The sequence below is a fragment of the Ochotona curzoniae genome, unplaced genomic scaffold (assembly GCF_017591425.1).
Source record: "Ochotona curzoniae isolate NIBS_2020 unplaced genomic scaffold, NIBS_Ocur_1.0 scaffold_2476, whole genome shotgun sequence".
Taxonomy (NCBI): Eukaryota; Metazoa; Chordata; class Mammalia; order Lagomorpha; family Ochotonidae; genus Ochotona; species Ochotona curzoniae.
In genome coordinates, this window is record NW_024467095.1 from 4,682,709 (window position 1) to 4,970,041 (window position 287,333).

The window sequence follows — 287,333 nt, forward strand, 5'->3', positions numbered from 1 at the left end:
AGTTAAACAGCCAAAAAACAAACAAACAAAAAACAAAAAACAAAAACAACCCAACAACCATAACAACTCAGAAGCTTCCCCATGGGGTCTACAGTCTAGTGGACACAGGGAAGCACAGCCTTGCCTGGGGGCAAGCAGGTTGTGCTTAGAGGGCACAAAGAAAGACCACTTTGATCATTATTCTTGAGGAATCCCAGGGAGATGCTGAAGAGGACATGACTTCTAAGCTGAGCAATGGCGGGCAAGGGGCAGAATGTGAGAGAATATTTGCTGAGTCCCAACCCTATCAAAAACACTGCACAGTAAAGGGATACATGTATCAATCCCAAATCTTCTTGAGCTCACTTTTAACTGGGTAGAATAAATAGGGCCCATACATAATTATTATACATGGTGATAGTACAACACTAGATGTAAACGCAGGGACTCCTGAAGTCACACAAAGGGGGAAGTCAACCTAGCTAAGGTGAGCGGAGGGCAAATAGAAGTTAAAGTTGGGGGAGAAGTTATGCTGTATCCTAAACTGCTGTGAAATTGTGACCTTGCCAAGTGTGGAATCATGACCTTGCCCATGGGTGCTCTCTGCTACAGCTTACAGGATGAAGCTACGTTGCTGCTTCTTGTTTCCCCATCGCAGGACTAGCCAAACAGAAAGTGCTGTGGGACTGCAGGCACAGGAAGGTTGAGAGAGAGCAGGCAGAGTACCTGGGAGGCATCCCTCCCAGGAGCGACTCCCGTGAGAGTGCTCCACCCACCCATGTCTGTTTGGAGGAACAGTGCTGCCCAGCTCAGTTTTTTTTTTTCTTTAGTGTATTAAAAAGTGGAACTTTCCTGACTTTATGGAACAACATTTTCTAGCACCTTTCGCATCTCATGATTTCTGGTGGTTAGGACACTTGTCACCTTTCCTGACAAGCATGGGGCTGTGCTGCTGCTTGGCAGAGGCCTGGGACCACATTCTGCACATGTGCAGACATGCACTGGAGAAACCAGCCAGAGACACAGAACCTGTTAGTCTAAAAGTTTCACATACTGCAGTAAATCAAAAAGAACAGCAATATTCTAAAGGGATGATTTCGACAGATGGAAGATTGTTTGGTGCCTCTCTATTGTATCTGTATCATTGTGTGTGTAGGCATGCAGGAGCACATATTTTATATAAATGCATCCATATGGGTGTTTATAAAGTATGGATACATGTGAAAAGATAATTTGAAACACAGAGTTATGGAGAGCTGGGCAGGATGGGGGTTGTTATTCCTGCCCATTAATTCACTCTGCACATAGCAGCAACCAAGAGCCTGGAGCTCCATCTGGATTTTTTCCTGTGGGTGACTGCAGCACAAGTACATGGCTCACCTTCCACTGTGTTCCCAGGTACATCACTGGGGAACTGGATTGCAGTCGGAGGAGTTGGAACTCAAGCTGGTGCCCACACGGGATGCCACATCACAGGGGCTCACCTTCCTGGGCCACAATTCTAGCTCCTGTTTTTATTCACAGTTACCTAGAATTCCTGTTCCAAGGTCCCTTACTTGACACACAGTGTTTCTTCACAACCCAGTGAGGGCTAAGCTTCGGCCAAGTTGTTTTGATTTTCTTGTCTACAGAAGTGACATAGCAAGTCCATGACCAGTGACTCAGAGAAAGTATTTATTTGCACTGTGTTTGATGAAGGTTTACCAAGAGTAACTTCCCAGGAATGCTTCCTTTGGAAAAGAAATTGACTTCTAGATACTCTGTACTTCAACGAGTTGTGCTGACCCAAGGAAAACAGAAAAACACCTTTTCAATCAATCACCCACTTGTGATTGCCCATTCTTTGGGAAATGAGAATCTGAGATGTGATGTCTGTGTCACCCTTATCTCAGAATCCATAAATAATTCATGCAAGATGTCAGCTTATTTATAGCATAGGTAGGTGGCCAGGAAAGAGTTCTGGGTGTTTACTGGGCCCTGGAAACTGCATCCTGTTGGAATGGTTCCTTTTCTTGGCAGGAATCATTTGTGCTAAGGGTTCTACCCACACCCTTTTTAAAAACATGCCAGGGATTTAGATAGAATTAATGTGACACCAACATGTGTGTCCTTCAGAGGCATGTGTGAGCAGGGACCGAGTTTTCCCCAGTGGGGATGTGCACGTGGTGGAAACTCAGGACATACATGTGTGCAACTGGGTGCCTAAACTTCTTTCAGGGTACAAAGATAGTATTTCAGCACCACCCCCCATGTTAAGTTGAATTCAGACCAAATTTTGTCTTACAGGTAGAAGTAACCTTAGCTGCAATTTCATGTACTGCCAGGAAAATGTACTGATTTTTAACAAAGAACTCATAAGCAAGCTTTATGATACTGTAAAGCTGGAGAACTTCTGTCCATTAACATGAGCTTTATGTTACGCATTATTAAGGTAAAGAGGAAAATGTTAATTGCAAGAATTAAAATGTATCTTACGCTAACATCCAATGCATACAGCATAATGATGTGTAAATTCTATCTCATACTTAAAAGTCAGTCGTTCTCACCATAGATGAAAAAGAAACCGAATGGTTTTTTTTTTTTAACTCTCTACTCTGTTCCATGGATTTACTTCCCATTTTGTAAAGAAACATTTATTTTTTTGGAAGGCAGAACTGTAGAAAAGGCAGGAGAGAGAGAGAAATAGAGAGAATCTGCTATGTGCTGATTTACTCACCCTAAATGGCCACAGCAGGCAGGGCTGGACCAAACTCCAGCCAGGTGGGAAGAGGCCAGATTCTTGCGCCATACTCCCTGCTATCCCTGAGCACAACCATGTTGATCCAGATTTGAACCACGCCTCGTATGAGATGCTGACGTCACAGGTAGCAGTAAATCAACGAGACACACACTATGTAGTATGTCACTATGTAGGCACACTTTTACAGTTGTTCTCTAAATGTGGTTGTTTTTATTTTGGTCTTACCATGATTTGGAGTTAAGTAAATATGTTTACTAACATTGCAAACACACCTGCAACTCATACTCGTGATAAGTTTTAAGAAGCATTGTTTTAATTGTGCATCGAGAATGTGTTTCAACATTGTTTACATAGTAGAGAAGGATATACGCCCATGGGGTCTCCAATTAGGGTACAGAGGGTGGAGGCATGGAGGAAGGTGGGTGGGACAAATGTTTCAATTATGTCTTTTCCTCCTGTGTCTGTAGGGAGGGAAGGGAAAGGGGCCACTCCTTGCTCTCAAACTGTGTCAGCAGCCGGGCATGCGGGGACAGTCGTTGATGGTGCCTTAGAGACTCCAACATGGGGAAGAGTGTTCTGAAGGTGTTACTTGTGTTGTTCTGATGATTCTGAGATGCAATCAGCTTTGTTGCAACAGGGTTGAGAAAATCTTTTCAAGACTCTATTGGCTGATCAAATCCACCTCAATGTCCATCCACTGGCCCAGGGACATGTTGCCTAGGAGAGTGCTCCAACCTATTCTGCTTTCCATTCTCCGATGAGGCACTTGACGTCCCCTACTGACCTAGATGAGCCAGTCATCAAGTCCCTTGTATGCATCTGGGCACGCTGACCACGGCACAGGTGTCAGCAATTCAGGAGGCCTAGTCCTGACACACACACTCCAAGATCAAACCACCTTTCAGCCTCTGGTTAGGGATTCCCCCAAGAAACCTTGTCTGGAGTGACCTCAGGCTCGACTCTTTTGTGTACCATCTAGTTTAGGGTCAGGTTTGGTCCATCACCTGCCAATGCACATACCAGTGAACGCAGCTGCCTGGGCAGTTCTGCCCCCAACCCTATCTCTCATGTGAACTGATGGGTGTTGTGGCCTAGCTCTGCCCAGCCTGCCACAGGCATGGTCTTCACACACAGTAGGTTTGGTGGCCTGGTTACAGTCCCTAAATAATCCCCCGCAAGTCTGCCCCCAGTCCTGGTTTTTGCATGTGCTGAATCGGCCGGACCCCAGTCTGGTACTCATTAGTGGGCACTGTAGCCTAGCCCAATTAGTCCACACTCATTCCGGCTCTGTGCTGGCACACTGCTATGGTTAACAGGAATGCTCACCAGCTAGCGGCTACTTTTCTCCCAGTGATGTAATACCTGCCTAGGTACAAGGCAAGCAAAGTAGTAGCATATTGAGTATGTTAGTGCAAAGAGAGCTGATATTTACTACAGCTATAAAATGCATTCTTTACAATTTATATTTCAGTGAACATAAAGAAAACAAATGGAACATTATTCTAGGAGGACTGCATGGTCGGTATAAGGGGGAAAAGTGAGTTTTGCAGTCCCCTCTCCAAGAGAATGAATCATAAAAGAAATATGGAAGTTGATAATAGCAGTTACCGCAACCATAAAAACATGATAAAAGTTTCTTTGGCAGCATGCAACCCTGCAAGTCCTGCCAAGTACAAAATCTAGTTTGTAGGCGCTGGCAGTGGCCTGTTGTCTTCAGTCTGTCTTCAAGGCTTTCTAACAACTTCTGGCTCATCCCTTGAAGTTGAAGGGGATATATCAAAATGCCTTTGTTTCAAGAATAATCAAAATCATTTGAACTTTAAATGCATTTAAAAGAAAAAGAAAACCCCATTGGTAACATTCGCAGGGCAGTGATTTCTCTATTCACTCAAAAAAGTGGAACTTAATGTGAAATATTTTAAAGTTATCAGCCTAGGCAAACTTACTTATGCTGCTGATTTTGATGAGATTTAGAAAATTTTGATGAAAGTTTTGGATCCTTACGATTACTTCAGCCCTTGCTCAAATTTAGGAGCTGTTAAAATAACACTTAAGGTCCTAATCCTGATTATTCAGCTAGCGTCTCAGCTCTATTACTGTATTAGATATCCTTACTCCCATGCCAAAGCATTGCAGCTTTGTGATAATTCTTCTTGGGTTAAATCCATGGAATCCTTCCATAAAGTGAAGCTGCAAAAATACATCTCAGATGCAGAATAGCATTTTTTCCTCTGTAAACATCGCTAGAACTATTTTTATTTAAAAAACCAGTAGTTCCTTCCAACATTTTTAATATGGGGATCACTGGTCTGTAGGGAAGCCTGCTAGACACGTAGGGAACTAACACAGGAAGGTGAATGGCCCACGTGTGATACCAACCCGAGGCTATGCAGAGAGCTCTGATACGCCTAGAAAGAATCTTGTCTGCTTGGGTTGCCAGCAAAAGGTACACTGCCCCTTTAATCACGCAAAAACACACATTCCACACACAGAGTCAACAGGGATGCTTGAAAAGGCTTAGGCAGTTATTCTTGACTTTCAATGTCATAAATATTTTCTTTAGTTTAGCTTAGTTTGGATTGGATACTGATCAATTCTGACCAAAAATACACACTTCCTGTAACTTTCACACTTAAAAATATGTGAAAATACCTACTCCTACTTTCCCCTGCTGAAATTAGGTACTTACTAAACACACAAACACACTCTTGGATGTGTCTATCCATCTTTCTAGATTACACATGCATCTATTCCCTCAAAATGGAATAAAATGTAATTTCTTCAATTAAAGAGTAATTAAAATGATTCCTAATGTCTCAGTGCATTTTCCTAAAAAATAAAAGTGTCACTACACTCTTGCGCTCTTGCAAAGCGTTGGCCCTTGGATATCAGGGAGTCAGCTTCATCACAAACTCAGAGGAGGTTGGGTACAGAGGAACTTCATGGTCTTTCCTGTGTAATCCTACTCTAAAACTTAAATGGATGCAATAATTTCCCTGCCGAGTGCTTATTGACTGTAGGACAAGAAAGTAAAAAGCAAAAGATACTCAGTATACACAGACCAACACCACTAAGACATTTATTCAATGCTATTACAATTGTTTCTAAACTCCATGGCTATTTCAATAGTAAAGAGGTAACTGCCGGAGGAAGCTCAGTCCGAGCTCATCGTCAAGAAACACACAGAGTGGGTAATACTGTTGTGGGGCACTCAACACCTTCAAACAGGCTGCAGGCTGCAGTGACTTGTTCTGTCAATTGAAATCACTGCTGATAACCTAAAAACGATGTTTGCAGGTAGCTGCGGATAGGAAAAGTCCTTCATTTGAAAGTTAATTCTGTACCATTCCAAAAAAAGTCTGTAAACTTGTCATCTGCATATAGATATATTGTTTAGAAGAGTGATATTTTCATTTAAATATAATTTAAGACACTTAAAATATAAATTCTCATTGATCTTCATATAAAATATGTATAAAAATAGAACATTTAAAAGCAGTGGATATTAACACGAGGGCACTGATCAGTCAACACAGGCTTTTTGGCATAGTAATGAACCAGAGGTATTTGTATGTTTAGTAATTCCAGCCATGGATTGAGTTAGAAATCTCAGTATCTTTTTCCAAAAGGAAAAATAATCCTTTACAAGCCACCATGACCCTGTATTGCTATCTCACCACAAGATGTTTGTATACAAAGAAATTTACTACTTGAAGCTGTGAAGATAGAAGAGAAAGAACCTAAGATTGCATCTTGTTTTATATGTATGCCACCATTTCCATAAAAAATAATTTTATGCCTATTGTAAATTTGGATTAGATACAATTGCTTAGGGCCATTAAAATATAGCAGCACAGCGCTATTGTGGAAATACACAAATGCTTTAGGAGCGCATTTATTAATGCACAATGTAGAAAATACATAAAATAGTGTAATCTTAAATTACTTGGGTGGCAATAGCAAATGAAATTTTTCTTAAGTTCTATTTTCAGTGAAAGCTAATAAAATAATAAATGAGGAACTCTATCTTGTTCCTGTTTCTCAAAATATATAATCAATTCAGACTGCAGTAATCCATCAAAGTCCACAGACAAGACAGAAGGGAATGTTACGAAAGACACAGCAGGGTGAACTGAAACCGTGGTTATCTGAACTATAAAATATTTCACTTCCCATCCCCTTCAGACACTCACTTCCAGTTTCCTTGCAGGGAACTGCTGTTCGATTCCTTTCAGTCATACTGTTTTCAAAGTGTAAGAGGAAGTGGTTCTCATCAGCGTGAGACTCACACAGCCTGTGTCGTCAACGAGAACGCAAGTGCAACTGTCCTGCTCAGGTGGAATGTTTAAGTGCGTGCTTCTCGATCCTGACCTTTCCAGAAGATAACACGGCACGGAGCGCATTGCCCTCTCCGCTACAGAATTCAGAAGTCCACATTTCTCTCTATGATCACAATGTAATACATGGGCTATCGTGATTATGGTACACTTTTACATTTCAAGCAATCTTCTAGGTCTGTCTTTCACCCTAAAGCCAACTGATATTCAGGTTCAGATCTTGACTAGAATATGATGGTGGAAAATAGGACTTCTTTTTAGCTGGGTGTGCATGTACGTGCTGGTGTGAGCAGGTGTATTGGCCAGTCCAACTTCCATGTGAAGCCTAGTGTGGGTTTGTAGGCCAACATCCAGGTGCCTGGCTTATTTCCAACTCCAGCTCAGCTCTGCAGGAGGACACCTACGTTCTCCTTGTACTTCCACACATTCTGCTGAGAAGAATTTCAGAACAAACCTGGTTTATGGGGCCTCGGACATGATATGGTGATTGAAAATTGGTTATGGAGTCTTGTTGCAGTTTTCTTTGATTGCTAAAATATTTTCCCACAATGTGATTTCTCGATCTCTTCGTTTGAAGAAAGTTATATTCTTTGGATAATTTTGATTTCACTACCTATAAATAAAGAGTGAAAAAAAAAAAACCAGTGAGACAAAAATCAAGGACATTTGCACCCCGCACAGAGCAATCTAACTTTCAAACTCAAACAATTTCTCTGCCACACAGATGTTGCCCATAGGGCATGACTATGATTTATATAACCAAGAGCTAGGATAACTGATGTTTCAAAAAACACCAAGTTTGGAATTCAAATTCCTCTCTCTTTTCTTACCCTCAGGCAGCTGTCCCCAAGGTAAGAAACGGTCTCAGATGATGTTTCTATTGCAGTGTTTCCGTGTATACTTGGGTCAGACCCACTAACATGTAACTTGACACAGAAGCACTATAGAGAACGTATTATGCATTGGCTAGGTCATCGATACAAAGCTGAGACTATGAATGTATCATGGTACCATTGTACAGAACAGCAGCTGAAAAGTACTTTCAGAGGAAAGAAAATGTTTCTCCACCGCATGCAAATAAGCAGATATTGTTACAGATAGTGACTGCTGTTCTTTGGGTGCTTAGGAAAAATTACAGAATCCTAAAAGGTTCATATGCCTTATTCAGCTAATTGTGTATTTGGAGAGAGATACATTGACCTAATTATAAATTAAAATTTTTGAATAAATGGTATTACAAAACATTCAAAAGCAAAAAAAAAAAAAAGGAGGGTATTTAATAACAAATTTCCTTCCTATATCTACATCCCACACCCAGGGGTACTTTAGTTTCCTAATTCTTCATGCATCCATTCATTATTATTTTATAAACACAAATGCAAACATGCAAGCCAAGAAAAAAAGGGTTATAGTTAGAGTCTATTTGTATATTTTTACAAAATGTCCCGGTGGTATGATGTAATCATTGAGCTAATGGAACTTTGGTTGTTAGAAGGAGAGTGAGAAAAGGACCAAGATACCTTGGTGAGGGTTAAGGGAAAGTGAGATGGCAAGTAGGTAAAGAGATGAAGGAAGAGGGGAAAGATACTGACCATCTTCTCATTCTGTATTTTTTAGTGGTGATCAATGAACGTGATACTAGCAAGTTTTAAACATTTCTGACTGCTATTTAATGACTTAGGTACATGTTTTTGATCCAGACGACAATGAAAACAGCTTAAAAATAGACTATTTGAAGACAATCACATGATACCTCTATTTTTAGTTATTTTATAAAAGAGCATGAACCACTTGCAAGTGCATTAGAATGCTAACAATGGTACCCTCTTGGTGGAAGTGTTACAGGGGCTTTAGACATACTCCTGTAATCCTTTTTTTTTAAATTTGTATTGGAAAGCCAGATATACAGAGAGGAGGAGAGACAGAGAGGAAGATCTTCCATCCAATGATTCACTCCCCAATTGGCTGCAATGGCCAGAACTGAGCCAATCTGAAGCCAGGAACCAGGAGCTTCTTCTGGGTCTCCCATGCAGGTGCAGGGTCCCAAGGCTTTGGGCCGTCCTCAACTGCTTTTTCAGGCCACAAGCAGGGAGCTGGATGGGAAGTGGGGCTGCCGGGATTAGAACTGGCGTCCATATGGGATCCTGGCATGTTCAAGGTGAGGACTTTAGCTGTTAGCCACACCGCCGGGCCCTACGCATACTTGTAATTATTCTAGGTCTTGACTTTTTCTTATAACACTATAGATGTGCATTCTTTTATAATCACACACATTTTGAAGCCTTTGGCATTCTTAAGCAAAAGATGAAATACCAACGCATTTTAAGACCAATAGCAACATGTTAGCCCCATAGAAATTAATTGTTTTCCTATAAAAAGGAGGCTTCACACCCCTGCTCAGGCCCTTGCATCAAGTGGCTTAAGAAGTCCAGTGAAGCCAGCACATTGTGGTAAGGACTCCTGTGGATTGTGATGTAGAGTTCAGTCTGCAGTTAACTGCTAATTAATATTCCAGGTTGCAGCAAGCGTCTATGATGGGCTGTGCTTTCCACGCCCATCTGGCTAGATTGTGGCTCTAATTGTGCTACACTGCAAAGGTGCACCCATGTTTTCATGAAAGTTCTGATTCTGGAGGTTTATATTCACAGCAAGATTAGCGTACATTCTTCAGGAAGTTTATTTGGGGAAACACTTAAGTGTAAATATAACATTTAACCTTGAAATAATATTATTCCAGTGCTCTGAAGCCAAAATAGGGCTAGTTCTGTTTATATAATTTTATCTTAAATTGTGGCTTTCACAATTGCCTGATGATCTGCATGCTAATTATATGTAAAATAGAAAAAGGGTCACCCAATGGAAAAGGTTATATTCCTTCAAATGTTATTTTAGCATTTTGTATGGTTTCAGGACTGAATTTGGTAGCGCATGGAGATGCTCACAGCAATCTTAAAGGTAATTCATAAATAAGGACACATCTTTCCCAGCATATTTGCTCGGGTACAAATGCCCTCGTGAGTAGTGTCTCAATGGGAAGACTGGTTTCAGTTTGGAGCGTTCTCTGTGATGCTCTGTGAGAATGGCAGCCAGCGTTCTCATCCAGCATCCGAGGGCCAGAGCAGGCTGCCTGCAGCGCACATGCCCGCTTCACACTGTTCAGAACACGCCTATGTGCACAACAGCTGTCGGCCCCATAACATTTGATCTACTTAGTTTCCTCTACAAGCTGCTTTTCCAGAAATAAACAATAATTTTTTTAAACATTTGGATACTGAATGCTAGAAACTGACAGTACTGTAGAGATCATTATTTCAATTTTGATTTGTTAAAGTACAGATAAAAAGTAAAACCTTCCAAAATGCTACTGTGAATTGAATCCAGGGGGAATTTTAAAACTCCGGAGCATAATGCCCCTGTACCACAGCACTCATGTAGAGAGCTATTCCTATTGGAATCCACACGAAAAGACTTCTGAGAAAGAAGACAAAGACATTTTGAAGCACATTTAAAAAATAAATATAGGAAAATAGTTAAGATCATATAGGAAAGAAAAGAAAAAGTCACATTGCGGGGGGGTGGGAGGAGGGAGGGTTAAAAAAACACATGCTTATTTATCAGTATGAATTAAATCTGCCATCAACCTGCTAGAGGCGTGTGAGCTGTCACATACTCTGGACTTCATCCCTTGCTCCTACCCTCCCTGGCTCTCACACCTCTCAACGGTCCCGTTGGGAATCTTTTTTTCCATGGTAAACAAAGTCGGTTAGTCACCATCACCACTGAATTTTTCTTCAGCCTCCTTGCCAAAATGGAAACTTTGCTTTGCCAGGAAGTCTCTGCCTCTTTCCCCCACCAGGGTGTGTATGGGTGTGTGCATACATACACACACACACAGGTGGCACAGAGGCTGAGGGAATAAATAGGCACTTGACTGTACGGATATTCTTTCTACTGATGTCCATGATTTCTATTTTGTAGCTGTGGTTAGTTCATCTGAACACCTGGTACCATTTCAGACACACCCTTCTCCCATGTTGAACCTTCTTTCTGGCTCTGAACTCAGGGCCTTCAGTGAGTTTCCATCAACACTTTCTCGGGGATACCATCCAACAAATCCATTTTTTTTTTACATAAAGTTGGAGGAATCACAATTTCAGATCTCAAGACATACTACATGGCAGTGGTCATCAAAACAGTCAGGTACTGGCACAGAAACAAACCCCCAGAAGTGAGTCTGTATGTGCATAGCAAGCTAATCTTTGACAAGAGAACTGAAAATAATTTAGGAAAAAAGGCTCATCTCTTCAACAAATGCTGTTGGGACAACTTGATGGCAGCCTGCAGAAGTAAGAAGCAACATCCCACTTGTCACGTTACACAAAAATCAGCTCTCACTGGATCAAAGACCTAAATCTGCACCCAGAAACCACCAAAGGATTACAGGAAAACATCCCTATACCTGCAAGACATAGGGATTAGTAAAGACTTCTTAGAAAAGTCACCAAAAGCACAGGCAGTCAAAGACACAAATGTGACTACCTCAAACTAAGATGCTTCTACAGCTCCTATATACCAAAGGAGATGACTAACAAGTGAAGAAGCAACCAATAGCATGTGAGAAAACCTTTGTACACTACACAACCAATAGGGACTAATAGCCAGGATTTACAAAGAGCTTCAGAAACTCAATGACAGTGAAACAAACAACCCTCTGAAAAAAAAAATGGGTAAAGCAACTGCACAGAAAGTTTTCAAAAGAACAAACTCATGTGGCTAAGAGACATGAAAAAATGCTTAGGTTCCTTAGGTATCAGGGAAATACAAATAAAAAGCACATGAGGTTCCACCTATCTCCAGTGAGTTTGGCCTACATTCAGAATCTACTAACAACACTTACTGATGTGGACTTGGTGGTGGGAGTGTAAGCTAGTACAGCCACTGTGGAAGTCAGTATGGAGAATGCTAAGAGAACCGAAAACAGATCTTCCATGTGTTCCAGCCATCCCACTTCTGGGGACATATCTACCCACCAATTTCTTCAGCACAGTTCCAACCTGTTACCATCTTATACAAATTGGACTTGATTTCCCCAAGTCAAATTTGATCAGCCTCTCATCTGAGAACTATGCACAGCCTCCTGGGGCAGGATAAAGAATGCAGATGGAATCACAGATTCTCCTAGTAGGAAATTAGCAAACACATTTTAACCTCATGTTACTGAGTTCTTGACTAGATTAAGACTTCAAATCTTTTCATTAAAAGCTACTTAAATACGATGCTTTCTAGTTCTCATGATAAATATGAGTTGAATGCTCAGTAATAAGCAGAATCAGTATGATGGTAAAAAAAATAGAAAAGTTCATACTGGAAATTAAAAAGTATTTCATACATCATTACTGTTCCCACTGCTATTTAAGGAGGAAAAAAAGTAGTTTTAAATAGAGCCTAGTGCTAGAGCCTGGGACTATAAATGTTGATCATCTAATACTTCAAATTTCATAGGATTAAATCAAGCATGTAGATTAAAAATGGAAGTATGCACAAAACTGCCGATAGGCTCCCCAGAGAAGGGAGAAGGCTTTGCTTTCATGATAAACATTTATTTTTTAAATGTTTCCAGCAATCAGGAGTTCAAGCAGAAGAGAAACAAAAGGATACAACATCCTACACCTAAAACTGAATGATTGTTTTTGTGCATAATATCCATCTTTCAGTCTTCAGATCTCTCTGCCTTGGGAACACACGGAGTAATTCTGATATGGCTCCTACTCTTAGGAGAACTATATAAAGACACATGTCTAAGATACTTGAAGTAAGAACAAGAATGAAGTGACTTCAAAGGCATTGTCTGAGACAAACTCCCCAAGGTCAGGCACCATGTTGTTTCCATGTAATGAATAGTTCCTTAGTGCATTCAGGAAACTTGGTGCTAATTTATGGTGAGCGTGGTCACAGTAATCTGTTCACACCATAATTATTTCTTGAAATTTATTTATAAACATCATTCTCTGGCATTGTTATCAAAGTGCTCTCTCTCAATCTCTAGATACTACCTTATTTTCCCTATTCATAGGCATGCATGTGGAAGAAAAGGAGTCAGCCACATTTTTAAGGCTTGGAAGCGTCATGCCAGTGAAAGATGTTTGGTACCTGTACAATAATAGGCAAGTCGCTTCTTTCCTTTGATCTCAGGTGTGGAAATGTGCCCGTTTGAGGTCCTTCCCAAATCAGGATCATTTGGAGCTATTATAATCCAACTAAAGTGTCAACTGGAATGTGACTGTGAGAGAGCTGTAACGATATAAATGTTTGGTTCCTTTTGGGATAAAATAATAATCATAAGAGCAAAAAACATGCATAATTTAGGCCTTGGAAAAGAGACAAACGATTTTCGATGTTTGTGTACAACGGAGACAAATTCCAGTGCCTGTGTGCATCCAAATGCACCTCTAAATTTGGGTACAGAGGACTCGGCCCCTGAAACAGAGATAGGTCTACCCAACAGGGCAAACACCTTTGGAAAATAATACGCATTGGAAGATACATCAAAAAAGGTTGTGCAAACTGGCATTTCAAGGTAAGTTTATTTTGGTACAATTTTTTTTTGAATGCATGCATAGTTTTTTTCAGGATATCTATTTTTCCAAGTGTTTTGAACAACCTTAGTATATATGATTTGACAGCTACATTATTTTTATTTAATTTTAAATATGAATGATAATCTATTTATCACTTTAACTCATCTAAAACAATTTCTTCCCTACTGCCTTTTTATTCCCTTTTTGTGGAGTTGTCATGCTGCATTACAGTTCAAATTAGTAAAATATAGTGAAGAACAACTTGCATCCAAGTAGTTAGATCAGCATTGTTCTACAAGCCTTATAATAATTATTATTTTTCTCATAGCAGTAGCAAAATTTAGAAGAAGTTACATGGTGGAATAGCCTGTCAAATATATATTATAATGTTATAAAGCAGTTATATATATTCTTAAAATTTTTAATGTATTAACTCTAGAAATTAGAAAAGCATAATTCTGAAGTGGTATAAGTGCAAGGTGTTGCAGGCTGTGCAGACGATCATAATCTTCTGTGACTCAGCATAACAGGAAGTAGAAATCTGCTTGGGAGGAGCAGCAACCTGGGCTTTTGTGTACATTTCCTATAGGTATAAGATCTGCCAGCTTATGGCTGTAGATCTCTCCATAACTCAACTCACAAACATTTTGGAAGGCATACAAATGGCCACAGTTTTCAACTGGATCCACTAATGTAAGGCTTCCTAAACAGATGAAAAATATTGTTACAGATAATAGAAAAAAATCTATGATTCAAGTTTTTACTATTAAGTATGTATAACTGTAACACTCCACTATTCAAAATTGACTTGACATACATTTTTGTTTTAAGATTTAACGTTTTTGCTTTAAGATTTATTTTTTATTTTTATTTATAATTTATTTTTATATTTTATTTTTCTTTACGGAGAGAAGTAGAGGTCTTCCATTGCTTAACATTCAGAGTTGAGTTAATCCAATCCTGGGGGCCCAGAGCTTCTTCCAGATCGTCCATGTGGGTACAGTGGCCCAAAGGCTTGTGTCATTTTCCCTGCTTCTCTGAGCCGTAAGCTGAGAGTTGGATCAGAAGTGGAACAGCCAGGAAACAATCACCATCCATATGGATGCTGACACTAGTAGGCAGAGGATTAGCCTAAATACCACTGTACTGGACTTGGAAAACATCTTAAGACCCATCTTGACCTGAGAAACCCTCAAGGAACTTTCAATATGGTCCCCAGATCCACAGAACAACTTTTAGTGGTACAAGTATTACCAAAATTGCTTTAAACTGGATTAGAGGAAAATTTTTATTTCAATGTGTTTCATGACTATGGCTAATGTTTGAAGAACAAAAGGTTGATAGATATGATATTGACCGGGCCTTATATGCTAGTCTGTCCTGAAATGCCTATTAATATAAATGTACACTATTGAAATATTTCTTGTTTGATGTAGTAATTTCACAGACAGGAAATTCAATCCTAAATCCAGTTGGCAGTGAAAATGTGGTGTGGGGGTCATGAAAAGACACCCTACTCCACTATTGGGGGAAGTGCAGACTGGGCCAGCCTCTGTGGAAGTCAGTGTGGAGAATTCCAAGGCAACAGAGCAGCCAGGACATGAGTCAGTCACATGGCAAGCTGGTGTTGCAGGTGGTAGGTCTACTTGGCATGCCACAGTGATGGCCCTGTAGACCCCAGTTCTGACACAGTACTTAGCCCATAACTGTGTTTAATACATTTCTTTAACTGATACATTTCAATGATGCTTTAAAACTGTAATACCATGATATACCAGTATATTAAAAAATACTATATATTTGAATGTAGGTTCTTCACAGCATAGGGTAAGAAACTTGGAGGTCTACGAATTTTGCACATGGTTCATTTTTTAAAGCCTTAATTAGTTAATTAATTAATTCTATAAATAGAGGAATGGAGAAGGAGAGGGAGATTCCATCTACTAGCTCCAGTGGAAAGTCATGCAGTGGGCAGGGATGAGACTGGTACGAGGTGAGACCCAGAGCCAGGAACTGAATGCAAATCTTACACGTGGGTGGCAGAGACCTGAGTGCTTCAGCCCTCTCTGCCGCTCCCCAGGATGTGCATCTGCAGGAAGCTAAGCCAGGAGCGGAGCCTGGATCCACCCCAGGCGCATCAGACCTAGGTGGTATTTTCACCACCAGGATCTATGGTTACCCTGCATAGTTTCTTAACTCATCATTTCCTGACCTGTACCTCAACCTGGATGCTTTCAGCACTTAGCTCCTTTAGGCTGTGAGCCAATCACAGGGTTTGTGGGGGGTAAATATACCTCACTTGCAATTGGTGTTTGTCTTCAGTGGGCAGTTGAAGTTGGAATTTCCTTTACCTGCTAAGCCATGCTTCACTCCAATGAATTTATATTCTTGCCTGTTATGCAGAATTCTTTGTTCTATCTTTTCTAAGAGTCATGAATGATAGCTTTGTATACACTTAAGGGTTCAAGTGGAAGGGAAGATAAATAGTTGTGATCCATCTGCCAAATTTAGACTATACAACACGTCGGACTATCCTACATATCCAAAGTGTGTTTAGTGAGCTGTTAATAGTAGTGATTTAAAAAAAAAAAGTTGCATTGTCAAAAACTTTAGATGAAAAGTGGGCCAAATCAAGCTATACAGTTTCTTTGGGGACAGTTTAACATACTGCTGCTGTTTGAGAATCCATAATGTAGAAGGTATTTCTTAAGTCCATCCCTCATATTTCTAACATACACATTGAGCTTCCCGTCACAGATCCCCACCTGGATGTCCTACAGGCATCTCAAACAGAACACGTTCAAAGCTGAACTTACCATCTTTTCCCTCTGCCAGTGTCTTTTCAGTTATCCTTCCCCTCCTTTGCCAGTGATGCTCTTCAGCCAGTCACCCAAATTAGGAATAACTCCTTATTCCACCTACTCCCCCAGGCCTCGGGTAAAATAAACAGGCTATTTTTGGTATTTGTCCATTTTAGGTTTTATGCTTGTTGTCTCTGTTCTGGTTTTGGTGGGCTTTCATTTGTTCTTACCTGGATTCTAAAACAAACAAAAAAAAATACCCCTTTTTGTCCTGACTCTGCCATCTTCAAATGTTCCCTCCTCATAGTCTTAATGACATGAAGTGAAAACAGAACTGCCTCACTCCACTCCTTCAAGGCTTTTAGTGGGTTTCCTTCACTTGAAAGATAAAGGGTAAGCTGCTACCACTATATGGCATAAGTGACGGCATGCAATTTCCTTTGCTAATAGGTTCTGTAAGGTAAACAATTCCTTGTGATTCCCTGATGACATCATGTGACTTCAGAACTAATTCAGTTCACACTCTTCCACGGATTTACAGAGAAAGCTACCTTTGCCATAATATTATTAACCTATCTGTTTTCAACAATCAGATTTAGTAAATTTTTAGGAAAAGATTCATTCAATGCTCTGATAGAGTTAGGTTCCCCCTTCTTGATGTGATGAAAAAATATCCTATTCAGATGCTTCTATTGAAGTGTAGCAGACAGAGCTGCCGCCTGCAATGCAGGCATACTATGTGGGCATCAGTTTGCATCCCAGCTACTCCTGATCTACTCCTGATCCAGTTCCCAAGAAAAGCAGTGGAGCATGACCCTAGTGTTTGGTGTTTGAGTCACCTACCACCCATGGGGGAGCCTTGGAAGAGGCTGCTGGCTCCTGGTCCAGCCCCAACAGTTGCAGCTGTTTGAGAGTGAACCACTAGGTGAAACAGTTTCTCTGTCTCTATCTATCTATCTATCTATCTATCTATCTATCTATCTATCTATCTATCTATCTATCTCTTTCCCATTGCTTCCTATCATGTAACTCTGACTTTCAAATAAATAAGCTTTTTTTTTTAAAAAAAAAAAAGATAGTTGATTTATATCTCTAATATTCTACTTAACATACTGTTTCATAACACAAGCATGCATGACCGACTGGTCCCAATGTTTCAGAGAGTAGAGAGCGTGTCTTACTTATTTTTGCAGCATCACTGTTTTGCTCAAGAAATGAACTCAAAAAACAAACCTGGGGTGATGCAGTTTAAAAAGGTTGAGGGAATCATAACAGATGAGAAGGGCCGGGGAGAATATTTAGTTTGTAGTTAAGACTTGTGAACTGGCTGGTTGTAGGATGGTAGGAAGTAGAGGGGAAATAACCAGGAGGGAAGGACAGCTCTGGTTTGTAATGACAATGCAATATGGTAAATTAGGGGATGCCAGAGGAGAAAAAAAAACTTTAAGATGATGTTGATTTTTCTTTGGAGACACGTGACTTTTGAAATGCTCAGGGGAATCCCATAGACATATTAGCTCATTCTGTGTGTAGCTCATTGGTTTCAGATAATAGCTTTTTAAGGTTTTGATAAAAAAGAGAAGACCTGTTTCTATATCAGATACTGTTTAGCTTATAGAACTAAGATTAAATCATATCAGGATAAGGAATGGAAAATTATCTGTGAAGAAAAAAAACCTGAAATGGCTTTCTTTTCTCCTTTCCACCACAGCAGAATCAAAAGAAACCGCTGAAATTAGGGCTGGGCAGTCTCACAAATGATTTTGGTTGACTGAGTCAAAAGCTGTAGCTGCATTTGCCAGAAAATGAAAATATTACATAAGGATTGTAAAACTGCTTACACTAATTAATAGTCACAAAGCCATTGCTTGTGGAACTAGGTTTGAGGAAGTAATGCTACTGCATCCTTCCCCAGCTTCAGTAGATGTTTGCTGTATCACCGTCCAAATATTCTCTTGGGCAAGAGCTCCCTGGATCATGTTTGTTGTCCTGGGTAAACATCAGGAAAACAAAATTGCATCTCCACCCATGAAGAGAAACACCTTCTTTCCTAATCAGCTGGGACATTTTGGTCAAAACTGGTGCACACCAGTTGGGAAATTGTTTGGGGTAACAGCACATTCTCTTTTGGTTGACAGATAGATAAAATAATGATCTAGAAACCCTAGTCTCCCTTTGTTGGTGACAGAACTCTGATTATAAACCTCAGCATCTTACTGGTCATCGTACCAGTTCCTCCCAGATATTCTTGAAAGTCTTGTGAGAATAGCTTAACTGAGCATCAGAAGATCCAAGGCCCCAAGTCAAAATTCTTACGGCACTCCTACAACTGTTTCCAATTCTTGCTACTATTTTATGGTAATTTTTCTTTGCCAGGATCATGAGATGAGCACAGAAGAAAAGAAGATTGTCAACAGAAAGTTGCCCTTTCATGTTTTTCATGAGATCCGTAACTGACTTTTTCTTGGCTGGCTCCAGTCATAATCTAACCTTCTTTTACAAGGGGTTTTAGATGTTCTTGATGACTTGCAATGCTCTACCATTGATTTTAAGAAGTTAGGAGGGAGCTGGTTTAGAAAGAGTCAAATATCAGTGTCAGCAGTAAAGACTTCCTGAAGTACAGGTGGTACAAACTGTTCAAGAGTTAAGCAACAATTATATCTAAGCAATGAATGACTTTAGAGACTTGATTAAGGAAATCCTTTGGGAAAAACGATCTTATCAGCTCTCTGTTGCGGGAAAAGCAAATGCTGCCCGAAGTATTGTTTGGACTGGATCAGGAAAGCCTGAAGATAAATAACACGATTCTGGAATCAACTGAAACAATTTAGGGCAGCTCAATGAGGCATGGCTTCAACACAACATCACAGCACACATTTGAAACAGAGAGGATAAAGCAATATTTACATGATCATTATAAGTAATTATAACATCAAATAAGTTAGGTAAGTTTACTTGATATGTTTATATCACTTTCTTTTAAAATGTGAAGTAGTTTTTATTAGAAATAATTATAAACCAATACTCTAGTGTTGATGGTTCAAAGAGTCTCCCTTTGTGGTTTTTCCACGACTATTGGTACAACCAGCTTGACAGTGTGGCAGGAGATATGTGTGATGCAATCCCGTGGGAAGGGCATCTTCTGTTTTTAATTGGAGCCCTGCTTTAAAATTCATTGGAGGACATTTCCTTTTTAGACTTTGAGAACACTGAAGCTGAAAGAGAAAAGCAGGCACTCTCTCTTCACCCCAGATACTAATTGAAGACACATTATACAAACATAAACAAGTAACTCTTTTCTAAAAGAGTCAAAAATATAACCCAATCTGCATGCTGTCTTTCAAAGTTCCCTCTTTTTGTGGGTTTGGCAACCATCGGCTTGTTTTTATTGCCAACTGGGAGCCTGGGTTGGCTCAGCTGCAACCTCACTGTTTCTTTCTCTTTTAGTCTTATCTGCTCTTGTGCTCCCAAGTTTTGGTATTTTGTGATTGTATTAGTACTCTGAGAGTAGTATATTTTCTTATGGAAGAAATTAGGAGATGCGTAATGTCTTGCAGCTTAAAATGTATTCTACAGCACCATAGGCAGCTTCCTGTCACTGTATCAAAGTGCCATGTGCTCTCCTACAAGAACCTGGTCTGAGCACACCTCAAAGTTTCTTTGGAGATCTCCCCAGTCAAAATGCTGGACTCAGAACCTTAACCAAGAAAAGAGAGAAGACAGAACAGGTCAACCAAACATCTCAGCTATATCTTAGCAGCGAAATATGGGGCAAACAGAGACTCTATGATGGACTATATCAACCAGTGGATTCTTCAAAGACCTCATAGTGCTTAGAGTGTCAAGATTGGCAGCGATTCATAACTGTTGAAATATCAAAACCACCTGAGCAAGAACCTCGGAGCATACCCTACATCCAGGACCAGGGGAGGGTGGGAAATTGGGTGGGTCTTCTTCCTTAATACCCCTCTTTAAACATGAAGGAAACAATATGGAAAAAATAATAGTCTTACCCACTTTCCTGTAACCCTTGAACCTTTTTACCCTAATTAACTATGTAAAGATTGTCAATAAAAAAAAAAGAAAAAAAACTTTTAAAAAAGTGTCAGCTCAAAATCTGACATTTCAAAGGAAAATAAATACCAGATATTAACACTGTAAAAAAAAAAGAAAACAACAAAGTGCCATGTGCTCTGCTGTGGCTGTTGGCTCCCATTCCTCTCACATGCAGTTCCCTTGGTCATCTAAAAGGATGATGTGAGTCCATTAGTCCATCATGGCAGTCTCGGTAACTTCTTGAGTATTGTAAGTCCTGTACTGAAATGGACTCTGACAGTCAGATAGGGGCTGTAAAACTCTATTAGAAGGAATTCGTAGTTGTCAGCTCACTAGCCAACCCATTAATGAGTGTGTTTTCATTTACCAAGGGAACCAAGAAAGAAAGAATGAATCAGTGTTTGATAGGAAGATAAAAGAGGCACGTTCCATCTCAATTTTAGCTGAATCCCCTGGGCCCTGGAACCAGACAATAATTCCAAGCATGGGCTGCACAGCCTATGCAAGACTTGCAGAAGTGTGGACAGAATCCAATTTTGCAAACCCTTGTTTCATCAGGAGAGCGAGATGAGGAAAAAGAGGAATTGCATGTAAATTTTCCCAAATGCTTTGTACAGTTTCATCCTCGCTTTAGAACAGGTGCAGGCCCTTGCAAGAGCGACAACCTTGAAGATGAAGTTCTAGGGAGCATTAACACTAGTAGGAGGCACTGCAACTACTGCAACTAGAGATCAGCTTCAAGGTGACACAGACTCAGAAAGGAAGAGGGAGGGCAAGAGAAAGCAGGTTGCATTGGGAACTAACTATATTTCCAGTAAAAAACAAACAAACAAAAAGCAACAGCAGGTTACGTGAGTGTTTCTGGTGAAATGCAAGCAACTAAGTATATGTTCCAAGCATAATGCCAATTTGAGGATCTTCCAAGAAGATGTCAGGAAGAACAAAGAAATGTACAACAATGGATGCCAAGAGGCCAACGATGGATTGCAACTGCAGGAGAGAGAGCCTTCCCCAAGGAAGCTGTAGCCGGAAGGTCCCACGGGGGACCTCTTCAAGAACTTCACAGAGCAGTCTCAGAACAGAAAATACCATGCTCTACACTGAAAGTATATGTCTGTACAGTTAAGTAAGACCTTTCTTGCTCCAATACCCCATCTCTATTCTGGTGCAAGATGGGGACATAACAAAAAAGCCTCTTGCATCCTGCTTCAAGCTTTGGGAACTAAAGCAGGTGCAGGGAAGTGAATACTATGTGGTTATCACCAATGACTGGACAGTCTTATTTATTTGATTTTTAAGGGAGACATAGGGAAAGAGAGACAGAGAGGATTCTTCATTATGTGACTCTTCAAGAACCTGCAACAGCCAGATAGAGTTCCTGACTCCTGCATGAAGCCAGAAGCCAGGAACTCTCTTTGGGTCTCCAACATGAGTCTCAGGTGTCTAAGCATTTGGGCCATCATTTACTGCCTCCCAGCCACAATAGTAGGAAGGTGGATGGGAAACAGAGGAAGAACTACATCTTAAGAACTTGAATATGGTATGTAAGTGATTCAAGCAGCCACTTTGTCACAATGCCCATCAGAGGACTGGACAATTTCAGTACTGATAGGATATTTCTATTATGCCTGAAAGGGACTGAAGAAACCTTACTGTCTGAAAGTGACTATAAACTTAGAGAACCTACCCAAGAGTTTATTCAAGTGGTAGGGAGAAAATAAAGCACAGAGAAGTTTGAAAAGACAGAAAAAAAAGGAAAAAAGAACAGTCTTCTCAGTTTATCAACTAAGTCTATATAATTACCAGCTACAAATGAAGTCACCATGCTTCTCAGGGAAAGGGGGACAAAAGCTACTCAAAGCACAGACTCTCTTGTCATGGTTTAGATGCACCAACAGAGAGAAGTCATCTGTTCTTTTGTATCTGATTTTCAAGATGCCTCCAGTGAAGGATTGCTGTCACCTTCTTTGGATGAAATTTCTGATAGCAAGATGGGAAGCCAGTTGGGGAAAGCACATGGTCTGCAGGTTCCTGGTTCCTTGGCTGCCTTTGCCAATGACCCTAGTTTTGAAGCAGTTCCTAGTTCTGAGCCATACACATTAACTCTACTTATTTTTATTGCTTCATTTCTTAGAGCCTAAGTTATAATTACTACTTGCTTTAGCTGAGGAATGATCCTTTAATTTCCTCCTGCCATAATTTTTTTTCTTGCAAAATGAGATTGACAATGCAATTAAAACTACAATGATTTCTTTTTCAGTTAAAAGCTGTAAAAATCAAAACCACCATAAATACCTCGTGGAAATGACACCCACAGTTTCCCTGCAGAAACTCTTTATATCGTCCCATTGTTATAGTGAACGTATCAACAACCTCATAGCCGTATTTTTTTGCAGCGTCCAGAATAATCAAATTTTCCTTCCAGAGGTTCTGTACTTCACCCTGAATTGCAAAGCAGAAGAATTTGGGGTCTTGTTGGCAGAGAATTATATTACAATTGAATAACCAAGCAGAAACCATGTAAAGGCCATTTTTGCAAAACACATCGATCATGTTGTAAAATCAGGAATATCACACATATTCCTTAAATAAAGTTGTGTTTTAATTCTTCCACTCAAAACAATAAATGCAACCACTTCTGAAACACAACATATGAATACACTGACATCTACAGTACAATTTTGATTTTTTTCTTCCTTAAAACTCCTTAAATTTGTTGCCCATAAAAAATATCTAAAACTTTGTTTCAAAAAAAAAATCACCTGAGAACCTAAGAACAAACCATCTCTATGAATTTGCGTTCTCATTTAGTCAGCACCTGTTCTCTGCTTAGCCCTGGCTGGGAGACAGGACCAATAAGCATTGCTTCCCTGCTCTTCAGCAAGTCTCTTATTGGAGAAAACATGCCAACCAACAAGACTAGCAGATGGCAGGAAGCAGTTCACCCAGGGCAGGGAGTGGTGAGAGAGGGAACCTTCCAGTGTCAGTTTCTCTCTGTCTTGGTGGAGGTTTGCTACTTGGAGGCAGATGGGGAAAGAGTAAAAGCACGGTGTGTCCTGGTGAGCGAAAGGTCTGAGTGAAGGCCCCAGCTGCTGCTACCCTGGATCACATTACTGCTGTCCTTCCCTCGCACCCCCCAACTTTCCAGGCAATGGTCCCGCATGAATATAGAGTTCGAGTTCAGGTCCACTTTGCCATGGGGACTGGGAGGGGCAGGAACAAATCCACCAGTGTTCTTTGTCCCGGGATTTCTCCAAGGCCTGGCCAAGAGTTCTCAGAAATTAGTTGCAATCTGAGACTTCCTAACTAACCTGTCTTTAACTCCTTTCAAAATAGATCGAGTATATCCACAGTTCCCAACACACAGTAGGCCTAACAAGTATGTGTGGTGTATTACTGAGCGACACCCAAAAGATGCCAGTTTGAAATTTGCTGCTCAGCCTTTCTGGGCACTTCTGCATGAAGCCCCCTTTAATAAGGGGTTGCCCCTGTTTTGTTGTAGGTTTTATGGAGAACCTAGACTCACATGAGGAGGGGGTGACTCCCTTTATTAGGGCAAAATGGCTTTTTAATTTTAATTTTACTTTTAACATTCATTTTTATTTAATTAAAAACTACACACAGAGAGGAGAGAGAGAGATCTTCCATTTGCAGTTATTCCTCAAATGGTCCCACTACCAGTGCTGATCCAAGTTGAAGCCAGGAGCCAGGATCCTTGTTTGTCACGTGGTTGCAAGCACCCTAGCACTGGGGCCATCTTTTGCTGATCTACCAGGCACATTGTAAGGGAGCTAAAATGAAAGTGGAGCAGCCAGGACCAGGACTAGTGTACCTATGGGTTGTCAGTGTTGAATATGGCAGCTTTAGCCACTATTTTACAACACAAGCTCCATGAGTTTTAATTTTTTTCAGTTGAAAAAGTAAATAGGTACTTGCATTTGTGAGTTCAATCACAACAATAAAAAATAAACAGTATGAGAACATCTAATTTTCTCTCTTCTGCATGTGTTTTCATGCCTATTTTTAGGTGACATTCAAAGACAATATTTCCCTCAAAATGAAGGCAGTGAAGAGAAGAGGCTCATAAAGGTGAAATCTGGAGGGATCTAGAGGCAGGTGCTGATTCATTCTGTGCCTCAAAAAGTGAATTAGAGGGACGTGCCCTTTTGCTTGTCTGCTTGGTTCAAGAACATTCTCAACTTGACTGTGTCTTAGTAACAGGACATTCATGGAACTTTTTTTTTTTTTTTAAGAAAAAGACTAGTTTTGTGAGAAGCAAACTCCTATGTGGTGATTTCAGGAGGTGAACAGAGCAATGCTCATGGGGTAACACCTTAAAGCAACTTGGGAAGGAACACAGACAGGGAGAGAAATTGAGTGATACTGCAGGAGAGGTAAAATACACCCCACTGGGAATTACAGAGCTTTTTAAACATATGCCTTCTGATGGCCTGTCTTAGGGAAAGTGGCTGAGTCTTACTATTTCTGCACAAGCAAGTGGGGTTGTGAAGCAAAAGACAGTTCCTGTTGGGACACCACTGTGGGTCATCATTCAGACAGGGAAATTACTGTTCCCTTCAGAAGGAATGATTAGAGAGCATCAAAATCATCTAAAAAAATCAGAAACTTACTAATGCACCAGGTAGTTTTTGAGAGTGTGCCCAGATTTATACTTGGCATTTGTCTCCACTCACCAGGCCCTTGTTTACACCAAGAGCACAGTCCAATGCAATAGGGGTGGAGACAGACAGCCAAGGGTTACAAGTGCTCTATGGCAAGAGCCAGGCCACAGGCACTGGTGCAGGAACTCAATGGAAAAGTAGCTTTCCTAGTTTAGTGTGTCAATAAAGTTTTCCCAGAGGCAGCAGCACTGGAAGAGTCATTGAAAGTTACTCAGGTTGGGGGCTGGGGAGAGTGATCCCCAAGAAGAGGCAGCAGTGGTTTTCAAGCTTCAAGCTGACATAGAGGATGTGCTGGAGAAGCTGAGCTCAACGTGCTGTGGTCATGGGCATGCATACGTGTGTTTACATGCGTCAGCAGCGAAGGCAGAGGCCGGTTTGAAATGACAACTGGAATTTGTGATAAGGAGCTTAGGTCTCTGTTCTGCCTTCCCCTGCATTTATCCATGACTCTTCTCTTTTTGTGTCCCAACTCTGCCTCCTTCCTTTTGTCTTCACCCAATTTGAAAATGCTGCTTGCTGAGCAGCAGTGGAGCTCTGGTGCTAGGTCTCTTGTTGAAAGGAGACTACCACACTGAAAGTGCTGAGAGGAACTGACTCTGGGCGAGTGCAGAAGCCCGAGGTGCCCAGGTGCCCAGGTGCTGTAAGAAGTTGCCATCTGAGCAGCACAGTTGAAGCTACCAGAATCTTGAAGAAGGTAACTTAACTGACATGGTGACTTAATCAAACCATGTTAAATGGGGCTCACTTCATAACCCCCTGGAAAAATTACCAAAGATCCTTTCTCCTGATCCGTATGGCTTTAAATCCCCTACTCTCTCCGATGATAAATGTCCAACTCACGGATATAGCCCTTTGGATCCCAAGATGCTAAAATGGGAGGTTTTACTTAACCACTTTCTAAGAGTTTTCCTGTTTGGGGCCATGGAAGATTTGGTACCAAATAGGTAAAATCTTAGGAAAAAAAAGGGGGAGGGTCATTTTTCTTCCTGGGAAAGCTAAGAGTATCTAATACATACACATATGGATTGTCTCCTATCTTCCCGACTCTTGGGGTTCCCCTGACTCTGCAACTGCATGCAAACTCAGCTTTGTCATGAACTCTCTTCATTTCAGCAAGAGCCGCTAATTCTCTTGCCTGTGGCTCTTGTCCTTCATTTTATTTCAGAGATTTCCACTCACTGCTGAGACAAATTTAATATCTTCTAGGAAAAGTCATCTGAGGCCCCCTAACCACTTTCATTTATGACTATCCAACCAGAGGAAAAAACAATTATATTCCTTCAAAGGATTTTTTTCTTTAAAAAAGCTCTTAGTCAGAAATCATCTTCAAAAAGCCCATTCTTTCCCAAAGGACTCATTGATAGTGACAGTTTTGTCTGAAGAAAGAAAGCTCGTGCTTACATAGCTTTAAAGCTGATGAAAATATTGGTGGTGCGAGAGGTACTTAGGGCAAATCCCCACCGTGTACCCCTCTGTTCATTATTTCTATGTAGTTTAGCACACTCGTTTTCTTTTATGAACCTAATGCATTATTTACAACCTGCGGTATAGTCTTGTCTCCAAGAATAATTATAATTTGTTTCAAAGAATAGCCCTTAAGAATATCATTTGCTTTTATTTTTTTAATGAAGGTTAATGAATTTTATATACTGTTCTTTGGATTCTTTTCCAGTAGGAATTCTTATAGCAACCATAAAGCTCACATAGCCCAGAGGAAATGGGCTTACCAGTGTTAAGAAATGCACTCCATCCACGGGCAGATGAAATCCAATTCCCAGAGTTTTGATGATCACTAGGATATTAAGTAAATTTTCCCTGGAAGAAATGACCAGAATGTAAAGGTCACACATTTCAGTGACATAAACCGATACTGGGGGATTCTTGTAAAATATGATGTCACATATATGGCTAAATCCTCACTTTACCAATTTGACATATATTAGATTTTCTCTGGATAGAACTTATATGTCAGGGAACTGTTTTGATCTATGGTGAATATAAATTTGGGTCCTGAAGAACTGTGTTGTGACTAGATATGAAGGTATTTTGGAGCATTTTATACTAGAGTTTAAGCAATTTTAAATTACAAGTTGTCCTTCAAAAAAATCTGGACAAAATTCAGCCATATCAGGAGAATTCATTTTTAAATTCAGAATGCTAATGAAAGCATCATTGCAGAAATTCACCTCTTCAAAACCTTGTGAATAATTTGCAGGTGATTGGAATTGAGCCACTGAACACCACCAACAACCAGTACAGTCTGGCCCGTATTCTCCAGGGGACGTGATCTGAAATCCAGAAAGAAAAACAACACATGTTGCCTTGAAACAGATGGTAAACATTTTAACTGCATTGCCTCACATTTCATTGAACCATATCTGGCTTCCTGATCACAGGGCCTCCTTGTCATTTCCAACTCATTTTCAGCCACATTACTTGGAGTCTAAACTTTTCAGCACATTTGATATACTGTGAGCAATTGTGACTACCAGGCATCCACCAATCAGTGCAGTGTGGCATTGTGCCTTCATAATGCTTCCATTGTACCTTTGTAAGAGATGTTCAAGCGCTTTTTCAAATGTCGGTCTCAAGGAAGGGCTTATCCAGAACTGAGGGTAGTAAGAATAACTGATGAAGGTCTCCCCACCATTGACGTTGTGATACAATTTAGTGCTGTGCACTTTCTGCCACTCCTGCAATGTTTCATTCACTCTTTCAATCAGATAGTACATGATGCCTCTATTGGTTGAATCGCCAATGAAAAGAATCTGTAAATTAAAGAAAAAACATGTTCTGAGATCTGATACTTACACGGTTCAGGAAGTAGTCTAAAATAAATAAATCGTGAATTCCCAAAGAGCTATGCGTCTAATTGTTTGACACTCTGTTAGAAATTGCATTCACTATGTTCTCCTTTCAAATGCTTTTTTTCTGGTTTTCACTTTCCTGGTGATGACACTATCAATACCTCTGGTTCCAAGCTGTTTTGTGTTTTATGTTGTCTTTAACGCCTTCATTTTCCTTATGCTGTTCAATTTCTCATCTAATCAGCCCAACAAATTGTATTGTTTCAAATAAGCACGGAGCACTCTCGTGCTTTTAGGATACTTAGGGATTTGTCCAATCTCTGTATTTTATGATTGTGAAAACTGAGCATCTACAGAAGTATCTCTACAGAACTCATGCCACCACGTGGGGAAAGAGCCATCAGATTAGAATCTACTTATTTTCTGAGCAGCAGTTTATGTCCAAAAATGCGTATTCCAGCGCTACCGGCTCTCCAGAGAAACCCCTTCCATGGTGAGCCCTTGCACACTGCCACCAGCACAGCTTGCTCCATGCCCTCATTTCCTCAAAGCTGCCCTGCAGTGATGTTTTCCCAGTGGGTGTCCTCTAATTTATCCCACCGATAGTACTGATGGAACACATTTTCTACTAGTTAGGACTTACTATCTTAATTAGATATTCAACAATTTTATTGGTGCTTCTTTTCCTATAGAATTAAGTCTAAACTACTTCATTTAAGATAATATTTACTGGATTTTTATTGCATATCAGGTTTGGCTGGGTGAAAGATTTAATTTTTAATCTTCACAGCTGTGAGGTTTTGATCATCATTATCTCCTTTTCACAGATGAATTTGGGCTCAGGAGAACTGAGGTGATAAATCCAGCAAATGGCAAACACAGGACTCAAACCTGTGTCCTTTGAGTACAGGGTCAACAGCTCCTTCTTCTTGCTTCTCATATGAGCGTATCAGTCTTCATAATTCATCAGAACATATAAATAAGCCACACTTTAAAATTTCAACACCCATTAGTTCATTATTTGATTTGAAAACATTACTTAAAAATTTAAGGTACATTTCCTGTTTTAATACTGAAGTATTTTCTGTCAACACTTTTTGTATTCCCTTTCATAAATGCATTCTGCTTTCAGATTTCCAACCACACATTTAAATTCTGAACTGTTTTCAACTGACAAAACAATGACTTGTTTAATTTGGTTGAAGACAGCAGTTAGTTTGTTGATGTACATTTGGTTATCATATTTTTGAACTGTTTATTATTATGATTTGTGAAGCACAGAATAGAGAGAGAGGAGAAGAAAAACAGACACATGGAGAGAGTTCCCATCCGCTGGTTCATTACTCAAATGCCTGTGATGAGCAGATCTGAGCCGGACTGAAGCTGGTAGTCAGAAACTCAATTCAGCTCTCCCACATGAGTGGCAGAGACCCAAATACTTGAGCCATCACTGTTGCCCCCTAGAGCACACCTCAGCAGGAGCCAGGAGTCAAAAGTAGGAACCAGGAGTCAAACTCATTTAGGCATTGTCTTAAATGATGTCTTTTTCTTCTTCTTCTTCTTCTTTTTGCTGCTGCTTCTTATTTTTATTATTACTTCATGATACTGTTCCAAAGACTCTGGGATTTTTCGTCCCCCTCCCTAAGTCATCCCCCTCCTCTACTGATTTCCCATCTAGTATTACAATGGGTACTCCTTCATGAACAGTCATAAATCCAGCATTCCACTGTTGAAGTGTTTCCTGACATTGTAGGTATGTCAGAGTGTCCAGTTTCCTGCTGTCAGGCTATATTCAACAGTTCCACTGGGAGATCATCTTTGATCTGGATGCAGAGATGCATACTACACTGTCTCCACATCTGGACATCTAACGTCTCAAAACCAGGCCAAATGTTCAGCCCTGAGCTATTTTTTATGTGTTTCAGACTGTGATTAGAAGTTACACTCTGATAAGATTTATAAATCTTACATTCAGAGTTCATCCTGGGATGGGCATCTAGACAAATGTGTAAAGGCATACTTGCAAACATTGTTTCTTTTCTGATCAACTTTGCCTTAATTCAACATAAGCATACAGTAGAAAATCTGAATAAACAAATGAAAACCTGTGAATGAAATAAATTATGATTGGATAAAGTTAGTGCTTGGAAGGAATCCCATGTTTATCTGTCTTCCATGCACCCCAACTCGCTATTGAAATGCACCACATAAATGTTCCAAGGAAAAAGCTTATTCTGTCTTGTTGTCTTAAAGCACGCTCCATTTTTCTTTTGTTAATGTTGCTGAAATGAGGGCAAATGAGGTATGGAAGGCATGGTTCTATTCATAAGCCATTGAGTATGGTGAGGATCCTGGTCAAAGCTACCAGAAACCTGAGCCCCTTTTCAATTCTCAGCTGATGTGTATCTTGGTCCTAACCTATAGGTGGGCTTGCATTTTCAGGGATAGTCTTGGCATTCATCAATGCAAAGCAGTAGGAACAAGATGGAAAGATCATAAAACAACATAAGGAAATTCAACCGAGAGAAATGTCTGCTTGGAGATCATAAAGCAAGCTATTACAACGCTAACTTTTTAATAATTCTCAGTAGTGCAGTCAGATTGTGTTGCCTTTTGATTCTTTGGAGAAAGATAACTCAGTTTGACATGTTCCCAAAAGCTTAAGCTTGCTGTAAATGGGATTTAAAATAAACTTCTGTTTTTGTTGCAGCATCATGTTTGAACTATTTGTTCAGAGCAACAGTGAACTTTCTGGATTTTCACTTAAAAAAACTTGGATTTTCCATAGTGATTGGAAGTCTTGTGGCCAGTACTCCATTAGAAATTGTATGTTTATATAGGACTCAGCTGTAAACCAGAGAACACCCAAAAAGCAAAACCTCAGGAACCTCTCCTGAACCTTCCTAACTGGCTTGGTTCTACCCTCTGCACCAGCACTCCAAGGTCTGTTTGCTCAATAACAGGGAAATCAAAGCAAGCAGTGGGCCCCAGCAATGTGACTGTCATAGTAGTTGCATAGGGAAATGGGAAGATTCCTAGATCTTTACTTCAATCATGTCATTTCGAAGCAGTATGATTTGTTGGATTCCACTCACAATAAACACTATGGTTTTCCTGGCCACTTGGATCTCTAATAAGTTTTCCAGATTCTCCCACTCAGAGTTTAGGACCTGAAGAGGTCCCTCCGTCTCACTGTCATCCTTACACTAGATGGCAACAACCACCTCATCTTCAAGAAGTGTGTTGTATACTCCTGGGAAAGATCATTTTCTAAAAATAATAATTGATAGATTGATCAATTTTGAGATGCAGAGACTGAGAACTCTCATTCACTGACTCACTTCCTAAAGCCAGCAACAACTTGAACTGAGTTGAGGTCAAAACCGGGCACTAGGATTGGATAGCAGGTGACATTTGGCACAGCAGTTAAGCCATTGTTGGGTACACCTCCATCCCATATCAAAGTGCTTAGTTTAAGTCCATCTTCCTGCAAATGCACACCCTGAAAGGCAGCAAGTGATGGTTTACTTCTTGGGTCCATGCTACCACATGAAAAATCTAGATGGAGTTCTCAGTTCCTGGCTTCTGCCTGGTCCTACCTGAATGTTGCAAGCATTTGGAACATGAACCAACAGATGGACAATTTCTCTTAGGACTGTCCCTCTGCTAACAAGAGCGAGGACCTCAATCCATTAATGGCAGAGACCCAACTACACTTGATTCATCTTCATTGCCTTCCAGAATCTGTGTTGGCAGGAAATTGAAGCTTAGAGCTGAAGCTGGATATCATACTCTGGGACTGAGACAAAGGATGCAAATGTCTTAACCATTTGGGTTAAATATCTGGTCTCTGGAACATAGTCTTAACAAATTTTAAATGAGTAAAAGTTAAAAAGAAAGTATTCAGGTTTTAACTTTGTTAGGTGATTAGCTGGATTCTGTGCTGCGGTAACCTACTGGGAATAACTGAACTATTTATTCACAGCAACAGTGATCAGACATCTGATCTGGAGCAGGATGGTGGGCATGATGGAAGAAATACACCACTTCATCCAGGGGATCAGCATCACAGCTCACCTTCCTCCCAAGGGCTCTCCATTTTCTAAGACTGTCTTCTGTCCTTACACCAACATGAAGTGAAGGCAACATAATGTTGCTCCAGTAACATTTATTCTCTTAAATATTGGTGTGATGGCAAGAGGAGAAGCAAAATCTGTGCATAATGCATTAGAAATCAGATGTCTTTTATTTGCTGGATTTTCTGTTTTTGCAGTTGTGATGCTCTAATACTTACTTTGGGACAAAGTGGCAGTTACAGGAAATTCTAAGTTGGGTTGGAACTTATGTGTCCGAGTAATAAAAGAGAAGTGACAGGATCACTCCATATGTTTTTGTTATTCTTATGGAAAGTAAGAACTCAAAGTGTGGGGAAATTTTTCCTTTGTAACCCTATTTGTAAGTAGGGTTACTTAACCTAAGTGTTGTGTCATGGCTGTCATTATGGATGTCTTCACAATTGTCTTTGTATCGGGTAACATATGGGTGATGCACCTGACTGTGTATCGCCAAGTCCTGTGATTCTGCGTAGAAGAAAATCAATCTTTTGGCCTCTCCCTCCTATTCATTTCTGACTTGTGCAAGCTTTAAAACACAGAGGAAGTAAAGGATGCTTGCATATTGTAAAAATGAGAGTTCAGAAGTATTTAAAAAGATCTCACACATCACTGAGCATGTTTCATCACTAGTTGGTTTCAGGGGTATCTAGACAGTAGGGCCCCCTGCTTTGAAGGGCCTTGCTTGGATTACAGCTCTTCTGTTTTCCTGAAGTTCTTACAACTGGTAAACACAGGGTGGGAGAGTTCAGCCTTGCACTTGACTCCTCTCCCTTCCCTCTCTGCTTATGTACTCGTGTGTGGCAGCCTTTGGATGTATACATTGATGGATTTCTATCAAAATCTATACCTACTCTTCTTTCCCAGGCACCTTAGTAGGGAGCTGGATTGAAAGTGGAACAGCGGGGACTCAAATGGGTACGTCAAAATGGGATGCTTTGTCCCCCTCAAACTTGCATGTTGGAATTTGTCCATGAGACAGTTATTGCTTCATTGGTCTCCATTTCCTGCCCCCGACAGTAGCCTCACTTCAGTGAGAGGATCTTGCTATTGTAGTTGTGGTATTCTTCTGCTAAAATTGGAAATAATCCTCTGTTACATACAAAATAAATTAGCATCCTGTTAAGTCAGACTCCACAGATCACTGCAACGAGCTTGGAAATTTGAGTTTCTCAACCGGCAGGTCTGAGGGAGGCCACCAAGCCAGAACAAGCACTGAGATGAAGCCAGGCCCACGAAGCAGCCAGGAAAGTGATCTCTGCCAGAGTCTTCAAATCTGAACATGGACCTTTTATTTTCAGACTTTGCAACATCCTAACTTTTCTGGTGCCTGCTAGGAGTTTGTTCTTTTCCAACCACTGCGTTTTAGAGCTCCAAAAATGCAGCCTTAACACTAGCAAAGATGGTGTTACAGACTGAAAGTTTACATCCCATCTAAATTCATACATTACAACTGTCATCCTCAATGTGATGGCATCAGGAGGCGCAGCCTTTGGGGAAGGTAATTCTATCCAGAGGTAGCCATGAAGGTGGAAAGCCGTAATGGGATTTGTCTCTCTCACTCCTCCCAACTGCACCGCCATGTGAAGGCACAGCAAGAAGGAAGCCAACAAAAGCCAGAAGAAACAGAACTCTCACTAAAACCTCCCAATATTGTCAGCCTCATCTCAAACCCCTGACCTCCAGGACCGTGCAAAATCCTTGTGTGTCATTTAAGCTGTTCCTTATTCTATTACCACAGCTCAAGCTAACATGCAGGAAAGAAAGCCCTGAGATTCCTACTAATTTTTTCCTACTAATTAATTTTAACAGAGGTTAGATCTTATTCGCCCCATGATTTAAACATGAACAAAATGAGCCTGAGAAACAATATGTGTCATGTCCAAAGTCATGAAATTTAATGTTGAACTGAAATTAACATATGCTTTTCAAGTTAATAGACTGTGACATTATCTTGGGATTGTCCTGAGAACCCTGAATTTCAAGGTCAGGATGACATTTTGGGTTTAAAGAAGCCTGGCTGTTGTGGCAGGGGCATCTGCCCTGGTGCTGTTTCTGGGATATGGAAGTTGGATCATCCATGTTGATGGCAAAATATGAAGATTCAGTGGCCGGCAAAGTGAAGTAGCAAGCTAATCTTCCACCTGCAATGCTGATACCCTAAATGGGCACTGGCTTGATTCCTGGCTTATCCACTTCCAACCCAGCTTCAAGCTTATGGTCTAAAAAAAGCAGTGGAGGATGATTCAAGTACTTGGTCCCTGGAAATGTGTGGAAGACCAGGAAGAAGCTTCAGGTTCCTGACCTCAGTCCAGTCTGGCTCCAACTATTACAGTCACTTGGGGAGTGAATCAACAGATGGAAGATCTCTCTCCTTCTCTCTACAATTCTGACTTTCAAGATGCAATTTCAAACTGACAGAGCTGTGATTGGGAATAAGAAGGATTTTTCACTTGTTTTCTTGACACATACAAGTTACGATTACGCATTAAAAGTTGTTACAGCAATGAAATTATTGCAGTGAATCAAACACACACCCTTCTCTCAAGAAGCTTACATCTGATGGTTTAAGGCATAAGAAAGTGCTCAGTTGATAACACTAACAACATGCTCCTAAATAATTTTCTTCCATTTTCTTTAAAAAGTAATCTCCCTATCTTTAGAGATTCATAATCATGAAAACGGAAACACTTAGGTTGACATCACTGGGAAGATGTCCTTCCTCACTTTCTGTGACTTTCCCTAAACTGTGTGCTTACGGAAAACTCCGCAAGTATCCAGTGCTTTTCCATTAACAGAGTTTTGTAAAAACCCATTTTTTGAAATCCGCCTTAACTGTATACGAAAATAAAGTTATTTGAAAATCTGGATAAAAGTTACTTACCTGATGTTACCCAAGCACCTTGATGTGCCCATTTCACACATCCGAGAGTTCTGTCGGACTCTACCTAGACAGAGCATGCTTAGCAAGGAGGCACTGCATGTCCAAGAAATCAGCTTAGAGTCCTCGCTAAGGGAAAGACCAGCCTAGTGAGGTCCATGGGAGACCTGCCCAGGGACGTGAAAGAAGATCAGCAAGGTTAGTGTGCAGAAATAACGCCATGCTCTTGGTGAGTTCTAGCAGTGAGTCTTGCATGCAGAACCATTTGACTCCTTGCACTGAGCTGCAGATGTCTGCTTTTAAGCAGTGCCTGCTGCAACTGTAGTCAACCAGGGCAGCTGCCCAGATCTGCCAATGGTCAGCTGATGTGGTAGATCCCTGCCAACCGGTGCTGAGAACACACAAGGAATTGGGTCAGTATGGGGCAAGACTTTAAAATCCTCCCTCTGTTAAACAGATTTATGTGAGGGGAAATGAGCATTTTGAGCAAGAATTAAGGGTCTTCAATGATAACATCTGCATAGGATTGAAACAGACATATTGTATTGTTAGTTATCCCTTGAGGAGTGAGAAGATTCAACTGTATGGTACTGAGTGCTGCAGGTGATACCAGTGAAAAGCTTCCCCTGGCTGCATCCAGAACCCACCTTCCTTCCTCGGAGGCACTGCTGCAGCTGGGACTTCAGGAGGATACCATGTCGGCAGTTGTGGGGCTGCCAAGTGATTTCTCTCCAATCACAGGTCCTGTTGTCAGAACAACTAAGGCACGGCACAATCCACTGGCCTGGAATAGATGGCAAAACTTCCTTGATTCAGTTTCCATTGATGAAATTTACAGTTTGCTACTTGAGAATGCAGCCTGTGGCACACCATTACAGACACAGTAAAAGGACCACTCCTACCATAAAAATTCAGTGGGGCCATAGACACACTGCCCTTTGCCATCCACACAGAATAGCAAAAGATAGCAATGTTCTGAAATAGCACAGTTCATACAGAAATCGAGTCTTAGCTCTGCTCCAAGAAATTAATATACTAATAAAAAAATTTTAAGTGATTAGGGTGGTATTGAAATGCTGGCAACCTGTGTGTGCACCCATTTGCATATCAGATGCGATACTTCCAGTCCAGCTGCCTGACAATGCACCTGGAAACGTTGTGGAAAATGGCCCCTGTACTCATGTAGGATATCTGAATGAAGTTCCAGGCTCCTGGCTTTGGACTGGCCCAGCCTTGGACACTGCAACCATTTTGGGAGTAAGCCTCTGTTTCTCCTTGTAAATAAATAACATTTTTTTAAAAGCCCTAAATGACCACATACTACTCATTCAGTTTCCAAGTAGTGAGTGCCACAGGCACTTCAATAAGACCAAGGGAGATCGGGAACTCTCCCAACCCCAATTGGCAGCTTGCCTCATCTGTTCATCAGCCTAACATTTGCTTAGGTTACCAAGCCAGTAATAGATGCAGTATATTCTCTGTTTTCTTCTTACAATATAAGAGGAGTATTTAAATATTTTGATCATGCATTACTTTCAAGGTTAATTATTGCTGATTGATGGCTTTTTGGGTCTGAATCTTCACATACTCCTGTTTGTGGCCTCAATTTAATCACTGATTAAATGAGGTATATGTCTTTGTAGGACTGGTGTGAGGCTACAATGGGATAATGCATCTAAAGAACCTAGCACAATTGCAATACCATATTTACCTTTGGTTACCAGGAGAGATCAGACACAAAGTTAATCACAAGCTTTTGTAGATGATTATAAGTGAACAGTCTCTATGCATTTACCATTTTCCCCTTGAAATCATAAAATAACATGTGTCTGAAGCACTTCTGCTTTTAGTAAGAGTAACAGCATCAATTATTTACTGGGAAAATAAGTAATTTTATTCTTCTTCTCTGTTCGCCTTTTCAGAAACGGAGAATGAACACAGCACATTATGTAAACATACATGCAGAATGTATTTCTTTCTTCGATGACACAGTGCTATGTCTGTCAGTTCTCTTCTCTTCCCTGAAGGTCTTACATCACTGATGTGATACGTATATAGTTGGTTGGTGGGATACAAACTTTAGTGGGAAGAAATTCCACTATCAGCTGTCAGTTTTACATACATTACCACAGGCAGGTAAGAATTGTGTATGTGTTTCTGTGGAAACAATTAGAAACAATGAAATAGGAAAGAGTATACGGCTCATGGATCTTGCTCATTGACCACAGAAAGAAAAGGCATGGATATATTAAAAATCAGATGGGATAAAAAAGAAATACAAGGAAAAAGAGAGGAGGGAAGTGTACATGCCAGAGAAGGGAAGGATAGTAGCAGAAGAAGTGACTGCAGGGATGCGCTGTCAACTGGAGCAGACACACGGAATAATTGAACACTGGTAAGAGTGCTTTTGTTCCTCTTAAAATGTTTTATCTTTGCTTTGCTTTTGAAATGTAATACTTCCAGGAAACTGTCAGTCCATGTCTACTCACTACTTCGCACAGTCTCAGGAGTGATGCGTGATGCTCCTTTCCTCCTGCTACATGCTCACGCTGGAGGATTTCCATCAAATACTTACACATCTGCCCTCTTGAGCTGTCAGGTGCTGTCGACATTCAAAGATCTTATTCCTGTTAAAGATAGCTAACACTTTCACAGCGTCTTTCAGATTCAGTCTCAGTTCCTTAAATCTGCTAACATCCCCGTTGTCACCTCACGTAAAACTGTTAACATCTCTGTTATCATCTCCTTAATATTAAGTAACTTGTCCGTGACCCTCTGGCTAGGGGATGGTAGAGCCAGAGGCTGAGTTAAACAGTCTGCTTTAGGGTCCACACTCCTATCATATGAATCTTCACAGATCTATAATCCAGTTAGAGGATACACTCTGTTCATATAAAGCAACAGCATAATGATGGGTCATTTATAATTGAATCAAACTAGATCTATGTTAGTGAAACCCTGGGCTTTGGAGAGGGGCCTACCTGTGTCCTGCCTCTAATTAGCCCTGTAGACCTCGTATTAGAGTCACCTAGGAAGCCCTTTTAAAGTCCCCATATCTAATTTGCACCACAGATGTATTTCATCAAAATCTCCAGGTGTAGGGCTCAGGCAGCCACAGTGCTTAATCCTTCACAGGTGATTCCAATATGCATCTAAGGCTGCAATCTACTGTTTAAATTGAACAAATTACTTAAATCTTTTCATGATTAAATCTCCTTCTCCGTAAGGAAAATATTGTAGCACCTGCCATGATGCCTGACACTTTGCATTAATGAATGTAGTTTATTTCCCCAGTAGTCAGAGTAGTCAGAAATTTAAAAAAAAAAAAACTGTCTCTAGGGATGTCAGAGTTTTCTGGAAGGTTCCATGATGTCCATAAAATGAGAATAGGTATTTCATAAATAGGTAAGCTCTGGAGACTTGGAAAGCTTGGTACTTTCAGGACAGTAAAGATGCTGGTCCTTGGAGGAAAGGCTGAGAACTGACTGACATCCAAGTAGCCTGCCTCTATAGAAGAAAAAGAAAAGTCTAGGGGCTGAGACTGCCACCACCCCTCAAAAACATACAAAGAACATCGTAGAAGACGTGCTGGTTTCTGAATGGCCAATGGAGAGGCTGATCAGAAGTGCCCATGTTTCCCTCATTTAGAGTATGGCTTGCTCTAAAATCACATATCCTCCTCAGTATCCACAGTTCTAAGTCAACAGTTGATTTCCATCACATCTTTGATGACTTCCAATATTTGATGTAGACATCAACTAAACTTGACTCTTTGCGGATGAAGAATCTCTCAAGAAAATCTCCGAGAAAAGGCTGACTCTTTGCTTGGAGACACTGATATCAGCGAGTGTATAGGAACACCAGGAAGGAGTTAGACGCGGGCTTGGAGTGGTCACTTCTCTTGCTTTGCAGATAAGGGCAACTGAGGCCTGAAAAGTTCAGTGGCAGACATGGGGTCCTGATAAAGGTAGAAATGAGGTCCCAGAGCCTCCAGTTTGCTGATCCATTATGTCAGCTGAAAATGAAATATGATCCTTCAGCTTCTTTGGTAGAGCTTAAAGGAGCATCTATAAGCTGACTGCCATATCTTCGCCTTTTTAAAAATTGAATGTATTCAATATAGCTTGTGCATTGACAGACTACATGAAAACTAAAACTGTTCATTTGCTTACTAAGTGGAGTGACGGATTTGGAGGCCTGCGTGTGTTTCTGTGCAGTTTTATGGAACAATCCTTTGAAGAACAAAGACTGCTGAGGAGCTATTGTTAGAGGTATCCCACCCCCAGCTCAAGCACTCTCTACCCTCTAAGCAGGCTAGCAGCTAATTGGGCATAAACTGAGGGCTTTTTCTGACACCTGCTGCAGAAGATAAAAAAATAAGTTGTCAGCTGTTAGCACAAAGATCCAAACAGGGGTAGCATTGATTGTGGCCTAGCATCCCACGTGTCTCTGAAAGCCTGGTCCCAGTGACTCCTACTCCTACACCTGCGTGAACTCACGCTTCTTTGATATCAGCTAATGACCTTCATTTATTGCCCACTAGTAATACTACTTGAAATAGGCATCAGATAACATCTCTAAAACTAGGATTCTTGACATTTTAAGTGATGTTACCTCTTAACTAAAATTGTCACAAAAAAGGCATAGATCACATGCTACATATTTGCTATATTTAAACATTGTATCAAACCTGAAATCAAGTATCCTGTAAGCTTTAGGGGATAACAGAAGACTGCACCTTTCTTGTGGGTTAACTTGGTTTATAATTACAACTGTATATTAATGGAAGATAGATTTCAGCTATATAAGTAAATCATTAGAGAATATAATGGCAAAACAATGTTTAATACTATGATTTAGCATTGAACGGAATTTCTTTTAAAAAGATTATTTTCTTGTGAAAGGTAGATTTGCAGAGAGAAGCATAGATATGGAGTGAGATCTTCCACAATTCTGGGTCACTCCCCAGATGGCTGCAATGGCCAGAGCTGATCCAGAGCCAGGAGCCAGGAGCTTCTTCCGAGTCTTCCACATGGGTGCAGGAACCCAAGGACTTGAGGCATTCTATGTTGCCTTCCCAGGCCATAAGCAGGGAGCTGGATGGGATGTGGAACAGCTAGGACACAAGCTGGTGCCCATATAGTGTGCTGGCACCGCAGGTGGAGAATTAGCCCAATACACTACCTCACTGACTCCATTTGGAATTTAAAACCATGTAAATATGTGTCCTAATCCATGGCTCTATGTTGCAAAATAAATGATTTTATTGAAGAAGAAATATGCATTTTTAATATTATTCATATCAGAGTTTGAAATGTCATTTCCTTATTCAAAAGAAAACATGATGGAATCTTATATTTACATGTCATAAAGTGTAAGCTGAGCTATTTTCCTTAAAAGTAACTCTTATTCTGTGATAACCATATGTTTGTTCTTTGTTTAAATTAAAAACATTAGGATTTCTTTTTTAAGCAACAAATCAAATCTTTAATTTGCCTTCTTATAGTTAAATTATTCTCTATAGATAAAGAATTAAAACACAACTAGAGTCATTTTGAAAATTATGTTAGCTGATATTGTTGAAAAGCACATTCTGATACCATTATATTAGCAAGATGAAAAAAAAGTAGATCCGCGTTATGAATTGTAATGTGCTATGGAAATTAAACTTGGGAGTTGATCTGTGTTTGACCACACAAGCTAATCTCAAACTCTCGAATAAAGTTCCTCCCAAGGTTGTCACCATGACGATTTCTCCTTTCAACAGGAAGGTGCCTTGCTACTCAGAAAGGAAATTATTTCTGGCAGCAAACAATATATTCTTGCAAAGTGCTGTCCTCGCCTCTCTCATTAGCATTGAGTCTTTGGGCCAGTAGGATCTCTCAATGGCAACAGCTGGTCCTGAGCACTGTTTTGGCTGCTCGCAGGCTTCTGAGGGAGGACAATTTCATTCTTGGTTTTAGTTCAGCAACTATTTTTTACTCATGTGTTAGACGTTGGAAAGGGAAGTGAGTTTCAGTTGTGATAAACACGGAATTGAGGGAAGTTATCAGTAAAAATGCACTGCTTATCCTCCTGGACATATTACCACACACACAGCAACACTGCAGATACTTCTCTGTGTATTGTACTCATCAGGAGACTAGATAAAAATAAATGGCCATAGATGTTCATCTGTGCTGAATTCACTCCTGGAAAGTGCCCTGTGCTACTCCTCCCCGTTTCCGTTGCTCACAATTCCACCTGTGAAACCCCTGGCCATGGAGAAAGGAATGTAAGCAGTTACACACACTGTGTTGACGGCTCTCGTAGGAGATGAGCCCAGGGTGCTCCCAGAACATGGTAAAGCTCAAGAGGCAAGTTGGTGGAAGAGAAAGGCTTCCTGGAGCGGAAGGCACAGTGTCAGCTGAGTTCAGGTGGAGACAGGAAGAGGGTCAAAGGTGTCGGGAACAGCAAAACACTGGAGTTCTGATCAGCCCCCATCAGTAAGCCAAAGGCACATGGGACTTCTAGGAGGAGGCCAGCTGATGCAGGCTTTGGAGCATCAGCCTCTAGATTTAGGACTTGCTTTGGGGGACTCCTCCACATTGGCCTAGTGCCCCAAGTACCAAAAAGCTTTCCTGTTCCATTGAAGCCTCACAGGCAAGGCTCTGGCATACAGACATTTTCAAAACAGTTGGATAAAATAATCACAAATTTCATACATGGAATTATGTGCCACTTGTTAAGGGATTCCAGTAATGTAGCCTGAACTTTGGGTTGAAGAACTTCTGATTGATGCAGTGGGAGCAATAGGATCAAGCTGTTTCACAAGTCTCATAAATTGTCATCTGATTTAAAAAATAATAAATGTAACTGGACATGAAGGTGTCTCCTCTGTAGGGAAGAGGAGTGTGTGCATGTGTCTGTAACAGAGGATCACCAATTACACCAGCTGACACCATTACGGTATCTGTCCCCCGTGTACAGACTGCAATTTATTATCTGGACCATATGCTCAAGCACAGAGATGTGTCCGTGTTTGTTAACTGTGCATGCAAAATTGCAATTTGTCCTGCCCATTTGGGAAACTCATTTCCCATTCAAGCTGGGGTGTGAAGTTCATGGCAAGGGTAGAAAAGCTCCTGAGTGTTTTCTCAAGCTTTTGAGATGAAGGGAGGTCTGGGGTCAGCAGGGACAGAACTCAACCAGGAAGCTTCATGCTCCCTGCCCCCACTGGTCCCTCTGGAGGCATGTTCAGCCCCTGTTTTGGTTTGACTCTATTATCTCCACTGAAACAAGACTGTGGGTAAAACAAAGCAGCAAAGAATGGCAGGCTTGGCACCAGTGTTTTTGTTTCAGGTCTGCTCAGGTTTCATAAGGATTCAGCACTGTAATTTGAATTTGATGTTACAATTTTTCTGACTCTATTGATGTTCAACCTGTGGAGGCTATCCGTGATCACTCTGCTTCGCTGACTTGCAATTCATTGGTAGACAGATATCTATTTTCAACCTGGAGGTGGAGACTTTGGTATCAAGAGGATTGATGTAATGTGATCAAGTCACTCTGTTCATTGTCCTTATGGTAAGTAACTCATAATATATTTAATCACTTAAAAACGTGTAGCAAAAGCTGTAGCAGAGGAGCGCAGAGTGCTGTGAGAGGTAGGGAAGGTGGCTGGTGGCTCAAGGACTCTATCAGGCACATGTGCCTTTTGAGCTGCGATTTGTAAATCAATATGGGTCCATCAGACAAAAGGGAAAAGGAAGATTTTGACTCGTCAAATTATTTCAAAAGTCAAAACCAGACATAGACGCTAATTTTATGTTGATGTTTATATTAATGAAAAGAATGTCACTCTCCTTTTACATAAGGGCATGAGCACGTTTGAGTATTTACACATATGAAATAATTCTTTGGAGAGATGATATCAAATGTGATACTCACCTTTTGTGTCCCCAGATGGACAACTCTTTAGTTCAGGCTGTGAAATGGCTTCAATGTAGTCAGAAGAAATGGGCTGTAACCCACAGGTTTCCTCTGGATGAATCAGCAAACCACAATCCTGAAATAAAATGATAGGAATTAGTCATTGAAGTAATTAACTTCACCCATAGTCCAAATGTGAAAAGCAAGATGGTTTGTACCAGATAATCTTTATGAATAATGGAGAGCAACATCTGGCTATTGAAAACAAGTGCCAGTGGACCTAAGGGGAGACATAAACTCCAATAATAATGGAGGACTTCAACACCCTACTTTTATCAATGGACAGAAGAACTAGACAGAAAAGCAACAAAGAAACAACAGAGCTAATCTGCACTAAGAACAAACAGACCTAAAGGATACCTACAAAGCACTTCATCCTTCAGTTGCAGAATACATATTCTTTTCATTCATGCATAGAATTTGTATGCTAGGCCGTAGAGCAAATCTCAGCACATTCAGAAACATTTAAACTATGCTTTATACCTTTTCTGATGAGAATGGAATGAAGCTGGAAATAAACAACTTAAGGAACTCTAGGTAGTATGCAAACATATGCAGACTGAACAACATACTACACTACTGAATGAAAAATGGGTTATAGAAGAACTCAAACAGGAAATTAAAAATTGCTGGAAATGAATGAAGATTACAGCACAATGTATGAAAGCTTCTGGCATACATCAAAGGCAGTGCTGAAGGAAGTTCATAGCAATTAGTGCTGTAAAAAATCAGAAGAGCATCACATAAATGCTCTACCAATGGATCTCAACAACTGGAAAAGCAGCAGTGAATCAAAATCAAAGTTAGTGTGAAGAAACATAAATGAAATTAGAGAGGAAATAAATAAACTTGATCACGCCCCTCCCCTAAAATCCCTGACACAAAATAATAGTGAATTGATGAGCTGGATTTTTTTTTTTTTTTTTTTTTGGCAAACGACATTGATATACCATTAGCCCAAATAACCGTTAAACAAAAAAGAGAGAAGTCTCAGATAGATAAAATCAGACATGAAAAAGGAGATAGAACGGACACCACAAATATATTAAGAATCACCAGAAATTACTTCAAACAGCTGTGCTGCAACAAACAGAAAAATACAAAAGAAATAGATAGATGTTGGGACACATATAAGGTACCAAAACTGAGTCATGATGACATATAGAAAACCTAAATATACCAATAATTAAGGTAGGGACTGAGTCAGTAATAAAGATACCTCCTTCCCCCAAAATATAAAGCCCAGGAATAGATCTCTACACTGCCGAATTCAAATATGTGTTTATATGTACACATACAGAGCTTTAAATTATTTATTGAGAGGTACAGAGCTTGCTTCCACAGGCCAATTCATTCTCTCTTTTTTTAAAGGTTTTTATTTATTTATATTGGAAAGGCAGAGTTACAGAAAGATCTTCTATATGCTGGTTCACTCCCTAAATGGCTGTGACAACTAGAACTGATCCAATCCAAATGCAGGCTCCAAGAGCTTCTTCTGGGTCTCTCATGTGGATGCAGGGTCCCAAGGCTTTGGGCCATGCTCCACTGCTTTTTCAAGCCATAAGCAGTGATTTGGATGGAAATTGGAGCAGCTGGGACATAAACTGGCACTTGCAGGTGAAGGATTAGCCAACCGAGCCATCACACCAGCCCCTACACTACTAAATGCTATCAAACTTTTAAAGACCAAGTTATAACTTTTCTCAAACTCTTTTGAAAACAATTAAAATGAAGGAACTCCTCGCAAACTCTTTCTATGAGGTCAGCCTAACCTTAAACAATACAACACAGAGAAATATAGATCAATATGTCTGGTGCAAAAATCCTCAACAAAATACTAGCTAACTGAATTCAAATACACACCAGAAAGCTCATATACCCAAGCCAAGTGGAATTTGTCCCACAAAATTGGCAATTGGCCTAATCTATGTATTAGCATAACATTGTATGGATGGGTGCTCAAAGAAACAACATTCATGTACGTTTCCTGCTCTCCAGAGCTCTAAGCCATAGGAGAAGCATTTCAGTATTTTGGTTATGTATTACCTTCAAGGCTAGGTAATATTCCTTAATTTGATTGATGAACCTCTCAATGTGATTTTTTTAAAGATTTATTTATTTTTATTGCAAAGTCAGATGTACAGAGAGGAGGAGAGACAGAGAGGAAGATTTTCTGTCCAATGATTCACTCCCCAAGTGACCACAATGACTGGTGCTGCACTGATCTGAAGCCAGAAGCCAGGAGTCTCCTCCAGGTCTCCCATGCAGGTGGAATTTGCATCCTGTGTTCGTTGGGGCTTTTTGTTGTTATTGCCATTTTTGCTGCTATTATTCAAGTCTTTAAATATGGAAGGTACCATTTCAATACCGCCTGAGAATCCCTTGGCAAGAATTTTGGGCCAATTGCCTAACTTGTTGCTAGAAGTCCATAGCCAAGAAATTTGGTAATACTGCATGGCTTCTATGTGCATTGCAGTCTAAAACATGAGAAGTCCCAGGGGTTTTCTCCATCTCTTGAAGCCAACTGTGATTCCCCACGGGAGCTCCTGGCACGACTGAGGAAAGAGAACAGGAGTCACAAGAACAATACAGCAAGCTGTAAGAAACCTCTTCATTTTCCTGTCTCATGGCACGTGTTCTAAATGTCTCATTTGTGTGTACATGTTGAGCGTTGCATGTACTTGGTAAAACAAATCCCTGAAAAACTCTGTTTTAATTAAGTTACAGATAAGTGAGCACTCACATAAAGTTTATTAAATTATCATTAATACCTTTTAGTTTACATAGCTTACATAAACTATCATAAACAAGCTGCTCTTCATTTGTTGATAACATAAAAATATCTTTAAATCTGTGAATGTGTTTGTGCCTGGGTGTCCTAGACAAGGTAGCTTTACATATGTGTACATTAGATGCTTAAGATTATAAATTTAAGAACAAATAAATGGATTCCATGTGTACAGTATAAGAATTCAGCTATTCAATGATGACTATGCTTGTCTGATATCGTAGATTTTACAAGTAATCTATGTAAATTGGATACATTTAAATGACACAAATGTTTTTAGAGCTTTTGATATCTTTGACAAGCCTTCTTAGAACAAGTTTAATTAATCTTTTGACCCTGAGATTTCCATGGCCCCAGGAAGGCCTCAAAGGATATATCTCTCCTCTTGAAGAGATAATAGCCAATTAGGACCACTTGGCTTGAGGTTATTTTTATATTGAAAATGTTATTTATATAAGGTCTAAAGGCTATAGAACATTAACAGCCTGATGTCCCTGATTTAATGACATCAGTCATGATTTATTTTGAAAATAAAAAGAACCGGGGGGCCTATGTAACATACCCTCCCATCACAAGCTCAGAGGCCTGAAAGGGTTAAAATAGTCTGTAATATTTTGCTGTGCTTAATGAAAATGACTAAATCTTCTTTTTAATTGCTGAATTGTCAGCCAAATTTTAAATGTGATGATTTAAGTCTTTAGTCATCCAAACGTCTGTTTCTCTTCTAGAAAAGCAATCCAAGAATGTTCTACATACATGTTTCTGACAAAAGATCAATGGACTAACTAAGATATTTGAGAACTCAAAAATTAATGTTCAGGAAGCTGTTAATATAGACCAAATAAGACAAAATTTAATTTCATGAGTTCCAATGGTTTAACTAATCAAGTATGTTGTGCTCTATTAACTTTCACTTTGTCATCTACATGCTCCTGAGATTTCTAGGGTTTGCAGTACTTGTAGAAATGTTTTGTAAGGAGTGATAAAAACATCTATCTGTTCGCTACATTGTTCCAAAATTAAACAACCAGTTATGAGTAATTTTGGTATTGATGCCACTGTGGTTATTTATAGAAATTCATTCAGGATCTGTTCTCCTCATAATAGGCATATGATTGAAAACATTGGCATGTCGAAAAACATACAGCAAATATCTGATGTCAAGGATTCCCAGCTTCTCAGGGAGTAAATAAGATTATTACTTATACAAAACAAAGCCCGTGCCTGTCATTTATGCTGATGATGCAGTTTGTCACGCTTCGTTTTGAACCTTTGATGGGGAGAATCGTTAGAAGGCACCTACTGCTCCAATTGTCATGATCTGTGATTGTCCTCCCATCTCATGTAAACTGCTCATGTTGACGTCTTTTCATTTAGTTGCTACTATGGCCATTGCGTATGCTCCTTCTTAGCTACATCGGTTGTTGCTTTTTAAAAAATTTGTTCATTTCTGCTGTTGTTGGAAACTTTATTTAATGGAGCGGCAAGCCTTTGACCATAATGTAACATAAAAATGTTATCTCAAAAATTTAAAATGATTGGAAACTATAGCAAAAAAAAAAAACCCAAAAAACAAAAAACAAAAAACAAAAAAAACACCTCTAATTCTGACTCTATTTGGCTTACTAACTTTGAGTCTTCCAAATTTGAGATTGTGATATGGTAAATATATTTTTGATGTACTTATGTGATCATCCAACTATCATATGTCTTCTATTAGATTGTAACTCTGTTCATTATTTTTAAGCTAAAATTTGATTTGTTGATCCTATTGGCTAAAGTCCTCGCCTTGCATGAGCTGCGATCTCATGTGAGTGCCAGTTTATGTCCCAAATGATCCACTTCCTGTCCAGCTCCCTGCTTGTGGCCTGGGAAAGCAGCTGAGGATGGCCCAAAGCCTTGGTACCTGGTACCTGTGTGGATGACCTGGAAGAGGCTGCTGGCTCCTGATCAGGTCAGCCACTTGGGGAGTGAACCAGTAGATGAAGGATCCTTCTCTCTGTCTTTTTCTCTGCAATGACTTTCCAATAAAAAAGAAATAAATCTTAAAAAAAAAAACCACCTTGATTTGTTGTACTCTTGTTGGTTTTAAGTTTTATGGTTTTGCTTGTCAGAATTCTGCAGAAGAACAATGACCAACATGACAATTCTGGACTGGCATTTTGAAATGATGGCTCTCACCTGCATAACAGATCAGGTCAATTTAAACATTAGATTTCAGATAAAGTTTGTCTAAAGACTCTGTCTTCTTAAACTGTTTTTGTTGCTTAAATATGTGCCTAAACGAAGTTTTTACTCAGACTCTTTGCTCTCTGTCATCTCCTCCAAACCCACTGTGAAAGAAAAGGAGACCAAGAATCAGTACAATATTGTCCTGGCAATGAGGAATGGAACCTAGCCAGCTACGTGACTGGTCAGCAATGATTTAGAAAAAGGCGAAGACAAGGGTGAGATATAAAAGGTAAAATGGAACCATTCGTTTCAACCCTAAACTAAAATACATAAAGCTGAGAGGTTATATATTTTTTAAAAAGGGTTCTGATACAAGATTGTCAGGCAGTAATAATCCCAAAACTTTGTCAAGGCTACAACATCACCACTGTGGAAAAAAATAGAATAGAGAAGATATTTTGCAAAAAAAAAAAATATATATATATATAACATCAACAATGAGGTGCTGACAAAGCCCTGCGCCCTCTTTACAGACTAGGTAAGAATTAAAATCAGATTTGTTACCTCAGAAGTTGGAACCTGAATGAATACACTCCTATCTCACTTATGACAGTCCCTGTTCTCCAGCCAAGGTGGTTTTAGATTGTAGGGTCTTCACGTGCTGTGCCAGCAGCACACGACCACGTCTGAATGGTAACCTTCTCTTTCTACTGTGCCTTTTCAGCATTTCATCCCAGATAAAAACAAGTATTGGTAAAATCAGGAGACCGACAACTGGGTTCCAATGGACTCTGAATCATCAAAACTACCTCTTACCAGGAGTTTCAGATTTTGTTTTTAGTTTATTCTCCAAGATACAACATAGAATCAGGTCAGAAATTTGAATTTATGATTAATCAGGACTGTATTTAGTACCCTCATCCATAAATCATTGCATGTAACTATAACACCAAACCCTAGCAGCATAGTACTATTAAAACTGTGTTCCTCCTCAGCATAGTAAAAAAAAATTGATACAAATTATAAATAACTGAATTAACTCTCCTTGATAAAATTTATTAACATATCAGTCTTACAATATCTCCTTTAAATCGCTGAGCTAGCATGATTCTGTCTCCTTTTTAATCCGGATAGTGTTCAAATTAGCCAGATCAGACTTTCTGAAGTTCATTCTCAGTTAGAAATACAGAAGAAACTTGGACTGGAACATGCAGGGAAATGAGGCAGTGAAATGACTAATGCTTTTTCACTTCCAGCAAGTTAGACACCCCTCCGTCTGCCCTCGGGGAAGGCAGCCTTTTTTGTGGTCTCTCAGCACTTTTGGTCTGGGTTCCAGATGGAATCCAGAAGGATAGACGTGAATGTGAATGAAAAGAAAGGATGCATTTACATGTTTAGCTATCTGAAAACGTTTCATTCTTTTTTGATTTGTGAATAAAGCTGTGTAGAGCTGGAACTCAATGTGCTGCTTTGGAGAATCTGGGTACCTCTGGGCAATGGCAAAAAATAACCTATCACAAGAAAAGGGAACAAGGCCATTATCTGTAGAAGCAGAATGAGTGGAAACAAGCAGTGGGCTACAGGGCTCCATCAAGAGATGACTTGTAAAAGACAGGTATTTACATACAATGATGACAAGAAACAAGCAGTAAATCTTGGCCACATATTAAGCAGAAGATAGGTTTTCCCTCTCTTCCACTGTGTTGCAATATGTACACCTTGAAAAATAAAAACCATTGATTTGTTCATGTATTTGACTGCCAGAATGACAAAGGCAGACAGACACACACACACACATACACACACACACAAAACATTCACCCACTGGTTCACTCCTCAAATGGCTGCGACATCCAGGGCTAGGCCAGGTCAGAGCAAGGGGGAAGGAATTTCATCCAGGTCACGCACCTGTGCTATCTGCTGTCAAAGCTGCAGCTTTCCACAAGGTGGAACAGTGCTGACCTCGGAAAAGCCTGATTTTTTTTTTTTCACTTTGACAGACAGAAAGGCAGAGAGAGAGAGAAAGAGAAAGAGAAAGAGAAAGAGAGAGGATGCACCCTCCTTTTTTTTTTTTTAATTTTTTTTAGTTCACTTCCCAAAATGCCCAACTGGTTGGGACTGAGTCTGGGCACATTAGGAGCCAGTCCCTCAATTGTGGCCTCCCATGTTGGGGCTGGAATCCGTGGATCCAACTCCCCAAGCCGACACTGCCGTCCTCTCTGTCCACGCCAGCAAGAAGCCGGAATCAGGACACAGAGCCAGGCTTGAAGCCAACTGCTAAGTCGGACGTGGAATACACGGCTCTCCTGCTAGGCCACACGCTGCTTTAGAGGTGAACATAAGGCTAGATTAATTTTGGACACAATGTTAACCTTTCTTATCTATATTCATCTTAGAAACTATTATAGGAATACAACTATACTCACACCCCAACACATACATACATACATATGTAAACACACATACATAACGATTCTTATAGTTGTGGAAATTTAAACTGGAAGAGAATTCTATATTTACGAACAAATTTTACTTTGCCTTCAGTCACACTAAGGCTTTTGTGTCTTCAAAAGATGCTTTCCAGCTCTAGGACCTACTGGGACATCCAGAGCAAAATGAGGGCAGCACACTCAGAACATTTGGGGATCATCAAGTTCATTGCCAAAACCACCAGCCATCAGTTGTAACCTGCTGATCTGTCACAGTGACTTCCAAAATCTTTTAGGAATATCTTAAAAACACCAAACCTCAAAACAGTCTAACTGAAGTATATGCCAGTATCAAAGCCAGCATCAAGTAATCCTTTCACATGTATAAAAGGCCATTAGACACCTTTAGGAAACATTAACCAAAAATATTGTAAACATTTTAAGAGATAATACCTTCCATTGGCATATCTTGGCTTAGGCAAAGGTATAGCTAATTAACAAAACTGGCATATTTACAGGAGTTTGACCAGAAGCAGGAAGAACAGGAGCCCCCTCACAATTTTAAGGAATTCTATTTCCACTGAATCTGGAAGCTTGGCTTGCAAAAGGCTTTGACGTTTTATTCTGAAGCAACACCTGGATTTGATAACTTTGCCCAGGTAGGGACTAGGATGTGACCTGGATGTAAAATCCAACCAGGACATATTCTAAACAAGAAAGAACCCTCAACATCAGGCCGAGCCACGAAAACAAAGCTGGGATGTCAGTCTGATTTGCAATTTGCTCTTTCTAGTTGGACTCACCTGTCATTATCATAAATTCATCTCTTAGTAAAACATTTTTCTCAAAAAATATTTATTTATTTATTGACAAGGGATGATGAGAGAGGAGAGGAGAGGAGAGGAGAGGAGAGGAGAGGAGAGGAGAGGAGAGGAGAGGAGAGGAGAGGAGAGGAGAGGAGAGGTCTTTCAGAAAGAAAAATCTTCCATCTTCTAGTTTACTTCCAAAATGGCCACAACAGCCAGATATGGGGAAGGGTAAGAAAAATCCAGGAGCCAGAAGGTCCCAGGACTTGGTCTGTATTCTGCTTTGTTCCAAAGCACATTAGTCAGGAGTTGTATCAAGAACAGCCGTGACTCTGGCACTCCGATGCGCAATGCTGCTGTCACAGAGGTGGTTTAAGCCATCCCCCAAGCTGCTCCATAACACCAGGCCCATTCTTTAAGCTTTTATAGCAGTTCTTTACCATGAAATAACTATTTAAAAATGACTCACTGGTCAGCATGCTGCATGCACGTTTACAGACAAGCTCAAACCATGAGAGTTACCACATTCTGTCCAGAAGGAAATTCTGATGCTTTCAAATGGGAACATCCAAACTGCCGTGACAGTATGAGGTCCAAAGTTCATGTTCACCTTTGATTTAAATATATTCTAGCATTTGTGTCTATGGGGGACAGTCTGTGTTATGTATAGATTTAATATTCTTACACACATTAATCAGACTTATAAAAGTACTCTAAGAAAAGTCCAAAGAAAATACCCAAAGTTATTTGCTAATAAACTTAACCATAAAGAAAGTCAGCAGACACTACAGTCGTAAGTACAGGAGAGAAACACAGGATTATTTGTGCAACAACTTCCCCACAAGTGCGTAATTTCATTTAATCAGCAGAAAACACCATACAATTGCAAACTGGGAGAGTGGCTACAAAATAGGAAATGTGGCAGAACAGTCATAGTTCAAAGACTAAGAGACAAGATAACCAAACACAATGGATTTTTAAAAAAAGCATTATTCTATGAATTTGCAAAACCCAAATAAGGTGTTTGATTAGGAAAAAACATACATTAATTTCCTAACATTGATGGAAGTACCACGTATAAACATCAGTAGTGAGGTGAAGAGTATTTGAGAACTTTCTCTGACTCTCAAATTAAGTTTAAGAGTCATATGTTTGGCAGTTTGGGAGTCATATTTTAGAGAATTCTTGGAGATAAAAAAATGCATTAACAATAAAAAAGTTCCCATGTTCAAATTCTTTTAAAGACAGTGTAGCTGATGTTTCCTACAGCAGAGTAATGATGCCGCGTAGTCAAATCATACTGACTTTCACAGATATCCCACGGCCTAAATTGTAAGTTGCAAGCACCTGTTCTTCAACGTGAGGGTGCTGGTGGGAGGATGGCCACCAGACCAGAGAAGAGCTAAGGTTAAAGGTTACCATCTTATGGGCTGGCTATTTGGAGGAGACCCATATCCTGGTGGGTGGACAAGGACAAAGGGACTGCATCTGGGTTATGCCACACACCAGGGGAGGCACCTGACATACACCACGAACTGAAGCCTGGTAAGTGATCTCAGCAGATATTGTTCTCATCCTTCTACAGAGAGGAGTTGTTGGCGCAAGCATTCCTGAAGCCACACAGCTTCAGAAGTAGAACAATCTGAGTCTGAACCTTGAGTTTATGTGACTTCAAACCCAGGCTTCACAGATGAAAAACAAAACAAAACACGCTGTACCAAGGAATAAAGGTTGTATTTGAAAAACATTTATAGATCCATTAACGCTTCATCAGGAAGACCCTTCTTCCATGGCTACAGATGGCATCCCTAAACACAAGCAGCTGCACTACAAAACGCTTACAGTTGGTGAAAAGTGAGCCTTGGCAAGAATATGAATAATTCAGGCCAAAAGCATCCGCTGAGTGGGGCAGAGAGAAGCCCTCACGCACCTTTCCAGCTCATGCTGGGCCACTCACAGTTTCTACTTTTGAGTGAGAGCAGATTAGGAAACTACTTATTAACTCAAGACCAGAAATGAATTCACGTGGTAGACAATGAACAAATATTTACACTTTATTGCCTATCATCAAGGTAAATATTTGTTTTAATGTGATTTTCAACATCATCAGTACTCATTTGTCATATGTTTTCAGTTCTCCAAAGAAGTTTACAGTTTATGAAATCCATTCATTTTGTTTTTCAGTCGACTCCTTGAACAGACATGTGCTTAGCAGCCATGTGGGACAGCATAAATCTTACCGTCATGGAGTTACAGCCTAGAAAACAGATATGTAAACACACAGCTGCAGCAGAAAGTGTTTAGTGCATAACAAAGATTGTTCCAGACACATTTTTGGCACAAAAGAAAACAATCAGCTTGGTTTTGTAGAACTGATTCTGGGGTGGGCATTTGGACCGGTGGTTGAGAAGCTAGTAAGAGTGGCCGTGTGCCACAGCAGAATCACAGCTCTGACTCCGGACACCCACTTGATGCTAAGGCAGATGCTCCCTGGGAGGCAGCAGGTGGTAGGGTAAGTGAGTGGGACTCTGTTATTCATGTTGGGGAGCTAGGCTGAGTCCCTGGCTCCAAGGTTTGGCGTAGGCCTAGCCCTGACCACTGTAGTCATTGTGGAGCAGGGTGTAAACCAAGCAACTAAGATTTCTCTCTCTCATCTTCTTTCTCTCAAATAAATCAATAAATGCATTTTTAAATGGCTTTTTTTTTTTAAGTAGATGTTTCAGTTTGGTTTTGAAGTGCTTTGGTGTTCACCAGCAGGTGGGAACTGCTGAGCTTTCCAAGCAGAGGGAGGGGCAGAGAGGACTCAAAGCAATTCTATGCTGTCTCAGTCTTTGCTGGAAAGAAGTGGGTCTCCTTTAGCTCTGAGACTAGCTTATCAACAATTTATAAATAGCTAATTTTTCTTCCCGATCTGTGACTGTTTGCCTGCGATTAAGCTCTCAGCCATGAAACCCTCAAGGCAGTCTGGAACGGATTGGAAGTGGATGTTGTATCGTTGGGTTTGTGGACTATGTGAAACATTTGATGTCATCTACAAAACCCTGAAGTAGTTTCTTCAAACCCCAAGTCTCTACCATATCGGGTCAGACTTTGATCTTGTCAATTATCATCAAGCATATCCAGTGAGGCACTGGCATTTTCCTGTGGAAAATTTGCCGTCGTCCTTGGCATACAATGCCAAATGAAGGACTGCCTGTTTTAATGGAAGAACTTAAGACTGCATGACCCCAGTTATAAAAGAAGGAGAACTTTCAAGATTGTCGTGTGAGTGTGTCCTGAATTCCCCAGGGGTTTTACATGAGCTCATTATTTCCTGAGCTTAAATACTCTTGCTGTGATTTGATCATTGCTGTTCATCGCTTGTCACAACTGACTGTGTGGGATGAACTGACTCTTTCATTCAAAGCCAAGCCTGGCAAGTGCGTCCTTATAGATCACGTATCTGTAAGTCCCTGCACAGCTTTGGCCCCCCAAGGCAGACAGCGTGAGTCAGCCCCACGTTGCCCCTTGCTGCCCAGCTGCAGTCACTGGGTCTCAGCCCCTCTGCCACATGCTCAACAGACCTTCCTTCCACCACCGCATTGCAATAACCCACAGTCATGTGGCACTTCAAGTCAACCTCCGGAATATGTCGCTCGTCTGAATTAGGCAACAGCTGTTCTGGGATCCTGCTGTCACCCATCAGATATGCTTGCTTGGGCTACAGAACTGAGCTAATACTGCTTTCAAGTCAGAGGCCTGGCTTTGTTCTAGATTTCTGCAGTTGCTACCCTACCCAGACTTAATACTTTGTTGCTCCTCAGTGCCTTATCTTGAAATGGCCAACTGTGTCTTAAGTCTCCACTATATTGGATAGCTTTAATAGGTCAGAATCAAAGTGGACATGCCATTATCAACTACTCATTCCAATGTAGTCTCTCTCTCTTACAGAGAGCATTCCTTTTAATCAGAGCTGTGTTCCTGTCTAAATACTTTGAGAACTAAAGCTGCTAATTAGGGGGAAATCGTATCCAGCAAGCTGAACTCTGCAACAGTGGCCATTTTCAAAATCATTCCCTTTGGCATTTTGTACAGTTATAAAAACCTTACTTTAATTTACTCTAGAAATTTTATTGAAATAAAAGTGACATAATAATTCATAAAGTCCTTGTGTTCTTCAAAGTGCGTTCCAAGAAGCACAAGCCTTCCTTCCTCTGATCGGTGACTCTGAGCTGAGGCACATCATGAAACTATCTTCTCACAAAACAAATTTTTTAAATCTTTCCTAGTTTTGGTGTCAATAACATGATGTTCTACAAGTGATTTTTCATATTTTCACAACGCTGATTCTAAAAACAGTTTAACCCATTGCCTTTGCTTATGTGGAGGCCAATTCAGCTATCTCAGTTTGCATGTATGGATGAGTTAGTAATTTGTCATGAAGTTCCCCCTACTTTTTACTAAAGAATCTATAAGCAGGATAATCTACATAAGTTACCTTTCCTTATGATGAGTTACGTATAAATACTAGCCTAAGAAATCATATGCAATCCTTTCTTCCCACATTCCTCACGGGTTAAAAACCTTCTCTGTGGCAGCCAGGACCAAAGAAAAAGAAATACCACAAAGCTGTATGGAAACAACTGTCTGACGTTTGTTATGTTTTTAAAACGAGAAAAATGAAAGATTTGGTGACGACAGATATCCACATGGCACAACTAAGACAACTTCTGGGGTTGAATTAATTCTTGAATTAGCTTCAACTTTCCCTTTTTCAGTAAGTCACACCTTGCACACCTAGTATAATCATACATTCTTCGATTATGCTCATTTTTTTTCACTGACAGTAATATTTCTCTGTATCAATAACCAAGATTCTAAATTATGCTGCTATAGTTAATTTTCAAAATACAATCTGTTTTCTGAAAAAATCCAAGTGAATTTTCACATGCGATTTTGGATAATATCTATTATTATGCCCCCAAAATAATTCATATATATTTTTAAAGCTTTATCTTATTTTTATTGGAAAGTCGGATATACAGAGAGGAGAAGAGACAGAGAGGAAGATCTTCTGCTGGTTGATTCACTCCTCAAGCAGCCGCAACACCTGGAGCTACACTTATCTGAAGCCAGGAGCCAGGAAGCTCTTCTGGGTTTCCCACACGGGGGACATGGGTATCCTCAACTGCTTTCCCAGGCCACAAGCAAGGAGCCCGATGGATTAGAACCAGCACCTCTATGGGATCCCAGTGTGTGCAAAGCGAGGATTTTAGCTGCTAGGCTACCACGCAGGGCCCGCAATAGTCCATATTTTATGTTACCGTCCTATGGTAGTGACTTGAGTGCAAAGAACCGGCAGACAGTGACTGCGTGGCACAGTGACCTGAGGACAGAGGATGTGGATCTAACCCCGTAGCACAGTGGCTAAGGGAAGGGGCCATTCAGTCAGACTAAGAACTCAAGTTCCAGCGCCTTTCTCAAGCTCTTCTGGAGCCTGTGCTAACTCTCTTGTTGCTTCAGCGCCTCCTTCTGTGATGGTCTGCCTGGTCCCACTGCAGAAAGGATTCACCGAATCAACACATGTGCATGACACATAACAGCCAGGAAGGGATCAACATCTGTCACAGACTAACAGTCACACTGCTTATATTACATGACACATCATGAGCAGAATAAATGACATTTATAGTTTAAGGAATTTACGTGGCACATGACCAGAATTCTAAAATGTGAATCATTGCATCATTTGAGCATGTAAGTAAAAATAAGTTTCATTTAAAATAAAATGTCTCTCCCCTCTGTTTGCTTTCCTATGGATACACGCATGTATTATAAAGTTGGGCAATTAAAATTAAATTTGTAGGGCCCAGTGGCGTGGCCTAGCGGCTAAGGTCCTCGTCTTGAACATGCCGGGATCCCCTATGGATGCCGGTTCTAATCCCGGCAGCTCCACTTCCCATCCAGCTCCCTGCTTGTGGCCTGGGAAAGCAGTCGAGGAGGGCCCAATGCTTTGGGACCCTGAACCTGCGTGGGAGACGTGGAAGAAACTCCTGGTTCCTGGCTTCGGATCGGCATGGCATCGGCCGTTGTGCTCACTTGAGGAGTGAATCATCGGACGGAAGATCTTCCTCTCTGTCTCTCCTCTCTGTATATCTGACTTTGTAATGAAAATTAAATAAATCTTTAAAAAAATTAAATTAAATTAAATTTGTAAAATAAAAAAGAACATCTAAAATCAGGATTTGCCCTTGTGTCGTTTGCACACAGATCCTGTGTGTGAGATGAGCGTGGTACGCATGCTATGGATTGTACATGCTGACATTTTACAAAAGATGAAGTTAAACCGCTTATTCCATTTTACAGCTCCTCAGTCTTTTTACACTGGTAATATTGCACAGATATGATGGTGTTGGGAATGGGGTGGAATTCCTCAATACACTCAGATTTGTATGTTTTAAAATTAAAGAAGCTAGGTTGAAGAGCACTGAGTCTAGAGGCTTTGAGGCAGATTAGAGAGCAATTGTAATGGTTCAGGGCTGAATTAGGTTGTTAGAGAATGTTCCAGAAGATGGAGGCAGCGGAAGAGAAAGTTAAGTGCAATAGAGAAGAGAGGAATTTATAAAACTTTTGGAAATCTTTGGACAACCAGGTGGATACAAAGGAGGGGAAAGTGACTTTTTCATGAACATGAAGGAGAGGTGTTCAGTGGAATTCCTGAGCTTGAAATGCTTGTGGAATATTCAGGCCAACTCTGCAAAGGACAAAGGACAAAATGACGAGGTGTAGAATTCTGCCAACAAGATGATACTTGTTAGCAAAATCGGACTAGTCTTTTCCAACTACTCACTGGGGCTACGAGCAGTCTGGAAGGCCTACCCAAGTGAAGAATTCACACAGTATTTCTGAAACAATGATGCTCTACTGCTGCTGATTCAACCTCGCATTTCCTCCTAACTTAGACAAAACAAAAACAAAAAAATCCACTAGTGGGCATGGACGCGGATCTGACTTCTTTGGCATAATGAACAAAACCTGTGACACCCGGAGCCCAGCTCCTCTCTGGACGCTGCTGTGTTTCTCCTGTGGCTGTCCCGTAAATGCCACACAGACACCCCTGCTCTTCCACAGTGTCTCTACTTGGAGCCCCGACGATTCTGTGGAACCAAACTGGATTCTTTTACCTTCTCAGAAACGTTTATGGTTCCAACAGCAGGCTCCAAGTCACTTCCTTTCTTTTTTTATCAAATGTGTTATGTTTTGTTGTAACTATTCGTGTGATGGTAAGTGTAGCTTCCTCTAGCTCTCTCGAAGCCTGACACGTTTGAAAATTCTTCAAAGAATATCATGGAAAAACTATGCATTGTGTTTTGAAATATTTTTGTACCAAAAGAAATTCGTAATCCCATTTCTATAAATTTTTTGAAGCACCATTATATCTATATATCTATATCTATATGTAGATTTGCATTTTCCCTAAACCTAGGCGATTTAAAGACATGTTAAAGCTTGGAATTCTCATTCTTTTTCATCTATTTTTTTCTACTGCTAGAAATCTTCACTACAGAAAAATAAAGGTAAAGGTATAGAGAGATTTATATATAAAGCAATGATAATTGTAGTAATATTTATGACAGCAATGCTTATAAAAGACTAAATACAGCATATTCACAGAATGAAATATTGTACAACTGTTAAAAATATGGAGAAAAGTTTACATTTCCTGACCTGAAAAGCTGAGTACAGGAAATTGAAGAAAAATGAAATTGCATGATAGAATATTATAGTAATTGTAACCCTTTTTATTTTAATTTACAAATTTTCATATGTATGCAAACACAGACACACACACACATATGTACAGGTGTACATATAAGTATGTCAGTATTAATTTTGATATCAGGAAAGATATACAGTCAATGGTATTTACCTTAGAGTATATTTTGATTAAGTATGGGAAAAGATAGATGCAGAACACATGTTCATCATTTACACCATTATTTAAATGATAATATTATGAAAAATTTTTCCTTTTTTTAGTAATTCTTAGTATTTTTCAACCATTAAAAGTTAATAAAAAGTTAATAAAAATCATAATATGAAACCATACGCTGGTCTAGAAAGACATTTCCAATATTGTTAAGTGAAAAATAATGAAGGTTACAAATAAAAGTATTGCTTGTATTGAACTGTGCCATTTGGGGGGCAAAATAGCAGTCAAAAGGCTGGATGGACAGATGCCAAACCAGGATGTCTGGAGCAAGATCAGGGAGAACCCCATGGTTCAATATTTATGTTATATTATTTGGAATAAAAACAATAAAAAAGCTAAAATAATCATTCATAAAAGATTACTGAGGTAAGTTTATACTGTAGACATGCTCTTTAAAAGTTTATAGATTTCAGTAAGAAAACTTTATCTGTAATTAAATCAGTAGACTTTTCCATTATTCATAATATCCTTCTGTAGAAGGAGATCCACATTCTTGTGATGTTAATTAATTAATATTTACAATGCCTGGCTACCAAATTGGGCCTATTTGGCAGAGGTCAGTGGCTCTTCATCATCTAGCTAGAATGGTCAGAGAGAACTTCTGTTTGGTGGCTGTCTCGGCTCGCCTCTGGGCTCGCCTCCAGGTGTGCCTTCAGCCTCCTGCCACTGTTTGAGCCAGCAAGGCCACCTTTGGGAGCTAACGCCTTCCACTGGTGACCCAGGTGAGATTTCAATACAAGAAGTGAAGGCTACAGTTGCTGTACCTGCACACAGGGAGTGCATTCCAGGACTTCTACCAGTGGAGCAATCCACAGGGCAGAGGTCCACGGGTCAGGTCTCCTCCACAGGGGTGCCTGTCCACGGGCCGGGCCTCCTCCACAGGGCAGAGGTCCACGGGTCGGGCCTCCTCCACAGGGCAGAGGTCCACGGGCCGGGCCTCCTCCACAGGGCAGAGGTCCACGGGTCGGGCCTCCTCCACAGGGGTGCCTGTCCACAGGTTGGGCCTCCTCCACAAGGGCCTGGAGGTCTCTGTGGATTCTGTGCAAAAGTCATTTCGTATTGTCCCCTTGAATTTAAGCAACGGAGTGACGAGGATGTACCCTCAGCATTTTACTTGCTCCCAACTCCTTCTTTACAGCGGCTTTTCATCTCTGTATTTTAAATACATTTGAACTGAACATACATACAGCACCTCATGCCCTCAAGCTATTCAAGGTTGAGTGGAGTGTGAGCATGACCTCAGAAACCCCTACAGCTGAGCGCTTCTGACAGCGCTCCAAGAAACATAAGCAAAACAATTATAGGAGTGTTGCTTCTTTTTATAAAACTGTACATAATTCTATTCTCCATTTCAGGGCTTCTTATATTGAAAATTATCTTAGCCTTGTTTGAAAAAGCAATACAGCATTATCAGACACCTTTGAAATAATGAGGAAGACATATTGCCCAACACATGAAAATACAATTTCTCCTGAAGAGTGACCACAAAACAGTTCTACAATGCAAAAAGTGGGCACAAACTTCAGGATGACTTAAACGACACCAAATAAAAGAGGAATGGTGTAATTAATACATTAAAAATGGAAGTACTGCTTTGTTGATGAGTGGAGCTTATAAAATCCCAAATTATAAAAAAAATGACACAATTCCTCTATTTCTAATAGAATGTATGGCCATGAGAAAAATGTGAAGACCTTTTATGCTTCAACACAAAGAAAGTTAAGGAAGCATTTCTTCATAAATAAGAAGAGTTAGTTATCGGTACGACTATTAGCGATTTCAATCACATATTTTTTGAAATATTTAAAATTCAATGACATGTTCCTGAGCCCAATAAGCCTTTCTTTGCAGAGTGGCGAGCCTTTTCTTGAATTAATCACAAAGAGCAACTGGTCCCAGAAAAGAAAAGTGATGTTTTATGTAGGTGGCCTGCAGCCCTCATTTGACTCATCAAATTAGGCAATGACCCCCTTTTGGTGTGCTTATCTGACCCTTTTCTGCAGGAAAGGAACATTAACAGCCATATAAAGCTGCACACGTGCTGCCCCATTATTCCTGTGAATGACTACACGTCTAGCGCTAGCCCAGCAGCACTGGCTGCCAGGAAACTTGACCCACATCACGGGCGTAATGAAGCTGTAACTTTCTGTTTAGACTCCTTTCCTCTTTTAACTAGCACTCGGATCCCAGGGAAATCAGACAACGTGACTCTCCTTTCTGGACCATTTGGACTGCTGACTACCTCTGTGTGGAGGTACAGCTGGGCCTTCAGGATGCTGGTCGGGTTCTGGTCGGTGACTCACTCTGCCTGTCATTCAGATCTGGCCAGGAGGCAGACCTGAGGATTGTGGCCCACTGAGAATTGGGAATTGTAGATGCTGGCTGATGGGCAGAACTGATAAATAAATAACTAATGGCCGTATACAGTTCCCTTCTGCCTTTCAAGCTAGGTCTGACTTCCAGTGCATTCAGCACGAAGTTCTCCTTCAGCACCCTGATCCACTACCAATCACTGTTCTCATTCAGGAGACTCCACTTTGAAAAGCTCAGTGTAGACTTCCAGGCTTCTGCTTTGCTGACTCTTTAGGCCAACATCACAAGAAAGGAAAGAATATTAGCATTGTTACCACCTAAACTGTAATCGCGCCCTAGCTTATGCCTTCATGCCCCTCCCCTCCAGTTTAGGATGAAGATTTGGGAACTGAGGTGTTGGTCGGTAAAGGAAGGAGGTTCTGACAGTACATCTCTTCTGCTGCAGTGTTCTTGCATGTCTGCAGGGTGAAGCAAGTCTCCTGATGTCTCCTGCCTTGCTGCCCTGTGAGTGGGAAATGGCTTCAGAATGGGCACAGCTGCCCACGCAGGAGCTTGAGCAGCTGATGGGGCACTTGATCTTTCTGACTGCTAAGCCAGCCCTGCCCCCTTATCTCCGACAGGAAAACAATTTCTCATCTTTGTGTTCCCTTCTCTTTTTCCTTTTGGACATGCAAATAAAACATGGGCTCCTCACAGCCACCATCCCTGGCATCGTGCCTCGCTCATGCTTCCCGTTAGGAGACTGTGAATGATTTCAGCTGCCCTGTTTCCCTCGGACAGAAAAGCCAGTTTCCTCAGCACGATGCAGTCAGAGCACTGCGGGCAGGAGATGGAAAGGAATGAACACGCCGCTCAAGCACATTGACAGAAGTTGCTGTTTCAATTAGTTTAGGGCAAAACACTACAGGGGCACTTGGGAGCTCTGATACATTCTAAAATGGAGGCAAGGTTGCCTGGGGCTAAGCAATTTCCAGAAGAGTGGAAAAGATGGCACCAGGAGTCACAACCATTGAAACAGAATTATTTTTCAGGCCCGACATGGTAGCCTAGTGGCTAAAGTCTTCACTTTGCATTTTCCATGATCCCATATGGACGCTGGTTCATATCTCGGCTGTTCCATCTCCCTTCCAGCTCCCTGTTTATGGCCTGGGAAAGCAATAGAGAACACCCAAAAACCTTGGGACCCTGAACATGCATGGGAGACGGCTCCTGGCTTCTGGCTTTGGATCAGCTCAGCTCTGGCTGTTGTAGCCACTGAGGACTGAACCAGCAGGTGGAAAATCTTTATCTCTCCTTCTCTCTGTAAATCTTTCCAATAAAAATAAATACATCTTTAAAAAAGAGAATTGTTTTGAAATATGAGGGTGATGTGCATATATGCTGACATGGAAGAACGAGGCAATGTAAAAGTTGCATGCTTACAGACTACTTGATGGAGCAGGGCTTCCAGAAGCAGAGAGAGGTGGCCGGATTAGCTTCTTACAGGAAAGACAGGCCCTTCTCAGAGGGAGAAGGGACCAGTGAGGGCATGGAAGAATCTGGAGACATTGTAGGTTCATTCCAACTGACTTTGATCTTGCTAATGATCCGTTGAGACTTAGGGTATAGGGATGAAAGCCTCAGGAGAGTGGAGAAGATTTGGAATGGATGGCGCATGGCCTCTGGTGGTGGGCCAGGTGTGTCATCTTTATTTATGATGGACTGAAAGTCAGCAGGTCTTAAAATAGCAGCAACTGGTTTCAGAAATTAAGAAAAGCTAGAGCTTGAAGGAGGGAATTGTTGTAGAAAAGGCAATCAGAGAGTGTACCAAGAAGTACGGTTTGAGAACTTGCTGAAGGGTATACAAACCTTCCTAGACATTCTTTGGAAAATGAAATAGAAAACCTGGATTTTAGCACTGCTTCAATCCCTTAAGAATTTATCTGTGTTTGCTGTAAGCAACAATTATTTCCAAGTCAATTTCTTCAGTTTTAAAATGGGTATCCATTAATTAATTCAACAACTACTTACCTAGCGCCCACTACTGCCAGGTTCTGGGCTATGAATTGTATGTAAAATAGAAAAGAGACATTCGCTGTCCAGCAAGTTTTCGTAAACCTAGTGGTTCCTTATCCTACTTCTTTACCAGGAGTGTCAATTGAGTCAAGGTATCAGAATGTCATTTTGCATCCTTTGGTCTATATTCCCCCTTTTCTCCTTCATCGCCCTGATGGGAACTACTGCTTTATTCCTATCAGTATAAAGGTACTTCAAACACTTCTGTAAAACGGAGCTAGCAGACAATGTCTACGCAACAAATCAAGTCCATGCCGTTTTTCATATGTTATCTCCACGAAAATTGTGAAGACGTTTTGTATATATGGATTACGAATTTTTTGCACCAAGATAAACTTATCTTTTGGTTCCATTCTCCATGAACATCTGAAGTACCTTTTATTTTGCAATTTTCTGGTTTTTTGTTCAGATTCCACCTTTGAGATGTGCACAGTTTCTCTTTCAAAACATGGATAACAATGTGAATGTTAATTTGCTCTAGTATAAAACAAACATTTACTGCATAGTTATAATGCCATACACACAAAGAAATTTATTTCAAAAATCATGATGTGCTTTGAAAATTCTGAGGCCCAATTATATACGAAAAAATCTATAAGAAAGTTATTTATTGTTCCTAAAACTATCATCTTGTTGTGATTATAACAACAATAATAATTTATGGCTGGAAGATTTCACTTCCATACAGTGTCTATGGCTTAGCCAGGCCTGGACCATCCTGTTGCGTAGCTTCCCAGGCAGGCACTGTAGCTGCTAACTCTACTGGGAAGCAGAGAGAGGGGTGTCACACCGTACCCATGCTATCCTTGCCACTTGTTCCTATCTTCAGGGGATGGTGTCCCTGTTCCTGAGGTTGCTCCTCTGACAAAGACAACAGCGCTAAATCCAGCAGAGACACAACTCAGAGCTGCTGTGGCCGCCAAGCTCAAGCCAGCGGAGTTCTTTGATCTGTAGCCTGTTGCTTTCTTCGGGTGGCCAAAACTTTGAAAGGACATGTTAAAAGAGTGTATCTGGTGATTGGAAGCCAGGTCAAAGGTAATGTTTTGGAGAGGATTTCTGGAAATAGAATCAATGGAATTGCCTTGACTTTTTGATGTCTAAATCTAGAATAGGAAAAACATTCCCTGTACGGCTGCAGTGTTCATTTCTCCATACCGCGCCCGACTTTCTTTGGGTTTCTGTTTTGTTGAACGATAAGCAATTATCGTTAGTGGTGAAAGATGGAGACAAGGCTTGGGGGAATGTTTCTCCTTTTTGTGTTTGGGCTAAGTAGAAAGTCCATTTCTGATACAAAGATTTTTTTTTTTCAGGCAAGACAAAGCCAAAGTAGCAGCAGAGGAGGTAAACAGCAGAGGTGGAAAGAAGATCAAACGCGTTGCTTTCCCTTCTGCTGAATTCCTCCTGCGTGAAGGGCTGGCTGATCACTGGAGTCAGAAATTAAGTTCCTGAAGAATAGACCAGTAGGGACACTGGCTAAGCACGCAAGGTCTAGATGAAGAAAAGCAGGAAGAACTGCGAGGAAGGTGGTTTCCTGAGCACTTCTTGTCTAAGTACCTCACTTTTATAAACTTGTTGTCTCATAGTATATCTGCAAATATCAGGCTTCCTAGGGTTTTTGCTGCAAGCTGTGCTGCTGCTTCCCAGCTGACACACGCATCTTCTTACCATGTACATGATATCCGAGAACTTTTTAAAAATTATTCACAAGCTTACCAGAGGCAGAGAATCACACGTTACAGTGCAGGGAGGATTTTGCTAGACTTCCTTAAATGTCTTGATTTGAGAGGCAGAGAGGGGGCATTCCCATCTATTGACTCAGTGCCCAAGTCCCAGGAAGCAGGCCACTCAGTATAGGCTTCCTGCTTGGGTGGCAAGGACCGAACTACCCAAGCAATGACTTACTGCCTTCAAATAGCAGGAAGCCTGAACTGGAAACAGAGCTGGGCACTCCATGCATATAGGACACAGGCGTCCCAAGTAGTGCTTCACCGACTGCGCCAAATGTCCAGCCCCGATTGCTACATTTTGACATGTGATTCCCTGTGTTGCTTGTCTAATGTCTCCTCATTGCTCTTCTTCGCCGTCTCCCAGTGCTTTGCCTTTAATGTGGTTATGCTGTGAATGAGCCTGATGTTGAAAGCCTGAGAGGAGGCTCTGAGCCCGGGCCAGCTCTGGTACTCACGGTCATCTCCCTCCTGACATTAACCAGCTAGTGTGTTTCATTTCTTTCCGTGGGCTTTCGGTATTCATTTTCATTACGTGGTTTACTTTGCATTGATCTGTCTCAAACTTTCTCCTGAATTCAATTCAACAAATGTTTATTAATAATTCAGCTCGACTCAGTGTGGGATAAAGAAGTGAATGAAAAACTATGTCTCTTTTTAAATATCTCTTTTATGTCTCTTACAAATGCTTGAGAGATTGAGCCAAGTGCACAACAGATTCTGGGACACTGAAGAATTAACTGAAGCTGCATCCTCATCCGTTTCCCCCCCCCCTAATTTTCTAATTCTTACATAACTTCTTTGGGGCTTAAATCAGCATTTTGCACAGTATGCTCCTTGTAATACTAGTGTCAAGAGACACCCTGTGAAAAAACAATTTCATGATCAATTAAGAATAGGAAATCACACATTCTCTCCTTGGAAATTCAGCTCGCCCCACACAACTGAAGCTTTTACCAACACACAAATAGAAGAGACTGTTTAACACAGACTTCAGTATTTCTCAGGCTATACTCTTGGAAACAATATTCATTCATTCATTAAATCATGATGTGGTAATATTACGAAAGCCCTAATTATTCACAAGGCTTTATTTGTATTATTGTGAAAGAAGATAGTCCACCGCAGCTGGGTTTTTAAATGCCTGGAGTTTTCCTATTCAATATGGTAGGCGCTGGTCACGTGTAGCCATGAGCACTTGAAGTGTAACTAGTCTCCTAGTTTTATAGGAAGTATAAGATGCCAGTTGTGGGAAGATGTAACATAGTTTGCCAGTGATTCTTATGGTCATTGAATACCGTAAAGTAGTATTTTGAGCAACATTAAAAATAATTTCAAATTCATCATTTTTTAAAAAAACCTATAGCTACTGAAAATTAAAAGTTATATATGTGGTTCACATATTTTTCTGCTGGACAACACTGCCTTATAATACAGAAAGTTTTGGCTATACTTATTCACTTACAGCACACAGAAAACCCTGTACCCAATGAAAACAGTTCATGTATATTTGTTAATTGAATTAATTAGGTTGGAAAGGTTGAGAGAGCCAATGCCATGAATTCGACTCTCTGAGAGTCACACTGTGCCACAGTTCTGTGTTCCTTGTTCTTGTCCCACTTCCCTGTTTTAGCCAGCAATACTGTATTGAAACTGATCTTAGTAGGAACTTCTGTCAGGGTCTCCTGAGCGCCACAGTCAGAATTTCTAGTCAGAATGTTCCTTTGTAATGTGCATCTCAAAACAGTCCTCCTGATGGCACTTGCTCAACTGTCAATCATTCTTAGGCATTTACAGACTTTAGAGATTTTCCTTGGCATTGAATCTATTGTTACTCAGTGCATGATTGTTACTTTTTGCAATCCAAAATACCACTCCATGGTATAATAGGAAAAAAACATAATAAAATCTCCACTACTACCACATTTTCTCCAGCAGAAACTATTTTCCCAGATATGTGCCAAAACCTTAAAAACTGGGTAATATAGCTCAGAAGTAACTGACACAAATTGCATTTCAGATATGAATATATAGAAATGGGACCTAAAATAAGGTCACAGACTTTGTTAAGCTTGGACACCTCTGTGAGATAATTGTATCAGTGTGATATAACCGCCTACACCAAGACCTGGATTTCAGATAGCTACAGTTGTATTTCACAAGAGAGTTGGGGAAGCGTCCAGGCCAGTGAATTTGAGCAGGTAGTGAGAAGGCAGTCCACGCAAGAAGGAAGCAAGCAGGGGAGGGCAGTTGGGTGGTGCATTCCAAAGCATGATGGGCGGGGCAGGGCGAAGGGTAGGTGGCAACAGCACCATGGAAAATCAAGTACAGATGCTTTCAATCAGATACAAGCGTGTTCGTTCCCCTCACCCTAGCCAACCATGGAGAATTACAATGAAATGGATCGGATATACTCATCTTTCACACAGATGCAGAGCCTGGACACAAGAGACTACTGAATGTAACGCTCAGAGATGAGCTTCCATTTAAGAAGCTACAGAAAAATGTTGAGAAAGATGTATGCACATGACATTCAGGAGCCTGCTTTTGAGTAATAACCCTTCCAGCTTCATCAGGTTGGGCCAATACAGTCTTTTGAGACTAGCTAGTTTGCATGGGTTTCAAAATTGCTTTTTTTTTAATTGAAAAAAAAAAAACCACTACTAAAGCTACCTTGTCTTTTGCACAATATAAGCTATCTCAATACTCTATTTTCTGAATTTTTAGTGTAACCTAATTCTGAGTCTTTCTCCATGACAGTCTAACCATATTCTTCTATTAGACTCAAACTCTGAAATATGCTTCTGAACACATTTCCTTAATGTAAAAACAAAACACACAAAAATTTTAATTTTCCCTTGTATTAAACAAAAGTCATATGCCTAACTTATATTTCTTTTCACTTAGAAGATTATTTATCTATTCACTTAGAAGTCAAAATGACAGAAAAAGGGACAGGCAGAAATGCAAGAGGTAATTTCACCTGCTAGTTCACTCCCCCAAATGCCACAACAGCCAATGTTGGGTCAAGCTGAAGCCAAAATCCCAGAAATTCACAAAGGTCTCCCACATTGATAGCAGGAGCCCAAGTAGGTGGACCATCTTCTGCATTTCCCAGCTACATTGGCAGGAAACTGGATGCGATGCAGGGCAGCTGGGACTTGAACAAGTTCTCTGATGCGTGATGCTGTTGTTGCAACGGGCAGCTTACCCCACTGTGCTACAAAGATGTAAACCCTAGCCTGATCCTTACAGTATTTATACTTCGCCCTAAACTACTAGTCTAGACTTAAGACACACCATCAACCTCGTAGGCATTTTGGGTTGTTTGCTTCTCACTTCCACAGCCTCTGGGTTTTGTCCCCATTCCTCACATCCAGATCCTACTCAGGGTTCTAGCTTACTTTGTGTCCTCCCAATGGCTGGGTCTTCTCATTCTCCAGGGACCCTCTTCATTTTTCTAAGCATTCTTCTACCTCTGTTTCTATAACTTTCTCTTCTCATCTTCCCTCATGCCCCCATCTTAGTTCCTCCTCCAGCCCTCCCCTTTCCTCCTATATTCCTTCTCCTTCTGCCTAACTTAAATTCTGTTTTTGCCAACAACAAGCTCTGTAACCATGCTATTTAACCTCTCTGTGCCTTTGTTTCTTCAACTGTAAAATGACCATAACAATATCATATGAACATAGCTGTTATGAAGAGTACTTCTATGAAGTTCTAGAACAGTGTTTCCTAAGTGGTATGCCTTTTAGGAGTTGTTTGTTATTATTCATAACAGTAGTCATGGCAGAGGTATTGATGGGAATGCTACCATTTTCGCATTCACAGCAATGACTCACAGGATCTTGCACATTGTGCATGACCAGCAAATATTCGTGGAATACAAAAGTAAAGCTATATACAGCAAGAAATTTTAAAGTGAGAATTAATGCCATAGTTGTTTTGATTACTTTAAACACATTGCTTTAGGAATTCTTTATTAATGATGTCATGCTGTAATGGGTATTGTTCAGTTAGAAAAATATCACAATTTTATGAAAGGTAGAACTAAAATAAAAGCAAAACTTTATCACCTGGAATGTTCTTAAGAATGAATTCATGTTAGTGTAAAACTCTGGAGAAACAAACATTTATACTAATAAGTTGGTAGTTGTAAAGTGCAACAAACTTACACAGCACGCAAACTGAGTTCCATCAAGGCTAACAAGCAACACCAACCAAATGAGCCTTTAACTTTAAGCCTTGCATTTAGATCCACTCTCTCATTAAGCCATATTTGCTCTAATGAGCCAGGCTTTCAAAAAAAATGGAATGGAAGAGAAAAAGAAAATGAACTGTGATTGAAATGTGGCCACATCTGTGCTTCTCCGTCAGCCTGCAGTAGCACAGCACGCTGAAGAATCGCTCTGGAGCCTTTGAAAATCAATGTGCATTTGGCGGAGCACAGAGGCCCTGCTCTCACTCACCGTATTTCTCCCTGCTGTCTTTTCAATGTGTCCTGCACTAAATTTAACGTGTCCCTAGACTCCTATTTAATTCTCACAGCTGGGCGACAGGAGTAGTCCAGCCAAATTTGTTTTCCTACAATTTGTAAAAATTTGTCCTTTAATAATTTATTTTCTCCACTAAAATGGTCTCTAACCAAGCTCTAATAGATGTTGCCACATGATTGGCGCTTTAATCCAAGAGGAGAATTTTATCAGTTTAATAATTGTGCTCTTTTTCAAAAGATACTGATTAGATATGTGCCTGAAGGCTGCGAGCAGCCAGAAGACACAATAGGGGCTACTGGCTTGGGGAGGACGATCTGCAGGTAGCTTTCACACAGGGCTCAAAAAATGGACTGCATACAGCTAGTGCCAACTGAGCAGATTGAAGCATTAATTCCCCTTAGCTCTCAGCAATGGACAACTCCACAAAAATCTTCTCCTCACCCTCTCATTCATCAGGACTCTTCCAGCAGCCAATAGCAAAATTCCTTTCTGCTCCCCACAGCCCAGAGCAGCTATATTACTTCTGAAAACTGAATGACATGCTTGGCAGGAAAATATATTGTACAGTGATGAGCTGCTTACAACAAGGTTTACTTTGGCCTGCCCAACTAGCAGACCCACTAAACACCATCAACCCTGCCTTCTAGGAAAGTGGCAACTGAAGCCACACAGACTCTTTCTGTTACATTCAAGGCACCCGAGTAATTGCCAAACAACACAACTGGGCTTCCTGTGCACAAGAAAACCCCTACTTCTCCTAGGCTAAGCTGCAGGTTTTGCTAAAATTCAAGATACCAGGAGTAGGAAGTAAGGAGTATTTTTGAAAGAAAAATCATTTTTTTAATGCCAAAGTTTACATACCTTCAAAATCGATGGCTATCTGTAAGTCATTCAGATTTCATAGATAACTTGTGCTTTAATAAATGAGTGCTTATTTGTTTCAATATGTGCAAGCAAAGGTGTTCTGTGTGTCTCCAAGGAAAGAAAGATCAAACCATGGAAACAAAAGAAAATATTTTTAAGTCCTGTCTTTCCAATCAAGTTGTTGACTTTGGTTAAGGATTTCCTGGGATAGTATTGCAGGTATCCATGACATTTTGTTGTGTCTACTAAATGAGTTGGGGTTTCATATACTTATTTTTGTATCTTCCATTTTGAAAGAGTGGACAGGGGCCAACACATTGGCTCAACTGACTAATCCTCCACTTCTAAGTGCTGGCGTCCTGTTTGGATGCCGGGTTGTATCCCGGTTGCTTCCCTTCCCTGCCAGCTCCATTTGTGGCCTGAGAAAGCAGCATAAGATGGCCCACGTCCTTTGGACCCTGCATGCATGTTAGAGACCTAGAGGAAGTTTCTGGCCCCTGGCTTCGATGGCTCAGCTGTTGTCACTGGGGAAGATCTGGGAAAGATGAGGAAGATCTTTCCCTGTCTCTCTCCTTCTTTCGGTAAATCTACCTTTCTAATAAAAATAAACAAACCTTAATTTAAAAAAGAGTTCACAGTCTAATTCAAACAAATCAGAGACATTAATATGGTGGCTTACACATTACAGTGCATTAAGGAATAAAAGTATAATATGTGTAGAAAAATGGATAAAAGGAATATAGCCCAGTATTTCAGTTCTTCTCTAATCAGTTTACGAAATTCAAACTTTTTCCTTCATGAGACATTACAAACTCTCAAAACACAAATTAAGATGCATATCTATTTTTAACATTGTATCACTTTTATAAATAAGCAGTGATATATCTGAGTTGAAAAGCTTGACAAATTTAATAGAAAAACAAAACCCAAAGCTATATTCAGCTGGTAATTAGAACGATCATTCGTTACAGTTTTGCTGTGTGGAGACAATGTATGCTCTGCCTCAGTGACCTGGAAAAGTGGTAAAACAAATTTATAGTTTGGTCTGCAGTGATTAAATTGTTTTAAGTCAGCATTCTTCAGGCAGTGTCATGTACATTTTTTACTGCTATTATCTAGAAAACATACTGGAATCAGTGTTTGCTGACCCATGTTAATAGAGGTCAAGGCTATACACATGAATGAAGGCCTAAGACGCTAATGTGCAACTCTTATTTTATTATACACATATAAGAAAATAAACATAATTTAATCTTGCACTTTAAATCAGACATGCCTTACTATCATACTCCAGTTTTACAAGGGATATGAAACAAAGATTCAGCATAAATGAAAGCGAAGAGTAAACCTTCACCACTAACTTTGGGCGAGTCATTGAACTTCTAACTCCTTAAGTTGCTCATGTATACAGTGGAGTAATTAACATTTAGTTGCACAGAAGGTGTAGAGTGAGATAATACATGTTAAGTACCTGACTGAGCCTAAAACACAGTAGATGCCCAGGAAATCGTATTTTCCCCTATCTTTCCTTTGCCTGAGTTTCCTCCCTTCTATTTGCTTGTGGACTACTCTTAACAACCACAGCGCACACAACCTCACAGCTGAAACTTTCAACTGGCCCATGAAAAGTTGAATAATAAATTGAATTAATCTGGTGTGATTATTAGTTGAAATGACCCAATAGGAATTTTGACACACAAGAAAGAAAAGCTTTTATATGAACCAAACAAGTCTTAAAGGTATTAGGATAGTATCAATGGTTTATTTTTTCAACTAAAGTAACCCAGATTGTTCATATTTTCCATCATTGAGTTTGGTATCCTTAATAAATGTTGGCCAGTCAAGCAGTTCTCACATTTCATTTTTGATTCTTTCTCTTTAAAACTTTTTTTATCAAACATTTGTTCATATGCATTGTAAAAACAAATAGAAATTAACCATAGTGCTGGCTAAAATATAAACCACAAATTTGAGTCAGCGGAGGTCTTTCTGGGTAACCCAAAATTCCATGTCTCTGTGTATTTCAGTCTCTTTGTCAACTTTTTAAATGATAAATGGAAGAGATCAGAAGGATAGAAGAAAAAATTAATCCCTCTTAAGAGTTCTATAGGCTCTTGGTCAGGTCCCAGACCAAAACCGAAACTTGATCTAGGGTTTGAAAGCACTTTGGTGTCTCAAAATGATTTTACTTGATCAATTTCCCAGAAAATGCATGGTTTTGGGCTGGCAATAAATTGCAAAAGTGAGGGAGGAAAAGCTCTCATTCTCTACTTCTGAAAATACCAAAAACCTCACCTACTTTGTTTATTCATTAATTTAGATATCTGCAAGTTCTTTGTCCCGAGGGATGCATATTTACTTTCGTAAAAACCTATTTTATCAAGTATACATTTTGTATTCAGTCACTGATATGAAAAAAAAGGTAGCTTCTTCCCAAACTTCTTTACTTCTATTCTTCTACTCCTTGATTCTTAAGTACTTAATACTTAATAGTTCCTAATACTATTCTGCTGTAACCTCTCTGACTATAGTCATTCAAATTTGAGCACAACATGTCAAGCCTTTTATGTGCAATTGTAAGCTATGTGATAAACACATAGAATCAAGGAACTTGAGAGTATTTACAGAAAGCAGCAGGGAAACCCTTTCTCAGACACACCACATATACACACCTTATAAGAACGGATGAGTAGAATGGTGAAAGACAGATCCCATCCAGGAAAAGCATAATGTTGATGTTTAGCAAAATTTCCCTCACTTGATTCTGTTCTCTTCTACTTCTGGCTCTATGATATGCTCACATAACACCAGAAATGGGAGAACTATACAAGATATTTTCAACATATTTGCAAAGATCTACTTATATATCTTCAAAAAGTTCACCACAAAAAGCTTATCTTTTTATTTCATTTTTCTATCATGCCTTCATGCTCATATTACATATGGTCTAGAAAACAGTTTTGTTAGGGCCAGCATTTCAGGTAAGTGAGCTGCCACCTGCAATGCTAGCATCCCAGAGGAGTACAAGGTCAAATCCCCTTCTGATCCAGATCCAGGTCCCTTCTAATGCACTGGGAAAGCAGCAGAAGATGGTCCAAGTGTTTGGCCCTTGCTACCCACACGGAGAACTGGATGGAGCCCTGGCTGCTGTATTAGGGAGTGAACCAAGCATTGGGTGACATCTCTCTCTCCTCCTTCTCTCTCTCTGTATGTGTGTTTGTCTCTCAATCTCCTTATAACTGCCTTTCAAGTAAATAAATCAACCTTTTTTAAAAGAAAACAGACAATGAAGTATTTGTGTTGCTGCTATGCGGACAAGGATGAAACATTTGCCTAAAACATTGAATCTCACTGTGATCTCATTGTGTTGTCCATTGATAAGATACTGAAGGAAACGGTATCAACTGAATTGCTAAAGTCAAAAGAATAGTGGTTTTTCTTTCTTTAGACCATCTTTCTAGATTTCTGTGACAGGCGTGCCAATTAGGAATACATTTTGATTGAGGTCTGAAACTGAAAAACCTCCCAGAGGTTTGGACCCGAAACTCAATGAAAAAGAACCACAGAGGCATGCAACTAATAACCACTCAAATTTGAGTGAATTAGAATTATTCTGTTCTGCCACACCAGTCAGGAAGCCACAGGCATCTCACCACCCCCAGAAGGGGCTGCAGTGTGATGGAAAGTATCTAACAGGATTGAGCAGAGTTGTGCTGCTGTGTTCTGGCTTCAATGATCATAGAAAGAGCTCCCAAGTTGCAATGCTAATGCCTCCCTTGCAAAACAACATAAAACAAAAAATCAGCTTTTCCAGTAACAATTTTGATTAAGTTTTTCACCCATCAAATGTTTTCAAATATGCCTTTTAAAATGTATCCCCCCCCCCCAAATATAAATCGTGTGTCTGACAGAAAGGGAGCAGAGTTACAAGAATGTGTTGTGAACGCTTCACGTTTTATCCTTGAAAAACAGAGAGGTGGATGGTTTTCAAAGACAGAACACTTTCATTCATTTTGTTTCACATTTGCTGAGGAATTTGATCACATCAAGACAGATCACTGGGTGCTGAAGATTCAGAAAAGACAGGATCTGAGCCATTAAGAAACCCTCAGCTGGAGATAGAATGTCCTATGATAAAATATATTGAGTTTTCTGCAACGGTGCTAGGCTTTGCATGCTTCTCTCCTTCCAAAATTCTGGTTGAAACTTGTCCTCATGGTATTGGTATTTAGAGACAGAGTCTTTGGGAAGTGATTGAGCTCTGAGGGTCATGTGCATGAGACCCTAGTCAGTATAAAAGAGGCTTCAGCAAGCTGCCCTGTTCTTCCATCTCTTCTGGATGTGACCACACAGTGTGTGTGCCTCCCACATTGACTGCCACCCTGACAGGCTAGGAGGAAGGACCAGCTAAGGAAAAAGACCTTCACCAGGGAGCGAATTCGGTGGCAACTGCGATCTCAGTCTTCCCAGAACTCTAATATTTTTCTGTTGTGCATCAATCATCAATACAATGTATCACAACAGAGAAAGAACGGACTAAAAAGGGCAGGTAAGAGAAACTAACGAGGAAACCTGAAGGGATTCTTAATAAAATGTTAGGAACACACACTAAGGGAAATAAACTCTTTGCCATGGGAAAGAGAGAAGTATTTCAAACAAAGGAGTTGTGCTTACGAAATAACGTCAGACAAGGGGAATGATAATACAATGGGGTGTCCAGAGATTAGGCACAAATTGGAAATGGAATCATGGGGTCGGGGGACATTTTGAGATTTGGTTTTATCCAGGAGGCATGGGCACAAGAATTTTATGGACAAAATAAATCAAATCTGTTCCTTTAGAAAAAAAAATCACTTCACTGCCTAGAGTGAGAAGAAGCCAGAGATGTATAAAAAAGTTTTTCAGAAGTCCGAGTGAGAATATGAAGAAAATTCCAAAGCCATAGAAAACCTAGGACTGTGCTGATCAATCGGGTGGAGGGAGGGAAGTACAGAGAGCACCACTGTAAGTCTTAAATAAGTATTTTCATGTAGACTTTTCAACAGCTTTTAAAAAAAACAATTTGGACTCTTATAACATGACTGGCTTTGTACCTTGATGTTAATGGATCTCACAGTGATTTTGAAGTGGATGAAAATGAAAATTTCCCAGCCTGTCTGATACCCTTCTTTAAAGAAACCACTCGTTTTCCACATTGTTTGGTGGTGGAAATTAACAGTATCTACCGTTGATAATGATTAATAATGTTTCTCTGTCAACATAGTGAAGAGTCTCATGGCATACATTCTATCACCTAGGCTGTGTGCACCTGTGGCATTGAACTCCTCGTGCTCATCATTTTCCTGGCTCACTGCATTGCTTCACATCTTTACGTATGTCATGTCTTAGGCCAGGAATGTTTCTCCCCAAATTTCTCACGTATCAGTCCTTCAAAATCGTCAGTCCTTCAAAATCGTTTCCGATGCTACCTCCTCAACACGTCTACCTCCACAAGACTGACTCAATGTATCACATTTAGATTGAAGAACACTGATTTATGATACACTCTGTGCTCTACTGTGTGGGTCTCCCTACAGAGGTGCGTACTGTTTGTTAGGCTTGCTTAAATAGCCTTTTTCCTGTGCTTCATATATTTAGAAGATTTGGAATTTGGGCTTATATTCCCAATGTGGCAAAAGCATGACTCAAACAGTTCTTTTACATTTTTCCCCAGGTACCTCTCCTCTGAGATGTGGGAATATTTTCCTCATTCCTTTCTTCCTCTCCTTCTCTGTAACCACATGGCTCTTACCTCCAACTGACCTTGATATTTATAGGCTACACGAACAATACCATAATAGTCAAGGCTGCTTAGACAGGCTTTAAAACTTAGCAATGACGGGCACGGGGAAAATCTGAGTCGTAAGAATGTGACGTTGTAAACTAGTTTGTAATTTAACACACATGACTTCACCAAAACTTAATAAAATCCTGTCATCACATTCAGATTGCAGACCTGTAGATGTCTATAAATGTAGAGCAATTCAGATTTGGTTTCTTTTTTGAGTTTGAGAGATTACATTACTAGAGAAAGGTTTCCATGGGCTAAAAAAGGCTGTATATTTCTCTTATACTAGAAAAAAAAAAGTGAGTATATTTATTTCCTTCATTCGGGAATTTGACAGTTTTCATGGGTCTAAGAGAATATCATATCTTCATTTTTTTTCCAAAATTAGAATTGAAGTTAGCGCCTGAAAGCAATATTTGGGATGGGAGACAGCAGTTTAGCATCTGGAAATCACACATGTTGGGATTATGATCCAACCAGCGTGTGAGCATTGCATGTAGTTGAGTGGCACTGTGAACTCGTTCATTACAACCTATAAAGAGATACATTAAGTCAGGTTCTTCAATCTGTCAGATACAATAATGTCTGTTTCCACACTTTAGGTTGACATTATAAATGTGTAAGAAGACATGGGCCTAATGTAGTAGCTTAATGGCTAAAGTCCTCGCCTTGCATGGTGCCGGGATCTCATATAGGCACCGGTACTAATCCCGGCTGTCACGCTTCCCATCCAGCTCATTGCTTGTGACTTGCGAAAGCAGTAGAGGATGGCCCAAAGCCTTGGGACCCTGCACCCATGCGGGAGACCCAGAAAGCTTCTGGCTGCTGGCTTTGGATCAGCTCAGCTCCAGACGTTGCTGTCACTTGGGAAGTGAATCAATGGACAGAAGATCTTTCTGTCTCTCCTCCTCTCTGTAAATCCGACTTTGCAATAAAAATAAATAAATCTTTTTTAAAAACTGAGAAGACATGAGAGCCTGAATAAACAGCTTGCCCAAGTCCCTGAGATTTTGCAGCTTTGCACCACCTCCTGTGCTGGTTTACTTGTGAGCTCTTCCCTCACCTGTGTAAGCAAGTCTTTCCATCCAACAAACTGACTGATGGAAAGACGTAAGAGTGTTTCTTGCTCTAGACTGACCTGACAGATACAGGCAAGATCACAGATTGAATGTTGGACATGATGAGGCTGAACGATCTTTGAGTGCAATGAACAGAAAGCATCTTCTCTTCACCATGGTCTGTGATGGGTGCATGATCTGGACCTGCCCTGCCTTTCATGCATCGCTCCCTCTGCTTGACCATGTGTCCCATGCTGCTTTTGTTTTGTTTTGTTTTAAGGAGTGCTAAGCTCTTTATTGCCACAGAGCTTTGAACAAGCAGTTTCCTATGACTGGGATTTTCTTGCTCCAGCCTTTCTCAAAACGGACTTTTCTCTTCTTTGAAATATGCCTCTTACCATGAGATGTTCTACAATGATCTACATACCTGCAGTGCTTCTCCTCACTGTCCATCTTAGCAGTCTGTTTGTGGCCTCTAAAACTCTTAATGTAATTTGTAATTAGTGCATTATTCATTTGGATGTTTGCTTAATGTCTAAATGGCCAGGTTATTACCAGCTCCACAAGAACAAGAGAAATCACCTGTTTTGTTGATCATCATTTCCTAAACTACAGAGATGAATGAATGTGATCCGGAGCTGGCTAGGTCTGAGCTGCATCATATTACAGCTGGGGCTGTCGCAAGGCAAGAAGCACCAGAGAGCATGCTCCTGGCTAGAACACTTTGAAGCAGAATGACCCAGAACACACTGGGATCATTGTCAGACAAACACTTTGTATTTTTAAATGTTTATGGAGGTTTGAAGGACTGGTCAAGAATCTTTGTTCCTCTAGAAAAATAAAGACAAATGTAACTGTCTTGATACACTGGATCGGAAAGCCAGAAACTGATGCCTTGATTGAACCAGTGTTACTAGACTTCTAAAGCTTAAAATGACTTCAAGATAAAAACACCTATAGCATACATAATTCTTCCATTTCTTAGGAACCTCACTCCCCAAAGATTTTATTTGTTCAATGAATTTCAAGGCATCTGTAACATGTAATATTTGATTTTATTGACTTTGATAGAAGTATCCAAATGTCCTATGTTTTGTAGATTTTTTAAGTTCTTTAATGTGTCTGTGTTCACTTTCCAGACACAGGAAAATCAAGATATGAAGTTGGACAAGGGACAGTACATCAATATTCCAGAAGATATGTACTAGTGCCTCAACCAAACATTCTAATACTACTTTATTGAGCTTTTAAATTTATTAAAAAGAAGATAGTTTAAGATACTGGGGCAAAAGTTTGTGGTGTACTTTACAAAAAGAAGGAACAAAGGGCTGTAACAAAAATGTGTTTCTCTAGCTCTTCAAAAGAATACGCAACAAGATTTGGGATATGGAATAATGTTTTAACCAGAGAACTACATTAAAACATATGAAAAAAAATGACTTTCTTCTCTTTGGCCTTTTAAGATTTATTTCTTTGTATTGGAAAGACAGATTTACAGATAGGAGAGACAAAGACCTTCCATCCACTGGTTCAGGTCCCAAATGGCCGCAATGGTCAGAGCTGAAATGATCCAGAACCAGGAGCTGGGAGCTACTTCCAGGTCTTTCTGCGGGTACAAAATACCAAACTTTGGGCCATCCTCAGCTGCATTCCTACACCACAAGCAATGAGGTGGTTGGGAACACAAACTTGCACCCATATAGGATGCCATCACTGGACAGCAGAGAATTAACCAATTGAGCCATTGTGCTGGGTCATCTCCTTGGCTTTTAAAAATGATTTTATGGAAGACTGACCAATGAGAAAATGCATTGCATAATTAGTGCTCTATGCACTTTGTTGGACGTGAGTCTGAATACTCTAATACACTAGCTAATGTAACCCAGGGGTTATTTGAGAAGTAACTGAGATGTGTCACACTAATGCTGCCACTGCAATATTACCAGTGTGCTTTTTTCTTCCTTCTCATAAGAATGGGACTTCTGGATTATCCAAGCACAGAATCTCAGCAATCAGCAGCACGCTGTGGATCTGAAAAAGCCACTCGAACACTATGATAATTGGACATAGTCTGCAGTGGCAATTCATTCAAAAGAACCCCTCACAGGTGCACAGTTTGCCCATGATCAACAAATTCAGTTGCTTGTTGTATTTCACACTCCCAAATTTTGATGTACAAATGGGGAAGAAAGGGAAGGAAGAAATCATGTTGCTACACAAACCTCCATTACTGCTTAAGAAATTTAGTCTACATCTTTAAACTATGTTCTTAGCTGCTGGTAAAAATAACAAAATTTGTTCGATTCTTGGCCATTACCCAAACCAAACTTTGCATATTGTGTGTTTATTTAGTGCCCTGTGCCTTAACAAAAATTTTAGAATTAAAATATAAGCATTTTGGAAGTAAAAAATGGACATTTGAAATAACCTTGTAATGAATATTTTCCTATGCAATTTCACAGCCATTTAAGAAACGTGTAGGTTTATTTACTAAGGAGTAAGAAGATGGAATGTTTCTGTATCTTACGCCATTCCTATAGAAACATACACCATTGGCTGTAGTTTGGACGTGGCAAACATTAAAAATTTTGGTCTAGCAAAGACTTAAACATATATAAGGTCATCTACTATTTGACATGTGGCTATTGGCCTAGCAAATTTTTATTCTGCTTTGCACCTCAAGATGAGTTCTGTGCTATACTTGCACAACTCCCATTGACCATCATTTCTGACAGACAAAATTGGTTTCTGAAGGGGTCTGCTTTAATCTGGGATGTACTTTAACCATGGAATATAGCAAGATTAATCCATTCATAAATAAATCTTTGTGGCTCTTTCCCTCCACACTGAACTATAGGTACCATGTAGTTTCAGGCAGAGCTATAATTATTTTTATGCTTTCCACTGTATATTTCATCGAACATTCAATCTTTCTCCCTCTTGGATTTAACAAGATTCATGTTGTTAACTGCTTCATTGGGAAAAAGTAATTTACTCGTTCCATGATCCCTTTAATTTACACTAGTGTGGACTGAGCACACTTATGCATTCATTTTGCAATATTGTGCTGTTCAACCCCCTCCAGGTCCTCCTCTCATTTCTTACTCAGGATTTGATTAAGGAAATCATTAGGCGTACTCACTATAAGTCAGAAAATAGTTGCAATTATCCTTAATATTGTTAAAGTTGGAAGAATTGGAAAACCCACCCACTGGTTTTCTATCTGAAATAAAATATAAAGCTTATTAAAAAGGAAATTCAACTCTGCTTAAGAGTGTAACAAGAAATGTTAACCATTATATGGCTTTTAATGGGTGTAGAAAACCCAGAAATAATGAACACCATTATTAAGATTAAATGAAAATAATAGTACCACTTATTAACATTTATCAAACACTAGCCCAGAATAGGATACTGGATAGAATACTCACTTAAGTCAAAACTCTAACATTAAAAAAAATAATAACAATGCAACTGTGTCTCGACTGCCTTCCTCTTGGAGAAAAAGAGTTACACAAAAGAAATATGCTTTAAAGAACATGGAAGGCAGTTGATCTTTCCCCCAAGTGAGTTGCATAAACATTTTACCAACAACTTAAGGCTTTCAGTTGCCTAAATGTCATCATTTTGTGCCTTTCTCTTAATGTATGGTGCAGGCCAACTTGAAAGCAAATTGAAATTCTGAAAATTGGACTATCTGAAAAACAAATTTCAATTATTCTGTTTACATTTAACTCCCAATGATACTCAGGGTACTTCAAATCATTGAAAAGCTCGAGGAGTTTACTTAGCTACCAACATAGTTCTGGTTGCTTTATCTATTAGCCCCCTGAGGGCAAAGGGTGAAAAAACATCCCTAGTTTCTTGACCTTAAAAGTCAAGTTCTTTTGAAATGTATGTATGTATGTAGGTATGTATGTATTTAGAAAGCAAACACTACTTCACTCTGCAGGTGTCCCTAACCGCTGAGGTTGGCCCAGACTGAAGCCAGAAGCCAAGAACTCTGTCCAGGTCTCACACGTCCAGGTCTCACACGAGGAAGGTAGGGCCAAGTATTTGAGCCATCCCCTGCTACCTCTCAGGGTGTGCATTAGGACACAGGAGCCTCCTACGTTCTTAAATCCATGTCCAGGTTAATATTCCATAAATACTCCTTAGCTGATAACTATCATTAGCTCTGGCTTTCAAACATTGTAAAGATTGAAGAAAATATTACTCAAATTTAAAATTTGTTATAACTATATTTCACTGTTCTTCCTGCTGACAGCTGACAAAAGAGAACTTTTTCTGATGAATGGATTCAGGAAATGTTAGGAATCTCAAGGGAAATAATCTGCTAAATCACCACTAAGCCAAACAATTTCTAGGGCCTAGAGAGCTTAGATAAGCACTTTGGCATGGGAGAGAAAGATGTGGGTTCCATGGCACATAATTATGTGGATTATAAAGCTATTTATAATTACAATTTCTAGGCAGATTATTGCATTTTTGTGAGGCTTTGTAGAAGAACTAAATGATTTTTTTTAAGACCAACAGTGGACTTCCTGATAATAAATAGGAATAATTCTTTAAAGGAAAATAATTCTAGTAAAGATAGAAGCAGGAAATAAGGAGGGTTGCAGTATGCGGATCCAGGCACAGAGGCCACAGGCAAAAATGTTGTTTTGGTGAATGACACAGTAAAGCAGTGACACAAGTGCTTTTATTCTTGCCTTGAGGATGATGTAAAGTCATCTTGCTCACAGTAATCCCAATAGCTTGGGGGGCTCTCAATTGCCCACCCAAGGTGGGTGGTCTCATTCTAGAACTTACAATTTTATCCTTTGGTTGTTCTCTTTCTTATCACATTGAACATCAATTGAAACAGAAGGGACATGTCAGGGAAGGGGATTGTGATGCAGCAGGCTAAGCCGCAAGGACAATGCCAACAGTTAACACGGATGTTGGTTTGAGACATGGCTGCCCCACTTCTGACCAAGCCTCTTGCTTATGTTCCTGGGAAGGCAGCAGAAGATGACCCAAAAACGTGGTCCTCTGCTACACAGATGGGAGACGCGAATGGAGTTCCAAGCTCCTGGAGACATTTGAGGAGTAAACCAGTGGACAGAAGATGCTCCGTCTCTCACTGCTTTACAAGCAAACAAATCTTTTAAAGGGTGGGGTGATGTGAAGTCTCAGCCTTAGCAACATCATGGCATTAGCCATGGAACAAATCAGCAAAGGAAAAGAGTAAAGGAGGTAGTAGAGAGAAGGAAAAAAAAGAAAGGCAGGCAGGTAAAGGGGGGAGGGAAAGAAGAAGGAAAATTTGTTTCTGAACTGACACTTCACTCCTATTCTTACTACTATTACTAGAAACTACCTCTATTCATTTGGATTCTGTCAAATTTGCTAAGAGATGGTATGTTTTTAACTAAATAGCAATATTTTAATATTATCAACCAAACCCTCTTGACATAATGGAGGTTTTCAAAACCTTTTATGGCAAATGTTCATTATCTTTCAATTGTATTTTCCATGAACTTTTTGAAAACTTGGCATATTCTTATTAATGTTTATTTCAGGAATGCCCTAACCTAAGTCCCTGCACTTTGATAGGGATGCAGCCATCCCAAGCCACTAAGTGCTGGTTTGCTTTCTTTTCTAATTTCCTTGCTGTGACTCTACCTTCTGTGACAGAAGCACAGAAGATACTAGATATTCCCTATCTGTAAATGTCAGGCAAAAGCAGGCAAGAAGCACGGGTTAGCATCACAAAGTATGTTGTCGTCGCATTGCAGCAGCTGGGGACTGGCCGAGGTGCACCTGCAGGGAGGACAACCTTCAGGCTGCGGTACAGTGCTGTCCAACTCTGCTGCTTGGGGCTTTTGTCTTTAAAGTTGGTTTGCATTCACTGTCTGCTTTTTCTTTCTCATTTGGGTAGCACAGTTGAAGACGCCCTCATCATGTCTCTACCATAACATATCCATAAAACTCCAATGATACGCAGGAAACATTAGATCCTCTCAGTGAAGAAACTGGGCTGTTAATTCCATTTTTTAAAAAAATTTTTTTTAATTTCAAAATCAGTATAAAGAGGGAAGGAGACTGAGAGGAAGATCTTCCATTCACTGATTCACTCCCCAAGTAACCACAACAGCCAGAGCTGAGCCAATCCAAAGCTAGGAGCCAGAAGCTTCTTCCTGGTCTCCCACTTGAGTGCAGGGTCCCAAGGCTTTGAGCTGTCCTCAACTGCTTTCCCAGGCCGCAAGCAATGAGCTGGATGGGAAGCACTGCTGCCGGGATTAGAACCAGCACCCATATGGGATCCCAGTACATGCAAGGCAAGGATTTTAGCCACTAGGCTGCTGTACCAGACCCTGTTCTTTCCATTTAAAAATGGCTAGTAAGTAACAGATGCAGGAGAGAAACTTGTACTTTACTCACTAGAAAGTCATACCACTAATAAGGCCATTGCTAGAAAATAATTGAATCTCATGTATTTAAGCCCCTGTGGTATGTTTCCTGCATAAGAACGGATGAAAGTCAACAAGGAAATGAAAATAGAAAAACATGAGCTGCTCCCATTTTTTCTTCTAAATAAGTGCCTTTTCCCCAGAATAATCTTACTTAGAGACAATCAAATTAAGTAGCTGTACGTCAAAACACAAAAGGCTTATCATAAACTATCAATCCTATTTTTCGGAAAAACTTTTAGTCCTCATTATCACAGATGCCTCCTTTCCAAGGATTAAGCAAATCTCTGTGATAGAAATGATAAAGTAAGCAGCATTTTGCTTCAGATTTCTCTGGGCCTTTTCAAGCTGAGATGAGAAAACGTCCAGCAAGTTTCATAACCTTGATTCTTCCCATGGCCTTCACCAACACATCAAGTAGCCATATTCTTTCTGAACCCATCAGTGAGACAAGGCACACTTGCTCTTACACAGATATTCTTACAGCAAAATTTACATCTTCGGGATGTTTGTGAGCTGTGCCATGTGCATCTGCTCTCCTTTTGGATCAATTCAGTTTATTTAGCCGAGGATAATGAACCAATCCTTTCATTCTGCTAATGTTTTTTTTTCTCCTTTCTTTTCTCTGAACTCTGTTCAATATTTCATTTTTTGTAATGAGTAAATACAAATTAACTGAAACATACTAACTGTAATTTTAAAAAAACTATTCCAAATATAATATTCTAAAAGCTATTGATTTCCTGTAAAACACTTTTAAAAATCAGGAAACAAACCCGAAGGAGATAGTGAGAGATAATGGTGGCTTTTATAGCCATGGTGGTAGTCCCATGCTATGTTTAGAGAAATTTGTCCCTTTTTCAATGCTATTTGGGAGACCTTGATTGTTTCTGCAAGGGATATTATTTATAGCTGTGAAATTCTCATTACTTCCATGGCTGGTGGGTTTCTCTCTCTTTCTCTTTTCTTTGTTTCACATGCAACTCTCCTGATGTCTAGTTCTGTCCTAGGACCAGGTCCTGCTAACATTGGGCTAATTCCTTAATCAATTTTCACCTGCCTCTTCTACTAAATCAGCAAATGTCATTCATCCCCAACTGACCGGTGTAGGAAGCAAATCACTTCCAGTTAGCTCACTACTTCTTGGACCCCGGCTGCCATTGTTTTCACTGAAAGGATATCTACCACATCGCTTAGTCTAGCTAGTGGTCTGGTCTATAAATCTACTTGGTACAGGAAACCACTTTGAGTTTCTCTTGCCTTTGTTGGCTCACTCTGTTGTCAATCTCAGCCTTCAAATGCGCTTAAAAAAATCTATGTATTTGGGATTGGCGTGGTGTCTCAACAGGCTAATCTCCACCTGCAAACACCGTCTTCATATGTTGGCACCAGTTCATGTTCCAGCTATTGCACTTTCAGTCCAAATATCCTTTTGTGGCTCGGAAAGCAGATTAGATTTGTTCAAATCCTTGGGACTTTGTACCCATGTGGGAGACCTGAAGAAGCTCCTGGATCCTGGCTTCAGATTGACTTAGCTCTGATCATTGCGGCTTTTTAGGGGAGTGAACTAGCAGATGGAGAATCTTTTTTACTCTCTCCTTCTCTGTAAATCTGTCTTTCAAACAAAATTAAATAAATCTTTTTTAAAAATTATATATTTGAGAGGCAGAGAGACACACAGGAAAGACAGAGCCCTCCCATCTACTGGTTCCGTTCCCAAATGCCCACAGCTAGGTTGTGCCCAAGCCAAAGGCCAGAGTCAGCAACTCAGCCCAAATCTCACAAGTGGTAAGGACCCAAACACTTGAGTCATCACTGATGCCTCAAATGTCTGTATCAGTCGGAAGCCCAGGTGCTATGACGCATGACTCTTAGCAAGCCAAACAGCCACCTCTGTCATGCTTTCTTGTGTTGGGTCATGAGTGTAGGCATGTGAGACTAAATGTGAAAAAGCTGTCAGAAGTCCCTTTGAAGAAATGCAACACTGAGCTGAATGACAAAGAAGGATACCAAATCTAACAACTCCCCAACACAAGAGGTCTCTGTCTTCAAGGATGTCGATTTCTAGTTGGAGATTCAGAGTATATGTACACCAAAGCAGAGCATCATAGAGTAGTATGCACGTGTTTTTCAGATGCATGATCATTCTGTTTAAACATTGAACCTGCTTATCACTAGAAACTTGTAAGCTATGCAAACTAAATTTAGGTAATTCTTCTTCATCTGACAATCAAAAATGGCTGCATCTGTCCTTATGTTTAGTAATTAGTTATCTGCAGTTAAAGGTTTTCAAAGGCCCTATCTAATTTGGGAGCTGATGCTTAGCAAAATGAGACATGCAATATTAAAATCCTAAAAATACCCAAGTGTATATTCATACATCTATCATTCATCTATCCCTCTATGTATCTGTCTATCCATCAGTTATATCTGCCTATGTGTTCATTTATTTCAGGTATCCCTTAGGTTTTAAAAGGAGATCAACATGAGTTATAATTATGAAAGAATATATATCTTATTCCCTAAAACCCTTTCTTTGCATTGCTGTATCTCTTTGCAAGAAAGCAGCTTTCTGTTAAATTTGTTTCACATGAGGTTCCTCAGGCATTGTAAAGTAAATGAATATCAAAGTCTCTAGTAGAGTTCTAATTTGAAGCAGAGAACAAAAATAAACAAAAATATTTCATTCAGTATGGGTTTATGAAACTATGAGACCAAGGAAAATATCCTTGCCTGGCTGGAAATCACAGGCGATCTGTAACACTGTAAATACATGTCTACAAACAGCCTGTGAGATGCTGATTTCTGCCTTCTCGGGCAATTTTTGCTAAAGCCAACCTCATGACGTCCTTTAGCAGGTGGAGGGCACAGGGCACCAAGCGCTGTGACCTGATTGTGAGGAGCTATTTGACCTTGACCAGTTGTCTTACCTTTCTTGACCTCATGCTCCATTTCTTCATCTATTTCATTCAGCTTTCCTCCATACCAGCTCAAAGCCTTCATTTATAGAGCAGGGAATAAACAAATAGGTTTTGAAAAAAGGAGGAAGTAACGCAACTCAGAACTTTCTGAATCTAAATTCCAAGGTCATGAAAACATATTATTGTCCATTTGAAACCAGTCTAATAGCTCATTGATTTTGTAAGGAATGTGTTTTTTTTTCTTTGTAAAGATTTATTTTATTTTAATTAGAAAGTCAGATACACACAAGGGAGGAGAGACAGAAAGGAAAATCTTCTGTCCACTGATTCATTCCCCAAGTGGCAGCAACAGCCGGAAGAAAACCTGGAGCCAAGCTTTTCTGGGTCTCCCACATGGGTGCATAGGATCCCAAGACTTTGAGCCATCCTCGACTGCTTTCCCAGACCACCAGCAGGAAGCTTGTTGGGAAGTAGGAATGTCAGGATTAAAACTGGAGCCCATATGGGATCCTGACACACGCAAGGCAAGGACTTTAGTCTGTAGGCTACCGTGCCGGGTCTTCCAGGTGCCTTCATAAGACATGTACAAAGTAAATCCATATGTTTTTTATTTCATGCTAATAACATCTCTAAGTTTTAGGAGTACTACTGTGAGGTCAGGTCAGGAGACATTTACGTTGTGTGGGAATATGTCAGCTCTATGTATTTTTAAATTCTTGCCCTTAATGAAGCCTGTGTTCATATGAGTAAAAGCAGAAGTTGGAAAATGGAGTGTTATCAATAAAGATATGACGATTTTTAATCAGGGAAAATATAACAGCTAGGTGAATACGTAAGTGGTCATAAACTAAGTTTATAGATTTCTCTAACTTTAGACATTGCATTTTTCATTTGATTAAAGTACTATTTCTGCTGTCAGTCAAGAAAAACTCAGTCCAAGTGGGAAAAAAAGTATATAGATATAGATATACTGAAGAATCACATCAGTTTGAGTTATTTTAATAATTTGGCATGGAGGTATTCCAAAACTTTCCCGGTAGATAAAGGTTGACACTTACTGAGGGCTCAGCGCGATAGCCTAGCAGCTAAAGTCCTCTCCTTGAATGCACCAGCACCACGTATGGGCATCGACTGCAATTCCGGTGGCCCTCTTTCCCATCCAGCTCCCTGCCTGTGGCCTGGGAAAGCTGTAGAGGACGGCCCAAAACCTTGAGACCCTTCACTCAAGTGGGAGACCTGGAAGAACCTCCTGGCTCCTGGCTTCGGATCGGCTCAGCTCTAGGCATTGTGGCTGCTTGGGTAATGAACCATTGGATGACAGATCATCCTCTCTGTCTCTTCTCCTCTCTGTATATCTGACTTTCCAATAAAAATAAATAAATCTCAAAAAAAAAAAACCTTAAGTAAATTGGAATTTAAGAAACACTACACAAATACAAAAGTTTCCTTGGTCAGCAGTAGTAATGGATTGAGATGCATAAAGATTACCTTTTTTAAATTTTAATTTAAAAACCCCTCATATATGCAGGAATTTCAATTGTTGTGTCAAAATAAGCTTATCTTTAACTCTGTTTTCCCATGAAAAAGTCACTTTATTTACATATTCATTCATATTTGCAGTCTGAAATCTATCAATTATATTTATATTTCAAAAAAGATATTAACATGTTTCTGTAGGATATCTTGCAAGTATATGCACATATTTTATCATATTTTAATTAGGAACCAATACAAATGGATAAAAAAAAGTCCAAGCTAAGGTTTTAAATCTAAGCTTCACTTTTCTGTTTTTCTGTAACATTTGTGGAGTTTACCTCCTCACAAGAGCTATCCTTATCATTCTTGTTTCAAAAATATTATGTAAAAGTAAATTTTAGCTAATAAAATCAGACATTAAGAAAATATAGAATTGGTCTTTTGAAATTTTGAAATATGTAGGGCTAACTTTATCAGAATGATAAATTCAGGAAAAAAATCCATTCAGGTTTTCCTAAAGTGGAAGAGAAAGCTTAAATAGTCAATGAGTAAAGTGGTCAGCTGATAAGTAGGGTTTATTTGAACAGCTTTCTCAGCATATCGAAACTCTGGCCAGGAAGAAATTGTCCTGCTACCGCGTGCCCAGAACACGCAGTCTGAGAGGGTGAGCCTGGTAAGGGTCGCAAGCCTTGCCTCTGCTTCCTGCAAATGTAAACCAATAAACTTTGCACGGGTAACTGAACTGATGGGTTCTCCCAAGTACTTTCATGCCTTACAACCAACACAAAGCCATTTCAAATTCACAGCAGATCCCACATACTTTGAAGGCATCCGCTTCACATTGCTCTAGCTAGAAGACAATATAGATCTCACCTCCTATTCTGCAAACAGGCCTTATTGTTCACAGCCCAGCTCTAGAATATGATATCGAAAATTAGACAAAACATGCTGAAAAAAGCAGCGGGGTTGTGATACCAAAGAAATCCCTTTTCCCAGAGGGAGTTGAATTCTGTGGCCAGCCCCATTGTGCCCTGGCTCTTCCTCTTGCAGGGACAGGGGAAAGTTGCCCTAGCTCTTTTGCCATCCTCTTGGCTGGGCTTTGCTTTCACGACCTCGGAGTTAATCCTCCTTTCTTTCCTATTAGCAAGTGTAAGCAGCCTAACTTCAAACAGACTGTGATAGGTCACAAGGTTTAATGGGTACGGAGATAATCATCTAAATTACATTTCTAGGCCTGATGGCTAGACAGACCTTCGCTGTTAACCGGCAAGGGTGGTGGGTCCCCAGGGTAGCTGCCTTCGCCTCCTTCCCCGCGGGGCGGGGTCACATTGACTGATTAGCAAAAGCAGCTGCGCCGACTTCTCCCACAAAGCACATCGTGTCCCAAAAGGACACGGAAGTCAAATGCGGCCAGAGCTCAATCACTGGACAGACCCTTTTCATCTCTGCGGAATCATCTGCCTCTGCTCGCAGATCAAGCTCCTCGGCCCAACAGTTGTTGCTAGTTTTCACGATCTGTTAACACTTAGGAATTCCTACATTAAAGAACTTTCCCTACAATTATTCCTTGCAGCATCTACAAAAACACCATCACTTATTGTATGTTTTCATTGCTAGAGGATTCTTAACTTTAAAAGGAATGAGAAACATAAAATGGCTCTAAAGATAAAGAAAGCAAAATCATTTTGCTTCTTAAAATTTAAAGATAAACATCCTTTGGGGAATTATGGGGCGGGGGGGATAATACCCTGAGTTGTTTTTACAATTCAGGCTCAAGCAACTGATTACATATTTCCATTTATTATCAAAGAAAACAGCAACTTTCCTTCCCCCACAGTGTGGGGTGACAGAAGGTATGTTTAATCAAAACTCTCAAAAGAATAAACCTGAAATCTGGGAATATACCCATCCAGTGTGATATCACACATTATACCTCTGCCCATGCTTAGCATATCACGACACAGTTAAGTAGCAGGAAGTTAATCTAGTAACTGTTCCTACTGGACTATGCTACTGTAATTTGCAGAATTATGGTGGAGAGGGGATTGGGAGGGAAAAAGGAGAAGGGGAGAATAAAACCCCTATCTATAGAACTGTATTGTGCCACATAATAAAAACATTTTTAAAATAATAAATTAATAAAGTAGATTAATATAGCTAGCATATCAATAAAAGTAATATAGTACTTCTCAGTATACATCATATCTAACGGTCTTTTATGTCCAATATAACCGTATTCCTTTTTATCTTTTAAATATTTATTATGTATTTGAAAGGCAGAGGTACAGACATAGAGAGCAAAAGACAGAGAAAAAGAGAGAAAGATCTTCTATCTGCTAGCTCCTTCTCCAAAGGGCTGCAATGGCCAGGGCCGACCCTGCAAGAAGCCGAGAGCCAAGAGCTCCTTCTGAGTCTTCTGCATGGGTGGCAGCAGCCAAGCACTTCGACCACCTTGCACTGCTTCTCTCAGGCCCTTAGCAGGAGCTGGATCAGAAATGGGGCAGCTAGGATATGAACCAGTGTCCATCTGCGATGCCAGTGTCACAGGCTAGGCTTGCCTCTATGCCACAACACTGGCCCCTCACTGTAGTCTGAAATTTCTTGGGAACAGTATTATTAACCACATTTTACACATCATAGCAATTTCCTCATAAGTGACTTGTTCAGATTCATCAACCCAGTTAGAGATAACACCAAAACACCATTTTAATGTCACACTCAATCCATGTGCATCATTGAATAGCATTTGGCAAAATGTCAACTTCCAGTGGAATGCACTGGTATTTTTTTATTTTCTTTAAACTGTTTGTTCAATGATGCCCGCCCTAATTGCAAAGCTGGTAGATAAATTGCATTTATTCGATTAATCTTTCAAAGTGAACAAGATCAGATATATTGAACTGATTCAGTAAGAAGGATGTTGATTTGTCAAAATAGCCACATACATAAGATTATTTCTAAAACCTTGTATGGCTCTCAATAACGTGGAGTTATAAAACCACAAAATCATATTTTGGCTTGATGCTGAAGAGACCATGCAGAAATCTATCAACTAGAATATGAATGACTTAAGTCAAAGCCAGAGTCAAAAGAAATACTTTATGTTTTAAAAGTTCCAACTTCAGGGCCCGGCGCAATGGCATAGTGGTTAAGGTCCTCGCCTTGCATGCCCGGAATCCCATATGGGTACTGGTTCTAATCCCAGCAGCCCCACTTCCCTTCCAGCTCCCTGCCTGTGGCCCGGGAAAGCAGTCGAGGACGGCCCAAAGCTTTGGGACCCTCACCCGCGTGGGAGACCCGGAAGAGGCTCCTGGCTTTGGATCGGCATAGCACCGGCTGTTGCGCTCACTTGGGGAGTGAATCATCGGACGGAAGATCTTCCTCTCTGTCTCTCCTCTCTGTATATCCGCCTTTCCAATAAAAATAAAATAAATATTTTTTTAAAAAAGTTCCAACTTCATAATACTTTAAGACCGTCTTTCAAAAGTGTGCAAATGCTGTCTCTTCCCCACACCAAAAAGAAAGAAGAGACTTCAGCCTTTGTGGTAGTTTGTCATCCAGAATACTGACGGAGGATGAGGAGGATCGTGAGCTCTGTGCTAAGAAGTCAGCCACAACAAGGGTCGTCCTGTTCAAAAGGATCCCATGAACACCTACAAGGCACAAAAGCATCCACAAAAACTTCAGATTCTCATAGATGAACTGCATAATGGAGACCAGTATACGGGCAAGTGAAGACATGTTGCAATATGTATCTCTCCGCCGGAATAAAAGGCAGGCTTTCAATGAAACTACTAAACATGTCTTGACAAGTTGATACTAGGCTTTCTAACATTGCCTAGACCTAAAGTGCCCTGACACACTTTAATTAGCAGAATGTTAAACTTGTAACCATTATTAAAAGACTATACTACTGTGATAATAGGAGATAAAATGGCGGGAGGGGAGATGGGGATAGAGAAAGGGGTGGGGAAGCGAGAATCTCTACACCTTCAAAGTTGTATCATGGGAAATTATAACACCTTAAAAAAGAATTTAAAAAAAAAGATCTTAAAAAAAAAAAGGCTTAAGAGAGCTGAGTCCTAGAGGGAACTTGAGAAATAAAGTGAAGAGAAGATCTTTCTCTCTGTCTCTCTTCTCTGTAAATCTGCCTTTTTAATAAAAAATAAATCTTTTTTAAAAAAAAAACTGTCTCCTTGAAATTACCTACAAATAGGTCATTTCACACACAAAGAAGTTTTTGAGATGTACAAAAATCAGTTTTCCTATCATTTAAGCAAGGAGGTGCAGAATAACAGTATTACAAAGAGAAGACAGGTGCCTGCACAATGCTAAAAGCAGAGAATTGCTCAACAAAAGAATGGGTGCAATCTTAGGGACACTAAAAGGCCTTGATGCTCACATAGCCGTTCCTGGACAAAGTCATGAAATCAGCATCATTTGCAAGCTTGCTAAGCACGCAAATGCTTGGGTCTGGCCCACGCCCGCCAAGCCAGAACAGAAAACTTGGAGTTCAATGCTCCTTCAACTTTTGGAATTATTAACATAAGGAAAGATGCGGCACTGTCTAAAGCACCGAGAGTTTCAGCAACCTTCTGCAGTGGCTCCTGATGTAGATATGCGGACACCTTTTAGACCTGTCCCTTGATACATCTGCATCCAGAACTACCTTTCTTCCATCGTCAACGTCTCAGCTGTAGGAACAGATAACACCTGCAGCACCGAGTTCTCGAGGAAACTGATCCTTGTTCCTGTTTAGCCTGGCGAGCCTCAACAGCTGCAGGGCCTCCAAGTTCTTTCTCCCTCTTTGATAGTACAAAGCCAGTGCTCAGACTCTGTCATTAACATGCAGGCAGAGGAACTACTTCTCCCCTTTGAAGGCATCTCCAAATTCACAGGTGATTGCTTTAGAAAGGAGAAACTGGGGGCACTCCCCCTCCCGGCAGGAGTGGACCAAAGGAAGTGGACTCTTTTCATGAGCAACACAATCCTCAAAGCCAGCCCTCCTCTCAGTTCTCCCGCATCACTCTAAGTCAGGGAGGGGTGAGGAAGGGAGGAAGCCTATTCACTGAGATGTAGCGAACTTGAAAACTATGTTATCTGCTAACTTTCTCAGTCAGGAGCTGCGATGTCTACCCGGTGCTGCTATGGAGGAACATTTTAAAACTTTAATAATAATTTAAAAAGCATCTATGTTCAACACATTTTTGTGTTATTTTTTGGAACCTTTAGATCGAGCATTTTGTGATTTAAACACAGGAGGCACAGCAGGTTAGGCTGCCACATGCAATGCTGGCATTCCATACTGGAGGGGAGGTGTTAATCCTAGCTGCCCTACTTCTAGTCCATCTCCCTATTAATGCAACTGGGAAGGTGCAGAAAAATGGCCTGAGTGCATGGGCCACTGCCCCCCACACAGGATGCCTGACAGAGTTCCTGCTCCTGGTCCCTGGCTCCTGGCTCCTGGCTCCTGGTTCCTGGAGGAAATGGATCAAAAGATGGAAGATTTCTCTCTTCTTTACTCTCTATTTTTCTTTAGTTGTCTGTCACCCTGCCTTTAAAATAAGTAAAATGAATCTTTTAGAAAGCGAATACATGTATAGGTTCTCAAATTCTTCCTCTGCTTAATGAACCTCCATGCTTCTATGTTTTGAGAAAGCACACAACAAAGCCAGCACAGACCTGATCAAGTCACAGGCCTTCTTTGATCTCCCCCAAATTGAGAGCTTGCTACGAATCAGTTGTCGAACCTCCTCTCGAAGATCCCCAGGAAGGTTTTTGGAAAACCTGAATTTCACAAATCAAACAGGTACATGAAATAAGTGTCTTTATCTTTTCAAATGGGAAATTTACAATTTATATTATTTTTCCTATATCCAGTAAAAAGCAAAATGTTTAGCCAGTAGGCCTGCTAAAGCAACTTTTGAAGTCAATTGTATTTATCAACATGCTCATTAGAGGTATTTTTCCAGTAATGTTTTGGAAAGAGTTTGAAAGCCAATATGAATATGGTTTAGATATTCATAATTGTTTACACATGTTTCAGTAACAAAATATATTTCGGGGGTGGGAAGGTTGAAGCTTTACTTTTAGGATTTGAGACAGCTGGAAATTATTACCATTATGGTTAAAAGTGTTCTAACTGGATAATGGTGTTAAAAAGAATATAACATTCTGGAATACATATTATTATATTGAGTTATTTAAATGTGGGTTGACTGTTGTCTGGCCAGTTACACATGAAAGGTGTGTAAGGAAATATTTCTTGGACGAAGCATCAAATAGAAAGTGATGGCACTTTGTTAGTACTAACATTATTACCATTACAGTCTGAAACCATGGCATTCCTTTTAAGGACTCCTGGAGAGTTAATATTTCACATACTATAGTGACGGAGTCTAATTAAATGTTTAAGAAATGAGACATCTTTTATATTCATGCTACAGTGTGTTGAATGCCTTGAAGAAGAGTAAACATTATTTGTTTATCCCCCCCCAAAAAAAAAGATGAATAAGGGATTCTGTGGTCCCAGAGCCTAAAGTGCTTCTTCCAAGGAGTTCGGCTGTGTCAAGAGCCAAGCGGAAACAAGGTTCAAAGGAAATTCATCTAATATTTGTGCTCTGGTTAAGAAGGGGGTGCCAGGCTGTTTGTGGGCGGCATGTGGCCAGTTGGCAGCAAGGGCTGCGTGCCAGACCAAGGGGTTGCTGTGATCACAGATGAGCTTAGCCTGAAAAAGAAGATGCCAGAGAGTCCCAGGCAGGGCAGAGTATTCCAGGGGCTTTACACAAATCATTAGTTTTTCATTCTGTGCCAATATCGACATAAACAAAACGCATTTGCTTGGGTTCTAACAAAAGTGGAAGCCCATCGACAGCGGTAGGGCTTGCAATAATAATTGCCCCTTGTCTATTGATATTTTGAGCTAATCTCTCTTATTTGCAGACTGAATATTTCAGATTTGAGGGTTATCTGGCAGGTCTCATTCTTGGAAACATCTCTCAAGGAAGAGTTTTAAAGCAATGATTTGTAAAAGTCTCTAAAAACAATGCTTTTTTTTTCCAGCAAAATCATTTCCCTGCATTTACATTTTTTGATATACTGAGACATTGTCATTGAGAACTGAACAAAGATTTAAAAAAATGACGTGCAATTCCAACCAAAAACAGAAACCTTTTTTCTACTCAAAGAAAGGCAACAGCAAATATGCAAACAATCATTAACTTTGCGCATTTAGCAATAGAGCTTCTGCATTAATGATTTGAACAATGTGCATCTGGTTCAGAGAGCTCAGGAAACACGTCTTCATCCGAATTCCAGCCTCCTCTCCACATGAGGTGCCACTACATCCTGCCAAAGCAGCATGCTTGGCCATCTCGTTCTCATCCTTGCTTTGCCAGTGACTGATAATGAAATATGGCAAATTACGGAGGTTGATTCACATCCAGGATGAAGTGTTGCACGACAAAGATTCCCCTAACTCAAAAATTAGTGTGATATTGGAACACAACACCCACAAATTGTCTGAGTGTGATCATGACTGATTGCCAATCCTATAGCTGGAGACACGTCCCACTTCTCACACCTTCCTCCACTGAGCTTTTTCTACCTAACTACTCTGGTCACACAGGCCATCTGCCACACACAGTTGTTGCAGCACTTCCTAGCATATCTGTTGCCTTTCCCATGGCCTTCTCACTAAACTGAGGATCTTATATGTCCAGAGAACTTTCGAATTCTCCCTATAAACTAATCTCATTTATAAATTTTCTTCAATAGAAAAAAACACCCCCTCCCCCAAAAAAGTTACTCCAGCCTCCAGATAATAACGCATAAATTACCTCTGAGGGCCAATGTCTTCTTGTACACTGTAACCCATTTTAGCAGTTTTGTTTTGCAGTGTCAGCTTGGCTAGGAGGACAGTTTGTAGGTCCAGAACACCCAGAACTCTGTCTGGGTGTGCAAATGGCCGCTGATTCTTACAAGCTGTCTGACTATGCCACATTTCTCTGTGTCCCCCTTTCTCCATCTGTGAATTGGAAACCATCAAAAATATCTGCCTTGTACTTCATTTTGTTTATAAACTTTGTGTCCTCAATATAACTGATTACTCTAAATTCACAGAGCAGCTTAATTTCAAAAGTATTATGTTTAAGGTGTTAAGAAGATAGAACTATAATCCAAAATGATATTTAAAGATGGAGTCTTTGGGCCAGGATCATGGCACAATGAAACTACATTGCCACCCATGGATGCTGGTGTTCTGTATCAGAGCTCTAATCAGAGTCCTGGCTGCTCTACATCTGGTCCAGCTCCCTGCCAATGCGCCTGGGAAGGCTGTGCAGGACGGTCCAAAAACTTGAGCCCTTCCTATCCATATGGGAGAGCTAGATGGAGCACCATGCTCCTGATTTCAGCTCAGACTGGCCCTGCTCATTGCAGCTATTTGGAGAGTAAAAAAAATAGAGAGCTGTCTCTCCCCCAATTCTGCAATTCCAACAAATGCCTTCAAGATAGTGCCTTTCAAAAATGATTAGATGAGAAGATAACATTAAGGTGGAGTCTGCATGATTGAATACTGGTCACGTTCTGAAGAAAAAGGAGAGGTTATACAGCTATAGACATGCATGCTTCCAGCTCCAGCCACAAGATGCTCTGTGTGGACGGGTTCTGCACCCAAGATGACCATGAATAGATGCTGCTTCTAGATCTTGAAACTTCAGAACTATGAACCCAAAGAAAAATTATTTTCTTAAAGTCAGACTGTCTCAGCTATCTCATTATAGCAAAGAAAAGTTAAAACAAAAATTGACTTGGTAGATGTGAAACAATTGGAAATGGACCTGACACATCATACATGTTAAGTAAATATTATATTCCATGCATTTAGGCATTTTAAAAAGTGATAAAATTTTTAATTTTTTATAATATATTGCCATTTGGGAAATATCTAAAGGTATTTGGAAAAAAATCCAAGTTGTAGAAACGTGGGGAGAGTTTGGCTGAAATTATCTATGTACATATATAGAATACACATGTTTTCTCATGTAGCTTTTATTGGATGGAATAATTTTATTGGCTTTTAAAAGGACAATTTTCAAAGTAATAATACGTTTAGAGATAACTAACATTATGATTATCTCTTGTACCTGCCAATATACAGGCGGCATCTTTATCCTTTGCTGCTTATTGTACAAAATGGTCAGAGAAAATTTACCTCTTCAGCTTGACTAGGACCCATGGGGTAACATCTGTGAAGGATACTCTCAGTTTGAACAAAGAAATACCCTTCCTTGCTCTCGGGTTATACACCTGTGCTAGGGTTACTTTGAACTTGTAAGATGTGGAAGGAAATGGAGAGTGGGGAAAAAAAAAAGACCAAGGTGTCCTGTGCAGCAATGAAGGCCCATATATCCAGGTATTGGGAACTGGAGCTATTACTTGACTCCCTTTGATTTTGACTTAGCAACAACCTCATTGAAACTTGCAAACATCACATTTGAAATTCATTTACTCTAACGGAATAGTTCATCTAAAAAGTTTGTCGGGTGCCTTTCCACTTTCCTATCCAGTTCAGAAATCATAAGACTAATTCTCAGAATGCAGAAACATAAACTTCAAGCAAAGATGAATGGATACTACAAACTCTCTGGATGCTCTTAGAAGCCAAAAAGATCCGGTTCCCTTCCCCGTCGCCCTCCTGTTGGCTCTGCTGTACTAACGGTAGTAACAGTTTATTTCTTCTCTGAAAGGAAGCAGATGTGTCTCAGGGAAACATGCAGAACAGCTGTACTGAGCGAAACTTTTCATTTAAATGTTAACTTATCTTACAATAAGTTATAATCACTCATGAGGTAAGTGTTTAACAGCATTCTTTCACCAAAACAGTAAGATGATTTATGTAAGTACTAAAATAGATCATGGGATGAAAGCACACACCCTTTGTCTTCAACTACTTTTAAACAAAACTGAATGCTAAAAAAGAAGTTCCCTAGCCTGGGATGAATGTAAATGTTGGCTGACAGCTGAGGGGGCTTATGGAGTCTGAATGGCCAGCTAGGTGGCCATGAAGGAGACTGATGAAGAACAGTCAGTCCATGAACAGGGAATGTAAAACATCTGCAAAGGCTAAGTGTTGGAGCTCAGGGCCTCAACAAGACTTGAAACAAAGCCTACACCCCATTTGTTTGATAATGAAATGAATAGCACTGTTAACCATCCTTCAGAATGTTTGCAAGAGGTAGGACCAATTTCTCTAGTAGATAATCACAGCAAATAATACTTGGAGGTGCCCACGCAAGTGTTTGTGAATTTCCTCTAAAATTTGGATAAATCAACCTCATTTTAAGTCAAATAAAATAGTCAACAGGTGGACTATTAATACATACATATGTTTATAAACACTCGTACCATGTCTACATGATATAGCCTTCCTAAAAATCCACACACCATGTGCTTCCTAACTGGTGCGCCCAGAGATGCAAGCAGGCTTTTTAATTCTTTTTGATTCTTTCACTGGCTTGTTCCTGAGTTGCATTCTTGATAATCAGCAGAGAAACATAAATAAATATTTCTCTCAGTTTTGTGAGCTATTCTAGCGAATCAGTAGACCCAAGAAGGGAACTGTGCAAACCACAGAATTATAGCCAGTTTGTCAGAAATACAGGCTACCACTTGGAATGTGTGCTTGGTGTCTGAAGTGGGATAGTCTTGTGGGACAGATCTCTGACACTGTGAGGTCGGCTCTAAGTCCAGGACATGAGTGTTGGAATTGTATTACAACACTCCCAACAGGGGTCAGCAGAGCTGGAAAATGGCTTCCTATGAAAGGAAAGCCTATGCATTTCACGTCAAAAGTGTCGTGAGTTTAGAATCATGACGTGTGTAGAAGAATGGGAGTTCTTTCAGGTGTGTATGGTGGCTAGTAGAGTATTACACATTATGTATCCCTGATAATTCCCAATAGATACACTGTTGAGGAAAGACTCTTACTACAATCCCCACCATGATAAAGTTTATTTGGAATTCAAACGTTTGGAGTGATTTCAAAACATCATAAAATTAATGATCAATATGTGAATTCATGGGAAAAAATATAAGTTTTAATGGCTTGTATTCTGGTTGCATCGGTGTTTCCCAAACAGGTCAATTGGAATTTAAGTACAGGCACTGGCATTGTGGCATAGTAAATAAAACCACAACTTGTAATGCCAGCATCCCACATGCATATCAGTTTAAGTTCTGGATGCTCTACTTTCAATCCCGCTCCCTGTTAACAGCCTGGGTAAACAAGAGGACAGGCTAAGTGCTTGGGCCTCTGCTACCCAGGTGAGGGACAGCACCTGGTTCTTGGAGTCAGCCTGGTCCAGCCCCAATCATTGTGCCCACCTGGGAAATTAAACAGCAGATGGAAGACCTTTCTCTTCCTCTCTCTCTCTTCCTCTCTCCCTCTGTCCTTCCTTCTCTAACTGTGATGTCCAAATAAATAAATAAATAAATAAATCTGAAAAAAAGAATTTAAATACAATGGGTGTTTAAAATTCCACCATACACAGTAATCATTAAGGAAACTTGAAGACAGCAAAATCTGTATCAAAATCCATTTTTGCAACTGATTACATAGAAAGCTTAGCCAAAGTTTTTAAGATTTCTAAAGCTTAATTTCTCCCCCCCCCTTTTTTATATAAGGGGATTAAAAAACCCACATATGTTCAGGGTTATGGTGGACATCAAATCATACATGAAGACGTGGACTATAGCAGGAAAGCATGGAATAGCATTCAACAAATGTTGCCCTCCTGCGACCACGCCTGTTGCTGCTGCTGCTGCCAGTATTGTATTTTTCTGTGGCAAAGAGCTTACTCCTCTGGACAAAGTGCATAACAAGTACATAAAAGCCAGGGGCTGGAGGAGAGCATTTCACAGCAGTACAGATGCCACTGTTGGAAAATGAAGTTAAATTCTGCTAAGTTGAAGCAGGCAAGGGAACCAAAAATCATTTATCCGATATTTTACTGTTGTTGTGACTTTGCAAATCAACATGTTTTCATCAACTATTAATAAATACATTCTGTTCCCATATTAAGCATATTTACTGAAAACACTGTACAGTTATGATTTGAGATATTTAACAATCTTCTTATAATAAACCCCTGTGGTATTACAAAGGAATGAAAAACAAACGAGAGAATTATATAAAGAATTGTGAATGCTTTAACTGGAGTCATTCATGTATCATTTAACAGCTCAGCCTCCAGATGCCTAATTAATGTCTTTAACAAAGCAGCAAATGTCAGTCTTAACTGTATAGCTAAGTCCTGGCAAATATTTTAACATATTATTTTCTCAATATTTTCTCTTTGTGAATTATAATCCATTTTAAAATAAAATCTGTTTGTAACATAGAGATCTGCAAAAGGTAGTCTCCTAGACTTGGTATATGGCCTTTCTGTAATGTTTACATACGGGTCTATTCTATCACAACACTTGGGGGTGAAATGTACATGAAACCATAAATCATCTACAAAATCAACTTCTGTAGATATTCTGTTATCTGTGTCAAAAAGTTTTGATTTGGAAATGGGTAGTTGGAGAGGTATTTCCCCACATGTGCTTTAATTTCTTTAGAACATAAATATATTTTATTAATTCCTAAACATGACATACTCCAGCCATAATCACAGTTTCTTACTTTCTAAAACTTTATTCCTAGCAGCAAAACATGCTATTTCTGGATAAATCAAAGGGACATAACAGTATAAGCATATTATGTGGTGCTTTCTTGTTTCAAAAAAATCATGTTTTTATAATTGAATGCATATTTCTGATTATAAGGCAGAAAAGATGGAAGGTTACTGAGAAAAGTTTTGTTAAAATTATACCACTGGCTACAAAATGGTAAGGAAAGCATGTATGGAAAAGATGACAATGATTCTTAACACACAACACTGACGTATTACCTCTAAATATTTCACATTTTCAATAAAAACACAGATCAGTAGAAAAGCAGCAGCTCTTCTTACTTTAAGTCAGAAGTTCTCACTTGGGGTTGACTTGGCTCTAGTCATTTGACATCTAGACACATTTTTGTCTGTCACAGCTTGAGAAAAGACTATGCTACTGGGATCTTGGAGGTAGCAGTGATGAACTACACAGCACAATGCACAGAACAGATCCCCCTGACACAGAACTATCCAGGTCCCAGGGGCAAAGAAACTAAGGTGAACACACCCGACTGCAATGTAATTGCTTTATAGCAGTCCCATGCATGAGTTCTCCCTCACTCGTAATAACTCAGAGTGACTCTGCAGCAACCATAAACACACTTCGCCTGGCATAATCATACAAATTGGAACGTAGACACTAAGTAAACTCAAATAAGTCTTATGGCTACATAGGTGCTTAACAATGTTTGATAATGGAAGTGAAACAAACGATTAATAAACTAATTATCTTATAATTTACCAAAATGTCATAGTAATAGTTCTTTTCATTGACAGATGGTCTTTCTATTTGCTTTTTCCAACCTTGTTCATCTTCTAGTAAAATGATGAAATGAACAGAAGATACCCAGAAGGCAAGGGAACAGAGGAAGCAAAAAGTGAGAGGTTTGGCTAACCATAAATTGCACTCTCCTTTCCCAGCTGTTTGAAGGCTCACTGTAGTTTATGTTTGCCGTGGTCTGCAGGTCCTTCTAGATTCACAATCCTCACTGTGGTGACCTTAAGAGGTGCTGTCTTTGGGAATATGATTAGCACTTTGTCGTCACTCGGGTGATGCCTTATAAACGGGCTGCAGGAAAGAAAGCCTCTCCTTGCACCCTGGCTTTGCTGATAAAGGCCAAGGGTGTCGGTCCATTGCCCGTTTTGTTCTTTCAACAAGAAGACCCTTGTCAGGTCCCAAACGCCAGCGCCTGAATCTTAGGCTTTCAGCTCCCAGAACTATGAGAAATTCATTTCTGTTCTTTATAAACTACAAAATCTCAGGTATTTTTGTTACAGTAGTACAAATACACAAAGACTCTGTTTACTTAAAACTTAATACGAAGCCCATCAGGTTAAAATCTAATTTTAAAATGTAAAGAAAAACATAGCTGTTTCCCACACCAATAAATAAGATATACTTAGAGTATAATACATTTCCTTTTCAGTTCACCTATACAAACTTTGGCATTCAACTAGAAGCTACCCCTTCATCTGTGGGTTTTCACTCTTTAAGCCTTAACTCTGGATACCGTTGATGGGATAGAAAAATGAACAGTTTGGAGAACCAAAAGTACAGATGTTTCATAGTGTTTTTCTGTTTAGCTATTCATTTTGAAATTCTCAAATATCTGAGACCTGATAAGAGATTAGGAATGTTAGCTCGCAGCCTTTTCTTGCGCTGGGCTCTTTCTTTGTATTAGGTTACAATGAAACCTACAGACCCTAACGAGACTGAAGGTGAGAGAGAACAAGAGAGTCGCTGGACTCAGAATTTGGCGAGCAAAACCTCAGTTCTGCTCTTGATTTCTCCCAGCTCCTGAGGACACTTGTGCCAAGGGAAGGGGCTAAAATAGTACATGTCATTTGCGCCACGTTTGTCTGTTCACTTGCCGGACAGTTTCTGAAAGACAGGCTACAACTGCTTTACGCTTATTAGACACTTTTCCATGTCATAAAACACAATGCTTACTGTGGGACCACACATAAATGTTTAAATTAAGACCTTCTGGAAAGGATATTTTTTAATAAATGACTGAAATAGTTTTCTACAATTATCTATAGAATTCATTCCACAAGAATTTTTTAATATTTCAGTAACAGATGTCTAATATATTCTATTCTCTAAGGTAATTGCATGGTGATTAACTTGTTTCTGATCAATACAATATTTGAAGAGGGACATATATCTCAGAAGGTAATAATAATACTTTCCCACCAATACATTTTTCCTGCTATAATGAAGCATAATTTATATGTGGTATGTATAATTCTACACATATAAACATCATGCATATTTTACATTATATAATTTATATATAGCAAATCACACAAATATTTAGTGCACCATTAATTAAGTTTTATATGTCTGTAAAGCATCTGATTATTTATGTAAGCAGCACCCAGCAACTAGTTGAATATATAGGACAATCATCTAAAAAGTTCCCTGGTAAATACCCATACCACCACTACTTAAGTTGCTACCATTATCAACTGATTTTGGCTATTTTTGAACTCTGTATCAACAAAAATACAGTGTGTGTGTTTATATGTCTGGCTTGCTTTACTAACATAATATTTGGATATTCTTTCATATTTGTATATATCAGTAATTCGTTTATTTGGCAATATCTCAGTTGAATTTTGTTAAATTTATCTCCTCTCTTACAGAGTAGAGCCGTTATGAACAGAACCGATAGGGAGATTTTATAAATCTTCTGTTGGACATATCGCCTCAATCATTCTGTGTAGACTAGGAGAGCTGCTGAGTCATGGGATATGCATACATAGAAACATATATATATATATGTGTGTGTGTGTGTGTGTGTGTTTAATAGGTACAACCAAAGTTTTTTAGTGATCAATGATTTCACATTTCTGTGAGCAATGTGTGAAATAAAGCTTGCTCCATTAGATAAAGAGAATATTTAGTTTGGATTGGATTATATCTACACAGACCTATGTACACACACATCGACAAAAACACACTTGTCTCTAGATTTTCACCTGTTTTTTTTTTCTTAGCATTCTTGGTCAGGGTCTACCTTTTGCTTCTGAGTTATGAAAAATATGAAGATACAGAAATTTAAAATAAAAATTGCAAAAGTGATAGCAATACATTTTGAAATCTTTTCCACAGTCTAGTCCTGTTTCCATGGAAGAAACACTAATAATTGCTCCACTAAAACATCATGTTAATTGTGCAAATTCAGTAAACGATAAACATTGCTTTTAAATGATAACCTTTAAATTAATACACTAAAGGAAGAAGTCCTACTGTAAAGAAATTTACTTACTTTCGTTCAATCTACTGCTTCATAAACCTCTTTGGTCACAGAAACTGACTCTATCTTTTTGTAAAAGACATTATTCAGGTTAGACTTTTTATCTTGCATTAGGCCAGTCTTCACACCAATGTGAAATTACTTTGATATAGTGACAATTCTTAAGTTAGCAACACAAGTTTCTTGAAAAATAAAAATCTCAGGAATGGGTACCCCTACGAAACAGTATTAAATGTTCGGGAGTAGATAAGAAAGTGGTGGTGACTGGAGGTGGTGAGGCATTTCAATAGCTCGATATTAAATTCTTTAAAAATGGTATTCATGCTACCCTCTAAGCCTCAGTCAGCCAAATCTCTCTTTAATTAACCTTCTGTCCTTCCAAGCTACCAGAGGAGGTGAAACGTTTAACATGGCATATTGTCTATCTCCCGTCTAGATTGGTGTATGTGTTAAGAGTATGAATTGTTATTTCCCTAGACTCATGATTACATACGACATCAGAAAAAGTCATAGAAAACATGTAGGATCATAAAAACAGGTGGCATGTGGCATAGCAAATGATGTTGCTGCTTGCAATACCAGTATCACAGACAGGTGTTGGCTGCTCCGCTTCCAATTCAACATCCTACTAATAACCTTGAGAAAGAAGCACAACAGTGTATGTCCCCAGTGCTTGAGTCTCTGCTGCTCATGTGGGATACCTGGAAGAAACTCCTGACTCCAGAAGGCTTTGGCTTAACTCAGCTCTGGCCATCGCAGCCATCTGGGGATTGAAGCAGCAGATCAAAGAGCTTCCTCCCTGTCTTTCTCTTTCTCTGTAACTCTCACTTTCAAATAAATAAGTATTTCTTTTAAATTCTACTATTTAACTTTTTGGTGTTGTTAATTTCTTTTTTCTCCCTGATGTTGATTTTGTTTTGTGGCTCTTCATTTAAGGGGATGTAAAGTAGCTGTGTAATGGAGGCTGTCATATCTAGTAACATGTCATTTAACTTAATGGCATTGTAAATCTCTATATTTCTTTTTTCTCCCTGATGTTGATTTTGTATCATGACTTTTCATTTAAGGGGATGTACAGTAGCTGTGAAAGGGAGACTAACATCTGGATGTGAGGATGCAGTGTAGTAGGCATTTCTGCTTCCAAAGATAGACTTACAATGAAACTGTTTACTATATCTTGACAATAGGATCCTGGACTCTCTGCCATTGTCCATGCCCGCAATGATGGACATATGACTGAGTATGAAGAACTATATGTTAGTAATGATATAGAGGAACTAGGTGGTGGGGAGGATATAGGAGAGGAGATAAGGGAATATGGAACTGTATATTAAAATGATGATAATAATAATAATAATAATAAAATGTAAAAAAAAAAAACCCTCAAAGGCAGATAAGATCATCACTGAAGAAGGCATAGTCTCAAAACAGTCACCTTCCTGCCAAATCAACCCGACTGGACACGGGATGCTCACAAAGAAATCACAGCCTTGGAGACGATGAGTGTAACTGAAGGAGAAATATATCTATCCAGAGAAAATTTCATCTCATTTGCCCAGTGTCCCTTCTGTTAAATAGTTTTACAATATTGTCTTGTTTAAAATAAATTCCACTGAAGCTAGCGCAGTTTCAAAAGTAGAACCAGGGACTAAGCCAAGAAAAACATCACAATTTAAACAGGGAAATGTGAAACCTATTTTTAGAATGAAGTGTGAGTATTCAGACATTTTTTTGAATATCAACCACAATAAATCCACTGAATACGACGAGTACAGGAAGTAGTCACCCCATGATAAAGAATCCGCTCCCAATGAGGTGCCTTACATAACTGCCCAGGACTCTTGTTTTCTCGGCATGATACCACAGTTCAGATTTCAAAGCATACAATTTTTTAAAGCCATTTTCATTTGGCATTATTTTACCTGGGTTAACAGATCATTCCCAAGTCAACCGAGGGAGAAGATGAAATACACTGACCTGCATGAAACCGCATGCCGTGAAGTCCTCAAACAAGGGCAGACTTGGGCGGTCTTCTCTATAGATGGTGAGTTTGTATGTGATCAGGGTCTCTCCCTGTGCTGCAGAGTCATCCACCACAAGCATGGAGATTTTATTCATTCCTAAGCCCAGAGGATACTTGGCAAAGCTGGGGGAAGAGAGAGTGGGAGACAGAGAGGTCCATTCCAGTCAAACTGGTTTATATTTATACATCTATATTAAATTATATTTATATTAAATGTCCACCATTGGCATAAAGCGATAGTTCCACATGATTGCATAAGAAACTTAAACTGTGAGACCATGTAACTTCTGTTCCATTCAACTGTGTTATGCCAAGATGAATCTTGCAGGACAAGTCCTATTCTTAAAAGAATTATAACTGCTAATTAGACATCTTTCATATCATACATTATCTCAATACTTAAAAAAACTCTATAAACCAAGTGTCCAAAGTGGTATGGTACAGTCACTTTGACACAGCTTAACTCCCTGCGATAACAAATGCGTTTCTTTCCCTACATTATGAGGAGTATTTTCTGAGCTGTCTACAGTGTGTATTAAGGATGTATCTTCTGTTCAGAATCACCAACAAGAGTTGATAATGTTCCAAAGAATCTTAAAAATGTGTCAGTGAAACTATGAAATTTAGTGACACAGAGTCCGTAAAATGTCACTGACATTCTTCAGCAAGAAATGTCTGGGTGTTCAAAGACATAGCGCGTCAGGTGAGGACGGAGGACAGCTGCTCTTCAGAGAGATTAACGCCAGCAATCCAAAAATGGCAGTAAACGAAAAATCTCTTCACAATGATACACAAACAATGCTCTACCATTACGGAGTAATTACACAGATTATTAATATAATAGTGTAACATTAACGTGTTCTTTCAACCGCGTAAGATCTAGAGGGAGACATTTCACACGCCTGCAATCTCTCCAAATCATCTTGTGGCTAAACCTTTCTCAATCAATTCCCAAGTTTGCAAAAAAAAGTCTGCTTCCATTGTGACAACTCAACTTCCCACTACTCAGCATCCACGTACCTCGGCCCTGTCCGCTCATGCAGGTGCACCTTGCACTGACAATTAGAAGTCTCTGCTCCAATCGTCACAGTTACCACATCAAATGGAACTTCTGAGTAATAATCTTTGATCTTGGGGTTAAATTCAGGATTTAGTTCCAAATGTGGGTGCGTGAAGATCTGTTGGATGTGACATAGTGTTTCTTTATCTGTTAAAATAACAAAGAAAAGACAGCTGTAAATTAGGTTACTGTTTTAACAGCATACATGATGGAGGCGATTTCTTTTCCAGTTCCTTGAACAGCTTCAGTGACGGCTGATGACTGCTTATCCAACATTCTGGTCAAGCTGATGTGAAACTTGAGCAGACTGCCAATTTGTGAAATGTTGCAAAATTCATCCCTCATAACTGAAGATGCCAGTTAGTTTTAGGAACACTGCAGTTTTTTTCTCAGACCAAAAAAGCTGATTAAAGGCATGCAAGATAGGAAAAACATCTTCCCTGGGGCTTGAGAGCATTTGCATCATATTTATGACAGATATCAGGTACCATTGGACAATGGATCTGTGGGGTGGTAACAAAAGGGAACCAGCAGTGAGTGAGGAAGTGTCCTTACTATGCTGGTATTCAGCATCATCAGCTGCCATTAAATTAATATACTAGCGGATAGACAGTGGGATAGAGCAAGATGTGAACACAGATATTACACCAAACATTCAAGCACAAAAACACCAGCAAGAGCTGAGATCTCAGCTCATCTCAATTTGGAAAAAACACCATGAAGTGGGTGACGTAGCAAGCTAACCTTCACCCACAGTGCCAGCATCCCATATGGGCAGTGGTTCAAGTCCCAGCTGCTTGACATATAATCCAGCTTCTTGCTTATAGCCTGGGAAGGGATAATCAAAGGCCTTGGGCCCCTGCACCCACAAGGAAGACCCAAGAGAAGTTCTTGGCTCGTAGCTTTGTACCAGACCAACTCTGGCCATTACTACCATCTGGGGAGTGAACCAGCAAATAGAAGATCAATCTCTCTCTCTCTCTCTCTCTCTCTCTCTCTCTCTCTCCCTGTTTACCTTTCCTTCTATGCTTCTTTTAACTCTGACATTTAAGCAAATTCAGCAGTTGGGATGCCATCTGGGACACCCACACCCCATAGTGGAGTGTCTAAGTCTCAGACGTCACTTCACTTTTAATCACAGCTTCTGGCTACTGTGCACTCTGAGAGGCAGCTGGTGATGATGTAAAGACCTATGTCCCTGCCATCAACACAGGGACCCCTTGTTCAGTTCCTGGCTCCCGGCTCCTGGCTCCTGGCTCCAGTCTGACCCAGGGATTGGGCAAGTGAATCAGCAGATGAATGATTTCTGTCTCTCTGTGTTTCAAATAAATGAAAATCAAATAAATCTAAAAGCTAAAACTCAATTCTACATGAGATGAAACATACATTTGCAATCATCTTGTTAAGCAAGACTTTAGCATGCACTTTCTTGTTTCGTGGGAAACTCTCCATCTCTGACAGGGCACCACCGCCCCTACCCCTTTGCCTGAAAGCTGAGTTCTGACAGCGCCTTCCGCTGAGTAATCACTGTTGCATCTACTGACACCTGGTAACTCTTTGGCATTTATCCCACCCTAGTTCCAACTTGTTCAGGCCAGCTCACTTAGGTCTATGGAGAACACAGCATCAGCTATGTTGTCTGCAGGAAGCTTCACCTATTTGGCAAGTGTGTTTGGGGAAGCTGTTTGAACTTCTGGTTTCTTTTAGTGGATTTATTTTAACTGCAGAATTTTATTGCCCTCTTGAGGGATGATCATAACTCACATTAAACACAAGAACAACCTAGGTTTAAAGATAATCCCAACTGCTCGGAGGCATCGTGGAGTTATTCTTTTAAATCTTTTATCACACAATAAAAGCAGGATGATTAATGGTGAAGATCCAGGTAGGAACAGTTTTAATCAATGTAAAGACTTGGGGAACTTGGAAGGGTTTATGTAACATATTCATGTCTGTGCCACGTTATCTAGGACCTTAAAAATGCAATTCTTTCATTTTGTGAATAACAAAATAGAAACCTGAAATGACTTCCCCTGTGCTGTGTCTAGCCCAAGACTTAAAACAGGGTAGACGCTCAACAAATGATCTTTCTTACACTGCCCCTAGCTTCCCACTAGTCTTTCTCCCTATACATTTCAGGTAGCTGTCTCCCAGGAGAGTGGAATATCCGTGCATTCTAGAGGTGAGCTTGACCATGACTGAGTGCACAGTGGGGAAGGCATGCATGACACCTATGTTATACTTGAAACACCACTTTCTTCACTTGGATGTGTTTGTTGATTCTTTTTAACTTTATTGCTGCATTACTTTTCAGTCTTCCACAGCTAATCAATGTGTCAAAACATTGTGAACTAAATGGCATTTTAGAAGCTATAAATTAGATAATATAAATTAGAGGACTTCTATTTGTGACAAATGAAAACTCCAATCCATGCATTTTTTTCCAGTTTTAAGGTCTTACTAGACTTGGTTTTCTATTTATCAAAGACTAAATTTTACATGCAAGTTTTAGCACCAAATACAAATACAGAGATAGAGATGTTAATAGGTACACACTGTCAAAAATAAGCCTACTATGTAGCATTTTAATTTTTTCATGACATATTACACAATATTAAGCAAGTTACAAAGCTTTATTCTGCTTCAGGAACTTAATAGAACTGTTCTCTCTCAAGTCAGACTCTCTGGAACAATGCATCATCAAGACCACTGTAATATTGCTCAAAGTGAATAAAATATTTTAAAATGTAAAGTTAATGTCAATTTAACCTGCATGTATTTTCTTGATTGTGCTTTGATATAACATTTCATGAATTTTAAGAGAATAAATTGAAAATTGGCTTTAAGATGCTCAGCTGTTACAAGGAAAATTGAACTCCATTATTATGTATTATAATAAATCAGTCAAAGAAGAAGCCATCACAAGATGATAAGACCCCATGAAGATCAATGCAGAGACAACCAGCCAAAATGCTGAGGCTCTAGTCTTTATAATAAAGCCTTAAAAACTGACTGGATGGGCCCGGCACAATAGCCTACTAACTAAATCCTCGCCTTCTACGTACTAGGATCCGATATGGGTGCTGGGTTGTGTCCTGGCTGCTCCACTTCCCTTCTAGCTCCCTGCTTGTGGCCTTGGAAAACAGTAGAAGATGGTCCAAAGCCTTGGGACCCTGCACCCACGTGGGAGATCTGGAAGAAGCTCCTGGCTCCTGGCTTCAGATCTGCTTAGCTTGGCCATAACTGTGGCCACTCGGGGAGTGAACCAGTGGCCAGCTCTTTATATTCTCTCCTTTTCGCTGTATACCTGACTTTCCGATAAAAATAAACACATCTTTAAAAAAACAAAAATCTGGGCCTCTCAAAATGAGTTTGGAAGTCTGCATACTTCAAAAAACACACTTCATATTCCAAAGCAGAAAATCAAAAACATTTTCCTCATGCAAGAATGACATATTACTCAGAAATTTAATAACTTCTTAAATGTTATTTAAAAGAAAGTAACATCCTGAAAACATTCAAGCATAAAATTTTTTTTCAAAGCCGTACTGTGCCCGAAATATTGATTACGCCACCGAACCTCTTTCTTCTTAACTCACCATGATTGCAACGTGTTTCTGTATCTGCATTCAGAATCTGTGGCACTGTAAGAAGGAAATGCTAATTAAATAAAAAGTATAATGAAAGATGTGAAAAAAAGTACAGGGCAGTTTAGCAAACCACATTTTCTTAATTATCTCTCAATAAAACTGAAAATACATTAAAACAAAGTAAGTCACTCAATTCGAACCTCAGCAGAATGGTCATTTCAAATGCAAAACTTAAGGAATAAATGAGCACCTTAGATCATCACACTTTCTAAGGTGATCTACTGATTTCTTTCACTTCTATGATCGATAACTGTTATTTCCACAATGTTTGAACTTACAGAAATCATATCCAGTTAGTTCTACTCATATTTATTTTAAATTCCTTAGTTAAACCAGACATCTCTCTAAGACTCTCCTGATAAATATGCATGAGCAAGTGAATGAATAGAAACATGCTGAGTGCTGATATTCATTTGAGGAGGAAGCACATGTCCTCTTTCGATTTTCATTCTTGATTGCTAATGAAGCCAAACATTTTTTAATGTTTTGGGGCCAGGCAATGCTTATTTTATGCAAAAGTTTTAAATGTATTTTTTGTGAGACTATATCCTTTTACCTTTTTTATTTTCAATTGCATCCAAAGGCACTTGCGGTTTTCCAACGCTCTCATTCTCTGTAAAATGATTCCTGCAAATACAACGCCAGACAACTCTAGATCAATGAAATGAACAACATCCGTAGAAATTACAGCTCACACACGTTCTTCTGTGTGGGTAAAGATACTTTGATGAAGACTAACGCTTTCTGGGTTTCATGCCTCAAAACTGGGAAACTAGTCCCAAATGAGGGGGGGAACTTATCATCTCTAATCAGTGGAAGCACACTTGAAGAAAACCAGGGCAAAAAGTCACTCTCCAGTCCAAGGCAGGGCAATCTCACACAGCCTGGGTCCGACAAAGGGGCTCTAGAATACACGTTCTCATTGGAAGCTGTCTGGCTACAGTTACACAGTTTTGAAACATTGGATACTCCGAGGCACACACCCAGAAGTACACAAAATGCACTTCAACATGGTCCCTAGTAAACAAACTTAAAAGATAAATATGTTAGCACCAAAAGACTGAAATCCATACATTTAGGAGATCTTTATAAGTTCATGGAAAATATACCATGGAAACAGTGTGGACTGCAATTTTTTCTGCACCAAAATAACTCTACCTTTTTAATTGTATTGATTTGTTTACCAAAGCAGGACATGCCTCACGCATTTCACGTACACAATTATCAGCACACACTGACCCTTGCCACCCTGTATCTCTCTCATCTCCTCCCCTTGGTTTTTCCCCTCCCTTTTAGCTCTGGTGATAACTTGGTGAAATAAGACAGACCCCCCCAAACAAATATCATATGTTTTCTCTAATTTGTGATAGTGAATATAGAAAGTACAATAATCCCATCTTTAAAGTCTATTTCTGACAAATATAAGCGAACAATGCAAAAAAAATGACTCTCATTGCTAAGATCTCTATCTTTAAACTAACTGTAGTGTATGGTAACAGTTAGTTCTATCTCAGTAGGTTCTTCTCATTTCCTTCATTACATAACACACTACATGCTCGCCCAGACTGCCATTCAAATCCTCAGATTCGGGACCAGAAAAATCTAAAGTACGGCAGAAAAATTGCGGATCCTGACAATGGCAGACATTGGGCAGGGAGGCCCCAGGCCTCGCACGATGCTGCCTTCCTGGGCTGTTCGGGGTCTCCATTTCCCATCCAGCAAATGGACACCACAAAACTTGCCTCACTTCTCAGTGATGCTACAAAAATTAAATAACAGGCTCTGTGTGAAATAACATTTTATAATACTTATTGTCCCTGATATTACATTAGGCATCAATAAGGAGAAAATATGAATAAAACATAGTCGATTCCTTCAACATATAATTTAATGCTGTTTTGCTAGTGATAGAAAAGTCAAATTCTCCCCATAGAAGAGACAACCAGGCAAAATATCAGGCACTGCCTATCTCCCTCACTGACAAGTAGAGGCAATCATAGGTTTCACCTGTCTTAGCCTCTCCATGCCCTCCTTACCACCACCTGTTAGAATCTAAGTGGGCTGAGATGGCAAACTATCATCCCAGCCCACTGAGACTCTGCTTTCTAAAAAATAAAACGTTGGGAATCAGTGCCATGGCTCATCAGGCTAATCCTCCAGCTTTAAGGCCAGCATCCCACACGGGCACTAGTTCACTTCCCAGCTGCTCCACTTGCCATCCAGCTGCCAGCTTTGACTTGGAGGATGGCTCCCCACTTATAGCAGAGGATGGCTCAAGTCCTTGGGACCCTCCATCCACGTGGGAAACCTGGAAGAAGCTCCTGGCTTTCAGATCGGCTCAGCTCTGGCCATTGAGGCCATTTGGAGAGAGAACCAGTGGATGAAAGATCTTAATAAAATGAAATAAATATCCTACCTTCTAAAACAAAAAAGAGACAAAGAACACATACATTGATAAATTTATATAGATTTTGCCAGAATAAAGTCACCCCGCCAAAAGAAAAAAAAAAACCCGCTAAGTAAATCTTACTATCTCGGAGCCCACAAAACAAATCTCAATTCTTTCTGTCTCATGCTTTCTCAATTCAAGAGTTTATATCACTGAATGAAAATCATTTGAAACTTTTAATTTTAAGCATTGCTTTATAGTGGAGTCAAGTCTTGTTGGTTTGAAAAACCGTGGGCTATATTTTTGTTGCAGTGTCAGAAGACCAGCAGAACCATTATGGTTTCGGTGTTTTAAAGACATTTATTTTCCAGAGCACGGATTTCTGGACCCATTTCTTTGTGTTGTTTTCTTTAATGCAGGCAAAACGTTTTGAAATCAATCTTCAGACTTGACATTTTTTGGAACTGCACAATTCAAATTTGTGGCTGTCTTACCGTTCCAGTGGGTGTAGCAGTGCCTTTTTATTCATGAGCTGAAGTGGTTCAAATACATTTAAGAGAGACAAGCATTGGTTCAAAAGCGAGCCAGGTCTCCCCAGAGGACTTGCCATAACATAAACTTCATGCACCACAGACTGAATCCCAGGAGCAGTAGATGGGAAGAGCTGACCAGGAACACAAAATATCAGTATCAGTTAAGCAAAAAGCCTATGTATCACTCCATAGGCTTCCTATCGGAGTGAGATAGCCTAAAATCAGATGTTAACTAAAACGTACTCGTCAGCGTCACGGCTTAATATTCTGTGCAGCTGTCAAAATCAGTGCCGCTTTTTATAAGGTACTTTATTGATATCCCATTTCCAAATGAGGTGAGTTTGCTTGTCAATGAAGAGAAATGAATTTCTCCTTCCCAGAATAGACGCCAAAAACAGCTAAGTAACAGAATGAGTCAGACAGGGAAAGAAGGCAGAAAAAAATCCCTTGGGTTACAAGGGAATTACATCCGGGTGAGAATTATTCATCCCATCAGAGGAAAACATACAACCACCTCTGTTTCTATGCTCTTTTCGATATTGGAATACTGGGGTTTGCGCTTTCTTCCAAAAGTAATTCTTTAGCTTTTTTCTCACATTGTTTGCATAGATATTCTTATACTGATAGTACATCACATTATGAATTCCAGCAGAGGAAGCTGACAAACCTTTGCTTGTGTTTCTAATACACATCATCAAACTGCTGTGCGTGCATTACCAATAAATTACCAATATATTTAAACTAATTAAAACAATAATGTACCAGTTGAACTATCTTTGACAAAATAAACTCACTCTTAAGCCTCCAAAATATGAGCTGAATTATAACAAATATCAAACATTCACTACCCGATTTAGTAAATAGATTGGAATACAAGTGATGAAATACATAGTTATATTATATACAGATTTTTCTTAAAGAAAAAAAAGGTTGCACCAACTGCCAGGTTAATAAGAATTACTGCAGACTTTCTGAAAATGTTATTTTTAAAAGATGTCTTAAATCGCAAGTGAAAAAAATTGCAAATTCATTGAAATCCAAATAAGCAGCAGAAGTGGAAATCAAGCCTGCACTGTGTATGCACACACCGATAAACTAAATTATGCCTTGATATTGACCACTAAATTAAGACAACTCAACAAAGTGCACAGAAAATAAGCATCCTTTTCAAGGCTGAAACTAGCACAGATTACTGTAATTATTTATGTTTTTCTTTGAACTTTCCAATCGACTTGCAAATATTTAAGATCTATGTAATTTTCTCAAATATCCTTACTGCACTGGAGCACATTTGCTTTTACACAAACAAAAGGATGTAACAAGCAAAAATTAATTTTGATTATATGTAAGTGTCCCAAAGCGAAAAGTAAAGCTTCTTCAGAAAAATACTGACTTTTCCTTTGGGAGTCGTCACATTCCAGCAGTTACACTAATCTCATATTCTTATACTCCTGTAAGTTTTGTATTGTTTGAAACTCTGAAAGCACGTAAGTCCTGCTCATCTTATTATTCTGATCCCTGAGAAGAAGGAAGTCTCTGTTTCTCAACGAAGTATCTTTCTTTGGTTTAAAGTGAAATGCTGGTAGCTCGGAGCAGATTTACTACATGCCCATAATCAAGAGGAATCAAACGTCACTTTTGTTTTACCAGCTGGAATTGTCCCAGACTCCCAAGTTCCTCTATGAAAGTCATAATTGAGTTAATTTCCTCTAAAGGCAAGCATTGATTTCGCTTATTTTGAGAGTTTTCACCCTGTATTCAGGAAGGAAAAAAAAAAAATTTAAGCAAGTGCCAAAACGTCAAACAATGTTAACCTAATTCCCCCCGATCTCATAAACCAAATTTTAAAGGGAATAAATCTACAGCTGGACTAATCGTGCTAAACAATGTCTAGCGACCTTGAGCTGCCACACTGCAGTTGGAGCCTAAGAACTTTTCCTGTTTCACCAGGGGGAGCTGGAAGAAACAGATCGAGCATACTCTGGTCGGGAAGCGGATGAGCTCAGCCCAGAAGAGCAGGCTGTCCGGCGAGAGCCCCAGGAGGGGATGCAGGCAGCCCGCAGCCCTTAGGACACTGGAAACGAGCGCACCAGATGGATGCTTTACAGGTTGCGCAGTTTCATGGAGGCTGGTACACAGCTGTCCCTCCTTATTTCCAGGACTGGGAAGCAAGGTATATGGCTGATCGTTATTTCTGGGTTGAGCACTTTTCAGAAAAGGAAACAAGGAAATAGAAATAGGAACCAATAAAATCAGAGGAAAATGAGCATTTAGTGGGGCATGTCACCCCTCTCAGACATCAGCCCAGAGCACCTGGGATGGTGAGATCTTCCATTCTGCTCTCCCAAATTGTCAGAACAGAGAAATAGGCAGGGGATAACACTTCATGACAATCTGCACATATTTTTGATATATCAAGAAAACACATTTTCCTCATGTACCCAGTTTACATAAAACATTAATAACAGACTTCAGGTGAAAAAATAATTTTAACTGAATTATCAAACTTAGTTGCACGAAACGACACCTTTCTACAGGATGACTCGGAAAAATACTTATCAACACACCAATTTGTACTTACCTTAAATACACCTGATCTGTAAAGCTTTTGAAATATCTCAGGAAACACAGAAAGTGAAGATTCGTTGGAGAAGAGAAAATCGAAAGTGTCTCTTAAAAGAGTTTCTTCCATATTTTGGTCCTCAAAGTCCACACTAGCATGGTCTTGAACATGTAAATAGTCGTGTACCTTTGGAAGAATGAAAGCACAGCAAACAGTTCTCCTGATACACTCAGAGTGCAGTGGCCTTGCTAAGACATGATTGACCTGCTGTGGGACTGTAGATCAGATCTGACATCTAGTGGTCTTGTAGAAGTAAACAGCTTTATGAATGTCAGTAAAGTGCTTCTCTTTCATGTATTACAATGGCCACAATGGTTGAAACTATAGTTGAAGAAGTTGGCAATTCAAGAATGTAACTATTTTTCTGGAGTATAAATTTTAAAAATATGTACTATGAACCATTGGATATGTATTCAAAATAATGAACAAATGCATATCAAAAGGTGCCAGTGCATAACATCTCAAAATTGTATGGACATATCCTATAACTGGTTTGTCCAATTCTGAACCTTGTATTACATAGTTTGACTCTATGTATAATAGTTGTGAAAAAAGTAAACATTACATAAAATTGAATTCCAATTATGTATAATTTCATTTTGGTCTCTTTTTTTTCTCCTTTCCATCTCCCAAGACAAAACTTTTTAAAGACCAGTCATTGTTCTTTTATCTTCTTGTCATGAATGGCTATTTCACAAGAAAAATTATTTGGAGAGATGGTATGAAAAGTCTGTTTCATTCAGCAGGAAGGAAAACAGCCAGTGCACAAAAAAAAAAAATTCCTTAAATGTTTATACTTGAATTTTTTTAATTTTCAGGAAGATACAGATCAATTTTATACTCAATGCTTACAAAGAGCTAAAAGGTTACCTTGTTCTAATACTATTTTAGTATACCAGTAGTTATCTAACTTTTATTATTGCGTATCTAATTTTCTCCATGAATACAATGTTGGTTTCATATTACATTTATTTAATAAGCAGTGTTGAATCACACACAAAGATTTATTTGTATTTTCTAGGAACATATAATGTAATTGGAACACAGAGTTCCACATATATTATTTAATTCTCTGAATCATAGTAAATATATCTAGTATAAAAAGTTCATGGAAAATTCCTATCATGAGAAAAGTATGAAGTATTTGCATTAAAATATTATTTTAAACTCCTTTTTCACAAACTTTTTGAAAGACTGTTATAGATGCTTGAATTAACTTTGATGCAAGCTATTTTTAGACTGGTCATTATGAATGAAAACAACACACACACACAGGCTTTTGCCATCTCACCTGGAGCACAACAGGGTGCCTGAATCTGCTATAGCCAATATCAAAAGTTACAAGTTGAAAGCATGATCTGCATCTGGAATGAAAGCGTAAGAGAATAGCCAAATACAATATACATGTATGTACATACACATATGCGATATATGAACACACACATATATGTAATATATTGTCCTTGCTACATCACTCTATTATTTGGCATCGGATTATAGCTTGTTACAGTTAAATTTCAACACCTGTACTAGCTAAACAAAAAACAAAAAGCAGTGGTTTGATCATCTAAAATTACGTACAATTAATTCTTGGATTTGGAAGAAGTGTTGTTCTTTAACACATTAAACAATGAAGTTATTCTATGAAAACTCTATATATGGGTGGCAGCATTGTGGTCCTGACCGCAATGCCTGCACCTGATACAGACATCAGGTCTCCTCCAGGCTGTTCTCGTCCAATCCAGCTCCCTGCTGGTGAGGTATGGCATATAATGGTACCTGTGATGTCGGTATATGATAGGGACACAAGTTCAACTCCCAGCTACTCTGCTTCTGCTCCAGCTGCCTGGGCAACCAGCAGAAGATGGCCCAAATCCTGCCACGCTTGCCACCCAAGAGGGAAACACGGGAGGAGTTTCTGGTTCCTGCTTCAGCCTGGCCCATCCGTGACAATTGTGGCCATCTGGGAAGTGAACTATGACTGGAAGATTTCTCTCTGTCTCTCCCACTCTTTCAAATACACAATATCTCTCTAAAAGGTTTACTTTAAAAGCATGTATTATTCTAATCGCCGTCATTGAGACTGAAGCAGATCTGTAACATGCTCTCAAGTTTTAGGCTTCTACAACTGAGACAACAGGTGTTAAGAAGATCATATTTGAATATTGACATAAAATTTTCCATGTTCCACCTATTTATAATAAGGAAAACATGCTTTCAGTAACCATTTCTAGCACATAGTTTTGTTGCTGTTTGTTCACTTTTTGCTTTTCTAACTGAAAATGTGCTTACCTGTTGGTCTTTGGTCCCACAGTGGAAGTGTCACTGAATACATCAGCCACCAGGAGCAGTTTGCTAATTGCTTCCTTCATGTTGTCCAAAGCCTGAAGAGGGGAGCTGGCCCTCAGGAATGTCTCAAAAAATGTTTGCAGCTGTGAAGAAATTAACAGACACAGATGTTGAAACAACTGGTTCTGTCTCCCTTTTTCTCACCTCTGAGATAACACGTTTGAAGGACTCCTCTGGTTTCTCTCACCTAAGCACAACAAGTAAATACATAAGAATAATTGCTAGTCTAAGGCTTAAATACCTTGTAACTTAAGTTATTTCAGAGGTGCTTTCTCTCTTATTTTCATGACAAGGCATCCAGTGCTGGACAGTGCAATGAAAGTTAGGTAGTAAGGCTGCACTCAAAGCTCGTGCTTCAATTTGTGACCGCATCAACTGAGTGAACTTGTCTCTCACCTCTGAATTACAATGACGTTAATACCAACCAGAGGGTCGTGAAGCCAGGTTAGAAGGTAATGTGTTTGAACAACCACTGGAAGGGATGAAATCCAAACCTTGTTTTATTTACTACTGCCACCTTGCTGCAAATATTAAGTGCCTTTTCACCCAATTTATTGGCCTTAGGATCTGAGCTACTGAAGACACATTTGGAAATGAGTGTTCTGCTGATGTTTGAGCACATGATGTAGAAGGAAAAGCTGGGGAACTGTAACAAAGGGAGGAGTAAACTCAGGCTCATTTAAGCTTCTTAGGGACATTATGGTGAGTGCCATAAATAATCTCTTCACTTGCTTATATATTTAAACAAGCACACACCCCAAGTTCAAGTCAACATTTCAGAAAAGTAGAACACAGACCTCACATTGACTCATGGACTTTCTTCTTTCAAAGATAAAGAACAAAAAATATTTGCTGAAGCAACAAGCGGCAGGTATTGTGTTCACGATCTGGGCGAACAGACTAAGTCCGCCTTCACTGTGTAAGATTTCAAAGTGCAAAAAGTTGTTGCTGTGATCAGCAAGGACCAGTGTTGGCACAGATGACCTCGGGAAAGTAATCCACGCGTCCGTAAATGCTCAAGTCCAAATCCCCCAAGATAAATAAATACTGAATTCATAAACTTTACCAGCTGGAAAACAGAAACCTAACGAGAGGCCATAGGAAGACCCCAGGAACACACTAAGAGCATTTGGCAGAGTGAATGTTTTTCCACTTAATTAAGAAAATGAATGGAATAATTATGTAATTAAAAAAAACAAATTAATGCCAACACTAAAAATATTAACATACCCCTGAGTCAAATAGAAAAACATACTCTTCCTAAATAAAATACATATCATAGTTCACTTAGTCCACCATATTATGTAGAAAAGGGGAGTAACGAAATGACAGGACTTCCCTGGTTTAATGTTATCTGGATTGAGGTTGAGGTTAACATATAGGAAGGCGGGAAATGCTTGTGCAACAGATACGGTAGGTGGATTGACAATAATGTCTTCTCTGTGGGGAACAAGTACTGATGGAATAAATTGGGGTTGCACTTATTCTTCTAATGTAGATATGAGCATTAACTATTCAATGCCTTTCCAATTAAAATATAAGTAAATTTTTAAAAAATTATTTTGAGCTGGCAGTCATATAAATAATACTAAATGTTAGTAAAATGCAAATTAAAACCAGTGAGACATGACTTCATTCACACTCATTAGGATGGCTGTCATAAAATTGAAAGACAAAAACCAGAAGACAACAAATATTGGCAGGAATGCTAGGAGATTAGAATGCTCTATTGGTTGGAAAGCAACATGGTGTAGCTCCTTAGAAAACGGTTTGATGGGTCCTCAAAAAATTAAAAATAGAACCACCACATGATCCAGCAATTTCACTTCTGGATAAGCATCCAAGAGAACTGAAAGCAGGGTCCTAAAGTGATATTTGCACACACATGTTCATAATAGCCAAAAGATGGAAGCAACCCAAGTGCACAGAGGACGAAGCGATAAACGAAAACATGTGATGAATGCTTCAAAAGGAAGAACATTCCGACACACGTTACAACATTGATGAGTGTAGAAGGTATTATGCTAAATAGGGTAATCTAATTACAAAGTATGCTGGGTGATTCCATTTTTATGTCATATCTGGAGTAATCAAACATACAGCAGAGAAGTGATTATCAGGGACTACAGGGAAAAAGGGATTACTGCTCAAGACTGTATCATGTCAGCTGCACCAAAAGTTTTGGAGATTCAATCTGTATCATGAATATATTTATCTCTGTCCACTTAAACTGGTTATGACAGTACATTTTATGTTATGTTTAGATTTGAATTTTTAAAAATAATTCTTAAGTATAAATTTTATTTATTAAAATAGAGAGAGAGAATATCTTCCATGCAACAATTCACTCCCCAAACAGTCAAGACTGGGCCAAGGTGAAACCAGGGCTTGGGAAGTCGTTCTGTGTCTCCCTTCCAAGCACTTGAGCTGTGTACCTGCTGCCTCCTAGATGAGCTGAGCAGGAAGCTGGAGTAGGGCACAGAGCCAAGACTGGACTCTAGATCTAAAACTTTGATGGAAAATGTGAGTGTCCCAAGCAGTTGTGTCAAACAACTGTCTAATTAAAATGTTTTAACAAGTCTTTTTCACAGCTACACTGCCTCTAACAATAGTGGTTAACCCTCAGTTACTTTTTACACCACCAAAGTCCAAAGGATCATTTCTTTAAATTTGCAAAACAAAGCAAAAGATGATCTTTCCCATGCTGTGCATCTCGTTTCCTGCACACAGCCGTGAACTTGTATATTCCCATGCCACCTCTTCTGAGGCTCTGTGTTGCCCACGGTTACACTCTGATAGCCTTGAACTTTTTACCTTTTGGTTTAGAACGTAAAACAACACAGAATCAGCTTGAATGCAGGTAAAACGGCAAGAGGGCAAGTCAAGGATGAGCATGCGAGCTGGCCATTTCGTGCTACCGTGAACACTTTAAAAGAAACATAGGAATACTTTCAAGTTCACAGAAAACAGAACTACGGGAAAAAAACAATTTTGTGCAAAAAATTAAAATTCATTCATAGGTTTTGAAAAATACTTTTTTTCCCCCCAAGTACTTTAACCCTTATATAACACAAGAGCTCAAATTCAATTTTATTTGGGGATAGAACCAACGGCATTTGATTAAATATATAAAATCCAAGCTTGTGTTCTCTTTGGCCAAATTACAAAGAGGATTAGGACTAGCCACATCCATCCATATTGAACACAGCTGAACTGAAAGCTGCTATTTTGGGCTGCATCATTACTCCGCCCTCTTCCAACCCTAACCTTCTGTCTGACTTGAACCTAACTCATATATCTCCTAGCGTCTTGAAGAACTCTTAAAATGTGTGTGAAGTCATCCAAGTGCCTCGGATTTTATTCCAATATAATACGTTTTTAAATGAAAGTCTTTTTGATTGCCCTATAATTTTCACTAAAAAAATACATTTATAAAATTTTTAAAGGTTTCGACAACTAAAGGTTTTACAACTAAACTTGCAAAACCAAGTTTTAGCAAGAAAATGTTCTTCTGAGGAGTGACAATACACCTTTCATCATCACAATCCATCAAAAATACTAGAAATGCGTATTTTATTAACTAATTCCTAAAGCGGAAAAGTAAAATTGCATTGAAATGCACCTTGCAATGGAATTGGACTTTTTACCCAGCTCGTTCATGTATCCACTGACAGAATATTACTTGTTGCTAAACTGAGAAAGACTCACAACAGCATTAATATTATCTTTCTATAAGCACAGATGAAATTTGTACACATTAACACATAGATGCTATGGGAGAGTTTATTTATAGCAACACTGAATCATTCTTTGAACTCCTTCCAAGATACATGAAAAAAAATCACAATAATTTATCATGAAATGTTCAAAATTTGTTGAAAACAAACTGAAAATGGTCTCAGTTGTGAAAGATGTGTTACCTTCAATTTCCCTACTGGATATCATGGCATATTTAGATGTATCTCTCGCCTTTTTAGGGGCAGGAGACAGAGCTCTTTTAACCCTAGAGCAATTCTCATCAAGGTAAATGAACGCTGGGACTTTTCTTCGGAGGGCAGAGGGCGTGTGTGCAAGGAGTGGCAAAGAACTTGCTCTGAGGGATCTTTAGCAGATAACACCAAAGGTCCCCATGGACACTGAGTCTTGAGACACCAGTCAAGTGCCTGTGGACCCTTGTAGGGACTTCCGGGGTGCTGCAGGTGCACATGACTCCCAGCAGGGGATCCCAGCCCTCTCTGTGGCCAGACCAGAGCAGCACATCAGTTACATGTCAAGGGGCTGTAGCGAGAGCTACAGTGCAGGTAGGCTCATGCTTTAAAGGAATCTGTTTCAGGGTGCAAAATCAGATATTTTAAAATAGAGGAAAAGGGATATGAGGGAGTAAAAATGACTAAATTACAAACCTAAGTAGCGATGGAATTTTTCACTTTGGTACATGATACGATAGTTGGGTATAATTCTGTGTTGCATTTAATAATAACCACCACCCTTAGCTAAGACAACACCACGTAACAGACACTACCATGCACCCTTTTGTTTGTGTTTATTGGCGTGCTATTAGGTAATTACTTATTCTCCCTACTCCAGGGAGTCGAGAGGGTAAGTTCATGCCTACGGTGATAGAACTGGGAGGTCGGCAGCGTGAGGTGGAAGGCATTCCTGCGGCCCCAGGCCTTTGAGGGTACAAGATTCAGGAACGTGGATGGATCCCGAAACAGAGACAAATGAATCATGTGCTTTTGCTTTCTGGAAAAATGAGCTTGAAACTGTCAGCCTTTATAACCACACCATCTAGAATATCAGTTCAACAGCGTGAGTACTAATGTATCCTAATTGCCTTTCGGAAAAGCCAGAAATTTTTTGGTAACAATTCAAATTGCCTGGATCAAGAAAAAATTGTCCTAAATCAAATGATCTAAGAATATAAATATTCTCATCATTAACTTTAGCTCATTGAAAACTGCCTTGCTTAAATAGTGGCCAAGGAAAAACAGAATTGGTTTAACCTAAATGTGTATACATCTCACCCATTTCCTGGAATTAGATGAAAAATTTTAATTTTCAAATACTTTATGTTTCCATAGCCATAAATTTTTATTCATGGGTAAGTTCTTAACAATCCCAAGCTTTAAAACATACACCAAACTTGGGAATTCAGAAGGCAGATTCAGTGAGATTGAAGCAGTTTCATAGTTGAGAATTTCAAATTCTCCCACAAGTGTGTGCCACAACTGATCAGGAGCAGAGCCCAGAACTACAAAAAGCAGTGGAGGGAATAAAAATTAATCATTTACTTTGAGTGGCAGAATCTTGATTGCATTATATTCAACAGTCTTGGAGAACTCAAAGGCTTTCTTTATTAGACCTGCTGGAATTTTAGAGTGAGACATAAAGGAGCAGAGAGATCTAACAGTAACGAGCAAAGTTGAAGTTGTAAAAACTTTACCGCTGAACTCTGCGTGTATATGTCTACTCATTTTCATTATATGAATGCCATCATTCACCACTATTTCCACTAAGCTTAAACACAAGTCTTCCTCACATTTCCAGTAAAATAAGATCTGACAGCCTATTTGAAAACTTTTCTATTTCTATTAATAGTCATTGACTAGAAAATTCCACTGTTAGCTGGTAATATTTGTGACAGGTAAAATGGATATTTGTAACAGGCAGTACAAAAAATGTGCAAATAGATGTATTTGACAGAAAGATACCTGATTCATATAACTACAAATGCTTTCAATTTCATCAGAAGAAGAGGGAAAATATTTTCAATTTATATGCTGTATATTTTATGCCAAGTATTTACTTTAGGTTTTATTAAGTGTCATGGTTAATCACAACAGAAAGGGAAACATATTTGTCATAAGAATAGTTGTTCAATAAAGAAAGCAGTAAGACAGAGGGTCTCAGCTTAGGAGTGGTTGTGCTGTTAAAACCAGCTGAACCTGCAGCAGATTTATAACCATTCCCAGCTCTTCCCTCACACCTCTCTCGAATCAATTATCTGAACGCTGGTCTCATATCAATCATAATCTCATTCTTTACACAGGATGTTTTAAATGGAAACTTAATTATCATGTGTGATTTAAAAGTTCTTGCTGTGGTAGCCAGGCAAACATGACGCCATCTAGCCCAAATCAGTCTTTCCATTGTGTCCCAAGGATGGAGTACTTAATTCTAACTCCCAGTCACTCATTTCCCCGTGCTGCCAAGCCATCGTCATGAAGCCACTTCCAAACGAGGCACTCCCTGTTCATAAAGGGAAAGTCCAAGATGCTACTGCAGAGAAGGGCAACGTGGTGAACAGTAAAAGACCTTCAAGCCTTTTCTTTTTTCAAACTGCATTTTTGTGAGAACTCAAAAAGTGATACAGGCAATTCTTAAATATTTTTAAACTTAAAAAAATAATATTCCTTTTCAATATTGTGTGCAGTCAAAGCCTTTGGTTTGTATATGGCTGAATAAGTGGAAATGCAAATAATCTAATTTACAGAGACTTTACCCACAAAGTGAAGGACATCTTGCTCATTTCATTCTTAGCTAGATTCAGAATATGTAATCATCTGTATTTGCTTACTTACACATAATGATTTATTTCCTTCAATCATTCTAGATAAGAATAAGCTTTAGCGGTGGGCATTGTAGTACAGGCCGTTAAGCCACTGCTCTGAATACCTGAGGCCTATATGGAATTGCTAATTCCAGTGCTGGTTCTCCCACTGTATATCTAACTTCCTGCCAGTGCATCCCTGAAGGCAAAGATTTTGTCTCGTTTGTTACCATGAAGTCATCTTCTTCTGTTTTCTATTGCTGAAACTGAATAGCAAAGCCAGGGTGAGGTACAAGGAATCACGGTGTATTTGTATTTGATTCAGGGTACTGGAGGCTGGGCATCCAAGAGCACGAGGCTAGCATCTCCCAGCCTCCAGGGAGGACCCTTTCTGAGGCCATCATATGGAGGGCAAGGCAGGTGCACCTCCTCAGGTCTGTCTTCCACCTATGAAGCTGCAATGCCTTCTGGCTTCATCTAACCCCAATTTCTCCCCTAAGGGCCCCATCTCCAACCACCATTCACAGGAACCTGGGGATTAAGGGTTCAACTGCGAGCTTTTGAAACCATAGCAGGGCCTTCACATGAAGTCTTGCATATCTGTGGTAGGCACCCAGTAAATATTTGCACAACGAACATACACAAAAAAATCAGTCAATCCGTAAGATGGCTTTTCACAGATGTGGAAGACGCATCCGGCAGGTGAAATGACAAACTCATGTCTCTTGGCTGGGTACAGCACATTCCATCTCCACGCCATTCCCAGGGCCCAGGAAGCCAGGCCTTGGGCGTCTTCGATCCTGTACTTCCAGCCAAACAGCTCCAGCACTGGTGTGTTCCTCTTGTAGCCTTTCCAGTAAAAAGCAAGCAGATCTCTGAGTATTACTCAGCCTGAAGGAATGCCATCATTCCGCCCATTTGTATTTGAACATTACATTTCTTTTCTAGTTTAACTCCTGAAAACAAGACAACGAAAAAAAAGTTCCTTAGCATACTGTTTTTCTTCTGTGACTTCTGAATAAAGAGCAATGACGCCGCTCCGTGAGCGAAGTAGAGATTCTTCACATAGATGATCTAGGCAACCGGCACATAGGAAAATTTTCACACTTCTCAACTAAATTTGGGGAAATTTTCTAGTAAAAACTGTCCTTCCAGAAATTTCTAAATTACCACTTCAGAATTGTGTTAAAGAAAAAAAAGTGGGAGGCGCTGTGATATCCGGCGGTACTGGGCTCTAGAAGATTGGGCCGTCTATGGTCATACCACGCTGAACGCGCCCGATCTCGTCTCATCTCGGAAAATTGGGCAGCAAGTATACGCAAGGTCACATGGGGTGGCGAGCCACGCTGCATGAGCACATGGCTGTGAGCACCTGGCCTTTCCTTTCCCGCCTCAAGTTCATTCCTCCAAATTTTCAAGCCCTGCTTCATGGAGATTCTAGAAACTGGATGCCCAGGCTTGGGGAGGCACACACTCTCTGAGGTCAAAGGGACAGAGTTATGCATGTTAGCGAGTGAGAAAATCCAGAATTACTAACAAAAGCAGGGCAATAGGTCTTCGTGTTGCGGCAGATGCAAACACAGACTCACGAGTGTGTGTGTGTGTGTGTGTGTGTGTGTGAGTGTGTGTGTGTGTGAGTGTGAGTGTGTGAGTGTGTGTGAGTGTGTGTGTGAGTGTGTGTGAGTGTGTGTGTGAGTGTGTGTATGTGTGTGAGTGAGTGTGAGAGTGTGTGTGTGTGTGAGTGTGTGTGTGTGTGTGTGTGGACTCCATACTCCGTGTTTCTGTCAACTCCACAGTGCTCAAGAACCACAGGGCACTATTCTCCCTTTGTCCTCACAGCACTAGGTCGTGTTCACAATGCAAAGACATTTGGGTTGGAACCAGGTTTAAAGTGCAGACTGGAATAAAACAGAAATTGCACAAAAGACACGTGTCCCAAGGAATGCAGTCAAGGCCCTGGGTCTCTTACAAGTGCCAGCACGAAATCCGTAGCCATTACAAATCCTGTACATTGCAGAATCTTCCTACGTGGAGAAACATCATTCACTATCCATGTCTGACAAATGTGCTGAAGTCACTCCAAATAATTTTGTGGCTCAGGCTAATTAAATTACATGGAGGAATTATCATACTTCAGAATCTCTACTTAGCAAAATAGGATTGCTACCAGAAGCTTAGGTTATCAAATAGCTTTTCAAGATGGATATGTACAGCCCAGTGAAAGAAGGTCGAAGCTTTGCTGCCTAAGCTTTTTGCTGTTTTTTCTCTCTGGTTGGACTGCTCAGGACATCAGTGTAATGCCAACAAGGACCACTTGGGGGCAATAGAGCAACTTTTTTGCTTCCCCAAATAGCTAGGTGGGTTTCCTTGGTGACTTAGAGAGCTATTTCTTCCATTTTTTGAAATCATATTTTAATATATGGGAGGGAAAGCCTGTATTTCATTTTAAACCTACAATCCATAAATCACATAGGACAAATGCAAGTCAGACTTTCTCCCGAAGGCAGCAAAAGTCTGTCTTTCAGCAGACAAATCAGTTTTACCTAGTTGGCACATTTGGGAATATTTTATATTTAGAGTTTGTCACAGCCTTTGAGACAGCTACCAAAGAGTAAAGGGGAATTTTAATAGAAACTTTGAAAATGACAAACATGTAATATGCTCCAATGCGTTCTGGTGCAGAAGTACTTTGCTTCCTATACTCAAAAATGCCAGCATATTTTCCCCGTCTTCTGTATAAACATTACTATAATTAATTTTGGGAGACGCCTGCAGCTGTATTTTCACTGTGATCACTTTGCATTCACCTTCCACTTTGCAAAGGGCTTATTCTCCCGAGGAAACCGGTCACCGGGAAGGGCACTTGCACGCGAATTTTGCCTTCCACTCCGTGTCTCAAGGCATTACTGGTTTGACTTCTCTCTAAATCATGAATAAATCTCACCTCTTTTTTCAAGGGCTACCAGCACGTTCAGTCTCCTTGTGCCTCAGTGGCCCCTGGAAGCACTGCTCAGGGAAGTCTCCTGCCCCTCCACCCCGGGCTGCTCTTCTTCCAAACACTTACTTACAGTGAGAGATTGTGGTCAGAAAAAAAAAAAAAAATCAGAAACCAGAAGCACACTCCTGCGCTGAGGAGGACAGAGGAGAGTCCACAGTCTGCGCATGCCCAGGTCCGGCTTGCTCAGCATCTCCCTCCTCCGTGAGCCCTGTACTCCCCATCCACGCAGACACAGACTGAACCGGAGAGCAGACGCTCCCTTCCGCCCAGGCACAGGGTCGGCCAGGAGGCTGAGCCCCCCGGGTTTACGTGCTCATCTTAGAACAAGCCAAAGTGTCCCGGAGGCGTCTCCTCCCAGCCTCGTCTCCGCTGCATGATTACTATTTGAGAGGCAGAGAGAGGAAGAAACAGACACTTCTTCCATCCACTGGTTCACTCCCCAGGTGCCCAGCGCAGCCAGAGCACTGGTTAAGTCCAGCACTGGTTAACCAGCACTGGGAAGTCCAGCCTGGTCTTCCAGATGGGCAGCAGGAAGCTCTACTCGGTCCTCCCGCACTGCACCCCAGGACCAGGAGGTGAGACACACAGGCACTGCCCGACCCCAGGCCCTCTGCTGACACAGCTGCAAGCCCTCCTCATCCACTCCACATTGAAACACTGGACTTGATATCGATTTTCCAGCGTTGAAGGGAATACCAGTCAGCCAATGTGTTCACTAGGGTTCCATTTCAGGTCTACGCGGTTACAATCATACATTATAGTTTTATATGTGTTACAGCTACACATACTACATAGAGAATATGTATCAATTCATTACGTTTGCATAAAGCTGTAAGTTCATTTCAGTAGTTCAAAAGAGACAATTTTGCAATAGCAAAAAATAGGGCCTGACACAATAGCCTAGTGGCTAAAGTTCTCGCCTTGCACGCGCTGGGATCACATATGGATGCTGGTTTGTATTCTGGCTGCTGCACTTCCCACTTGGGTCCCTGCCTGTGGCCTGGGAAAGCAGTTGAGGACGGCCCAAGGCTTTGAGATCCTACACCCATGTGGGAGACCAGGAAGAAGCCCCTGGCTCCTGGCTCTGGATCAGCTCAGCTGCGTGCTGTGGCCCGGGCCCTGGGGAGGCTCTGTGGACACAGACTCATGTTTCATCTTTGAAACTGAGAGCCACGGCCTTCTCCCATGATTCTCTGGGCCAAATAATGTTCTCTCTGTGATACAAACTCAATCTTTAATTTGAATGAACTTACCAAATTACCTGACACAACTTTTATGGGACAAAGTTGGGAAAAGGGCAAATGAAATAAATGAATAAGTGAATCTTTTGTAAAGAGAGAGAAACTTGTCAGCAACGTCCTCAAAGCAACATGGAGCTGTTTTAGATGGAGGCGCTAAAATCAAGCACCGTTACAATCACTGCTTTTCTGGAGCTCACCACATGGGAAGCAGTACTTGACAGCGACATGGACTGGCCGGTGGGACTGCGCAGTCCCACGTCCATTTAATTATAGCTGGCTACCCATAGTTTCTAGTCATAAAAAAATCAGACTTCTAAATGAACACCTTTATGTAATTTTTAAATTCCATCCAAGCAAGAGTAGCTTAAGCCATAGATCTTTTTTTTTTAACAGACTCTCAGGAGCAGCCTTTTAGTCACATTCTTTCTAGAGCTGACATAAATCTCCCAGGCCTTCCAAGAGCCAAACGCTCAGGGAAAAACATCTCGTACAAGGTCTGTTCCAGAACCTTCCGTTTTAGACAGAAAGCGAAGACACGGAGAACACTGCATGTGCCCAAGAGCCCGTGCAGTGGCCTTCTTCTGCAGTCATGACTCGTGTTTACCCTGGGGATGCGGCATCCTGCCTGACACGACCAAAGGCATTGCATAAATAGCGACAAGTGAGGCCAACCTCCTCCCTGTCACTGCGACGTGCATCTCCGAAGAGCAGCTCTTGGCAGTGACGATGCCCCAGTCTCAGCCATAGGCACTCTCCCCTCCATGCACATCTGTTGACTGCAGTGAAGCAGAGAGAGCTGTGGGCTCTGGGTTGGAGAAATGGCACCGGAGAAGGCCAGCATGCTCGCAGCGAGCCGCTGCTCAGACCCACAGCGGGAGCTGCACCTGCAGCTGACGCTGAAGATGGTTCTCACACACACTTGAGAAGCGGCTCTCGGGTTTCAGCTACAAGGGCCTCATCCAGAAACTCAGAGTGTCGCATCCACATTGCACTTACTAGAGAACAAACTGTCATTTTCTGGTTCGTTTGTCAATACCTTTTATCCGTCATTGCGAAACAAAACGCCCTAGAGAGGTTGGGATAAAGTGGACTCGGGCAGTCTCTTCATAGTGAATTTTTAAAATGACCTTTGATTCAGTTCAATCAACTCTGATTCAGTAATATGCAAAGAAGCATCTTCATATAATTTTGTATCTCATAACAACTCACGAGTGTCAGTAGGCATAGCATCTTCAAACATGCCATGGTTGATCGAACAATGAATCAATTCAAGTTATAGCTCAAAAGGGCAAACTAAGGCTTTGGGCAAAAATCTCCTGCCCCAAGTCACCAGTCACATGAGCAATACATTTTCATAAAGACAGGCAGCTATGGTTACAGGTATAAAGGATCTTCAGGTTCATAAAAAACTAACAGGCCAAAGCTTCCTCCCCATTGGCTAGCTTCTGACTCTGTAATTTATGATGGATGAAGGGATAACGTGTGACTTTTTACTGTAAGAACCAAATTTAAATTTACAACATTTCCTGTAGTTAATCCATATGATTTGAGGATAGAGAGAGCCAGGGCACATTTAACCAAAAGTTATAGTTACAATGGTTCTGGAAAAGTTCAACTCCTGAATTCCTACATACAACTGGTATAACTGGACTCCCTTTACAATTAAATTGATACCTTTCAATGGAAAGCCATTTTTAATAAAATATTGCTTAAAGCTGGATTTATGAACCCACTTAATCTGGCAGTTTTAAAATCAAAGGGTACGTAAATAAAGGTTATACTATATACTAATTTTCTTTCTTTTTTCGTATCTCCCCTCCTTCTAAATTTGAACATCCTCTGCAAACATTGAACACCTAAGCTCTGTAACTGTTATCAAGCCATGGACAGGGGTTTACAACAAAATTTTGATTTACAAAGCTTGTATGTTTCAGTATTTATCAAATTTACAAGTCATGGTATTTTTTAGCATTCCCCGAAGCTCCACAAACTGTCTCAGCAGCAGCAGACCGGGAAATCAATGAGCTCTTGGTTGTATCTGTTAGTACTTTCATACTTCCTTTAGTTTCCAGAATGTTCTATAAAAAGCCAGTTGAGTGGGATTGCCTCACTGCACTGTGCAAAAATCAGTATGCACTTAACTAAGTACTTTTGTTTTTGAATTCAGGACTGTACACACACGTGACCACAGGAATGCACACATCTGCATTGTTTCGTGGCATTTAGGCACAGCGTATGACATAATGCTGACATAGCACGGATGATCTTTACAGTAAATCATCTAAAAATCGCACAAGGAAACTGTATTCTAGAGGCTGGTTAAGTGATTTACCAGATCGCTATGATCCATTTATTTTAACTGAAGTCCAAAGAACTTAAGCTGAAGTTTACATAAACAGTCCCTTGTTTTCTGAATCGTCAAGCATAACTTTGACCTTGTAAGGAAACATTCCTTTCTTGCACATTAACCCAGGAAGTTGCACAAGTTCCCTCCAAAAGCAGATAACAGCATCACCAGAGGTATCAGGAGAGAGATCTTGACAAGATACGTCTCAAGGAGAGGACAGAATGACAAGGGTTGTGCAAGTCCCCAGGCTGCAACTGCAGTTCGCCTCTGCTCCACAGAAACGACCAAAGGAAAAATAAGAACCCTTACAAATAGTTAGTAAAGCCTGAAAAATCTAAAGATAACCAAACCACAGAGGGTTTTCTTCAATGATTTACTCTCAGGAAATGCATACATAAAACTGTCACCAACAGGCCATTATTCCCACTGGCATGGCAGGATAGTACTGAAACAAATGAAAAGAAAAAAAAAAGATACTTCTCAGTAATTATTTAACATACATCAGATCTTTATAGAGTTTTGTTAGGATGGTGAATTGGCACTGGTGGAATGAGAGACAGGCAGGAATCTGAGTGGAAGATGCTGAAAGCTCATTTGCACGGATGGAGCTGGGATGGGGAGGGGCAGAGAACAGGGACAGAGCTGGAGTCTGGCGAGGGGATCCTGGAGCCTGCAGATGTGAGGTGGGGGCAGTGTTTGCTTTCATCCTGGCTCTCCTCTGAGTTCTCAAGGCCACCTGTTTGACCCATAAACTTAGGAAGCCAAGAGAAGTCAAGTGTCGGCCATGTTTTAAGATACGGAGGCCCTACTACAAGTGGAGACTGATCCATTTGAATGAAATATGACAGAACCAGTCTACTGCTGGCTAGATATTCTTCAAAAACTTTCAAACAGGTTCACAAAGGGACATATACCAAGAGCTTTCGTTTCGAAGCACTGTTCAGTCAGGAGTTGGAGCACTCACTGCGTCTACTGGAAGAACAGGCAGGTCAACCGCAATGGAATTCACCGGATGACATTCTGCACATCATCAACAAGATGACACTAAAGATGGAAACCAGCACAACCAGGCTTCTTTCCCAAAAACACATAGTGCTGAATACAAAAACTCTAGAGGAAGCAAAAAAAAATCTCCCATAGATTTGTTTATACGAATTAAAAACACACAGAAAATGTGTTTGACAAGAACATGAAAAATGCACATAGACCACTGTGAGAGTAATCACTGAAGGGACAGAGGAAATGAGAGGGTTGAGTGAAGTAGATAAATAGACAAAAGAGAAAGAACTGCTCCATGGACTGTTGAACATTCTAGAAGAGCAGAAATCCTGGGCTGTGCTCAGGAGACGTGTGATGACTGTGTGAGTTATATGACTTGATTTGACATGTCTGCTTTTCTCTCTGAGCTCTGACCAGTAGGTTTGACCATGAAATCACAATTTCTGTAGGTCTAAAACAATCAAATCATTTCATATAATTTATTCGATTAGAGGGGAAAATGGCAATAATTTAATAGCCATTAAGGAAACATAAATAAATAACCTCTAAAGACCCGTGGGAGACAAGCTAAAGGAAGTCAAATTAGATTCCAGTTCCTCATGGTGAAGTGAAAACCACAACTGTTGATATGACTGATGTGGCCTGATTGTTTTTAAGATCAAAGAAGCCGCCTGAAGAACTGAAGTCACCATGCAATGGCTCAGTGGCTGAATGCACCAGGATCCCATACAGGTGCCAGTTTGTGTCCCTGCTACCCCACTTCCCATCCAGCTCCCTGTCTGTGGCCTGGGAAAATAGCGAAGGACGGCCCAAAGCCTTGGGACCCTGCATCCACGTGGGAGACAAGGAAGACGTTCCTGGTTCCTGGCTTTGGATCGGCACAGCTCCGGTCATTGCAGTCAGTAGGGGAGTAAACCAGCAGACAGAAGCTCTTTCTCTCTGTCTCTCCTTCTCTTGAAAATCTTCCTTCCAATAAAAATAAATAAATCTTGGTAAAATGTAAGCTCTCTGCTATACCGGGATATATAACACCTATGACCTCTTACCGTGCCAACATGCAAATTTTTATTGATACTATTTAGATTGGCCATTTAAAAAATTCTCACCCTGAGAGAATTTTTTAGCAATTCACAAGGCAATTTAGGTAAGATAAATTCTGAAAAACAAATCAAGTTCTTCCACTTTCCAATCCCTTAAAAACTGAAAGAGACACTTGTACAGTCTTTCAGCTTCCTCCTATCTGTAATCTGAACAATCACCTCTGCAAAATTGAAATTATTTGCAATTTATCAAAGATGGTGTCATTAGACTTTATCTGCAACTGACTTAACATGAGTCACCCTATATAACTAAGGTTGAGGTTATTATTATCCTTTGTAACACATCTTCATTACCCGTTATAACATGGCTTGCTGTAGAGCACTATTGATCACTCATAAAGCGTTCCTTACTAACCAGTGAAATAAAAGAGGTGTTCTGCTTTGCAAAAATGGAGCAGAATGATATTTTCATTGCTTGCATTGGCTTTGTTTTTCCTGAATCAGTGGAAAGTCAAGGTGAACAGTGCACTGCTGAAAACCTGCTCTACCGTAGGTCAAAGAATTGAACTAAAATGATAAGCTGAGGAATAAAAAGACGTAGCCTTATGATCCCCGGTGAATTAAGCTGTTTCTAGTGCGTCTTTGAACTTGTGCCTGTTCTATGAGACTCTTCTTGCAGTAATAAAGAGATGCAATCTTGGTTCAAAGGGATTTGATAACCACAAAGGTCGGAGAACGGCAGCCCAATTCCCGTTACTTATCTGCAACCCACGTGTCCGGGGAGCTTTTACCTTGACAGTGAAGCGCTTTTTCTTTGGCGGATTCCAAACTGTACCCGTTGAATGAATGAATGCGCGCAAAGGGGTTAAGGATGTCACTAACACGTATGCTTTCAGAATCACGGAGAGATCTTCAGCTCTGAAGATTGTTTCGTGTGAAGCAAGGGCTGTTGTTTGATTCCTAAAACCATAAAACATTGTAGTTAATGCTGCACAAAGCACTGGATTCTCAAATTACCCCAAGCTGTGGAGACCCCACACATCCTCCTGCAGACACCACCTTCAATAAGTGAAGCTGCTTATTAGAATCACCACCAGGGGGAGCTGAGCTATGGGAGAAGAGATCAAAGTAAAAGTTCTCCCTGGGAGATTTAATCAACTTTTTTGCTTGTTTTTTTAAGAAAGCAAAAGCTATGAAAATACTATTTAAACATCTTTTAGTAAATAAAGTTGGTTACATTATCCATGGCCTCATATTCATGACACTGTCCCACGAATAATGATGTAGATTTCATTCTAGGAGCAGCGAAAGAACTTTCTGACAATATCATTTTTTTGCCCTGAGCTGCCTTTGTCTTTTTTCTTTTGCATGGACAGATGCGTATTCGTTCGGTAGCAGACAGGTTACACAATATCCAAATGCTTTCTCTACTAGTTCAATGCTACCTAATGCCCCTTATGCCAGGTAACCAGGAATCAGCACAAGGAATAAAATAAAATAAAACAGCTCATGCCACAAGGAAAAAAAAGCTTTCTAATGAAGGAAATACATTTTCATCACAAACGATACAAAATGTATAACTGTTTGCTTTTCTATACCATGCTTCTAAATGTTACATATTTAAGTTTGATCAATGAGAAACTGGCAATATTTTAAAACTTTTGGAGTTGTGCAAGCATATAATCTTTATAATTCTTCAATAAATATGACTGATTTCTGAAATACTGCTTAATACAGCTAGATAAGGCAAACGCAGTTTTACCTTTGATAAAATAATTAAAGTATCTTAGTTTTTCACTCTGATTAATTTAGTATTAAAATTCTTTCCCTAAAGGAATGTGGAGTAACGCAATTGTACAAATGCCTTCTTAGATTCTTGGAGGCTTAAAAACAAACAAGACTTAACAGATGGGAACAAACGCATTTCTCCATACTTATAGACCAAGGCAATGCCACTTAGGTATAAAATGGAAGTTAAAACTTTGTAGTTTTCCACTGTCAAGTCTTTAAATTCAACTTCCATTAATATAATTTACCAGATAACAGTCCAGTACCCAAATGTCTGTTCTATGAGAAGGGAAGTCTGAATTAGATGAAAAGAAACTCCATGACGTTATTGTTAAGGAAGCAAAGCTGAAACTGTCATAGTGGAATTTAATCACGCAAACCACAAAGATGTGCTCTATGCCGTTCTCTCGTTGGGCTGTCTCCTCAAACACAGATTGGACATCAACAATCAATGAACTTACAGCAGCTCAGGTCTCCATTGCCACGCTTTCCATGTGTGCAGCTTCCCTGGTTTTAAAAGATGACTTGAAGTATTTGGCTGGGATTGTACTTCCGGATCCAGGCACACAGAAGGACTCACAGGCAGTCGCAATTCTGCAAAGATTCAGAAGGGTAGAAGAGAACCATCTGATTGTTGCTTTCTGAAGTTGCTTCCAAACTAGAGTACACCCTGTTCCACTCCAGGAGCCACAGGAAAGGCACAGCAGTGGATCTCCCTGCTGTGAATCCAGATGGGATCCATGCACACCCAGAGAGACCTTTGCGTTATGGCATATTCTGACCCTGACTAGGACCACAATGGTGGCCTCTGAGTCCCGACATCCTCGTTCAGCAGGGAGACGGTGTGATTTCTCTAACCATATCATCCCTTGCAGATCCCTCCCCCGCAGAGCGAGGGGCAGCCTCTCCAGGTAAGAAGGAGGATGGCTGGTGGGCGCGACCTCTGTGTGGGATGAGAATCTCTTGGAGAACATGTGCGTTGATTTCCTGACAACACAATGCAGTCTCTCACACCCCATTCCCTGGAATCCTCAGCAACACTTATCGTTTGTAATACATTCATTACTAGGTTTTTTAAAAACACATAAAAATGAAGTGCTTGCTTACTTACAATCACCCATGTAAATATACCAACACAAAAGTACTGCAAATTTTATCAGAAGTCTTTAAGTGAAAAGACAAAACATCCTCTAACTCAAGCCCAACTATCCCTTCTACTAAAGATCATGCCATATTAACTTTTCAAGATCTAGATAAGGGCATGGATAGAAGCATACACTTCTTAATATATAAAACTGGCAATATTCACATATTGATATGCATATAAATGTAGTTCTGCTATCATAATGGTCCATACCTGGTTTATTTAGCTATTAATAAACACTAGAACCATTCCATGTAGTTGAGTAGAAGTTTAATGGCTATTTTAACGATGAATTTAGATCTAACAGAATCATTCTTATATGGTATTTATTCAATTCTTTTTGCAATATTTTTTGTTATTTTAACAACATTGCAATGAATACATTTTATGTGCAGGGGCAGATTCTTATCAGAATGTGTAATTGCCAGCACAATGGGTAAAGGCTTAAACAATGTTTTGGATATCACCACATTGCTTTCGAAAGCATTGCCCCAATTTCCACTTTGTCCAACGGCAGGTGAGAGTGGTTGCCTACTCCTTGGTCACAGTGCTGGATTTTTACATTACAGAATTCATCTGGCTCTCGAATCAGGAAAAAGCATTTCAATTATTCTCCCCCTTGTGCACACTTCATCAATACTAACATAGTCTGATTTAAAACACTTCACACTCTTAAGTAAAAGTCAGCAGGAGTCAAGCTGTTCAATGTATTCCCAAATCTAATTATTTAACACAGTGAGACCTTGCTCAGAAAATGACATCATATTTGTAAGCCTTCCCATTAATGAAGTTCTAACACATTATAATAAAAGACATTGAAACTTCTTGGTTTCTGGAGATGACCGATGAAGAGCCATGGGTTGCTTTCTTTTCTTAGACGTTGATTTTTAAAAGTTGAAATTTTCATGCTAGCCTTTGAATTTTTAGAAAGAAAAAAGTATTTTTAATTAAAATTTTACTAAGCGGAATTTTCCTTTTAAATGTGTTGCTAGAAGATCCTCTCCAGAAGAATCATTTTGCAATCTCCCTTTGTACAGCAGGATAACAGCCACATTTCCTCTGATTCACCGCTTACTTTGCTGCCATGTGGAACTATGGTGAGTTGGAGCCCCAGCTTAGCTAACTTGGAAGAAGTCAGAGAGATGAATCCTTCACCAAGGAAGTATCTCAGTGGTTTCAAGGAAGTTGTCAAGAACATGCCAAAAGACTCAACATTTCAGTCACTTTCTCCTCGTAGCTCAAGGGGAGGAATTTACAAATGAAGTTGAGAAAGTCCATTGTCCTTTCTCCTGGCAGCCATTCCCTTAGCCTCCGGGTGTAACCCCTCTACAAATACCACCTCATCAGTTACATGCATAGCAAATATAAATGAATAAATGCACCAACTGCAGTGCTAGCCAGGAAATCCCTATTAGGTCCCAGCAAAAACAGATGGATGGCAGACTCCCAGGGATGAGTAAGGAGCCTGCTGACAAGAGCAAGGTGTGATGGGAAAGCCTCCCAGCGCTGACCAAACCGGAAGCTCCTACCACCCATGGCTCAGGAAGAAGTGCCCAGCAGGAGACAAAAACAAAAAGGCAAAAGCTGTGTGCGGAGCCACTATGTACGCATGATGGTTGCAGCTAGGGAAACAGCCCCCGCTCACGCCTCAGCCATGACAGATACATGCCAACGTTTTCCTCTCCTCAGCATGATATCTGAACAGAAGCCAAAGGACGAGGGAGTTCACCCGAACAGCATACTAGAAAAACAAGGGCTTAGGCCACAGCTCCAACCCACTAGACTCATGTCCTGGAGAGACAAACAGCTGTGTGTGTGTGCACGTAGAGAAAGAGTGAAGACAAAATTTACTTTGACCTCAAGTAAGAACATTTGTATATGCCAACAGGATGGCCTAGGAAGGTCCATACAGAACTTTTTTGTGGTAAAAGGTAACTGAATATTCGCCAACTATCAACAATTATCCAGTGTTCGATGTACTATTTCTTTTACTACACCGTGATGCCTGCAAATGGAGGAGGAAGGAAAGTGCATAAACACACATGTGAAAGAACATTCCGGTAGCTAGAACACATCCGTTTCTGTGGACGGAGGAAGCAGAGAACTCACTGGGTTATTGTGGCATTTAATTCTGTTCCTCTGTTTATTGTTTCGAGAGAGACTTTCTCTGCAAACAACCAAAAAAACTGGCTTTCAGCAGATGCATGATATGCAGACAAAACGCCCTGGACAATTTCATATCTTGATATGATACTATATAACTGGGTATCTAGACCCTGTAATACATCAATTTCTTAATACATTTTTACTTTTCATGTTATGCAAATAGTATAGAAAATGCATGCACCAAACACAATTATTACTAGTACATAACTCTAGCCTTAAGCCAGGCAACTCATGATTCACTTCTCAAGATCAAAGATTATTGTACCTGTGTGTGTTTGATACCAATATTTTACTTTCTATGATTTTAGAAATCTTTCATATGCTGTAATATATCTATATAAATCAAGCCACAAATGCAAAAAGGGGTAACTCACTTTGTTATAGGAAATGAAATGCATGTCTCAAAGTGGGGACATAAAAATGACCAGATCAATTATATACTGTATACTTCAAAGTCCATCATTGCATAACCACCTAACCAAACCAATCAATCAAATGCTTATTGAACACTAAGTAAATGTATGTCATAAATGTTCTCTTTTCCTCTCTTTTTCAGGGGACGTGTCAAAGCCATGCAACCCGACAGAAAATAATTTTCCCCATGGACTGTGCTAGGTTTTAACCGTGACAACATAAGAACCTTGAATTCTGCTCATTTTCCTTGGTAATAAAAGCCATGTCTAGACTACTGCTTCAATTTTCTTGCCCTATGATTTCACTGCAATGACCAAATAGCATGAAAGATTGTTTTATTACTTTATGGCAGCTTAATTTTCCTTTGATGTTTTTCTGCATGAAATTTTTCAGAGGAAAAGAAATAAAAAATGGAAAAATGCTTGACTACTCCAGCAAGACCAAAGATGAATACTTTGGCATAAATTAATGAGCATCATTAATAATCATTTGAAACACATCCTCTAACAAATATTACTACAAATACAAGTGTACAGAGTGCAACAAGTATAACAGAATAGCTACCCAAGCCTGCTCACTGTGAAAATAAGTTAATTACTTTATTAATATTAAACTTTTTTTTTCCTCAGAAAGAGTTTCTGGAGCAAACCATAAAATATTAGTAATAGAATTTGGATCAGGGTAATTAATAACTTGCTGGGATTTGGTAACCATGACTGCAAGTTCTTTTTAAGCATATTTAAATCAATCCTAATTTAAATGCAAAGCTCAAACTCTGGCGGTCATTGCCCCTATTTAAATGATTCCCATGCATGAACATCTCTCTCCTTTCCTGCCAGTTTCTTGGGTCAATCTAACCTTTCATTTTTGTCCTGTATTTTTGGTTGAATAAAGTATAAACAATACTGCTGTCAGTTTCATTCTCTGTTCTGTATTATTTTCAAATAAATGTGTTACATGTGAACCAAACACATGCTCAAAATATCAGGGTTTTCTTAAGATTTAATTCCCGGAATGAGGCAAAAAGGCAACCATCAGGTACTAAATGGATATCTGACAAGAGAAGAACCAGAGCCAAGCCAGAAAAAAGAGAAAAAAAAAGGAGGGGGGGATGTAATTGGGAGACTGACCAACATATTTCTTTCTGAACAATTTGTCCACAGGTTTTTCCCTCCAGCTGACCGGCGATGTGATGGCAGCCCCAGGGTCAGGTTTGGAATAGACGGGACTGGCAAGGGCATGAGTCAGAAGCCAGGCAGACCCTGACAAGAGTTTGTGAGTGTCTCAGTTTTCAACCTTAGCTAATTAAGCTGATCCCTAGCCAAGTCCGGCTGACCTATTTAACATACATCTTTGAAATGACCACAGAAATAACGATTGAATTGGTCCAAAGGGGGAAGGGTGTTCACATTTGAAGTGATTAATAATTCCTGGTTGTTACAAATGTTAATTAGGAGATTAAATTTTTGTCCTTTTCCCTCTTCTTGTCTGGATTTTAACCTGTGAAGTTAATGTGCTTCTTCAGAGAGAATCTAGGCCAGGCCATTCAATTCAAACACTGTATATTTTAAAAGGATATGCTCCAAATTTTGCTGGAGATATCTCTCCTGTTTTGCACTGTGGACATGTTTTTAGTTTCTAGATGAATATCTGTGGACATGTTAATTATTTTCCTAAAGCTGAACTGACTTTTGATATCAAAACTTCGTTTTGGTTAACAGTAACAATTGACACAGCTGTGTAGATGCGTGACACTTGAGCTTTGTGTTTTAGTCTGCGTAGACGCTTTAGATGAGGCAGATGAAGGATAAGATCTTGTTTATGTCTTGCTATTTCCTACCAAACGTGTTGGCTCCCTCAAGGAAAACAATTTTGTGACACCAGACGCTTTCCATAAATTGAGGTTGTGGAGTCAGTGATTTAAAAATATCTCGTGAGGGGTTGGCACTATGGCCTAGCCTGTTAAGCCTCTATTTGCAAAGCCAGCATCCCAGCAGGGCATCAGTTGAATCCTAGCTGCTCTGTGTTTCTGATCTAGATCACTGATAATGTACCTGGAAAAACAGCAGATGGCTCCTCAGCTGCCTGGGCTCCAGCATCCCAGTGGGAGACCCTGATAAAGTTCTTGCCTCCTCGCTCCAGCCTGGCCCAGCCCCAGCCAGAAAGGCCATTTGTACAGTGGATTGAAGCTCTCTCTCTCTTGCCCTCTTTCTGTACTCTGTCTTTCAAATAAATGAAATAAACTTTAAAAAATAATTTGTGAATTCTAGCGTGACTGAGACTCAAAGTCATGCCACCACCACTTGAATTTTTTCTTATAGCTTAGCTGTGTAGACCCAGTAAATGGAAACTGAATTTAAAGTCTTATAGTAGAAAGAATTCAAGCTGGTTTTAAATGAATAGAAGAAATTATTGCATAATAAAAATATCAAAGTACAGATTTTCTCCTCCTTAAAAAACAAAAGGAAAAGATTTATGTATTTGAAAAGTACTGTGACAGGAACTGGGAACACAGAAACAGAGAAACATACTGACCTATCTGCTGACTCACTCCCCAAACGTCCACTGCTAGTTGGCATGGGCCAGGGCAAAGCCAGGAGCCACAGCCCATCCCATCTCACATCTGGCTACAACGGCCCAGGCACTTGGACTATCTTCTACTGTTTTCCCAGAAAGAAGTGTTTTAGTTTTTATCTGCTTCCTTAACACAAGATAATGCTCAGCTCTTCCACAAAGCACCATTTTTGCTTGAGTCTTTGCCACACCTGGCTCAGTCCTCTAGAGTTGCCACCATGTTCTATTGCCTGACTGGCTGTTCTGTTCCTTCTCTCTGAGAGAATGGGATTCAACTGAGCAAAAACAGGTTGAAAGAAATGACAAATGAAGCTTCCTTTAGGAGAAAGCTTGAATATATGAGTGCTCGTGTAATTTTGTGGATTATGTAAAGCAGCAGAAGTTCACGGCCATTATTATCCATTACCTGATTTGCACTTGAGGATTTCAACACAGTGCCCGAAGCCAATCACTTCATCTGTCCCCAATTCACAATGGCCACTGATTCTCAAGTTGCTCTTGATTCTGTATTTTCTTCAACCCCTTAAATCTACAGTGGATGTTGGTCCCAAGAGCTTGAACTAATATTAGGGTACATACTTATTTTTCTTTTTATATTATTTATTTACTTTGAAAGGCAGAAATGGAAGAAAGAAAAAGAGACACAGAGAGAGAGAGAATGAAAGAGAGAGTGAAGGGGAGAGAGAGATCTCTTTGCTGATTCTCTCCCAAATGCCGGTAACACCACTACTGTAGCAGGCAGCAGCTGGACACTGAGCCCTCCAGTCTCCCATGTCGGTGGCAGGGACTCACCAAGCTCGGCCATCACCTGCTGTCTGCAGGGCGCACACTGGCAGGAAGCTGCAGTCAGGAGAGCCATGCCTTGAGCATGGACACTTCAACATAGGATGTGGGTGGCCCGAGTGACAGCTCAACCTCAGTGCCAAATAGCTACCCCAGACACACATTTCTGATGAGAAATGTTCAAAATTAATCCAAGACTCCACTTTTTTTTGTTTGTTTGTTTCCTTTGCAGTGCTGCTTTCTTCAGTAAGCTATAATCTATCTGATTCACGGCCTGATGCTCACTGCGGAACTGAAATCTTTCAATATGTTATTAACAAGAAAATACTCATTAAACCCTGTCCAGTCAGTAAAATCTCCTTAACTAAAAACTCAGAGAACACCTGGCACATTTCTCGTTTGGTTCTTGGCACAGCACATGTGAACTTATCAGGGAATCACTAGAAGATTATAAATACGTATTGCGTTGTGGGTGGCATCTTTGCTTTTTCCGTCTGCTATGAATATAGTTGAAAGCTCTTTCCCTTCCGCGACACAAAGTTGTTCCAAGATTGGCTGTTTAACTCACACAAGACTGAGGAAGGGATCTTGAAGCTGAAGCAATACCAAATACTGCACCGAAGAAGACAAGGCGTAGCCAGCTTACTTAACCACGTCATCACCTTTTTTCTTCCTAAATCTGTATTTAGAGTCCAAGTAAACTTCCTGCGTCTGCAGCATTTGGATCACTACAGTATAAATAGTCATGACTTTTCCTCGTGCAGGATAAATGCAGCTCTCGAACCAAACTCTGCACAAGAGAAATATTTTAGGTGCAGTTGCGACACCATCAGTGCATAGTGGCAACGAACACACCATCACCACCCCACAACAGGAAAAAGAGAAAGCATCCTAGTTTTGGTGGTGTCATTATTCTAAACCCTCGGGTCCATAAGACATTGCAAGACAACTCTGGTTACTGCTGCACAGTGTGGTGGAGTGTGTCGGAGTGTGAAGCTGCTCTATGGCCATCAAGAAGTCCAGGAAATTTAACCTTGACTGAAGAATGGTGAGTGCGGCCTGACAGTGAGGCACCTGTCACCAGTCAGAGCGAGGAGGAGCTTGAAGGCGGCTCAGGGACAGCAGGATGACCCGAAAGAGGAGGACAGCTTCCATAGCATCGCCCTTCAATTCCACACATTCTACCTCTCGTTTTGGTCAAGACTGAAACCATACTAGAAAAATATATTTCAAGTTCTCCAAGAGACATTGAGAGTACGACATTACAGATAACAGAAAGAAATAGAGAGATGGATTTTGCTTACAGACGTGGTGAAATGCAAGCTTTGGAGAACACAAAGGAGTGTCCAGTGCCTGTGCAGCTGAGGCCCCAGCAGCTGCAGCAGCTGCAGCAGCAACAGGAAAAGTGGGCATAGCACGAATCTCAGTTCTAGAAGCAGACAGCGCAGCCACAGCTGCCGCCACCAGGTCAGCCTCTGCTGTTGGCAGAGGCCTTCAGGTGGGCGGGCATGACCACAGGAGTGCAGTGACAGCAGATGGCCACAGGACATCAGAGTAAAATGGGCGAATGATGAATAGCCGTGCTGAAGAAGAGAGAAATGTGCTCCCTGGCTGGCAGTATCCACCCTGTGAGACCAAGAGGGACTTTGGGAACAGTGCCACCATTCCGAAGGACATGGACTGGATGAAGGTCATATTGGTAGGGTGATGCCTCGTGTTCTGCAAACCTGGCCCTTACAGGTTTGTAAGGTTTGGAAAGGCACAGCGCTCAGCATCTACTGAACAGTGAAGTGCCCACGGCCCTCCGTGCACACAGCCAGGCTGCAGCTAAGCAGTGGAGTGTCCCTGCGGGCAGCAGTGTGCTGGCCTCAGCCCATGCCGCATTCTCACGTCCCGGCGATGCTGAGGAAGACAAGGCTGCTGCAAACCTAGCACTGAACCCTATAACCTGTAAGACGCAGCACTGCATCCGGCTTTAACACCGTGAAGTTTTTAGGAATGTGATTTCAAGGTCAAGCAAAAGATCCCTAAGCTTTATTTATTTATTTATTTATTGAGACTTTTCCCCAAGAATTTTCATGAATTTAGAAAGGCATACTGCCAACAGAAACAGGAAGCATGGAATCCTGTAAGGCTCCTGCTCCAATCTCCATTAGCAGCGGTTCCATTGAAAGCGGTTCTAACTGTGCACCAACGATAGCACCTCGATAGCCACACAGACAGATCTTCACAGAGTTCATGGAAAATGCATATTATGAAAAAACATTCCACGCTTATCAAAAATTTTGGCATCAAAACAAATCTATTTTTAATTCCAATTTGAATTGTTGAAGCCTCCCTATGACAAATTATTTTTAATCTTCTTTAAGATAATAGTTAGGATATTATGTAGGTTTATTAAAATTAATGTATGTGGGCAGTTACTGATATTTTGCTCCAGATGAACCATGTGACAATAACACAAGATCAAGTGTTTTAGGTATCTGATCTCACGCAGTCCTTCTCAAACTCAAGGAAGCAGTCATGATTATCCCTTCGGCACAGAAAGCTGGGGAACGAGGAAGGAGGGGAAGACCCCAAGCATCGTGCGTCATTCAGTAGCCAGGACGGGGCTTGACCTCTGGCAGGCCAGCTCAGTCCACACCTGCGCACAGTCTATGGCCATACCACCCTGAACGCGCCCGATCTCAGAAGCTACACCTGCGCACTGCCCTGCAGCACCTGGTCATCAGGTCAATACATTACGAGCCCTGGGAAGTACTCTCCTGAGCCATCGATTCTACAGGGCGAAATGCAACAACAACAATTTGACTTATTACAAATTGATTTGCTAGATCTAAATATAGTATCCTCTCATCTCCCCAAAAGTCAAGACGACACATCCTTGGCCATCCTGAGTGGCCCAAGCTGGGGTCATGGTCAAGTCCAAGCGGAGGCTGGTGGCTGTGCTCACACCTCACTCACCTCCAACTCCACACCTGAGGCTGCTGTGTTGTCTGGAAAGGTTGCAGGTGGTGTAGGGAGCCGAACCTGCAGGAAGCACCTCAGGAAAAAGGCTAACAGAGACATGGAAGAAAGGACCAGGAGGCCCCTCCAGGGGGTGTGCAGGTGCACACTGAAGGACTTGCTTCAGACTGTCTCAGGCCTCAGTTCCCTTTGCTGAGGTCCCTATGAGAACACCGAAACAAAGCAAAACGAAACCAAGAGCAAACCCACAGTCGGCCTGGAGTAAGTCACCTCACATGTGCTGATGAGTAAGTGCTGCGATAAATAAGATAGGGGAGCAAGAATCAGGAGAGGGGTTGGGCATTGGACCTGATGGCTAGCAGGTGCAAGCCTCCTGATGGCTAGCAGGTGTAAGTCTCCTGGCTGCTGGAACTCCTGGAGGGAGCAGGGAACCGGATTCCCCCACTGTGCAAGAGATCTGCACGGAGCTCCTGGCTCTCACTGCGGGGGTCTGGGGAGCGAACCAGTGAATGGGAATTCGCGCTCTCTGTTTCTTGCATTAAAAAATAAACATAATAAAAGAACAATTTCAAATTTTTAATAGACCCAGGTGTACGTTCTCTTTCAACGGCGTCTTTCTTATTTTCTCACATTATGAGACAGGCTTATAGCACACCGTGCTGGTTCAATGCTGCTGTACTAGTTTTAGGAAAGTACGTCAGGGCTAGATCTTCTGCGCCCTAGCCAGGCGATCCAAAGGGCTTGGACATCTATTTATTCCTCTAGAAAGGACACGAACACACCTGTCCCCCTCCATGGCAACAAAGAGTTAAAAAGAGTAAAGTTTGACACAACGTCTGACAGAAGTAAAACAGTTAACGCTGCTTCTTATTATACGTGTATAATCACATAACATGAATCATAAAGCTCCACTGTAATTAAGTGTAAAAGAAGTGGGGGGGAAGCTGTACTAATTTTGCCTGTGACTAAACTCCTGACTGTGCTGTACGTACTTTACTCCTTCTAAATCAGCACATTTCTGAAAACAACAACTCATATTGCTGTGACAGTTTTATGTCCAGGTGGAAAACTGAAAACCTCCTTCAATTTCCCTCTTAAATAGCCTCGGTAAGAATCCCTTATGTATGCCTGTTATACATTTAATAACACGTAATCTTTCAGGAAGAATTTTTGCAACATCGTAAGGAGAGAATGGCCAGTGCAATTTGTTCCCATTTCACACATCCAGAATTCCTGTTTGTGAAAGGAATGTCGACATTGGGAGTTTACTGCTTCTGTGTCCCTATGATGTCATCAACGCAAGCAGCTCAGGAGCAAGGAGGAAGTTCTGTGCTTTGCCAGTAGGTGGTGCTAGGAGAAGCTTAAAGAACATAATCTGAAAAGTTACTGAAGCAGTGCAGCCCAGGACTTGAACAGAGTCAGAGCCTCTTCCCGAGACAGGAATACACCGAACCCATCGTCACAGAGCAGAGGCCGTTTAAAACGACACCATTCATCCTGTTAATTATACTTCTGCTGAGATACAAGACCTTTTTAATCACAGCTTCACCAACTGCAAATGAAGAAGGCATCTAAGCTTACATTTAGAAAAACGCATTTCGCATGGCTGTTACTTTGCTGTGGCTCGCACTTTGCATTTCTATCAATACGTCAGGGCACATCAAAAAGTGTGTGACAATAGAGTTAAAACACTATTTTATCACACAAATAATTTGAAATTTGTACAGTTTTTTCATAATGCACAGTTTCCATGAACTTTTTTTGTTTTTCTAACAGCTCATCGGGTTGGAAGAGACTAAGCGGCTGTTACGAGATGTGGGTTGTAATAAACTGCACTGTTAATTATCATGGTCACAATGCGACGTTCAGGATGCTGGCACCTAGCAGCATAACTGTGTGTGCTGTCTGGTCCATCCTGGTCAAGGGCAGTGACAACCTTCTCTCCTTACACACCCAGCGAGCATCGCCTTCCTGTCATCGTGTGCCATTTGACACAAACCTATAAAGCTGTGTATGTCAGCCATGAATGACTCATTGTATTTGGATTTTGCTTTCTAATATTTGTGACAAGTCGCAAATCAAAAATCAGCACATGTCCCCGAACGTCCGTGAAAATGAATGAGAAAGCCAAGCATTTGCCCCCGTTCTCTTTATCCATCACAGCTGTGACTTCGCTGCGGTTCAGGGTCTGCTCCTATCACCAGAAGCAGACTGTCAGACTGTGATGAAGTTCAACCTGCTACATCCCTCAGGATTCTGCTCTCTCAATGTGGGTCATTCTTCAAATGTCCACATTATCCACAAATGGACCAGGCTGAAGCCAGCTGCGTGGAACTCAGTGTAAATCTCCAACGTGGGTGTCAGGGGCCCAACTGCTGACGTCACTGTGGGTCAAGGGTCTGCATTAGCAGGAAGCGGGACTCAAGGCCAGGTGCCCTGATGTGGCACGTAGGGAGCCCAGAGCAGCCTCATCGCAACAAGTGACTGCCCGGGTCTGAACAACACACATGTGAAAATCGGTCTTGGTTCAGTGGCTGGCATTCAGGCTCCTGGTGGAGATGCTGGTAACACTCAGCGGGCAGTCCCAGCTGTGCACTCCCACACGCGGCAGCGGACGGCTCACATACCCAGGTCCCCACCACACAACGGAAACTCAGACTCAGCCCTGGGATCTCCAGCTTGGTCGGGCCCAGCCCAACTCGTGGGGGAACCTGGGGAGAGAAGCAGTGGATGGAAGATCTCTATCTCTCTTCAACTACATCTCTTCAATAAAAGCATGTTTTAAAAGATTTGTTTACTTTTATTGGAAAGGCAGATATACAGAGAGGAGGAGAGACAGAGAGGAAAAGCTTCCATCCAATGGTTCACTCCCCAGGTGACCGCAACAGCTGGAGCTGATCCAATCTGAAGCCAGGAGCCAGGAGCTTCTGGGTCTCCCATACAGGTGCAGGGTCCCAAGGCTAAGGGCCGTCCTTGACTGCTTTCCCAGGCCACAAGCAGGGACCTGGATGTGAAATAGGGCCACTGGGATTAGAACCAGTGTCCATATGGGATCCCGGCACATTGAAAGTGAGTGCTTTAGCTGCTAGGCTACCACATCAGGTCAAATAAAACCTTTTTTTTTTAATTGTAGTTCTTCCTCACTTCCTAGCTGTTCATTAAACAGGAATGTGAGTTTCAAAATTACATTTTTACCACTTTTGCAGCTAAATCTTGGAACCTGCTTATCTTCTGCATGACTTTTAACCCTGCTCTTGTCATTCCCCAGTGGAGTCCCTGATGACATTTTAAACATAAAGAGTACAACTCCCATGTAAATCTTTCATCTTTTTTTGAAGCAAGCAATGTATTCTAAGCATCTTATCAAGACTTCAGATTAATCCCTAATATTTCTTTCATAAGCACGATGGCTCTGGAAGAATTTGTATCAGCAAGACATCAGAATCACTGTTTGGGTGGCTTATTTGTTACAGAAGGTAAAAACAAACACATTGTACCTTATTTCAGCAGAATACACGCTGAGTCATTGAGTTCACGCATAGCTAAGAATAAACTATTGATTAACAGATTCAGGCTGAATGAACAAAACAGCCACATCCACACAGCGCAAATACAGTTCATTGAGGTTTTAGTATGTAACGCACAGAAACTCATTTCAATTGCTTGAAGTTCTTGGTGTCTGAACAAGTTGTTATGGCATTATTTGCACACACTGCTACTTACCAACATGTATTATCTAAGTAAGTAAACAGGGACCTGCTGGAGAGATTTGGACTACACAAAGTGAATATTACTCTTTTTCATCCTTGTATGGTTGGTTGAAGACAAAATTACTAGCATCACACAAATCCCAATAATTCTATAATGTAATGTTGCCTTGTGATCCAGCAGTGTTTGCCTCAAGATGACAAACTCTCTTGATATAAATAAATATATTTCTGCAGAGCAATGAAATAAACAAATATTCCTGCAGAGCAGCGTGAGGTAGAGACATCACATACCAGAAGGGTAAAACTGCCCAATCAGCTTACCGGCAGGACCTTTTTTCCCACAAAAGGGAAAGTGAGCATTCCACTTTCTCAGATCGCCAACCTGCAGTACCAGCTGAGAGATGGCAACAAGCTGCCACATGTTTCCTAAAAAAATACGCTGTTCCCTCCAAGCTGCCCTGAGACCCAATGTGCAAAAAGTATAAAACCACACAAGAGCCCGAGGTACTCCTGGCTCAGTGGACAGACTCGAGCTTCTCCAACCACAGCAGGCTTCCTAGGAATGCCCTCACCCACACCTGTGCTTCTCGCCACCCTCCTCCTGCCTCCCATCTCGTCAGCCGCCAGACACACAGCACCACATTATGTGTATCCTGCATCTATGATGTGTTCACTTCTTAGTGTTTCAGAAATATTAAAAGTCAAAGGAACGATGGTGTAGTTTGCAAGCTACAGACCCCAGTAAGAAGCAGGGGTTTCTTCTCGTTTTCTAGGAAATGGAGCAAGACTATGCTATCACTTTCCACAAAATCTTTCTTTAATTTTGGCTATGATTAATGAATTTAAGAATGTATGGTTCGCAGGCAGAGCTGTGAATTTTATGGCTAGGTCAGGCTGTATAGGTGGTCATGGCATTTGCATAATTTAATAGTTCCCATGAGATTCTGCAGAGTCTGCAAGTCTAAAATTCTCATCAATGTATTATTCATCTAGGTTGAAGTAATTCCTGTTGAGAGGAAAATGCATAACTGAGAAAGGACAGTATAGACTCACTAATAGACTCATTTACTAGCGTGTGGAAGCCAGGCCAGGTCTGGGAGCATGTGAGAATTCAGGTTTGGGACAGAAAATGAGAACCAAGCATGGCAGCCAGTCAAACCTCCAGACCAGCAGGAAGCTCCTCAGGCCGTCAAAGGGCAGCCAAGCTCTTGGAGCAGAAACAGAAGAAAAATTCATACTCTTATACTTCCAAGTGAGGGGTTCCAGTTCTGCCTGCAGTATCCTGCGTGCTATGACCAGTCGATTACAATGTTATCAACAACCCGTAAACACATCTGTTGTTTTTATCCCCAATATCCTTGGGGATCTGCTCTCTCTGTATGAGGTTGCTGGACTTGCCAGTCACCATTCTCTGACTCCTCTGCCCACCCCCCGCCAGCTGTTACTAGTTAATTGCATCTATCCAAAAGTCACGTGCTGAAATTCGAATTCCCAGAACATAGACATGGGACTATCTTTGGAGACAGAGTCTTTCCAAAGGGAATCAGAGTATAATCCCATACGGCTGGTATCTTATCAGAAAAGGAGATCAGGGCACAGACAGACACGTGTGAAGGAACGACCCTGTGAGGACGTGGTGCGAAGGCAGTCAAGTTGCTTAAATGCTACCTGATCTACAGGCTTTTGTTACCGCAGCTCCATCAGATTGAGGCAGCATGCTTGTTGAAGGGGCAGTCGGTGGTGCATGTTGTGTGGAGCTGAGAGTCAGCATGAGTTCCTAACAGAGAGGTGAGCAGCCTGCCTGCATGGGTGGGGACCTTGGTACCCACGTTGAGGGATCAGAGAGAATGAAGTCGTTAGCAATGTAGGCTCTGGAGCCACACTGCCCAGAGCAATTATCACCCTGGAGATGTGGAGGCTTAGAAAATGTGCCTACCTTCTCTGAGCTGCAGTAAAATGAAGGTATTAATCAAATCTTCCTTCAGGGGACACTCTAAGAACTAACTGAATTAATTAGAAGAGTGATTAATACATGGAACCCATGCAGCAAATTATATCCACTTCTGTTCTGTGTGAGCTACTCAAATCTCTTGGGAGGCGAGTGGCACATACCGACTTTTCTTGTAAGGAAGTTAAACTGGGAGCTATGCAGCCAAAAGGAAAAGGGGGATGAGTAGTGGGAGAAAGGCAGAGAGAAAGGAAGGACAGCAAGGACATTTGTAACTCCATTGTCAGGTGATCAACAACAAAAGACTCCATCTCTTATGATGTAAATTTCAAGATCTGAAGATTGTTTACAAACCAGTAATGATCAGTTAAGACATTAAAATAATGCATGAAGCACTACTAAAGGAAATAGTGGGAAAAGAGGGAAAAAAGTGAGCAGAGTGAGTTTGACCTCAGAGGTTATCCAAGGCATGAAGTTTAGCATTAAAAATCCACTTAGCAGCAGTAATTAACTTATATGAAAATTTCAAACTTTTGTGAAACTAGAAACACCATAAATAGACAACTAGCATACATTTAAGGAAGGTATATAAAGTTAAACAATTTCACTAAATGTTCATTTTTTAAATTTTTTGTTTATCTGTGTTTTTCTATTCTTTTTATAATTACTGTACCCTGATGGCATAAGAAAAACATCATAAAGTAGAAGGTAAAATGAATTTTTTAAATTGGAAATAATTTTTAATTTGATCTCTATTTTTTAATTTCTTTCCCATGATTGGCCAAAATTCTAAACAGGATCCTACAAAAAAGAAGTACAATTCAACTAACTTTCACTCTTGACAAACAGATGGAATGGCTAAAAAAATAAAGATGGAATGTATTTTGTGCTTTCCTTCACTGCTGTCAACACTTTAAAAGACTTACTGCGTTAGCTAGAGCCATGATGTCCAGGTTGAATTCTCCCAAGCTTCTTGGGGGCCTAGGAAGGGTCAGGAAGAAATGGAAAAGGAGAGGACAGATGGGGAAAAGCTCTATCCTTTATCAACAAAAACAACTCCGTTTCTTCTCGTATTCTATGGCACTTCTGAGTATCTTTTTAAGGTTCAGAGCTTTCAAAAGAAGGGGAAAAAAAAAAACGCCCAACTTCCACCACAAACCAGATCAATGCTCTTCCTTTCCGATGCAGGTTTTCTGGCCATATTTCACACACTTTCTTTCAAAAGATCCATGGAAGAAATAAGTTGAAGCACAATAGTCAGCAAGAAGTCATAGATTTACTTCCCTGTCCTGAATGCAGAGCCATTAAGATGAACAAATTGCCCAGAAAGCTAATCTATAAGAAGCGCTAAAACATCACCGGAAATGGAGAGAGAACGCTGCCCATGGTCTTTTTACTGCTTCCTCTGTCAGTCAGAGCTTCTCTTCAAAGGGAATGATAAACAAATCTTTAAAGACATTGGGGTAGAAGCACTGCAAAAATAAGAGATGGCCTTGAGAAAACGACTTGTATATCTCAAGGACACATACATGCAGATCACCCAACAAAGTGAGAAAGGATCAAATGTGTATTTTAGGAAACTTTGTATTTATTTGAAAGGCAGAGTGACAGAGTGACACGGAGAGACTAACAAACAAAACAGATACATCTTCCACCAGTCAGATCACTGCCCGAGCTGGGCCAGGCCCAAGGCAGGAACCTGGAAGTCAGCCCTTGTCTCCCACATGGATGACAGGCGGGCACATGGATCATCTGCCACTGCTCTCCAAGGCGTATTAGCAGGGAGCTGGATCAGAAACAGAGCAACTGGGACTTGAGTAGGGACTCAAACCAGCACTTCAATATGGGATGCCTGAGTTGCAAATGGCAGTTTAACCTATTACATCTCAATGTTGGCCCCTAAGCTTGTCTTTTTAGACAACAGTGAGGGAGTTGATTTTTTTGTTTTGTTTTGTTTTTTTAGCTACAGTGGAAACCATTCAGAACTCAGTACCTATCATGGATTTTCTGGAAATTTTTCTATCTCTTTCTATTTTCCTTATAGGTAAGTGTGTAAGAGTTCCCTAGCTACCTCTTAAATCCAAATATGTAATTATCCAAAATGGGTGACTTTGTCTTGGAGGACAGAGACCTTATTTTCTGGCTCTTGTGCCTCTGTTCGTTGTCCCTATAACTTTCCATTGAGTTTCTAATGAGTAAGTGGATAGATCTGTCCAAATTTGCCAAGGGCTTACCCTCTCTAGTCTTTCAATCAAAAATTGTAGTGATCATAATATTCTAGGGACAATTAAAATGCACCAAATTTGAGAAGTGAAAAAAATATATATCTAAGCTCCTGCCCTCAAAGGGTTTCAGGCTTTGTGGTAAGACAAACAAGCGCAGATACTCATGCAGCCTGTATACTGTGTAACATGGCAGTGGAGGGTTCTTCAAGGTTCAGTAGGAACACAAGGAAACAGTACGGATGTATCTGGACAGTTTCAGGTAGACATCCCTCTGATGATATTCTTGAGCCAAGGTCAAAGAAAACAATATGTCAGATTTTAAGGATGAAAAACATGCACCAAAAATGTCCAAGTAATTTATCTGTGGTTTGGTAAACACATCTTTTCATGTTTAAATTGTTATTCAAAAAAAGCAATATGTTCATGTTGAAAGAAAAGTGTCTTTGGCTTGATGTTTGTCCTCAGAGAACGTCTAGACTTGAATGGAATAGAAAGTGTAATAAAAACTGCCTGAAGGACTTGAAGAAATGGCCGAGTTAAGTTTATCAAGAGCATCATCTGAGTTTGCAGACTCAGTGGCATTTAGGGAATGAAGCAGTGACGTGAGCTGGTCAGTCAGTGCGGGCCTCAGCAAGAGCTCCGGCTGCTGGAAGTCAGTGAGCAAAGCTGCTGACATTGGACAACCCAGGCTTATGGAGCCTAATGGATTATCTGGATATTGGTAGGTGATCTTAAGGCTTAGCAAAACAATGCTGAAACTCCCGGCCAACTCCAACTAAGGTTTTGATAGAAAACTTGACTATCTTCAGCAGTTAGCACTGTTTCAGATTGTGTTTGCTTTTGCTTTTAGGCAGATTTAACAGAGAAGCAGAGACAGAATGAGAAACTGGAAGGTGGATTCACCAAGGGCTTAGGGGGAAATGGGAAGCTGTACAGAGAAGTATGGCAATCAGAAAGGAGAAGGACTAAGGTTTAACTGAAATGTCACAAGGATAAGAAACATGCACAATCTGTTGGCTTCTGCCATTGCCACAATGCTGAGGTAGACACCTGGGTGAGGCCAGCTGTTACAACTTTTCTGCCTTCAGTTTTTTCATTTCTTCTTCTAGTCAAATAATTTTTGTTACGTTCTCTACATTTAACAACAGATTCAGATAAGCTGTAGGTTGTCCGGCCTTTCTGGCCAGATTTCTGGATTTGTAACGAAACTTGTGTCACACATCAGGTCCCTGTAAGTATTCGGGTGTAGCCTCCTGTTCTGGATAAAATGTTTGTCTGTCCGAGTCAGTGATCCGGTGCCGTGGCTCACTCTCACAGTCCCTAAGCAGACTTCTGTGAACAGATAGAATCAACTTGCTGTTTATGAAAGAGAAACGGTAATACCGCCTTAAGTACTGTGTAAATCACCGGCTCAGTTATGCAGGACAAGAGAAGAAGTGAAAGGCCTTGGACAGGGGGTTGACTCGGATGAGGCAGGTAGTGTTGGAGCTAGAGAAAAGTAAATGGATTAGGTGAGCTTTGGGAAGAGGCAGCTTGCAGAGTTACTGAATGTGTTTGATGGCCCTTCCAGAAATTCTACCAATTAGAAATTCACTGGGTTTGTGAGCCTCTTTTATGAAAATGCAAATGCATCTAAGAGGTTTATGATTGGGATGAGGGCATAATTTAGGCCGAATTAGTTCCATCAGCTTACTTTCTGCGAGCACCTCTTTGAAGTGAGTTATAGTAAAGAAATGAGAGTTTTACTTGAGGAAATAATATTTTGCATTAGGAATATAATTGCATGGGGCACAGACAGGGAGTCTTTAAGATGGCGAAGCATCAAGGAGTCTTGAGAAATAACAAATAAAAGCTGCCAGGGTCTGAGAACACACAGAACAAAACATCTGGGTCTTCTCGGAAAGGTAGCTTGAATGTTAAAACTAGATTATTGAAGACAATCATTAGCATCCCCTCAGATAAGAAATTAGCATTAGCCGATGTTTAAAAATATTTTAAAGGATGCTTTATATTGCTCAGTGAATATCATCCATAATTTTTTAATACTCTACTATATTTAAATGCTACAGTACTTGGTAGACTTCATCTACGATTTTCCTGTTTTCTTTATGGGTTCATTTAAAAAAGATAAGGATATAGATATAAAATGTTTAAAATGCACTATATTTCAAGCTGCATATGAAAGCCAGTGCTCACAGCCAAGACAAAACCACCACAAAAAAAGAGTTGTGGCCAAGGTTTGGCACACTGCGAACCAGCTCTCCTCGGCTGGTGATGTTGCAACAGGAGCAAATGCAGCAACCCAAGGACCCAGGAAAACAGCTCTCACGCTTACTGAGGTTGTGTTTCTCAAGGGGGAAGGAAGATTTTTCATATCTAAGAAAACAAAGACTTAAAGAACATTAGCAAAAACATTAGCAACAAGTTCAGGCCAACTAAAAAAACTACGAAGCTTTTTTTTTTTTTAAAGGCAAAGCATTTTTAAATGGCATGATAAAAATAAACGTTTGGGTTAGTCAGTAAAAATTCCATGGATGTGTGCCCTTCAATGTGAGTCACAAGTCTAAAGTCAGGTACCCTCTGGTTATGGAACAGAACAGCCTGTGTTGGCCTTGCACGCCGTCTCCCATCACCCCTGGACAGCTTGCCAAAACTCTGTCCTGCCTCCCTTGTACCGATCCCAGCTGCATCCACCAGTTGGCCATCCTGCTTTCTCAACATCTCTGTCTCTGCCCTCCATGAAGAACAAAGCCAGGGACAGCCTGGGCGGGAAAAAGCACAGTGGAATCCTGCAGCCTCAGTATGCTTCCCCGTTGCCCGATCTGGCATTGTCACAGACGAGAACACGGTAACACAAGGACATCTTAGGGCTTGCTCAGACTTAGGCCCTGCCAGAGTTCCTGGGTTGGAACTTTCTCAGGATTCTTCTCAGAAATGGCTGCTGGCACACCTCTGTCCATCTCTCAGCTGTGTGCACATTTTGCTAACAAAAGCGTTGACACTACTTTGAATTGCCTTTTGAAAGATATTTACATAGAAGATAGACATAAAAACGAGAGCTGGTATCTTAGCTCTAAAATAGAGGGAAAGTTTATGTCTTGTCCATTCTGACAAAAATAATGTCTCTCTCTGGTGCAAAGACCTAAGCTCTCGAAGCTCAGGCTTCCCCCTCGTGAAACGCAGACCTGTGAGAGGAGTCGCCTGGTAAGCCAGGCGAATCAGGGTTCCACTAGTACAAATGTTGCTAGTTGGGCTACTGGTTGCTCTAAGAAGTCATTTATCTCGGACTCCTGCAACCCCTGCCGTCTGCTGACAGTGATGACACTGAGGCAAACCGACTCGTGGCCGCAGAGGCAGAGCCAGGATCTCTGACCTCTGGTGGTTTTTGACAGAATCATAACATTTTAGTGATGATCAATCAAAGACAGAGACCAGAGCCAATTAAATGCTAGGAGATCTATTCTTTGAGTGTGCAAACCTAGGATTATATAATTACCAGTTTTGGAGCAATGCATGTTTGCTCTAAAACATACGCTTCTTATCACTCCTTATAGATTAAACTACCACAATTCCCTAAGATCAAGCCACACAGCCAATGGGTAGCAGGGCTGAAACCTCCACTTGTGTGTTTTGTTGATCTCCAAATCAAACATACCTCAAAATGGTGTAGATCATTTTTACTCTAAATAAAATGTCTAGATTATACAGTGTTATTGCTTAGTTTTACTATCTTACCTTTTTAATAACATTATAAATTTATGTTGCTACCTAATCTGTATTCAGTATTAAATATTAAACATTCACATTAAGCAAAATATTTCTGGTTTTGTAAACACTGAGTTTATATCATATACTCACAGTAGTAATCTACAACAAAAGCTACTGCTTATAAAATTTAGATCAGACAATAATGTATAGATCTATTCCTTTAAAACCATACATCTAGGAAAATTATCCTCAAGTGGAGAGAGAAAATGCTAGGGGAAATAATTCCATTTAAAATGTTGCTGTGCAACTGTTTTACAGTCATGGGGATAAACAAGAAATTAACATAGCAGATAGAGTGGTAAGCAACAGTGTTCTGGACTTGATGTCCAGGACTTACAGATGTTTTTAAGAACAAAAAGTATTTAAAATGAAAGAAGGGAGAAAATATTTGTTTCTTCCATGGGAGCAAAATGTCAAATATAAGCTTATATAAGATTTGTTTGGAAAGTATTAAAACACATACCAACAACATAAAGAAAACCTTACTTTAGAAGCCTCTAGGTTCTATTTAAAATAGATTTTTTGGATTGCTTTAACTAAATAATTTCTAAATATTTATCAATATCCTACTAATGAAAATTATTTGACTTGTTTGTCGCAAATTTGTAAATTAAAAAAATTCCAGCTAGAATAAACACTAAAGAGCTGCAGATAATGGAACCAACTGCACTGTCACAGCAAACGATCCGCACGTGTACTGATATTGTCATAGAACACAGAACCCCGTTCACGGATATTTATTTTGGACATATATCTTAAATGAAAAGTTGAATTAGTGACTCATCTGTATTTTATATCTGTTAGGATAAAAAATCAGCTATCATTTAAAAGCAAACAGGAAAGAATAAAAGATATACTCATCTAGCAAATTAGAAGACAAAACAAAACGAAACACCAACGCTGCATTTGCATCTCTTGCTCTCAAAGTCTTACCTTCGGCAAAACTGTTCAATGTGGAAGATTCCCGATAGCAGAACTGATAGACTAAAGAAGGGAAGACACTGATCTAAGACTGAGTCAGCTGGTGTCTGCTAGGGAAGCCTGCATTGCACACATGTTTAGGCACAGGGAGCAAAATAAAGATTACCTGGAAATCTTCTCATTATTTGACATAATCCTTTCTTTCTGCAAAGATGGTACTGTATCTCTGGCATTACATTTACCTAAAAGAAATGAACAATGCTCCAGTGAGTCAATTATTTATAGATGCTAAAGCAAAGAAAATCCGAGAAGGCAGAAAGTTTCAGTGTGTGGCTTTGCCCACCCTCTCCAAGCACTCCCCTTAAATATCAGCCAATCCAGTGCTTTTAGAGGTTTATTTGACAGCAAAAAATAAAAATTCACCCCTAAACAAGGTCAACTATTTAAGCATACTTTCAAATTCTTTTTTTTTCAAAGCTATTTGCTTGCTATGAATAGAAATATGGTGAATATAGTAACACAAATAACTGGATAGCTGCACGTTTGCTTAGCAAAAATCACACCAAATATGTCTCAAAGTTAAATAAGCTACCAACTGCAAGGGCTCTCAGTGATATGAATCACATAAGTATCTAATGAGAACTCAGTGTTAAATCTGTTTTACAATTTCATGCACAATCTTCATCTCATTGTGAAGACAGAAATTTTGTTTTAACCAAAATCCATTCTTTGAATGATTTATAAATGCTATCTTAAATTAAAATGTAAGTTTTTTTTATAAGGCAACGGTACAAATACATTTAATCCTTCTCTCGTGAATTAACAGTTATCAACTAAATTCCAAAACGAATGCCAAACAGGAAGTCTAGTTAAAACCAACACAGAAAAATCAGTGCAAGTCAGTTTGAAATCAGATTTGGTTTTTAACCATAACTGATTCCTTTTAGTGCTTTTTAAAAGATTTATTCCTTTGAAAAGTAGAGAGAAAAAATCTACTGACTTACTCAACAGATCGCCACAAGAACTGTGGCTAAGCCTGGCCACAGTCAGCACCCAAAAGCTTCATCTGTGTCTCCCACGTGGGTGGCAGGGTCCCTACCACTTGGGCCATCTTCTGCTGGGTTTTTTTGCAGGCCATTATTAATTCAGAGCTGGATCAAAGTGGAGTAGCTCAAGCATGAACCAGTGCCCATACGGGATGGTGTCCCAGGTTTAACTTGCTGGTTACAAGGCTGACCTTCATTGATAACCTTGAAGTTAATTAAATCAGTAGCTGGCTTTCAGAGTCCTAATTAAGACACCGATTAGAATGCCAGCAGCCCACCTTGGAGCACCTGGGTTCAATTCCCACCTCTGCCACCTGGCTCCAGCTTTTTATTCCTGCTGACCCTACGGGGCAACTGTGATGAAGCAAGCTCCTGCTGCTCCGCTGGGAGCCTTGGCTTGTTCGTGACCCCAGACACTGCAGGGAGCAGATCAGGGGCTAGAAGCTCTTTCTGTCCTGTCTCTGCCTCCCAAATGGCTAAAATAAATTTTAAAATAATTACAAAACAGGTTGATGTTAGCTTGGTACTGTGGCTTGTCCACTGTGTTCTACTGACGTGGCTGGATAAAAAGAATTCAGCTGCAGTTGGAAAAGAAAGCGGTCACAGGAAACAGGCTTCAGTCCCACTTCCAGCATGTCACAACTACAACATTGAACAGACCACTTGGCTCCCTTCGTCAGTTTCCTCTTTTGTAAAATAAAGCATTTACATCCTTTGATCTTCACGTTTCATTTTTGCTTTATGATTTTAATGATTCTATACTAAACCATATATTTAAAAGAGTGATTCGGTCCAGCACCATGGCTCAATGGGGGTAATCCTCCACCTGCTAGGGCCAGCGTCCCATACGGACCCCAGTAACAGCTGCTCCATTTCCAATTCACCTCCCTGCTTATTGCCTTGGAAAGCAGCATAGGATGGCACAGAGCCCTGGGCCCCTGCACCCAAGTAAGAGGCCTGGAAGGAGCTCCTGGCCCCTGGCTTTGGATTGGCACAGCTCTGGCCATTTTAGCATCTGGGGAGTAAATCAGCAGCTGTCTCTTTCTCTCTATAAAAATCTTCCTTTCAAATAAAAGATAGTAAATCTTAGAAACAAAAAAGAAGAAGAAAGGAAAAGAAAAGCAATCAAAATGCCAAAAAATACCAGAAAAAAGTAGACATTTAGAAAGTGCTTAGATTATCAAAGCAGGCCCTTTGTACATGGGATTCATGCGTGTATAGCAGAAGCTTCAAGAATGAGGCTCTGTTCTAGCAGCGAAGAGGGCGACCTAGCCCAAGTTCCACAGCAGAGTCCCTGGGTTCAAAGCCTAACCCCGCCAGCTGAATCCAGTTTCCTGCTGTTGTGGACACTGGGAGAAAGCAGGGATAGGGCAAGTCAGGGGTTCGTTTTCCCCATGTGGGTAACCCAGGTTGAATTCTCACACTCAGCTTTGGCTCTGCTGCTACTATGGCTGTAGATGGCACTGGGGGATGGACCAAACAAATCTAAAAACATGTTTGCGAAAATAATCATTATCATGTACATAAACACAGTCACAACAGGAAGAAGCTTTGGAGAGCCACCTGACCGGTCAGGCTTTCCGCTCTCTACCGTGTCACTTCTGTGCAAGAAAGCTTCCTTGCAGAGGCAGAGGGCAGCCTCCGGGAGGCAGCAAACCTGTGGCTACCTTAGCCTCCTGCTTCCCACCCTCCTGAGCGAAGAAGAAGACGTGTGGCTTACAAATGACCCCCTCTCAAGTGTTTTGTTGTAGTTGCCCAAATGGACCAAGACAAAGGAATTTCTTAAATCACCCAACTCCAGTTCATAAAGTTTAGGAAGGGCTAGCAAAAAGCAGCCATACAGAATTCAAAATGAAAGTTTGCTTATTTTTGTTAAGATTTATCTTTTATTAGAAAGGAAGATCTACAAAGAGAAGGAGATACAGAGAGAATGATCTTCTGTCTGCTGGTTCACCCCCCAGGTGACTGCAGTGGCCAGAGCTGAGGCAATATGAAACCAGCAGCCAGGAGCTTCTTCTGGGTCTCCCATGGGGGTGCAGGGTCCCAAGACTTTAGGCCGTCCTCCACTACTTTCTCAGGCCACAAACAGGGAGCTAGATGGCAAGTGGAGCAGCCAGAACATGAACCAGCACCCATATGGGATCCCAGCACTAGAAGGAAGAAGATGAGCCAATTGAGCCATTGTGCCAGATCCTGTTTGTTTATGTTTTAAAGAATTATTCTATTTATTTGAAAGACATTGAGAGAGAGACAGAAATGGCTACAATAGACAGGGTTAGGCCAGAGAGAATCCAGTAGTTAAGAATTCCTTTAGGATATCCCACTTGGGTGCAGGAGTCCAAGTTCCTGGGGCATCTTCCATTGCTCCCCAGGCGCATTAGCAGGGAGCTGGACCAGAATTCGAGCAGCTGCAACTTGAATCAGTGCCCACATGAGATGCCTGTGTCACATGGGGGAGATGTTACCCACTATATTGTAACATCACATCTCTTGTTTATTTTTTTTAGAGTAGCATACAACGTACTTAAAAAAGACTGCAAATAGCATCCAAAGTCAATGCAATTGAACTTTTTTACTGCCAAAGGCAAATTACTCAGTTGTTAGTGACTTAATAGAATCTTTAATAGATTCTAGGAGAGAAAAGCAGCCCCTGGCAAGGAACATCCCAAGCTGAGAGCTGATTTGGGTCAGAGCGAATGTGCGGCCACTGTGGGGAGCTGGGGTGCCTTGACTATGGGGCTTGATCCTATACCAACTGAAAACAATGAATAATCCCAGAAAAATGGATGATAATAATGGAACTAGTGAGCCAGAAGAATTTACGTGGCTGTTGCAATGTGTAGTATGCACAGATTTCAGACAGAAGGGCAGGTTGCTGTACCATATCACAGATAACTTCTCATGGGGGGCCATGGGTCAGAAAGAACTAATGCAGAATCAACACAGTTCACAAAGCACTGGTTTCAAGAACTCAGAGCCAGGGTGGGCATTATGTGGGGTTGCCACAAATGCCAACCCCACAGTACCCATGGTGCACTGGTTCAAGGACTCTTGCAGACACGCAAATCCACTGATGCACATTTGCCTTACATAATATGGCATACATGTAACCCAAAGAATCCTCTCATGTACTTCAACTCATGGCTCGATGGCTCACAAGCAATAGCTAATGCAGTGCAATCGCTATATAAACAGCTGTTCCATTACATTGTTTAGAGAACACGAAAAAGGAAAAGATTGGGGGCTGGCATTTGGCCTAATAAAAAAGACATGGTTTGGGTTATCCATACCCTGTAAGGGAGTGTCTAGGGTGGAGTGCTGGCTTCACTTCTGATTTCAGCTGCCTACTAATGTGTACCCTGGAAGGCCACAGGTGACAACTGAAGCAGCGAGACCCCTGCTACTCATGGGGGACACCTGGCTTCAGCCCCAGACTCCTGGCTGTGACTAAGCCCTAGCCCCAGTCATTGAGGGCATTTGGGCAGTGAATCAGCAGGTGGGAGTGCTGTCTACCTTTCTGTCTTTCTAACTCAGCGCCTGCTACTCTATCATTTATTATCCATCTATCTTTGAAGTGAAATAAATGGTGGATAGAGTTTGAATCTTACCCAGTAAAACAACAAAACAGCAGCAACAGAAGCTGAGAGAGATTCTATCAAATGAAAAATGCTGACAGTTTCAAGCCAAACTGCACAAGGTATGGCCAGTTGGAACATTCTTCATGGATACAAGGTTCTAAGTTTTCCAGACTTTCTAAAAAGCAGGAGAGACCCAGAGATAGAATGCTATCATCCACAGACTTCATCCAATCCAGGCACACGGGGAAGAGCTTTACCTTCTGATGAGGGCCTAGCTGGCACATGTCTTCCTCGGATAAGCAGGGCTGCCCGTCGGCTTTCCTAGAGGACAGGCAAATGAGCAGATCCATAGAGCCCAAATCACCTAAAAGCAAAAGAATATCAGAAAACAAACAATTTTTCATCACATGTATAAAGCATCATACAATACATAAGATCAAAGAAGGCAATTATTTAAATTCTAAAACAGATCATTGAATATTTAAAGGAACATAAATTCAACTTTATTGTAGCAGACCTAAAACCACGACACATAGTATTTTATTAGAATGAATGTAATTATGTGAAGACAGATTACCAGATCTTTTTAAAAATCTAAAATTAGGATTCTTTAAGTAATTATAAAGTCTAACATGGATATTGGGAGAAAAGAATCATAAAATCTTTCCTGATAAAGGAAATCTGTGAAATCAAATAATGATCTGAAATCAAAACATTGACTATTTTGTTCTGGGCTTAGAAGGCACCATTAGTTTTCTGAGGTCTAAATATCAAATATACTTTTACAAGATTTATTACAAAGAAAAATTTATGCTGGGTAGAAAATTCAATGAAAATAAAGAGCACAGGTTGGCATATAAGGAATTTGTGATCTAGTTATAGACAGAAGAACAGAGTTCAAAATTCAGTGTACAACATAGACCAAAGCAGATATTTTAGCTCTTTCACCAGACAGAGAGTTCTGCCAATAAACCACACCAACTTGCCAAAAATAAGCTCAAAAGAGTACATTCTTGCACAACACCTGCATATTTTAAGGGATCATTTGTTCTTATTTATATGTCCACATGGATTACATATAATTGATGCCTCCAAAATACTTTTGAATGAATGAATGGCCCCTGACAGGATGGCAAATATGTCACCAGATGGATGCAGTAAGAAACAAACGGAAGAAATGCCCTTCCTTTTTTTTAATGCTACTCACAGAAAACATACAAGAACAAAAACCCCACTGTGGATAATACGCAACAGAACTGTCACTACCTGGGAAGCTTTCTCTATTTTGCATTGAAATCTTTTCAAAAAGGACAATTTCAGACACACATGTCTCTTTTAATCAATCCTGAGATAAATGTTCCTTCAAGTAACTATATACGCCAGACTTCATCAATCATTTCCTACATTAGATTCAAGTGACCTTTAGAAAGCTAGGAACTAACTATCTAAAAATCTTGTCTTTCTGAACTTCCAAGAATTTCTCATGTGAGGGGTCTAACACTTGCAAAGCAAAACTTTAGGAAAGAAAAAGATTCATAAGGAAGAGAGATATGGAAGACGTAGGAATGAAATTTTACGGTGTCCCTTCCGATTTTTTTTTCAAAAATATTCTTATTTTAAAGTCAGAAAGAGAGAGAGATTGAGCACTGGTTCTCTTCCCCAAATGACTGCAGTGGCTGGGGCTGGGCGAGGCCTAAGCCAAGGGGCTGTCATTCCTTGTGAGCTTCCCGTGTGGGGGCAGGCACCCGGGAGCATCATTAGTGCTCTGGACTGGAAGTGGAGCAAGAGAAACACAAACTGGCACTCGCCCGGGACTCTGGCATCACAGAATCTGAACCACTGCACCACTGCATCGGTCCCAGCCCTCATGCAGTCAAAGCTATTGATTCCTCAATATTTCTAAGTTATTTAATTTAAAAAAAATTATTGATTCACAGGTGACAGTCATTTTTACAGGGTACAGTGCAACATTTCAACACACATATATAGCATCAAGTGGTCACACCAGGCAATTTGTTTTTCTATTTTCTTATTGTTTGGAGTTTCTCTTTCAGTTCATCACACAGAACAAAATGCAACAACGTGAACTGTAATCACCTCCCTATGCTACGAGACACTATAATATTAGAAATAAACACTATATATGTTACAAGTAAATATAAACAATTTCTTACTTGTTTACACATATTCTAACCCTACTTACCTTTCTCACTCACACTCCCCAATTTCTAATAATTGGTATTCTAAATTCAGATCTGTGCTTCTTTAACTTCTACATCTTAGAATTTTTGGCATTTATCTTTTTGTGCTAAGCTGATTTCAGTTAACATGTTCATATCCAGTTCCATGTGCTTTGCTCCCAGTGGCAGGATTCCTTTTTTTTTTTTAACCACTGAATATATTGCTTTATATATACTCTCTTTATGATTCATCCATCAGAAGACATCCAAGGTTTTTATGTTTAATGTAATAGTTGATAAACTAGTTATGCCCAAACCCACAACAGAGTACGTAGGGGTGATAACTGGGCCAGAATACTGACTCCAATTTCATGCTAGTATAGAACTATGAGATAGTTACGATGGCTCAAATAATTGGTTCCTTGTCACCCACATGGAAACCTGGAATACATCTGCAGCATCTGATTTTGGTCCAGCCCAGACCAGCTGCAGCCACTGCAGGAATAAACCAGAGCTTTTTGATTCTCACTTTTGCTTTTACTCTCACAACCAATAAAACAGTAATAAATAAATATTTTAAAATATTAATTTCTTTCTCAGTAAATATATTATTTGTGAATAAACTGCTACTGATTTGGTGATGTTGATTTTGTAGGCTGCAACTTAATTGAATTTATTTATTAGCATTAATTAGTCTCTTGGAATCTTCAGCTTTCTGCCCCCACAGAATGACACATCCTGGTTATTTTGAATAACTGTGGTGACAGTGGGTATCCTTGTCTGGTTCCAGATGTTAATGGAAAAGCTTCTAATTTCCCACTATCCAATGTGATGCTGGCTTTGGGATAACCATATTTCCCCTTGACTGTGTTAAGGTCTTTGCATACCAGGATAAAGCCCAACTGGTCTAAGTGGATAATATTGCTGATGTGTTACTAAATTCAGTTGGCTAGTATTTCGTTAAGGATTTTTGCGTCTTTGTTCATCAGAAATATTGGTCCATTGGTCTCTTTGTTTGCTGTATCTGTCACTGGTTTGGGGAATTATGGTGATTCTGACCCTATTTGGGAGAATTCCTTCCTTTTAAATTGCCTTGACTAGTTTGAGAATGATACTTGGTACTTCTTGGAAAGCTTGGTCAAGTCCTGCAGTGAAACCTTCAGCTTCAATCTATATTCATTTGGGAGCCTGTTCTATAGTTTTCTTTTTGTTGCTGTTGCTGTTGTCTCTGTATCCCTGGAATTTTGTTTCTTTGTTTTCGGTCACGTCTTTACATTTTTGCTGTTGTATCATGACTGGTTTGGGAATCAAGGAATGATGGTCACAGAATGAATTGGAAGTGTTCCTTCCCTTTCACTGTTTTTGGAATAACTTGAGATGAATTAGTGTTAGTTCTTTCTTAAAGGTTTGATGATTTAAGCAGTGAAGTTATCTGATCTACTGGGCGGCTTTTGATTATTGATTCAGTCTCAACACTTATTATTGGTCTATTTAGTTTATGTCTTCATAGTTCAATTTTAGGATAATACCTGTATTGAGTAATTTATTCCTTTCTTCCTGGCATTTATTTGTTCATAATATTCCTTAATGAACCTCTCTGTATCATATCTGATATCAGTTGTGATGCCTACTTTTTCATTTTCAGTTTTATCTGTTGGAATGCTTCTCTTGGCTAAAGGTTTATTGATTCTATTTTTATTACAAGAAAAGTATTCATTTTACTGATCATATATATTACATATAATATTACATTTATAATATTTATACAGAAAATGTCATAACACTTATAACATTTATAATATTATGTTATAACTATATGCATTAGATGTATATATGTGTGTGTGTTTCCGTTTCATTTTTCCTGCTTTGTTTTCTATTATTTTATAACAGTGTCTGGTTTATTTTTGCTTTTTTGGTCCTTTACATGTACTGTCATATTGATTATGCGGTATCCTTTTAATCTTTTGATGCAGTCCCTCTGATATTAATTGCCCAGTTGTTAGAAGGGGAACCCTTTTGGAAGACAAAGTGAGAGAAACAATTAAACTCATGGACCTTTCCTAGAGTTTCTCTGTTTCATGTTTCTAAGAAAGCTGGAAGGCAACTAAATAGTTCACAGGGACACTAGAATAGTAGAGCAGGTGATTCAGGAGTGAACTAAGTCTAAGCCATGTGACGGCATTGGGCCTTGGTCTTAGAAACTCCATTCTACTGCGTACAGCCTCAACTTGAAGAAAACGTCAGCCCAGTTTCTAAAGCTCAAGCCAAATACAGTATGATGATCCAGATACCTTATTTCAAGTGTGCACTTGGTTTTTTTTTTTTTTCCTGAAGCCTTTTGCTTTCAAAAGGAAATATAAAGTCTGTTTTTATTCTGCTTTATTTCTAAGCCAGGAAATACTAAAACCCTAAGAAACCTCCTGTCATAGGATTTGTAACTAAACATGTTAAGGAGATAAGTATATACAAAGAGAGAGAGAGATTTCAAGTCACAGATTGCATTGTTTATGACTTAAAAACAGAGCATAGTTTATATTCTTGTGAGTCTAAGGCAAACACTCTTACGATACAAGGCAAACACAGTTTCCAGAGCTAACAGAAACACATATTTAAAACATACCTGCTTAAAATTGGGAGACACATTTCCATAATTTCAAATACTTCATTTATTTATTAAGAACCTTCAATGAATAGACCATTGTACTAAAAACATGAAAGGAAACAACAGAAGAATGAAATAAAAAGAAAAAAAGGCAATCACTGGCCTCAGAAATCTATCCAAGGGCTTAAACATTGAAAAGAACTTAGGATAAATTATAAAGCACCACATGATTTCTTGGTCTTCAAAGGGGGGGTACCACTCATCTCTCAGAAAGTATTTAAAATTTTGAATTAAAAATTGCTAATTCACAAATACTTCATAGTCCATAAATTTCATCTTAGAATAAAGTACAACTAACATTTTAAGTCGTCTGGTCATATCCTTCTTCTCTAATCTTGGCTACTGTTGATGAAAAAATTCATTATTTTCACTGAAATCCCCTGTGGATACTCACTGAAGTCTCCCTCAAGCTACCAAACCTGTATTTCCTGCTTAAATACTTAGTGACCCTGAAACTCTCTCTTCATTTCTGTTTTTAATATTAGACATCAACTACTACTTCTCTTCACTCCTCCCAGGAGCTTTTCTTTTAAGAAAGGCTCCATTTATTTCCCGAGATACTGTACGTATTCAGATGTGGTGTAAGTAACCCCAAAGCCACACTGAAATTTGGAAACTAGGCAGAGAACAAAGCACAGCCCTACTTAAACAAATCATGTTCGGAAGTTAGCCTTAGAGCACTGGGGATACCAATTTGTACTTCAGCAAAATGGCAAGCTGACACATGTTCTCGGGCTTTGGGGCCCTCTCCTTTAGACTGAAAGCATGAGTATTTCGCAGGCCAATTCCCTGGGTCTACAGTGGAGATTACAACCTGAAGACACACAGCCTGTTTCCTGTATAAACCTTTACATGGACTGTGTTTGGCCTCTACACCCTTTGTCATGTTTTTGTTTTAATTTTAACCTTTGGCTAAGATGAAAATGCCTACAAAACTCACATAAGATCCATCCACATTCCAGTCTTAAGTTAAAAACTTGAAGTCATGGTTAATACTTGAGTTCTTGCTCTATAAGAGAAGCACTGGCTGGGGCCAGCTTCCCACATGTACTCCCATGTAAGCAATCACACATACAATGCTTCATCCTAACTGCTTCCTCATCTTTGCTTGGAGCACCAGACCATCTTCCTGACAGCCCAAGTATGTACTGGTACATCAGTTTTTCACGCACGGGTATGGGTCATTTGGCAATTGAATCTTTAGCTTTTAATGAATTGGACTTGTTTATTAGTTGGATAAGCTTTATTGAAGTGACAGGCATTGGCATTTGGTCATTTAGTCAGAGAGGAATGTTTGAAGACAGCCTTGGATCCCTAGATTTGGCAGAATACTCCTCCACAAGGTTGGGGAAGGTCACTTTAACTCCAGGGGCATTTTTATTTAACTGTGTTAAAGTTGTCAAGGCCTGGAAGTTCTCCTCTTCAGTTTTTCTTTCTCTCAAAAGCCCAGACAACTCAAGAGTCATTTCTGGCCATCTTTTTCACTCTATTTCTTAACTCTTATTGAACTGCTGGAGTATTACAACCTGATTTTGGGTGGACTGACCTCACCTCTTCCAGGGTCATGTTCTGTGTTTCCAAGTACCCACACAGAATCTGTCTAAGCACAACTGCCATGATTGCAAATGGCTTAGGATAGACTCTGGCTTTGGGCCAAACATTTTTCTGCTTGTCTTTTTATGTTTCTTTTATCCCAAGAAAGTTTATATTATAGTGAGAAGAGGCAAATTAGAGTTTGGGAAGAAAGAGACAAAGTAGACCTTGGCCAATTACAATGGTGGCTTCTTAGGTTTTACTACAATGGTGAAAGAAAAATGCTATGTGATTTAACCTTGCTCTTAAGAATACTGCATTAAAAGTTGGAGATGGACCAACGTGGTGGTGTAGATGCTAAATCTATCGTCTGCAGCACCTGTATTCCATATCAGTGCTGGTTCATGTCCTGGATGCTCCACTTTTAATGCAGATCCATGCTTATTGCCTGAAAAAGCAGTAAAGGATTGTTCAAGTCCTCTAGCCTCTGCACCTACATGGGAATCCTGGAAGAAACTCCTGGCTTTGGACAGGCTCAGCTCTATACATTGCAGTCATTTGGGAAGGGAACCAGCAAATGGAAGATCTTTCTGTCTCTCCTTTTCTCTAAATCTGCCTTTCAAATACAAATAAATAAATCTTTTTTTTTTTTTAAAGAAGTGGACACCAAGCCACAGGTAATAAATAGGAAGTAGTAGCAATAGTAACACTACAAATGGTAACATCAATAAAAACTGGTCTTGAGCTCTAACAATGTGTTAAATATCTGCATTGAGTCATTCATTACACATGATAAATAACTAGATACATGATTGTTCTATTTTTAAGACACACAAAAAGGTTTAATTCATGGGAGAGGAGAATTTGAATGTTGGAAATCTTTCTCTAAAGGCTATGCTCCTTGATTCATTGACCTTATATATGCTTCTTTTGGTCTCTATTTGGTTTATTTCCTCCCATATTTTGGTTATTTCTTTTTTTTTCTGTTAATTTTGGGATTGCTTTACTGCTGTTTTTCCAGCTCCTTCAAATGTATGGTTAACTCACTTACTTGGTGCTTTTCTAATTTCTTGACATAAGCATTGATTGAGCTGAATTTTCCTCTTAACACTGCCTTGATCATGTCCCACAAGTTTTGATAATATTTTTTATTGTGTGGATGCCTTCATTTGCTTCAAGTGAATTTTTAATTTCCCTTTTGATTTTTCTCTTTAATTCACTGTTCAGTTAGCCGTGTAGTATTAATTCTCCAGGTATTTGCCCCTGATAACATTATCCCCTGACAGGGGAGGTGATGGAGAAATGTGGTGTGTGATGCCCTACTTGCATGTACTGGATGCAGTGCTTTCAATAACACTATCAGATACAAGTGAAGAAACTAAGATAAGACACAGATTGCATTGATCCAAGCTTCGTCCTTTCTAGTCGCTTCCAGAACACCCATCTTCCTGTGGGACTCTGGGGAAAGAAATGACTAAACCAGATTAAGTCAGCCAGCTCTACACCTTTGCTCACCAACACTTTCTTGTTACGTTATTAGCAACATATTTGTAATTGAAGAGAAATCTTCATGTGTCAACTGCTCATAGACTCAAGAATCACAACTATTCAACTGGCCTCCAGTTAATTTTGCAAAGAAGTCCCTAAAAGCTTCACAGATTTTTAAAGATGGTTAAAATTATGTATTTTCCTGTCACAAAGAAACTAGGACTCCTTCATGATGCTGGCCAAGTTCTTAAATACAGAGGTCAAAGTACAGAGTTCTAGGGAAAACAGGATGTGGACCTTCCATTACCAATCTCAAAATTACAAAAACATGAACACACTTCAGATGCCTCCCCCGAAAGCAGGGAACAAAGCTGTTAGGAACAGCAGTCACCACCAGGTCACCACAGTGTTTGCTCTGGAAAAGATAAAGGCTCCAGACTACTTGAGAAGGCAGCGCCAGGGCTGAAACGTGTTCCTTCACACAGGACACAGCAGTAAATGAAGTTCTTAGTTTAACCCTCTTTTAGTGTCCTCAGAAACCAGTCAACTTCTCAGTGTTTAAAATGAGAGTTATGTTTAAAGATTTCTGTTATGTTTCTAAAATCAACCATCTTCCTTCGGGTGAGGCTGCCCTTAGAATACTCGTTCTCTCACGGGCAGGCTGCACTTGCTGGCTCACAGATGACCTGCCTCATTGAACTGGTGTGAGCGAACATTCAGTCCGGAGCACGGTGGAGAACCCGGAGAGGGCACTGTGCAATAAGTATTGTTGGTCCAAGTCCTGTTTATTCTCAAAGGAGGAGAATTTCAATTTTCTGATACATTACATAAAAGCACATTAAGTCTCCTGCTTTATTCTCTTGTCTATTCTTCTTGTCTATTTGTTAATCATCTGTCTCTTCCAATCTGAATGTGCTTCCCTGAGGGCAAGGCAAGCTTCTCTTTCTTCAACTCCCCATCCGAAAGCTCTACCATAGTGGCTGGAATGGTGTAAGTATCTACAAATGTTGTTAAACGTATCTATGAATAAATAGCTGGATGTGACCTACAGATGAATCAAAGGCCAGTATACTGATATATAACATAAGAGTGAGCAAATATTAAACTAGTTTTTTAAAATAAAAAGATATAAAGATATATTTTGGTTTTTAGCTGGTAAGGATAAAAGAGAAGTAAATCTAAGAAAAAAATTAACTGTTAATTTCACTTAAGGAAATTAGTAACTTCCAAGTGCGTTAAAGTTGGAAAACACTTTTATGTTTGAAGAAAAACAAATTTATAAAATATTGTTTGGAAAATAAAGATGCCCAAGATTTTCTAAGATCTACAGCTAGCAATACTTCATTCACTTATTTACATTATTAGCCATCATTTCTGAAAAGGATAAAATGAGTGATCTTCCAAAAGTTATATTCCTTTATAGAAAAGTACTGAGGATACTTAATTTTTAAATAATTCATAATGTTCATTTGTAATATACTTTATGAGAATATTTCATTTGTTCACTGCTCCATCTGTATTTCTGCCCTTTCATCGTCTGATTATACTTATTGAGTAATAGTCTTATCTCTCTGTATCCATCCTTTATCTTGATGAGTAGATCTTATTATGGTTAGGAGTACATTTTAAACTTACTGATGATAAATTAGGCTCTATGTCCCATCCCAGCACAGGACAGCTGGATCTAAACAGAACATTGAGAATACCTATCTCGTTCCCCTCCAGATTTCTCAGGTTGTACTGGTCAGTACTCTTCACATAACCAATCCATAGAACAGAACCGTAGCATCCATAACCAATTCTATTATGGCTGTTTTTGAAAGACAAAAAACCTGTTCTTATTGTTTCTAACACTGACTTAGGAACCATCAAACTGTTATATAAAATATAAAATGATTGTTCCATTTTTTCAGAATTAACTCTAAGTGACATCACACAAAGAGAACGTTAAGCTCTTTGATAAATTACACGGCATAAATATAGATTCTAATGAAACCTGCTTTTTTTTTTTTTCACCCAAATATCTGATCCTGAGTATCTGCCTGTCAGGCCTCTGGCTTCATATCCTTTAAGAGCAGAGGATGAAAGTCTTGTGTTTTGTACTTAAGCAACCTTCAACCATTCTCTCCTGTGTTGCCCTAACCCTGCACCCAGGAATCTAGCTCTCCTGTGCCGACGTCAACCCTCTTTCTGCTCTGAAAGAGGCTGCAGAGTTCAAGGAGGCAGTTTCTCAAGTTCTATTTTACTGATAACTTCAGGCAATCAACATAATTCTCAAATTTTGGAAGATGAAATATTCTTTCCTGAAAAATTTTTGCATTACAAAAATCAAGAAATATCCTTGAGAAATAAATGCTCTAGAAGGGTTGGTAGATTCCTCCATATTTTTTAGAAGGATCGTATAAGCATTCCAATGCCACTTTTGTAACTTTAATTTCAGGGGAGAGTGTATATTTCATGTGATTATTTATGTATCTTAACTTCCACTCCTTTCAAGATTGTTGGCTGTCTAGAAGAAAACTTATGTTTTGCTTCATTTCACTAAATTTCTAAATGCCTGAAGTGTTCACCAGCTTAAAAGACCTTAAAAGAAATTCGCAATGAAATAATTTAAAAATCAGAATATATAGCTAGTATCTAGATCCTTATTTCTAACACCAATCTTCAATTAAAGGAATCAGATCTTTGCAGATATGATTGGGTCAAGGCCTGGGGAAGAAAATATCTAGGAGTTTACAGCATCTTAGTGTCAAAAAGTAGGAACATACTCAAAAAACAAGCTGATGGTTGCCCCGGTAACTGGAGGAAGGCGAAGCTTGCTTCAAGCCTGGTCACAGGCTGCAACCTGGACTGAATGGCAGAATTCTGGCGTGCCCCTGAGGCAGGGAAATCACCTTGGGACCAATGACGGACACAAACCAGTGTGCCCCACCAGATAAGGGTTGAGGCGACCCTGGCTTCAGTTCCCTTGTCAAGGGGAGTGTTTAAAACCCCCTTGCACGGCTGGTCAGCTTTTATTTCCTTTGCAGCTGGCTCTGCCTCTCACGTGACCCACGGTTCCCCAGAATAAAGGCCAACCAAACTCTTTCCTATATTCCTGTATTCTTCCCGTGGTGGTCTGCGGATCTTACACATGCAAGCCAAGAAACAAGCAGGAAGCACATCAGGGAGACCCTGGAGCCAATGGCCAAAGCTGGGACAATCTGAGCAGCAAAGTAAAGTAATACTGATTTCTAACTCAAAGTATAAAATACATATCCAGGGGTTCATAGTGACCCAAAAAAAGACCGAGTAAATAAGTCAATGGGTGTGAGGACACAATGACACTTGCAGAATTCCAAGTAACTTTTCTAGCTAGCTACCCCACCTTAGGAGGCAGAACATAACTCCCTGACTCGGGATAAACTGCGTGACACTTTTCCAAAAGCTTCAGTAGAGAAAGAGGGATCGAAGGAATCATTTCACAGCAGAAAATAGCTGATAAGCATCGCCTCGGTCAGAGGATCAAGACCACCAGGTCTAAGCCAGAGTTCAGAGTGACACCATTCATCTCCCGCGAGGAGCATGATGTTAAGCCCTGGGGTCCTACATGCCAGATCCCAATCCCAGTCTAATCAGGAGAAAAACAGCTGGCAGATTCCCACTGCAGGGACTTCAAACTACTTCTTTTTCTCAACACTGTCGAAATTATAAGAAACAAGGGAAATACTACCACTGCCAAAACGAACAAAGGAAGCTTCAGGGGGAAATGTAATTTAGGGACCTAGCTGGCATCGTGGAACAGAAAAAGAAGGAATTACATAAAAATTAAGAACTTTCAATACAATTTTAACTTTCATTTTTAAGGAGTATAGGACCAGGTTTAGGCATGTATCCCATTCCTTTCTTAGTGCCCCGGCTCCCTTTCTCTACCTCTGGGGGGGAGTGAGTGATCAGGGAAATGGCTGAAGTGCCTGGATTTGAGTCCTGGCTCCACTTCCAATTCCAACTTCCTGCTAATTTACACTGGGTGGGCAGCAGACAATGGTCCAAATACTTGGATCCCCGCCACCCATATTGTAGACCTGGCCTGAATTCCAACCTCGTGGCTGTGACTTGATCTTGCTCAACTATTGTGGGCATCTAGGCAGTGAACCAGTGCCTCAGGATCTCTCTCTCTCTCTCTCTCAAAGTAAATAAACAAATAAATAAATTTTAAAAGAAACATAACTAATAAAAAGTGTGAAGAGGGGCCAGTGTTTATAAGGTAGCTGGAAAGCTGCCTATGAAATCAGCATCCCCATGGGTGTTCCGTCTGTACCACTTCTGATCGGGCTCCCTGCACCTGGGAGAAGCAGGGGAAGATGGGCCCAGTGCTTGGGCTCCGGCCACCTGTGCAGGGGTTCTGGGGAAAGCTCCCAGTCCCTGGATTTGGCCTGGTCCAGTCCTGGCTGTTCTCTCCTCTCTCTACAATGATTAACAAAAATCTTTTTTTTTTTTTTAAAAAAAAAGGCACAAAGACCCAAACTCTCCACAGGAAATAAAAAATTATAATTATGTGTCTGTAGCAAGACATAAACCCTCACATACTAATTATGAATCTCCCCACGTAACTTACATTAAGAATGCAACATTACAAAACAAACCAGCACTACAATGCGGAAAATGAAAGTAATTACTTTTTATACAAGATGCATTTCTCCATAAATGAAATTTCCAATGGTATTTAAAATATAGATAACCAAAAACAGATCAAACTTGGAGTTGGGTTCTTAATGAGTACAGGCCCACAAATACATTTGTTATTATTTCCACTCCAGGGCTTTAACTATCGCTTCTCTTCCACTGATACCCAGATTCACATTTCTTCATCTCTCCATGTCAGGAGCATGTCCAGTGACATCCTAGCACAGATGTTTTGATGAACAAGGGAAAATTTGAGCCCATCTTCTCCTGAAAAAAATCCTGCCCCTCGTCCGTGTTTCCTATCCTCAGAAACACAGCCACTTCCCTCCCCTCAAAGCATAGTCAGCTGCAACTTGTATTCACCTCTGTCTCGGCTTTTAAACCCCAAGCAGGACCTGGCGTGGTAGCCCAGCATCTAAAGTCCTCACTCGGCACGCACTGGAATCCCATGTGAGCAATGGTTCCCATCCAGCTCCCTGTTTGTGGCCTGGGAAAGCAGCGTAGGCAGACCCAAAGCCTTGGGATCCTACATCTGTGTGGGAGACTTGGAGGAGGCTCCTAGCTCCTGTCTCCTGGTTCCTGGCTCCTGGCTTCAGATCAGCACAGCTCCAGCCTTTGAGGCTGCTTGGGGAGTGAATCAGTGAACGGAAGATCTTCCTCTCTGTATATCTGACTTTCCAATAAAAAAATAAAATAAATTTTTAAAAATACCATCTATTTTAAAAGAACATTTCTGAACAGTTTCCTCTGTTCTGAATTTTCTCCCATTGTCTGAATCTCAGCTCTCATCATTCCTGCCAACTCTCTTAGCTAGCTTCCAGGCTTCTCATTAGTTTTCCTTCTCTAATCTTTCTTCCTTCCCACAGCCATCATCCCCCTGCAAAAGAGATCTTATCATTGCCCAAAACAATACAGATCAAACTACTCAACAAAGCTACGCCCTATCACCTGCCCTTCCCTCCTTCCCTCCTGGCAGTCCCCTACTTTTCAGTCACACCTGCCCTGTGTTGGTCTCTGAAACTCTGTACTTTGAGAATAACACACAACGCCTGCTGCCCCATGTTCTTCCCTGCAACATTTGCTTAAGGAATTCCTCTTACACATCAAGCTTTCCATTTGTGACGCCTTGGAGTTCTTCTCCTTCAGAACTGGCCACATCTATTATATTCTCAGAGCACTTTATTTCTACTCCTCAAACTATTCATATCACATCTGATATTATAAACATATCCAGTCTTGCTGCTAAAAACTAATCTAGGGTCCCCACATTTCCCTCCCCTGAAAACGTCAGAGGAATGCAGCAATTTTAGGCTCCAACGTAGACCTTACAAGCTTCTAACTTCTTCGTAACAGGATCTTCCAATGGTTGGTTAAGTACATGCAAGTTCAAATGACAAAATGATACAGAAAACTACCTGACAGTTCTTTGCAACTCAACTTCAAAATGTTCTCTCCCCTAATCACACCAGGTTTAGCCTCCCACAGAGTTGCTATTTAATAATCATGGGAGTGTTTATCGCTAGTTAGAACATGTAGATGACTCGCAGTCAGTTGCTGTGAAGTTGGTGTTTTAAACTGGGTTGTTCTCTTATTGAGAACAACATCACATGACTTTTTGACAGACACACCTCACACCAAATTCCACCAATTAAGCCTTGTGACACTTCATTTACTCAAATATTACTCCCTCTTTCCTGTTCTACTAAATTTTATTTTGCATGACTACTTCAAAATGCAATGAACAAAATCTCATCATATCTGGACATTCAAAAAAGCACATGTGGGGCATAAAACCCAGACCACCCTGGAATAACTACAGTAGCAACATTTGTAGGATGTTATGGAAATTGAGTGAGTTCTTATTTGTAAAGTGTTTAGAACACTGCTAGGATTTGATAAGCTTTACATAAACATGTGTTCATAACTAGACAAATGAGCAGTTGATAGATACAGGCAGGAAAAAATCCATATTTAATTGGTGCACTTTCAAGATACAAATTATAGCATCTCCTATGTGTCTTGTGGGCCTGTTATTTAATGTTTTTGAGTAGACTGGGGTAACTGTCACGTGAGAGAGCAGTGGAAATCACCCTCCCTCGTAACAGCCTCACCTGCCCATGTTTCTTCAGTTAATGAAGTCAACCACCAGCGTGGTTCAGCCCAAGGCAAGGAGAGGACCTCATCTCCAGTAGATCTCAGACTGCATACACATGACCCAGAGCCCTGCCCAGCATTCTCTCCTCCTGGTACCACAATCATGCTTGCAGAAATAGGCGGCATCAGTAGCCCTGAAATGTGGAGGAGGCAGGTGCATTTTCCTGAGTAAATAGCAACTGCTCCCAAGTGGTAGGTGCAGCCTAGCCAGCTCAGCCAATCCTTGTAGGGCCCTAAACTTGGTGCTTTGGATAAGAAAGGAGCTTATCACCTAAGATAAGTTTCATCCAGTTCACAATTTTTCTAAAATTGGCCATGATCCCAGAAGCCAAGGGTATATCTCCTGAGGCTAATAATTCTTATCTTGGAGACAAAGAATATTTAAACTGATGTGAATCTCAGCCCCTACAAATCTAACAAGCATATCTTACCCCCACTTGTTTTAACAGGATTCTGCAAAGTCAAGTTTTCATTAACTCTTATAATATTAATTTTTCTAGCTTTCAAAGATGGTGAGAACATCATTAACTGCTTTCCTAATTATTTGCTATAACATTTATTAGGCAATCTCAATTCCCTTATTGCTTATTCTTTTAAAATGATAATATTTCTAAGTTTAAGGTTTTTGCATACATATGATCATGTTTTAATGCTTTAATTCCATCAGATTAGTTCCTAAGAATAAATTGTCAGATTTAAAATTGAAAGTTTTAAAGAGCGTCCAGGGTGATTTCCCCCAAAAAGGCTGTAACATTTCACACATCAAGAAGCAACGTGTGTGTGACACTCCCTTTCTCAGAATCCTACTAGCAGTAGGTGAAATCACCCGTTTTGAGTTTTGCCAGTCTCATGAATGTGAAATGATATGTGATGCTTTAACTGCTTTTCCTGAACTTTTTGCAAGTTTCACTATATTTTTTCTTTGTTTTAACATTTGGATTTGCTTTCAAACTATTTATTCATACAGTATTAAAGCATTTTACAAATGAAATTTAAGTTTCAAAAACAATATCACGTATGAGAAAACATTTGGGTTGATAAGTATGTATTTTTAAATAGGTATTATGTGTCATTTTATGATTATCATATTTTTAAAAATATGGTGGCATCTAATACTGAAGACAAGTGGAACGTCAGCATTTATTGGCAGAGGAAAACATAGGAGCTATCCATTTGTAACAAAATTTAGCAGAGAATATTATAATTTTAACATTTATACTCATTGACTCAATAATCCTCTCTTATCAGTCAAAGCTCCAACATGTAATATAAATAATCTGAAAGATTAAATATCTGCACAGAGGGACTTAATCAGGACAGTATACACATACAAGAAAACACAAAAAGAATTTTTTTCTACACACTTGCTGGGAATTAGTATGATTTTGCAGTAAAAGCTGATGCCAACAGCGCAGAGCGCATTGAAGCATCAGCCATCACAGCAGTATCCCGGGAGGTTTCAAATGCTTTGCTTCCAGTCCAGCTCTCTGCCAGTGAGTCTGGAAAGGCACTGGAAGAAAGTTCCAGAGCAGGAGTCCTGGCACTCCCGTGAGGCACCAGCATGGAGAGTCCCTGGCTCCTGGCTTTGGCCTGGCCCAGACCTGGCTGTTGGAGCTTTGGGGGAGTGAACCAAGAAATGGAAAATCTCTCCCATTCTTGTTCTCTCTGTGTCTTTCCACTCTCTTTCTCTTTCTTTCTCAGTCTCTCTCCCTCTCTCTTCCTCTCTTCCTTCACCTTGCATATAAACCATTCTTAAAATAAAATTTTTTTTAAAAATGAAGTGCTAAGGATTGGAGATAGATTGTCCTTGGGTCAAAACCCAACTTCAGCATTGATCAAATGCATTTCTTTGCAGATACGGCTCTCTAACCTGCAATTCCTTAACTGTAAAATAGGGTTATCCACTTAAGTGAAGATTACAGTTAATACAGATATGGACTATATTGAGTTGCTACTCCATGAAGACTGCCTTAAAACTGTTAATTTGGAAATGCATTAAAATTAAAAAATTTGTGTTTAGACAACAAGACTGTGCCATACTGTGTTTGTGAACAGGCTTGAAGCCAAAGGGCAGGATACGAACGTACGTGTGTGTGCTGTGAATATGCACACCATGTTAACCTTGTGGTTCTGCATGGTAGAATCTGGAGTAATTTTCTCTTTCATTTTTGTTTTGCTCAATATTTGATTGAGTTTTCTGTCCATAAACATGTAACATCCTTGGAAACAAGAGAACCACTTTCCGAAAATGAAGTTAAAATATTCATCCAGGTAAGAAAACATTCCCTATGGAAAAGGAGACATTGCCTTTTCACATAGTGTGTTTCTTCCAAATCACAGTAAACTGCCAATCAAATGTTAGGAAGAAATAAGAATGCTTACAAAATTAACCTGAATCTCAATCATTTTAAAATCCAAAACGTCTCTGCTACAAGACTGAGTGCTTTCAAAATACCCAGTTTGACAAGTTAATAGGATTTCTTTCATAAACAAGAAACAAAAATATCCCATGATTCTACGATCAAACTGTGCACAGCTATGAATTAAAATTCTAGGCACGCCACACCTTTATATGCTGTTTCTGAAGATGGACAGATAATGAACACAAAGCCTTGTGTAAACAAGCCAATCAAAATGAAACATTTTTCCTGATGTGTTGATTCTGAATGAGCCTCTAGATTCCTGCAGAATACTCTCACCACTCCAGCTTTCCCAGCATCCCTACTGTGATGCAAGCATAAATGTTCCAGAAGAATCTTTAGCGGTTTGATACTACAGATATAAATTTAGGTTTCACATTACATTTCCATAGGATAACAGATCCTATGGCAATTTTTCACCCTTACCTTAGTCATGTTCTCACAATGGACAATACAATATGAGAGCCTGACTCAGGATGCTCCTAAGCTAAAGGGGAATTGTTTGGCTACTAACTAGCAAATGGGAAGAACTTTGTGTTTCTAGAAGCAAGCTGAAGGGCCAGATTAACAAAGATAACTAAAAAGAACAGAAAATAACAAAATAATAATTGATTCACTGATTATCAACACAGAGACCCAGAGCCAGTACATTGGCATTTCCTGGAAACTTGTTAAAAATCAAATTCTTAGGGCTAACACCATGGCATAATGTACTAAGACACTGCCCATGATGCTGGCAGCCCACATGGATGACAGTCCAAACTGCTGCTGCTCCACTTCTAATCCAGCTCCCTAAAAATGCACCTGCACAAGCAGCGGCAGACCTCTGCACCCACATAGCAGACCTGGCTGAAACTCCTGGCTCCTGGCTTGGATCTGGCCCAGCCCTAGCCATTGTGGACACTTTGGGAATTAACTAATGGATGGAAGACCTCTCCCTCTCCCTCTTTCTCTTTCTGCCTCTTCTTGTCTCTCTGTAACTCTGTTTTTCAAATAAAGAACTAAATCCTAAAACAAGAGAAAGAAATGCAAAGTCTCAACATGCCTCCCCATTCTTACTGACCTGGATCAACTATGAGGCAGCCCAGCAATCTGTTACTTAACAAGCTTTGCATACATTCCAGTGTATGCTAAACTTCAGAAAAGCCATCTTAGCAATCCAGGAGGTTACTATGAGAGAGCCTGACCAACATATAGTCAGTTCACTAGTGAGTATTCATACCCAAGTCTCCTTTCACCTCACTGTAGTTACAGAATACAGACCTAGTCATGAGGGAGCAGACCTCTCTGCTCTCTCTATCCCTTAATCACTTGTTTGGTCACTCTGATAAGAAAGTGGGATGCTAAACAAGATTTTTTAAATTCCAAGAGTTCTCTACTCTGAACAGAACATATCCACTGAGAGTCAAATGCTCACAATAGCTGGGGTTGGGCTGAGGTTGAATTTAGGATTCAGGAACTCAATCCAGGCCTCCCACATTAACAGCAGAGAATCAGTGTGTGCACCTGCTGAGTCATCACTTGAGCTTGATTCATCACCTGCTGCCTCCGTGGGCTTCTGGATTCAAAGTCCCAGCAATGAACTGAGGAACTTGAATACAGGAGTTTGGCATCTTAACTGGCACCTCAGCTACTAGACCAAATGGCCACCACTCTGAAAACGCAGACATGACTCCCCAGCGCCAGACGGGAATGCTGACAGAGACCTCCAAGGGCAAGGGGTGCGCACTCCTTTGGCTGCTCGTGTCCCAGACCAGACCTTAACACGCTCCCTTTTGCTCTCCCACGCAACTGTTTCCCATCTTGACTGTTAATTTTTCCCAAAAGCCAAAGAAGAAAATTTTGCTTGCCAGCTGGAAGAAAATGCAACTATTTCATTAGTATAGTTGTAAGTTTACTTTTTGTAGTTGTTCATGTGTTTCATTGGCATGTGCAAAACACGATCTTCTTATACAGAAGAGCATAAAAGTAGATGAAGGAAATGCTTCATGATTTTCAGTTTGTAATTTAGAAGATACAAGATGAGCATCCCCAAAATTACAAGATACATGTGTGTGCACGTACACACACACACACACACACACACACACACACACACCAGACATCCAAGATCTATGAGTATTGTGTAATGAGATTTCATAGAATTTGTTCACCATTTCTGATTTGAGGAGGAATATGCAGGGTAATTAACATATTCACTTGGACTTTAAGAAATGACAAGAAGGTGGAAACTTTAGGGAACAAAATCCTCCATGACAATGCAAGGCGGAAATGCAAGTGGAGTGAGGAGTCCGGTGGCTGGAGTCCCAGAAGCACACATGACCATCACCCTAAAAATTATTTTTTAAAATGATGAGGCTCGTGTCGATTCTCAGCCTCACATAGATAAATACAGAACAGTTCCTTGGAATTCTAGTTGAAGCTTCTAGAGTGGGATCTAGGTATAGGAATTCCACATTTTTCAGTCCCCTAAATAATTTAATGTGGGAACAGGCCTAAGAACCGGGCTGCCAGCAGGGATGCGAAAGGTGGACACCAAGGTATGACTGGTGTCAGATGCCGGACCAAGAACTATGATGATCTTTCAGAGTGTTCACAGGGAAAATAGCATTATCTACCAGTGTGCATTTCCATGAAGTGTTTGACATTTCCTCACCTGTGGTGTGTTTATCAAAAATGATAGGGAGTTATTTCATAACTCATACTCAACAGAGTATGTCACAGCTATTATGATGGCGCAGGAAAGAGGCAGAGGAAGTGGAAGGAAGGTGAGGCCTGGCAGAGCAGAGGCACACTCTGCAGGCATGTTGACAGACCTGGGCCCTGATGGAAGGCTCTGCCAGGAGGCCTTGGAGCCCATGGAGTCCAGGGAATATGAGCAAGCCACAGAGTCACCTCAGGCCAGGAACCACAGCTGCTGCTGGGACGGGGAGATCAGCTCTGTGTTGTATACACGGAGGCAACAGGACACACACATTCAAATATCTCCCCTCCCTAGAAAAGCTTGATCTTCAGAAATTCTGCCTATCGGAGACAGATTAGGGCACAACACTATTTAAAGCTTACGTCCTCTGGGGGACTTACTGAATTCATAGTAGAGAGATATTCCTTGATGGAGGATCAAGAGAGGAGAGGGAGAAAAGATTACTGGGGAGTGCTTTGGAGAATATTTTGGAGGAAAAACACACAAAACAGAAAGGGATAAAGGGAAGAAGCAGGGTAAAACAGCATTAAGGAAGGAAGGAGAGGATTTTAAAGAAAACTGCCAGCTCCATAGCCCTCCTCAGTGCAGGGAGAATTATTCGTTCTTGCTAGGGACCAAGTAAGACCAGGGAGGCTGAGAAATTACCTAAGGAAGCTCACATCAGCGCTGAATTTATAACAGTGAAAACTAGGGAAGTTCCAAGATACATTAACATTCTACTCATGTTCAAATCCACTCTTACACCAATACTAGTTCCTTGATATATTTGGAAAGGACACTTTTAGGAAATGAGAGGAAAGTGAAAGTCCAATTTCAGAGAGTTCAAGGAAGAGATGGCTCGGGAAAAAATATCTACGTTTTCTTCAATCTTTGTTTCCCAAATTGTACGTACCAAACTTGAACATCTACAGGGGCACTGGTAGAAGAAAGAGGACTAAAGTAAAAAGAAGATAAAAGGTCAAAGAGGATATTCGAGGAAAACAATTCATTAGCCTGGGAAAAGTTACACTAAAAATTGGAGTGACTTGGAAGTTTCAATAATATAACATCGAGATCAGAAGTGGAAGTGATACAAAGACTAAACTGAAAGACTAAACTAAATGCTTCCCAACTCCTTGTGAACTGAGAAAAATGTCAAAACTATTTCAAGCAGCTGGGTCTGATAACACATCAGTGCAGTAACAACTACATCTGGTGTCCATACCCCCTTCTCACTTAATCCACAAACACTGGCCCTTAAAAGGTTTCATATGAAGGAGTTTACTTTTCTATCCTCCATCTAAATGTAATATGGATATTGTTTATTTTTACAATTAAAGCTGCTCTCCACGTACTGTTCAGCCTGTGGCAAAACCAAACAAAAATACCTAATTTCTTTGAAAAGAAACAGCTTTTTCCATTCAAAAGAGATGTGAAAAGGCAATGTCTTGAAATAAATTACTCACTAAAACTTCCAGGCTGCATATTTAAAAAAGATACAAGTAGAAGAAAATAATAATTCACAAAACAGAAAAAATATCTTCAAAGTTATATTAAGCATCTCCCATCTTTGTAAAATTCAAGTACACAATCTGGTTTCCATGAAACTTAAAAAGATCAAACAATTAGAAAGAAGCTGGGCTTCAAGGAGAAATGTGAGGGATTTCAGTAAACATCTGGTTGCCATTTTCAATTGTAAGAACGAACTCACTTAAGGAAGCAGTTTAGTTTCTTTGGAGTTAAACATGAGACACTGGGTTTTTGTTCTCTCGGCACAGTGGAGGGTAAAGGAAATAGCAAAATGAGGAGGTTGCTCCAGGCTCAACTTTTATAAATAAGAAAAGTGGTTTTTTTTTCCCCCCCAAAAAATTAAGCTACACTGGAATCCTCATAGTATAAACAACTCAACTGAGTTAAGGTTAAATAAACATTCTGTGAGCTGCAGTATGCCAGTTACAGAACAAACTCTGCTTGGTTGTAAATATATCAGTAATTCTATAAGCACTCAGGAAAATAACAATAAGCCTGCACACACAATTACTGTGTCATAATGCAAAAAAATAGAATGCTGCAGACTCATACATTTCTGTGGTTCAATTTCTTTTTCCCCCAGTTAGATTAAAGTAGAGAAGCCCTTCTGATATTGTCCAATAGCCTATTACTTGCATAATAAAAACTGTATGTCAGACGTGTTCTAGGCGAAACACCAATAAGCCAAAGCACACTGTGCCTTTTAAATGTGACCTTTACTCTTCTGTCTTCCTCCTAAATTGTCACAAGGCAAATTAAATTCAGGAGAGCAGCAGGAGGCTGGTGGGGGCCAGCAGCACAAAAGCATGAGGAGCTTATGAGGCTTTTGGGCTCCAAGACCCCAGTGGAAGCATCTGCAGCACACCTCCCTCACTAACCGAAGGGGATGGCCCCGCCTGTGCTCCCCACTGCTGCTTCTCCACCCCTTCCTTGCCCTCCAGACATCCTTTGGCCCTTAGGAATGGCGGGAGAAGGATAGAGAGACTAAGAAAGGAATCCCCATGATGCTGAAGATTGCATTTAGTGCTCTGCCTTCTCTTTTTTGGCATGTGCAAGGTACACCGCATCACAGAACTATGAAGTTGACGGTGGCATTGAAGATGGCTCTAGCGCTCATTGCACTCACGCTTCTGTATTGTGCAAAAAGCCCTTAGCAGCAGCCCAGACTCGCTGCTTTACAGCAAAACTTATCAGAGATGGGCTGTTCCATGTCTCAAAAGGCTGATGGATGAAATATCCATCCCTATATGGGGTCTTCTTCTACCTTCCAGAGTTACACCCAATCCACCTGGCATTCAATAACCTTGCTAAACAATCAGCATACAAAGATTTTGGCTCCATTTCTTGCAGGGCCTCCCAGAAACATTCCTTTTTATTAAAACCGTTGGGTTGTTCCTTCCTGCTGCAATTCTGGCTGTAACTATAGAACTACTGCTCCTTCGAGGACACACAAGAAATTCTGAGTAAAATACACCTGTGTCAGGCCTTTAAACTACAAATTACTTAGACTTGACCCTAGGTACAGGCTAAAAACATGTAAGCTACTATACCATTGTAGGAGTTAAAACAATAATTTACTAAATTGTAGCTGGACTCTATGAAAGGGAATAATCTCACAGTGAAATCTATCCTTTTCCTTAGCAAATGACAGGTGACAAAAATCCTGAGTCCTGGGGCAGGTGTTGTGGAGTCAGCCTACTGCCTGCAATACTGGGATTCCACATGGCCACTGGTTTGTGATCTGGCTTTTCCACTTGAAATCCAGCTCCCTGATAATAGCCTGAGAAAAGCATAGCTAGATGGCCTAAACAGGCCTAATGCTTAGGACATCCGCATGGAAGACCCAGTTGCAGCATTTGGCTCCCAGCTTTGGCTTGCCCCATCCCAGGCTGCTGCAGCCATCTGAGAAGTGAAACAGCACAAGCGAGACCTTTCTGTTTCTCCCTTTCTGTAATTCTGTCTTACAAATGAGTGAATAGTTGTTTTTTTTTTTAAAGAAAGTCCTGGGTCATAAACCATATTTTTTCCAGAAAAAGGATTAGAAGAGCATAGTTGTGACTGCTGGGACAAGAATTGGAGGGTAGCATGTGCAGGACCAAGCTGGGATCTCAGTGATGTGACGGGGCTTTTCAATATTGCCCTTTACTGCTTCCTATGGTCACAAGCGTCAAAAGAGATATATTTTACGTGTTCTTTCTTGGAGAGTTTCTTTGGCAAACACTGTGTGCTATATTTCTTTCTGAAACATTAAACCTCTTATCACCTCCAAATACAAATCCACAAACCTATACTTCCTGCATCAGTCTGTCTGTTCAGAGGGTCTCCTAACCCGACCACTACTCAAAGGTCACGGCACCATTCCCTAAAACTACAGCAGATAATCCTAGTGACTCTAATGGGGGCTTGGAAACAAGGGAAGTGTCAAAATCTTTTTAAAATGGTCATATAAACACTGAAAAAACCCCTCAGTCCAGAATCAGAGTCCTGTGATACCAGGGTTATATTATCTTTATTATAAAAGCAGATCTGAACATGAGTAGAATATTAGTGTTTTTCTCAAGTTACATGAAAATAAAATGTTTACAAACTCAGGTTTAAATGTGCATTTCCTGGGGTCACTACTAAATACAAGACCCGAATGTTGGGGCACTATTTTATCTTCATTTATTCGTGCATTCAATAAATATCAATTATCTGTGCTGTGGAAAAAGCATGGGTTTAAGTGATGAGAAGAAGCGACATGGTTCCTGACCCTAAAATACACACAGATGTTTCTTTGAGATGAGATTTTTCCAAGGGAATGATTCAGGACAACATGTGTCATATGTCAGGAGGGCTAATAATTCAAACCTTTTAATCAGAATATATAAATTACAGGAATCAACTTGAAACACATCTACCAAGTAACTTTCAACCCTCTCTAACACCCAGCAACAGCAACTTGATGCTGCTTCATATTTTAAATGTATCTCCCTATGGAGGAAAACCATATTGGCAGCACTAGCATATCTCCCATTTATGGGGTGCTTACTATATATGTTTTTTTGAAAGAAAAAAATCAATTTGCCAATCAGAAAATTGAGGCATCTGAGAGGTTAAGTAACTTTCCAAAGTTATGTAACCATCAGAAGATAACGCGAGGGACTTAGACCAATCTTCTGTCTAACTCCAAAGATTATGCTTTTTAATGACCACTGTCTAATCCTCCTCCAAGAAGTCAGTTTTTGTGGCTAAGCTCATCCTACTTATGTGTCATTTAATCTGGACTTCCCTAGAGTGGGCATTTCTCTTAGCATGTCAGATGCCTGTGTCCCACGCGGCGATATCTGGCTTCAGTTCCCAGCACCAGCTGGTGACTCCAGCCTGCTGCTGGTACACACGATGGGAGGCAGTGGAGAGGGGCTTCTGCCACCCACCTGGGAACCCTGAATTGAGTTTCTTCCTGCTGGCTTCAGCACCAACACAGCTCTAGCTGCTGCTGCCATTTGAGGGGCACATCTGTCTCTTCATTCATACATATGTTTGATAAGTACATTTAAGTCTCCTTATTGCTCCTTTATTTAATAAAAAAATATATTTGTTTCTCATTACAAGGGTTAAGACTGAACTGCACTAGATTTTCTCTCCATACAAAGTTCAGAAGCAGCTTTTGGCAGGTAGCCATCATAAATAAATCTTCCATGTTAAACCAAACTTCAACTGATGCATCTACACATTAAAGATTTTCTAGAATGTAGTACAGTGTTAATAAAAATATAGGGGAATGGAAATCTACTAAATGTCAAACGGAAAGAAATAAGGTTTCCTCTTTCTACAACATTAAGTAGTGACTGGTATCTCACTATATTAATTATTCTTTCATAGTGTTTCCCAAGAACACATTTTGGTAAATTAGAGTATCCTTTTTATGTGAGGAAAAAATGTGAAGCGGCATTATTTAAAATATCATTCTCCAAAATACAATATGTCATGTTTAATATCAATGAGAATACCACTAAATAGTATCCGTCATGGTAGTAGGTCTAACCTTTCCTGGAAATGTCTGCACTAGAGAGTGCTGTAATGATAGACCTGCAGTTCCTATGAGAAGGCTGCTATATGAACCAAGACAAGACTGTCATTGCATTTGCAATACAAAAATGCTGTTCCATGATCCATTACATCACTTAGCTCTTTTTGTTCACTGGGTTGTGTGGGAAGTTTGGAGTGAAGAACTCTGGTGTCCCGGCCTTCCCGAGAGGCACACTTCTCTTCCTGGTCCACACGCACGCACAGACCCACGGCTAGAACCAAGTTAACATTATGATAGTCACTCAGGGGATTCTCCACTTTGGAGATTCCGATCTTATTTTAGCATTCTTAAATGATTTCAGCATTTCAATTTTATTACAAATCATCAAGTTATTCTAAATGTGTCTTGCTACCAACTTAAAACCTAATTATCTCATTCTCAGACTTTAATCACCAGCTTGGTCTGGGATCGAGTTACATAGAAATAGCCTCTATACAAGTATCAGCAAGTGCTTTGTGTAAAGGGAACAACAACAAATATTGGGGAATTAACTGCCACACAGTCCATATTATCACAAACAGTTGTGCCTCTGGACACTAAAACCAGCTAAAGGCAAAACAAAAGGAATGAGTTGTGGCTTTGTCTCAACAAAACTTGATTTACAAAAAAAGCACAAAAAGAAGCAGATTTGGTCTTTAGAGCAACTTCCCAACTCCTGGTAAAAAAATCAATATGGCTTTTCAACTTCAACGTATGGTCTGTATGCAAAACCACCAAGTTACAAAAAAACAAGAGCCACTTGAAACTACAACTGCAATTTTGTAGTTTTGAGAGTAGGCTTGCATTTTTGCATTTCACATGCATTAAAATAAAATCAGAGAATGTAAGAGGTATTTAGAAATGGACAGAAAATTATAAATGTACACTGGTCTGTATATATAAAAATTCTAATTTAATTTCATGATAAAACTCCAAGTCGGAGTCCCTTAAACTACATATTACTTGAATTTCACCATCGGCATAGGTCACTATGCAGTAATACACTGATTTACTAAATAACACCTACATGACAGCAAAGAGAATAACTGAATGCTACATCTATCTTTCTTTAGTGAATTATATGCTCTCACAACCTCAGCGATATAAGAGATATATTTCCAGACCAAAGGACTGTAAGACATAAAATATTGTTTTCATTCCAGTATATTTTGTAAGCCTAAATCTATAAAGACAAATTCACCTTATATAGTTCTCAAAATTAGTTTAAAGATGGTAAGTTCATTATAAATATGTGTATGGTTATAGTGAATATATGTAAATATTTATCTAATTTACTTCAAAGATTGCTACTCCTAAACCCAGCAACCTATCCCTTACAGCAGGGTTTTCCAAACTGGGAGGACCTTGGTAATGTTTATATCTGTGCTTCCCCTGTCTGTAAAACTGTGGACCTCACACCAAGACTGCAAAATAAGACAAGCTAATTTCTTTCTGAATTCTGCTGGGATTGGCAGAGTTATTAACTCCTCACTAGACAGATAAGAAAACTTGGGGCCTGGCACGATAGTGTAGTGGTTAAAGTACTTGCCTTGCACGCACCAGGATCCCATATGGTCACCGGTTCCAATCCCAGCAGCCCTATTTCACATCCAGCTCCCTGCTTGTGGCCTGGGAAAGCAGTCAAGGCCAGCCCAAAGCCTTGGGACCCTGCACCCATGTGGGAGACCTGGAAGAGCTCCTGGCTCCTGCTTTCAGATTGACTCAGCTCCAGCTCACTTGGGGAGTGAACCATCAGACGGAAGATCTTCCTCTCTGTCTCTTCTCTGTATTTCTGACTTTCCAATAAAAATAAATAAATCTTTAAAAAAGAAAGAAAACTATGACCGAGAACTTATTTGTTTAATCTTACGTGCACACAGTCAGAGCCTTATAGTAGATCTCAGTACAGCCATCATTTGTTATTGTGTCACTAGAACGAAATTATCCAGAGGGAAAAAAAGGTCCATTTTCTATTTTAGGACCCAGCTTGTGTATTTTTCTTTAGGCAGACTAAATTGAACAAAGCCCAATTGATTTTTTTAAAAAAATATTTCTTTTTTTTTGTTTGTTTTTGAAAACAGAGTTACAGAGTGAGAGGGAGGGGGAGAGAGAGAGAGAGAGAGAGCCTTTGGTTCACTTCCCAAATGGCTAGAACGGCCAGGGCTGGGCCAGATCAAAGACGAAAGCCAGGAGCCTCTTTTGGGTCTCGCAGGGCTATGCAGGCACTGGCAGACTGGAGCCATCTTCCCCTGCTTCCCAGGCACACAGGGAGAGGATGAGGCCGAATGGGGCGTAAGTTAAACAGACTTCACGTCATTCTCCTGCAAGTCCCCTCCCTATGCCAATCAGCTAAAGAAATTTAAGTTCAAGTGTGTTAATACAGCTTCATTTTCTGATAATATACACACAGTATCATAACCAGAGAAAGAATATGTGACACAGAAGCAAAATAAATCCTATAAAATTCACATTTCAAGCAGATTTTTCTTCATTAATTACCTCAATGCAATGCAAGCATAATTTGTAGATTAAAGGTACAACCATGGAAAATAAGTGGCAATTTTTAAAAAATGTCTATTTTTCCGTGGCAGATAATCAAGAAAATGTCAGATTATAATCCCAGAATTTACTTATTCCAAGTAGTCAATATACATTGCTCCCACAGTGAAAACTATAAAATCAAATGAAAAATCCAAAAATGACTTTTCCATACTCCCGCAACTGTGGATTACTACCCTTTCTTGAAGCTCTCCCAGGAATAATATCTTAGGATACAGAGTTCACGAACGTCAAGAAGGAGGTAGATCAACGTATTGAAAGGTGTTGGAGAGTGTGGGAGAAGGGACCCAACGGACATCTATCCTGACAGGTCCTGGTGATGTAACATCGTCCTCACCTTCTGCCTCTGGGCCAGCCGTTCCCATTGCTGCTGGAGTCTCCTGGCTGCAGGCTGCCCTGCACTTCCTTGTCCTTTGGGAGCTACAAAACAATCCTCCTTTTCTTGCTAAACAGACCCAGGGACATCAAGAGAGACGAAGATAGAATCCATCTGTTTTGCAGCTGAGGAAAATTGAAATTGAAAACTGAAATTGAATTGAAGTTGAATGTGCAGATCATCTACACTGTGCCTGTGGAAAGCAACATGAAATGGGCAGGAGAATTTTAGACCACAGGAACACATCATCAGGGTCACTATGCATTGTTCCAGAAGTGGGGCTCAAATGGCACCGAGTGGTGGTTACACACAGGTGGTGTTACACAGGGTGAGCCCTGTGCAGCAGTGACACGAGAGACTCAGCATTTTGTCTTCATTTCATATCAACAGCTATTCTGGTACATGCTGACAATATTGCTTACACATGTTACAGAACTTTAGATTGGTATCTCTTGGTAGAGCCAGCCCCAGCAAAACCGTGAGGTTGGTAACTTTGTTGGCAGCTCTACATGATACTGCAGTCTTCACATTCCTTTGTGTTTTTCTCATTTGCTCCTAGAAGCTTGAATTTTTGATTTCCATACTACCATGCTGTGAACATTGACAGATATCCTTTCTCCTCAACAAAGCACATCTTCCTGATTCTAGTCCCTCCCAGCTATGCCTACTATATAACTTCACTGCCAGGATGGCACAGGGGGACCATGGCTCAGCAAGCCCCAATCTGCTCAGACACATCTCCCTGTCTTGGTTCTATTCCTCAGCAGAAATCAAGAGGGCATCCAACTGCCAAAGAAATGCTATCCTGATGCAAGATTGTATGGGATGATACTGTGTCCCCAGGATCCCAAAGGAAAGCAACTCAAAGCCACTCGTTCAAATGGCTCCTCTCTGCTCCCTTTGAATACGTGGGAAAATGCATGTGTTATCAGAGACATCTGATCTGCTCTGCTCTACGCGTGGCTCTCATGATGATCAGTAGTGCAGGACAATGGGACACTGAGGACAAGAGGACACGGAGGAAGAGAGGGGGGGAGGGAAGTGTGTCACATTGGTGAAGACACTATTTGGTTGGGTTTCAGTCCTGACCCTGATGCAGATTCTGGTCCCTGCTCATAGACATATGGGGAGGAAGCAGTGACGAATCAAGGCTTTGGTCCCTGAACCTCCTGGTGAAGATCTGGATTGAGTGTCCTCCTCTTAGCCCACAGCCTAAGTCAACCTCACCTAGCCCAGCCCGAATGTTATGGGAAGTCCTCTCTCTCTCTCCTTCAGTCCTCTCTCTCTTCGCCTTTCACATAGTCAAAATACATAAAAAGCTTTAAAGAGAAAGAAAATAGATTGTGAGAGCTGGGGCATGAGTCTTTCTGTCCAGTCCTCTCATCAGGTGTAAGATACATAGTGAATCACTTCATCTGCCAGGAATCTTAAGAGGAAATTAATATTTCATGCTCTTAGGGCACTCTGGGGGCAACAGAGAGAGTGAAATGAGGTCGCAGAAATGGAGCAGAGCAGAGAGTCTCTCCCAGGGTCAGCTGCTCAAGAAACGCTGCCTATTATCACCGTCGCCTTTTGGCCTCCATTATCGACTTAACTTTCTTTCCAAATAACTTGTTTTAAAACTTGTCTCCTACTTTCTTATTCAAATGATAGAAATAAAAGTACTCAAGGAGAAACAGTGTAAATGATAAATATCACACTTCCTTGGTATTCAGAGCCGATCTCAAATCACATTTAAACTGGCTTCTCAAAACAATTTCCAGCACTTTCTAGGTGCAGTCAGATGAAGTGGCAATTTTCTTAAAATATGGAGCAGTTTGGTTCTGGGCAGAGCATGTATTCAGGCTCATAAACATAAACATGTTTTATATAGCATTTAAGCATGAACTATGCAACTCCCAAAATGCTACAAAAATAAAAACAAAATAATCCCAAGAATAAAGAGATAGAGCTAAAGGAAAATAGGGAGAAAGTATTTTTAAAAAAGAGTTTTCTGTGATCTGAAAGAGAAAGTGATGGATAGGAACATAGTTTTGTGAAGATTTTTAGTGATGACAGCAGCACACTCTTGCACACATCATACAGCTTGCATGGTTCCTTCTTTCTCTAACCTTGGTGGAGCAGCCCGAGCCCCAGGCCGGCAGAGACCCTGGCTTCAGCAGAGACGGCTGTGTAGCCACGCTGGGTGAGGATGTGCTGGTAGACCTGTAGCTCCCGTTGGTTGTAGGATGGAGGCCTGTAGAGCATGGCCCTCCTGCCACGACTGCCAAAATGTGCTTCAATAGCCTCTTGGATCTAAGAAAAGAAAGAGGGCATAAACACTCAAGAGAAAAAAAAAATAGTAGGGTTTCCTTGAAGGACATGATTAATGCAAATCCAGCACCATTCACAAAACAATTCTTCACATTTTTTCGACAAAAATGAAAGATGCTCTCCAAGGCTGACAAGGACAAATGCTACCTCATAAGCAAGAGCTAAAGGTGAGCTGCATTGTTCTCACTGTTCCAAAGAGGGAGATGAACATTTTACACCACTCAAACAGACAGCTCCTTCCTGAGCGAACACTGCTGGCTGGAAATCTGTTAAGAGCAATGTCTTTCATCTGCGTTGGGCTTTGATTGTGTATTTGTTCCAGCTGCATTAACTGTTAATAGCTGTTCTAGGTAAACGACTCAGAAAGAATGACCTTTGTGCTGGCAGGATGTGGTCCCAAGGGTGGAGTTAGGAAACATGGACGCTCTCTGGAGACCCACCTTTAGGATGCAACAAAACTGATAGGCCTTCCAGTGTGAGAAGGTGGCAGCCACTGAAGTATTCTAGCTTATTCTTCACTAGCTTTCTGCTCCCCAAATAAATATTCCTCTTTGTAATAATGTAGCAAAAGAAACTTCTGAACTGACAAACAGAATTTACTACAAAGCTTAATGGATGATCTTGTATTTTTTTTTTTTCTAAAACCTGAGAGTGTTTTTTTCCAAGTTTATTTATCTGAAAATCAGTGACACAAAGAGAGAAACATCTGCCATCTCTTGGCTCACTCTCCATATTGCCTCAGTGGTCCAGCTGGACCAGCATGAAACCAGAATCATGGAACTCCGTTTGGATCTGCCATGTGAGTAGCAGGGACGCAAACACTTAGGCCATCCTCCGCTGCTTTCTCAGATGCTTAGCAGGGAACTGAATCGGAAGCAGAGCAGCTGCAATTCCCACCAAACCTGCTGCTCCACAAAGTAGGTTGGTTGTAGGATTAAGCCTTGAGAAAGTAAAGTATTCCTAGAAATCAAGCAAAGTGGGAGGATTCTGAAGATGTGGAGGTGAAGGAGAAGGTGTGGGAAGGCAAGGGGGAGCTGGTGAAACACGACACTGGGAACCCAAGTTACTCATACTAAGTTTCGGAACAAATTGTCCCTTTCATTGGGTGTATAACACAGCATGTACCATGCCTGGTCAATGCTTCAATGTCTTCATTATTTCCTGCTATAGATAAAAATTGATTTCCATATCTTCATCAAGGAACACAAGTGCTCAGACTGAACTGCCTTTCTCTGGCCGTGACACATCTTCATCATTTTCTGTTCTAGATGTCACAGGAGGCTCCTCTCTGTTCCAACTGGCTTGAGCATAGCAGGGATTTTGCATTAGAAGAGTGAGTTCTAAAACTTTCAGTTATTTTGAAAGATAACACCCTCCTTTATCCCCCTTCAACCAGGATCAAATTATGCAAAAGCAATGTCTAGTATCACTGAGGTAGCGCATGTTCTAAGTACACTGTAATTACTAAGTATGTTTTAAAATAACCTTTAAAGCATGGGTTGAAATTTTGACTCATATCTTAGGCTACATGGAATAAATAGGAAATGAGCTTATTACGAAAATTACTTTGTATTCTCCTGTAACACAAACTGCCCCTGTCCTTGTAATATTTATAACACACTGTTTCAGCAGAATGGCCCAACACCAAAGGGCAAGAACAGTTCTAGCCAGTCCTATAACAGGTGCACACCCTGCGTATGTGAAATGAAAACTGTGTGAACAATGATGTCGACTGCACCAGCAGACGCAGGATTACCAAAGGCCAAGAACACTGCTTCTGGAAATAAGATTCTCCGATTGCTCCTACAATTTTGAAGATTTATTGTTGGTGGAAGAATGTTTGACCTGAACACTAGTACACTTGACATTTTCAATGCTGTTGAGCAGAACTTGGAAGAAAACATTAAGTGTTGAGGGACAAAAACACTATGAACTTTCAAGTCACTTGTCTCTTTCCCTTCTTTAAAGAGACTTGCAAAAATATTTCTTGAGTAATTGCTCTGCTAAACTACATGAAATGTGTGTCCTTTTCAACTGGCACATAAAAAGTTGTGATTTTTATGGAGTACCATGCGATGTTTCTATACAGCATGCAGTGTTCAATCAGGAGAAACGCATCTATCCCTAAAAACATTTAGTGTTTAATGATGACACATTCAAATAATTTATTTTTAGTTTTTATATTTTTAAAGAAATACGAAGTACATTTTCATTATTGATTGTCCACCTGTTTTGCAAGAAAACACTAAAACCAACTCCTCTCTCTGAGTTAGTGCCCACCGGGCAACCCTTTCCCATTCCTTCTCCGCATGACTCTCTACAGCCTCAGGTAAGCAGCATCCTATTTGTAGCTTCTATGTGACTGAGCTTTTCAGGCTTCACGTGCGAGTGAGACAGTGTAGCACTTGTGTTTCTTCACTTTTTAAATCTAATCCATTAATTAGCCTGCTTATTTATTTGAAAGTCACGATCGCAGAGAGAAAGAGAATCTTTCCTCCCTTGGTTCATTCTCCAGATGACGGTAATGTTTACAGCTGGGCCAGAGTCTCCCACCTGGGTGTCAGGCTGCAGGTATTTAAGCCAATCTCCATTGCTTTCTCCAGGCTGTTGGCAGAAAGCTGGATCATAAGAGGAGAAGCTGGGACTCGAACCAGTGCCTATATGGGATGCCGACATCACAGGTGGCAGCTTTACTCACTAGGCCACAATGCCAACCCCAGTACTTATCTTGCCAAACCTGGCGTATTTCACTTAATGTAAAAACTTCCAGTTCTAACAAGTTGCTACGAACAAGATTTTAGCACGCACACACACACTCCACATTTCCTTTGTCATTCATATAGTGACAAACACTTAAGTTGTTTCCAGTCCTTTCCTATTCTGAATTGAGTTGGCAATAAACATGAGGAATCTCTTTGACAAACGCACTTCAACGTCCTTTGGGTATCTCTGCGCCCTGCTTCCATTTTCTTGGCTGCCTCAGTGATGGAACTGCTGGATTGTGTGGTAGTACTATTTGCTGTCTTTCAGAAATCTCTATTTTGCATTCTGCCATGACTGTGTTAATATCCATTCCGCCACAAGTGTATGAGGATTCTGTCTTCCTTGCATCCTCTCCAGCATTTGTTGTCTTGTGTCTTTCTGATAAGGACCAAGTACCTAGAGTGAGTTGGCATCCCGCTGTGGTTTTGCTTTACAGGATCTGATGACTGATGATGCTGAGCATCATTTCCTGAAACTCTTTTTTTTTTTTTTTAAGATTTATTTATTTTTATTACAAAGTCAGGTATATAGAGAGGAGGAGAGAGAGGAAGATCTTCCCTCTGATGATTCACTCCCCAAGTGAACACAACGGCTGGTGCTGTGCTGATCCCAAGCCAGGAACCAGGAACCTTCTTCTGGGTCTCCCACACGGGTGCATGGTCCCAAAGCTTTGGGCCGTCCTTGGCTGCACTCCCAGGCCACAAGCAGGGGGCTAGATGGGAAGTGGAACTGCTGGGACCAGAACCGGTGCCCATATGGGATCCTGGTGCATTCAAGGCGAGGACCTTAGCCTCTAGGCCATGCCACCGGGCCCTTCCTGAAACTCTTGAACATTTATTTGTATTCCTTTGAGAAATGTCTGTTTAAATTTCTTGTCTCCTTTTAATAGGATTATTTGGTTTGGGCTATTGAATTGCTTCAGTTCTCATATGAAAGTTGTTTTATAACTGAACAACATTATTTTTATTGAAAAGAATTCCAAAGAAGTTTTTATATCACCTAAAACAAAGAATAGATGGTTAAATAAACTACTAGACACGTCTGATACAGTGACACAGTTCAGAATGAGGGAAGGGTTAGAAATCATGCAGAAATTGAATTTGATGTGAATTTTGGCTGTGTCACTTGCTTACTTCATGCATTGGGCCAGTTATGAAGTATTCTTAGATTGCGTGTGTGTCTTTTCCTTCAATGTGTCAGTCTTTACCATACATACTACCACGGAAGACTGAGAATAAACTGTGCTTCATTTGCTAAGAAGTCCATCTCACGGCTGGGTATTTGCTCTAGCAGTTTTGACATCAGTTAAGACCCTGTAGTACATATCAGAGAACCAGGGTCTGAGTCCCAGCTCGGGCACTGATGACAGCTTCCTGCTAATACCGACCCTGAGAGGCATCAGCAGCAGCAGCTCAAGTGTTTGGATTCCACCACCATGTGGGAGATCTGTATTATGTTTCTAATCCGGCTTGGCTCGGTCAGTCCTGGTCATTGCAGATATTCCAAGAGAGAGCCAATGGAGAGCAGCATGCATGTTCTTTCTCTTTCCTTCCCAAATGAATATAAAATAATTACAATCAAGGTCATAAAACAATTAAAATAAATCCACACATTAATTATAATTCATTATCATAAAATTCATGTCAATAATAATGACAAAACAAAACTAAAATATCTGAGCAAAATTTTACAGCAAAAATTGAATAAAGAATTTCATTATAAAAGTACTGTATTTGTGATACACTGTTAAAAAGTCTTTGCCAAGATTTACCTTGAAACCAAGAAATATAGTATGGACGAAAAATAAAACTTGGTTTTCTCCAAATGACAAAAAGATTTTTCCAGGATTTATTCAAGTGACTGTGTTTATGACATCTTTTGATGCTCAAATACAAATCATACGGCAGACTTTTGGAGGTGTGTCATATATGACACAAAGTTAAATTGCCTCCCTGGTCCAGCTTTTTGACACCTTAGAAATATTACAGAGTCTATCAGAGTGAATTATGCTCTAATTTTCCCAGTGTAAGAATAAAATACAGGTCTCTTTCCCCACTGGTAAAATGTACACTTACTTTAGAAAATGTAAAAAAATAAAATGGAAGGGGAGTTTCTTAGGATACACACCATCTACATTTTCTGCTTAAAAATGTCTTACAATTGTAGCATAGTTTAGGGACCCCAGGTTCTCGGAGATGCAGGAAAGGCTTGTTGGAGCGTCACTGCCCAATGGAGCCTTAGCAAACCTCTGCCTGCATCCTACAGCTGACCATATGAATTGAATATCAAGTCCATCATACAATGGTCACATAGTTCTCAAAACTATCCCTTGTTGATGGGTATGGGCACTTGTCACAACTGCTCCCCCAATCTGTTCAGTTTGATGACCCCAATCCTCCAAAGCTCAATAGCAGGAAAACTGGCCCTATGGTTTTAAATAATCAATAGGGAAACAAAAACTATGAAGTTGTTCTATCAAAAATTTATCCCCTAAGAGTAGGCACTGAGGCACAGTGGTTTAAGCTGCTTAGAACACCTGTTTCCCACACTGGAGGGCCTGGTTGAAGTCCCTGTTACTCAGTGCTCCTGGGTCAGCTTCCTGCTAATGTGTTTGGGAATCAGTAGATGACAGTGGAAATACTTGGGTTTCTAATACCCATTTGGGAGATGTGAATAAAGCTCCTGGATCCTGGCATGAGTCTGTCTCATTTGGACTATTGCAGGCATCCTGAGCATGACCTAGCATGGAGAAGTTTTTTCTCATTTTTCTCTCTCTTTTTCTTTCTCTCCTATTCTCATTTTTTCATTGTCACTCTGTCTTTTGAATAAATACATATTTTTAAAATCCCAATAAAGCTTTGATAAAATAATACCTACTTAGGCATTACCAAAATTCATCATGAGCTGTCCTCTGACTGCTTATTCCATTGGTGTTCTTCACAATGTATAATTATACATTATTTGTTTGATGTCTGCCTATCCCACCACTCTGCTCCACTGGATCCTAAATCAATCTTGCATGTGTGGTTTGCTGCTGGGTTCAAAACAAGAAAAAGTGGATGAATGAATTAATTAATTAGTTAATTAATTAATGGATACATGAATATAAAATACACGTTCAATATTTATAAATCCAAGACTCTCCTTTACTTATTTTACTTTTGACAAGTTGAAAAGAACCTGCCAGAAAAATCTCAGTGGAGAGTTGGACATCTACAACTCATGTCATAAGATATCCATGACCTATACATTCCCAAAAACTCCTCTGCTTTGCTTCACCCATCCACTCCAGTGGTCCCTGAAACAGGCCCGTTTCTAAAATTATAAAAGCAGATATTCCAATCTCTGACAAAACTCACAAGTTTCCTGCTGTTTTTATTTCCAATGTATCAGTTCTCTAAGACTTTCCTCATAATCCTAACCATCTGCTAGCCTTCTGGTTCTTCACCTTCTCTCTCAGAAACTCAGATTCCAGGTCCAACAGCCTAAGGACTCTACAAACGTACTGAATTCTCTCGCTCTACAGTGCTTTCATGGCATCCACGTGGCAAACAACCCAACATGGAAGAGCTGTGAATCTACTGCAAGCAAGGCGGGCCAGCCTGTACTTTCACCCAGCCAACAGGCTTCAAGGAAACTCACAAAAATAAACAACAGGAGATGATGAACTATGATAAGCCAGGAAAACTGGGAGATAGAGGGTGATGTGTAAGCAATGTGCCTGGGACACTGGGAGCTGCTTCAGGAAAGTGTCCCACTAGCTGAGCCACTCCATTCAGAGAATCCTGCTGCTGGTCAGTTCTTTCTCACTCTTTGTTCAGCTACCTCCACATTTCTGCAGATAAGAAAAATTAACACAAATCGAAGGAAGTGCACTGAGCTGCACAGCCTCTTTCCTGGACTCCCTGGAGCCTGGCCATACCATGGCTTACATTTCCTCTTCTCATTTTCAGAGAAAGAACCTGTCCTATCAATAGCTAATCCCTAAATGCCTTATTTTTTTTTTTTTTCATGATACAATGCCACAGGCTCTGGGATTTCCCCGTCCACCTTCCCATCTCCATCTCCCCACTCATAGTATAGTCCTTCAGCAACAGTCACAAATTCATCATGTCACAACATTGTAGGTTTAGACAATGGTAGAGAGTCCAGGGTCCTATTGTCAAGATACATTTAGCAGTTTCATTGAGAGTAGAGCTGCATACCACAATATATCTTCACTTCTCGGTAAGCTAGTCTCCATTATACAGTTCCTCTAGATGAATATATGTATAGACATGCTCTTCCCATACTCCAAACTCTCCTTTCTCCCAGGCACCAAGCTTCTTCTCTTTCTCCATTTGAACCTCCCGAATCTCTGAGAACTTCTCTACCTTTGAGCACCAGCTCCTGGATCACGTTTCTCCTGTGTGCTTGCTCTCACTCCCGCTTTCGCTCTCACTTCCTCTCCTGGTTCTTTCTCATTATTCGTTTGTTCCGTCATTTACCTATTTAGTATCTCTGAGCATTTTCCATGTGACAGCATGGTCTTAGACTTCGGGGAGTGCAAGAGTGAAGAAAGCTGGCTTGTGTTCTAGGTTTAAGTGAGATTGCTATTTGGCAAACAAAGAGTGAAGAATTAATGAAATCTCGCAATGGGATTGCCTTTGGAGATACGAGTTCTGGTCTGTTTGCCACAGATTTCTTTCAGATGGCCTGGTGCTGTTGTTTATTGTGAATACTGTGTGTGAAAGACAACAAGAGAATAAAAGTAATTCTTTAAGCCAGAAAGAAGACAGAAAGAACACAAGGAACTTGATTTTCCTCCGGAGTCCAGGGCCTCTAGCCACTTGCCCACCCCAGGTTTGCACAGTTGTTGGAGTCCATCTCTGCTCCCACTGAAATGCTCCTCCACTTTAAGGAATCTGTCATGGCTCCCTTCCACACTTGACTGCCGATTTTTTTTTCTCCTAGTTGTTTCAAAGGTCATGTAAAACATCATTTTCAGCCTCCTCTGGAGACTCTTCCTCCAGCTAATTCAAGACTCCTTTTCCTGAGAGGCCACCCACCAGGCACAGCTGTGGGCCATCAGTATGTTCTTTACTGGAGCTTTCCAGACATGACAAAGACTCAGCTGAGATTGTAAAAACACAAATAGCTGGATATGCTGGTTTCGATGACTTCCTTCAAGATAACAAAAGAAAAAAAAATAAGCTAAACATGAAATGAGACAGTCCCGAGACACTATCCTTTGCTTTTATTCTTGGCATAACTAATGCTGCTCCCTATTTTGGAACAAATCAGAATCTCTCCCAGGGGCCTCTGTGACCTCGGCTCTGTCCATCTGCCTTCCTCTGTTTAAACTCTACTCTGTCCCTTCTTCCTCCGACCCTGACACAGACCTTAACAAGAGGAAAAGACTGTTTTGTTCCCATCCATAAGCCCTGATCAGTGTTTCAGAGTAAATGCCTCCAGCAGGCTCTTTGAAGCTCCTCACTGCCTTCAGAACCTTATCACAGTGGCAGCAGTAAAGGACATTCGTGAAGAAGAAAATACAGAATTGACAATCCACAAACATTACATAGCAAGCGGAGGACAAGGAGAGAACTTGTTCTTTTGAATCATGTTAAAATAATAGCAAGTCTCTGGCCCCCAATGCTTAAACAATGAGTTAATTCATCAATTCAGCCTTAAAATAGCAAGTCGTACAAAGACAATATAATAGAGAGGAAAGAGCACTGCAGCCATCACAACAATATCAATACCTACAGCTTACTAAACACTGTCTTCAACGTCCAACTCTGAGTTCAAGGCTTTTCCAGCCACACCCTCCATCATTCTGAATCCTGCCTCCCTCTCCTTCCCACCACACACCCCTTATTCACTGTACTGCTGTAGTTTCCCTTGAACTTTTCTTCTGTCATCTGCAAACAAGTACTGACACCGTACGAATCAAACAAAACTTGGCTCCCCCAAATCTTATTACATCAATAACTGGAGGACAAAGGGTACAGATTTGATCTAACTATGGTGTCTGTGAAGCAGACATGGCCAAAGGTCTTTGGGTCATCAGGTGCTTGCCCTCAGGAGGTGGTTCTCCCAGGATGGTCGGTTACTTGATTGAGTCTGCTCCCAGAGACTCCCTCTACCTCTTGACTCACCGTGTGAAGCGGCCCAATCTTGAACTATGAACCTCCAAGCTGGAAGCCAAAATAAGCTTTGCCTTCCCAAGAAACTCAAATATTTTAGTTAACATAATGAAAAGTTAGCACAGACAATGTCCCTCTTATTTTTCATGAACTGCAGTAATGGCAGGAGAAATCAGACAAAAGCATTAATTTATACACACATACATACATGGCCCCTCTCTAACATCTGCTGTTGTAAAGTGTCTCATGGTGTTGTAAAGAGACTGTTGGATAAAACAATTTCTTGCAAAATTAAAACATGTTCAACAACTATAAAATTTTTATCATATGATTTTGTAGGGGTTCCGTTAATTAAAAACAGTATGAAAAGATAGTGCTTTATATTAGGAATATTAAGTGCCATAAATTAATCAGTGAATCACCATCTCTACTTTGCTTCTCTAACAAAAGTGTACAACAAGGGATTATATTGAAAAGCTAGAAAGCCTGGTGGTTATTACACCCACATCCCAATCAAGCCCTGGCTTCTCTTCTAGACGCAGTTCCTCCCTTCAGCCTCCTTTCATTGCAGACCTCAAAGCACAAGTGCTGTCCTGATGGCTCAAGTGACTGCATCTCTGCCTCCTTCATGAAGGACCTGGATGGAATTCTTAGCTCTGGATGCTGTCTCTGGTCTTACAGGCATTTAGGGAGTGAGATGGCAGACAGCAGCTTTCTCTCTATCTCTCCCTCCCTCCCTCCCTCCCTCCCTCTGTCTCCCTTTCAAAAATCAAAGTGTTGTAACAAACATAATTATCAAAAAAGGGCACTGATGCTGCCATGTATACAATGAATAGCCTTCTTGGGTTTGAAAACCAGACAAGATAATACATAATTTGTTAACTGCACAAGTATGCGTGATTTAATATTGTTTTTTGTTATAAAATCTATAACTAAATTCTCACATGAGGATTTAAAAAGATTTTATCAGATATTGTATTCTTTGTTTATGGCTTAGAAAATATGGTTATCATTATTCATTTATTCAATCCCTGAATTCCTCACTTTGATTTACTAGTTTAAATCTCATCCCCTTCTCCCCTCTCCCCAAATTACAAACTTTGATGCTCATCCCCTAACACCCCTCCTGCCCAGCTATGACCCAAAGTGTCCTTTGAGCTCTGCTGTCCTCTTCATTTCCCTTCTGTACACACAGACCCTAAGGTTTGGCAGTAGCTCACCATTGGAGAACCCGTGGCAACCAGCCCACAATCTCTGGCACCAGAGCAAACATGTTCTCTTCTGGTCAGAGCTCAGTGTAATGAAACACCTGCCGGATGTAAGGATAGAATTCGGGCACTAAGTTGAGGATTAAGAGGCTCTCCATTCACTGTCCCCAAGAGAGCAGGATAAGTTCCTGAACTACTTCAAATGTTTACTGTTTTCAATCCCAAGAACATAGTGTCTCCAACTCTTGCTTTCCCCCCTTAGCATTCAAACCCAGGCAGCAACAGGTTAATCAGGATTCCTACCAGAAATCGGGGCTCCTGTGAACTGCACAGCTTCATGAAGACAGATATCCTGCACATCCCACACTGGCAGTTCTACACTGCCAAGAGGTAAGATCAGCTCTAGTGCTTGTTGAATGAAGGGCTTATAGGTTATAGGCAGACTTCAGACATAACCAGAGAAAGACTGCTTCTCCTATCTGTGCATTGGAACCAATAGCTAAGATACTGAATCAACCCAGATGTCCATCAACAAACGACTGGATAAGGAAAATGTAGTACATATATACTATGGAATACTACTCAGCCACAAAAGAGAGCAAACTCTTGTCTTTTGCAACTGGAATCACTGTGCTTAGTATATAAGCCAGTCTGCAAAGACAAATAACACATGTATGTGCTCCCTAGATCTGTGCTAACTAATACACAGAGTCCCCAAAGAAAGGTAATCTAGATGAGTGAGACCAACAATCGGCTTTGATTATTTTTTACAATCTTTGTATATACTCCTGAGGTACAGTAGGGATTTTCTAATTGTCTAAATGCCATGTGTTGATATTTCTAATTAATGGAGTGCTTAGCTTTTGATTGAGAAGTGAAATTATGCCATTGTAAAAATTGGCGAGGGCAGGGAGAAGAAACGAACAGGGTGGGTGGGAATGTGATCAGGAGGGAGGGAATGTGGGAAGATAAGTAAATCTGTAGTACAAAATATGTGAAATCTGCTCACTTTGTATAAGTAAATAATTTTTTTAAAGGAGAAAGAGAGGACAAGGTTAAATATTCAGGCACCACCCTCCATTGCAAGGAAGATCAAATTTCCTTAACACACATTTTCACTCTTTGCAGCTCCTCCTGTCATACTTGCAGTTTGGTGGACAATGTTAAAGAATAGTTCAAAAACTTTAAGGAATTTTTGTTGCAAACGCTTCTTTATAATATGCAATACCCATTAACCTGTTGACGGTCTCTGGTATAAAACATCAGCTGTCCTTGAACGCCATCCTGGGTAACACTTTCTGAACCTAGGACAACTTCCCTCGGGAAACCCCACCCAGTCTACCCTGTTCCTCTGCTCACAGAGCCAAACGCCACGTGAAATACATCGTAACACAATCTCATATATTCCTTTCAATATCAGCCACAGACCTTCCCAATTACATACTGATTCTAGAATGTTTAAATATCAGACAGCCAACTTCTTGCTTCTTGGCAGGCGATGGCAACATCTAAAAATACTATATCCTAAGCGCTGTTTCTCAGAGGAAGAATGACACATCATCCAACACAGATGTGAAGTTCCCAAGTCTGTAAACTCTCTTCCCTCCCAAGACAGACTTTGCTGTTGAGTGTTCTTTGCTTTCTTCTGTGGCTGGCAGGGCAGGCAAGGCTCCTCCAGAGAAACCCAGTTCATTCTCAGCAGAAACCGTCTCTTTCAGCACTGACCAGATGGCTGTGATCCTCCCAGGCACGGATAAGGTGAGGTTACCTTTGAAGTGGAGAAGTACCTGGGCTGGGAGAGTGTGTGGGGTTGCTGGAGTTTAAGAATCCAATTGAAAGCAAAAAGAATGCAAGGACTGTTTACCACTACGCCGAATACACGCAGCGACCTTGGACTGGAGCCCATTTATGCATTCTTTTCCGATGTTATGTGCCAGGGATTGCATAAACTTGGTATCTGCTCTGACTCAACCTTTTTTTTTTATTGTTTGTTTAAACTTTACAGAGCACGGTTACATGATTAAAAAACAAAACAAAACAAAAAACCCCACGTGGTTACACTGTTTAATTTTTGCTAAGGACTGTGCCACACAGAAAGATGATTCATATTTCCACCTAAATCACAGAAAAGGAAGGTCTTTGGAAGATGTCATTAGTTTGTATTAAAATAGAAAATAAACTTTTTATGTTCCACAGGTGAGTGACATTATGTCATTTTGTCTTTCTGATTCTGTCTTATTTCACTTCACATAGCTCCTCACCGCCCACATCAGGTTTATTTATGGTGTTGCTGATGGCAGGAGTTCATACTTTTTTTTTTTGGCTGTACTACATACCAGTGTGCATGTGAAAAGTTTAAAAACAGAATTAAAAGATAGAAAAACAGAATTAAAAGATAGAAATTAAAAATATAAACTATTTCTCGACATAAGATACAGTAAGTTCAAGACACTTTTGTAAGCAAAAAATTTAACTGTTTAGTCCATCCCCAAAGAGCCAAGGGACCAACACTGTAGTACAGTGGGTTAAGCCACCACTCCTGATGCTGTCATCCCACAGTGGACTGCTAATTCATGCCTTGACAGCTTCACTCCCAATTCAGCTACCTGCTGACCTGCCTGCGACCATAGCAGGTCACGTCCCAAGCACTTTGATCTTTACCACCCATGAAGAAGAATTAGATGATGTTGCAGGCTCCTGGCTGCAGCCTGGCGTATCCCTGAGTGCTGTAATAGAAAGAGTGAAACAGCAGATGGGTTGTAGGGGTGTGCGTGTGTATGTGTGTGAGTCTGTCTGTCAATGCCTTTTGAAAAGGAAATCAACCTTCTTTAAAAAGAACTGAAGATGCTGGGAATTTAGTGCAGTCTTTTGGCATTACTCATTTAAGAAAAATGACTGCAGACCCGGCGCAATGACCAAGTGGCTAAACTTGTACGTACCACGATCCCATGTGGGCACCAGTTCATGTCCTAGATTCTCCACTTCCCATCCAGCCCCCTGCTTGTGGCCTGGGAAAGCAATTGAGGATGCCCAAAGCCTTGGAAACTGCACCCACATGGGAGACCCAGAAGAAGCTCCTGGCTCCTGGCTTTGGATTATCTCTGCTATGGCTATTGCAGCCACTTAGGGAGTGAACCAGGGAGTGGAAGATCTTTCTATATCTCCTTCTCTTTGTGTATCTGCCTTTCCAATAAAAATAAATGTCTTTTGGGGCCCGGCGCGGTGGCGCAAGTGGTTAAGGTCCTCGCCTAGCACGCCCGGGATCCCATATGGGCGCCGGTTCTAATCCCGGCAGCCCCGCTTCCCTTCCAGCTCCCTGCCTGTGGCCCGGGAAAGCAGTCGAGGACGGCCCAAGGCTTTGGGACCCTGCACCTGCGTGGGAGACCCGGAAGAGGCTCCTGGCTTCGGATCGGCATAGTATCGGCCCGTTGCGCTCACTTGGGGAGTGAATCATCGGATGGAAGATCTTCCTCTCTGTCTCTCCTCTCTGTATATCCGCCTTTCCAATGAGAAAATAATAAAAATAAATCTTTAAAAAAAAAAATAAATAAATAAATGTCTTTTTTAAAAAGAAAACACATTACTGCCCCTGGAAGACTGTCTTTAATATTACAAAGCAAGAAGTCAGAAGAGTCAGATTGTCTGTCAACTAGATGTCTCTTAGTGTAATGTCTTGCTAATCTGCTTTCGTTTGTTGAAGAGACGCAGCAGTAGTCTTGTCGGGATGCGGGACTCTTACGTAAAGATTTCTAAGGTGATTTGTGTGCTAAAACTTTGGCAGTCTTTCTCAAAACATCATTTTACTAAACAGATCTTTAACCTTCCAGAAACTCAACAAGTCAAATACCTTGAGCATTCTCTCCTACACCCTTCTCTCCCCAAAAATCTGTTTTCACAGCCTTCACCCTGGACCTTCCCTTGCTTTAACTCTATCACCCCTGCCTCTTGGTAGCCACCATTTTCGTTGGTTTTTTTCTCCTAACACTATTCTTCCAAGAAATAACTGGAAGAGATCCCATTGGCTTAAAGTTCCGGTGGGAAGCTCTGCTTTTCCTGCAGCCAATCTAGACACAGCAGTTTTCACACTGACAAAGAACCTTTGCTCCACTTCAGTTTTTCAGTCAGGATTTCATAAACTGAATCAGACGAGATCTCTGTACCACAGACTATCTTTGCTACTGCTAATAATAATCGTTAGTCATCTTCAACGAGGGCATGGCCAAGATTAATTTTTCCATGCAAGTTATTATGACTGGTTGGTTGATGCATGCCAATCTTCAAAATCATCCTGTTTGGGCCTGGCACAGTAGCCTAGCAGGTAAAGTCCTCACCTTGCAAGCGCTAGAATCCCATATGGGTGCTGATTCAAGTCCCAGTGGCCCCGCTTTCCATCCAGCTCCCTGCTTGTGGTCTGAGAAAGCAGTCGGGAATAGCCCAAAGCCTTGGGAACCTGCACCCATATGGGAGATCCAGAAGAGGCTCCTGGCTCCTGGCTTCGGATTGGCTCAACTCCAGCTGTTGAGGATGCTAGGAGAGTGATCAGTGGACAGAAGATCTTCCTCACTGTCTCTCCTTCTCTCTGTCTATCTGACTTACAATAAAGATAAATAGATTTTTAAAAACAAAACAACAAAATCATAATCTCAGTAGTTTTCAAAGTACTGTCACCTACAGCATCTGATGTGTTCCCGTGCAGCTCTGCGACAGGCATTTTTAGTACTTGACCATAGACGAGCAAAACCAAACCCAAGGAGATTATTGGTCCATGACACACAATTGTTCATCCCCGACTCTCCACGTCAGTCCCTTCCTCCTGTAGATGATGATCAGGTGACAGTGATGTCCGGTTCAGATAGGTAAATTCCTGAACAATTTACACATATAGGAAGCAGAACTCAGGCAAAGATCTGTTATATTCTCATTATTTGTGCTCAGACTCACTTTCTCAGGCATGGAAGGAAATCATATCATAATCCTGCATAGCCAATGGATTATGTGTTCATTTGACTGTGTCTACTTGTCTCACAAGGGAAAATGACAGAGACCTGCTAGCACCCAGCTTTGGGGGAATGAAAAAATACAGCATCCATTGAATGCCCACTCTAGCCAACCATCATGCTTGATGTTTTCAATCACATAATCTTATTCAGTTCTCACAAGTGGGGTTTAGTCAGTTCTCCCTTTCCACTGAAAATAGAGTTTAGAATCTCAGGTAAAATGATTCTTAGTCCTATAGCTAGGACAATATACAACTGCAATTTGAACCAATGTATTCTGCAAGATATCTATGATCTGTTGGATTTCTCATTCAGTAAACTTGTCAAAGTTGATATAAAATACGTTGCTGGAGATAACTGGTTCCATTTTCAACAATCATATACAGAGTTGCAGAGTTTCCCTCTCATCAGGTCACTCTAACTGGGCTGCCACATGAGGGAATGTGTGGGGATTTGTATCGACAGATCTATTCGTTTTTCTTGGGGTCAGCACTGTGGTTTAGGGGATGAATCACCACCTAAGCCACCAGCATGCCCTATGGGTACCAGTTCAAGTTGTAGCCGGTCTATTTCCATACCTTCCTGATGATGCACCTGAGAAAACAGTGCAGATGGCCCAACTGTTTGTGTCTCTGAATCCACGCACGAAATCCAAAAGAAATCTCCCGTCCAGCCTCTGGAATGACTAATGTCCGGCCTCTCCTGCCACCTGGACGGTGAGCCAGTGGATGGGAAGATCTCTCTCTGTCTCCCTCTGTCCCTCTGTCTTTGAAATGAATAAATAAATCTTTACTTGAAAAAAGATTTACACATCTAGCAAATTAAAATTTTTTTGTCATCATTTCCACATTAGATTTAGATTTTTGAATAGATCTCCAAAGAGTACAAAAGCTGAAAAAGTGCTATTTGCTACGCCAGTTGCTGACTTTTTTCTAGCTGCTGTCAGAGACCATAATTCTTATTTTAGAACTTCAGCTCATTCTTCCAGTGAGGACGACTTCCGAGGAAAACTAGCCAAAGGAAGCCAAGGAGAAAAGTGAAACGAAAGCAATCCTTCACCTCTACCAGGTCGTGACTCGAAGCTGATAGCAGGAAGCACTTTTTATGTCAGCCTATCCAGTGGTATACACTTCAGATTTGTTTTTCTATGAGTTTCCAATTACATCAATAGGAACAGCAGACATTTAGCCTAGGGGATAAGACACATTCCGCACAGAAGTGCCCGAGTTCCTCTCTCAGCTCAGGCTTCTGACTCCAGTGTCCTGCAAATACACAGCCTGGGAGGCAACAGAGGTCATAACACAAGTGATCGAGTTCATGATAAATTATTTCCAGTTCTCCTATTCTACTCTTCCTTTGATTCCAAACAAAAATAATAGTTGGGATTCAGTTTCCAGAGCCAGCTCTGAACTCCACCTTCCCTGGGAAGCTATTAGTATAATGAAGGACTACTAACGGCATTTTTCTCAGAAAGAAGTCAGAAATTAGAGCTAACACTGATGACCATACCTAAATACAGCACAGCATACAACCATCAGGAGGAAATCTGGGTATCGGGCAGAAGTCAAGAGATGGAGAACAGGTCAGGAAGCAACAAGCAAATCGGCTTGGCACACAGCTCCAACTGAGGATCTGAACCAGGCCAGACTTGCAGCCTTGACACAGAATGCATTCACACCACCAAATGTACATTCAGAAATTAGTAAGAAGGTAAATGTCGTAACATGCACTTTTTTTCACCACTGTTTAAATTTGGAGGTTAATTCATTTTTTTTTTTTTTTTTTTTACAAAAGAAAGAAATTAAGATGGACTCCCAGTGAAACTGCTGGAAATGAATAGACAATGGGATGCAGGACTGTCTGACATTATCTGCACCAGCAATGTCTGGACACACTTAAACGACAGACTTACGGAATTATGACTTCCTTATGAAGGACTACACCATTGTAGCAACATGGGAAAAATCTGTCGGGGGATGGGAGTTCAGGGGGAATCCCAGTCTGTACAAAATCTTACCATGAAATTCAAAAATTCAAAATAAAAATTTAACAACAAAAAAAGGAATTTGCAGACTGTCTTAAGCTTTCTAAGTTGCAGCTGGCCATGAGGCTCATTGGCACCAGATGGCTTTGGTGAAGAGCAGTTCATGAGAACAACAAAGAAGCAAGAAACATAACCCTGAGGTTGAAGTCGATGCATCCATGGGCCGGCACAGCAGTGAAGTCACTGCTTCCAAGGCCAGCATAGCTTTCAATCCAGCTTCCTGCTAGTGCACAAGGGATAGCCGCAGAAAATAGTCCAAACGCTTGTGCCCTTGCCATCCAAGGCAGTGATCAGGACAGTTTCTGGCTCCACGCTTTCACCTGGCCTGGATTTGCTTGTTTTGAGCATTTCGGGAGTCAAACAGCAAATAAAAAAGCACTCTATCTCTATTCCTCCTTTCCTGTGTGTAAGTGTGTGTGTGCGAGAGAGAGAGAGAGTGTGTGTGTGTGTGTTCTTTGTGCTTTGTCACCTGTCTTTCAAACAAACTTGTTCAGGGCCTGGCGTGATAGCCTAGTGGCTAAAGTCCTCTCATTGAATGCGCCAGAATCCCACATTGCTGCTGATTCTAATCCCGGCAGTCCCTCTTCCCATCCAGCTCCCTGCTTCCGGCCTGGGAAAGCAGTCAAGGATGGTCCATAACCTTGGGACCCTGTGCCCACGTGGGAGACCCAGAAGAAGCTCGTGGCTTCTGTCTTCGGACTGGTTCAGCTCCAGCCTTTGCAGCCAAATGGGGAGTAAACTATCAGACAAAAGAACTTCTTCTCTGTCTCTCTGTATATCTGCCTTTCCAATCAGCATAAATAAATCTTTTAAAAAATGTTTAAAAAATATGTGCATCCTGGAAAATGGGGAAGGCGAAACTTGGATACTAATTCATCAAAATAGATCAACTTGAGTCAATGATTTGAGCATGAAATTTCAAAAAACAACTGTGTATGAGCTTTGTGCCATTCTAAAGAAGATAGCAAGAAATTGGATATGCAAATGATGAGTAGGAATCAACAACAGACATTACTGATGCATACATCAAAGAAAAGCATATTATAAGACAATTAAAGTCTAAAGAACTAAACCTGGGGATGGCTGCTGCTATTAGGACAGGCGGGAAAGGCCCCCTGAAAGAGCACGCTAAGTTATTCCAAGAAGCCAGAGCGTAAAACTATTGTGTCCCAGGACTCGACAAGGAACTTTCGAGGCAGAGTAAGCACGATAGTGCAAGATGCTTCAGAGAAAAGGGGCCAAAGATTCAAAACAGATCACCTGGTTTGACAGCAGAGACCCTCAAAGAGAAGTTTCAGCAGTGCAGACCAATTGCAAAGGATAGTAAATGAAAAGGGATGACCAAAAAGGACACAGGAGAGCCACTGGCTCTGCCAGCAGTGGACAGTACGGAATCTGTTAGGTTAGAGAGACTCCGACACACAAAGAGGACTTGCTCTTGAGCGTGCTTGCTCAAGGAAGGTTGTTGAACATTGAACAACGGGAAGACTTGAAATTGGAAATATCATGATAGAGAGCGATACTAAAGCCAGCCTGGAAAAGGTTGAAAGTTTAAAAACACACCAGGAAAAGAGGATGTTGTAAAGCAAAGACATTTTGAAACAGCCTCTCAACTGCTCTGCCTGCCTTCAATCCCACCCCAGTGTGTTCTGTTCTGTCAGGTATGCTTTGGACTCCATGAGACATAAATCTCCTCACGGTATTTTTTACTTAATGTGCTTCAAAGAGGTGTGCGGCCTTCAGAATCAAGAACTCCTAGCATGCGTGCTTTTCTTATAGCTAGACCCTGTTGAACCTTCTAGCCTGTGTGCTCACCTTCCTATGTGCATCAGTCACACACACACACACATACTCACACACACTGCATAACAGACCCCTATAAATCTTTAGTATCAGGTATTTATTTTCTTCTTGGCAGAGAATCTTGCTGCTTATCATCCTGTTTTTCTTTCTCAATCCTTTCTAGCTCCTTCTCATCTTCAAAAAGTAGTCTTACAACAATGCTTCCTATCATTGTATTCATTTGTTCATCTTTCTTATAAAGACGCCAGCATAAACAAATGGCTCCATAAATATTTTTAAATGGATAGAAAAATAGAAGAATGAATGAAAGGAATCAGTTGGGAAGGTAAAGATGAAACAAGGTTTGGTTCTGTTTCAGCTGAAGAGGAGAATTCACAGTGAGATAACTACAAAACTTCTGTGTTACCATGAGACCAGGTCCCAAGAGTGGGCATTTGCGTAGATTTTCCAAGAGGAAAATGATTGTAACTGCAGTCCCAGTAGATGCTAGATCACTAGTGGGCATCCTTCAGGCCGCTTTGGAATTCACAGAATTCGAGATGCTGCCTTCACACCCTGAGCTGCCAATGACCCGGGAAGCACCTACTCACAGCATTCACTGGGGCACTGAGAGGACCACGTCCACCAAGGGCATGGCTACCCAGTGGCTGTCCTGGAAATGCACCCAGCACTACATAGCACAGCAGTATGAGCTGAACCCCCACCAAGGCCTGAGAAGAGGAAATCAGGGTGCACACCGCATACACTTTCTGTCCGCTCCCCTGCAATCCTGTTAGGAGACGTAACCATTGCAGACAGACCTTATCGAGTTCACACTAGCACGTTCACTTGCTCTCCCTCCTTCCCTTCGAAAACCTGGGCTAAGCAAGTAATTCCAAAGAAATTTTCAAGCAGTGAATATATTATTCACTGCCAAAAATGCATTAAGAATCAGGATTTTTAAAAATGACAACATTCACTTATTCACCTAGGCCGGTGGTTAGATCGTAGGCAGAGGAACAGGCAAATAGACCACTCACACAAAGAGAAGGGAGGGTCAAGAAGACGTGGAAAATGAATAGTCAGGGAAATAGTGCTTCTCATTGTGGAGTACCACTAGGAGATAATCAGAAACACATGCTCTGTGAGTATAAATATATCCCCCATAGCGAAGTTTCCATGAAGTGAGCATATGTGAGTACTAAGGAGGTTTTCTTCCATTGCATCTGCTTGCAATTTAATGTGCTTCCTGTCTTATGCAATGTTAAGGTGTTAGATCCCAGGAAACAGATCAATCAACTCCGGGACCTACTTCAGTGAAAAGACAACTACGCCTATATAATAACTCAGGACTCAGAAGATCATGAGACAATACTCAGAAAACCAACGTTAAGGGAAAATCCAGAAGAAATGACGAGAGTGTATCTGCATCGCAAGGCCTTTTGGAGCATCCAAGTGGAAAAACAAATTAGAATTTGGCTAGAACAAGGGGGTGTACTTCCTGACTGTGGAAAGTTGGCATGTGCTATAACATGATGTCAATGCACAATGAAAACACCTTTGGCCATTGCACCAGACCCCAAGTATAAAAGCACATTGGACAAAGTCAACCACCTCCAAGTACTGCCTACCATCCAGTCCTCTGGTACTAGAATAACAAAACACAAAAGGTCTTTTCTTAAAAATAACCTCACCCCTAAAGACTCGGAAATACCTTGGGTTTATTCATCAATGAATGAAAATTCTGACTTGAGAGATCCTCTGCCAGCAGCCTTTGTCCCCTCAGACACTGCGACACTCGCTGACACACTTTTTCAAATAAACATCTTCAGTTGGAGTTTGTAATTCAGACTTTTTTTCATCTCAACATTTTAAATTCAGATCTAGTATAAACGTCCTGAAGGGGCAGTTACTTTGGCATTTAAACACCCAAGTTTTAAGTAATTTTAGTAGTTCTTAGGATGCTGCTAATTCTTAAAACAAAAACAAAAAAACTAGCAGAAATCAGGGACTTTTCTGAGATAAACATATATACCTGCATCAACTTTTTTTTTTTTAATCCAGATTTTCCTGGCATTTATACATTCAAATGAACTCTGAAGTCCATGAACCATGAACCAGAAATACTTGTTTGAAGTAACTTAAAAAAAGAAATCAAGCAACAAGGAATAAATTCAACTTAGAAAAAGCCCTAATAATAACCATACCTTGGTACGCCAATAAAGATAAAAATAAGAAACGAAATTTAAAGATGGTAACAATGTTAGCTTCATAAAATTCCTAAAAGCTAATTCTAGGCCCTCAGCAAAATCAACAAGCTTTTCTTCATTTAATTTTTAAATGAACTTTGCAAGTAGTTGGTTTTGATATTTGACTGCAAAGACATTTTTCTTCTTGCTAACAATCAAACTAAAAATCTGACCATTTAAAAATAGATTGTCATATCTTTCCTTTTGAGATAAAAAAAAATTAGCAATCCACGTAATTTGTGTTTTAACTAACACCTAGATGATATTCTCTTTCCACTTTATTTTTTTTTAATTTTTGTTTTTCATGATACAGTTCCATAAGCTGAGAAAATCCTATCTTAAGTAAAATTGCCTCTAAACTAATGGCTGTCATGAGTTTCAAATGGAAATACACAGCAAGTGTTTGGAATTTCAGCTTTTATATCCACTGGGCTTCTAAACTATAATTATGAATTTAGAATCTTGCTTATGCTTGAAATATTTAAGGCTTTGAATCATTTGAAAACCAAAATCATCATGTGTTTGACATTTTTGGTGAGAACATTCTAGAGGCCATATTTTACAACAATGCTTTCAGATCGCTTAATAGAAGTAGGAGGTCCAAAGTAGAAATGAAATATTTTAGTGACAGTCCATATTATCTATCTATATATATATATATATGTATATATATATACCATACATAACGATAGAATTACACGTACTATGGAAATGAGAAAGGCCATCAATTAACGAATAAGAACTTTTTGCCCAAAATGCTCAGCAGAAATTTTAGGCACTTAAAAACTAAGCTATATATCAACTCAAGAAATCACATTCATCAATATTAGAAACCTGATGAGAAGTGACTAAAAATCACAGTTAAATTCATCATAAGCTTGATCTGTTTAAGGGAAGTAAAATGAAAACAGAAGGTAACACCAATATAAATAAACAAGAAATACACACTCTTCAGTTATTCTATGGCCTCTAAAACTTGACCCACACATTCCACCAGAATGCAATCTAGACACTCCAGGGCCTCCGTCATCTGTCACCGACATGCTCCTTGATATTACTGATAATAAACGCAGTCTGTCCTTGGAAGTTTTTCTAGTTTTCTTCCTTTTAGTCCAGTATCATTTTGCATTGCACTAGGTCTTGCAGTTGTGGTTTTAGAAGTTGCTACAAGAGCTTGGAACTTACATACTTTGAGCATCATTGGTCCCATGGTGGGACCCTAGCAGCCTGAGTTCCTTCCTGAGGTACCAAGTCAAGATGCTATCCTTGCGGAGTACCAAGGTAGCTTTCAGTGCCCATCAGCTTTTTGGTAAATGATAGTGACTATCTTGTCACTATCTTATATAATGATGAGTCTGAAATGAACCGAATTCAAGAGTTTAAAAATGAGATGGCCGTAGCCACAGAAGTGTTTGGTACCCGAGAAGAAATCTTACTCACCCCCCGGAAAACAGGATCAAAAAGAGTTACCTAGAGCGACTGTACATAAACGAGACTCCTCATAGAATCCACTTTTCTTGTTGCGCTACTAATTCCACTTTCTGTGCAATGGGATTCATTGATGCTGGTACCACGATTTTTTCCGCATAGGTTTTCCCTCCCCCGCCCCCCCCCCCCCACTGGACTGTTTGAAAGAGAGACATGAACAGAATGACCTCTGACACAAATTCTGCCCGTGTTTTTTGAACTGTGTTTTTTTTCTACACTTGACAAGATTAGTAGAGTTCATTTGAATGATAAGTATAGACAGATCTCTGTTTCTCTAATTCTGTGAGCAGTAAAATACTATCGACTAATTCAAAGAAACCTATTACTATACTCCTTTATGTTTCTTTTTAAAATTACTTTTCATGATACGGTTTTGTAAGTACAGGGATTTCCCCCTCCACCTGCCACCCTCCCCATCCTTCCTCCTATAAATAAATATATTAAGACACTTGTCAATCAATTAAGAATCAATTTAGCCAGTTATAAAATGTGACGCAGGAGTATCTTCGAGTGTGGAATGGTCAGTCACTCATACTGCGGTTGAGGGACAAGACTTGCGATATTAAACAAGTTTTTGGAACTTTGAGTCATATTTCTGAACTGTAAACCCTCAAGTTTTATTGATTTAGGCTGAATCCCCACCCCCTAGGCACTCTTTTCCCTCCACTCCTCCCTTCTCCCTCGCCCCCAAGCGTGTTTCATTCCACGGAAATGAAGCTAAATTTTACGAGAGAAAATAAAGGCCAGAAACTTCTGGAAGTAAATAGCAGAAGTCGAAGCTTATGTAACCTGTTTCCCTGTCATCAGCTCACTGCCTGGGCTGTTGAAACTGGATTGCTTTCAGACCGCGTGGAAGTTAATTTTAGTCTTTGCAAAAAAAAAAAAAAAAAAAAAAAAGTCTCAGGAAAGCTCGGGAGAAGCTCACCTTCCTGTTTTCCTGGGCGCTGTCGGAGAGAAGGAAGCACTGCCGGTCCAGGGGGTGCCCTTGCTTGCATCTGCCGGCTTGGGTGGGCGAGGTGGGGACAGCCGCAGGGGCTGTGGCGGGGAGCCTCCCAGGACCTCTGAGCGGGAGCGTGTGGAAGAAGAGACAGATCGCCACCCCCAGGCCCACCAGGAAGGGCCGGGGGCAAAGTCGCCGACGACAAAGAAAAACTGGACGAAGGACCATGTCCAGTTCAGCTTCGCTTGGCCCCTGTCCACGTTGCCGGGAAAATCATAGCAGCTACTTTTTTGTCAACATGAAAAATCTCCATCTGTCTTCTCTTTTTCCACTACCAAGAGTGCTCCATCTCCGCTTCAGAACTTTCCAAACGGTCCATGCCAAGGAATCACAGGGTCGCGTGGTGCATGCGAGCCCTGCCACGGAGAACGGTAGAAAAGCGGCTGACCTGAGTTGTAAAAAGATGCCAACTTAAGAATAGTTAGCCCTCGTCATCTGAGTGCATCCCAGGCTGCCAAACTGGGGCTTCCGGAATGCCCCATGCTCACAACATCCTCGGACTCGCGCGGAAGGAGCCCGCCTCTGCCTCAGTTTAGCAGCAGACGGCAGAGCAGCAACTCCGGAGTCTGAGGGAAGCGTTGGGTCAGGGCGCAGAGCGCCGGTCGCACAGCTGGAGGCAGGCCAGGTCGCCCTAGCGGTTCCTCCTATTCCCTCGGCTTTTAAAGCGGCCCCGGCTTGCCAGCCTTTCACGTTTCTTCGCCGCTCCCCTCCCATCAGCTTTAAAAGGCCACCTGGCCATTAGCCGCCACGGCTTTTTACCATAAAAAGGGAAGCAGCCCTCGGAGTGGACGTGGAGCCTGCCTGGCGTTTGGCTTGCTTGTATGCGTTTCCAAGTTCAAAGTTCCACGTACTTACTCCGTGTGTGTACCAGGGGGGAGAAAAAAAAATGTTTCCACGAGCCCCCTTCCTGGGTTTTGCTGGTCAAAAGCACTCGAAGGGACGTCCCCGAGCGTGAGGCGCCAACTCAGCCCCCACGCGCCGACCTGCGCGCGCCTGCTCCGGAGGGACCCGCAGGGCGGCGCTGGGGCCCGCAGGGACCGGCCAGGGAGGCGCAGGGACCCGCAGGACGGGCCAGGGAGGCGCAGGGACCCGCAGGGACCGGCCAGGGAGGCGCAGGGACCGGCCAGGGACGCGCAGAGACCCGCAGGGCGGAGCTGGGACCCGCAGGGCGCGGGGAGCGGGGCGGAGCCAGGGCCGGGGCGCCTGCCGGGGTCGGGGGGCTGCGCGGGTCCCCGAGGGCCGCCTCCACACAGCCCACACGGCAGCGGTCACCTCCCCGCCGCTGCCCCGCCGTGGAGTACCGGCTGGGGACGCACACTGGACGCCAAATGTGCGCTGTGGCGGCCCTCTCAAAAAGAGAAAGAGAAGAGGACGTGACAGAAAAGACGACAGAGAAGTAGGCAAAGGTCAGGGACGAGGGATGGGGCCAACTGCAGGAATGAGTACCGAGGCGCTCCTCCCGAGGGAACTGTGCTTACTCGATGGAGTAGAGGAGGTTACAAGTTCTGTCTGGAGGGGAGAACTGGAAGCCGTGCTGTTCAGCCCCAGAACTCACACACGGCCCCTTGCTTTGGCACGGACTCGGATCACAGTATCTTTGCCCCTCTCCTGGGTGAAAGACGGGGACTCTCAAAGGCTAACTGATAGTTTTGCTCCTAAACTGAGCTGTTGATAGTCTCACACGGGGAGTGGAGGGGGAACTTTCTCCAGAATTCCTGCGTTGGAGCAGCTGAGAGCTCAGGCACCTCACGTCGAGGGGTGCAGGCAAGTCCGTCCAGTGCCTGTTGCTTCCTTTCTCGCTCTTCCTTGTGGACCCCGGCAACGAGTGCCGGCCAGGGCTCCCAGCCTGCTCTGGCCTCCTGCTGTTCGCAGACTGAGGGCCTCCGTGAGCCATACCCCTCGAGTGCGCCCATCCTGTCAGCGCTGAGGGCACTGTAGCTTCTGTTTTGTGAGGGAGTGCCCCCTAGGGATAGCCAGCTGCTATAGATCCCAGGGAAAGGCACAGCTTCAGCGCCTTGCCACTAAGATTATGTTGACACCTTACAAAACATATCCATGAGTGCATTACATAAACAGCATCCACACTGAAGAAAGACTCAAAGAAAGGTTTTGGTGGGTGCAGCTCGAGAGACAGTGGGGAATATGAGACTTCCGCGATGGAATGGCCACGCCATTGCAAAGCCACAGGAGAGACACTCATGCCTGAAGAGTAAGGAGGATGTATTTGAATGGAAGAATAAGTAGAAGCTAAATGGCAAACAATTTCTTAAAATGCCTTCTTCACTAAACAATGTTAGTGCTCAAGGACCTATATGTAAGCAGAATTAACCTGGGACAACAGAGTGACAAGCTTAGAAACCCTAGAATTGCAAGGTTGGACAAAGCCCCAGCACATGATCCACTCTTCCATCACCCCTGCCTTTCAGTTGGGGTTTTGGCATGAAGTAGGGTGGCAGGAGAGTGTGGTACTCAAATAATTCTTGTCTATAGGAAGTATTGAAACTTTTTTTTTAATTGCAAAAATGAAGGAAAAACAGAGACCATTCTAGTGTTGGATCAGGAACGTTGGAAAAGCAATGATGGTCTCAGGCCCAGATTTTCAGAAGCTTCAATGATGAAGAGAACAGTTCATCTCCAGATCACCAGAGGCTCCAAACGTTAAGTGTCTTGGGACACCTGCGGACTTGAATTAGCCTCTGCTGCCTGCGTCAGTCTAGGCCCTCTTAGTTCCCTGCAGGAGACAGTCCTTGTCGTAAACAAGCTCCCGGCTGCTACTGCTAGTGATGATACTGATCATTAGGATTTAGCAGTGCACACAGCAAAGTCTGGGCACTCGCCTTCCACAACTTCTCCAGAAACCTTTTCCTCTTCTCAATTGCTACCACTTGTCACCTAACATTGACTCTAGAACTTTCCCCTTTTGCTCCTAACACAGTGGTTGCAGAAACAGAGCTCACATATTGTCTTTACTACTCAGAAGCTCCAGGACGGTATAGAGTCAAGGAAAGAGGGCAGAGCAGGCTAACTGCTGTAGCAAATACCTTAACATCTCAATGTTTGCGTACAGTAAATGCTTCTTCACCCATGTAATTTTTTTGTCCGTTTCTGATAAGACTTTGATCCCCAGGATCTGTGTGTCTGGTGACTTTCTCTAGTCTAGAATCATGACTCTCCCTTCCCCTACACCCACCCCACCCGCACAACTCCCGCCCCAGGTTTCTCTGAATTCCACTGGTAGACGAGGAGGAATGAGGAGAGGCATGGCGGAGTATGGAAGAACTCCATCTGAAGTCAAGCTTCCAATTGGTGTAAATATTTTGTCTTCTACTGGCCAGATCCTCGTCTCAGGGACCTTTCTAAATGGAAATGAAGCCAAGCCCAACGTCCAGAAGGAAAAGCAGCACGCTGATGTGGAAAAAAGCAGTTCCAGCCACAGCTAAGATGCATCAGCCCAGTAACATGGGGAATAGGGAGCTGACATCCTTTGAGCACATCCAACAGGGACCTGAGGAGTCATGGCTGTTGCCACAGGGAAAATACTGGTTTTACCTCCTAGTGGGAGGTCATTAAGATTAAGCCGGAAGGAGAGTGGGTACAATCAATGATGTCTATATAATTCTCCAATTTTGAGTTTATTTAGCCTTGACCTGGAAACAGTAAGAATCCTAAAGTCTTACTAATGACTTAATGCCCATATTTATCCGACAGTGCTTTTCTAAGTTTAATTATAGATTTCCTTTGGTGTTTATACTTGCAATAAACAACACACATCAAGGCCATGTGGTTATTCTCAGGATTGCAAAAACATATATCAGAGTTAATAGGAAAATCTACATGAAATGTCAGATTTGCTGTCTTAGGGGGCAAATGCTGCCCTCTGAGAAGGTATATCCACCAGTGCACTTGATTACATAGTATCCCAGTTATGCAAATAGAGCATGCTGATTTGCATCAGATTGAGGGTCACACAGTCTTGCGTTAACAGCTTTCATCTGACGAGTTACAGTGCACACCACAAGTTGAGCTCATAATCAGGCTCATTTACTGTCTTTGATGTGCAGGTTAGTCAACAGAACTCCTTAAACGGTTATGTAAAAAAAATTTATTTTGCAGTATCTAATGGCAATCAGCATTTGAACCAGTTTAATCTTCCTTAATCTCAATTTACTACTCTCAGAACCAATTAAATGGAGTCTTTTTTTTTTTTTTTTTGGTAAACACTATTCATTTCCACCCAAAATCTGGGAAGATTTTTAGGGAGATTTTTATGGATTAAAAAACAATAATAGTTTTCCTATTGCTGTGCAGGAACTCTAAGCCTGGAATGGTGATAGACATGCCAAAGGTGTGGGGATCACAGCAAGGGATAAAGGAGCAGTGTGCAGGAGGCCTCTCGGCGCATTTGTGCAGTTCAAACAGGGAGAGCAAAATGGTGCAGTGAAAATGCTGTTTTCCTAACATTTTAGTGTTTAAACAGGCATCCCACAATCTCTTTAACTTTCTAGATGAACAACCAGTGTGTATAAACCAAATAAATAAATAAGTAAATCCAAACCAAATAAATGCATTTTAATGTTGTGCGGCCCACTGGTCCAGCACTTGTGAAAATACACGTCAACTGGGAAATCCCATTTACCAAAAAGCAGTGTTGCTTATTATAATGTAACTTAGGTGCTTCAGCTCTAGTTTTCATCTGGGCATTTCATTTTCCCCAAGTGTGTCTTTTTATAGGCATTCTAAATTTGCTTACACCAGCATCAAAATTAGTCTTACCCTAATTGTGTTATATTTTAGTTACTAGAGTATTTCCATCTCTCACAGCATAAATTCTTTACAGCAGAAATTATTTTATTCTTCTCTATGCCCTTGTTGTACAAGCGATGTCTTCTGGCGAGTGGTCATTTCCAAGAATCCCTATTTGTAGAAATCCACACCTCATGGATTCAACTCTTGCCCATTTTGCTATTATTGCCTTTTTAGTCCATGAGATTTCATAACCTGGTGAGCTCCAGTCCAGCGGAGGCTCTTTCATCTTCTAAGGACCTTTGGCAACTCCCAGGGACGACTGTGGCTGCTAGAGCTGGCTGGGGGCTGGGGACAAAGCAGCCACTACCTTGGAGGACACACAAGCCAGAGATGCTGCTTATCCTGATCCAGAAGACAGTGCCACATTCAGTGTGAAACGTCAAGTGCTAGGGCTGGGAAACGCAGAGTTCACCTCGTCAGCAGGACAGCTGTTGCACAGTTTTCCCAACTGGTTAGGATGTTTATTACTTGAGTGAGAATACCGAATACCTCAGCAGCCTGGAGCAACCACACAATTAGCTCCTGAGGATTGTAAGAACTTCCTGAATGCTCCCCAGAACAAATGCAATTCTGGCATGTAACTTCTTTGAGCTTCTCAAACTCACCTTGCAGGTTTACATCCTTTCAAAGACTACATAGAGACATGTTTATAAAATGATGTTTGAATGTGTATTTTGTAATAGCAGAAATAATCACTATACCCCTAGTGCAAATGTCTTTAAAGATATCGGCAGTTAGTCAATTTTTTTTTCTTTTGATGAAGCAGTGACAGGTTTGGCTCTGTATAAACAAGTACCTGGCATTTTTCTCTATATGTCAGATATTAACAGGCTCCATGCCTTACTAAACACGTGCACACAATTCTGGCTTGCTTCTTTATACCCACTTCACAAAATATTCAATGTTTGTGTCTGCAACTGGTCCACATTCACTGCATGATTTCGTAGGAATTCCGAAGCAGAGCCGCTGAGGCAGCCGCAACGAGCTTGTGCTCGGCTCAGACAAGCGTTGCCCTCTTCCAACAAAGTTGTATCCAGACAGCTTCTTCCTTTGAACAATGATCGGGCAATGGATGATTCTGACAAAGCCTTGATACACAGAGATTGTAAATAACACATCTGAGCATCTCCAGGCCCCAGACTGATAAACTAACTGGATAATCACAGTTTTACTTCAGTCTCCCTGAAAACACTAAGCCTCATGACACTGAATGACCACAAACCTGTGCGTAGACACGGCCGGGCCTCACTTATAGCCATACCTAAGGAAGTGCAATGCTGGAAGAAATCTCCGACGTCCCTATCTAACCCACCTTTTGGGCAGCATTGCATAGATTTTATACTATTTTCTGGATAAGTTCTAAGAGGCTTACAGAGATTTTAATTAAAGTGAAATTTGATGGACCCAGTAAGCTTTAACAGAAGAAATGTGATGTAATACTAATCTTAAAAGGATTTTCCTATCAACCAGACACAACATATTTGTAATAAAATGTCCTCTTTGTGAAATCTGTCATTTTAATAGCACCTATAGAATTTAACACTTGGGAGTACTTTAAAGACCTCTTCTTGCCAGAATCATCCTGATTTAATAATGCCCAAAGTGATTAAAATTTTTAATGAACTATGCTACCAGTGTATAGCAGAATCAAAAAAGAACTTTATTTTCAGCTCTAATCCAGATTTTTTTTTTTTTAACTCAAGCTGGCCACACTCCGTCCAGTCTAAACATCTGCAACTATTCCTTTCAATCCATCTGCTGTAATTATACTCTTCCTCCTCCCTAAGACTGAAGGAAGAGCCAAAACATGTTCCAGCAAAATACACTGGCATTTGAAATTTACACTAAAAATGTCTTTCCCTTATTTTCTTTTCCCAATTCCAAACATTATTAAAGAAATCAACTACATAGTATTCTGTGACCTAGGCCTCTGTCCTTGTCTGATGATGAACACTGGAAAGTAACTGGAGTTAAGAAATAGTTTTATTGTGTAAAGTATAAATACAAGTAATTTTTTAAAAACTTTATTTTAACACCTAATACAATTCCAATTTAAGGATTACTTGCACAAAAAAATAAACACATTTGGTATAAAAATGTATCACTTTAACACCCTTTCCCCTCCCCTGCCACCCTCCCCCCCATGAACTGCATTCTATCTGGATGCAGAAACATAGAACGACTAATGGCACAAATTCATTTGATTCTACAGGAGTTTCTGTTATGTACCCAGGTACTCTAGAGACGCCAGCCCATCCCATGAGCCATGTCCTTCAGCCTGCTGAATTAGTTTCACAACGAAATAAAGCTTCTTAGAAAGGCATTTTAAAAACCATTATCTTAAATTCTTTTTCGGACTTTTTTTTCTTTTGCAATCATTTATACACAGTGTTACATAACAGCTCTGGAGTACAGTACATGCAGCAGAATATACCTGTTAAATATAAAATACTTTTCTTAAAATCTTCATTGCTGGAATTCTCTGAAGTCTAAATTATAGAATGCCCATAACTTTGAGAAAATGGTTGAGGAGTACAAATGTCTGCATATATTGGCCACTGAAATAATCCAAGGCTAACTGGAATAATATTCATAGCACACCAGAAGTGCATAAATAATTTACTTACATTATTAAAATACAACCCATAAAATTCAAGTTCAAGATCATACAGGATTGTCTGTATAAATCCTTTAAGTAGTTGCCTGGAAATGTGTTGTTTCTTCTTTCTCTTTTCTTCCTATATAAAATGTTCAACTGCGGGTTTTTCCCCTCTTCTTGCTTAGAGTGCCCACCTTTATTTGTGCCTGCTGCCTCTTCTCTTCATGGCAGCCGTGCACTGTGGGCAGTACCACTTCCCTTTTGGTGCTTCTGTCAGCCCAACACACCCATAGTGGAACCACTCGATGGGACACTGGAAAGCAAAAGTGCAAACAAAATAGTTTTTAGGACTTTTAAAGAATGGAGATTCCATTAAAAAAAAATGCCCATTAGAGTAAGTGTTCCATTTAATAAGAATTAGATATAAAATGAGAATGTTTTTTATTTAGGGGGTTGTTAGATCATTTAGTTCAACTTTCATTAGCAAGCTTCTCAGACAGCAAAAGGGATACAGGAAAATGATGCATCACTTGCAACTAAAATTCATATGATTTATTTCCCAACTCCAAAAACGAATTAAGGCATCAGAGTAAGCTGTTACCAATGTTCAGGAATCAAAAGATGTGAGATCAATCTTTTATGTAAAACATATACATATTTTAAAGATCTTCTTTAATATTCAGTCTTATTTGACACTGCACAGAGTGGAGTGAGTTGTAACTAAAAACACAAAAGGGTTTCCTTTGTGGGTGTATCTCTCTGTTCCCAAAGGTGTGCAGGAAAAGCACTGCTCTCTGGAACATTCGACAGCCCCGTCTCCTTCCGGGGAGGGGGGCAGCACTCAGGAGAGCACTGCAGGAAATGAGTGCAATCAGAAGATGCTGCTGCTGGTGACAGAACTCTCATTTATCATCTCCACTAAGTGAAAAAGCAGGGAGCTGACAGTGATGCTTTTGAAATGGCTAGACACTGTTTTCCAAAACCACAAATAGCCAAAACCTGACTGCGGGCAGGTGGGTGGAAGGAGGGTGTGCCCTACTTATGTAGGCAGGTGGCTCAAACCATCAGGGGAAAGCATAAATGTGCTCACTTCAAGGCAACCCCCATCAATCTTCAGACTGCTTTCTCTACAAAAATGAAACTCTCTAGGATTCCAGCATTCCTGATAAATAATTCTATCGAATTCAGGGTCCCATTACCCATCTGGACTAAAACCTTAAAACGAAACTGAGCTGGAAGACCGTAAGAGGACAGTGAAAATTACTAGACAAACATTATTCTCACCACGAGTAAGAAACATCTCCCTGACCACAGCTAAACTTCCCAAACAAACAAGCAAGAATTCTTTCCCTTTCCACCTCCTCTATTTTTCGAATCAGAAGTGACCTCGGTGAGCTGACACACTGCACTGATGGGAAGGAAGCAACGCCCCAGCGCCCGTCCCTCCTCACTCCTGTCCCCGCATGGAGCTTCCCACAAGGATGCGCTGCCTGCAAGCTTCCTTTCTGTAATCTGATAACTGAACTGATTCTAGTTCTCTCTCCAGCAATGGAGAAGGAGGACATTCATAATTTCTACACAACCTAACGTTTCTCTTCTAGAAAACAGTGTTCTAGCATGAGCACAATTTACATTAAGTACAAGCCAATTTTCTCTGAGCAAGAGACACAGCAAATGAGAAAAACACTCATGTAACAGCAATTTTCAATCCCAAATAAAAAATGTAATACTTACATCTTGGTTATCACATCCCACCATCTCACCATAAGAGACCTAGTTAAGAGAACATTAAATATTTTATTTCAACCATGTAACAGAATGCTCATGTTTAAATGAATTATATTTTTAAAAATAGTCTATCATAATGTTGTTTACAATTCTGAAAAGAATGAAGATCACTAAAATGATCTATAGATAGTGGTTAAATAAATTATAGAACTTGCTACAAGAGAGAAGTATGAGGCAATTTTGAAAAATGAACTTGAAGAAACATTTTTTTACCCTTAACCTGATTTACTGAAAAATGTGAGGTACCAAAAAGCTTCACACTGTGGTTCCTATTGTTAAATCACGTGTGTGCACATGTACATATATATTATAATAGGAATATGCGTATCCCCTGAAAACAAATATGGAGGCCTAACTCCTAATACGTATTTACAGCCAGGGCCTGTGGAGATGCCAGAGGTTATGGAGGGGGTGTGTAATCTGATAGGGCAGGTGCGCAGGTGCCATTACAAGAAGACATCAAGGCTCACCAACTCTCTCTGGTATGTGAATACATACACAGTGGAAGGCCAATGACCGTAGACCAGGAAGAGAGTCTTCTCCAGGAACCCAATTAGCTGGGGATCCTTGACCTTGCACTTTCCCGGCTCCAGTCAACACAACACACAGGGGCATAGGCAGGGTTCAGCAAAATATTCCATTTCAGGTCCTACTGAATGGCTACAGTCTTAGTATTTTTAGCAAAGTTTTCATTTTAAGAAAGGAGAGAATATAAAAATTAAAGCAAGGGTATTTTAACTGGAGTAAAAAGAGTGCTTAAAAAAAATCAAACGTTTCTGGGACCAGCACCGTTGGTAAAGTTGCCAGCTGAAGTACCAGCTCCCCATATGGGTGCCAGTTTTTATCCTGGTCCCTGCACTTCTGACCCAGCTGCCCGCCAATAACCTGGGAGAGGCAGCATGAGACGACCCAAATGTATGAGTACCTGCAACCCTTAAGAAACCTGCAACATGTTTCTGGCTCCTGGTGTCACTCTAGGCCTTTGCAACTATCTAGGGAGAGAGTCAGAGGATGGAAGTAACTCTAACTTTCAAAAACATGAATAAATCTTAAACAGAAGAAAAGAAACACACCGTCCTAGTTTATTCATCTTAAGTTTCTATAGACACAGAAGTCTCACCTGATTACAAATGCAGTATCGAGGCTCATTTGGGTCATAAGTCCAATCAACCTGGCTATTTGAATCAGACTCTGGCACTACCGTTGTTTGCTGAGAGATTTCTTGGACAACAGTTGATGATGAAGAACATGATGACAGAGAGGAGGAGGAGGAGGAGGAAGAGGACTGTTGGCTTGAAGACTTGTTGTTGTTTCTGAAAAAGTAATACCACCACCATCACCATCATCATCATGAATCACTCATCATCATCTTAAGTTACCTGAGAATATCTGTTGAAAAGGCGGCAGCAAATGACATGGCAAAGTATGAATTAATACCTAACACTAAGCTAACGTCATCTGATTGAAAAGCACTTACTTTGAGTAACAAAAGGTAACACTTTTTATAATGCTTTAGTTTTATTTAGAATTTTCTGTTTTCTAGAGAAAAAAGGTATTCCAAAAAATTCTTTTAAAAATAACTTGAAGTTTTTAAACTAATCTTAAAATTACCACTTACTTTGACTTATATTATAGATAGTAGTTTGAAGAATTAATATTACTATGGATAGCTCACAGATATTCTATATTTTTAATCAGACTAAGTACTATTTATCAAAACATAAAGAATACAAGCAAACAAAATTAGCTAATGAAAATAATTATGATCATCTAGCAGAATGTGAATATTTACCACGAGGACAGGGAAGCACGATTGCTCAAGCTAAAAATGGGCATTAAAATACACACATCTTTAATTTCATGTTCCACATTTGGAAGCCCCACAGGGATGTCCGGCAGACTACACGCCCAGCCAAGGCGGGGCACTTACTTGCTCTTCCGGCCACTGCGCGAGTCAGCTGCCGACGAGCTTGCATTCTGCGTCAGTGTCGTCATAAGCGCTGACGACGATGCGTAGCCAGCTGTCTCCCTGGGCATCGAGAATTCCTTTCCCAGCTGAAAGTCATTATTCTTAAACGCTTCATAACTGGCTTTTAAACTTGATGTTCTCCGTCCCTCTTTCATCTTCAACAGACATACGTAGACAGCATTAATATATGTAAATGATCAGTCTCTACAGGACTCAGCATCATCTTAGTCCATTCAGCATTTACTTTGTGTGTTTACTTTTTTCTCATCATTTGAATTCAAATCACTTTACGAAGATTGCAGGTTAGCTTTTTATACAGGAATTAATTACCAGCAAGGTAACTTCTTAATCTGGAATTGAAACAATCTGTTCACAAGTACACAAGCCTAGGGCAACCCCTGCTAAGGCTATGGAGAAGGCCCTGGACTGACAGAATCAACGAAGAAGGGTCCCAGCACACGCTGTGTCTGCAGTCAAGGCAGGAGCACATGCGGCCTGTGGGATCAATCCGTTCTCACCTCCTATTGCCATCCAGGGAATTTTCATGGATTACTCAATTAACAGAATTCCAGGTGTCATGCAACTACTATTTTAAAATGAAATTCACAATACCACAAAATTACTGCTCATATCCAGTAGTTTCTACAAGGGTCAGTCTTCCAATGAGTGAAACACAATTTAACATTTTGTCCCTAAGACCTTTCACTTACCTGAGCCGTGGCTTGCACTGCCTGAGCAGCTGCCATGGTAATGGCTCCTGCACCAGTCCCTGAAGATAATGAGCCGATGTTATAGGATGCCAGAGGCTGTGAGGGATTCACGGTGAAAGCATTATTGGAGGAGGCTGTGGAATTGTTATTTCGACAACCTGTGTAGAAGTGAAGGCAAAGAAAAAAAAAATGGTTGTATACAACAATTATTGAGTCTAAAATATATTATGTCCCAGCAAAGATAGAGTCGTTACATTTAGATTTTGGATCGCTATTGCAGACTGAGTCAAATGAATAACGAATTATATTTCTCTTTCTTCCTTCTCCCACGTGGATGACACAACCAGCTGTGTGATTCTGGAAGCCTGATTGTCTTCATTTTCATCATCAGTCTAACACACACACACAGAACAACCAACAAACCAAGTCACCTCTTGGAGGGGAGTAAGCGTACCTAGTGTATTTTCCTTAGACGCATCTGACGTAAGAGTGGACAGAAGAGCTTCAGATTTAAACTTCTTTTCAGGAATATGATCTGCTGTCGTATGGTGAGATGTAGGATTATATTTTCTTTCTGAATATAAAAATGCACATTTTAAATTTTAGGAAACCTTGGCACAGCATTACATGTCCACCCACCAGCAAACCAGTAAAGTGTCTCACAAAATTTCAAACTTCAGGGTTTTTTTCAGAAGAGAGCTAAAGCAGAACTTGGTGTCACATGCAAGAGACATCTCAGACACTTTAAAAATTTGCAGCAAAGTACTAAAAACAATCCATCATGCACCGTGACTTCACAAAAACCACGAGGGAATGTTGTTTTCAAAGCGTTATCCAATATTTGGAATAGTTTTCAAAATGATTTTTTCTATCAAATTGATTTGTCATAAAAAAAGGTTCCAATACAATCACTCCCTGTTTCATGAGCCAGCCAACCAATGCTCTCGCCCATGACTGACTGCCCCCGGCACTTGAGATCCATCAAACAGCAGCTCTAGGGCAGAGTCCTGCAGAAGTCCCGGATGGAGGAGCTACAGCCTCCCACAGACGGTGGGCAGCCTGGCTCTCCCCTGCACTCCCTGGGCACTCACACGGCTGAGGCGGGGAGCATGCAGGGAGTACACGCTCTGTGACCACCACATTCTCCCTCTGTGAACTTCAGATCAAGCAGCAGACCTGTTGCCAAACGAAACATGCTTTTCCAAAATGAAAGACATGTCTGACTCTTAACTACAAAGAAATACAATTTTCTCACAAAATTAAAAGGGAGGAATATTAATTTCTCAGTAGTGTTAATAAAAAAAAAAAGAACACATAGGTGCTAAAATGATTTTTTTCAATGACACAATTCAGCCAGGCTAACCCACACTTACTTTCCACGGGAGTGTGTGAATGAGCGTGGTGGTTGTTCACGGGCTGTGAAGGAGTATCTAATTCCAAAGATCCTAGGGCAGAGGCACAGAGACACAGCACGATGACCTGTCAGCACAGAACGTCACCCAGCTCCCAGCAGGGCACTCGCCTATGCAGCAGAGGACTGACCAGCTCTGACGCCTAGCCCAGACATGTCAAAGGGTTAGCCCTGCCAGTGCCTCTCAGAACCTCCTCTCTCTAAACACCGAGAAATACATTTCTCCACATTCATCTTAACCATAATATGGCTCATGGCATGCCAACATCTAATTAGGGAATTTACCACAGTTAGTACCACAGAAATGGATGAACGGACATTGTAACCCCAGAATTGGGAAGATCTAAAAAAACTCAAACTATGTGAACTGTTGAAGAATCTTCACTGGGAGACCCTAAAGCTCTAGATGTCAGGCATTACCGTATGAGAGAAAATCTCTGGTCATTAAAATGGCATGATGCTAAAGACTTGCTAAACTAAGTTAGGGATTTTGCTTCCAAAAAGTGAGAAATAGAATGTCTAACACCATGTGTCAAATACTCCTAACAACATTTTCGGGGTTTGGTTTTGATCCCTTGCGATGAAATTATGGCAGGGCACAGGGTGGAATGCTTTTTGTAACTTGGTCCAATTTAATTTCCCATGTCTGTGTCCTCAGGATGCCTGATGAGCCTTCCTGCAGCACTGAATAGGTGTCACTGGTATTAAAAATAAAGCAGCTATAGAAAACTTCGTTTTGTTCCCCGATACTTCTTAGCCTCAAGACAGGATTCCTCCAGGTCAAAAGTACCACAAGCAAATCAGCTGATTATCTGACGTGCTGGATCTACTTTTGCATCAAAAACTGTAACTACGGAAAGTAAGGTTAATTTCTAACTAGTTTCTCTAGCTGACCAGGGGTTTATAACCTAACACTGTGAAGAAACAAGGCATACAATCTTGCTGCTAAAATGTATCAAGGTGAAAAAAAAAAAAGCTTATGAATGCTTTAATTTCTTATAATATTGATTTGATTCAATGGGTTTCTACTCTGGGCCTGGCACCATACTATCTGATTTTATATATGTCATTTATTCAGGTTGGAAGAAATGCTAAATCCATAAAAGAAGCAGAGTTCATTTCTCCAAATTTGGCAAGTCTCCCGAGTTCAACCCACAGAATGATGGGGGAGAGCTTTTACAGAAGATCAAACTGAGCTTGCAAAGAAATATTCAAATGACTTCTTGTGAATTAGGGAATATTTAGTTAAGACTTCCTTAAAAAAAAAAACAGGCAATTTTGTGCAACCAATTCCAATCTTTCTTGGTACACAAAGCCGAGGCAGTTGAGAAAAATGAATTACTTTCCTTCAAATGGAGGCAGGGGGTGGTCACCGCATTTCAATGAGAAATGGGTCATTTGTTTCTCCATGGTTACAGTCTTTACATCTTTGTTCTTACCACTTCTTAGTACATGTGGATCTTTAAAACGAAAGGACTGAGTAAGTTCCTGGCACAGTGAGCAGATGACATCCTGTGTAACCTCGGGTTCCGTGACCCACACGGTCGCCACTGTGACGGGACACGCCGTGGGACCCAGACCACACCGTCCACGGGAGGCCAGCCTTGGGATCGCTTCTGTGGGACCAGCGCCTTCGCAGGGATTTGCACATGGACTGTCCGATATGGAGGGAAAACTGTAAATTTTACTTACGCCTCTCTAATATTTCTGTAATTCCAGCATTATCAGCTTCCAGCTCCATTTTAAACTTAGCCAGTTCCTGATCCAGCTTTCTCAAGTGTCGATCTACCTGTTTCAAAGAAGATCAAAGATAACCACCAAAATTTGGGACACTGTTAAAGTGTCAGTTTAATGAGGAAACCTGAATCTTCGCTGTGTTTGTAGTGCATTGGCTTAGTATCCTGGAGTGTGAGTCAACACCTGTGCCACAGGGATTTCATCTGCCAAATGGAGGTGCTGGGCTAAGTAACTTTCCCTATCTCCATTCATAAATCGCAAATTTTAAGAAACGCCCATTTCAGTGTGTTAGAAAACGTCCTAGCTTTCTTTTCAGAAGCAGGGATATGGAAAGTACAGCAACGCTGAGGTTGGGGATTTGAGTGTGGAAGGAGGGGCTTGGGGGTTGGTAACTTTTCCAAACACTCAGCCTACTCTCCTCCCATCTCTTTCTTTTTTTAAAATGTATTTTTTATCTTGAATTATGTGGTACAATTTCGTGCAGGCTGGGATTCCCCCCAAACTCCCACCCCTAGACAGATTTTCCCCCTGTTACTACAAAGGTGTAGTCCTTCATAAGGAATCATAATTCTATCAGTCTCTTATGTACCCTGACATTGTTGGTACAGACACTGTCAGCCAGTCCAGCATCCCGTTGTCTGCACATGTCCAACAGTTCTAAGACCATCCACACTGCCACACAACAGCTGTGACTCAGGACGGGAGAACCCTGTCCTCAGAGTTCCCTTTGCATGCGTTTCTCTAGGGCGGGGGAGTGGACTGTGATGCTTATAAACATTTATGTAAAGGGCTAAGGCAAAAGGAGTCTGAAGCCAGAAAATCCATTTCCCAAACAGCTTGGTCAGATGGTCTTTACTTGCAATCCCACTAGCGAAGGAGGGAACATTTTATCCCCTCCTTTACCTATCAATCTTCAAATTTCAAAAATTATGGTATTTCCAACTAGCAACAATGCCTTAATGTACTTCTAACATTATCAAATAGTTTAATATTTCTCTGAACTACTTTGAAACAAGCATATTCTTTGAGAACTGTTCAGGTACAATGTTGACGTCTCTCTTCAAGGTCTATTAGGAAACCAGGTCACTGTTAGGTAGGAACACTTCCCTTACAAACATCCAACTAATACAGCAGCGAGGGCAGAAATTTAAATGACTGAATGAAATGAAGTGTGCATCTAACATGAGCAAGAAAGGGATAAAAGCAGTTAAAAAAAAAAAAACCAGCAAGGTCCACATGTTAGCTGCTCCAACAGAGGCCAGGGAGTGCTCTTGGTGTAAGCCACGTACGGCGTTCTCACCCTCACCTTCCTGGTAGGTTACAGGCTACTGTCTCCATTGTACAAGTGAAGAAACCAAGGCTCGGCGGGCTAAGCAACACGTTCAGAGTCTCACAGCTAATAACACAAACGAGAGAGAACTTTGATCTATTTCTAAAAAGCGAGGCTTCGCCATTTATGCCTAAGACTGCGTTCTAAACCTGCCTGGGGCAATCAACTGCTTTTTATCTCAAAATGGTACTAATTCACGTTGAAAAACTAGAAATATTGCCCTATTATTTACATATTTTATATCCTAATAGCAGCCATTGGGGCTCATGGTGTGTGATCTATTAAAAAATCTTCATCCTAGTCATCCCTCCATCTTCACAGACAAGTTGCATTCCAGAACTTGGCAGGAGTTGGCACTCACACTAAGAGCCCCACAGGCTCATGCACTATAGGGTACTTGCTCCTATTCAAAGAACCTGCAGGTCAAGCATCCTTTAAAAGAACCTTCCTTTTGATAATAAAATGTGAACACAGACCTTGGTGATTTAAGAATAGCTCCGTCACTGTCAAAATTTAATCTCAAGGGAAATCAGAAATAAAGGCCCCAAAGTTCCAAGGCGGTTGAGGCAGTGAAGTTACCCCCCTCACATCTCCTACCAACAATCGGACTGCGAGTTCACCTGGCACTACTGCAACCGGAGGAAAACAAAGCAAGGAGACAATCCCAGGAACTAGAACTTGCCTGATAAATCAAGATCTAGTTCAAATTTTTAACATTTATTACTTTCACTCTATGTGACATTTTAAATGTTTAAATAAAGATACAGGCTTGATGCAACAAATAGGCAGCAGTTCAAAACTCAATAGAAGAAGCACATAATGGAAAAACACACGATGGTAAACACAGGGAAGGTAGAATACGTCAGGCGGTAAAGCAAGGACTGTGTTCAAACAGAAAGGACAACAATAATACTAAAGGTACAGAGACAGAAAGACAATCTGTTCAGAGGGGACATGTCATATGAACTGTGACACACCAGTACGGCACAGAGAGAAGGGAATTAGAGATCATGGGTGAGATGAAGACCAGTTTTTCACACACCACATCTATCACCCTAATTCAGTCAACTCTGCATGTAAAATTTTTTTCATTTTATGAACCATATTACTCGTGAGAAAGCAGACCATCCTAGGGAGCTGAGCACTGCTGGAGATCGCTGAACCACGTGAGCATCAACTAATACCCCAGGTTCCACGAGAGTACCCAGATCACTGTATTAGGTACTGCCAGCCAATCCCCGAAACGCACACCTGGCTGAGGGACTGTCCCAAGACAAAGGATCCTCATTCGAGAATGAAGCCATTTTAACCTGATGGTTTTTCCTTGTTTTGAGTCAAACTTAAAAAAAAAACCAAATCTACTAAATAAATTTTGAGTTCACTGGCCCCTCAATCCACAAATATCCTGATTTACTCACGTTCAGCAGCGTGCTTTCTTCCTGGAAAAAATGAATCAGTCCAAGGCTGATTACGACGTATGTAGAGTCAGCACACACCGAGTTCACAACAGGGAAAAACAACTACTGTGACAGGGGAACCATTTGCAAAACAACTACCCCAAACAAACTACAACAGCAAAAAACCTCCGTGAATGGAGCCGGTGGACACTGGGAGTGCGACGTGATCCTCAGCTCGGCGGAATCGGCAGCATGTCAGAGCTATCCAGACCACGTGGGCAGAGCCCTGGGAATACGTACACAGTGAAACTCTGGACTGATGGAGGTGGCGCTTCCTCATCCCGGGTACTGGGACGAGTGGAAAGTCATGAGTGGTTTTCCCCTTGTTTCTCCCCTTGCCCCAGAAACAAGAAGAAGAAATGGCAAATTTGAAAGCAATGAATTCACCTGATTTTCCCTAAACATCGATCCTTCCCACCCTGATCCACCATGTAATCATTATAAAAAACAAAATTTGTACTAACAGAAAAAAGAACTCAGGAATAAAACAGTGAAGAATTCTTAGGCAAGGAGACAGCAAGCTTCCCTGTGTGTAAGGTGGAACTTATGAAAGCCACCATGGCTACTCAGATGAGAGACGAAGGGTACTGGTGGGCTGGGTCCCCAGGAAACGACACGACGAGATTTGTCTACAGTGAGTGCCACGCTCCTCATGACTGGGTGTGGGTGCTAGGGCCTCTACATCTGTAAGCACATGAACCACACACTTTTGATAGGTACACCTTACTGTTTCTTACCACATTTTATTTTATTTTAGAAAGTACTTAGAATACAGTAAGTGGAAGCAGCTGAGAGGAAGGGGCAGTCAGAGGGCCCTCTCACGGCAGGGTGACGCCTCCAATGAGGCAGTCAAGGAAAGGGCAGTCCCACACAGTGCTCAGTATCCACATCCAAACTCTGCAGATACAGAGTTCTAACTTGGAACACAGCGAGCCTGGGAGCCTGGCAGTCCTTGGGACAGGACGAGGCGATGGAGGAGCACCTGCCATCTTGGGGGGTATGTGCAGTGAGGATGAAATCAGCATTTGCCAGACAATTCACCGCATGGCAAGCCATCGTCCTGTGCCTCTGGATCTGGGGAGATGAGGTGACAGAACGACCTTGACTTGAGAACTACTTGAAGAATGAAAGACATTGTAAAGCACGGGCAGAACCCTGAGGAAGACCACCACCAGACGCCATGTTCGAGGAGAATGAGAAAGGCTACAATGGTGGAAGGAATGCAGGTGGTCAGACAGAAATATAAAAGAAAGAATGTCAAGGAAAAACAAACAGTAAACACCCCGACATTTCCCACCAGAATTAGTGAAATGGGCTGGAGAGTGCCTGGTGGACTTAGCAATGAACTTACAGACTAAATAGATTGCAGACGGCTGTGGACATCGGAACAAGTGCCACATCAAGGAGCACACGCAAATTGCAGACAGACAACGCTAACCACTGCAGAGCCGTGAGAGCACGGCAGGACCTGCACTCGCTTCCTTGTCTGGATTCTTCAGGGATGAGCGAGGCCTGCGCGTGTTTAAGTGCTGAGATAGGAAAGCAGTGGAAACAAGAGGCTGAAGATCAACAGGAAGGCACAAGCCACGAGGCGGAATCACAGAGGGAGTAGGAGAATAGCAACAAGAGTGAGGATAGAATAAGAAGAAGGAGGAATATCACATTCTCTTAGATAGGAGGTGAGAGGGCAGGCCTATACACACACAAGAGCTTTGCAAACCTGGTAAGCAGGAGATAGCTCACGAAGCCTTTCCCCAGCCCCGACACTGGCGAACTAAACTACAATCTCAATGATTGGGGCGAGGATGTTTAAGTGGTGACTACATATAGCTTTGGAACGGATAAAAGGAGCAATAAAGATAGTGACCAAGCTCAGATACCAGGGCTAACAAACAGCAAATGTCTTCATGAAAGCCACACACTTCTAATGGTACCAACTGCAACGGGACCGACTAGATCACGCTGTGCCAACTACCTGTGATGACTGGAGTTCTTAGAATAAGTAAAAACATTCAAAAAGAGATAGCCGCGTGGAAGGCACTGCTGAGAAAAGAAACCCAAGAGCTCAACCGGGGTCCTGCCTGGACAGGAAAGGGTTAATAATGAAGTAGTGAGAAATGAAGTGGATATGCAGCAGGTGCGTCAGTGCTGCAGCGACTCCACGTGATGTTCAGGCCCAGTCGGCAACAACTGAAGCAGGTTTATCTGTGCCCAAGTCAGAAAAGTGCATGACTGGGCCTGGCGCGGCAGCCTAGCGGCTAAAGTCCTTGCAGTATCAAAGAAGAGGGATCAGTGTACTAAAGTTACAACAGGCACCTGGAACAGAAGTATGCACAAAGAGGGGTGGGGGCAAAGTAAGAGAAAGCGGGACGGCAGAAGGAAGGAGAGAAAGGAGAAAAACCCTTCAGCTTGGCCCATGTGAAAGAGAAGCAGTGGCTTATCGATCCACGAGCGGCACTAAGTCCCCACACAGAGGGCCTGCCACGACAAGGTCATCAAAGATGAATCAATCACACACACACACTAGCACACGCAAGTCCACATCAATGCCACTGTACCAAGATAAGGAAACTGTGGCGTGGAGCAAGCAAGTTCTTCTCAGTGCTTACTGTCAGCAAACATGTCCATGTGCACCCGCCGTGGCCACGATGCTTGGCCGACTCGGCCATCGGCCTGGGTTATCTCACTCCCTAGCCTCCTCAAAGCACTAAGTCATCGTGTTTCCCCTTTTTACACCATTACCCGAGGAAAATGCATTCTCCTCAATACAGCCACGTGGCCAGGCTCCTGAATCTCTGAATAAAATTCCGTGCAAAACTTATCTCACACTTATTTTTAAAGATATTGACAAATAACCACGTGACAGTCTCCTGTTTCCCGGAAGCCATCCTACTGCACAGCGTTCCTCTCCCCGGTGACCCTGGGCTGCTCGGGCACCTCTCGACCCTGCAGCGTGTCTTCAGAACTAGTCAGATTCCAGCACACCAGAAACTTTTCCTCTTTGCTCCCCCATTCCTCCATTAGACCAAGGCAAAACTCCACTACATCAGGCACCCAGCAGACGGACAGCAAGCTTCATAAGTACCACAGCAACACACACACGTTTCAAAGCTTCTATCCATGTTACATGTATGTATTTGTAAATACTGGAAGTATCATTGGTAAAGGTGTGAAGTACAGTGAAAGAAAGTATTAAGACATAGAATCAAAGAGCTGTATGAATGTCTCTAAAGATCAAAACAGTCATTAAATCTGAGGAAGAATGTTCCAACAACAGTCCTTGAAATCTCATGCAAATGACTTTTTCTATGTTCATGGACATGAATCAAGATAAACAATTAAGATTTATTGTGGGTTTTTAATTCCACAATAAATCAAGTTAGAGCCTATTCTTTCTTTCTCTAGCCAGTGTCTTTGATGACATTTTTCAGAATAATCATATAGGCAAAAGAGCCTACATTATTAGTTACTGACAAATCTTCACTATACAAAAACAATCTTCCTGACTCTGCATGACGATCTTTCACAGTTTAGTGAAGCGTTTATAACGCAAACCACCCTAGGCATTTACCTCTCCCGCGCCTCTTATCCTTCAGTGCCGTATTATTTACACCTATTTATTCAATTATAAAACTATACTAGAAAAAAAATCACAAAAATGAGATGAAATTTAAACAAAGTAAACCAAAAGCATTTTTTTTTGCTTTAATCAAATATGAATATTTTCTTAAATAAGTACTTTAGGAGATGCGTCCCAAAGAAAACCATAGTTCTAGCAATTTGAAAAATACTGCAGATTCTGCCTTCTAAGTATTGTCAAGTGTTCAGAAGTCTGGCTGGTAGCACCAACTTAAACACCTAGCGTTGTGCAGGCATTTCGGCCAGCGGACCTCGTTGGGCGCCGTCAGCTCATACTGCCTAGGTAGCACTCACTCCAATGATTTTCCTTTCTTATTTTAATCCACCAAGAATTCCTGTCAGCACAGTGTCCAAATGCGTATTTCATCACCAAAATATACAAAGTGAAGAAATACACAAAGTCAAATTAAAAACAATACCTGAAAAAGACAAGATTAATAAAATCAAGGCCATTTCTTTAAAAAGAAAATCTCACTTTAACTATCCTCTTCGGGCACTGCAGACTTAGCTAAAGAAAAAAACATGGTAAACCTGTCTGCTTCCTCCTTAACACTACAGAATCTCTACCAAAAACCCACAAGGACATTTAAAAAACATCAGCTTTCAAATGAAACGAGATCTAAGCAGCAATCCTTTTAGTCTGTCCTTTGCATTGCATTTAAGCCAACACAATTTCAAACATAACCCACAGTGCACGCACTTACAGCGCCGCGTATACGACAGCTTGATAATTAATGGCATACGAAGTGGTAACTTTACTTACCAAGTCATATATCTGGTTTGCCAACTGCACCTTCTCGTCTGCATCTTCCAAAGCCTTATAGTAGTCCTAAACAAAAACATTCCCAAGAACGGGTGAGCTAGAGGGACACACATCCAGGCCATCAAACTGCGTTTCCCCGGTCATACCTGTCACTGCTATTAGTCATTCTACCTCAGCAACGGAACCCACTGCAGGGGCAAGGTAGGGAAGCACCAGAAACTCGGGAAAATATACAAGAATTAAAGGAAGAAGCTCAGAATTCCTAGGAAAAACGCAAATAAAACTAAACACTACTCCAAACCTACCCTCCGTACTAGCAAAAGCTATGTGAGCTAATAGATTTAAAATAATATTTAAAAGAAAAAATATTGTGAATCTTATCTATAAAGAACACTGACGCTCCATTTGAAAAACGTGGTGGTAAAATCATAGCTACCGAGTGGATTTCCATCTGCGCGCTGTACTTTCCTGTTACTCCCACATTCAACTGAGGACAGTTTTACAAGTCAACCTCAGCATAAAGCAAAATTTTTTTATTTAAAAAAAAAAAAAAGCAGCTCTCTCCATGGAGTAATAGACTTTCCAGGATAAATACAAATTGCACTCCACCAAAAGCACAGAAGGTTAAAGGGACGAGCAATGACACTGGAACGCCTGGATGTGACATCTCTACTCACGCACCAAGGCCCCTGGGTAACTTGCAAGATGAGACCGTTATAGATTCTGAGCTTTTTTTTTTTAATTCTTTTTTCCCTAACAGTAATAGTCTTTTTCCCTCCATGTAGTAGAATAAATACCACAACTATTCAATTTCTATTTTCTGAACTTCTCTCTTAGCTGATCTCTGACTTCTCCAAGGGTTAAGCGCAGGGAGCTATTGCTCGGCGATGACAAGGTCTGACCAGGGTTGAACAGCTAAGTGGCAGAGTCATAACCAAGCCCAACTCTTCCAAACTGTTCTGCTTCCTGCAGGAACTGGATTATGCTTCGAAAGTTGCTCCTTTGAGGGTAAGCATGCGCATCCTTTCAGAGCACTGAACACATTACAGAACTAAGAAGAACTCGGTGAATTCTGTAGAGATCCATTCTTAAATTCAGCGCTTTCAACTGAAAGCCTTGTTTAGGATCTTTCCAGCTACTCAGATTCTGTGAGTCTACCAACCAGGCAGCTAGCAATATACGCCATACGATTCAGGGTCTACTGACTTCAACCCGAGAGTATAGCCAAAACAGGGATACAGCACAGCACATCGAAAGGTGAGGCAGATATAATCACACGTAACTAGAATACCACAAAGGAAAAAAAGAACTTGTTAACTGATTCTCCAACAGGACAGAGAAACCCAAGAGAGAACTGTTTTCTAACTGCTGGCCACTGACAAACGACCAACGTCTCAGAGGGTCAGGTCTCACGGGCGTCTGCCATGCAGAAGCCAGAGCGTTGCACATACTTTCTTGATGCACGCCATCTGCTCCTCTCTCCATTCTGGCTTGTTTTTCTTTGCATTCATGAAGAATTCACTCACTCTCTGTTCTAGTTGGTCCATTGCATCTACAACGTAATAAAAACATTTCGTGTTTAGAAAATTAAATTCATACCACAAATCAACGTGCTTTTGTCCAGGGGTGGGTCAAATCTAATAATAAAGTGTTATACCTGACCAATAACCTGAGTATGCTGCACTTCAGTTATATAAATACACTATGTTTTGATGAACAACATCTGAAAAAGTTACACTTTTCCCTACTTGTAACTGCTGTTGCTTTTACAAAAAAATTAAGAAGTTTCCAATAATGAACAAAGCAGATTGGAGCTTAACTGCAGTTCCTGAGCAGGGGAGTCAACAGCTCAGGGTATTTAAGCACAGTCCCTCACTGCGCCACAATCCGAACCCACAGTGGCGAGATGTCCCCGTGGGCTTTGCAGCCTCAGTCGTCCCAGCGAGTCAATCACAACTGGGCACAGTGAGCACAGTCGCTGAGCATTGCAAACACCAGATTCTTTATTCGAGGCAAGTTCTTCCAGAAGTCTGTGCCAAGAGTAACAGAGGTAAGAAGGAAAACCGAAGCGGTTCCAGTGTGAATTAACTTTTCCTGTTTACGCATCCCTGACTTGTCCGACACGTGGGTCACTTTGTTAGTTCACAACACCTACGGCCTTTAGGGAATTCTAGGTATTGTTTAGCAAATGCTACTTTTTTTTTTTTAATTTGCAGTTTGTATAAATTCGAATTAAGGAAATTAAAAAATTTGTAATAATGAAACCTTTAAGATGACAGCTTCCCTTTATTTAGTCTCTACCATGTATCAGATACCATACGTTACAATTTACCTGTATTATTTTTTCATTTCTTCATATAGGACGTGGCCCGCCAGTCTAGTGGCTAAATCTTTGCCTTGCATGGACTGGGATCCCAGATGGGCACCAGTTCATGCTTCCTTCCAATCCAGCTCCCTGCCTGTGGCCTGGGAAAGCACCCGAGGATGGCTCAAAGCCTTGGGACCCTGCGTCTGCATCACTGCGGTCAAGGCCAATGAGTCAATTACTAATGCTATAAACCCAGGTATTCTGATAGCTGGCTGTGCTTCAGTCCTATGCAGAACACTTCAACACACCCTTCACATCTCCACTACACGAAGTTAAAATGGATGTATCGAGCCAGCTGGACAATCCTGCTTAGGATTCAGATCTCAACACTACAATTTACTGAACCACTGCCGTGCTGCCTAAAACAGGTGAGGTGCTGAGAAAAGCACATTCGCCGACAGAAGGGACAGAGGAGCCGGTGTGTGGTCGGGAGGCAGGTGCACGTGGAGGAAAGAAAAAAATTCTCAGCTACCTCAAGCGGTCCATGAGCCGCCTATTACTTTCCAGGCTCCACAAAAGGGCAAAACTTTGAGAAAAAGTCACCAGACTACCCAGAAATCACTACAGGAACGAGCAGGCCCACTGGCAAAATAGTCTGGTGACAGCGGACAAGCCTGACAGTAACACCTCATCCGCCTTCCCTGCTCAGTGCGCCTGGAAAAGAGCACGCCAACTTCATCCTTCATGGCGTGAGCACACGGAGGTTTACCAGGGCCTCTCAAAGACGCATTCAGCAATCCCCGCACATTCCTGAATCAACTTTAGAAATGCATACTGCAATCTGAGTCCAACGCATAAAGCCTCTGGTCAAAGCAGTGTCGACGCCCAGGCGATTTGCACGAAAGCACGTGAAGTACCCACCCCCCTAGCGGGGCCAGTTCTGCGAGCTGCAACAGGCTCTTTTTGCAAAAAAAAAAAAAAGTTTAAAAAAGCACAGAAAAATAAAAGAGAGCGAGCGAGCTAGTGTGGGGAGGCTGGGGGGGCTCCGGCTGACCTCCCTCCGTGCCCGCCCAGGAACCGCGCCCACTTACTCTGCACCTGCAGGTCCATCTCGCGCATCTCCGTGAAGCGGTCCCGCAGGTCCATCGGCAGCTGCTCGATCACTGTCAAACACGCGTGCGTCAGCGGGGCGGGGCCTGCCGCGCTGACGTCAGCGCGCGTGCGTGCGTGCGTCGGGGGGGTCGGGGCGGCGGGCGCCCCACAACGAGGCTGCCAGTTACCGTGAGGGAGAAACGGCCCCCGCCTCCCCCTCCCGGCCGCCATCCCGCCCGCCCGGCCACTCGCGCTGCGCCCGGCCGCCGCCGCCACGGCCGAGCCCCGCCGGCGCCGCGCACTCACTTTCCAGGTAGTCCTCTAGGTACAACATCGCGGCCCTGAGAGCTGGGGGAGCGAAGGGATCCAGCGGTTTGTTTGTGTCACTCGCTGTCGCCGGAGTTTTGTCCCTTCCAATATGGCGCCTCCGCTAGCAGCACCCGCTCGACTCCGGCGGACGGGGAAAAAAAAAAAACAATAAAAAAAAAAAAAACCACTTTGGGCGCCTGACGGCGCTTGCCTCATTGCCGCCCGGAGCTGTCATTGGTCGACGGCAGCAGTGACGTAGGCCGGTCGGCGCCCGCCCCAGAGCGCTTATGGGAAGTGTGGTTCGTCCGGCGTCCCCAAGAGGGGGTGGCCGCGTGGCGGGTTCTCGGCTGCAAAACTACCAAGACCAAGTGCTCTTGCGCACTGTGCGCGAAGGAATCCGAAATGCGGTGCCTCTGTTTATTTGTTGGTGCTGCCACAAAGGATGACGGGAATTGTATGCGCCCGCAGTCCCACGGCTGGGAACAACTTTTCACCTGTTCTCGGCGGAGGTTCCACGCTCGGCGTCTGTGAGTCATGGATGTCGAGTAGTGCCGGGGCACGTTAGAGATTCCAGACGCTGGAATGATTGCCCAAGTTCGGGCAGTTCCAGTGGCTGCAAACGGATGTCGGTGCTGAAAGTTACCTTCAACGTTCACACCTAGGTTATAAACGTGGGTTGGGGTCGGGGAGGAGCCACGGCTTGGCTTCGTGCAGCCTTGAAATAGTTGATAGAAACTAAGACGGGTACGTGCGCTGCCCAGATGAAAAGATGCGCCAGCAGTCCTCCTTACCAGTATGTTCGTATAGTCGCGCCGTGGAATTACTGTATGTTTACGGCTTGTACCGGCTACAGTGAGTGAGGTGTAAGTAACGGACGGAGCCGTACTGTCCGGTGAGCTGAAGTAGCAAGAACAGAGTGTGTTGAGTAAGTAGCACGTGTTAGATGCCCTGGGCTTTGTCTCTTTCCCTGCTGCTTGATTTCCCTTGGCACATGTTGACCAGTGAGATGTTTAAGTTTGTATTGCTCAGTTTGTCTCATATGCCGTATGTATGTATACATGTATATATGCTATATGTATATGCTGTATGCATACTATATATGTGTATATATAGAGTACATAAATATTAGAAGTTGTTTTCCACCCTTCTTAACTGTCAGGGAAGATTGCCTTCAGTTCCTCATTCAGAGCTTCACTCTGGCTTTGAAATTGCGTTTGTATTCTCCATAGCGTGCGCCTCCCCTCAGGATTTTCTTGGAAACCTTGTCTGAGAATGGAAGGGGATTCCTGAATCAATCAGTCAATCAATCAGCTGTGGCGTCGTGGAACGGCTCCGGGGAATTCTCAATGATTATCGCTTCGGTGTTGTTGTTTCCCATTTTCTGCAAGTTTCCCTTCGAACATCTCTGAAACTCATTTATCCTTCACTTTCCTTTTATATAGTCCAAACTTTTCAAACATGTTTCAGTTTTAGAAGTTGCATCTGACTCCCTCTTCATGTCATTTTCCAGTTGTTAATATAAATTAAGCCTATATATCTGCTGGATTGTCTGTTTCTATTCAGTTCAGCGTTGAACATTTTAGAGCTCTTTGGGGGCACTTTGCTCCTTCAAGGCACCTGTTTGTCCTGCATATTTCCTTGTTGGTTTTGGTTATTTAACTAACTGGGAATTTATGTTTCTGGGGTTGTAGGTTTGAGGAGTCTTTGAAATTGGAATTAAAATTGAGTTTCCCAGAGAGTTTGAGAATTGATTCCTGCAAGGTAATGTAGGCGTCACCCAGCTCTTGGGTCAAGGTGGCTTCTCTGGGGGCCTGTGGGGCACAGCTGGGGTGAGGTTAGGTTTGCTGCAGCTTCTCGGGGCAGGGGGTCCTGTCTCCTTCCTGGTCTCTTCTATGCATGAGGTTTGTTTCTCATTGACCTTTCTGGGAGGAATAAGGTTGTTTAAGCCTTGAGATTTGAACTCACACTAGATTACTCATGTTGAACAGATCCTTATCTTTGTTATCAGATCCTGAGGTGCTGTGCAACTGGAAAAAGTAGCTCCAAGTGTTCAGCATCTGACATAACATCCGAGCAAAAGCCAGCCTTGGTCCTCACTCCTCGGCATGTGCCTGTTTTCCTTTTTTCTCTTCTTTCCCCTAATTATCCTGCCAGTTCATCCATGGACTGTGTAACTGTTTCTAGCAACTGGTTCCTTCAGAGGTGCTAAAAATGGCTGAAATAGGAGTCCCTTCTGACAGTGTAAACTGAGCTTCTTGATGAGTTTTTGTAGTAAAGAGTTTTTTGGATCATGAGTGGTTGCCCCATCAGTCAGTGTTGCTACACACTCGAGAGAAACGAAGCTCAAATCTGATGTGAATTGTGGCTGATGACATCATTCATTGTTGGGACATGGGATTCACAGTCAAGTACGTGCACGTATTGAAATCAAACATAGATACTGCTTGGAGGGACCGTCTACTCAAAGCCAATACTGGTTTCTAGGCTTGTAAGCAATATCCCTCCAATGTAGGGGTGAGCATGCATGCTTTTCACTTCTTGATCCTGGTCGTAACTTGTGCATTTATCTGGGATACACCGAAACTGCGTCTATCAGATGTGCCGTCTTGAGATTTGCAGTCGGGAACGAAGAGAAACAGACCCTTGACATTGTGGGAGAATTGCACTGAATTCCACACAACACTGCTGAGATTGCACGGAAATGCACTATCATTTTTCTTGCCTTTCCCCCACTTCTGTCACTTTTCTCTAAGTGACTGAAAGTTAAGGTTGCATAACTTTAAGAAAGTTATTTTAACATTGTGTATAACTGGGCACCGTTAGAACCGTAGCGTTATCTAACTTCTACCTGGAATACTGCTAATGCCATTACCAAATCCAAGACAAAAATGATTCAAGGCTCTCTAAGTATTTGCTCTGTAGAAGGAATTAGAGTTTAAGAGGAGGGACTAACATCGTGGCTCAGCCACAACATTGGAGTTCTGTTCAAGTTCTGTTTAAACTGCTTCACATTGCATTTCTGCTAATGAGCCTGGAGAAGAAGCTGAAGATGACCCAAAATCTGGGACCCTCCACCCATGTGGGATACATGGAGGGAGCTCCTGGTTCCTGGCTTTGGATCGGCTTAGTTCCGGCTGTTGTGGCCACTTGGGGAGTGAATCATCAGATGGAAGATCTTCCTTTCTGTCTCTCCTCCTCTTCATTTATCTGCTTGTCCAATAAAAATAAAATATCTGTAAAAAATATATACTGTAATGGTTACTTTTACTATTTATGTTAAACCCTCTATGGACCAGGCATCCCTTCAGTTGCCTTCTTTGGGATTCTATGGCAACGCCCTTGGGATGGCTCTTACTAGACCGTTTACCCCTGCCTACAGTTACTACTACAAATAATTTCTCATGATTACATTTTGTGTTGGGTACTGTTTTTGGTACTCTGAAACATTATCTCAGCACCATTCTACAGAATCATTGTCATTCCTGTCATTACACCGAAGGGCGGGGTGTGAGGGGCAGAGCTCTAGGGCCTTGGGTAACTTGGCTCAGGTCATACGAGTAAATGACAGGATTGGAACCCAGGCAGGACAGATTCAAAAACCCATAACAACCTAATAGTGTTTCCGGTTATTCACAAAAGAAACATGAACTTCATGGCCAGTCACAAGCAGTGCCTATAAATAATACTTGAGAGCATGGGTTCCAAGATCAGCAAATCACTCTATTTTCCCTTTTTGTTGTTGTTAAAGATTAATTTATTTTATTTCTTGAAACAAGCAGATCACATTTACAGAGAGACAGAAAGAGATCTTCCCGTCTGCTGATTCACTCCCCAGGTGGCCACAATGACCAGAGCTGAGCCTATCCGAAGCCAGGAGCCAAGAGCTTCCTCTAGGTCTCCCACATGGGTACAGGGTCTTGAGGCTTTGGTTCATCCTTCACTGCTTTAACCGTGTCATTGCATATTGTGGATATGTGTCTGACTTATCACACTATATCCCAAAAATGTGGACATGTCAGCTAAGAATTACCAAACAATTGCTTATATATATATTTAAAAAGATTAGTTCTACTATTTCTCCCCTTTTCTTAGATGTTAATTATCTATCACAAGCATGGTGATATTATGATTTAAGAGAAAAATTTATACTGTGAACTTTTTTTTTAAAGATTTATTTTTATTATTTTTTTATTGGAAAGGCAGATATACAGAGAGGAGAGACAGAGAGGAAGATCTTCCATCCGATGATTCACTCCCCAAGTGAGCGCAACGCGCCGATACTATGCCGATCCGAAGCCAGGAGCCTCTTCCAGGTCTCCCATGCGGGTGCAGGTTCCCAAAGCTTTGGGCCGTCCTCGACTGCTTTCCCAGGCCACAGGCAGGGAGCTGGAAGGGAAGCAGGGCTGCCGGGATTAGAACCGGCGCCCATATGGGATCCCAGGCGTGCAAGGCGAGGACCTTTAACCACTTGCGCCACCGCCCCGGGCCCATATACTGTGAACTTTTATTTTCTGTTTATAATAGTTATACGTTTAATTTTATTATTATTTTTGTAAATTATTTATTCTAGGTGAAGAGACGCATTTAAGTTATCTGCTCCTGATGTCACACATGCCAAGTACAGCTATGTGCGTGCTTCTGATAGGAGGCAGGTGAGATTTCTCTATATACAATAGCATAACTACAGTGTTTTCTATGGGTTTGATTTTGGAAGTCTTGGCTTTTTAACATTCATTTTTTTTGAGAGTCTGGTACAATGTACAGACACTTTGCTAAGCGTTCCACTATCTGAGCTGCAGTATGAAAATACTTCAGTGACAGGATGTTCACCACTGCTGTAAATGCTCCAATGCTTCTGTGTTCCTTCACTCTGCTTTATCGCTTGGACTTTTTTTTCTGCTAGTAAGGGCAAAAGTATTTTTGTAAAGTTGATTAGTGTAGTCTTCAAACTGAGAAAATAGAATGTGGAAGGATTACAATATTGTGCTTTTTTTACACTCTGTGCATAAATTTCTTACGAGGCTTACTACAGCGCTGTACAGTCAGTTGCCCCCACTAATTCAGAATTCCTCAAGGGCAGAGAGCATGTTTTATTCATCTGTTGATCCACAGATCTGGCAGGTAATATGAGTTCAATAATGATGTGATGAATTATTGAATGACCAAGTACGTGAGCCTTAAGCACAAGTTCATAACTTTCCAAGTGCAGACTGGAGGTAACATGAAGTTGTCTTGGTTGTTAATTACCGGTTGTGAAGAAGATAGGATTCCAGGGGCCATCCAAGTAACTGCCCTGAGATAGTGAATCATTTTTTAAGTAGAAAACATTGAAAAATTCTTTAATATAGAAGTAATTCCATCTTCAGTATGGCTTCTATTTAAAAGCTTTACAGAGGGACAAAGTAATATGGTAATACATGATGGCCTATATTTTTAAAAAATCATTTGAAGTTTTACATATTAATGCAGAGTGGTAAGTTTAGAGAACACATGAAATAATATTACTACAGTGTATTGCAGCAAAGAGTTAATGGCTGGCAGATACCACTGTGGGCAACACTTTTATAATATAGCTCCTGGACTAGGAAGGGTAGCCTAGTGGCTAAAGTCCTTGCTTTGCACACGACAGGGTCCCATATGGGCTTTGGTTCGTGTCCCAGCAGCCCTGCTTGCCTTCCAGCTCCCTGCTTGTGGCCTGTGAAAGCAGTCAAGGATGGCTCATTGTTTCAATTTTGTTTTGTTTCTTCCTATATCTGGAGGAAGTGGGAAGAGAAGGGAAGAAGCTGCACCCAGCATCCTGACCTCATCAGCATCCTGGGATGTGGGACAGCCACCCAGTGCCATCCCAGGATCCCCGATGTGGAACATGCTCCGAGGATATCGCTCAAGTGGTTTTGGTAGTTCTGAAATACTGATGGGTGCCACCGGCTTGTCTAGCCAGCCCTGACCCAAGCCCTAGTTCTCAGGCTCACTGGTGAGAGTTGCAGGCTACCTGAGACGTGTCCACAGATTTCCGACTGGGCCCACTCCCAGATCTTGCACTTTTCAGGTGGTTCTGTAGTGTAGTTTGACAGGACTTGCCTCCATTCCCAGCAGTGGCCAGCTGATGCTGCAAAAAGCCCGACCAGCCTGCACTTACTCTGGGTCATGCATGTACCACCAGTGATGCAGTCACTTAGCCCAACCTGGCTCTTCCCCTAACCCAGTTCACATGCAGGTCAACAAGTGTTGTAGCACTGCCAAGCATGGTCTGCCCCATCCCAGTTCTCATGTTCACCAGTGGGAGCAGTGACCCAGCCCAGCAGGAGAGTTCTCACTGCCCCCATACCGCTCTCACCCCTGTTCTTTTGGTCTTATGTATACTGGTGGGTAATGCGACCCAGTCTGGCATGACTTGCCTCACCTCAGCATTCACCTGCAACTGCTGCTGTCTGGTCTGCTCTGGCCTACCCCCAGTTCCAGCTCATGCTGGTGGGCACTATAGCCCAACCCGGCCTGTCCTGTGCCCGGTCCTGTTTCTCAGATCTGCCAGTGGGTGCTATGAACTGGCCCAGGTCCGACCAAATCTATGCTGGCAGGTACTGTAACCTGGCCTGGTCTGGGCTGCTCCCAGTCTTACTTCTTGTGCTCACCTGCAGGGACTGTGTCCTGACAGGAGTTTTCCAATCTCCTCTATCAGGTCACCTCTCGGTCACAGGTCTCACACACACCCGTGGGTCCTTAGCCTACCCTGATTTCGCCTAATTCCTGTCCTAGCAGACATGGCAGCCTTGCCCGACTAGCCCTAACCCAATCTGCCTCTCTCCGTTGGGTGCTACAGCACTCCCAAGACCCAGCTTTCGCATGGTTCATCAGTTGCCAAGACCTACTCAGCCTATCCTTTGTCCACCCTGTGTCTTGTGAGCAGTTGTGGGTGCTGGAGCCTAGCCCAGTCTGGCACATCCCAGACCCAGCCACACCCATGCCAGGATATACTGCAGTCATGTCCAGCCCAGTTTGCAGCCCGCATTCTGACTCTCACACTCACCAGTGAGAACGCACAACCCAGCCAGGGTGTCCCTTCGCAGCCACAGTTCCTTGCACATGTCATAGTTGTTCTGACCTGTCCTGGCATAACCCATCCCCCAGCTTGGCCTTCGCCATCAGACGCTGCAGCCTGACTTGGCCTGGCCTGTCCGCAGTCCCAACTCTTGCTCGTGGGTGCTGCAACCTAGTGCTGCCCAGCATTACCCTTCCTTGGCTTTCTTGCAAACCAGTAAGTATGATAGGCTAGCCCAGCATGCCCCACACTCCTTCCTGCCTCCTGCACATGCCAGTGTGCTAAGGTTTGTCCTGGCCCTGCCTGGTCACCCCAAAACCATCCCACATACCTGCCAGTCATTGGAGCTGCCTTGCCCAGTATGACCAACACCCAGGCCTGAATCATATAGCCTACCAGTGGAGTTCTCCAAGTTCCCGCATCAGGTTCACCCCCAAATCCAGATATCACCTGTGCCAGTGGGTGCAAGGTCCTTACCCTGTCATAGTCTAAACCCTCTGTCTCAGTCTGTGTGTGCTGGTAGGTATTGTAGCCTGGCGCATCCCACATAGGGGTGCTCCTATGGGTGCTCCAGCCTCAGCCAGCCTGGCCTATTTCCAGCTCAGGTACCCATGAGTGTCAGGGGATTCTGTGGTCATGCCTAGCTCAGCCTGTCACCCTTCCTCCCAGCTCTTGAGCAAACTAGTAGATACTGCAGTTCCATAGGGGTGAGCCCACATATCCCCTACAGAATCTGCCCCCAGACCTTGTTCTCTCACGTGCAGGTTAGTGTCATGGCCTAACATTACCTGCCTAACATTACCTGTCTCTGTTCTGACTCTCACTGACAGGTACTGTGATCTAGCCCTGCCAGGTAGGCCCCCAGCCCTAACTTCAGTGTGTGCCGGTGTGTGTTGGTCAGTGAAGGTCAGTGCTAACTACCCCATTTCAAATCTCCCACATGGGCAGGTCTGGCCAAGAAAGCTCTAGCTTCCCTCTTCCAAACTGCTTGGCTTCAGTCCCCTTGCTGATCAGTCCACAGTGTCTGGAGCCCAGGAGCACATGGATTTCCCAGCCTGGTCTTCTGGTGGGGAATCCCACTGGCCTGGAGCTCTGCCCCATTGCCTGGGACCCCAGAGTCAGTTTTTCAGCACTTGCACAGACCTGGGATCCAACCCTCCAACCAGCTGGGACTGAGGCATGTAAATGAGTCCCTAAGCCCAGTCCACCAGCACACCATGCCAGCATGCCAGCCCTGAGTACTAACACCCTTCTGTCTCTTCCTCCTACTCCCACCCCTGCGTGCCCTGGACTCAAACCCGTGTGGGAGTTTCCAGGCCTGCTCCACTCCACCAGACCCCAGTGCAAGTCCCCAGGTGCCCCTGAGGCCGCCGAGGCACCCAGCAGAAGGAATGCGCCTAGGCACCTGGCAGAAGGAATGCCTGATGATTCTTTAAGAGAAACTTAAAACAAATCCTATTGAGATATATTTCAACTACAGTATAAAACTAAAGACTAATATAAAAATATGGTTAATAAAATAGCAACAGAATCAAATACTTTCTATTACCATCACCTTTTTTGGCCACGCTTCACACTTTTATGTCACTTAAAGACTCAGTACCTTTAGGAATTGTGTCATTAGGCATTTTCATTGTTGTGTGAACATTATGCAATTAGGAAAAAATACGTGGAGGAAAACGTATTTGTGATGTCAAATCCTGGGTGACATCAAAATTCAAAGTTGAGATCATTTAAAGTAGCAAGAAAAAAAGAGTTCAGAGTCAGGAACTAATGAATAATAGATCATTCTGGATGTCAAGTTGAGTCTCACTTCTGCTCATATTCTGTGATAACTGTGCAGGAATGACTAAGAAGAATAGAACTTTCCCATAATACCACCACTGAATTGCTTCATCACATAAGCCAATCACCTTGAATGTGCTGGGATCCCATATGGGTGCCGATTCTAATCCCGGCAGCCCCACTTCCCATCCAGCTCCCTGCTTGTGGCCTGGGAAAACAGTCAAAGATGGCACAAGGCTTTGGGACCCTGCCCCTGTGTGGAAGACCCAGAAGAAGTTCCAGGCTCCTGGTATTGGATCAGCTCAGCTCTGGCTGTTGCTGTCACTTGGGGAGTGAATCAATGCATGGAAGATCTTCCTCTCTGTCTCTCCTCCTCTCTGAATATCTGACTTTGCAATAAAAGTAGATGAATCTTAAAAAAAAAAAAAAAAAAGTAATCCAGATAGAGATTCTGTAAAGCCACAGGAACAAGTAACACTGCTAAAATTTAGGACATTTGAGTAACGATCCAACTACATTTTAGCTACGTTTGCTTACTTATGAACCCGTGGTTACTCACCTGGGTGATATCTCCCCAGGTGGATGTACAGCAGTTGTCTGGAGACCTTTTATGCTCATGCTTGCTGATGACTGTCAGGTAGGGGCCAGGGATGCTGCCACATGCCCTGAGATGCACAGCACAGGCCCCCACAGTGAAGTTACCAGGTCCAGATGCTCATCTTGTGCAGACTGAGTCGGCCACAGACAGATAGCTGTGGTTGAAGAGTACCCAGCACACTCAGATCTGCTGCTTCCTTGGCTTTTAGAACCGTCCTCGTTTCCTCAACCAAACAGGGATCTGGGAACATCGTACAGCAGAGGGCAGTGATAAGCAAAGTTTTTTATTCTGTTATCATTTGTCCTCCATACTTTATTTTTACACTTTTTTATTTTTGTAGCAAAAAAAAAAAAATGACAAAACTAAAACAATAAAACTAAGAAATATAAATTTGTAGGTTTTTTTTTTGTTTTTGTTTTAAGAAAGATCACAGTTTTTATGCCGGGAACAGTAGACTTTGAGCAGTGTTCTGATAAAGGAATGCTGAATCACCTTTATAATGTTCACCTCGGGCACTGACATGCAGAATTATGCTTACTTAAGGACTTTATTGGTGTCTAAATATGAAGAAAAGGAAGCATATCACAATGTTAATATAAAATTGATCATACTTACATTGGTAGTCTGTTCTAGTTCTTAGTATTCTTATTTGGGAAAGCTGTGGAATTGAACGCTCTTCACTATAAGCAGATGTTACTGTTCAGTTGACTTAAGAAAACTCAAATATATTCATGCTCCTCACATTAGTTGAGTTTACGCTCAAGGAAATTTAAATGTATATTCTCAATAATGAAAAATAGTGCAAAAATTGAAAGATAGCTTGAGATATATCTTTTTAAAAATATTCATCACTATTACTTTTCCCTTTAGTAAAAATCATTATTAGATTTATAGTAACCAAAGTCATAGTAAGATAAAAGATTAGTAAAATAACTTTTCTGATTGGTCATTCAGCTGTCACCAAATTTTATGTATAAAGATAAATGGATTGGGCCTAGCACAATAGTCTAGTGGCTAAAGTCCTCACCTTGAACATGCCGGAATCCCATATGGACAACAGTTCTAATCCTGGCTGCCGTACTTCCCATCCAGCTCCCTGCTTTTGGCCTGGAAAAGCAGTCGAGGATAACCCAAAGCCTTGGGACCCTGCACCCATGTGGGAGACCCAAAAGAACTCCTGGCTTCAGATTGGTGCTTCTCCAGCTATTGTGGTCACTTGGAGAGTGAATCATTGGATGGAAGATTTTTCTCTGTCTCTCCTCTTCTCCATATATCTGACTTTGCAATAAAATTAAATAAATCTTTTTTTAAAAAAAAAGATAAGTGGATGACAGCGATAGATAAGTAAATAGAGGACCTTTTAATTTTGTTTTTTGCGTTACGTGGTTACCATGTAATGATATGAAAGAGCTTAAAGTAAAATGCAACATCCTCCTGTCTTCTCCATCCTCATTTCCCTTTTGTTGTCTGGAAATAGTTCCTTGAGAAGTTAAAACAGTAGCTTACATATTTCTTAAATTGTTTTGGATGAGATTTGTTGTTTATGCATTACAAAAGATGAGACTGTAGAATATTTATACCACCTTGTTATTTTCACAGTTTAATACATGATTATTTCACTTGTTAAATTTTTAACATTAATAATATGTTTAAACATATAACTGCAACTTGAATAACTCTAATGCCATCATCTTAACACAGCATCCCTCAACTCTTTGCTTGGAAAAAGAAATTCTAGAATACCTGACTTTGTGTCTCTCACTCCTGCTGCAAACCCTTCTTGCATCATTGCTTTCAGACTCATTTTGCTATATGTGTCCTGCCTTGTAATAACAGTATTACCTTTCCTATTGTCCATCAGAAAACTCCTCAGGCATGTTTTTCTTCTTCTGGTAGGCCTGTATTATAATTGTGAGGGCAATTAAAGCAAAGCATTTTAAACATCATTTTATAATACTACATCAAATAAGCCATGTTATGCCCCTTATTACTTTGCTCTATTTGGGGATTTTTCTCTCTCTGTTATTTTCTTTTTCTGCTCACCCCTCAGAGTTTCTGCTTTACGTTATGTTCTTCACTTGCTGTACCCTAATCAGCTTGTAATTCTCAATCATGCCATCTCCTCTATCAGTTGTATCTCTTTCTCCCGTTCCATAGCTGTGTATATTCTGAATTCATACCTTGCTTTAGTCAGTACTGAGGGCTGCCTTTGCTTTTAAGTTGTTATTCTAGAACATTGATTTTTGCTAGTTTATTAAGTACAATGAATTTTAAAATGCTGACTTTATCTCCAGTTTCTTCACTAAATCCACTAAGCTTTGATAGGGTTGCTGTGGATTTTGAGGGGAACATTAATGTGTTTGTTTTATACATTCCTGGGGATTTTCCAGGTGTATCATTACATCATCTGAGAACATTATTCTATACACTGAATTGTATCTTACTAAAAATTCGTATGTTCAAGTTCTATTCTGCCATACCTCAGGATGTGACTGCATTTGGAGATAAGGTCCCTACCAAGCTGTGTTAAAATGTGGTCATCTGCATGATGCATCATCCAGCGTGACAGTGTCCTCCTGAGAAGGGGACACTGACATAAACATTTGGCCTGAAAATGAAGACACTGCTTGAAATGAGCACCTGGGGTTTCCGTCCTGCCTCTGCTCCAAATAGCAGCTACCTGGTACACAGGAGGTGATGGATGGCTCAAGCAGTTGATCGTCTCCCACCCACAGCAGAGACCTAGATGGGGAGTTCCTGGTTTAGGCCCTCAGCCTGACCCAGCCCTGACAGTCAGAAATTCAGAGAGTGAATCAGCAAATGCGAGCCCCTGCTGCTCTCTTCTACTCTCCATCTTTCTTGTGCACTCACTCCCTCCACCTTTTACCTCTCTATTTCACCAGGGAGTAGAATAATTTTTAAATGTTTATAATAAAAGGAAGAGATAAATATGTCACAGATATGAACAGAGGATGGCAATGTAAAGACAAAGGAAGAAGATAACTTCAGAAGGAACTAAAATTACCACAGTTCCATATCGTTGAAATAGATAGGTATTTACTGAACACCTTTAAGAATTTCTACAACGATAGGAGAGGACAAGTGCAAATGACTTTTCCATAACTTAATCTACCAGGACCTTGATTATTTCAACAACAGCTGGATATTATGCAGGCCCACCAATTGATGACATACGGGTGTCAGGATTGAATATCGAGAGATTATGCCTACTTTAGAGGCTTTGTATAACTGGTACTATTAGCTAAATCAAAACCTCTGATTCACCTGTTTCTTATTTGAGATTGCCTGGAGTTTGACTTACTTCATACACCTACACACCACTAGATGGGAGCCTGGCATCTTTTTCCCATAATATCTTTCCTCCTTGGAGCCTGCATTATGTAATTCTTGCCTCCAGTCTGTGCTACAACCTCTTTCCTCTTGCTTTTACTCCACACCATATATGTGCAAGTACATCCTGCTTTTGCTGAGACGCCAACATACTGTAGGGGACATGTTTGGTCCCTGAAAGATGCAACCAGTCAATCTTTTCACTTCTCAACCACCAAGAGACAGTCCAGAAATGCACTCAATACACTTCCTGGGACAAGCAGGGGCCTTGCCCAAGACTTAGCCTCCCTTTAGCTTTTCTTCTTTCCTTCATACCCTTCTTTTCTTTTTTTTTTTTTCTTTGAATTTTATTCCCTAAATTCCAGATAATCCATTGGACACTTCCTGGGATAGTCAAAGCACTCTAAAGAGAATTTCCCCAAAGCCTACTTTTGGGGCTCTTAATGGACATCGGGTGCTGGGGTGCTTCATGGTAATTCCTCATGGAGTATCACGATGATCCTGTGATCAAGTCAGATGAACCGTCATCCGTAAGATAGATTGTGGCTGTGGAGGCTCAACAGGTACAAGCAGTGCTAATGAATAGAATTGTTGAGTGGTGTGATTTGTAGTAAGGAATTTGTTCCAAATTTATGGATGTGGTTAATGATACGGCCAACTGACCTAGGACTTGGGGAGTGCAATATTGAAAGATGGGTAACAAGAGTTTTGGAAGAAATAATATATAATAGACACAATATGTGAGAATATTTGTGTTTCATAAAATGACTGATGGCAGCAAAATGGACTTTCCATGACCAGGTGAGCAATCCACACAGCTCTGTGGATGTCATTGTCTCTTTTCTGAGTCAAACCTGAGGCTTAGTCAGTGGACATGGGACAGATGCTGGGGTTTGGCTACAACGAGAAGACTTTTTCTTATCCAGACAGACTGGTAGCGTTGCTCTCACATGTCATATTTGACAGCAGTAACCAGCTCTTACTTAAGCTAGGGGCCCAGTTACCTTGTAATACGTTGGAAACCATTCCAGTTAAAATGAGCAATGATATTTATTTTCTTTAGTGAAAAAAACTCAGTGTCGATTCACTCTCCTTGCCACCGTTCTCTGCCAACACTTCCATTTATGGACTGACTAACTATCTAATTACAGTCATTACATAGGCCTCAGTGATTTCATTTAACTGTAAATTAAGTCAAGCAATGAGGTAATGTTCATAGGACCTGTAAGTCTTACCATATAGCAACCCCAAAGAATCTGGCCCATGGATTTGTAGAATGGAAAACTGAAGAACTAATTCACCTGGGTGGTATTTCACAAGTCTGGTCCTGTCTTTTAAGATGCATTGTATTTTCTAACATAAGGACAAACATACAGTACTTTCTGAAGTACCCAAAATAAACAAATCCTGTGCTGCATGGATCAAATGGGACTAATTTACTTTCCTAATATTTGGTTTTTCCAAGACAGAAATGTATTACAGTTTTGGAGGTGGAAGAATTCACAGTCAGGGTGTGTGTATGTTTCATTCTGGCACGGGATAGATGTCTCTATGTAAATGCCGTATTCTCCCATGGCAGAAGGTTCAATCAAGCTAGTTTGGTCCTGCTTTACAAAGCTACTAACCCCATTTAGGAAGACTCAGCCTTCACGATCCATTCACCTCCTGTGAGCTCTACATTCTAACACTGTTGCATTGAGGATTGTTTCAACATATGAATTTTGGCAGGACATAAGCTTACAGATGATTGCAAAGGATGTGACCTCAGCTCTGCCAATCAACTGGACACACAGTAGATAGAATTAAGTATTCACAATGAGGCTGACACGAAAAGGAGATCACTCAGTGGTGGTGATCAAAGTCAAATACAGAGTTGATAGTATAAGCTGCAGTTCCAGTTTAGCAATGCTGAGTGCATGTTCAATTCAGTGCCATGATGTTTTATGTTGTTCTTGGCTGTGGGTTTGTGAACCCATGGAACGTTGGCGAGTTTCCTACTGTCCTCTAATAAATTCATTAAATCCCTGGGTTGATCACACTTGGAATCTACTTGTTTCAAATAAAAAGCTTAATTCTTCCATTCTAATGTTGCTTGCTCTATTTCAAATTTGTGAGTTTAATATGTGTTTCATTTCCTTCACTCATTTCTGTGTAGCTAACTATGTTACAAGGCTAAATAGTTCTTTAAGCATTGTTAATGCCTTAATCATCATTGTTATGTGTTCCAAGTATTCTCAGATTTTTATATCCTTTCACTCAAAGATTGCCAAAGTGGAGGTTTAAAGTTCTAGGTAGTTTAAAACTTTTTAAAAAATGTAAAACTTTCTGGGGCCAGCACAGTAGGCTAATGGCTAAAGTCCTCATTTGCATGCACTGGGATCCCATATAGGTGCTGGTTCGTATCCTGGCTGCTCCCCTTTCCTTCCTGCTCCCTGCTTGTGGCCTGGGAAAGCAGTAGAGGATGGCTTAAGCTGTTGGGATTCTGTACCCACAAGGGAGATGCAGAAGAAGCTCCTGGCTTTGGATCAGCTCAGCTCTGGCCATTGAGACCACTTGGGCAGTGAACCAGTGGATGAAAGATCTTTCTCTCTGTAGCTCCCTCTCTCTGTACATCTGACTTTCCAATCGAATTAAGTAAATCTTTAAAAAATTGCTGACTTCCAATTTTGTTGCCTTATGATTTTATGCATTCCTTGTGGCTTCAGTATTTTTACAGTTTATTAAATTTTTGTGTCTTACCATGTGGCTAAGTTTATAAATGCTTAAAATGTTTGAAAGGTTGCTTTATTTTGAAGATACTGAACTCATTGCCTATGCAGATGTTCTGCCATTCTATTATTAGAATGTTGTATCATTACTTATTTTTCTGTCTAATCCATCACATTCTAGGTTTTCATTTCTAACTATTTTCCGTGCAGAACTGTTGTTCTGGATTTCGAAGCTGTTATCTGATGCAAAAATGACATTGACTATGAATTTTCCTGAGATTGCATCCTTTACTGTGGATTATATCTTTTTTATCATGTAAACATATCCATTTGTTTCCTTTTACTTTTTCTTAGATTTAATGATGAATTGATAGAATTTACAAATAACAGCACAACATCTGCTTTTTCATTTGATCATTATTTATCCTTTTCTTTTCAGCCCTCCCTAGTCATTCTATTTTTAAATATGTCTTTTATATTTGATTGTTATTTTTATACCATTTTAATAGATGAGTGAATTTCATTTCTGTTATCTAACAGCAGTTATGTAAAGATTTGTTTCTGACCTCCTATTGTTTTCTGTTTTAGTGCTTCCTTTGTTTTATATGATTTTCCTGGAAAAAATATTTAGAAGACAATTTAAGGAAGCATAAAATATTTGAAACTTTTTTGTTCACAAGTTGCAACAATTGTGCAAATATTGCTAAGTCTAACTTTGGCTGCCTCTTCTAACTCAGAGATCATCACCATGAGGATGTTTAGGGTTCAGTCCCCACAACCAAGTGTATTCTTCTACATTCATACTTCTACCTTTTATTTTGCATTTTGGAAAATTACCTGTTAAGTATGATATTTCAATACAGAATGAAACATTCTCCCTGAGGACTCACAGTTCATTCTTCTGCATGACAAAAGCCATTTTATTTCACTCTCCAATTTCCAACTCTTAAAGCTAGGCAGTGAAACCTGCTGGAAAAAGAATTCACAGTGGCCTGTGCGTGTCTACAACTTTTAGAGCTGTCCTTTCCTCATTTTTTTGAAGTTCTTTATTCAAAGGATCCTCCCTCTCATTCCTTTAAAACTCAGAGCTTTAAAGTTTAGGTTCATTGGCTGTTGTTAGATCTTTCACAGCCCCCCCCCACCACCACCTGTATAAACCTAACTTTGATAGAACTATGCTTCTTTTTACTTCTCCCAGTCTATATTAAAAATACACACTTACATATAACTTGGCTCTTAGGTTTATGCCATCCCCCATTCCATTCCGAAAAGTAAACTCCAGTGTTATTCTTCCTTTCAAACACGTAGAGGTACCCAGGCCAACACATTTTATGGTATAAATTATGGAATACATGACTATGACCCATACACATTTTAGTCTTATAAAAAGTTGACTCTATATATCTGTTTTTTAACTGAAAGCATTAATTATGAGTAGCGATATATATTCAAGATGGAGTGCCCAATTTACCCTAACTCATAAACAGGAAAACGGAATTTCCGTGTATCTTCATAGTTGACTTTTAGCCCAGTTTTAAAATAAGTACACACCTTCTCTTTTAGTTAATTTCATTTGCAGCTGAATTAGTCATAATTTCCTTTTAGCTTCCATACAGACTGCAAACACATCACCAGCTATTAACCATTTACTTTCTAGTTTCCCTCAAAATCAGTTGATTACTAATTTTATTATATACTCAAGGGCACAAATATTGAACATCTTTAAAAGTGATAAATTCTTAAGCAAGTTAAAAAGATCACTTTTAAAAGTTTATTACTGCATGAAGTAAAAAAAGTGTCAAATGTCAAGGCTCATCTTTGCAATTTTCTTGTCAATTAAATTATTACAAAATTTTGAAAGGCTACCTTTGGTCCATTAGGATGTTGTGATGTCACTCGTTTGTAATGATTTTAAAAATTAAATATTCCTGGAACTGGCGTAGTGGCACAGCAAACCGATCATCCACCTGTGGCGCCGGCGTCCGTGTGGACACGGTGCTGCATCCCGACTGCTCTGTTACAATCCTCCTCCCTTCTTATTGATTGGGAAAGTAGTGCAGGATGTCCCAAGGCCTTGGGCCCCTGACTAACATGGGTGACCTGGAAAAAGCTCCTGGCTCTTGGCTTTAGACCAGCTCAATTTTGGTCTTAATGGCCATCTGGGGAGTGAAACAGTGGGTGGAAGATCATCTCCCCCCACCCTCCCTTCTCATTCCCTCTCTCTGTGACTCTGAGTTTCAAGTAAAATAAACAAATTTTTAATGAAAAAATAAATATGGCCTATTGCTTTTAGTGCTGTGGAAATGTTAAAGACAAAGTTGAACTTTCTCTGGAATCTTCGGACCATGCAGTGCTGGCGTTTGTTCACATTCATTTTCGTGCAGTGGTTAGAAGCACATGTATGAGAGTTGAGTAACATATTACAGACTTTACGACTTACTATTAACCGAGCTTATGTTCCTTTGTTTCCTTGGAGATGCTAATGGTATCTAACTCAAAGGGCTGTAAAAAACATGAACATAGCGGATCAAGATTAAGTTCTTAGAAGACAGCCTGATTTTGAAGAGCATTGTAATAATGTGAAATTGCAGGCAGTGGGGCCGGCCAGATCCCGAGGGTCAGTTAGATGCTGATAAGTACTTTATTGAGCCTTTCTGCCAAACTTTTCTCTTCCATATTGGGTGAATGAGGGTGATAATGCATACCCATTGCATTGTGGGTAGCAAAGAACATAACGTGAGGGGTTTAGTATATTATCTCCCATGTGATAAGCACTTAAGAAGTGGTGACTCGGAAATCCCAAATATATTTTAGAAATCCTTTTAACATTTTGGACACAAAGAATTACGTTTAATGTTAAGGGGAATGGAGGCAAGAAAATAACAAAAAAAAAACAAAGTGGTTTATAGCTAATAATGCTTTTAGACATATTAAAGAAGATTTCTTCCTGGATCAATGTTGTGGTGCAGTGGGTTAAGCCACTGCCTGTTATTGGCATTCTGGATGATCCCTGGTTAAATAGGAAGAAGACCCAAGTACTTGTGCTCTTGTTACCCAGAGTGAAGCAGCAAGGACTTGAATGGGATGCTGGTGTTGCAGGTGGAGGATTAATGTGCCACACCACTATGCCAGCACAGCAATAAGTATATTTTGCAAACAGCACACACAAGAATAACTGAATAAAAAAAATTTTTAACTAAAAAAGATATATGTTGGCAATTGTAAATCTTAATAAAATCTTATAGATCCAAAAATCATTATTTTATTTTGTAAACATTTATTCAATTTTTTTTATTGGAAAGGCAGATTTACAGAAAGATCTTCTAACTGCTGGCTCACTCCCCAAATGGCTACAACAGCAAGAGCTGAGCTGATCCAAAGCCAGGAGTCAGGAGCTTCTTCTGGGTCTCCCAAGTTGGTTCAGGGTCCCACAGCTTTGGGCAATTCTCTGTTATTTTCACAGGCCACAAGCAGGGAGCTGGATGGGAAGTGGAGCATCCAGGACCTGAACCTGTACTCCTATGGGAACCGGTGCTTGCAGTGGAGGATTAGCCCATTGAGCGATTGTGCTGGGTTTCCCCCATGACCCAATCATAATTTAAAATCCAGTCATATTTCACAATGTCTAAAAATAAGTTCTTGGGGAAAAAAAAGCCAAATGTAGGAGTCGAGGTCAGCACAAATGAGAACATGACTCAGAAATCATGTTCATTTAGAGTCTCTTCAAAAAAGCCAAAGGAATAACTTTATTCAAATTTAGACTGTGTAGAGATTAGGAGATTTCTTACTGATCTCAGAGCTGTAGATTGGCTTGCTCTGTTTAAACTTGACCACCAGTCATTCAGCTCTCTTCTTACTCCTCTCTGGCCTGCTGGCAGAGAACAACATTCTCTATAGACTATATTTGGGCATTTTCTTTGCCAACTTCTTGCTGCTAATGTACCTCTGACCCCGTGCCACCCAGCTGAGTTCCTGTGGAAGTAATACTTGGGCTTCAGCCGGTGGGTGTTTCTGATTTATTCATGCTGCTTGCCTCCACTTCTTCACAACCTGAATAATGACAGCATCGTGTGCTATTTATATCTATTGTTCTCGATAACTCACAACCTAACAGTTAATTCCAAGCATAATAACACAATACTCGTCAGTGTGATATTTTTTTCATCGTCAGTTGGAGTTTCACTTAATTTCCTTCTCTTGCATAAAATTTGAGTGGAAATGACAGAAACAATGTTAACCTCATGGAAATGTGTGTTGTCTGGGTAAATGTAATGATGTTTGTTTTGCCAGTTATACTTCTGTACTGGTTTTGTGAACCTCCAACTCAGATTTGTAGTGTGTAGCAAGTCTTAGGTAGACAATCATGCTTGCTTTTATCAAGTCTTTTGGTACATATTGATTCCAGAATAAGTTTTTATCAATAAGAAGCAATTTTATCTAACAGCGTAATGATTAATGGCACAAAGCAAAAAAAAATACCTAAGCACAAATACAACAAAATACTAATTTTTAAAAATATTTATTTTTATTGGAAAGTCAGATTTACAGAGAGAAGAAGAGATAGAAAGACCTTTTGTCTGTTGGTTCACTCCCCAAGTAACCACAGTGGCCGGAGCTGAACTGATTCAAAGCCAGCATCCTGGAGCTTCTTCCAGATCTCCCATGCAGGTGCAGGGTCCCAAGGCTTTGGACCATCTTCTACTGCTTTCCAAGGGCACAAGCGGAGTGCTGGAAGGGAAGTAGAGCATGAGGAATTAAAACCAGCATCCATATAGAATCCCAGCGCATGTCAGGCAAGGACTTTAGCCACCAGGTTACCATGCCAGGCCCAGAATACGAGCTTTATAATAGATTTGTTCAAATAGTATTGTGATTAAGGAGATGAAATTCTGTGAGCAGAAATATTTATGCAAAAAGACACATACACACTAACTTTGGAACAAAGTAATTTGTTTTACTTTAATCCTCTAACACAAACAAACAAAAAACAGACAACAAATAATAAAAGATAGATTGTGTGGAACAGCTCTGATGGCTTTGGACTTGTAACAGCGAGAAGGCATCACACTTTAAAATCTGGTTAATAGTAATAATGACACAGTGGTTTTAAATGTGTACATCACAGTAAATGTCTGACTTGTAGATTAACTTGTTTCCTTTGTTACATTTTTAGTTAAGATGTCTGAATGCATAGCAAAAAAAATTCCCCAAGTAATAAATCCCAGATTTTATGTTGGAATTCTCACAAGATATTATTCAACTATATATCAGTGATTCAGTTAAAGTCATAAACTGTAGCATTTCCTATTAAAAATTCTTTAGACAGCTTTTGGGGAAGTTACATAAGCTTATCTTTGGCACCATCTAATAGAGTACTCTGGCAGTTCATGGGATTAAAAAACGAAGTTGTAGGGGAAAAAACATTTTCCCCCTCTCTTCCTTGAATCCTAACCTTTTCACTGTAATTCCTCCTAGTCTTTTACCCTTCTGCCTTTTAAAATCAGGAAATGACAAAGCAAGGAGCATCTTAAAAAGCTGAAAATACGAGGAATGAAGAAGATGAGGCAGTAGCTCACTTGCAGCAATTGGCGTCTGCTTGGATTTTAGGAAGTTGGCTGCAATGTGGTGCAAAGTTGAGCTTTTGTTTGCAAAGTCACATCCCATAGAGGAGAGCCATTTTGTGTCCTGATTCCTGCTTCTGGTCCAGCTCTCTGCTAATGCTCCAGGGAAAGCAAAAGAATCTGCCCAAGTAGTTGGGTTCCTATAGCCCTGGAAGGAGTTCCTGGCCCTGGTTCTCTTGCATGGCCCAGGCATGACTGTAGTAGCCATTTACTGAGTGAAACATCAGGAAACTACATTCAGAAAAGATACATCATTTCTCAGATATCATGAATTTGGAATCATTGCAGCTGTTTGCTATTCATTCATTCATTCAGCTGGAATTTTGTGACTTCACATTCTTGGTAGGAATTGCCTTAGGTACTGGTTATGAACAAAGAAGAATGAATTACTTGTCCTATAAGGTAACGGGGCAGAAAAAAAACTACAAATAACTTAAAAATATAATACATCCAATGATGTGAACAGGGGTAGGAATGATGGGATGGACAGAGGTTTAATCTGGGTGATCTGAGAAGGCCATGCTGAGAACGTGACAGTTACATAAAGATCAGAAGGAACTGAACACGTAGGTCAAGCAGATGCTGAGAACAGGTGGAAAGCAGCTCCGAGGGCAGAGCAAGCCTGGTGCACTGACAGAACACATGGCCTGGTATGGACGTGAGCATAGTGGGAGGGAGAAAGAAGCAAGCCCCAGGCAGGAACAACTAGACAGGATCAATCTGAATATGTTATAAAGCTGTAACCAAGCAAGGGTGTGGCCACGAGTCTGGGGGAATAGTGTTGAGTTACCAAGGAACTCTCCACACCGTTCTAGGCCTCATTCCTGAGAAGTCGCAGTGTCCTGACACAGTAACTGTACCCTCAAAAGGAGCCTTGTTTATCACAGTCTTGATGTTTTCAAGCTTCCATCTTTCCTCTTTTATATTAAAAAAATTAATCTCCATACCAACCTAAGATATAGAGTAATGTATATGGATTCAGGCTCAACAAAATAATCCTATCTTTGTGTTTTACTTCTCCATGGGCAAATGTGCTGCGGCCACCAAACTTATCAGTGAACTTACAAACTTTCCAAGTTTACTAACCTATCATGAGTCGGCACTTCATGCCACCATCAGTTTGCTTTATGATTTAATGTTCTTGAGAAAAACCCCTGACTCAATGCATCATAAATCACACAACTTCAAGTTCAACTAAGAAACTGAGGTCACCCTGAGGTTGTGTAACTCTCATTCTTGTATCCTTATAATTGAAGTAGTCGTCCTTAACATTTGAATCTGTTCCTTCCTGGTGACAACTTAGGGAAGACTTGCCATCTTGAGATGACCAAGGACCAGCTGTGAAAAATAGAAAGCTTAATGCCTTTGCTTCCTCTCTCCCTTCTAACTTTCCCCTCTCTGGACTGAGGTTGTTGAAGCTGTCTTCATACCAGATCTGTTTGTTATTCAAAGTCGTTTTTTATTTTAAGATTACGATCTGATTCCATGCGCCTAGGCTCTGAGAGCCCAGATCACCTGCTTAGAGCTATCTACACCAAATAATTCTTCAGGCCTCTGTGAACACCATGGACTCCAATCCTTTTCTCATACTGTGCATAGTGAACATTAGACTCTTAACAAACTTAAGGATTCTGGCCTTCCAGACCACCTCGCTTCAGATGCCATTCACAATTCCTGGGTCCCCGGGGCAACTTGAACTTCCGTCCAACTAAATGACAAGTGAGGAAATGTTCCCACACTTTTTCCCTCAAGTTTGATAACTTGCTAAAACTACTGGGAGAAATCGGGGAAAACACTATGTTTAAAAATTATTGTATCATGTAGAACTCAGGAGCAGCCAAATGGAATATGTGCCATGAGCAAGAATGAGGGTGAAAGGGCTTTCCTGGCTTTCCTGGCTTTCCTGGCTTCTCCAGATCTTCCCAGAAGCTTGATGGGTTCCAAATGGAAACTCTCCAAACCTCATTGTTTAGGGTGTTTGAAATTGAGCTTTTCTCCTGGGCGTGCTTGATTAAAGCATTGGCCACTAATGATGGAATTCAACCTGCAGTTCTCTTTCCCTTCCAGGAAGTTCGAGTTCTGGTGATCTGCTCCTGTCATGAAGCCACAGGACTCCCAAACCATTTCATTCAAATAAACTCAGGTAAGGCTGACAAGGGTTTACTGCGAATAACAGAAGATCCATCCCTTAGGAAATTACACGGGTTCCAAAAGCTCTGAGCTCAGAACCAGAGACAAAGACCAAATACATTTTATATTGTCCTGCACCTGTTCATCTCAGGTCGTTTCTTTCAGATCCCACATAAAGGCCTTAGGACTCAATTTAAAGCTGCCCCCACAGGCCAAATCTGGAAGGAGAAATAATGGAGAAAAACTTTGGAGTAAACTCTTACCTGTTAGAGTCATGATGTTTGAAAATTACAAGGAATTGAACACCAATCATGCCATTTGTCAGTTCGGAATCATTAACTGATGCCAGAACAAGTGGGTAAAAAATGCGCCAAGACATAGATTATTCACATGGCATCAGCATGTCTCCTCCAAATACTTATTAGCTAAAAGGGAGACACAGACCTGTTATGGAGAAGAAGCATGGCAAATACCACCTAAACAAATAGATAATGTCCAGTATCACCAAGAAGCATGCCAATATCATGTGCCTTCTGACATACGGAAATGTATTCTGTGCAAAAAAAAAATGTATAACCTGAATTAAATCAGAGAGAAACATGGGACAATGCCAAATTCATGCAGAAGGGGACAGTCTTCAGAACTTGTGATAATCATGTTAAGACTCCTAAAAATATTAAAATAATATTTTCAGTATACAGGAGTCCAAAACATGATATTTGGCACTTGATTTCATGTGGACTGTCAATGTCATATCAATGAAACAGTTTTACTTATTAACAATGTACTTGATAATCCAACATATAAAAGTATAACTGCACAAAGTTAATATGGAGATTCAACAGAATATATTTATCAAGATTATACTTGAAGTACACAAAATTTCTATAGAACCGTAGGAAATTGGTGCAACCCTGTGTGGAGTTACGTGTTTTATGCTTTCAAAAATATTAGACCGCATCTTAGCCTATGTCATGTATCATGAACTGTGGAATCCGTCTGTTCCAACCTAAAAATGTGAATCACTCCTGGCGCGGTGAAATGGCAGAAGAAACACTCGTTCTTGCTCCTGGTGACGGCGCTCCTTCCAGCTGGCGAGCGGTCAGTGTGATGATATTAACATGGTTTTATGGTGCGATTCCATACCACAGGGTAATGCAGTGAAAGCTTGAGAGTGGTATTGTCTACATTTCAGATTAGTTTTATTCCTTTTTTTTTTTTTCAAAACTATTACCCCTACAAAAATTTGAATGTGATCATCAGAAAGTATCTAGTTGGAGGAAAAATAAGAAAGGAGAACTGAAACAAATAATGAAAACAGCTTTAAAATGTCAGAACTCAGAGTGAAACCACGACAATCCTAGAAAATAAACAAAATGTCATAGCTCTTGACTGCTTTACCATAAAGTTGTGATTCCATGGATCATGAAAATAAGACAAAGAATCAAGAGACCCCCCCAAAAATATGGAAAACAAAAATACAACAATATTAAAAAGGAAAATAATGGGAATCAGAACAATTTAAAAATGAAATAAAATTCGAAAGTAGTCAAGAAAAGCACAATTTATATAGGTAAAAAAATGATCAGTGATTATTCTCAATATAATGATCATTTATCATTGGAATTTTACAAGAAAATGTAACCTGTCTTGTTACTGTACTGCTTAGGTAAAATCATGAATTTAATTGAGGTTTTCTCAGATTTTTGCAAAATTCTGAATGTTAATATGACGCGAACACTGAAGAATTGATGGGACAGAAGTATAATTATGCTCTTAAACTGTATAGATGAAATATAGGAGTTTATTCCCCTTTGTAACTAAAAAGGATTTTTTTAAATCATTAGAGATTAAAAACAACAAAAAAGTGAAGAATCATAAAGTTGCAAAATATTTCTCTATTCTATTAGTAAAATAGACAACAAAACACATCTTCTGACCACTTATTTGAAGTTAAGACTGAATTTTCATTTTATCCTTTTTATAAAAAAGAATATCATAAAATCATGATAATATGAATCAAAAATGATTGTAGCCAAAAATATGGTACTTCAGAGATGAGTCAAATTAATAAAAAGCCCATGAAATGTGTGTGAAATTTGCCTTTTTCAAAAATACATTTATGGGACCCGGCGGCGTGGCCTAGCGGCTAAAGTCCTCCCCTTGAACGCTCAGGATCCCATATGGGTGCCGGTTCTAATCCCGGCAGCTCCACTTCCCATCCAGCTCCCTGCTTGAGGCCTGGGAAAGCAGTCGAGGACGGCCGAAAGCCTTGGGACCCTGCACCCGTATGGGATACCCAGAAGAAGTTCCTGGCTTCGGATGGGCACAGCATCGGCCGTTGTGCTCACTTGGGGAGTGAATCATCGGAGGGAAGATCTTCCTCTCTGTCTCTCCTCCTCTCTGTATATCTGACTTTGTAATAAATAAATAAATCTTTTAAAAAATACATTTGTGTTATTCATTCAGAGTAAATACTGACTTTCTTTTTGTATATTTCTACTGTTTTTATTTTAAAACATTTTAGAAATTAAAAAGGATTTGAGGGTCTGGCCTGGTAGCCTAGCAGCTAAAGTCCTCGTCTTGCATATGCCCAGATCCCATATGGCCACCAGTTCTAATACCGGCAGCCCTGCTTCCCATCCAGCTCCCGGTTTGTGCCCTGGGAAAGCAGTCGAGGATGGCCCAAAGCCTTGGGACTCTGCACCTGCGTGGGACACCTAGAGGCTTTTGGCTCCTGGCTTCGGATTGACTTCAACTCCAGCCATTGTGGTCACTTGGGGCGTAAATCAGTGCACGGAAGATTGTCCTCTCTGTGTCTCCTCCTCTCTGTGTATCTGCCTTTCCAATTAAAAGAAAAAAAAAGGATTTGAAAGACACAGAGAGAAATAAAGAAACAGATGCGTCCAGTGTCCAAGAGCAGGGCCAGACCAGGCCGGCAGCAGGAGCCCCGTGAGGGACCCCCACCTGTGCAGCGGGACTCAGCTGCTTGGGAAGTCACTGCTGGCCCTGAGGGCGCACGTTGGCAGTGAGCTGGAATCAGTAACGGCCCAGGAGCCGGAGGACCCGAGCCTAGCTACCACCGCGCAGGCTACCTGGGCATGCGGGCTGGGTGACTGCCCCATCTGCTCCGGCATGCTTTCCTCAGGGGACTCGCTCCCCCTGGCCTGAGAGGGCTTGAATAGACACGGACATTTCATATGGGTGAGTGCTGCCCATTTCTAACACAAGAAATCATCTTTATTTCACAGACAGGGCTTTTTCTGTCCAATGAATTTCTTAGCACTGTGACTAATAGAAATATAGCTTTTAAAGTCAAGATGGGTTCATATTTGGAAACGCGCCTTCTAATCAAATAATTTAAAAGAATTTGATTTTTTTTTAATGTAAATACCTACAAATAAAAATACAAACTGCTTCAGTTTAGTTTCTTCCTAATGTGTGTGAGGGCTAACAATGGAAGGAAGAAAGAACGGGCCAGGATTTGCACACACTCAATGCATATGTCTAACTGTTTGAACAAGAACTGTATTTTCCAGAATAATCAGAGACTCCAAAAGGAAAAAAGGAATAACTTTTAGTTTGAGAAGAATAGGCCACAGGCCAAGTCATAAATACAGGTCTTAATTACCACAAGTGTTTTCTTTAAGGTGGCAGTTTTAAATCTTGCCTAATAGCAAAAATCCTAGCTGTGAAACAACAAAAATTATGGGGAAGAGGTTATTGAAGCCAACCTTGCTGTTCTCAGGCCTGCTGTTCTTCAGTTTGCACAAAGTTGGATGTGCTCAATGCCTTGGAATCGTGCGCTTGAAAATGGCTAACGTGGTCAGTTTTAGCTTATGTCTATTTTTACCACTAAACATCTATGAATATCATCTACTTCATTATAGGAAGCTTGCTTTAACTTGATTATTATTTAGGGGCAAACACTTCACAAATCTGCCTCATAGATATCACCATTGTGTTTTGTGACTTATAATCCATCATTGTTTTGCTGGATATAAATGGCATCCCAGCGAAGCAGCCCAAAGAATCTGTGATGACTCCTCCTTATCCTTCCTGCATGGGGCAAGACTTTATTTAAACTTTGGCTTGGATATTATTTCTCCCAACATTTCATCCTCATTACTTATGCTCTGTTAATTCTTTCTTGTATTGGGTTTTGTTTTTAGGATTTTTGTTTGATTTGAAAAACAGAAAACAGATGCACAGATGGAGAAGGGTCTAGCATCTATGGTTTGTCCCCTCAGGGTCCACACCAGCCAGCGCAGGACCACTGACACCAGGCACCTGCAGCTCAAGCTGCGTCTCCCACATAGATCTCAGGGACCCAAGGACTTCACCCACCGTTTGTGGGCTCCCAAGTTGTGCACTCACAGGAAACTTGAGCATAAGCCAAGTAGCAGGGTCTCGAAGCAGCTGTTCTGTTATGGGATGCCATAGTGTCCTAGCCAGATTCCAAACACCCACCTAACCCCACTTTTGCTTTTTTAACTGCACTCTCTTTGTGCCTTTACAGACTCATAAACAAAGTCATATACTCACTCAAAGTATGATTTCTTTGATCTAGAGAATTATTAGAAGTTGATTGCCAGGTTTTCTTAGGATTGGATAGTGATCTATGGATGATCTAATATATTTGACAAGGTTTTCAGGCACATATGACCTAAAGTGTTGGAACAGTTAAGCAAAAACTGGTTGCAGCTCTTTCATTTAGCATTGAGTGAGCACTTTGAAAGGTTAGCATGTCTTTGTTAGCATTATACTGTGGATGTATTACACACATTCAACATTTATATCAGCCAGTAGTATTAAAGGTAACACTACATTTACACCTAGACATAGTGAAATAATTCATTAATGAATCAATAAATCAAACCAAGTTAGGCTGGAGGGCAGAGTAGTCTATGATATTGGTTTCAGATTCCTCACCAAACCAAAGGTTTAAAAAAAAAAAACCAATGACAGATTATGGCATGTAGCATATTTATGAGATCTCATTCATAGTAATTACTGTATCATATTCAGAATATATTTCATCACCATCAGTTGAAGGCATTCTTTATCCTAAATGACCAGATAATATCGCTACCACCAAAATCCTGGATTCAGCCAGTCTTCTGGTATTTCAGTGATCTCTGATGCAACCCAACACCACTGTAAACAGGATGTGGAAGCAGCTGTTGCAGGCAGCAGAGAGGGGCCTTTGCAACCGTTGGGCAAATTGCACACACCATTAGCGAGACAGGCAGCCGTGAAATAAAACACAAGCTTCCTGATCAACAGTCCTCTTGTTTACATGGAGGCACACTTGGAAATATGCTAGGCATATCCGAATAAAAAGTTCTTTTGGGGTAAAATTAGAACTTGTGTAAGTACTTATGAGTTTATTTGTATCAGTTGTCCCATTCAGCATTCTAGTTGATGTGATTTTATAAAGCACGTTGGAAGTAGGATGCGGTAGTAAAAGAACTAGGAAAGAGAAGTAAGTAGATACAGAGAATACTCTCTTGGCCAATCAAATCTTGGGAAAAAGGCGTGGACACTGGTGTTGTTAAACCACTTCTCCAGACACCAGCACCCCACATCCGAGCTTTGCTTGGAGTCCCAGCCCCTCTGCTGATGCCCTAGGAGGTAGCAAGAGATGGCGCAATCCTGTCCCTGCCTAGCCACGTGGGACACCCCGAGGGTGTCTCTCTTGATTCTGGGTTTGGCTGGGCCAGTCCTGATTGCTGTGAGTATCTGAGAAGTGAATCTGCAGATGGAAGACTTCTTCCTCTCTTTCCCCTTTTCTTTTGGTAATCCAGACTTATTGAGAGAATACAAATGTTTTTATCACAAAACCTGAGAGAGATAAGGCATTCTACAAAGAAAAAACTTAATCCTTAGCAGAGGCGTATATGAACTAGCTCTTAGCAGACCTGTTCTTGGAGACAGACTGCACTACAAACATGAAGGCGTGGAAACAGGGATGAAAAACTTAGCGCGTACTTGTCATTGTTTCTGTAACACCAAATCCAAAGCCGCCAACCTTGACAGAAAAACAGTTTAAAAAATGGCTTCCTCGTGTGAAATGGAAATTGTATCACAAAATATGTACTGTTTGTCTTTTTTTTTTTTTCTCCTCCATGGTTTGCTAAATTTTGGCTTATCTAGTCACTTATCCCTCCTCTGTTGATTCTCCCCAAAAGGTCTTGGCTCATCTGAGTAATCGTTAGATTTTGCCATGCACTATTCAAGAAGGAATGTGAGCAGAGAGTGAACAATTTGAGTGCTAGATAAGTTTAAGGACTAAAGTTGGCATGGGAGTTTTTGAGAGGAGTTCTCTGGAGAGAGGAACAGTAGTTACTGCAGACGGGAGAAGCGAAATGACGGAGAGAGGGTTTTATGCACTAGAGTACATCGCGTGTCGCCTTCATGTACCAGAAGAAATACATATGTTAAGCTTAAAATATTTCAAGATGATTTCTTGGTTGCTGCATCCTGGCTGCACTGCCATTCTTGCCCTGGACCTCAAGGGCTCACTCTGTAAACGCTGCTTTAACTTGTCAGTAATCCGCAACTTGGTCCAACAGCTGTGCAAGTTTCTTGTTGAGCTCACAAGGAGCCTGTTTGTGTTTTAGGTGTTACACACAAAATAATAATAGAGAACAAGTTATTACTTATTTTCACTTATAATCATAGAGCTTGTTCTTGGGATAAAAATTTACTTTCTGCTTTGTGTTGAAGGCATGAAACTCTAACAGCTTAAGTTGTCAATTTCTGATTTTAATTACTCCATTGTATTTTTCCCAACTATAAGTTGTCTAACACAAATTTGTAAGTATATAAACGTTATACAGGTAGGCAGCTACTATTATAGCTTCACAATTTTATTTTTATTAACATATTTTTCACCTCAATTATACTCTTTGCCCACCACACATAAATTTCTGAAGTATAGACACCCCGAACATACAAGCACAGATATGCGTAAGAGCCCCGCCCATCTCCGGTTAGCTTTTATTTCTCTCTTCTCTCTCACACACACGTACTTTATCTGCACACCTAAAAAACAAAAATAAATCATTTCACTTGAAGAAAAGCCAAAGCATCGATGACAGCTGTGCTTTAAGTCTCAGTTCTAGTGATTCTGAGGGTCCTGGGATTCAGACACAGTGAAAGTCAGGGGCCCAGGCTGGTTAGGCCAAAGCCAGGAGCCAGGAACTCCGTCTACGTGTCTCCTACGGGTGACACAGACCCAGGCACTAAGTCACCGCTGCTGCTTCCCAGGGTCCACGTTAGCAGGACGCTGGACTCAGCAGGCAGGGCCGGAGTCCAGCTTAGGCACCGCAGCGTGACGTGAGGGCGGCTGCGTCGGCATATTGTTGTTGTTGTTGCTACTGTTCACAAGAGAATTCCTTGTACTAAACTGCTTACTTGCAACCCTTTTCAGAAAGTGCAGCTGAGGGGCCAGTGTTTTGACGCAATGTGTTAAGCTACAGAGTACAACCCAAGCATCACGTATTTCTTTTTTTTAAAAAAAAGATTTATTTTATTTTTATTGGAAAGGCGGATATACAGAGAGGAGAGACAGAGAGGAAGATCTTCCGTCCGATGATTCACTCCCCAAGTGAGCACAACGGCAGATGCTATGCCGATCCAAAGCCAGGAGCCTCTTCCGGGTCTCCCACGCGGGTGCAGGGTCCAAAGCTTTGGGCCGTCCTCGACTGCTTTCCCGGGCCACAGGCAGGGAGCTGGAAGGGAAGCGGGGCTGCCGGGATAGAACCGGCACCCATATGAGATCCCAGGGTGCAAGGCGAGGACTTAACCACTGCGCCACCGCGCCGGGCCCAAGCATCACGTATTTCATGAGCAGTAGTAATTCTACCTATTTTGCTACTGATCCAACTTCCTGTTGATAAGCCTGGGAAGACAGTAGAAGATCCAAGTGCTTGCATTCCTACAGACACATGGGAGGTGAGGAAGATGTTTCGGCCTGGTCCTGCCCTTGGTGTTGCACTCATTTGAGGGTTGAACTTGAAAGCAGAAGATTCCCTTTCCTGCCTTTCAAAGTAATAAATAAACCTTAAAAGTATCTGAGACATGATCCACAAATTCAGTTCAATTTCACTTATCAGCATACCATCAAAAATAAAACCTTTAGTTTAAGCCCCAATTGTAATTCAAAATATTTTAGAAAAATAATTTTTGGACCCAGGGCAATAGCCTAGTGGCTAAGTCCTCACTTTGCAACTGCCATGATCTCATATGGGTGTCCCTGGCTTCTCCACTTCCATTCGGCTCCCTGCCTGTGGCCTGGTATAGCAGTCGAGGACGGCCCAAGGCCTTGGGACCCTGCACCCATGTGGGAGACCTGGAGGAAGCTCCTGGCTCCTCAGTTCAGATCAGCTTAGCTCTGGCCATTGAGACCACATGGGGAGTGACCAGTGGACAGAAGATCTTTCTGTCTGTTGCTCCTTCTGTAAACCTGACTGTCCAGTAGAAGGAAAGAAATATTTAAAAAGAAACATAAGTTAGACAGATTTCTGTTTCTTTCCTCACCTTTGGTCAGGGGCAGGAACGTCCTCCTGAGTTGTGTGTAAGCTACCAGCAGGGAGTCGGGACACTTGGAAGCTTAGAGTGTTTTGTTGTATTTTGCTTTCCCAGCCTCCAAAGGGACTTTCCACCACTTGAGGGATTTGGGACCACACATTCTGCATCAGTGGAGTGGGGATGCATCAGATGGGGGATGCAATACGAGTGTCATTTCTTCGCTTCTTCGTTGAGAAGGTTTCAGACCTCCACAACTTTATTAGGACTTGTAAAGCTCTCAAAGACAGATATTCAAGTGAGTCAGGGATTAGTCACCTGGTCTCCCGACACCAGCCTTAGCTGTAACAGTGCCGTCGGGTGGCCGGTCAGTGCACTGGCACTGAGGCTGTGTTGCTGCATTGCTGAATGTAAGAGTTGTGAGGTGTGACTCGGCCAGGCAGCATTCCCAGCCGTCCCCTCCGGATCTTCTCTCGTGTTTATGATGTGGCATGTTCTTTTCTTCTCAAAAGATTGGTGCTGAACACAGATAACAAAATGTGGAATTAAAAAGTCATAAAATAAATACGAACAAACAGAAAAAAAAGACCCAGGTCTTCAATCACAAAGTAAGGTCAAGGAAAAGAAAAGGAAAATTAAATTATTTCAGTGAGTATAAATTGCATACGTGTATGTTACTCTGCACTCCACAGATATGTACAATCACGGTTAATAAAACATTATCGGGCCCGGCACGGTGGCACAGTGGTTAAGGTCCTCGCCTTGCATGCCCCGGGTTCCCATATGGGCGCCGGTTCTATCCCGGCAGCTCTGCTTCCTTTCCAGCTCCCTGCCTGTGGCCCGGGAAAGCAGTCGAGGACGGCCCAAAGCTTTGGACCCTGCACCCGCGTGGGAGACCCGGAAGAGGCTCCTGGCTTTGGATTCGGCATAGCATCGGCCCTAGGCTTTGGGCCGTCCTCCACACCTTGCCAGGCCACAATCAGGGAGTTGGATGGGAAGCAGGGCCCCCAGGGTTAGAACTGATGCCCATATGGGATCCTGGCGTGTGCAAGGCAAGGACTTTAACCACTAGGCTACTGCGCTGGGCCCCTATACATTATAAATTTAAGAGTGATGGAAAACCTGGTACATTAGCTCAGTTTATGTATATGGGAAATTGTATTTTATTACATATCTTACATTTTCATGTAGTTCCCATGGAATCAATTTGCTAATGGAAAGAAGATACTTCATGATAATTTAACATGACTATGACTATGCATAATAAATTATGAAATTATAGAAGTATACCATTGGAAATAAATTATAATGAAATATCTATACTAGTATTTTATTTAACTCAATTATTGAATACATTTCTCAAGAATATGCTCAGGAAAGCAATAGTTCAGTGAATGCCTATGTATTATTTTTATGAGATGTCTTTACGTATTTTAAAAGCTACTTTAGAAGAAAGAAATATAATGCAGGAGAGAATAAATGATCTTATCCTTTCTGTGTCTTTATGGATCGAGGTTCTAGCTGTTCAGGGATCACAGAGTCACGGATGGAAGAAAGGCTGAAAATATTCGGCTCTTAATTGCATCTTCCCGTGTTAGCATACATGCCTAAAACTTTTTATATATGCCTTACGGATCCTTCGGAAATTATCTGTACTTAACCTTCGTTTCTCCTGGAACATTACATTTTTATGCCATGTAAGGACATTTTAAAAACATTAATTGTTTTATTAAAACACATGGCACAATTGCTTGGAGTTTTGACTTTGAAAGAATATTACTTAGAGTAATCATTTATTAAAACTGGAAGCTTTTTGCTACTTGTGGCAAAATAGAAGATTTATTTCCACGTACATCAAATAATGAAAAGTGAGCAAATGCCAACAGCTGCCAAGCCATCCGTTCAACTTTCGGCTTGTGCTGCATAAAGCACATGTTTTGAGGAGTCAGACGTATGGGTCTTACATCATGTCTGTGTGCAGTTGTGAGTTAAATGCCGAAACGTGTGCTTCCCAGGCTTGCCAAATCTCATTTGGAAGGGAAATCCTTAAACGTCGCTGCATGAAGCTGTGACAGAGTTCATGTATTCTCCTTGTCATGTTTCACAGCTGCTGGGGAATATTTTCCTTTCTGTTCTACTCCTTGTTCCTTATTGAGGTGTAACTTACTTATAGTACAGTCATTGTCTTTGTGGTCTGAAAAATGTGCAAGTACCAAGATTAAAAGCAGCCCGTCGCTCTCCCACATTCACGTAGACTGCTTTGCCCTCTGGGTGCCTTCCGCATCCCTGCCACTGGCACCTCAGTCTGTGGCTTTGTTCCTGCCACTGCAGTCACTCTGTCGTTATCAGAATCACATCAGTGGGATCAGACACTGTAACTTTGCGAGTCTCCTTCATTTTGCTTAGTCATGATGCATTTATTCATCATTTAGTCATTGCTGGCGATCGAGAGCACATTTCTTGTAGTAGCTGAGAAGTGTGGCAACATGGGCGCAGTGCAGTTTATTAATCCATTCTTCAGTTGAAGGTTTTGTAGCTTCTTTGCAATTTTGAGCAATTTCATGTAAAATTTCTATGAAGATTTTCTACTTGTTTTTCTGTGAGATTTCCCTTTTTTCTAATGGGAGAAAATTCCCAGGAATGGAAGGGTAGGGTTGTAAAATTGTGTGTTTAGCTTTAGAAAAATGTGTCATTGTGTGTTCTGAAGTGGTTGGTTGAGTTTGTAGTCCTTCTGTTAGTGCATGGGCGCTCCAGCTGCTCCATATTTGGAATACATCTAGTGGTATTACCTATGCTTTTAATCCATTCTTAAAAGTGTCCTGGCATCTCTGTGTGGAATTGATTTATCATGATTATCATCGTCACGTCAAGAGCTTATTTGTCATTCCCATATCTTCTTTGAAGAAGCTGATGCCCAATATTCTGCCACTTCATAAATAGATGATTTTCTTGTTATTGAGTCTTGCTAAGTTCTCAATGTATTTTTGGTAGAAGTTCTTCGTGAGATAATTGCAAATATTTGTTCCTGCCCTGAGTTTTTTCATCGTCTTAAGAGTGTGTCTCACAGAACAATGTTTTTAAATTTCACAAACTTAAATGAACTTTATTTACTTTTGTGATGGTGCATTCGTGCCATCTCCAAGAAATCCTTGTGTTTTCAAAGATCACAAAGATTCTACATGTTTTATTTGAAATTTTGTTTGTTTTGTGATGCTATTGTAAGGAGAATTTAAAAAATAAATAAAACTTCTCAGTTGTTCACTGTTGCATATAGACTTTTAGTTGATTTTTTAGTATTAGCATGTCCTACAACATAACTAAAGTCACTCAATAATCATTAATTAATTAATTATCTTTTTCTCTATTTTTCAAGATTTATTTATTTATATTTATTGGGTAGCAAGATCAGATTTATGAATAAAAGGAGATACAAAGAGAAACATCTTTTGTTAGCTGGTTCTGAAAATCCACAAGAACCAGAGATGAGCAGTCTCTGGAAACCTGGAGCTTCCTGCAGGTCTCCACATGGAAATAGGATCCTAAGGCCCTGGGCCATCCTCCATTGCTTTCCCAGGCCACAAGCAGGGAGTTGATGGGAAGTGAAACAGCCAGGATACTAACTGGTACTCATCTGGGATCCTGGTGTTTGCAAGGTGAGGATTGAGCCATACTAATGTTACCAGGTATTATGCGGCTTTGAGTCCTATTACTTTTACTTATAATGCATTTGATATTCATTGACATTGTTGTAATTAAGACTGTGTTTCATTTTATTTGAGAGAGGGAGGAAGAGAGAGACAGAGAGTAAGAAACACTTCTGCTCGCTGTTTGACTCCCTAGTTGTTTGCAGCAGTGGGGACTGGGTTAGGTCAAAGTTTGGGGTCGGGATCCAAGCAAGGCCTCCTGGATGCGTGGCAGGACCGCCTCTGCTGCCTCCCAGGATCTGTGCTAGTAAAGCTGGAGTTAGAGCTGAGCCAGGGATTCAATCCAGACACGCTGATGTGGAACGTGAGTACCCTAACTGGCACCTTGGCTAGCAGGCCCACCCCCAGTGTGGGGGAGGTTTACTGCACAAAGGAAAGGTTAGCCTGAAACATTTCCAATAATTTAATAGGTAGAGATAAGCAATCTAAAAAGTAAGTATCAATCAGTTTGTAAATATTTACATGAAAGAGTATTTATTGAAACTCATGAAAAGCTGTCTATCTGGATCATCATTTGTAGGGAAAGAGCTAAATAAATTTTCCCATACCTACACAATACAGCTATTCACGCACAGATTCTATTTATGTTTGCTGATCCAGAGGAATGAATTTAATGTATTACTAAGACAAATAACAGATTATGAATAAATATTACTCCACATTTATTAATCAATAAGCCAATAAAGTGTGTGTGAGAGAGAGAGAGAGAGAGAGAGAGAGAGAGAGAGAGGGAAATAAGGCACGCATGTGTATGTATGCTTGCACGAACATTTTTACCTGCGCTGCTTGGGAAAGGACTTTTAAAACATGAGATACCACATTTTCCCTTTTTGTATCATCTTTGCTTTACTCAGTTGTTATAAGCAGCATATGATATTGTTAACATTTTCAAAAATATAACAAAATTAAGTTATTTTTTAAAATAGTTGTATGATGAGACATGAGCTTGTCTTCCTGGAGACATTCCATGCACTGGGTACCCCATGCAGGTCTGTGACTACATTCCAGTGAATATTTATTAAATCATACAAAACTGGGCCCGGCGCGGTGGCTCAGTGGTTAGGGTCCTCGCCTTGCATGCCTGGGATCCCATATGGGCGCTGGTTCTAATCCCGGCAGCCCCGCTTCCCATCCAGCTCTCTGCCTGTGGCCTGGGAAAGCAGTCGAGGATGGCCCAAAGTTTTGGGACCCTGCACCCGTGTGGTAGACCTGGAAGAGGCTCCTGGCTTCGGAAGAGGCTCCTGGCTTTGGATGGGCATAGCATCGGCCGTTGTGCTCACTTGGGGAGTGAATCATGGGACGGAAGATCTTCCTCTCTGTCTCTCCTCTCTGTATATCCAGCTTTCAATAAAATTGAAAATCTTTAAAAATAAAAAAATCGTACAAAACTATGCTGTTGTTCTTAAATGCAGTGCCATCTTCATAGGGTTATGAAGGTTACATAAAGAGTTGTTTGCAATAGTTGGCACATAGCTATGGCTCTATATCTGTCTGCCACTAAAGATATGTTCACAGTTATTTCTGGGTCTCACTGTTCTGGATAGTGTTATTTCCATATACTTCCATTTTCTAAGTAGTGTAAGTAAGAAAAGTCATTGAAGAAAACGATAAGATTAACAGATGTTTCTGATTCTCAGCCCAGCTACACAAAAAGAAACTGACATTGAAATAAACGTAATACAAAATACAGTTTGGGATTGCTACAGTTTGGGTGGCATGGTCAATGGCCACAAAAATCAGAACAGGTGATTCGTGGAGCTTCTGGGGACAAGAACAGCAGCTAAAGATGCTGGAGCCAATTTTCAGATTCTTGATACAGCTGCTATGAGGAATGAGAAAAATGGTCCAAAATGCATTTTTACTTTGGGCTATAATAGAGCTGGTTGATATGAGCCAAGGGGGTTGTGGTAGGAAAGATACAAGATATTAGGAAAAGATTGAAAGGATAATGACAAATTATTAACTTTTATATTATTTCAAGTTCATAATCACAGATATACTTTTTTTTTCTTTTAAAGCACAAAATGTTAGAGAAAAACAGAAGCAAACGAAGTGGCATTTACTAATCAATTAGTGAATGCTAACAGCCTAGCTAGGTTCTTTATACAATTTCACATTTACCTTGAATTAATTCTACAAAATGTTTCATCATGTTATCCCTGTGATAACACATCTCCATGGTTCAAAGCAACACATTTTGCAGATCCAGATTTTTTTCCCCCACAGGTTTCCCTCTTCCCCTTGTGGCATAGTCTGGCCACTCCACATCAAACCAAGCTGATTGGCCCAGAAAAGAGAGATATTTCTTTAAAGCTTCACAATGCAGTAAATGTTCCTTCTTGGAAATGGACATTGTTTCCACTTATAGCTGATTGGCCAAAGCAAGTTACTGCATCATGAACAAACCTGGTGGAGAAGAGGCTCATTTCCTATGTGTGTCTCAGAGCCGAGATCCAGAAATGCTAAAATCAGCACAGCTGTCCATCACCAGAGGTGACGTCCTGTTTGCATGTTAGGATTCCGGGATTCTAAGAGCCATTAACCACTGACCTGAAATCCCACTGCCCCTTTATGGCATCCTGGAATGAGAGCTTTCAAATCAATACTCCTTCCGCTGCATTTTGTTGCTTTGTAGATTCACTTTCATGTCTACTTTAACGGAACACGGAAGACTAGAACGGATATGCTTTCCACTTAAATCATGGCGGAAGTGAGCAATGGGATTGGTTCACAGCCACATAAACACAGATCAGTGTGCCAATTATCGTCAGAAACACAGATATTATTATTGTGCACTTCAGAATGAGTTATTCCAGTCTATTATTGGTAGTGGAACAAAGTGTTTTCAATTTTGTGGTATTGATTGTGGTTTTTGTTTATTTTCTAAAGGATGGCAGCATGTCTACCTTCCGAAGCCTCTGTTGTGCATTTACAGCCTGGAACGCACAGCCGGCAGCTCAAAGAAAGTGCACCAATTAAGACTAAGCGCATTTTCTAGACTCAAGGAAGCTTCCACATGTTCTACGGATCAGTGAAGAGACTAGTTCCAAGGGACGAGGCAGGTTAGTAAAATAAGTACCTCGATTATCCACTACATTTGACTTTATAAATAAAGTACTGTGAGTTTCTCTTTGATCTAAGGAAGATTGCTGAGCAAGCTACACATAGCCCAGACATGAAAGCAGATGAAGCTAGCGCCAATGAAATGTGCCAGCGATAAGAGAGCTTTCCAACACTTCTGAGAAGTAGAAGAAATCTTGTAAGAAATGCTCTTGTTTAGTAGCATTTTTATAGGATATATGGTACTAATTTCAGTTGACTGTTATTAGTATGAATAAATGGTGGGCATTGAATGGGAAGTGTTAATACAGTGTGAAGCGTAAATGTGACCGGTGCTTTACGAGAGGCCACATGTGTCGGCTGACATTTCTTATAACTGCATCTAGCTTTCCTCTGAGTCCGTCCAGACTCTCTGCCAGTCTCTTCGCTGGTGAGGACATCAGGTGTCTGAGTGCGGGAGCCCAGCATGGTGCTGCTGGCTTCTGCTTCAGTCTCATGCCCACCTGTCCAGCGCAGTTATTTTGTTAGGAAGTCAGCAGATGGGAGACCTCTGTCACTCTTTCTCAATGTCTCTCTTTCTGTATCTATTTTTTAAATAAACAAAAAATGTTTACATTTATGGAAAATTCTATTTTTAAAAAACAAAATTATTTGTAAAGTTTAGGCATTAAGTTTTGTATAATTACATTTTTCCTTGACAATTTAAAATTGCATGTTTTTCGACTACTGGGTCATTATCCTGAAAAGTTTATTCTTTTTGTTTTTTTTTTTTTTTTGGAACTTATATTTAGTGAATTGTTTCTAGTTCAGAATGTGTTTCCTGAAGTTTAAAATAAATGTTATAATTTTTAAAACATTAGAGCAGGATTGTATAGAGACAAATGCAGAATTATATTTTTGTATCTATAAGCCAGGCCTTGCTAGAATCCACAAAAATGTTAAATTACATACACAAAGAAATTTGGAAGTTGTGATTATATTTTAATAGATTTTTAAAAAAAGATTCATTTACTTTTTTTGGAAAGTCAAATTTGCAGAGAGAAGGTAAGACAGAGAGAAAGGCTTGTCGATGGCTGTAACTGAGCCGATCCAAAGCCAGGAGCCAAGAGCCTCCTCCAGGACCCCCATGTGGGTGCAGTGCCCCAAGGCTTTGGGCCATCATATACTGCTTTCCTAGGCCACAAGTAGGGAGCTGAAAGGGAAGTGGAGCAGCCAGGACACAAACCAGCACCCGCATAGGATCCCGGTACAAGCAAGCGGAGGGCTTTAGCCACTGGGCTACAGCGCCAGACCCTGTGGATACATCTTAAGGACCTTGAAATGGAGAGATGGTCATGTTGTAAGTCCAATCTAGTCAGATAAATCCTTAAAAGAACCTGTCTGGGGGCCCGGCTCGGTGGCGCAAGTGGTTAAGTCCTCACCTTGCACGCCCGGGATCCCATATGGGCGCCGGTTCTATCCCGGCAGCTCCGCTTCCCTTCCAGCTCCCTGCCTGTGGCCCAGGAAAGCAGTCGAGGACGGCCCAAAGCTTTGGGACCCTGCACCCGCGCGGGAGACCTGGAAGAGGCTCCTGGCTTCGGATCGGCATAGTATCGACCCGTTGCGCTCACTTGGGGAGCGAATCATCGGATGGAAGATCTTCCTCTCTGTCTCTCCTCTCTGTATATCCGCCTTTCCAATGAAAAATAATAAAAATAAATCTTAATAAAAAAAATAATAATAAAAATAAATCTTTAAAAAAAAAAAGAACCTGTCTGGGTGAGCAGAAAATTAGAGGGAAGGATGCTCTGAGAGGCAAAAGAAGGAAGAAGGGGCCCACAAGCCTACGCGCATGCTGGCTTCTGCAAGCTGCCAAAGACGTAGATCATTTGCTAGGACCTCAAGAAAGGAATGTGGCCCTGTTAATGCCTTGATTCCAAACCAGTGAGACTCGTGTTGCACTTCTGACCTCTAAGACAACACATATATGTTGTTCTAAGCTACTTGATTTATTGAGTAGTACGCCAGCACATAATACTGATTGTCTCTAACTTTGAGATGATGTGACTTTGTTTTATGTACTCTCCAAGGTTATTTTTTAATCATTTTTATCTTTATAGATGGTAGTATATATGAGAAAGAGTGTGAATTATCAAATACTCTACCAACATTCTCCATGATGTCTTCTGAGAAAGAAACTTGTGCCAAAGTGTTCAATAGCTAAATACTGTGGGGGAGTGTCTGTGGAACGGAGACCCTGCGGCCCATGTCTGTGCCTCCTGTCACCCACGGTAATGCGTGGGGGAGATGGCATCCTTACTGCTTACCTCAGGTTGTCAAGACACACGTTCCCCATCTTTACCACCGTGCACTGTCTAATGCGGGCTGGGCAGCGGTCGGGTCTTGCTACTCGTTATCGTTCCATGCTTCAACTCTTTGTGATCTATCATGGCTGTCAATGAAAACCCAAACCACAAAGTGTCCGTCAGCAGATTCTGGTGGGGCCGTGTTTGGAAAGGAATGTGGATCCTCGTGGCTGTCTAGAAACACGCCTTTGATATGTTTCAGTAAGCTCAAGAATGTGCCATCATCAAAACGGTGTAAAAGATATTAGTAACTTGGAAAAATTCCTGGAGCACTCCTTAGAAATACTAAGTTTGATGTCCTTATGTTGCAGTGGACTATTTAGAAATTATTCATAGAATAATATGAATTCAGTGACTCCAACTCAAAAAGTCACTTCATAGAGTAAAATTATGAATGTAAAATATCATTAGGAATATGCATTATTTTTCTTTTAAGGACAAGAAAGTTATGTGATAAAATGCACAAATTTAAGGAGGATTCATTTTAATTATTATAAGATAATAAATCTAGGGCATAAAAAAATCATTTTTAAAAGTACCATCACATAATGTCATATTTTAATTGGCACTGTTTCTCTAAATTAATAGAATGTAAATGAATGTTTACAAAAATAGTAACTTAAAATAGCCTAATACAGTATTTCTTAATGGTACAGTGAAAGTACTTAAAGGTACGCTTTGAGCCCTATAAAACGAACAATACTTGATTATATTAGGACATTCAGAAATGTATCTGATCATGAAATTATTCTTACATAACAATTTTAATCCTTAGATCTAGTTTTGTATCACTCCATTTGTGAGACACAGTGTCATACAAAATACTTGTTTTATTAGGAAAATATTAGGATCCTAAAACAGGTTCAAATGTCACACAGGGATTGGTGTTGGATGAGAGTCGAAATAGGGGGTCTAACCTCGCTGTTACTTTGTTTAGCCACTGAGCCAATGAACAAGTATCCAAGAATGAAATACACGCAGAGTGTACACCATAGTTCAATAAACATTATCTTTTATAAATGATACCCTTCACAAACAATTTTAATATGACACATGTAAAATTGTTTCTGTGTTCGATACCCTTTAATTATAGAAGACCAGTCAGTCTAGCAGCAGCTGATGAAAATGGCGCAGAAGAGGGGGGACATTCAGTCTAGTAGTTAAGACACCTGTTACGGCAACTGCCTTCCATATTCAAATTCCTGTCTGGTACAACCCATCTCATCTTGGCATTTGCCAGTAGGTGTTGTAGACTGGCCCGGCCCTGCCCACCCCCATTCCAGCTGATGAGCTTTATAGCAGGCATCCAATCCCAGCTGTATTGTGCACTGGTATGTGTTGCGACTTAACCAGGCCCGACCCATTCTCTGTTCCTGGCCTTTCCTGACTGGCCTTCAATCCATTCCGGTTCTTACTGTTGGATGTTTCAGAAAGAGCCTCCTTTAAACTAACTGAAAATTTGCTGGCTTCCTAAATGAAATAATAAGATTTATCAAGTGAACTGAACATTGTAGTGAAAACAAATCCTTTTATGTATAACTTTAAAGAACATAATATTTTAAGTAACAATCTGTTAATGACTTTTTTACCATATAGCCAGTTGAAGGAACCTAAACACATGTATTAGGAACCCTGGATTTTGTCTGGGGAAATTTACTAAGATGATGCCAACTCAGGGTGACTCCCGGGAGAAAAGCAACAACCTTTAACATACTACACTCTGACCATATCATTAGCAGTGTCCTCCCTTTGGGGAATGTCCATGAGTTTTGTAGTGCTTTACCAAAATAAATAATTTCCTTAAAGAGCTGAGTATTTTAAAAATACAACATAGCATTGAGATTAAAGCACACACTTGGAATGTAACCAGAGGATCTTCTTGTTTTTAAACGAGTCAGGAAGGAAGATTGAGTTAGTAAACATAATAATCTAATTTCCTAATGACTTTTTTTAAATTAGCTTGCACAGCAAAGAATGTTAGCCCCTTATAGAGTGTTCTGCTATGATGACCACATACATTATTATTTACCATTGGCAGGGAGATTTGGGAACCATACAGACTCGTTTGAATGTCTGTTTAGTCTTTTTTTTTTTTTAAGATTTATTTGTTTTATTAGAAAGTCAGATATACAGAGAGGAGGAGAGACAGAGAGGAAGATCTTCTGTCCGATGATTCACTCCCCATGTGAGCCGCAACGGCTGGTGCTGTGCCCATCCGAAGCCAGGAGCCTCTTGCCAGGAGCCTCTTGCCAGGAACCTCTTCCGGGTCTCCCACACGGGTGCAGGGTCCCAAAGCTTTCGGCCGTCCTCGACTGCTTTCCCGGGCCACAAGCAGGGAGCTGGATGGGAGGTGGAGCTGCCAGAATTAGAACCGGCGCCCATATGGGATCCTGGGACGTTCAAGGCGAGGACGTTAGCCGCTAGGCCATGCCGCTGGGCCCTCTGTTCAGTCTTGTACTAGTTTTTAACACTTGGGCATGATATTTAGCCTGTACTTCTCTATTTGGGGATGGTAACAGTTATATTTCTAGGGGTACTGTAAAGCTTAGAAGTACTGTATGAAAACAGTTGTTTCCCAGCAAGCCCTCAGCAAGTCATAGCACAGTTCTGACAGGTTCTATGGAAGGCAAGGATGCAGATATTAATAGAAGATGAAGTGTTAATTTCCACAGAGAGTTGGAAAAGAAGAGTTGGTCATGAAGAGGCAGCTGCTCTGACAGCAGTGTTGATGCAGTGAGTGCCCAGTGGCGCTTCCGGAGACTTTGCAAGGTTGAGCAGGGACCTGCATGGTCTTAGGTGATATCCGGACAGACCCTCCACTTCCGACCTCGTGGAGACAGAGCCTTGGTAGCTCAGAGAACTACCAAGGAACTCTTAGCCCAATCGCTGCCGTACAGATTTTTGGGTTGCCTACTTAATTCCTTAGGATCTGACACTTACATCACATATCCATGTATTTGTCCACTTCGTGTATATCCTTTTACACTCCAAGGTTATTCATGGGAAGGTATCCAACGTTGAATCTCTTATGTATAAACTATAACAAGCTAATTTGCCATATAAGATTGTGGTTAACGTAATCATGAAAGAGGTATGATCAGGCTCCAACTCTAAGCAACATTGTAAGAATAAAACAGGATGATCTGCAATTTGGTG

The 287,333-nt window shown here is 40.9% G+C and overlaps 2 protein-coding genes and 1 pseudogene across 5 annotated transcripts; all 3 read right to left on the reverse strand.

The window, feature by feature from the left end:
- Nucleotides 1-5,786: 5,786 nt before the first annotated feature.
- CPED1 (cadherin like and PC-esterase domain containing 1) lies at nt 5,787-217,632 on the reverse strand. Its single transcript, XM_041002454.1, has 22 exons — nt 217,312-217,632; nt 193,526-193,709; nt 163,371-163,477; nt 158,656-158,731; nt 136,331-136,463; nt 134,873-135,041; nt 118,847-118,986; nt 117,846-117,918; nt 116,513-116,680; nt 115,579-115,683; nt 113,893-114,062; nt 111,566-111,636; nt 110,959-111,003; nt 107,320-107,506; nt 106,254-106,422; nt 42,903-43,020; nt 35,621-35,757; nt 27,721-27,941; nt 27,360-27,461; nt 26,901-26,988; nt 22,787-22,933; nt 5,787-7,669 (listed from the first exon to the last, which is right to left on the reverse strand). Exons 1-22 carry the CDS (start codon nt 217,552-217,554, stop codon nt 7,457-7,459), a joined length of 3,066 nt encoding a protein of 1,021 aa, XP_040858388.1. The 5' UTR covers nt 217,555-217,632; the 3' UTR covers nt 5,787-7,456.
- On the reverse strand, nt 147,771-147,870 carry LOC121171049 (annotated as a pseudogene).
- A 6,568-nt stretch (nt 217,633-224,200) lies between the features above and the next one.
- ING3 (inhibitor of growth family member 3) lies at nt 224,201-243,470 on the reverse strand. 4 transcript variants are annotated; one of them, XM_041002030.1, is made up of 12 exons: nt 243,302-243,470; nt 242,995-243,066; nt 241,047-241,147; nt 239,596-239,661; nt 232,362-232,458; nt 230,632-230,703; nt 229,713-229,832; nt 229,259-229,416; nt 228,510-228,703; nt 227,700-227,892; nt 226,526-226,564; nt 224,201-225,104 (listed from the first exon to the last, which is right to left on the reverse strand). In XM_041002030.1, the coding sequence occupies exons 1-12, from the start codon at nt 243,327-243,329 to the stop codon at nt 224,988-224,990; spliced, it is 1,257 nt and encodes a 418-aa protein (XP_040857964.1). In that variant the 5' UTR covers nt 243,330-243,470; the 3' UTR covers nt 224,201-224,987. The 4 variants fall into 4 exon arrangements, with proteins under 4 accessions (XP_040857964.1, XP_040857965.1, XP_040857963.1 ...); XM_041002031.1 differs by having other exon boundaries at nt 229,713-229,796; nt 243,302-243,462; XM_041002029.1 differs by lacking the exon at nt 243,302-243,470 and having other exon boundaries at nt 242,995-243,239.
- Nucleotides 243,471-287,333: the final 43,863 nt, after the last annotated feature.

Excerpts from the sequence above, each read along its gene's own strand:
- CPED1 (XM_041002454.1), bottom strand. The coding sequence starts at position 217,554 with ATGGTCCTTCGTCCAGTTTTTCTTTGTCGTCGGCGACTTTGCCCCCGG. Across the intron at positions 117,919-118,846 it reads GTGGGACCAAAGACCAACAG|ATGCAGATCATGCTTTCAAC; the intron begins GTAAGCACATTT and ends CTTTCATTCCAG. Across the intron at positions 22,934-26,900 it reads GAGTGCATTTCTTAACACTG|GGTGAAGTACAGAACCTCTG; the intron begins GTAAGCCCATTT and ends TTTGCAATTCAG.
- ING3 (XM_041002029.1), bottom strand. The coding sequence starts at position 243,226 with ATGGCGGCCGGGAGGGGGAGGCGGGGGCCGTTTCTCCCTCACGGTAAC. Across the intron at positions 239,662-241,046 it reads AGATGGCGTGCATCAAGAAA|GACTACTATAAGGCTTTGGA; the intron begins GTATGTGCAACG and ends GTTTTTGTTTAG. Across the intron at positions 232,459-239,595 it reads CAAACCAGATATATGACTTG|GTAGATCGACACTTGAGAAA; the intron begins GTAAGTAAAGTT and ends TCTTTGAAACAG.